The sequence below is a fragment of the Lepidochelys olivacea genome, assembly GCF_965140295.1.
Source record: "Lepidochelys olivacea isolate rLepOli2 genome assembly, chromosome: 2".
NCBI classification, from domain to species: domain Eukaryota; kingdom Metazoa; phylum Chordata; order Testudines; family Cheloniidae; genus Lepidochelys; species Lepidochelys olivacea.
Window position 1 is genome coordinate 214,699,951 of NC_140412.1, and position 288,358 is coordinate 214,988,308.

Sequence of the window (288,358 nt, forward strand, 5' to 3'; positions counted from 1 at the left end):
AAATGTTCCTATTTGATTTAGGTTTAAAAAAACAAAAAACAAAAATCAATGCTCTGCCTTACACTATAGCATGCACAGTAAATGATCTCTTAATTACCACAGTGATGGAAACCTAGAGTTCTGAATCATCATTTTGACTTTCTCAAAGGAATAAAAGAACCCTGATGCAGGCTAAAACGTCCATCCAATCACGCAAAGACAAATCAGCCTTCAGGCAAATCAGGAATCTTGATTTAAGCTTACCTGGACTTGGCTGTTTGCCCATATTTTAAAATAACTTTTAAAAATCACCCAAAAAGCCATATAAGTGTCTCTGTATTAAAATGTATTTTGCATGGGGTAATTGGTATGAAAGGGTGAAATTATTTGATTCAAAAATTAACCCTGAATGTAATTTTCTTTGAAAAAATAGAAAGGTTAGCTCACAGGGTATAGTATTCAAATACCTAGCTTGTGGGTGGAGTTGAGGTGTGCCAAGGTGCATAAATAGGGATCACTGAGACTTTGCAGTTCACACTGAAACTTGGAACACTTGCCCAGCTCCTCCAACAAGTGGGAGGGTAAACAAGGTAAGGCTATGAGCTCTTGCTTAGAAATGCAGCTGTTAGAATCCAGTGAGCTTTGGACTCAGGTTACTTATTACTGTGGCAGGTGAGAAATGGAAAGTGAAGAAAGAGGCAACTTAAAGTGTATAGCTTGCCATAAATGGGACAGGTGGAATAATACTGTCTCTTCAATTAAAAGAACCAGAAACTTTATTTTCCTCTTGGAGCTTACCATGGCAACATCTAGCTTTGTACAGATGATGCTTTAAGGAGTAGGTTTAATGCTGGTTGGTCATTGCTTTCAATTTTGAATCAGCCAGCAAGCTGAGATTTGTTTGCTCTTTGATTTCCTGTTCAACCAGACCCCTCCCCTGCCCTTTTTTTTTAAAGCAATATTTCCTACATAATGATCTAACTAAACTGTCTCTGGAGTCTGCTCTGAATATCCACTGGGCTTCCTAATGAAAATTTACTAGATTTCTTCCCCTCTAAGGAGACTTTTTTTTTTCTAATATAAACATTAACCTATTTCCAAAAAAACTTTTCTTGTGCTTTTGCTGTGCTGTTGAAGCCAAGACTGAGCAGAGAGCCAGGGTCTGTTGGGCATTGGAGCAGCAAAGGGTGATCTCCAGGCATTCTAACTCCTGTTAACAAGTCCCCTCATGTGGTTTTCCCCCAAAGTCCTGGAAAGAGGCAGCTTTACCACGCTTTCACTTTTGCAGCCTGCATTTAAAATATTCCTACTGAAGCTCATGCATCCATTTTGTTTTTCCTGTGTATGTTCTGGAATACCTATCTGTTTATCTTAAGTTTTCTGTACCCCCCCCCCTCCATGCTATCGTAGCAGTCAGATGAGAATTTACAGAGCAAATTTGAATCTCAGAGTAAAAGTACTAAGTTTATTCCTTGGTAGAATTATCTTATTTAAAAGATCAAGGAACTTCTGATCAAACCTTCCAGGCTTCACCCTCACTCCCTGAGTCAGGCTGGGGAAGAGATTTCAGCAGTAAAGCATCCCTTAAACTGATAAGTTGCATTTTGAAACAAATCCTCTGTTCTAATCTGTGTTCAAACCCTGGCTCTGCCACTTTGAGATCCATGAGGTAAATAAGTTTGCCCCTCTGTACCTCAGTTTCTCTGTCTGAAAAATGGAGTAAGCCTTCCTAAATTGACAACCCTCACAAGGATGTTGGGAGATACCTTGTCTCTCTCGTTTATAAAACATTCATTACCACAGTGATTAGGTAAGTGAGGTAATATCTTTTATTGGATCAACTTCTGTTATAAATGTTTTATAATGTCTAAGACACTTATTCATATTTGCAAGTGCCTTTAGACCATTAAATAATCGTACTATAGATGTTATCTAATTGTTTAAACTCACTTGTCTTATTGAGTGAATTCAATGTATGTAAAGCCACCATCAAGAAAAACAGAACTAGCATCAGAGTGAGTATCTAGGATGACTGCATTGAGATGGGACAGGCATATTTTAAAGTGGCGACAAGTAACTTTCAAAGATTTTGGGAGATGATAGATTGGTTTATTAATAACTTGTTCGCTAAAGAAACTTTACTACTTATTCCTTACATCCTTGAAAATGCAAACTAGCAAGAGTGGTTAATTCTAGCGGTGACTCAGCCCAGCTTCACATTTGTGACTTTGCCATTTATACACGGGAAGGCTCATGTACAGTATGATCCTGCTGAGCAATTTTCTGGTTGGCATTCTGAGAAACTGCCCGAATTCTAAGGGTTTGTTGTCTTTTCAGCACTAGCCATGGAGAAGAGTTGTATATCTGTGTTCCTGCTGCTTGTTGCTGTCTCTTATGCCCTGGCTAAAGACTTCACATCTAAGAACGATGGCAAAAGGGATACAAAAGAAGTAAAAGAGACCAAACCAAGACTGCCTCAAACTCTATCCAGAGGTAAAAACTTGGTTCATTCTCCCAATTCTAGCTCCAAGAAAGTCCTTCACCCCTCAATCTGCTACCTCTAAATCCTATTACATTTTTAAATAGCTGTCTGGCCCACAGTCCCTCTCCTTTCACCTGCCTATATATTTACAAATATTTTTTTCTCTGGCCTCTAAAAATACCTCTCCAGTACTTTTTTCCCCCAGAAGAGATTTCATCGTCACTCAATTACAATACCTGTTTTGGAAGCATATTCTCTCAAAGTACTTCTTAGTATCCTTTATTTCATATTTCAAGCCTAGATATAATCTTCTCATTGCCAACAACTCTTAAAGGTAATTGCTGTATATCCTTTTTCTTTAGGGTGGGGTGATAACCTTGTCTGGACTCAGACCTATGAAGAAGCCTTGTTCAGAGCCAAGAACGGGTAAAACAACATTTTTTTTTTTTCTATTCTTGCCACAGGTTTCAATGGCGCCATCTAGTGTTATCTGATTTACCTGACTCCTCTGGCGTTAGGGAAAGAATTCTGACAACCATTAGAAATCTGTGTATTCATTAATTGTCCTTCACAGTCTGAGATGATCTCCCTCATCAGCACTGGCTTTAAGGTTGTCAATAAGGAAAGTCTAAAATGAGGTATCTTCTTCCATTTCAGCAACAAGCCCATAATGATCATCCACCATTTAGAGGACTGCCCACACAGTCAAGGTAACACAGCTTTGAACATAACGTCACCTTATTTTCTACCTTATAAACTCAAATACTGCTAAAAACCTTGCTCTCTACTTCAGTGAAATACTCCACTCACTTCAGTAGAGTTCTCTGTGGGCATTAAGGTCCATCTGAAGGATCAGGGCCTGACACGCAAACAAGACCTCTTGGAGTTGGACTGAAAGGCAGAACTAAAATAATGTGGTGGGTTTGGATAACATTAAAATCCAAATCTTCCTGAAATTTGAAGGGGTGAGGGGAACAGATTTATGCCATTTCTATTTTTGTTACTTCAGCTCTGTTCCAGATATCGCACGCACACAGGCTTAAAACTCTCCATTTTAATTCTTTCAGTTGGACATTCTAAAATCTCCTAACTTTAGAGAGTCCACCAATCATATCTGAATCTTTTCCTATATCATTTCTTGGCAAATGTATGCGATTTTTACCCTCTCTTTCCTCCAGTTTGTATTTTATTTATTATTTGTAACAGTTGTTTGACATTTATTAATTGTAGCATTGAAGAAAGTATTTGCTGAACACAAAGAAATACAGAAAATGGCTGAAAAGTTTGTTCTTCTGAATCTTGTTGTAAGTTTTTTCCAGTTACATTTTATCAAAACTTAAAATTTCAACTAGCTCTATTCGTGACAGTGATTGGAAGCAGTAAACATATATCTTTAATTATGGCTTCTTTGACTAAGGCAAATATTGTGTATCAGTTTAATCAGATATGACTAGAACTGTCTGGTGCTACAACAGGGATAGATTTAACAATAAGTATATTCTATAGCTATTTCAAGAAGATGTACACAACAGTAAAAGATATTTATTTTAAATAAATAAAAACACTGTTAAATGTGACCTCTGCAGTTTTACTGGGTTCTTTGGTTAGTGTATTTCTTAAGCTTTAAAACTTCAGACTACATGTTAAGTTTGACAGCCAAGAAATTATCGAGTAGAAAGAAAATGTTCTGTTGGTGCTTTTTATACAACATGATCTGCAGCAATCTTGACTTAGAACCTTATCACTTTTCTTCCAGTATGAAACAACTGACAAAAATCTTTCACCTGATGGGCAGTATGTCCCTAGAGTTCTGTTTATAGGTGAGTACTGTCGGTTTTAATGACACAGCCCCCAAGGATGATATCCATTTTGAAGCTATAGATGCTGGGTCCCCCAGTGTGATACAAACAGGGAACCCTTCACATTGTTAACAGGGGTTAATACCAAGGGATGAATAGAATCTTTAGTTTTGTTTTGCTGGAACAAATGTGACAAAACAAAACTGGAATGAGGTAGTAGTGTATGGGTCTTATGTGGGGGGGGGGGGGTGAAAGGCTTATGTAGTAATTAAGAAGAAATATATTTTAATAATTTGTGATGAGTGTTCTAAAATAGAGATGAGTACACCAATGAGTGCTTGAGTGAATACCTGACTCCTCCTCTATGAATGAGGAAAAGGCAAGCTAATCTTAACTCACTTCTTGTCTGCATGTCACCTGAGGCATGTTTTTTCATATAAGTGTTGTTTTATGTGTTCTTCCTTTTGTTTTGTCCCAAAGATGAAACGGGCCCCTGGCTGGGCTCTGCCTTCAGATTTTCAGTCTTGCCAACTATGGGTGAGGTCGAAGCTCTATCAAGACATTTGGAGCTTGGCCATTGACTTCTGTAGCACCAGGATTTTACCCTACAGGTCTCTCTGTTTAAAGCAGCCTGGTACAGTGTCTAGGGCAGCTATTGATGCTCAGAACAGATGTAGAGATGGTTGACCCCCTTCTTACTTCTCAGAGCTATTTCTGAACACAAATAACCAATGAACTGTTTTCTCTTTGAAATAAAATCTTGAGATTATAAAAGCAGTTATGGTCCAATATCCTTAAAGGACCAGACTTGCAAAGCTAGATGTACTGAACTGTGTGCCTAATTAATATGCACTAGTACCTGACATGCACATACCACTGAATATTTAGGTGTATAACTGGCCACATCCACACATCAAGCAATGGTGCAAGCACTGCTCATGCATAGCTTTGAAAATCTATATTGTTAGATGTATAGCTCATAATCTAAAAAGCATCATTTAATACTATGGCTGTCTTTCACTCATACTACAAAAAGTAATCTCACACTTTTTTTCTAAACTCAGAACACAGTTTTTTTTAAACCCAAAACACCCCTGTAATGGGCAAGAAACAAAAACTGTCAGGAGGATAAGTGTGAGAGAGAACTTCTAGAGGTTTCTCTTATGGAGTTTTCATCAGATAACACCAATACATAGGGGTGAGTCTGCCTTCTCCCCTCATGAAATGAAGAGGGCATTTGGCTCCAGAAAAGAGATTTCAGGTAGCCACAAGAGGTCCCGCGTCTCCATGCTGACTCTAGGACTCTCTGCCCTCTCTCTGGCTCCCTGACAGCATGATTCCAGTGGGTCTGTGCTGTCAGGGACTCCTCTGTCCACTGCTGCCCCTGGAACCACTAACCTGAAAGGTATGGTAGGGAAGGAAAATCCCAGGGAAGATTTCCTGGTACAAAGGTATCTCCATTTGGGAGTTAGTAGAGCCTTAAATGACACTAATTTTAGACAAATTCTTTATGGGGCTGGCAGAGGATACTGTAAGTGGCTCTTTCTCACAGCCATCTCCCTCCCTCCCTAACCTCAAAAGGGCCTTTGCAGGTTCTGGGTTGGGCTTGTATGTGGATCATGTTGAGACAGTTTATTTCTTTCTGTTGACCAAACTACGGGGGCTAAAGGACCATGTCTCTTCATAACAATATTTGTAACAATGCACATCAGGGTAATTCAAGTATCATGTAATGAAGTGGGATGTAAATTGGGCAACTGCACTATTCAGAACTGAATTTCCCCAATAGTGTTTCAGAAACACCGGGGTTTTGTTCACACTATTTAGAAAACATGAAGTATCAGCTGTTGGAACAACATACTCCATCTTCATATACATACATATGCATCAAGTAAAGGTATAGACTATTTAAGATTATAAGAACAGCCATACTGGGTCAGATCAATGGTCCATTTAGCCCAGTATCCTGTCATCCAGCAGTGGCTGGTGCCAGATGCTTTAAAGGGAATGAACAGAACAGTGTCATTTATCCATTCTCTGTCATCCTGTCAGAGGTTCAGGGACATCCAGAGCATGGGGATGCATCCCTGACCATCTTGGCTAATAGCCATTAACTTATCTAATTCTTGTTTGAACCCAGTTATACTTTTGACCTTCTCAACATCCCCTGGCAAAATTCCACCGGTTGACTATGTATTGTGTGAAGAAGTACTTCCTTATGTATGTTTTAATTGCTGCTGCCTATTTATTTAATTGGGTACCCCTGGTTCTTGTGTTATGTGAAGGAGCAAATAACACTTTTTCTCCACACCATTCATGATTTTATAGACCTCTATCATATCCCCCCTTAGTCATCTCTTTTCCAAGGTGAAGAGTCCATCTTTTTAATCTCTACTCAGATGGAAGTTTTTCTATACCCCTAATCATTTTTGTTGCCCTTCTCTGTACTTTTTCCAATTCTAATATATATACTTTTGCAATGAGGGACCAAAACTGCACACAGTATTCAAGGTGTGAGCGTACCATGGATTTATACAGTGGAATTATGATATTTTCTGTCCTATCTACCCCTTTCCTAATAGTGTCTACATTAACTTTTTTTTTTATTTGCCACTGCACATTAAGCAGATGTTTCCACAGAACTGTCCATGATGACACCAAGATCTTTCTTGAGTGGTAACACTAATTGAGACCCCCATCAATTTCTATATATAGTTGTATGTTTTCCAATGAGCATTACTTTGCACTTACTGAATTTGTGCCATTTTATTGCCCAGTCACCCAATTTTTATGACATCCCTGTGTAATTCTTAGTAGTGACCGCTGGACTCCGTCTTGAGAAATTTTGTATCATCGGCAAACTTTGCCACCTCACTATTTTAACCCTTTTTCCAGATCACTTATGAATACGTTGAACAGCACAAGTCCCAGTACAGATCCTTGGGGGACCCCACTATTTACCTCTCTCCACTGTCAAAACTCATCATTTATTCCTATCCTGTGTTTACTATCTTTTAACCAGTTACTGATCCATGAGAGGACCTTTCCTCTTATCCCATAGCTACCTATATTTACTTAAGGCCCTTTGAAGGACCTTGTAAAAGGCTTTCTGAAAGTCCAAGTACACTATATCCACTGGATCACCCTTATTAACATGTTTGAACCTCCTCTCAAAGAATTCTAATAAATTGGTGGGGCATGATTTTCCTTTACAAAAGTCATAGAAGATTAGGGTTGGAAGAGACCTGAGGAGGTCAGCTCATCCAACCCCCTGCTCAAAGCAGGACCAACACCAACTAAATCATCCCCAACATACTGATACTTCTGTTCTTTACTGTAGTTTCAACCAATTTGCCTGGTACAAGCCAGTAAGCCTAACTTTAGTAATTGTCTGGATCACCTCTGTAACTATTTGTTTTGTTTTTTGAATTGGCACTACATTAGCTATGTGCCAGTCAACTGGTGCAGAGGCTGATTTAAATGATAGTTTACATACCACAGTTAGTAGTTTTGCATTGTCATATTGGAGTTCCTTCAGGATTCTTGGGTGACTACCATCTGGTCCTGATGACATTACTGTTTAACTTATCAATTTGTTCCAAAAGCTCCTCTATGGAGACCTCAATCTGGGACAGTTCCTCAGCTCTGTCACCTAAAAATAATGGCTCTCATGTAGAAATATCCCTCACTTCCTCTGTAGTGAAGTCCAATGCCAAGTATTCATTTAGCTTCTCTGTAATGGCCTTATCTTCCTTGAGTGCTCTGTTAGCACCTCAATAGTGCAGTGGCTCCATTGATTGATTGGCAGACTTCCTGCTTCTGATGTACTCGAAAGAGAAAACAAAATTTGCTGTTTAATTTTTGTCTTTTCTCGTTGTTCTTCACATTTGTTTTCTGACCTGCTTAGCTATACTTTGTATATATTAAATATTAATATTGTAGACTATTTAAAATTAATAATTTCTTCCACTATTTTTCCTTACCTCTTTCCAGATCCCTCCCTGACAGTTAGAGCAGATATTACCGGAAGATACTCAAATCGTCTCTATGCATATGAGCCTTCAGATATTTCATTGTGTAAGTATTCTATTTCCTAACAGAAGCTTGCACATACATTTAGAACAGATGATGTCTTCTCAAAAAGCAGTGAGAAATGCTAGGCCTGTTTTGCTTAATATTGGTTGAAACATGATTAAATTGCCAGACCTAATTACATTCTTCATGACCTCTTGCTTCTTTAGAGTCCAACTCTGACACCCTTACACTCAGTTGTGCCTTACTGTATGAGTAACTGCAAGGGAAATCTATAGGATTGTTTACAGTATAAAGGTGCCAGAATCAGGCTCATAAAAACTAAAGCTCGTTTTTTGATAGTTTATATATAAAATGGGTCAAGACAGCAGCTTTGACAACAAGAAATTAAATGTAAAGGGACGTTAAACTAAAATTCTTTTCACATCATTGATCCTGAGACACCAGCAGTATGGTTCTAGGGCATTAAAATCCACCAGTTTGGAAGGAAGATAATGCATTTTTGTAAGAAGTTGCGTAATTCATTGGCACTCACTTTGCATGATAGATGGAACACTGGTGCTCTAAGAGCCTTTGGGGGCAACAGGATAAGAATCCTATTAAAATTAACGGGAGTTATTAGTACCTTGCAGTAGAAAATGAACCATGTGTGAGATTCTCTCACAGTTCCAGAGGGAATTAAATTGTGTGGAATGACTGGACTCCCCTGCTTCCCCCCCCACCCTTTGGAAAGTATATTAGTAGGGTAGCTTCTGCAGAAACTGTAACTTAAAACATGGTCAGGACTGTTTCCAAGTCTTGGACGAGACTGTAAAATGTATGATGGATGAAGAGTTAGTACAATAAGGGAGCTTGTGACAAAAGGTCTCCTTTAGTAGTAACAACACTTTCCCTAAAGTAATTTGTCACTGGCAGTATAACTGCACAAATCTAACAGTTCTCAATGTTTCATTTCTAGTGTATTCAAATATGCAGAAAGCTCTGAAACTGCTGAAGACTGAATTATAAGGCAGGGAAAAAACCCATATACAGCCAAGATGTCTGATCTTCCCTCTCTGCTCTATTCACTGGCATCAGTGAAGACTTTTTAGGTTGATTTTAGAAATGCATAGTACTGGTTTATATGCATAACTAACTGGTTTTTTGTTAACACTTTTTTGTACTGGATGGGATTTTAAGTACTGGTTGCTTTTTAAAAAAAGCATACAGTGTTCTGTATGCTTCAACTGTAAAGCATGATTTTTTTAAAAAATAAATACATTTTAAGATTTCTACAGCGTATGTTGTCTTATTTTATGGGGCCTTACTCAACAATGTATTCAAATAGTCATCCAACATTAACAAAAGAAGGCTACTTCGTTATAAGAGGCTGCAAAAGAGGTTATAGCTTCCCCACTGTAACATCCAAATACTAAAACAGATTATGATTTGAAAGCCAGGGAGGCTTCTTCTTCTCTACAGTTTTAACAGCCATCTAACGTTCCTACACTCAAAAGGAGCCTGAGGAATATTTCCTCGCTTAAACATTAATTTTCTTTTTAAAACATTTTTTTAAGTGTACTGCAAGGATAGGAAAGATCAGCAGCTTGCAATACTGATTTGACCACCTCTCTCAAATTCTAAGGAAGTTATAGTAAAATGTCTAAGATAGTAAGAGAAACAGTTGCTTGATATTATTTGCAATAGCTTCATAGTACATTTAGTTCATAATACTAACCCAGAAGTTATTTCCAGATCTATTACTTAAAATTAAAAAGTATAAGAAATTGTACTTAATGCTGAACATGAAAATTTACCTGTCTTCAGAAATTTTATATTGACTCTTTTTACATGTTTAGTAAGAGGAACACAAGTCTGTAACACTTGGGGCCTCTGTCAGTACAACTATGAATTCTAGTTGTTATAAAAATTCTTGTTTCATGGAACCCCTGTATGTATCCATCATTGCTGACAAGATTTCAAGTTTATATCTCCCAGACTGTGTACAACAGAGACATGTTACTCTTAACGACTGTACTTTGACCAAACAATAAGTACGCTAAGGGTATTGCTTGGAGCTGGGAGATGCCATCTCCTTCAGCTTCCCATAAGGGGCTGGTATTTGGGGAGTGGAAAATTACCAGCAGGAGAACAAAGGAAGCAGGTGCTATTGGAGGAGCATATACAACTAGAGGGATTCACTGGGACAGGAAACTTTGGGTAGGAGAGAGGAAGGGCACTGATCAGCCAAAGTCTGAGGTTTCAGAAGACAAGTCATGCACTGCAGCAAACTGACCCTGAATAGCCACAGAGACCTCTGACTCCAGCCCAAAGAATGTGCTGGAATGTTGAGGAAACCAAGGCAGGGAAAAGTATGTAAGGTTTTTTTTTGTTTGTTTTGTAAATGGACATGTATTTCTCATACAATTAAGTAAAGAGCAATAGTGGTTTAGAATCCTATGCAAAGTCTGTGCTGCTACACCTCTCATGTGCCTTTCAAGAGCTTAACTGGAGGACCCACCACACCCAGAGTTCTGGGAGAATGTATGGTTAAGCTACAGGGGAGGGAGACTGAGGGGTCAGTAGTGGACAAAGGGACTAGATATTGGACTGCAAGGTCTCAGGAGGTAGTTCTAGATAGATATCTGCACTGCAGTGAGAGCCAAGAAGCTCCAAGAAGGGCAGTGTGTGGACTCTGTCAGACTACAGGAAGCATAAAGCACATGGAAGCCAATTGTTAAATCCCCTCACAGCAGTCTAGTGACTGGCCTGAGAGGGCACACCCCTGGAACTGTGGCAGCACCTGCACAAGCCCTGAAAGCAAAATATCCAGTGACAATACCCGAGTCCCATACTTCTGACATGGGCAGTACCACAGTATCTACCATATTACTCTTGACTCTACAATAGAAAACCTTAACTCCCACCTCAGCAACACAGCAGCTGTGCACCAGTGAGCTGTAGGATACATTTTCCTATAGGAAGTGTGAGTGATGACTTTGTACACACTGAAGGGGTCTGGGATTTTAGTTATAGGGGAGGAAGAGATGAGCAACTGATATAGGCAGGTGGAGCCATGTTAAGGTGATTCTAGAGCTGGCCAGCTTTTGTTTTTAGGGGAACACAAACTCCCACCCCCCCCCTTAAAGCAACCATAACAGTTTCTTTGCACATTTGACTTTGTTCTTAGTGGTTAAAAGCTTTATGACCAAAGAAGGAACCTGATTTACAAGGAACTCAATGCTCCAAGTTGGATGCAGTCTAGAGCTGATATGCTGCTCATCTTATCTACAGAAGGGCAAATAGGACCACAAAAGAATCCCTACTCACTTAACCATCTCAGGTAATAGATACTGCTTCCAAATATCTTTCTAAAACTCACAGCAGGAGGTACTACTGCTGAAAGCTTGCAAGTAGATCTGAGGGTGGGTGGCACTACTTCAGGATAAAAAACTTGTGTACTGCAAATAACTACTTCTCTGCAGCTCTGTACATGAAGTTCTTAATGCTTCTCCCTTCTGTCCCATCTCAAATCTCCACCTAGATGTCCTTATGCAATCTCAGTTTAGAAAGAAACTGAACATACAGATGCCTATATGGGTCCTATCACCTCTGTACCTGAGCACCTGCTTACCATACTAAATTCAGTTATCTCCTATTTAGTGAAGGCCCTTCAACATCCCACCCCAACCTACATTACACTTGTTTCCCTCATACTCTCCAACCTGTGCTGCCTGCGCTCTTCTGTAGCTGCTCTCCTAGATATTGTTTCTGGGCATCTTCCCAGTTTTTCAAGTTGAGTGTCATACAAGGAGAAGAGATGGAATTTCAGCCAAGATGGGCAGCTCCATTGAAATCCTTCACTGAAGACAGGACAACATTTAACCATAATTCAGAGAAAAGAGTGCATGTTAAAAACCACCATGCACCTTAAAGATTAGGCCTTCTGATCATCCAGTGTAGTGTATCACGGTCTATAAAGGTATCTATTTTAGCATATGAACAACTTGGTCAAGGACAGCGATTTCTTCTGAAGTTTTAGAGAGCATTCAAGTACAAGCACTTTTTTTTAATTATTTTTAAACTACCAAAAATGCCACAATGATATTTTTACAATTACATTTCAAATCAAGTATTTTAAATAGATACTGAAGGATGAAGATGGGTCAGGTTTGACAATGAATGTCAGTATCACACTTTCTTAAGTTACTACAACAATGAATTTAAACTACCTGTAAAAATAGTTTTATAAGAAATCTTTGAACATCAATCAAAATTTGTTACACTAACAAAATGGATCATTACCAGTTCCGATATTGTCTTAGTACCACAGTTCATTCGCCTATCAAGAAAGTTGCTTTTTTAAAGTAAAGTACTTCTAAAATTAGTTTCAATAGGTTAATTTTAATGGGTTTTCCTCACTCATTATTCTCAATTGCTTAGATACAGAGATAAAAAAAATGTTTTTATTCTCTTTAAATGCAATTCTAAAGATGTCAAAACTAAACCCTACAGAAGTCAGTTAACATATGTTTATATCCATGATCTAAAATGGTATCTTGAATTTATCTAAAAGAAAAGAAACACAATAAAGGGTTGATAAGCTTAAATATTTCAGATGTTCTCTATGGTATTTTTTAACCCACACAGCAGAATGGGAAACAGTGATTCAACAGAAAAAAAAGATTTACTGTATTTCACCCTACAGGCATTCAACATACAGATGCATCATTTTAAAGAGAAAGCATGGTTTTTTTGTAAAAACAACAAAAAACACACAAGAAAGTGTTAATGTCAGAATATATGTTGGTTGTATTTTTTTGTTGTTCGGTTGGGGTTTAAAAAACAAACAAACAAAAAAAAAATACACTCAGAAAGGCAATACATTCTGGTGCCATAAAACTAACTAGAAACAGTAGACTGCAGCAATTGTTGTGATCTAACAGTTAACTATCATCTCAGAAGTGTTTACATTGCATTCAGCTACAGAATAGATATATCTATTTCCAGATAGAGAACCCAGAGGTGAAGATGGGAAACCAAAGATGACAAGCACAAACATCTCCATGTAGGAAAATTGTTTTCTTTCAGATCCTTAGCGTGCAGAAGTGCTAATTGCTAGAGAATTCATATTTTAACTGGAAAAGACATTCAGTCCTTGAGAAATTTTCCAATCAAAGAAACGCACTAGGGTTTGCACGAGAATCTTTTTGGTTCCTGTATCTATAAGTCAGCCAAACTCCCAAAATCTGCAAAAGAAGAAGATAGACACTTAGCAGTGCTTTTATCTCCCCACTCCAGGCATCTGGTTTAAAGAACAGAATATTTTCCATCGTGCCTTGATACATAAAATTTGCAAATGCAAGTTCAGGATGTGCTTGCACTGGTACTTAAGTCACAAGAAAACCCCACAAGTTCCCTTGTTACTAGTGGGAGGACATATCCTGGGAGAGATTTCATTCTAGCAACAAGGAGAAAAACCTGCATATCCAATGTGTGGGGTGTTGGCATATACTTCCCTATGACCACACCAATATCTACAATTATTGCTTACTCATTTATCTACAGTATTAACAATGTAACTGGAAAGGTGTGGCTACCATACGCACTGAAGATTAGAGACTTGGGAAACCACCAGTGCTGAAGACCACATGCCTCTTGGCAGTTTCTGTTCGCTATCCACTCTGCTTGAGTTGCTAGTCAGAAAAGCTAGACGATGTTGAATAATAATGTTAGAGATTTCTTCAGTAAAGAATTATGCTAATGTGCACTCACCTCAGTGAAACTGAAGAAGAGTCCTATGCCACCTACAAATCTCAGTACCATTCCTGAATATTCTTCTATTATAGGTGCACATGTTAAACATCGGTTATCTTTAACGCAAGCCTGTAACAGAAGAAATTACAGCTTTTAGATTATTAAAAAAAAATGTAGCACAAACATGTGAAGCTAGCCAGAGGCACCTAGTCTTTAGATGGCATAGTTTTGCCCAAGACTGGCATTTTTAATAAACTGGACTGTAAATAATACATGACTCCTATGTCATGCTTTTTAATCAGAAGATCTCAAAGTGTTTAAATGAGGTAAGTACCATAAATGAATTGATACAATTTCGGTCTTGTGTATTTGATAATGATTTTTCAAACTATACAGTATTCCTGTAAATGTGATGATATACTTAAGCTGCTAAGCAATGGCAATATGGTTGCACACTTCTCTAGAAAAGAATAAGTAACAAAAGTTATATCTCAGTGATCTACTTACAGCAGAGCAGGTTTCACTTGAATTGAAGTTTCTGAAACCACAACAGTCTAGATTCCTCTCAATATCTTCTCTAGCACTCTTTGTGTTGTTCCATCCAACCTCGAGAAGTTGTCTCTACAAGACACAAAGTTAACACATGCATCATTTAATAAATGCTACCCTTGTTTTTTGTATTTCATTGGTGTCCATGTAGTATGCATGATACTCACAGACACAGCCCCCGCCCTGATGTATTTACAGTCTAAAACAAGCAATATACATATGTCATGAATATAATGTACAAATAGCCCAAATAGCTAAAGCAAGAAAAATATCCAGTATAAGGTTCACAGTCCGTATGGATTATCTCCACACTTTTTCAGATCTGCAGCTGTACCACCAGCAAAGTGGCAACATGAATTTGAATAGGCAGCAGGTTTAAAACAAACAAAAGGAAGTACTTTTTCACACAATGCACAGCCAACCTGTGGAATGTCTTGCCAGAAGATGTTGTGAAGGCCAAAGATTATAACAGGGTTCAAAAAAGAACTAGATAAGTTTGTGGAGGATAGGTGCATCAATGGCTATTAGCCAGGATGAGCACGGATGGTGTCCCTAGCCTCCGTTTGCCAGAAGCTGGGAATGGGCAACAGGGGATGGATCACTCGATGATTACTGTTCTGATCATTCCCTCTGGGGAACCTGGCATGGGCCACTGTCAGAAGACAGGATACTGGGCTAGATCTGGTTGGTCTGACCAAATTGGCCATTCTTATGTTCAGATCTCTCATTAACCAGATTTTAGTGAAATACTGGTTTTATTGTGACCAACGCCATGCATGGCTGATCATCTAGTTGCCATGCTCTTATTCGCTCCCTGCTGCTGATGGGTCATTGAATTGTGTCAGATACTAATGCTAAAAGTTAAGAGGCACTAACTGAAGGTGCTCCATAAAATCCAGCAGTAAAACAGTAAATTTTATGGGCAAGTTTGCTGGAGCTGGGACCTAGCACAGATCCTGCTGTGGAGGAACAAGAGTAAGTTAGTCAGAAGCTGTAGTAACCGCAGCATCAAGCTGCTCAGTTGCACTGAGTTGGCTGGTGGCCCCAGGGAAGTTCCAGAAGACTGGAAGAAAGCTAATGTTTTGCCAGTTTTTAAGGAGGCTAAACAGTATGACCAAGGTAATTAAAGGTATGTCAGCCTAACATCAATCCCACACAAGATAATGGAACAGCTGATACAGGACTCTAGCATTAATTATATTACTTTCCTTTAGTTCTTTATTAATAATCAACATGGGTTTATGGCAAATAGATCCTGTCAAACTAACCTGATATCTTTTTTTGATATTACAAATTTGGATAAAGGTTATAGTGTTGATGTAATATACTTAGATGTGACATTTTGATTAACAGGGCACATATGAAATGGATTAAAAACAGGCTAACAGAGGTCTCAAAATATAACTGAACAGTGAATTGCCATGAAGTGAGTTTTTTTCCAATAATGTCCTGCATGGAGCCATTCTTGGCCCTACACTACTTAACAGTTTTATCAATGACCTGGAGGAAAAAAAACAAAAAAACAAAAAAAAACCCCAAAACACAAAAATCATCACTGAAAGTTTTCAGATGACACTAACATTGGGGCAATGATAAATAATGACGAGGACAGATTACTGTTTCAGAGTGATCTAGATCACTTGGCAAACTGGGCACAAGCAACAAATATTTTAATATGGCTAAAGTAAATGCATATATATGGGAACAAACAATGTAGGCCATACTTACAGGATGGGGAACTCTATCCTGAGAAAAAAGAAAAGGAGTACTTGTGGCACCCTAGAGACTAACCAATTTATTTGAGCATAAGCTTTCTCGATGAAGTGAGCTGTAGCTCATGAAAGCTTATGCTCAAATAAATTGGTTAGTCTCTAAGGTGCCACAAGTACTCCTTTTCTTTTTGCAAATACAGACTAACACGGATGTTACTCTGAAACCTATCCTGAGAAAGTGACTCTGAAAGAGATTTGGGGGTTGTGGTAGACAAGATGAACATGAGCTCCCAGTGTGATGCTGTGGCCAAAAGTGCTAATGTGATCTTGGGATACATAAATGGAGGAACTTCAAATAGGATTCTCGTGCAAACCCTATATTTGGCACTGGTGTGACTGCTGCTGGAATATTGTGACCCGTTCTGGTGCCCACAATTCAAGAAGGATGTTGATAAATTAGACAGGGTTCAGAGAAAAGCCACGAGAACGATTAAAGGATTTGAAAACATGCCTTATAGCGATGGACTGAAGAAGCTCAATCTATTTAGCTTAACAAAGAGAAGGCTAAGGGGTGTCTTATTTACAGTCTATAAGTACCTACATGGAGAACAAATATTTAATAATGGGCTCTTCAATCTAGCAGACAAAGGTACAACACAATCCAATGGCTGGAAGTTGAAGCTACACAAATTCAGACTAGAAATAAGGTACATTTTTAACAGTGAGAGTAATTAACCTTTGGAGCAATTTACCAAGGGTTGTGGTGGATTCTCCATCACTGAATTTTTAAATGATGACTGGATGTTTTTCTAAAAGAGATGCTCTAGGAATTATTTTGGGGAAGTTTATGGCCTATGCTAAACAGGAGGTCAAAACTAGAGGATCACAGTGGTCCCTTCTGGCCTTCGAATCTATGAATTAAAGATTAAAAGCTTTCAGAAAGGGTGGGTGCAAAGGTGAGGAAGAGAAAAAGGGAGCACCTTTCCTACTTCCACCTCACACAGAGCCATCAATTAAAGCCCTGCCACATACCCCCCTTCTCCCATGACAGCTGTCCCAGTTTTTTTTCCCCACATTAAGAGGTGTGATCACTGTCATCAGTAGCTCCAGCACAAACTATGCTTGATAACATCTTATCCATGGATGTGTAAACCTCACTAGGTTACAAAGCTTGGCTATAGAAGTGAAGCTGAATAAAGGAGGTAACCTTTAATAAATGGTACAGATTTGTGAAGTCTAACAGTTCAAACAGGATATAAACTTAAAACAAAACAAAACAAAAAAGACTGGCTCTTAGAGGCAGACTGCGGGCCCAAAGGATGGGGCTGGTTCCACGTGCCAGTGTATTACTAGATAGTCACTAAGCAGGGGGGTCAATGATCTGACTTGTGGATAGAGTGAGGAGATACACCTTAAATCAAATAGGGTTTACATGCTTAATAGACTGGATTGAATATACCTATAATAGCCATAGTTTCTGGATTATTCCATTTATTATATGGAAATGTTTTTTTCATGCGTAAGTAATTCAGTGTTAATCTAAATTTAAGATAACAGCAAAGGAAACTACTGAGTATTAGTTCAGCTTGTTCCAAATTACTGAACTTCACATCACATAACTGACATACTTGAGAACAGAAATGTAACCAGAAAGTCTAAAAGTAGTAAAGTCAAAATATAAACCACTGAAAAGGAACACTGAACTGCATCAATGACCTCCTAGGAACCTGACACCCAGCACCGATTTTGCAGCAGTCCTTAGCTTAATAAAGGATGTGAAAAAGGTCCCCATCATCCTTTATAGAGACATATAAGCAATATACTATGCATACTACAGTTTGATCAAGTTGTCAAGGCAGCAGTACATAGCTCAAATCTACCTACAAACACATCATTTTTGTTCAACTGAAAATTCAGAAGAAATTTCTTACCTGCTGATCTTTGTTCAATGCCAAACAAGCACAGGAGACGGAAAACTGGACAATGAACACTAGCAAGAGAATAATCATGTACTGAAGAAACAGTTAAGGTTACATTTTCAAAGGAATTTTAGGTAAGCAAAGCACATGCTTAACAGTTACATGCAGAGTCAAGTATGTACATAAATGGTGCTTAAGAATATAAAAGCTATTGAGCATCTAAATGGGAGGGCTTGGCCATCTTTTGGAATGTATAAGTAAGCTATAAGGAATAAGTAAGAGCTCAACCAGACAATGCTTTATGATACAAGTTTTAAAAAAAAAAATCGAGTTGCAATGCTTTGTATTTGTTTTCTATAAGTCACATGATTTTAAAGATCTAATGAAAATTCTTTATTTTCCACATATTAAAATTTTAAAAGGACTGGATCTGGGACTTTGATTCAAATACCCAATTAAAATTTTATTTTGATATTTCCTGCAACTACACAAGCTACATAAGGTTCATTCTTGCTCTACTTTAAGGCATTACCAGAACAGCCTCTTTGTGATGGAATAGCCACCTCATACTTGACAGACACTTGTCTTCCTCAATGACTCTTTAGACCACAATATTTCCCAATGCAGAGCAGATTTTACAATTAAAGGAGACTAAGTTCCAAACAAGTCTGTTTCTAAGTCAGATATTCCTTTTAACTGCAGGAGAGCCCATAGGACTTAGTTTAAACGCTTAATATTTACTAGAGCAAAGCTGTAACCACGGAAATAGAATAAATGGTGATCCTCAGGAAATATCTTTCTTGTATCAAGCATCTCCTGTATGTGTGTTCAAGTGTTTTTGGTGGTTTGATTACATCCAGGCCTGTACACAGCTGGGGAAAAAAAAAAAAAAAAAAAAGAGCTAAACTCAATTGTAAAAGTGACTTTGCAGCAAAACATGGCCATGTAGTAGTGTCACCTGGGCTTCCATACCTTTTATTCATGTGCTGCACCAGAACACGTACGTTTTCCAAGGGTTTCCTACAGGCATCTGCAGCACAGAAGCAATAGAACTTTACTGTAGCTGCAGCAGTGCCCATAAGCCCAAAAGCCTGGAATATTTGTGTCCTCTAGAATAGATGCAGTCTGCCATATATCCATTAAGAATTGGCTAAGATACAGAAGCAACCTCCTCCCCCCCCCCTTTGTCCTTCTCTCCTCATCCAGCTACAGATAGGTATGGGACTAAGCTAGACTGAATACATTTTAACTTTGCAAGGAATGCTCAGGTCCCAGCTGCCCAGAAGATCATGTGAACCCATGTCATAAATATAAAGGGAAGGGTAAACCCCTTTGAAATCCCTCCTGGCCAGGGGAAAGCTCCTCTCACCTGTAAAGGGTTAAGAAGCTAAAGGTAACCTCGCTGGCACCTGACCAAAATGACCAATGAGGAGACAAGATACTTTCAAAAGCTGGGAGGAGGGAGAGAAACAAAGGGTCTGTGTCTGTCTATATGCTGGTTTTTGCCGGGGATAGACCAGGAATGGAGTCTTAGAACTTTTAGTAAGTAATCTAGCTAGGTATGTGTTAGATTATGATTTCTTTAAATGGCTGAGAAAAGAATTGTGCTGAATAGAATAACTATTTCTGTCTGTGTATCTTTTTTGTAACTTAAGGTTTTGCCTAGAGGGGTTCTCTATGTTTTTGAATCTAATTACCCTGTAAGATATCTACCATCCTGATTTTACAGGGGGGATTTCTTTATTTCTATTTACTTCTATTTTTTATTAAAAGTCTTCTTGTAAAAAACTGAATGCTTTTTCATTGTTCTCAGATCCAAGGGTTTGGGTCTGTAGTCACCTAGGCAAATTGGTGAGGCTTTTTACCAAACCTTGTCCAGGAAGTGGGGTGCAAGGTTTTGGGAAGTATTTTGGGGGGAAGGACGCGTCCAAACAGCTCTTCCCCAGTAACCAGTATTAGTTTGGTGGTGGTAGTGGCCAGTCCAAGGACAACGGGTGGAATATTTTGTACCTTGGGGAAGTTTTGACCTAAGCTGGTAAAGATAAGCTTAGGAGAGTTTTCATGCAGGTCCCCACATCTGTACCCTAGAGTTCCGAGTGGGGGAGGAACCTTGACAACCCATAATTATGTCTGTTTTTAAAACCCACCTGTGCGGGCTAGCCACCACACAGCAATCTCTCTTGCTTGCCACACTTATACATAACGTGGAACTCATAACTGTAATATAAAGCACTAACTAATCAGGCAACTGCTCTATTTATAGGATATACAGCCTCCCGAGGGATCTTCTTGCATCCTGCATGTGCCATGCCTTTTCCTTTAAAAAAGGAAGGATTGGGGAAGAATGAGTGCAGGACAAAAAAAAAAAATCTTACCATCTCTGAAAAATTGTGTTTATTTTGATAAGGTAAAAGCTAACTGTGGAGACTAATCTGTATGGAGTCACCACCGCAATGGAAAAGCAGTAGATAAATGCTTTTCTTAGTGGTTTGAACAGATGTGCAAAAGCAGAGCTGTAAAAGGCTGAAGATCCACTGCATAATCTACGGTCCTTTATGTACTAAGGAGCGACTCCTAGAGGTTGTCTAAGGAAAAATATTCAAAATTGATAAAAAAAGATATGTTTGGAGAGAAAATAGCGAGCTCTAACTCTGCTGCAATACACTGGACAGAATGGAAAAATATTTAGCCAGAACAGGGAATGTTCATTTGCCTTTTAATGCCTATTTAATCTATTTATTTGTATTAAAGCAACAGCCAGGAACCTGACTAGAGGATCAGGACCCCGTCATGCTAGGTGCTTTACAGACAAAACAAAGAAAAGAATCCCTGCCCCAGAGAACATTTATCTGCTGACCTTGTTAACAAGACTGCAAATTTAGATCAGCAATAAATTTTGTGATGCAGAGGACCGTCTGCAATCATTCTGATCAGACAGCTGACCTAAAAGTGGGAAGTTCCATACTCCCATTGCTAATCCCAGATTCAAAGTTAGCAAGGGTTTAAATGACAGATTTTCTGTGTACAAAGCAGTTAATTTTCCAGGCAGTCTTAGTGGGTAGGCAGCACCCTTTGTTCAAACATTCTTTTTCCTTAAGTGACTCAGAGTCTCACCTTATTACAGAACCTGAACCTGCATAAAACTTACACAGGAGACAATACAGGGTCTTTCTTCTCTTGTTTTCTTAAATCTGTTTTTTAAAATGAATCATACTGAAAGGGGAAAAAAAACCCTTATTTTTAAGTATTGAAGAGGCAAGTTTTGAAAATTTGTATTTAGTTTCCTGTCGTTCATTGACAGATTTGTATACTTCTGGAAATTGAACTATTGTTTTAGCAAAATTAAAAAAGTCACTTTATTTTTCATTAGTGGACTGCACCCAGAAATCAAAGTTGGAGCTGATGAAGCTTTACCCCCCATCCAAACCCCAGAACGAAAGCGAAATACGATTATCATGATTTAATCATGGAGGGCATCACCATAAACTATTTACATAGTGCCAACAGAGCACGTTGTCAATACAGCATTAGACAAAGTCCATGCTGGGACCCCCAAGAGCCTCTCGGTGCCATCTGGCAAAGGGTTCACTGATCCGTAACAGCAACTGCTATCAGGCCTGACAAACTCACTACACTCAACACACTGCTTTCATAGTACACATCCAAAGAGGATCAAGTGCAGTATCTAATAAAAGTGTATGTCCTACTGATCATCTTTGTGAGATGTATGGGTGGGTGATATTTAAGATGTATGTATGTACTGAAATTCTATTTTAGAATCTGTGTCCCACGCAGGTCTGACAAACAGGTTTTGCCAGACAAAGATGTAGCTTCACCTGTCTGCCTTGGTTCACATATAAAGTAAGCATTGTAAGCCAACACAATGGAAGTCGGTCAACACACATCAACACAAAGATGTGAAAGCAACATGGAACCAGCACCCTAGGGCAGTGGTCTCCAAACTGAGCTGCGCGAGATCACCCCAGGGGGTGCGCAGCAGCAGCAGTGCTGCCGGGCCACACTCAGCTGTTTTTTCCTTCGGCGGCAGCTCTGCACGTCCATGGCTGGTGTTCCCCTCCAGCGGCGGGTCTTCTTCTGTCGGCAGCACGTCTGCAGCAGGTCACCCTGGGGATGCGTGAGCCTAGAAGTTTGGAGACCACTGCACTAGAGAATAAATCACAGGGGTCATCCTGACTCTAGGGACAAAAACAGTGGATTTGGGGGTGTAACAAAGCAGCAAGAGGACATGTTTTTTATCCTTCACTGAAGTACCAAAGAGAACAGGTGGATCCTAGTCATACTGATTGGCAAGGCTGAGAGATTGCTTTAGGTGAGTAACTGCTTTAGACAAAGATTCTAGCTTTTTAAAGTTAAGGTTTGACTCTAAGGATCATGTTATACTTTTTGTTTTATATGTAACCATTTCCGTTTCCACCTGTCAGCCTTACTCACTGTCTTGGGTCGTGGCTTTTGATAATAAAACTTAAGATTGTTTTTACTATAAATATATCTCAGCAATGTGAGGTTATCAAGGATCTGCTCCTGCACTGAACTGTGTGTTCCTTGGGGGACAGCAAATCTGGTCATTTCTGTGGGTGTCAAGTTAGAGGGGCTGGATGCTGCAGGGGGGTGTTTTCAGTGGTGCTTGGATACACCTATTGTTAACCTGCAAAACAGAGTCCTTCAGAGATTGTTTGTGTGGCTAATGGTGTTAGGGAGCCGACACCCAGTTAAGCACCGGCAAGTCTTCCTCTCACTGAGGCAGGAGGGTAACAAGGAGACTGTCAGTCCTGGGCACCCCGAGAAAGTGTCTTATATGCTCAATTCTAATTCAGGCTGACAAAGGACTAGATGTGAATGAAAACAAATGGAGGCTGAATGAAATAGGTGTAACCCACTTCATAGAGATCCAAAGATCCCATTGGTGCCTGAGAAATATCTTAATTTCCCTATAATAAATTCAGGGGAACCAGTTACACCAGGGCTGTCATCTAACTCCACTACAACACATTTGAGTTTACTTTAACCTAGAGTTAGAACTGTGTTATAATTAGGTCAGGGGACAAACAGGCAGTAAAAGTCTCCTGTGACTGTTATAGATGTAATGTAGATGAGTCCTTGACAGAAATAACATTCTCATCATACAAATAAAAAGGAAGCAAGAGGTTTTTAAAACAAAAACACCACACACCTACAGTGGATGAAGGGATGCATTACGGAGAACTAATTTTGGGCACAAACTGGGAAGGAGTGTTGGGGCACCTTTTTGTTCTGTGTTTGTATAGCACCGAGCACAATAGGGTTCTGGTCCACAACTAGGGATTACTCTAACACACACACACACACACAACTTGTGTTTGTAAATTTCCAATCAAAGGATACAAAGAAGAGTAACACCTGATGGTGTTTGACTGCACCGATCAATCCAACCAAAGCAATAAGGAACAGAAAGATCCCCACTGCAATTGCCACGCCAACTACTCGGAAACTAGAAATGAGGCCAAAGCCTATACCCCATGCTGCAATTCCAATCAGCAGCAGGCTGACCAGCTAGAAGGGAGGGAGGGGGAGAGAGAGAGAGAGAACAAACAAACGACAATTAGTATCTAAACAAAAAATAGTAGAGCTTGCTAGTACTCCTAGCACTAATGTTTCTTGAAATTAAAAGAGGATACTTCCTCTCCCTACCACTGAAAAAACTAAAGTCCAAAATATGAAGTTAACAATTTAAAAATTAGCTCCTGTAGAGTTCTCTTGTTCATAATGTGCAAGTGTACATTTACCTTTCAATATTGTGAATGTGAAGTCTGTTCCAACACATTCCATCCTCAGTTTAAGACCAATGTCTCATACCAGAGACACCAATATAACAATGGGGATTATAATAGAGTTGAGCATGCATCTGAAACAAGGATTAACAGCTTTATACCACAGATTGAGAAATAAATTAGAGTTCCAAATACCTTGTGAGAAATACAAGGTCTATTTAAAAAAAACAGGATATACTTGGCTCGGTTGCTACGTGAACAAGTTGGAAAAAAATACCCTACTTTCTAGACATATAGTCCAATCAGCACTACATCAGCGTTAATCTTCAACATTTTCTGAATTGTTGATGTTGGGACAATACACATTTACAGAGCTCAAATGCAAAGATGCTGTTTGCAGTATTTGACATGCTACTCTGACAGCAAAACAAACAGTCAGGAGTCTTGTCCTCACTGAACGTGCCTTTGGGAAGACAGCTTTCCTATGAAGCAAAGACGACTCTAATCATCACAGCAAATTCAAAATGCTCTCAGTAAGCGGTTTCCTTCCTTTCAAAGGACGGTATTCTGAAAATGCAGACTGTAGTTCAACTAGTTTACTGGAAATATTGTTTTATGAGCAGGAAGGCCCAGCCTTTCCTGTGTTCAATCTAACACAAAGAAAAGTGTTGGAGCCATGAAAAACTCCAGGATCTCTAGATCTGGGAGGGGATATGAAGGAGGGAAGTAGACCACAAATAATCAGAGCTCGGAACAAACTATGAAAGGAGCTGGGGGGAAAAAAAAAAAGGGTCTCACGTTTTAAAAAAAGAGATTGAAAACTGGAAGTGTTCTCAGTTTCTAAAACCTGGTCTTGCCGGTAATTCACAGTTTTGTAATTAAGTGCAGCTGTAAGTATTTTGCCTAGTACAACTATTTGATTTTACTAATCACATAAATGCAATCTGAATGCTACATGTGGCTTTCAATTTTCATTTAAACAAATTTACAGCAAGACATCTTCATGCTCCCTCCCTAAACCCAAACAAAAGATTTCTAACTCATCTTCAGTTCCAACATAGTTACCCAGGGCCATTTTTAAAAGGTATGTATTCAGAAGTCCCACTATGGAAGTTCAAAAAAAAAAAAAAAATCACATAGGCCCCGAAATACCATTTTTGACATATATAAATCCATTATGCCACTAAGGGCTTGTCTACAGGGGGCATAAGGGAAAATTAATCCAAACTAATTAAGGTATGAATTTGAAATGGATTAGTTAAACTGCCTTAAACTCCTGTATTAACACCCTCATTGAGAATTAAAATGGCCTTCATTTAGTTTAGTTTAATTCACTTCCAAAATGAATTAAGAAAAGCCAAATTAAGGCCACTTTAACTCTGAAAAACAGCATCCACATGGGGATTTAATGCTGTTTAACTAATCTGGTGTCTTGGATTTTTACTTTTACTGAACTAGGCTTAGGATAAAACTAGGTAAGCAAGACTCTGAATGACACTGGCAAACTGCCCAGTATCTCTCAAGGCCTTTTTCTGTGGAGGTAGGGAATTTGTTTTGTATTGATTTTCATAAAGAAAGACAATAAAAAGTTCAAAAAGGTAAAGATACACCTTGCATAAGTCTCTGAATATCACATGCTTCATGGGATCTCCCAAACTATTATGCAATTTTCTAATAGGTCTAAGCTGCAAGACCAGACAATGTTACATAGACGTGTTGGGGGTGGGGGATATCAGTAATAAACTACGAAAAGACATACATGAGTAGGGAAAGGAGGGAGGAACAGGATGGGGGGAGGGAGGAAGGGAGGGAAAAAGAGGGGGTATTAGGTGGAATAGAGGTCTGGCATTCTGTAAGCCATCAACATTTTTTTAATCCAAGTTTATCTAGAAACAGGGTCCAAATTTCTTTGAAATCATAATTTAAAGCAACCTGTAAGAGAATTTGCCAATTTAGTAATATTACTTGTACAAAGGATGAAAACCCAGCTGTACTGAAGTCAATGGAAGTTTTGCCACTGACTTCAGTGGAGCCAGGATTTATTACAAGATATGCTACCTCACTAGTAATATGCAGCAGGTAATTCTCAAGCTATACATCAAATAATGAGAGAAGAAAATGAAATATAATGTACTCAACTTTGGAACAAATTCAATCAGGAAGGATCATTTACTATACAGCATATCTGGTTGGGTCATAAGAGGAAGCCACTGTTCTCCTCAATTTAAAACGTTCAACTGTGAGTATATTCTTCAAGTACCATCAAATGTATCTTTACTTTTGATGGCAGTGTATTAAGATACACACTATCACAAATACCCAAACAATTAAAAAATATAGTATAGAGTAAGTGGGTCTATTTTTAGTTTATTTCCATTTGGAGTAACTGCAAGGAACCACAGACTGTGACTGTAGTAATAAGTACAAGTGGAATGTGGTAAAGTCCAGTTTACTCAAGTGGGCAGCATTCATACGTAAGCAGAAACTTTCCAGAATGAAGGATAGCTTGTGGCACTCCTCTTAGAACAGGCTAGTGCAATCAGGCTCTCATTCTCCCCTACTCAAATCCTTGGTGTCTCTGAAGAGAGCAAACAAAGATGCCTTCGGAAAGTCTGGTGGTGATGATTAAGGCTACAGTTTGGTCAAGGAAATTGTGGAATCCGTGACTTCAGCCCGCAGCAGCTGGGAGCTGGTAGTCCCACCTCCCATGGTGGTCAGGAGCTGGGGGTCCCCCTACAGCTCCCCAGCCAACACGGGCTGTGGAGGGGAAGGGCAGGGGCAAATCTCTTAGAGCTCCCCAGCTGCCACGGGCAGAGGTCCCTACCAGCTCCCAGCCTCGGGGAAGGGGCCACAGCTCCCAGGCACAGCAGGATGCTCGACCCTCCTACCTCCCTGTTTTGTCATGGACATTTTTAGTAAAAGTCTGGGACAGGTCATGGCTTCCGTGAATTTTTGTTAATTGCCCATGACCTGTCCGTGACTTTTACTAAAAAAGTCCATGACAAAAATTGTAGCCTTAGTGATGATTGCTTGTTCAACTAAAAACTGGACAGAGACTAAATGCATTTCAGAAACATTTATCAGATGACAACTTTCAGTCATTAACAACCTATACTGCTGCAGCTGCATGGTCTCCTGTGTAGCTGCTCTACACTGGCAGGAGAGAGCTCTTCTGCCGCCATAATCAAACCACACTCAATAAGCCTGTCTGTCTGTTGTCTGTCGCCAACATAACGCTGTCTGCACTGGGGTGTGTGTGTGTGTGTTCGTTCCCCCCACCAGCCCAGAACTGAAGCATGTAACTTGCCTTCATGGGGCCCTGGATAATTGCCCTGCTTGTCAGCCCCGAATGCCTGCCCTGCACTTGCGACCCCCCTAAACCTATCCTGCAACCCCCCAGGTTGAGAAACGCTGATCTAGGTGAGTTGAGTACACGCTGGAAGGCATGTTGAGTACTGCCAGGGGTATGCGTACCCCTAGTTGAGAACCACTGCTATAGATATATCAATGTCTATTAGAAAGTGTAAGGAGCCTGGAATGTGTTTTCTGTTCCTCTGCATTTAATCCGAGATCTCAAATTCATAGGCCACTCTTGCATCATATGGAAATTAAGGCTAAATGAATTCAGTTCTTTAGCTAGCTGTGATTAAAACTCCTATCAGCCCCTGCCTACCTCCTTCCTCCTGCACAGCTAAGGGGAAACGGTCCTGCCTGCCTCCTGAACCAGGAACTGGCTGAATTATGTTTGGAAGCAGCAGCAATTGAGAAGCTGAAGCAGTAATCAGATGACAAGAAGGGAGCTGGAGTAGAAGTGAACTTGGAGAAGGAACCACTTGTGCATGGAACAGACGGACACTGCCAGACATTACAGATTGTCGGTCCGTGTGGGCCTTATAGGGGAGCAGCAGCTGAGCAGGGAACCAGTGCAGAGGTGCCCAAATGAAAGTATGGCCTGGAAACCTGCAAGCACCTATCGGCTTGGAACAGAGACTGGACTGGAAAGGGCACCCTGGACACTAGGCCTGGAGAGCCCTAACTCTTGAGTGGACTGCTCCAGGGACCCAAACAAGAATCGCTTTTGCTCACTTTGAACTGTAACTTCTTAAGCCTTTGTACCAAAGATATCTGCTACCTCTTTTTCCTGCCAGTCCTAGCTAAACGCCTTTTCCCTTGGCCCAGTAACCACTCAGACACATGGCTAGCACCCACAAGACCTACACCTGAAGCACCTACAGCAGTGGTCCCTAGACTTTTGAGGGCAGTGCCCCCCCCCCACCGAGCTGGGAGCAGCTGGGGGGGGGGGAGGGGAGAGAAGATGTGGCCAGGGTAAGGGGGCTAGGGCCGGAAGTGGGGCCAGTATCCGAGCCGCAGCCAGGAGCAGGATCGGAGTCACAACTGGGATGTGATGGGGGCTGGCAGCCGGGGCTGTGTGCAGCTCCACTCCGGGGCTAGCCCCAGCCCCAGGCGGAACAAGCAGTGTCACAGTCATGCTCCCAGCCGGGTGCAGAGCCGTACCGAGCCGGGGCCATACCGAGCCGGGGCCGGGGCTGAATCAGAGCTCGGGGGGAGGAGGGGCTGGGTGGCACTCTTCCCCCATGGGGCTGCCCTGAACCCACTGTGCCCCCCAAAGGCCCCACCCTACCTTCATAGGGGGGCACGACCCACACTTTGGGGTCCTCTGACCTACAGTATGTACCTTCAAGTGACAGCACACCTGGCATGCTACTGGCACTGTAGGGGTTTGGGGTATTGCCCCAACTTTCTGTCCCATTTATATAGTAGCCCACCTGTAATGTTGACTTTAGCTAAGATTTTCTCCAATATCACTCTCCATTAAAGTTTGTGTGTGTACTGAAGCAGCTATAATGAAAGGACTGGTTGACTCACGGCGATTGGTAACAGGCAATTTCACCTGTAGGTCACTGGTTTAACTAAAGGAGTGATCAAAGCCTAGTTACTAAACAACCTTGTGACGTGACAGGAAATATATGTGAAAGGAGAGAGGAATGCTGCAAGTCAGAAAAGTGGGTTGTGCCGTTGGCATGACAGTCCAGCTGAACTATGTACAATACTCGCTAGTTCAGAGCAAGTTGGGTTTGCTGCTTTTAACTGAAAGAATAATCCCCTTTTCAGAGGAATTGTAACAAAAATGCCTCTGATGTTTAAATCATGTTTTGTATACAGGTGTCAGAGGATCATTTATTTTTTGCAACTGTTAGAAAATCTAGGTGCCTGTATTTTCGTCTTTGTTGGTTTTCTGTGCCAATTTGAGACACTTGGTACCATATTTTCAAAACAGCTGAGGACCCAGTCCTCATGTTCTTTTCCACAGCAGGAATTGGAGGGTGTGGCAGCATAAAGGCAGCTTTAAGCCACCTTTGTGCCTCCTATATTCTGAGCCTTGCTAGGAGCCAGCCTAAGGGCTGCTCTAAATTGTGCTGATTTGTAAAAGCTGTCTAGGGACAATTATGCTGGTTTAAAAGAGCCAGACTATAGTGCACTCCACGCCCCTCCCTCCTACTCTTGATTTTTCCCCTGTAGCTGGACTGGCAGCTATACACCAATCACTTCCTTTCACTGAGGAGATTTCTTGGAGACCTGTTTCCTCCCTCTTTATATCATCAGAAAGGAGGTGGATAGTGCAGCAGAAATCTGGCCCAGGTGTATCTTAGACTCCACTCCCAAATATCGAGGCACACAAAATTAGTGAACCCTTTTGATATTTTGACCTTAAGTTTATTAACCAAATGACTGTTTGGTTACAACTAGTCACCTTTTGTGACTCAAATCTTCAAACTCTCATCAAAAGTACAGTGCTGCACAAAATGTAGAAAAATATATAGCAGCCATAGGCAAGCAAACCGTCACAAACCTACGCCCATCTGCTAAACCAAAGCCAAAGGTCAAAGTCTTGTTTTGACCACCTCTTGTTTCATCCAAGTGTTTGGAGATTCCTCAAGAAAGACAACTCTGGCAGCGTTGCCTATATAATCATGGTTTTGGCTTATTAGAAATCCTACATCATTTCCATACCAAAAGAGATAAAACAGGGAGTGCAGGCTGCTGGCAAATCCTAATAACGCCACAATTCTCGTAACAGCTCCTCATGGTACCCCAGACCTGTATGTGGGGTCATAGTGAGTTTAACACTAGCAGTTTACTACACATTTAAATTAAAAAAACAAAACAAAAGCCAATGGAGGTTTACTTTTTACCTGCTTGAGCAGACTTTCTACCACACAGTAAAGTCTGATCTCATGTTCTCGCATCTCTATAGCTAAATACAGACACCGTGCTCTGCTTAAGCTATTTGCATGAGCTATTGCCAGTCAATATGGAACCCGAAATATCAGAAGTTGCCGAGCTCCCCACCAGTATCTGACAATTATATAGGAAGTGGAATTGACATTAAACCTTGTAATAGACTGATGTATGGTAAATCCAAGTACATTTCCAGATTTGTCACATGACTCTTAGAAATATTCCTAGGCCCTCTGTAGCCAATGTTATGCACTATCAAATGTGCACAAAGAAACTGGTGACAAGAGCATGCAATGGATCAATATGATTTAGTTTAGGTTAACAAGAATATTTACTAAATATTTAGAAACAGCTTCTGTATCATCATTTTGTATAGACATAAAAACTGAGTCCATCTTATAAAGCTACCTTCAAAGTTACCTTGGGTGGAGAAGGTGTTCGATATGGGGGAAAACAGTATATCTACGAATATCAAAGAGATAAGATGAGGTAGGGTTCTTCAGTACAAGCAGTTGCTGTGTAAACCTCCCCTTACTGTCTTGGCACTGCACACCCAAACTTTTTAATTAAAGACATTAAAAACTCTTGAGTGGAGATGCCAACCATAACAAGTAGTGTGGTCACTTAGTAGCTGCTTATCTACATCACAGGTTGAGAAATTCATTTTCATATTAACTCAAATGGAAATTTGCTCTGTTCTCCTACAGACTATGAACTAACCTATTACCCCATACGAACTTGTCCCATCCTGGCACAAAGTTAGAGTAGTCCTCTGGTTGCTCTTATTCCTGACTGCACATGATTCCAAGAAGCCATTGAAACAGTGAGAAATCACTGGGAAATAGGTACACCTGCCCCTGTTTACCCTGGGAAAACCCACTGTGCCAAGGGTAAGGATGGGGTGGCAAAGAAACTGACATGGTGGCTCTTCTTGGCTACACTAGGATCTCCAATAGAGGGAATCCTTGAAAAGAGGACAGATTCACTAGCTTTGCATTGGAAGATATTTTTCCCATGATGGAGTCCACCCGCACTTGGCTAATGCTTTGCTATTAGCCATGTTCCTTGTTGTCAATAGCCAGGCTGGCAAAGGGTTGTCTTCTCAATATGAGAATTTCTGTCCTCATCCAAGATCTTTTATGAAATTCAGAGCAAATTTTATTTTCAGGTTATATTGGGAGATGGGGAAAGGGAACCTGTTGAAAAACAGAAAAAGGACGTAGCATTAATCCAGTAATTATAACAGCTGTAGTTACTATAATCCATCAGCACAACAGGCAGTGTTATAGAAATATGGAGCATGACATGACAAAGCATGACATAATTTCAAAGTAATACTAAAGTATAAGACAGTTTTACATACCCTCAGTAGATAAACGTGAGCTCAGTTACAAACCACTATCAGATATTTGGTATTTTCCATTGATTAAACAAACAAGGTGCAGTTACATCATGAACTCTGTACTAGCTAAAATTACATACCTTTAACTGGAAAAAAAATGAAGCCACATCTACAGTAAATATTTATGTAATTTAAGTAAACATTCAATAATTTAAAAAAAAAATCCAAGTTGCAATATTGAAAGTTTTAAAAAAATTTCAAAGTTAGGTCTCTACAGTTCCTGCAGCAACAGAAATTTAACTCTTTACGCTGTTGCTCAGAGGATACAAGACAAGTGGTTTTTGGTGGGAGGGTTGTCAGCAGGTCTTTAGTTAAATTAATCCTCACAGCAGAGCTACCTATTTAGGTTTTGATAGTTAACTGCAACTTCAATATTCCCCTTCCGATAAACTGATTAAACAAAATATTAACTGCCAGCACTTAATCACAGTCATTAAAGAGGAACTATCTACTTAAAGAAAATCCTGTCTCATTTATGTAAGCTAATATTAGTGCAATTACCAACTGAAAGTTTAGCAGCATATTTTTCTTAATATATAATGTTATACACAAACCACATACATTTCTATTTGACAATACTTTGCAGACAGTCATTTTACCCTCTGGAATAGCAACAGGCGAAAAACCGTGTTTTAAAAAAATGTAACTGCAAAACCTCAAAAATCGGCACGGATGTGAAATTACATATTTTTTCTCCTAATTGACTAGATTTCAAATTGATGTTCCTTAAATACTGGGAAAATTGTTTTGTAAGTCTTCAGTCAAGAAAAAGCACTTAAAGTATGTGAGTAATCCCACAGGCTTCAGTGCAACTACTCACATTCAATTGACTGTATGCGGGCAGATTAGATTCCCTGTTCCCACACTGAATCCCAGTGTGGTGAGTGAGGCTCTGCATGGGCAGTCACAAATTGCAGGACCAGGACTTAAGCACATTTGAAGCAGACCTCCAACAATTAAGTGGAGGAGAGAATAAGTTATCAGCAAAACGTACTCGAAAAAGAAGAAAGTAATTAGCTCACTGAAGGCAGAAACATTTTAGACTTTTTGCAAGGTGTCAACAAAACAATACAAAAAAAACCCCACCACACCCATTTCATTCACGGATTCGTTCAGACAATTTACAGCAATGAACTTATCATACTCAACAGAAGTAACTTTTCACTATTGTACCTGTAAAGTCAGTGCCAATAGTGACTTGTAATATCCTGCTTGGTTGTTTTGAAAATTAAGATATTATTTTAAAGTAACAGAATATGAAATATAAGCTTTTAGAGGCTACCGTGAGAACCTGCAATTCCCAGGATAAATTAGCTACTACTATGGAATATAAAAAGACACCTCACATACTAAGCTATATTGTCCCAATTCCAGACACAGAAATTGTTCAAGAGATGCCATCAACCAACTCATGTCAGAAAGAAATTTTTTTAGTCATGTTACTCACTCATTGGATTATTTGAAGAGGATCCATTTTTTTAAAATACAGTTTGTTTTTATTCATGCTTTGGTTGCTTTCTGCATTTCTTCCTACTTAGGGTATGTCTACACTACGGAATAAGGTCGAATTTATAGAAGTCGGTTTTTTAGAAATCGGTTTTATATATTTGAGTGTGTGTGTCCCCACAGAAAATGCTCTAAGTGCATTAAGTGCATTAACTCGGCGGAGCGCTTCCACAGTACCGAGGCTAGAGTCGACTTCCGGAGCGTTGCACTGTGGGTAGCTATCCCACAGTTCCCGCAGTCTCCACTGCGGATTCTGGGTTGAGATCCCAATGCCTGATGTCGGGCTAAAACATTGTCGCGGGTGGTTCTGGGTACATATCGTCAGGCCCCCGTTCCCTCCCTCCCTCCGTGAAAGCAAGGACAGACAATCGTTTCGCGCCTTTTTTCCTGAGTTACCTGTGCAGACGCCATACCACGGCAAGCATGGAGCCCGCTCAGGTAACCGTCACCCTATGTCTCCTGGGTGCTGGCAGACGCGGTACAGCTTTGCTGCACAGTAGCAGCAACCCATTGCCTTCTGGCAGCAGACGATGCAATACGATTGGTAGTCGTCCTCGTCGTGTCCGAGGTGCTCCTGGCCACGTCGGCTGGGAGCGCCTGGGCAGACATGGGCGCAGGGACTAAATTTGGAATGACTTGACCAGGTCATTCTCTTTAGTCCTGCAGTCAGTCCTATTGAACCGTCTTATGGTGAGCGGGCAGGCGATACGGACTGCTAGCAGTCGTACTGTACCATCTTCTGCCAGGCAGGCAAGAGATGAGGATTGCTAGTAGTTGTATTGTACCATCTTATGCCAGGCAGGCAAGAGATGAGGATGGCTAGCAGTCGTACTGTACCATCTTCTGCCGAGCAGCCATGAGATGTGGATGGCATGCAGTCCTTCTGCACCGTCTGCTGCCAGCCAAAGATGTAAAAGATAGATGGAGTGGGTCAAAACAAGAAATAGACCAGATTTGTTTTGTACTCATTTGCCTCCTCCCCTGTCTAGGGGACTCATTCCTCTAGGTCACACTGCAGTCACTCACAGAGAAGGTGCAGCGAGGTAAATCTAGCCATGTATCAATCAGAGGCCAGGCTAACCTCCTTGTTCCAATAAGAACGATAACTTAGGTGCACCATTTCTTATTGGAACCCTCCGTGAAGTCCTGCCTGCAATACTCCTTGATGTAAAGACACCCACGTTGTTGATTTTTAGCTCCCTGAAGCCAACCCTGTAAGCCGTGTCGTCAGTCGCCCCTCCCTCTGTCAGAGCAACGGCAGACAATCGTTCCGCGCCTTTTTTCTGTGCGGACGCCATACCAAGACAAGCATGGAGGCCGCTCAGCTCACTTTGGCAATTAGGAGCACATTAAACACCACACGCATTATCCAGCAGTATATGAAGCACCAGAACCTGGCAAAGCGATACCGGGCGAGGAGGCGACGTCAGCGCGGTCACGTGAGTGATCAGGACATGGACACACATTTCTCTGAAAGCATGGGCCCTGCCAATGCATGCATCATGGTGCTAATGGGGCAGGTTCATGCTGTGGAACGCCAATTCTGGGCTCGGGAAACAAGCACAGACTGGTGGGACCGCATAGTGTTGCAGGTCTGGGACGATTCCCAGTGGCTGCGAAACTTTCGCATGCGTAAGGGCACTTTCATGGAACTTTGTGACTTGCTTTCCCCTGCCCTGAGGCGCATGAATACCAAGATGAGAGCAGCCCTCACAGTTGAGAAGCAAGTGGCGATAGCCCTGTGAAAGCTTGCAACGCCAGACAGCTACCAGTCAGTTGGGAATCAATTTGGAGTGGGCAAATCTACTGTGGGGGCTGCTGTGATGCAAGTAGCCCACGCAATCAAAGATCTGCTGATATCAAGGGTAGTGACCCTGGGAAATGTGCAGGTCATAGTGGATGGCTTTGCTGCAATGGGATTCCCTAACTGTGGTGGGGCTATAGACGGAACCCATATCCCTATCTTGGCACCGGAGCACCAAGCCGCCGAGTACATAAACCGCAAGGGGTACTTTTCAATAGTGCTGCGAGCTCTGGTGGATCACAAGGGACGTTTCACCATCATCAACGTGGGATGGCCGGGAAAGGTGCATGATGCTCGCGTCTTCAGGAACTCTGGTCTGTTTCAAAAGCTGCAGGAAGGGACTTTATTCCCAGACCAGAAAATAACTGTTGGGGATGTTGAAATGCCTATATGTATCCTTGGGGACCCAGCCTACCCCTTAATGCCATGGCTCATGAAGCCGTACACAGGCAGCCTGGACAGTAGTCAGGAGCTGTTCAACTACAGGCTGAGCAAGTGCAGAATGGTGGTAGAATGTGCATTTGGACGTTTAAAGGCGCGCTGGCGCAGTTTACTGACTCGCTTAGACCTCAGCGAAACCAATATTCCCACTGTTATTACTGCTTGCTGTGTGCTCCACAATATCTGTGAGAGTAAGGGGGAGACGTTTATGGCGGGGTGGGAGGTTGAGGCAAATCGCCTGGCTGCTGGTTACGCGCAGCCAGACACCAGGGCGGTTAGAAGAGCACAGGAGGGCGCGGTACGCATCAGAGAAGCTTTGAAAACCAGTTTCATGACTGGCCAGGCTAAGGTGTGAAAGTTCTGTTTGTTTCTCCTTGATGAAACCCCCCGCCCCTTGGTTCACTCTACTTCCCTGTAAGCTAACCACCCGCCCCTCCTCCCTTCAATCACCGCTTGCAGAGGCAATAAAGTCATTCTTGCTTCACATTCATGCATTCTTTATTCATTCATCACACAAATAGGGGGATGACTACCAAGGTAGCCCAGGAGGGGTGGTGGAGGAGGGAAGGAAAATGCCGCACAGCACTTTAAGCACAGCACTTTGAAAGTTTACAACTTTAAAATGTATTGAATGACAGCCTTCTTTTTTTTGGGCAATCCTCTGTGGTGGAGTGGCTGGTTGGCCGGAGGCCCCCCCACCGCGTTCTTGGGCGTCTGGGTGTGGAGGCTATGGAACTTGGGGAGGAGGGCGGTTGGTTACAGAGGGGCAGCAGTGGCAGTCTGTGCTCCAGCTGCCTTTGCTGCAGCTCAACCATACACTGGAGCATACTGGTTTGGTCCTGCAGCAGCCTCAGCATTGAGTCCTGCCTCCTCTCATCACGCTGCCGCCACTTACTCTCTTCAGCCCGCCACCTCTCCTCCCGGTCATTTTGTGCTTTCCTGCACTCTGACATTATTTGCCTCCACGCATTCGTCTGTGCTCTGTCAGTGTGGGAGGACAGCATGAGCTCGGAGAACATTTCACCGGGAGTGCGTTTTTTTTTTCTTTCTAAGCTTCACTAACCTCTGGGAAGGAGAAGATCCTGTGATCATTGAAACACATGCAGCTGGTGGAGAAAAAAAAAAAAGGGACAGCGGTATTTAAAAAGACACATTTTATAAAACAGTGGCTACACTCTTTCAGGGTAAACCTTGCTGTTAACATTACATACATAGCACATGTGCTTTCGTTACAAGGTCGCATTTTGCCTCCTCCCACCGCGTGACTACCCCCTCAACCTTCCCCCCTCCCTGTGGCTAACAGCGGGGAACATTTCTGTTTAGCCACAGGCAAACAGCCCAGCAGGAATGGGCTCCTCTGAGTGTCCCCTGAAGAAAAGCACTCTATTTCAACCAGGTGACCATGAATTATATCTCACTCTCCTGAGGATAACACAGAGAGATAAAGAACGGATGTTGTTTGAATGCCAGCAAACATACACTGCAATGCCTTGTTCTACAATGATTCCCGAGTACGTGTTACTGGCCTGGAGTGGTAAAGTGTCCTACCATGAAGGACGCAGTAAGGCTGCCCTCCCCAGAAACCTTTTGCAAAGGCTTTAGGACTACATCTAGGAGAACCGCAAATGCCAGGGCAAAGTAATCCTTTCACATGCTTTGCTTTTAAACCATGTATAGTATTTTAAAAGGTACACTCACCAGAGGTCCCTTCTCCGCCTGCTGGGTCCAGGAGGCAGCCTTGGGTGGGATCGGGGGGTACTGGCTCCAGGTCTAGGGTGAGAAACAGTTCCTGGCTGTCGGGAAAACTGGTTTCTCCGCTTGCTTGCTGTGAGCTATCTTCTTCGTCCCCAAAACCTGCTTCCGTATTGCCTCCATCTCCATTGAAGGAGTCAAACAATACGGCTGGGGTAGTGGTGGCTGAACCCCCTAAAATGGCATGCAGCTCATCATAGAAGCGGCATGTTTGGGGCTCTGACCCAGAGCGGTTGTTCGCCTCTCTGGTTTTCTGGTAGGCTTGCCTCAGCTCCTTCAGTTTCACGCGGCACTGCTTCGGGTCCCTGTTATGGCCTCTGTCCTTCATGCCCTGGGAGATTTTCACAAAGGTTTTGGCATTTCGAAAACTGGAACGGAGTTCTGATAGCACGGATTCCTCTCCCCAAACAGCAATCAGATCCCGTACCTCCCGTTCGGTCCATGCTGGAGCTCTTTTGCGATTCTGGGACTCCATCATGGTCACCTGTGCTGATGAGCTCTGCATGGTCACCTGCAGCTTGCCACGCTGGCCAAACAGGAAATGAGATTCAAAAGCTCGCGGTTCTTTTCCTGTCTACCTGGCCAGTGCATCTGAGTTGAGAGTGCTGTCCAGAGCGGTCAGAATGGAGCACTCTGGGATAGCTCCCGGAGGCCAATACCATCGAATTGTGTCCACAGTACCCCAAATTCGAGCCGGCAACGTCGATTTAAGCGCTAATCCACTTGTCAGGGGTGGAGTAAGGAAATCGATTTTAAGAGCCCTTTAAGTTGAAATAAAGGGCTTCATTGTGTGGACGGGTGCAGGTTTACATTGATTTAACGCTGCTAAATTCGACCTAAAGTCCTAGTGTAGACCAGGGCTTAGACATTTAAACCAGTTTAAGTCAGCTGTACTGCTGTGATTGGAGTGCTTTGATTTTTAATATTGTCAGGTCAACACCCAAGGAACTGAGCAGACTCAGCATCTTGTAGGATCAGGCACTGGTGAGGCCAGCTTTGAGTAGAATACAGCATTACCAATACTATTGTGACTCAAAAATCTACAGACACAAGTCTTCTGGCTTGGTTTTACTTGACCTTAATGTAAGGCAGTGTTGGGCAACCTGCAGCTGCCGCATGCAGCCCATCAGGCTAATCTGCAAGTGGGCCGGCATACTGCGTGTTTACATTTGCAGAGCCACCTGCAGCTCCCAGTGGCGGCGGTTCTTGAGCGGATTACCCCGATGGGCCACGTTAGGCCCATGGGCCACAGGTTGCCCACCCCTGTTGTAAAGAGAAGTCCCATTTGTTTTTCTAACTACAATTACATTTCCTGCAGGGATCAGATGGGGTATTCGGGGGGTGGGTAGGGGGGGAAAGAGTGGCAATGCTCTTCACAAAATAAAACACAAGTTGTCAAAATGAGGCCTTCTCACATTAGATTGTGCAGGTGTTTAAAACAAGATAACGTAGTTCTCTGTGGATGTGTTTAAAACATGAACATGTAGCTCCCCCTTGGTGGTGCTGATCTGCCCATAGGCTCTGCAAGACTCCTTGGGCTTAGTTACTAAGTAACTGGGGGATGGAGGGGAAGAGAAGAGGGAAAAGAGGAAGAAAGTGGTGTTATCTTCCAAACACCACCACAGCCATGACACCAAAAGGAGAATGTCACTCAGTACATTGTGCAGACCTGTGAGTCTCTCTGTCCTCCCTTACATGAGAAATTAAACAGTTAACAATGTTGGACTTAGAAACACATCTTTGCATCAGTTTACACTCTTACATATTTGAGGTTTTCTTCACATCCATAACAGCTAGAGACTTACTTTTGTTTGTTAAATTAAAGCTGAGATTCAAGAGAACAAGATACTATCTCCAGAAAGGTGCCAGTATGCAGAACTACAGCGGATTCCAAATGGGATATCCAGGCTGACCTGGCATTCCCTTACATTATTGTCAAATGTAAAAGTAACAAAAATATTAAATGCATGTTATAATGATTAAATTTAGATTTTTAGGAGATCTGTGGAAGGAAACAGTTATAACACCTCGCTACACTTCTCCCTGCTTCTGCACCAAAAAGCCTTATAATAATAAAAAAAAATTAGTTATAAATTTTGTTTTCTTTTATGTATTGGAAATAGCTACTTAGTTCTACTGGGGGAGGGGGGGGTAAAATTATAAGGTTGTTTTTAAATTTGAGCACTGCAGTGAGTCAGTCATTTGCACATACAACTTTTAAATCCAGTAAAAAACAAAATATTTTACATCTCCTCCTCCCTAAACAGCCAGTACCCTACCCAACAATGTTTTGAAATATTACTCATTTTTAAAAAGGAAATGGACATATGAAATTATTGTAGGCATTTCTAAATCACTATTGCTAGAGTAGCTAGAGGCTCTTTAATATTTTCCCCTCACTGTGTATAAGTGTCTATTGAATGAACTTGCTCATATGTGCAGCCTAGATAAAAGATTTTGCAGAGCCAAAATGACATACAAGTACAGCAGTTTTACATGTAATCATGCTAAAGGGACCTCTTTTTAGCACCTTACTAAGCACTATGGCAAAAATGTAAAAAAGGAGCCTTCCTCATTCCTTCACTGGACAAGGAGATCTTCCTAACTAAAAAAAGGTGTGAGCAGATTTATTCTCAACTTTAACCAAATGACATTCAGGCTTTGCAGCGCTCTTTCCCCACTTTCTTGGTTTGGCTTGTTTTATAACATAATAAATGAGAAACTAAATGCAATAGGTGACACGTGATGATTTAGTCAGGTGGAAGTTTGGGGGTGGGGGGAGAAGGCTTCCAGAGCCTAAAGTGCACTGGTCAGCAGTTAAACAAGATAAACACCGGTCTCAAGGAGACGAAGGTGGATTTTGATCTGAAACAAGACACGTTGCTCCAGTTTACAAATCACCAGCACGGCAGGATGGTTTTTAAAACAATTGGTTTCAGAGTAAACAGCCATGTTAGTCTGTATTTGCAAAGCCTCTTACAGTTTGTATGGCAACTTTCACCTTCTCTGTGTATATCTTCTTACTATATGTTCCATTCTATGCATCCGATGAAGTGGGCTGTAGCCCACCAAAGCTTATGCTCTAATCAATTTGTTAGTCTCTAAGGTGCCACAAGTCCTCCTCTTCTTTTTAAAACAATTGTAGTTAGTTAGCATTAGCAACCAGACTGATACTGAACACTGGAGACTTTACTGATCAACAAAATAGATTCACAGGCCAATCCAAGCTCCCCCCCCGCATCCTAGGAGCATACAGATCTCTGCACCATCCCTATACAAGTCTGACGCGTGGTCAAACAACCCTGTCTGTCTCCCAGACGATTCAAGGCGGACTTCCCCCTTCAAAGAGACTGTGAGGCAAGCCGGACACCGAGACCCCAGCAGCTGCTGGTCTCTTAACTCCCTGGCCGATCGCTCTGCTCTGCCTGAACGCGCTGCCCAGCCAGGAGCAGCTGCTGATCCCGGAGGCTCCTCGGCGGTGCCCTGGCTGATGCGGAGGCAGAAGCACCGGCGCAACGCCCCAGCCCCGCCGGCTTCAGGCAGGCGGCAGCCTGAGACGCAGGGGAGCTGCTCTGCCTCCCTCTTCCCCCGAGCGGGGGGAGTTACACTCAGGCCCGGGGCCCCCCCAAGGAGCTGCCCAGCAGGGGCACAGGCTGGCGCTGGGCCGGGAGCAGCGGCAGCTACTCACCGTGTAGAGCAGGTTGAGGGCGCACAGGCAGTTCTTGGAGCAGGTGAAGCCCCCGCAAACCATCTCTCCAGCGCCCTTCACCGCGGCGGGAGAACCGGGCGGGGCGGGCGGCCAGCGAGCGAGCGAGCGAAGGCAGGAGCGGCGAGGCCCTCGGGCTGGCGCCTGCTGTCCGAGCGCTCGCCTCTCCCTCGCGGCAGGTGGCAGCTCGAGCCCGCAGTGCGCTGGCAACTCACGCGCCCTCCCGGCGTGTCGCGCGCCGGCGATGCCGCCGCCTCGGGGCGGGTGGGAGGAGCTGCGCTGGCCGCCGCGCTCGCTGATTGGCTGCACTTCGGCCACAGAGGTAAAAATCTGCAAAGGAGCGGAGCGCTGCCGGGGGGCGGCGGCTGGGATCCGGGAGCGGCAGGGGTTCGGAGCGGATGGGCTTGGCTGCCAGGCGGCAGCAGGCGGGGAGCCCAGGTGAGGGCGGGGGGAGCCGGAGCTGCAGCCTGGGGGAGCAAAAGGTGACACGCAGCGAGCGGGATGTGCACTATTGAGGGTGCATCCGCCCTGGTAGGTGCCCACTGGCTTGGGGCGCCCTGGGGCTTGCACTTGTGCGCTCCGGCCTTAGTAGCAGGGTGCGTCTGTCTGAATCTCATCCTCCGCCCGCGTATCCACCATGCGCACGTCTGAAAACACAGGTGCAAGGAGATTACAGGCCTGATTCAGCCCTTGGGGTTTTAATTCCTGAGGCCAGGGCAGCAGGCTTGACCAACAGGATGCCCACAGATCTAAACGATCAGTATGCAACTCTGGGTGCTAGATAAGTAGTTAGGCATAGACAGTGGGAAATAATGTAGTGCAAGTCCAAAGCAAGCGGTGCAGGTTAATAAATGAAAAAGGAGAGGTACCGAGGGAAACCTGGTCTGGGTTTGCAGAAGTTAAAACTGAAAGGATGACTAAAGAATTTTAATTGTTTCTTATGTAAGAATGTTTTCTGTATGGAATCTATTCCTGTAATTTCCGTGTTCGATTTTTGGCTGGTGTATACTCTGCTCGGCTCCATTTTATTTTCCCTTTTTAAAAAAATGAATAAAAATTATTTAGAACGTCCTAGTTTATAGAACTTTATAGCTTCAGCATGCTGTACAAAATCATTTTAAGGTCCTGGATCATGCCTTCTGATGTGTTGGGGCAATTCCTTTACTCTCTGAGTCCAGTCGACTTTAATAGGTACTGGAATACGTTATATTATACAATAGGGGCCTAATAGTCTCAGAACACCTTATAAAGTAAACTAACTATGCTAACTTATGATCTTGCAATGTAAGTGGCACGATTTGATTATATCTGCATGAGATGTTTGTATACATAACCACAACAACTATGTCTCATGATACGTTTAAGATTGGCAACAAAAACATGCTTATAAATGGTGGGGAATGATTGTCTTTTGTTATGTTCTTTGCTTATTCATAAATTAAAAAGTAGGACTTCTGTGGCATTTCATGGGTCCCTGAGAAGGTGAAGTCTTCCCAGCTTGTGATTGAGGATAATAGAGAGAGAAAGAGAGAGACCATGCCATAACTGATGATACAATCCTCTGTGAGTACAGGAAAGGTTTTGATTTAAAATTGTTGTAGAAATATTAACTGTGCATTTCCATAATTTCTGTTTTTTAAATTATCTTAAAACAGTGGTGGGCAGCCTTTGGCCTGTCTGCAGCCTGTCAGGATAATCCGCTGGCAGGCTGTGACACAGTGTTACATGGACCATCCTCAGGCAGGGCCTGCCAGCAGCTGACCCTGATGGGCCATGTGCAGGCCTCAGGTTGCCCACCACTGTCTTAAAAAATTGTAGGTTTCCTATGGCTGTTTGAGAACATTAAAGTGTGCAAAATGTATTTCAGTAGCTGAAGGGGAAAATTGATTTTCTAGAGATGGTTAGGTGAATTATTTTTAAAATTTATCCAGGTCTAGGCTTAACTTCGCTTTAACCAGGTTTTTTTGCCTGAGAGTTCAATAGAATGGGACACCTGCTGCTGCATAGGGCAATTTTATTAATATTCTCCAAGGCCCCAATCCTACAAACACTTCATGCACATACCTTACTACATTTGAAATTAGGGTGACTGCTAACAGTAGTAAAATTAAACATGTGCATACATGTTGCAGGGTTGGGGCTTTCTAGTCTTCCTTCCGGACCTTACAAAGAGATAAGCAGGGAGTCACACGTTCCTTAGTTGTGAGCACATACACGGTTGTAGTGATCCAATGACAAGTGTTTAGCACTATAACTTTACTCTGTCCTCTCTGCATGTTGGGGAAAAACTTGTGAGGGCCAGGTCCTGGTAAATATAGACAATTGCATTTTCTTCCTGATGAATTTCACAGCAGGTCTTAAGGCATTTTAAGAAGGCACTTCAAATACATTTTGTTTTAAGTAATTTGGCTGGGTCCTGTTGGGCTGAGGAAAGCTACAGCAAGCGAATAATCCCAGCCAGCAGCAGGCTTTTTCTTTCTGGTCTGTTACTGTGATCTAGTCTCTTCGCATTCTCCGCCGTCCCCCACTCTTTCAGGTTTTGCCAGGCTTCTGCAATTAAATGCGGTTTGCTCTGACAATAGTAATGATTCTCCATTTTCCTACTGATGGATATTTACCTTTCAGTTGCCGACCAGGCATCTAGTTAAAATTTAGCAGCTATTGAGTGTTTAGATTTAAAGCTTTTAGTTGGTTGGTTTTTAAATGTGACAGGAGCGGAGCTATGCGCATTGTAAGATGACAAAATGATCCCGTGAAATGTCTTTTTCTAGTAAACTAACCTGATTACTGGGGTGAGTCTGGCCCATGGGGAGCATACATTTGGTGTATCAAGATGCTGTCTTTACGGGACCACCTTTCTGACTATACCCACCGTTTGAGACAAATTCAGAGCTAGTGTAAGCCAGTGTAAATCCACTGACTTCAACGAAGTTATACCATGTTACACCAGCTCTGAATTTGGTCATTAAGTTCATTGAGGAGTTTCCTTTTTTATTATTATGCCCGTGACCGATCAATCACACAACAATTTCTTAGATCCACTATACTTGTATATAGCCTGCCTTTCGAATGTAAAACAATTTATCCACACTGGGTATATTCTAGTACAGTAGAAAGATATGTAACAGTTCTTTATTTGTCAGAACGTTACCCTGTGTTTTGAGGAGGATTCCAAAATTGCTTTATGCTGTTATAAAATCATGTTACTATTTCATACAGAAACCTTTATGAGAGAGAAATAGAAGTCTTGAAAACTGATATTCACGTTTTTTTGTTGGACCAATGCAAACACACAGATATAAAGTTACTGTATCCTTGTTCCCTTTGTCATATTCCTGAATTATTCAACATTACCCACTGTCCTTCTTCTTGAAAGATCCATTTCTTCTGTTAATAATTGAGATACCCCAGCTTTCATTAATTAATGACAGTGTTTCTCATGAAGGACCTGATCCTACACTGAATGCCTCACAGGCCATGAAGCTGTTTCTACAGGATTAGACCCTTAAGTGTATAACAACATTTGAAATTGTTTTTCAAATATGAATACGTCCAAACATGGCTATTGCAGCATGGCTTGCATCCCCACCCAACACCACCCAGCAACCAAACTCTTAGGGACAGATCTCAACTGGTATAAACTGTCATAGTTCCACTGAAGTCAAGGGAGTTATGAAAATTCATATTAGCAGCCATCTGTCCCACGCTCTTCCAGCTTTGTTCATAAATCAAACTACCAACCTGCTATTGGGATAATCTGGTAAAATGGTTTAGTGACACACAGTTTTAAAAAAATATATATCTACAGAGACATCAAACTGTGCAAAAACCATGAGCTGTTACACTGAGCTGTTCAGTGAAAGTAGGGCCTAGGTTGTCTTATATTTTTGTGAATGCATCCCTACATGCTGTTACAGAAAACAGTCTTTCCTTGCATTTTGGGGAAAATCTTCCGCTCTAAAAAATTAAAACATTAGGTAACTGATTTTTTATTTGGGCTTAGTTTCTCTAAGCATTTGGTCCAGCTGACAATAGCATGTACCTGTCTCTTCTCCCTTTGTCTTTCTGAGGAAAAAATTCTGTATTCATTTATACTGGGCACAGTTCTGTTTTCTTAAATTTGGAGTCACACAGGTGTAACAGAAGGTGGAATTTGCCTTCTCTTTTTTGTCACTCATTCTGAGTCTTCCTTATTCCCCACTCCCTTAAATAGTCTTTGTTTCTTCCCCTTGTCTTCTTTAGCATCTTTCAGTGGTGTCAGTGGCAAATAGGACACCATTAAATTAGGCTTGAATAAAGACTGGGAGTGGATGAGTCATTACACAAACTAAAAACTATTTCCCCATGCTAATTTTCCCCCTACTGTTACTCACACCTTCTTGTCAACTGTTTGTTTGAAATGGGCTATCCTGATTATCATTACAAAAGGTTGTTTTTTTCTCCTGCTGATAATAGCCCACCTTAATCGATTATTCTCATTAGAGTTGGTATGGAAACCTCCACTTTTTCCATGTTCTCTGTGTGTGTGTCTCTCTCTCTGTATATATCTTCCTACTGTATTTTCCACTGCATGCATCTGATGAAGTGGGCTTTAGCCCACAAAAACTTATGCTCAAATAAATTTGTTGGTCTCTAAGGTGCCACAAGTACTCCTTGTTCTTTTTGCTGATACAGACTAACATGGCTACCACTCTGAAACCTATAAAAAGTGAGAGTCAGTTGTTCTTCCATGGGAAAATGCAACCGTGTGAGAGCCCAGATTGGTCACTTGTAATTCTGTGGTTGCTGTGAGTATCCTTGAGAAAAAAATGTACTTACACATAAGGCTTGTCTACACTTACCATGCTGCAGTGGCACGGCTGCAGTGCTTAGTGTAGACACTACCATTGCCCTCCCATCAACACAGTGCTGTCTACACAAGTTCAGTCAGTATAACTGCGTTGCTCAGGGGTGTGCATTTTCCACACCCCTGAGCAAAGTAGTCATACTGACATAAGTCTGTAGTGTAGATCAGGGCATAGTGTGGTGCTATTCTGAGGGGACAGAGTAAATTCAGAATTACCATGGCCCAGTGCCAATACACTTCTTACAGTTTAGGACAGGCTTTGAATTAAGCCATTTTCATAGTTTACCATTCATTTGGATATATCTGAGGGGCTCGGAATGGGAAGGAGGTGCAAACTCAGTTCTTAATGAGGCAAGATTTTGATAGTTTTCAGTTAACTATGAATCAGTATTATTAAGTCAGAATCATGAGATCAGAAAGTCTGTAAGTGTCATGGTAAAAGATTCAAGTCTCCATAGCATCAATGTTTGTTTAATAAGTGATCAAACCATAAAATTGAAAGGTTGTTTGTGTGAATCTTTTTTTTGCCTATTATTATTACAAAAAATGTCTAAGAACACTGTAAATGAAAGATTAGACAGAGAAATCTTCCCCCCTGCAGTTATACTTTGTGCATTTCACAGCATCTTGTGGATAGTCAATTCCACTCTTTATCCAGTATAGTCAGTTTCCCGTGTTTGGGTGGGTCTCTGACACAGCAGCAAAGGAAGAGGGGGAAATTTTTTAAAAAAAAGAGGTGATCAGAAAAAATTAGAAGGTGCTCTCATGGCAAGAGTAACACCTTAAACTAAATTATAAGTCTTTTTTTTTAAATTGCTAGATTTTAACTTGTCTTTATTCCTTTAAGTGCAAAAACAAAGTTTTGGTTGTTAGAGGAAAAAATAAACAGCTTAATAATGTTAGTGAGTCCAAAACAAATCAGACTTGAGCTACTTGTTGTTGAACTAACAATTTTCTGATAAATGGGCTGCTGGGATAATGAATACTGAGGTTAATATCCTACTTAACTCCATTAAGATTTTCAGCAAGTTAACAGAAGCCTCATGCAAACTTTGTTCTTCAGCTGTTGTGGTTTAATTTTTGTGGAACGGACTCTTTGCTATCTTGGCTTGATTCCTGGCCTCAGCAGCATGGATTCTCTGCTTTTATAAGTAAAACTACAAATCACGGATTTTACATTTCCATTTCAGACCTGTGGCTATGATGATGTCACAGCTGGAGAATTTCTCATGTCCTTCAGCATTTGCAAAAATGGCCCATAAAAGATTATTTTTACAGATCATTGCATAGGACCCTAAAGACAAACAGAGCATTGCAGTTTTTCAGAATTGGATTCAGAGTATGTACTATAAATTGTTGGGATTTTTTAAGACGTTCATTTTGGGGTTCCCAGTCAATAGTATACATGACAGACATCCTCAGCTAGTTTAAATATACAGATTTATACCATCTGAGGATCTAACCCTTAAAATGCGCTCCTGTGCACAGATGTCATTGGTGTTTCTGTAGTTTGCTCCTACTTGACTATGGGATCATTACAGTCAGCATGGAGCAAATCTTTTTTAGGTAACTAGATATTTACTTGAACTGGCCTGTAATAGGTTTGGCATCACCATAACCACTTGCATACAGTGAGGCACATGGTTTCCCTCTGCATCTTGGAGCAAAAAAGCTGATCTGTGTGGAGAAAAGTAGTATTAACCCTGTGTCATTCCAACCCTCAGGGAGCCTCTTCACTGCTTTGGAAGAAAGCAGCATAGGGAAAGAGGTAGGCTTGAGACTATGTGTGGCATTGTTCCCTGCTCCCTAGGGGGAGCGGGGGGGGGGGGGGCTGGACTAGATGACCTCTTGAGGTCTTTCCAGTCCTACATTTCTATGATTCCATAAGTGAATAAGGTGCTCAGGCCCAGATCCAGAAAGGGACTTATGCATTCCCTGTTGCCCAGTGGTTTGAGCACCTCTCCTTAGAGATGTGAGTCTCCTGTTCAAATCCTGTCTCCCATCACTCAGAAGGGGGAATTGAACCCAGGTCTCCGCCATTCTGTGGTGCGGGGGGGTCTACCCTCTGTGCTGTAAGTAGAGCCCTGTGTTCTTCACACATGTGAAATAAAAAGAAGAAACTATTAAAATGAAAAACTCACCCCACAACCGCAGTCCCTGTCCCTTGGGGCAGGGTCCAGCTCCCTGCTCCGAACATTGTGAGCCAGCACACAGGGTCTCAGTGCTGCTCAGGTTTGGCCCAGCCACCCCTTTGTCATCATGACGGAGAGACAGCTGGGCCAAATTTGAGTGAGTGGCACTGTGACCCTTTGCATCAAGTCACAATGTCCAGCTCTGAGGGACAGGAGCCCCAGCTGCAGGGTGAGTGCACAGGGCTGGACCTCCCCTTTGCCTTGGATAAAATGAAACAGGAAGTTCCTGAAAAATAAAATGAAACGTTATAAAAAATAAAAATAATTTCACACAAGGCTCTAGTTATAGAGGGGGTGGGAGGTGGTGGCTCCACCACCAGATTTTTGAATAGGTCTTGATTTGGTAGATGTGCTCCAGATTGGGTTCTGTAGGCAAGATAGGTGACCCCCACCTATTTTCCCCTGGGGTGTGGATCTCGCTCGAGCTCAGGCATGTAATAGGCCAGCGGTTCTCAAACTTTATTGCACCGCAACCCTCTTTGGACAACAAAAATACTACATGACCCCACAAGGGGGGACCAAAGCCTGAGTCCTGCTGCCCTGGGAGGTTGTGGGGGAAAGCCCAAGCCCCGCTGCCCCAGATGGTAGGGGCAAAGTTGAAGCCCAGTGGCTCCAGCCCTGGACAGGGGGCCTGTAATCTGAGACCGGCTGCCGAGGGCTGAAGCCCTCGGGCTTTGGCCCCAAGTGATGGGGCTCGGGCTTGAGCCCTGGGCAGTGGGGCTTAGGGTTTCAACTTTTTACTCGCACAAAACTGAAAACCCTTGCCCCCCCACCCCCGTCCAGCCCTTTCTTTGAGGCACTGCCCCTGTCCAGCCCCTTCTCTGAGGCCCCGCCCCTGCTCACTCCGTCCTCCCATTTCCTCTGTCACTTGCTCTCCCCACCCTCACTCACTTGCACATTTTCACCGGGCTGGCTCAGGGGATTGGGTTGCAGGAGGGTGTGAGGGCTTTGGCTGGGGGTGTGGGCTATGGAGTGGGGCCATAGATGAAGGATTTGGGGTACAGGAGGGGGCTGGGGCTGAGGGGTTCGAAGTGTGGGAGGGAACTCCGGAGCAGGCAGTTGGGGGGTGGGGGAAGGATGGGGGGGGAGGGTTCCCGCTGTGGGTGTAGACTCTGGGGTGGGACTGGGGTTGAGGGATTTGGCATGCAGGAGGGGGCTGGGTCAGGGGATTAGGGTGTGGGAGGAGTGAGGGCTCTGGGGTAGGGCTGTGGGGTTCAGAGGGTGGGAGGGGGATCAGGGCTGGGGCAGGAGGTTGGGACATAAGGGGTGGTGGAGGCTGCGGGTGGCTTACTTCAAGCAGGTCCCAGAGGCAGTGGCATGTCCCCCCCTCCAGCCCCTATGTAGAGGCATGGCCAGGCGGATCTGCGCGCTGCCCCGTCTATGGGCGCCACCCCCGCAGCTCCCATTGGCCGTGCTTCCTGGTCAATGGGAGCTGCGGAACTGGCACTTGAGGCTGAGGCAGCGTGCGGAGTCCCCTGGCTGCCCCTATGCATAGGGCTTGGAGCAGGGACATGCCGCTTCTTCCGGGAGCCATGGCAGGCAGGGAGCCTGCCTTACCCCACTGCACCGCCAACCAGACTTTTAATGGCCTGGTCAGTGGTGCTGAACAGAGCCATCGGGGTTCCTTTTCAACTGGGCATTGCAGTTGAAAACTGGACACCTGGCAACCCCAGTGGGGCTTGGGCTTCAGCTTTAGTCTAACACCAGACCTGATGACCCCATTAAAATGGAATTGCAACCTTTGGGGTCCTGACCCACAGTTTGAGAACTGCTGAAATAGGCATCTGGCTGCCGAGAAGGAGGCAGCAGTATGCATGCCCAGAGGCTAAAACTTAGGTGCCTAGGGATCTTTTACAGTGAAAATGTAGGCACTGAGTGAATGTAGGCGCCTACAAGTTTAGGTGGCAGCCAAGCAGGGGTTTTGTGGATCACAGTTGCACCTAAATTTGGGCCTTTGGTGCCTAAATCTGGGGTTTGGGCACCTAAGTACCTTTGTGGAGCTGAGCCTCCGATAGTACAGGGATGAATGCAGTGTAAGAACCTGAATAGAACAGAAGCGAATGCTAACTCTGTGCTAGAAAATAAACTTGTGTCGGTTATGATAGTTAAAATCCTTTCTTGGAGAGAAGGAAGGGAGCATATAGGAAGCATTCTATGACAAAATGGATTATGCGCTAAACTCAACTCACTTATTTGTGAGAGGATAGGAAAATACGTCCATTGCTGCAGACCTACCCCTATCTTGCAACCTACCCCTAGAACAGAAGCTAGCTTACCAAAGGTTAGGAGATCTACTGAACAGAGAAAGTGTTGAGGATAATAATTCTGGCAAGCAATTACAACTGATTACTGATGAAACAACAGGTAGTTCCAAATTTATTAGTGGGTATACAGTATTCTGAAAAATATACTAATACTTTTGAGAAACTTATTCACTGAAATCAAGCCTGCATAATACTCTTCAGTCAAACACAGAAAGTTAAATCACTGTTGAAAATCTATGTAGAATGGAGGCTCTTTCCAGATAAGTATAGCTATAGGCAAGAATGAATGAATTGCTCAAACTGAGCCATTGAATTTCGGGGCTGGCTTTTTAATCCTTCCCCATAGAAATCCTCTCCAGCTGTGTGTATACAGGATAAAAGTAACAGTTTGGTTGGGAGGACAATAGAATTTATAGTTCTATTGATACCCTTTTCTTTTGAATGGTCTGATCCTTAGCATTTGTCAGACAAAAGTTTGTCCCCGTTATCCAGAAAGGTTGTTACGTCTGTAGATGGAAGGAAAGAGAGAAAAGAACTGAAATACCACCTTCATATTGACTATTAGTAAGATGTCTTTCTCAGAAGGACACCTTGGGGGAATGTGGGAGAGAGAGAGAGAGGCAAATAAATATTATCTTTATAGATTTGAGACGAATTCTTGAAATTTTGTGAAACTTGTTTGTATCTGAATATAAGCCCTGGTCTACACTAGGACGTTAGGTCGAATTTAGCAGTGTTAAATCGATGTAAACCTGCACCCATCCACACAATGAAGCCCTTTATTTCGACTTAAAGGGCTCTTAAAATCGATTTCCTTACTCCACCCCTGACAAGTGGATTAGCGCTTAAATCAACGTTGCCGGCTCGAATTTGGGGTACTGTGGACACAATTCGATGGTATTGGCCTCCAGGAGCTATCCCAGAGTGCTCCATTCTGACCGCTCTGGACAGCACTCTCCACTCAGATGCACTGGCCAGGTAGACAGGAAAAGAACCGCGAACTTTTGAATCTCATTTCCTGTTTGGCCAGTGTGGCAAGCTGCAGGTGACCATGCAGAGCTCATCAGCACAGGTGACCATGATGGAGTCCCAGAATCGCAAAAGAGCTCCAGCATGGACCGAACGGGAGGTACGGGATCTGATCGCTGTTTGGGGAAAGGAATTCGTGCTATCAGAACTCCGTTCCAGTTTTCGAAATGCCAAAACCTTTGTGAAAATCTCCCAGGGCATGAAGGACAGAGGCCATAACAGGGACCCGAAGCAGTGCCGCGTGAAACTGAAGGAGCTGAGGCAAGCCTACCAGAAAACCAGAGAGGCGAACAGCCACTCTGGGTCAGAGCCCCAAACATGCTGCTTCTATGATGAGCTGCATGCCATTTTAGGGGGTTCAGCCACCACTACCCCAGCCGTGTTGTTTGACTCCTTCAATGGAGATGGAGGCAATACGGAAGCAGGTTTTGGGGCGAAGAAGATGATGATGAGGAGGAGGTTGTAGATAGCTCACAGCAAGCAAGCGGAGAAACCGGTTTTCCCGACAGCCAGGAACTGTTTCTCACCCTAGACCTGGAGCCAGTACCCCCCGAACCCACCCAAGGCTGCCTCCTGGACCCAGCAGGCGGAGAAGGGACCTCTGGTAAGTGTACCTTTTAAAATACTATACATGGTTTAAAAGTAAGCATATGAAAGGATTACTTTGCCCTGGCATTTGCGGTTCTCCTAAATGTAGTCCTAAAGCCTTTGCAAAAGGTTTCTGGGGAGGGCAGCCTTATTGCGTCCTTCATGGTAGGACACTTTACCACTCCAGGCCAGTAACACATACTCGGGAATCATTGTAGAACAAGGCATTGCAGTGTATGTTTGCTGGCATTCAAACAACACCCGTTCTTTATCTCTCTGTGTTATCCTCAGGAGAGTGAGATATAATTCATGGTCACCTGGTTGAAATAGAGTGCTTTTCTTCAGGGGACACTCAGAGGAGCCCATTCCTGCTGGGCTGTTTGCCTGTGGCTAAACAGAAATGTTCCCCGCTGTTAGCCACAGGGAGGGGGGAAGGTTGAGGGGGTAGTCACGCAGTGGGAGGAGGCAAAATGCGACCTTGTAACGAAAGCACATGTGCTATGTATGTAATGTTAACAGCAAGGTTTACCCTGAAAGAGTGTAGCCACTGTTTTATAAAATGTGTCTTTTTAAATACCGCTGTTCCTTTTTTTTTCTCCACCAGCTGCATGTGTTTCAATGATCACAGGATCTTCTCCTTCCCAGAGGCTAGTGAAGCTTAGAAAGAAAAAAAAAAAACGCACTCCCGATGAAATGTTCTCTGAGCTCATGCTGTCCTCCCACACTGACAGAGCACAGACGAATGCGTGGAGGCAAATAATGTCAGAGTGCAGGAAAGCACAAAATGACCGGGAGGAGAGGTGGCGGGCTGAAGAGAGTAAGTGGCGGCAGCGTGATGAGAGGAGGCAGGATTCAATGCTGAGGCTGCTGCAGGACCAAACCAGTATGCTCCAGTGTATGGTTGAGCTGCAGCAAAGGCAGCTGGAGCACAGACTGCCACTGCTGCCCCTCTGTAACCAACCGCCCTCCTCCCCAAGTTCCATAGCCTCCACACCCAGACGCCCAAGAACGCGGTGGGGGGGCCTCCGGCCAACCAGCCACTCCACCACAGAGGATTGCCCAAAAAAAAGAAGGCTGTCATTCAATACATTTTAAAGTTGTAAACTTTTAAAGTGCTGTGCGGCATTTTCCTTCCCTCCTCCACCACCCCTCCTGGGCTACCTTGGTAGTCATCCCCCTATTTGTGTGATGAATGAATAAAGAATGCATGACTGTGAAGCAGCAATGACTTTATTGCCTCTGCAAGCGGTGATTGAAGGGAGGAGGGGCGGGTGGTTAGCTTACAGGGAAGTAGAGTGAACCAAGGGGCGGGGGGTTTCATCAAGGAGAAACAAACAGAACTTTCACACCTTAGCCTGGCCAGTCATGAAACTGGTTTTCAAAGCTTCTCTGATGCGTACCGCGCCCTCCTGTGCTCTTCTAACCGCCCTGGTGTCTGGCTGCGCGTAACCAGCAGCCAGGCGATTTGCCTCAACCTCCCACCCTGCCATAAACGTCTCCCCCTTACTCTCACAGATATTGTGGAGCACACAGCAAGCAGTAATAACAGTGGGAATATTGGTTTCGCTGAGGTCTAAGCGAGTCAGTAAACTGCGCCAGCGCGCCTTTAAACGTCCAAATGCACATTCTACCACCATTCTGCACTTGCTCAGCCTGTAGTTGAACAGCTCCTGACTACTGTCCAGGCTGCCTGTGTACGGCTTCATGAGCCATGGCATTCAGGGGTAGGCTGGGTCCCCAAGGATACATATAGGCATTTCAACATCCCCAACAGTTATTTTCTGGTCTGGGAATAAAGTCCCTTCCTGCAGCTTTTGAAACAGACCAGAGTTCCTGAAGACGCGAGCATCATGCACCTTTCCCGGCCATCCCACGTTGATGTTGGTGAAACGTCCCTTGTGATCCACCAGAGCTTGCAGCACTATCGAAAAGTACCCCTTGCGGTTTATGTACTCGGCGGCTTGGTGCTCCGGTGCCAAGATAGGGATATGGGTTCCGTCTATAGCCCCACCACAGTTAGGGAATCCCATTGCAGCAAAGCCATCCACTATGACCTGAACATTTCCCAGGGTCACTACCCTTGATATCAGCAGATCTTTGATTGTGTGGGCTACTTGCATCACAGCAGCCCCCACAGTAGATTTGCCCACTCCAAATTGATTCCCAACTGACCGGTAGCTGTCTGGCGTTGCAAGCTTCCACAGGGCTATCGCCACTCGCTTCTCAACTGTGAGGGCTGCTCTCATCTTGGTATTCATGCGCCTCAGGGCAGGGGAAAGCAAGTCAAAGTTCCATGAATGTGCCCTTACGCATGCGAAAATTTCGCAGCCACTGGGAATCGTCCCAGACCTGCAACACTATGCGGTCCCACCAGTCTGTGCTTGTTTCCCGAGCCCAGAATCGGCGTTCCACAGCATGAACCTGCCCCATTAGCACCATGATGCATGCATTGGCAGGGCCCATGCTTTCAGAGAAATGTGTGTCCATGTCCTGATCACTCACGTGACCGCGCTGACGTCGCCTCCTCGCCCGTATCGCTTTGCCAGGTTCTGGTGCTTCATATACTGCTGGATAATGCGTGTGGTGTTTAATGTGCTCCTAATTGCCAAAGTGAGCTGAGCAGCCTCCATGCTTGCCTTGGTATGGCGTCCACACAGAAAAAAGGCGCGGAACGATTGTTTGCCGTTGCTCTGACAGAGGGAGGGGCGACTGATGACACGGCTTACAGGGTTGGCTTCAGGGAGCTAAAATCAACAAAGTGGGTGTCTTTACATCAAGGAGTATTTCAGGCAGGACTTCACGGAGGGTTCCAATAAGAAATGGTGCACCTAAGTTATCGTTCTTATTGGAACAAGGAGGTTAGCCTGGCCTCTGATTGATACATGGCTAGATTTACCTCGCTGCACCTTCTCTGTGAGTGACTGCAGTGTGACCTAGAGGAATGAGTCCCCTAGACAGGGGAGGAGGCAAATGAGTACAAAACAAATCTGGTCTATTCCTTGTTTTGACCCACTCCATCTATCTTTTACATCTTTGGCTGGCAGCAGACGGTGCAGAAGGACTGCATGCCATCCACATCTCATGGCTGCTCGGCAGAAGATGGTACAGTACGACTGCTAGCCATCCTCATCTCTTGCCTGCCTGGCAGAAGATGGTACAGTACGACTGCTAGCAGTCCGTATCGCCTGCCCGCTCACCATAAGACGGTTCAATAGGACTGACTGCAGGACTAAAGAGAATGACCTGGTCAAGTCACTCCAAATTTAGTCCCTGCGCCCATGTCTGCCCAGGCGCTCCCAGCCGACGTGGCCAGGAGCACCTCGGACACGACAAGGACGACTACCAATCGTATTGCACCGTCTGCTGCCAGAAGGCAATGGGTTGCTGCTACTGTGCAGCAAAGCCGTACCGCGTCTGCCAGCACCCAGGAGACATAGGGTGACGGTTACCTGAGCGGGCTCCATGCTTGCTGTGGTATGGCGTCTGCACAGGTAACTCAGGAAAAAAGGCGCGAAACGATTGTCTGCCCTTGCTTTCACGGAGGGAGGGAGGGAACGGGGGCCTGACGATATGTACCCAGAACCACCCGCGACAATGTTTTAGCCCCATCAGGCATTGGGATCTCAACCCAGAATTCCAATGGGCAGCGGAGACTGCGGGAACTGTGGGATAGCTACCCACAGTGCAATGCTCCGGAAGTCGACTCTAGCCTCGGTACTGTGGAAGCGCTCTGCCGAGTTAATGCACTTAGAGCATTTTCTGTGGGGACACACACACTCGAATATATAAAACCGATTTCTAAAAAAACGACTTCTATAAATTCGACCTTATTCCATAGTGGAGACATACCCTAAGAATTCCCTTTAGGCACATTTTAAATCCATCTTGAATTAAGGAGAGAGAGAGAGGATTAAGATAAGGATAAGTATTTTTCACCTAGAATATTGTGAGGCAGGCAACTAGGGGCTTAACGGGACAGTGTTACATCATTTTAAAAACATTTAAACAAATGTCTTCCGCAAGTTACTAATAGTACGCAGCAGGGGCCTGATCCAAAGCCTGTGGTGGTTTGTTCAGTTTAGGCCAGGATTTAGGAACGCACTATAATTATATAAACCGACGCTGCTAGGCCCAATCCGGGGGTAGAGGGGGAGCTGATGCCACTGGGCTTGATTCTATGCCCCCTGCTGGCTCACTCCCGCCCCTCTCACCCCGCTCTAGTCACGGCTCTGGATTTGTGTCTTGATTAAGGATCCCCTTTCTGTTCATTACAACAGAATCCTGACTCATTTCTGCTACAAGAGACACTGCACTCCTAGTTCCCTCTGGGGAGGCTAGCAGCTGCTGTCGTACCAGTGTTAATGTTCAGTCCTGTACTTACTGTATTGTATTCCATCCCAATGGAAGGGGGTGGGGGGCGAGGACCATTTGTGGCAGTACTGTGCACTAGCTCCTCTTTCATCCTACTCAAGTCTCAGCTTTCATTTTTCTTCTTAAAGTCAATCTCTAACAGTTATGGTGTGAAAAAAGCCTTGAAAATGTGTTCAAAGTGTAACCAAAGAAGCAATGTCTCCAAGGTTGCAGAGAGCATGAAACTGTAGCTCTGAGAAACTTAAAGTGCCCATTCATCTTAATGCAAACAGTACTTTCAATGTCAAACATCTAAGCAATGAAATTGTTACACATGTAGGAAAGGAGAGCGTGTTTCATATTATGAAGATGCGGACAATTCAGTGAGTGGAAGGATATTTTAGTGCCTTAAGTAGGTGGGTTTGACAGATACCACCACTTACCAACAGGGTTACCCACAGTCCCTTATTACAAGGGACGTCCCTTATTTTTTCCATCTCTGTACAACAAGATCGGGAGTAGCCGAGTGCTGCAAAAAGCAGCAGGAAATACTCTTGGTGAATGTAGGTTAGTACTGCTTATTATCAATAGTACATAATTAATATTAGGAGGAGAGGTGGGGCAGGGGTACTATTTTTGATATACAATGTTGGCAATCCTACCCAGAGAATACATTGTGCAGATTTTCAGAATTTGACCACTCTCTCTCCACTTCAACCCCAGGATCAGGAGATGGGCCTTGGGACTCTAATAACTGAGAAAGTTTGACAGAACTTTTACAATATAGAATAAGTATCATCTGCCATTCAATCTTTGTATTTCTTGCCTCACAAAGTTCTGAGGACATCAGCAAAAATGTTAAAAGCAGGTCTCCCAGAGAGACTGTGTTTGGAAGTGTCAGGTACCACAGGGCAGATTATATCACTGATTCTTCATGTATTTGTACTGGCAAATCACAAAAACTAACCTAACACTGAATATGGCTTTATTCATATGTATATCGCTTACTCTGGAAGAACCAATACATAAAACATTAGAACATATACATTGATAAACAGCTGTTAATGTTGCTCCACAAAACTGAAACAGCTTTTCCCTATGGTATATTAAGGACTAGATCCATACAATTGCTGTGCTCTACAAATTTATGTTTTGTATCACAAGAGTTTTTCTGAGCAGCTGTAGACCTCTGAAATCTTTTTAGTTAAATTGAAAAGTTAACTAAATATGCAATATGTAACAGCTACAGATAGTGAAGCTTGCATACAACAGCTCCCGCTTTCCTCTTCTTTATAAAGAGAGCCATGCCTGCATATTTTATATTTATCTTCTTTGTGTTCTTGTTTTATAGAACATTGAACTGGAAGAAGTTAAATTGTAGACTTGGGGAGAATGTGATGCATTATTCAGATAATACTTCACATCCCAGAGTTCATTTAACAGGTACTCCACCTAATGCAGTCGATCACAACATGTCAGATTAACAATGCTATTTTACCCTGATAGTACTGGGTGCATTTTGTTTTTAATGTGCAGGATCTAGATTTGATTTTTTTTTATTTTTATTTTTTTAAGATCCCTCACTGCTTTTACTTATCAGGTTCAGATGAAGGCCAGCTGGAGATGGTCTTGGTTTTCTGAGATGGTGTCAGCTGCTTACTAGTTACACTCCTTGCTAGTTGGTCAACAGGGAGTGACTTAAAGTGATCTTGAAGTGGCTGCACCTATTCTTGAGGCAGGAGGCAAGGATCTGAAAAGCTGAACCACTTGTAGGAGAACAGGAGAGCAGTAGAGGGTAATGAACTCAGTGAATCCCAACACTGTGATAGCTGGAGAGCGAGCAGCCCTCCCTCAGAAAAGTAAGTCAGGAATTGGCCAAAAAACAGGGATATACTTTCAGCTTCTTAGCTAAGTGCTCTCTAAACATTAACTATATTTACTGGCAAGAAGAACAGGAGGACTTGTGGCACCTTAGAGACTAACAAATTTATTTCAGCATAAGCTTTCGTGAGCTACAGCTCACTTCATCAGTGTGCATCCGATGAAGTGAGCTGTAGCACACGAAAGCTTATGCTCAAATAAATGTGTTAGTCTAAGGTGCCACAAGCACGCCTGTTCTTTTTGCAAATACAGACTAACACATCTGCTACACTGAAACCTATATTTATTGGCTATTTGTCGCTGTTTCTGCAATGGGACTCTGTTAAATGGATTGCGAGGCTGTTTAGCTTCACTCTGCCCCATCAGTAACTAAGGGCTTGTCTACATTACCTGCTGGATCAACAGGCAGCGATTCATCCAGTGGGGGGCGGGGGGAGGGGAGGGTCGATTTATTGTGTCTAGTCTAGACATGATAAATTGACTGCCAAGCACTCTCCCATCGACTCCGGTACTCCAGCAGGGCGAGAGGTGCAGGCGGAGTTGACGGGAGAGTGTCAGTAAATAGATCTAAGTACTTTGACTTCAGCTATGTTATTCACGTAGCTGAAGTTGCAGAACTTAGATTGATTCACCCCCGCCCACAGTGTAGGCCAGGCCTTATTCTGTCACCTTTGCTGAGATGTTGGATCTAGTTTTGTTGATACTACTTACAGTGCATCAAAACAGTATCTTTTTAGTCCAGCAATAGAGGGACACCACCGTTACAGAACTGTGCTAAATGAGTTTTCTAGACTTTTTTAGATCAGCATTTCTCAACAACCAGTCTGTGGACCGGCACCAGTCCCTGAGAGCTCCCTGACATTTTAGGAAGGCAGCTGGTCCCTGGTATCAAAAAGTTGAGAGCTCCAGACAGTTAACAGTTATTTGCATCTGCTAGGAGGCTACAAGCTACAGACTGCTTACCGCTTACTGCTTGGCCCTGCCAGCGGGACCCAAGCTGCTGCCTGATGCAGTGAGGCCTCCCTCCCCACTTGAGAGCAAGGGACCGCTACACCATGGCCCATGAAGTGATGTCTTGAAGGCTTGTCAGGCGTGCACACACTTGGATGTCTTGGGCATCTATAGAGACAAAGCTGACTAAAATCACGTAAGATGTGAGCAAAAAATTGTTCACTGGAAAGTGGGACAGCTGTGACTATAGGATGTTCTAGAGAGCCCCTGTTCTGTGCAGTCAAGGAATATTTTTGTTACATTAACAGCTACAACAAGAATGTGAGGGACATAAAATGAATACTTCTGAACTAATGAAGATGGTAACATGTTGTAAAACAGCAGAATGACTAAGCAGAAAAAAAAATACAGTTGTGGTCAGCAAGGCCTTTTCCTCAAGGATTAGTGTTGGTAACAAGAAGTTAAAATAATGTAACAATCAGAAGTAAATGGAAAATCTCACCAGCCTCATCAAAACAGTACTACACTTAAAGCTAATGATGGGGGACCTTCAGAAGGTTCTAAAATTGTTATGCTCAGCCAAACCTTCAATGTTGTTAATTTTCCACCAAATTTGGTGTATTTCTGAACTCTTCAGCTCCTGGAGTCAGATGTTCATGTGAGAATTTAAACAAAAATAAAATAAAAAAAATCATTGTTTCTAGCCCTTGTCATTGTGAAAGAAATCTGGAAAATATGACCCCAAAAGGCTCAGAATTCAGAAAGCAAATAAGATCTCAATTCTTTCTTTAGTATCATGTTTTGGGTATCTGACTCACAGTTTGAGTGAGATAGGGGCAGGCAGTGAGGGTGCGAGGCAAAGAGATTTTGATAAAATGTGAAGGAAAGAAGTGGGAGCAATAAGAGAAAACTACACTCAAGGGAGGAAAAAAAAAAAGACTAAATGGAAACCACAATTCCTCTGGGGCTAATTTCAGTTGATTTGAAGAGAATGTAATTGATAGGGATATTTTAGATTCAAAAGCAGTGAGAGCTCTGGAAAGTGTTTTGGCTTCATTTTACTTTTTATTTTAGCACTGGCCTGCATCCTTGGGATATATCAGCTCTGGGAGATGTCAGCTTTTCACCACCAGTGGCTGTTCAGGAAGTCTATAGCTGCTTGTCTTACAGGTAACAGATCCCTTAGAACAAATCGACAAGGCAGACTGCAATACACGTAGAGATCTACACCTTTTCCGGTAGTGACAGACTGACCGTGAGAATCTGCAACAGCTGACAGAGCAGTAGCAACTGTGGTGCTGCCTAACATTAAATAAAACATCACAAATTGGAAAAAAAAATGCTGTCCAGTAAAGTGGAGTTGGAGAAGCACTTTACAGCCTGAAAGCTCTGTGGCTTCCCACTATATGATTTAAACTTCCCTTTCTGTAAATGGATAATACACAACTGTCTTTGTGTGAAAGAGGAAAGGGGGCAAATGAAAGCATGTAAAAGATTTGGGGAGCTCTCAGTGGGACACACTGAGTGTGAGTTTGGAGGCTGGAATGACTTTAAAAAAAATCTTACTAGAATTCACTGATGTTTTAGTTTCTAATTATAAAAGAGCAAAACATTTTTGATCTCTCCCATCTCATAATCGGTGCACCATACAGGGTGTGAAGGTTCTGCTTGGGGTAAGGTTTTGACCTTTTTTTTTTATCCTAAATTTGAGATCCAAACACCAGAAGATGGTGAAAGCTTCTCTTACCCAACACTTGTTCCCCCCTGTTCTTAGGATATTAAAAACCCAATCCTGCAAGATGCAGAGCCCCCATCAAATCTCAATCATCTTGCAAAGAACACTTGATACTTCTAAGAATCCAGGTCCAGATGAATTAGTCTTTCAGAAAGCTCTGTTGAAGACCACTTGCTTGAGCGATATTACCTAAATTATTCCCTGTGCACTGTATAATCCATACAATAATAGAATGAGATTTCAACATGCTACTTTTGGAGAATGATACAAATTTACAGTAAATGTATCAGCATGATTGTGTATTACTGATCCCTTTTAGTCCCTCAAGCGCATCCCTTAAGGGATAGGCCTCATGACCTTCACCCCTCTCTTCATGGAAACTTGCAGTTCAAGCATTAGGAGACTGGCCCTCTGGGTTGCAGCCCACCCTTGTTTCCGAACCATGATAATGTGACAGGACCAACTACTTTTGGTTCCAGTGATATTTCTCTTCAGGAACTTGTGACAAGATGTTTGAAGTGACACAAACAGCATCTTCAAAACAAAGTATTATTTATTCATTCACCCAGAGGCCAAGGCGCTGGCTTTTATTTTTCCGGGTTGGTGCTCTGCCCTGAGGCCACGCCTGCACTCTGCCTCTTCCTGTCCCCGCTCCAGCCCCTCCCTGCCGTGAAATTGACGAGACAGCCAACAGTGGAAGTAAGTAAGTGAGTATCTACACCAACACTGCATCACCCTAACTATACAGACATAAGACCTACACCTCTCGCGGAGGTGGAGTTATTGTGTTGGTGTAGTAGGACACTTACATTGGCAGGACAAGGCCGTAGTGCGTACACTGACATAATTAGGTCGACATAAGCTGCCTTATGTCAGCCTAACGGTAGTGTAGACCAGGCCCCAGATTATCTCTATTCTGGGGTTGCAACTAACGTAAACATACCCGAGTTAGCTTTAATTTAGCTTGTCTAAGTTGGAGCAGTGGAGCCGCGGCAGCTTCTGTTTGCCAGAAGCTGGGAATGGGAGACAGGGGGTGGATCACTTGATGATGACCTGTTCTGTTCATTCGCGCTGAAACACCTGGCATTGGCCACTGTCGGAAGACAGGACACTGGGCTTCATGGGCCATTGGCCTGACCCAGTGTGGCCGTTCTTATGAGCTGTACAAGCACTCCTAAAACTCAAGGTAATTATTCAGGTGACAAGCCCACACAGAAACCTGTACTGCTGTGATTGCAGTTCTTTTTCTGGAGCAGTTTATTCACTGCTTTCCCTCTTTCTCCCCCATTATATCATTTAGAGGAGGCACGGTTTCATTGCTATGGCTCTTACTTGCTTTTTGGTTTTGTCCACCTTACAGATGAAATGTTACTGGCAGTAACCTAATTATTGTACCTGATTAAACCATCCCCTCATGGATTTTCACTCTGATGTTCAGTTAATTTGTACTGACATTTTTTCCTTTTTAAGTTTTCACAAAAAAATCATCAAGTTTCTCAGGGAATTTTCAACTCTAAAAGCTTCCGTGATTGCTCTGCAATATCACCACCATCACGTGCCCCAACTCAATATCTGCTAGCAACTTTTGAAACATTTAAAATTCTTTCTAGCCCGTGTGAAAACCACTGTAGTTTAAAATCCTCAGAGCCAACTGCTTTAACATTTCTTCCGTGAGGCATTAGTAAGAACTTGACTCGTCCACGTTGGTTTCATTCTGTTGTTACTTGTTTGAATGGGATAATGATTCGAGATGCTCAGCTAGCAGACTCAAATGGAATTATGTAGTCAAAGATTATTAATCAAAGATGCAGACAGCACTATACAGAAAGAAGACATACCCCTGTAGATGGTGAAGAGGTGGTAGTTTGGTCCCTTTCTCTGTACCTGGTTGCAATGCTGATAATGTTCATTCTCAATCTAACTTTCCAACACTAGTCCCCTTTATAGGGTGTGAGACAAAGAAACTGCTTTTTGGAGGAAAAATTCCTTTCCCATAATTCATTTTACCATGTGTTCTGTTTCTTAATTACTCATGAAATTTCTTGTATGATCCTCAGTTTACTTGATTGATGAGTAAAAAGGACTCTCTAACCTGGTCATTATTACTAACAACTGTGACAACCAACAGTTCTTAATGAGTTACCCATTTTTCAATGGGTGATTATTTTATCCACTACAGAGCCCATCTGCAATAACAAATATCCCTTATCAGTCACCCAGTTTTGTTTATAACATACTTCTGTAGCCACTTTTATTTGTTTGAGGGGTCTTTTCCCTGAACATCTATATTCCCACACACTTGGAGCTGCTGCTGATAATTAGATACAACCCAACACTCAATCACATTAAAAACTCCTGAGTACAGGTCACTCACAGGTTAAGAACTAATGCTCTGGGCCTTAGAATTCAAAGATACTCTTTGCAATATCATACAGATTCTGGGAGAATGGTTAATATGCAAATAACTGTAAGATACAAGAAAAAAAGGACTACAGAGATTCATATTTACTGACAATGTATATCTGATATTTTCATCTTGTGCCTCAAACCCAAGTCAGTTCTGGTTTAGATTGTAAAGTTGTTGTGTTTGTGTCTACAAACAACAATGCAATCACAGTGGCCATTTTCTCATTTCTTGCAATTACTGTATGTTACAATTCCAATAACTCACACAGAAGCCTCTTTGTCCCAAGCCTCTCAACTGAGCTGTATCATACTCTCATAACTCCTAAGCTCTATTCAATTTCTACTCTAGTCAGCTTTTAAAAAATAGAATTTGAAGTAGTTTCAGCTATTATAGCTGCCCTTAAATCCCTTTCCCCATTTTGGTGGCAGTACAATCACATTTTTTATAAAGGTTTTCCTCCCTGTTTTGTGTAAGACCACACAACCAAAAGGGAGGAAGACGACTGTATAAGGGAAACAGTGAAACTAAATATACACAAAGAAATGTTGAACGCACAAAGTGAAGAAACTGGAAAGAAAGAGAAATAGTTTGTCTCTGATCTTTGTTACAGTAACCTTTGGTGTAACCTGTATGAATTTAAATACTTACGACTGTTATAAAAGTGTGATTTTTTTTTAATTGAAAGTGTCCCATTAATTGTTACCTCAAAACATAGTTCAAAAATGTATTTTATTCTCCACTAAATTTTGAAGAAAATGAAATGTTTTCATTTCCGTTAGGAATTTTTCACTGAAATTTTCAGTTTTCAACAACTGAAAACTGAATTTTTTGTTTTTTTGTTTTGTTTTTTTACAAAGCCCTAATAGAAATTTTCTCATGACAGTTTCCATTCATCAAAAAGTAATTTTTCATTGAAAAAACTGATGAACATTTTAATCAGTTCCAGTCACCACATTTCTTTTAATCAATATGTTAAACATCCATTTTTCTTTTAGGCAGAGACAGAGAACTCTTTAGTTAAAGGATTATTTTAAGGAATTAAATTTAGCCCTATCAGGTGGGTTCTGGGTTTCAGGCACAAATTTACATCCATGCATGAGCATCTGTTCCTTTTGTTAAAACACTGATTTTTACATGAACCCCGTCATCAGGATCTGAGCACCTCACAATCTTCAATGTATTGATCCTTAACACCTAAGAAATATTATTATCTCCATTTTACACATGGGAAACTGAAACACAGTTAAGCTTAGTGACTTGTTCAAGCTCAAGAAGTCTGTGATGGAGCAGTGAATTGAACTTGAGTCTCAGAGTAGTGCCCTGACCCCTAGGCCACCCTCATTCTCTAGAATGTAAGTAGAAAGTAACTGACACACATGCTGTCAGAAAGCTGCCCAGTGCCGGATTCAAACTCTGAGTACATGGGTACTGCTCAGGTTCACGGCATGTCAGCTTGAATCACCCAGTTACTCTGACAAGTTGCTCTCCCTCCTGCTTGTCAGTTCCATTCATGCGGGGCGACAGGGTGGAAGCCCCCTTCCGTGGGCAGTCATTCCACACACTTGATTGCATGTCCTTGTTTAGAGTCTCTAGTCACTGCTATAATACAAATAAAAATTCTGGGATATTCCTTTGTTTTTTGCATTGCTCTGGATTTCTTTAGGCATGTAAAGATGCATGTATGGAGACACTGTCCCTTTTCTGCTCCCTTGTGCCCTGTGGAACCATGTGACTTGCTCATGAAAACGGAAAAGAGACATGAGGAGCAGGCGTTTGGATGCTACAGTGAAGAAGATGAGGGCTCCTAGGTATTTGGACACCAAGACCTGCCCAACAAGGATTCACACCATCACACAGCCAACCAGTTTTGAAAGGTAAAAGACTGCTGCCTTCATTTTGAGTAATGGGTAGACTTGCAGTGGGGCACGCACAGTGGTGAGATCTTAGTGGCACTGTCTTTTCATTTTAAGGTCAGGGTCCTGTGAAACAATGTAAATGGAAACACAGTTTATAGATTTCAGAGTGGTAGCCGTGTTAGTCTGTATCCGCAAAGAGAACGAGGAGTCCTTGTGGCACCTTAGAGACTCACATTTATTTGAGCATAAGCTTTATTTGAGCATTAGCCCACGAAAGCTTATGCTCAAATACAAGTGTTAGTTTCTAAGGTGCCACAAGTACTCCTGTTCTTTTTACAGTTTATAGAGTGTGCCTCAGCCTCTGATACTCACTAGAGGGCACTAAGATTCCATTCCCAAAATGATGCTATAGCTTTTGAACAAATGGATTAAGATGCGAACAAATAACGGGCCAGTTTCATTTGGTCGTAATTCCCTCAGTGTAGAATTTGACTAACACCAGGTATGGGCTTGGCCCAATACAGCATGCTGAAATCACCCATGTAATATCCATTTAACACATCCAGATGACACAAAAGCAAGCTTGGTTCTTGTTTCAAGACAAACCTAAAACTTAGGGCAAGTTTGTCAAATTGTTCACAGATATTTTTGAAAATTCAGGCCAGGCGTGAGCAAGGCTGGGCCAAGTGATGGAGACGGATGAAAAACAAAGAAATCTCTTTGGTGGCTAGAGATGGTCCTGAGTGGCAGTGCTTGAATTGGGAAAGTTCAGCGTATTCATAGCTGGGGTTCAGGATCAGACCCATGATTTTGACCTGAAGCCAGATACAACTTGGTGGTTTCAAACAGGACTTTATTATAGGTTTCCAGCTCCATTCAAATCTGAAACTCAAAAATTCAGGGAATACAAATTCCAAAGTACTAAAAAAGGATGTGGATGAATCTCTATCTACCCAGAGATACAAAATGTAAATAGAAAAGGCACGGGGGAACTGGAAACTGAGTGCAAGGGTGGTGGGTTTTATGGATGCTTGTCCATTAGAAGGAAGACTGAGTGCACCAATTTACTTCACCCAGGTCCCCATGTAGTCTTTAGATGGTAACTACTTTTGGTCACTACTGATATGGCATTACTGTGAACTTATGACAAAGGGTCTGATGACCAGACGTCAGAGTTCTCTTATCCCCCCTTTCACCATCTTTTAAGGGTACCAGCGTTATTCGAAATGTCATGCATCCCAGCAGTAACTATTTGGGATATAGAGAAAATGAATCAACTTTCATAAATTATCAGGGTCAATTCCGGTCACTACTTATATCGGAAATCTCTAGGGAAATTGAGGTATTGCAGGGAGAGGTGTTAGAAATGCAGTATTCTCTACCCTTTGAATCAGTGTAGTTTTTATGGGCCATTCTGGTGTTGGGGGGTGTTTTTCTTTTTGTAGGTTTATAATCCCCAAATCCTTCCTCCTCATTCATTAAAGATCTGATGTCACTTTTCCTCAAACTAATGTCCCACACAAATTAATAAAAATGTCCCTGGAGGAGGGATTCTTCACTTCCAACCCAAAGCCATACTGGGTTTACACCAGTGTGGTGGTTTTCACCAGACTTGTATACATATTTACTTTATTGATGCATATGAACTCCTTGCTCTGCAAAAATATTTATTGAAGTGAATGGGTGCCAGCATATGGTGTTTTGGATCATGATCTTATGTAAATGGAAATATGGATATACTGGATAGCTCAGAGGTGGGCAAACTATAGCCCGGGGGCCACATCCGGCCCTCCAGATGTTTTAATCTGGCCCTTGAGCTCCCGCCGGGAAGCGGGGTCTGGGGCTTGCCCTGCTCCAGCACTGCAGCCAGGGAGCGAGGTCGGGGTCTTGTCCCACTCCACACAGCTCCCGGAAGAAGCGGCACATCCCCACTCTGGCTCCTCCACCCCCACCCTCCCGCCACGAGAGCCAATGAGAGCTGCAGGGGCAGCACCTGCACACAGGGCAGCACGCAGAGCTGCCTGGCTGCACCTCCGCATAGGAGCTGGAGAGGGGACATGTTGCTGTTTCTGGGAGCTGCTTGAGGTAAGCGCTGCCCCTGACCCTCTCCCATGCTCAAACCCCCTGCCCCAGCCCTGGTGCCCCTCCTGCCCTCTGAACCTTTGGTTCCAGCCTGGAGCACCCTCCTGCACCCCAACTCCTCATTCTCAGCCCCATCTCACACCCCCAGCCAGAGCCCTCACACCCTCCTGCAACCCCCAATTTCATGAGCATTCATGGTCCACCATACAATTTCCATACCCAGATGTAGCCCTCGGGGCAAAAAGTTTGCCCACCCCTGGGATAGATGCACTCTGAAATGTTGTGGTGCTGTATATGTAAATGCCAGGTATGCATAGCACTCAACTATGCTGGCTAATGCTGAGCTGCTAAATGAGGTATTTGCACTGAGAGAATCAGGATTCTAGCAGCTAGGCAACATGGAAGTGACAGATTCAAGATGCAAAATGATGCTGTCACCCTACAGCCCTTTCACATTAGATGATCCATCATTAGCTCCAGTGCTCATTGCTGGCAATGTCGGTGAAGGCCATCAAGGGCCTCAAATGTTACAATTCAGAAACTGCACTCTGCTGATAGAAATTAAAATCAGGGCTGGAGAATAAAGTAACTTCTAAGGACCAGCTCCATGATTGCTGAATGACAGCTGTACCTAAGAAGTGAGCCTTCTTTTGTGCTGTACAGATTAAAATCCATTGTCAAAGAAAATCCTTCATAAAGCATGAACTGGAGGTCTTTTTGTCTGGATCATCCCAAATTATCACCCGCTTGCCTAGGGTGCATAACCCTTTGGCAACCTTTGAGGAAGTAGAAATTTACCTAGGGATATTACAAAACACAGATGTATCCTGCTGTTTTTATCAGCCACTTCTGGGATGGACAGAACCCAGACCATTAAGAGGAACAATCAAGGACAGTCACTTGTGGTTAATTACCCACAGCTATTATACAGTAGAGGTATAGTGCAGTAAATTGCAGACACCTAACAAATAAAGGAATCCTAATTCAATTAATAACACTCCAACCTGCAGACATCCAACATGTCCTTCCAACCTTACACCCCAGATTAGGAGTGTCTCTTTCGCACTGGAGGGTTATTCCCTGGCCTGTCAGACTCTTTGGGCCTACAGTAGCAGCAACAGATGGTCCCTGGCTGCAGCCCACACCGTGCAGTCTCCTTTTCCCAGATCCCATCCTCCAACTGTTGGAGCACTAGCAGCAGGAAGTCAGGGTGGGATTTTCAGCTAGCTCACTAACCAACTGAGGCTCCAGAGGCAGGGCTAGTCTCTTCATGGCACTGCTTTTGATATGTGGCAAAGAGGCTACCCAAAGTATTTCTGCATTGAATCAAGTGTGTGCTGCACTGGACCATATGCCTGTGTATAAGAGTGCATAAACTGTGTTGTCCCAGTGCCTAACCCATCAGGTCACAGAGGGTGGCTTTTTCCTACCCTTCAAAAACTGGTGTTTTAGTTTACTGGAGATCTTCTAGCAGCTACATCACTGCTGTGATCGTTGCCAATACCACGCCATGCGTTAGAGAGCTGTGGTATCCTAACAGCCTTGTGAAAACAAACAAGCAACCTGCCTTCACAACTAATGCAGCCGTCACACATAGTGACCTCTGAGCTCACTCACAAACCAAAGCTTTCTATGGAGTAGGAAAAGCTCTTGCTTAACCATGCATGCAAATAAGGGCCAAATCCTAAAAAGGGCTGAGCATCTGAAACTCCCACTGATAGGAAGAAGGATGGTCATGTAAGGCACTAACAGGCACTCAGAAGAACCGTTCCCAGCCCTGCCACAGACGGCGGCTGTGACTTTGGGAAGGTCATTTAATCTGTCTCTCACATTCTAATCAGTTTTTTTTTAAAAAAGACACTTATTTCTGTGCCTAAGGGTGCTGTGGTATTAAATCCATAAATATTTTGGGAGGTGCTCTGCTGATGCTTAGAAAGATAGCTGTAGGTCAGACAGATCTGGCAACGTCCTGCCACATCCTCAAGAGACATTACTGAATTAAGGTTAAGTATCTTTGGGGTCCATTGTATTAAATGAATGGTTTATGTATTATTATGGGCCTGGATTGTATGTTACCACTCTAGGTGGGAGATGTGATGTGAGGCAGAGGGTTCAAAGGACTATATTGAAATTGTGCCAGACAAGAATGGACTTGTGGGACAATAAATGTTAAATGGATTTCCTGGGGAATACCTAGGGAGAGGTTATTGCAAATTCCCCAGCTCTGGTTATACAAGAACTCGGCCTCTTGAAGTCATGCTCTGAGGAGAGGGTGATTGTCTGCTGATCACCTAATCCTGGAGGCTCACGATCAAAGGTTCAAGCTCTGTTAACGGAAGACTGAGCTATTCATTGTCCGTAGCAGATTACCACATGGGCTGATGGGGCCTGTGCCCACAGGCCCTGGCCAATTTGGGAGCCCCCGCAGGCAGAACTCTGGACCCGCCGCCCTGCTCCTCCTCTTCCCCTGAGGTCCCGCCCCCTGGCCAGGCCAGATACCAGAGCTGTGGTAGGGTGAACATATTCTCTTCCTCCCAACCCCCGTGCAGAGCTGGCCAAGCTGCTCTCCTTCCCCCTCTTTCTCCACAGAGCTGGCCCCTCAAGTCCCTCTCTCCCCTTCCTCCCAAGTGGAACTTCTCCCGTCAACCCATCTCTCCTCTCCCCTTCCTTCTGTGAGGAGCTTCCCCTGCCCCAAGCCCCTCTCTCCCTTCCCTTCACCTCTTGCACGGAGCTGCCTCCCCCCAAGCCCTTCTGCCTGCCCCCCACCATTTTACACACAGGTATAGTAAAACACACAGAGGTTAAGTAAATTGCCTACAGTCAAGCACAAAGTGAATCAGTTATCACTGCTAGTTAGTAGGGTTGCCAACCCTCCAAGATTGTCCTGGAGTCTCCAGGAATTAAAGATTAACCTTTAATTAAATGTCACGTGATGAAACCGCCCGGAATATGTTCAACCAAAATTGGCCACCCTGCTCGTTAGAGAACTCAAGAGTCCTGACTCCCAGTCTCCAACACTTACCAATAGACAATAGTGTTTTAATAAAAAGCCTCGTGTCTCAGCTATTACAATATTTGGCACTTGGGCAGAGTTCCGTGGCATAATGCTGTGTTATGTGTTCAGCTAGCTGCAGCTGTCCACACTCACTCACCTGAAACGCCAGGCTTCAAAACTACTGTCACAAGTATCAGCAGGGTTATTAATTCAAAACCAAACACTTTATTGAAAAGATGACAACTTTAAGATAGCCACATTTTTAGTGCATTGAACCATTTTTTCATTCATATTTATTTCTGCGCTGCCTATCTTATATTAGTGTTTTAGATTCTGCCCTGAGCAACTTACAATCTAGTATTTTTCCAATAAATACGTAGCTTATATTTAGTGTTTTTAAACTACAAGCTGCTTTATAAAAGCTGAATAATTCATCCTCACTCCCTGCTGGGAGGTAAGTAAGTAAAAATTATTTTATGATTTAGAAACTCAACAACGCAAAGTTATGCAGCAAGAAAAGATCCCCTAGCAAGGAAAAGAACTCATGTTTCTGGATCCACAGCCAGTACCCAGACACTCTGACTACATCAGCTTCTCCAACCGTTCGAAAAAGAAAATTTACATATTGTATCTAAGTTAGACAGGAACAATTGAAGTATTTTAAATTATTACATATTTTTCTTTATTAAACCAGTTGCAATAAGATAGTCAGTTCTAGCTTATTTAAAACAATAAAAGGCAGTTGTCCTCAATACCTAGCTGGTTTCCTCTCACAGCTGATTTTTTAAAAAGACTTTTCCAGCCAACCCAATACATTACATATAAGCTGTCAAGGTTCCTCCCTGTCATAAAGGGAAGGGTAAACCCCTTTGAAATCCCTCCTGGCCAGGGGAAAGCTCCTCTCACCTGTAAAGGGTTAAGAAGCTAAAGGTAACCTCGCTGGCACCTGACCAAAATGACCAATGAGGAGACAAGATACTTTCAAAAGCTGGGAGGAGGGAGAGAAACAAAGGGTCTGTGTCTGTCTGTAGTCGTCTTGGCCAGGGACAGACCAGGAATGGAGTCTTAGAACTTTTAGTAAGTAATCTAGCTAGGTATGTGTTAGATTATGATTTCTTTAAATGGCTGAGAAAAGAATTGTGCTGAATAGAATAACTATTTCTGTCTGTGTATCTTTTTTGTAACTTAAGGTTTTGCCTAGAGGGGTTCTCTATGTTTTTGAATCTAATTACCCTGTAAGATATCTACCATCCTGATTTTACAGGGGGGATTTCTTTATTTCTATTTACTTCTATTTTTTATTAAAAGTCTTCTTGTAAAACACTGAATGCTTTTTCATTGTTCTCAGATCCAAGGGTTTGGGTCTGTGGTCACCTATGCAAATTGGTGAGGCTTTTTATCCAACATTTCCCAGGAAAGGGGGGGGTGCAAGTGTTGGGAAGATTGTTCATTGTTCTTAAGATCCAAGGGTCTGGGTCTGTAGTCACCTAGGCAAATTGGTGAGGCTTTTTACCAAACCTTGTCCAGGAAGTGGGGTGCAAGGTTTTGGGAAGTATTTTGGGGGGAAGGACGCGTCCAAACAGCTCTTCCCCAGTAACCAGTATTAGTTTGGTGGTGGTAGCGGCCAGTCCAAGGTGTAATATTTTGTACCTTGGGGAAGTTTTGACCTAAGCTGGTAAAGATAAGCTTAGGAGGTTTTTCATGCAGGTCCCCACATCTGTACCCTAGAGTTCAGAGTGGGGGAGGAACCGTGACATGGTGGCACAGGGGTGGGATTAACCTGAAATCATTTTGAGATCCAGTTGAGATTTTTTGAACTAGAAATACAGATTTTAAAAAGGAATTTTTAGGAAGTCCAGAAGCAGCTTTGAAACTGAAAGCAGCTTGGTTTCTCTCTGCTTTGTGGCCAAGCAGAGACAAAAGGGGATTATCTTGTGAATTGCAGGTTTTCTTTGCCTGGAGGCAGGGTACTTAACTCCTGCAGGGAAATTCACAGTCTTCCAACCCAGAGGTTTTTTTTCTTTTCTTCCTAAAAGTAAATAGGGGGTGTGTGCTCTACCCATTTGCCTGGAGACAAAAGTGGCAGGGTTTTTTTTAGGATTTTGATTTTTTTTTGTTTTACAAGGAGCACATGTTTGAAAAAAATTTTTTTTTTCTTCTTTGGGCTGGGTAAGCAGGTTTCCAAGTAGTTGGAGGTTTTTTGCTTTAATTTGGGCCCAGAGCAGAGACAAGGGAATTGTCTTTTTCTGTAGGCTGACAATCACTATCAGAGAATAGGTATTCTATTCCAGCACAGCAAAATTTTACAGCCAAGTTTTGTTTGTTTATTTCTAAACCTCGGGTGTAAAGTTAGTTAAAAACAGAGAGGTTAGAATGGCCAAATCCTCGGCTCGACTACAGTTGGAATTAGCCAAATTTCAGGCTGAGGAAAAACAAAGGGAACATGAAAGACAGATAGAACTCATGCGGCTGGAGAAGGAGGTACAGGAGGCTGCCCACAAGAGGGAAATGGAGGCAAGGAAGCATGTGGAGGAGATGGAGAGGATAAAGGCCCAGCAGAATATACCAACAAACCCTAGCAATCCTTCTCCAGGTACCACTTCCCATCCCAGAAAGTTCCCCACCTACAAGGCAGGTGATGATACTGAGGCCTTCTTAGAAAACTTCGAAAGGGCCTGCCTTGGGTACAACATCTCTACTGACCAATACATGGTAGAGCTGAGGCCGCAGCTCAGTGGACCCTTAAGCTGAGGTGGCAGCTGAAATGCCTAAAGAACATATGAACAAGTATGAACTGTTTAAATCCAAGGCGAGAGTCAGAATGGGGATAACACCCGAGCAGTCTCGTCGGAGGTTCCGAGCCCTAAGGTGGAAACCAGACATGTCATTTACCCGACATGCCTACCACATTGTGAAACATTGGGATGCCTGGATATCAGGAGCAAGTGTTGAATCTCCAGTAAATTTGCCCTTCCTAATGCAAATGGAACAATTCTTAGAGGGTGTTCCTGAGGAAATAGAAAGATACATCCTAGATGGGAAACCCAAAACTGTAATCGAGGCAGGAGAGATTGGAGCCAGATGGGTGGAGGTGGCAGAGAAGAAGAAAACTGGTCGCAGTTGGAGCGGAGACCAGAAGGGACCACCCCAGACCACACCCTATTACCGGGGGCCGCCCAAAGCCCCACCTACCTCCCAAAGAACCCTCCAGACCCCTTATCGTCCCACCACCCCGTTCTCCAGCAACCCACCTCGCCCCGGTGACCCGTCAGCTGGACGATGTTTTAAATGTAACGAGCTGGGGCATGTAAAGGCCAACTGCCCCAAGAACCCCAACAGATGACAGTTCATTGCACCGGAATCACACCAGAGGTCCACAGGCCCAGATACCTCCCAGATACCCTTGGAGCAGAGGGAAACTGTGAGTGTGGGCGGGAAGAAGGTCACCGCGTGGAGGGACACCGGAGCACAAGTGTCAGCTATCCATGCTTCCTTAGTGGACCCCAATTTAATCAACCCCGAGATCCAAGTGACGATTCAACCCTTCAAGTCCAACTCTTTCAATTTGCCTACAGCCAAGTTGCCTGTCCAGTACAAGGGCTGGTCAGGAATGTGGACTTTTGCAGTCTATGATGATTATCCCATCCCCATGCTGTTGGGGGAAGACTTGGCCAATCACGTGAAGCAGGCCAAGAGGGTGGGAACGGTCACCCGCAGCCAGGCTAAACAAGCCGTGGGGCCTAGCTCTGTTCCGGAAACTGCTATCAGGGCCCGGTCAGAGGTGATGGACCCGGACCCCAGGCCAATGTCTGCAACAGCAGTAGTGGATCCAGTCCCAGAGACCCAGACGGAACCAGTCCCAGAACCGGAACCAGCCAAACAACCAACACCAGACCCCGTGCCAGCACTGAATCCAGTACTTGCAACCTCAACACCAGAGGGCCCCACCGAACCTGAACTGGCAGCAGCCGATAACCCTACACAAGAGGCTCAGCCGGAGCCTGAATCCCAACATAGTGCACCAGCGGAGAGCGGTTCACAGTCAACAGAAACAGCTCCATCCCCTATATCGCTTCCAGAGGGACCAAGCCTATGTCCCCAATCCAATGAGGAACTGATGTCTCCAGCATCAAGGGAACAGTTCCAGACCGAACAGGAAGCAGATGAAAGCCTCCAGAGAGCGTGGACGGCGGCACGGAGCAACCCACCGCCTCTCAGCTCTTCTAATCGATCCAGGTTTGTTGTAGAAAGAGGACTTTTATACAAGGAAACTCTTTCTGGGGGACACCAGGAAGACTGGCATCCTCAGAGACTAAATACCAACTAAATACCGGGCCAAGCTCTTGAGCTTAGCCCATGATCACCCTAGTGGCCATGCTGGGGTGAACAGGACCAAAGACCGTTTGGGGGGGTCATTCCACTGGGAGGGAATGGGCAAGGATGTTTCTACCTATGTCCAGTCTTGTGAGGTGTGCCAAAGAGTGGGAAAACCCCAAGACCAGGTCAAAGCTCCTCTCCAGCCACTCCCCATCATTGAAGTTCCATTTCAGCGAGTAGCTGTGGATATTCTGGGTCCTTTTCCGAAAAAGACACCCAGAGGAAAGCAGTACATACTGACTTTCATGGATTTTGCCACCCGATGGCCGGAAGCAGTAGCTCTAAGCAACACCAGGGCTTGCCAGGCACTAGCAGACATTTTTGCCAGGGTAGGTTGGCCCTCCGACATCCTCACAGATGCAGGGACTAATTTCCTGGCAGGAACTATGAAAAACCTTTGGGAAGCTCATGGGGTAAATCACTTGGTTGCCACTCCTTACCATCATCAAACAAATGGCATGGTGGAGAAGTTTAATGGAACTTTGGGGGCCATGATACGTAAATTCGTAAATGAGCACTCCAATGATTGGGACCTAGTATTGCAGCAGTTGCTCTTTGCCTACAGAGCTGTACCACATCCCAGTTTAGGGTTTTCCCCATTTGAACTTGTATATGGCCGTGAGGTTAAGGGGCCATTGCAGTTGGTGAAGCAGCAATGGGAGGGATTTACACCTTCTCCAGGAACTAACATTCTGGACTTTGTAACCAACCTACAAAACACCCTCCGAACCTCTTTAGCCCTTGCTAGAGAAAACTTACAGGATGCTCAAAAAGAGCAAAAAGCCTGGTATGATAAACATGCCAGAGAGCGTTCCTTCAAAGTAGGAGACCAGGTCATGGTCTTAAAGGCGCTCCAGGCCCATAAAATGGAAGCATCGTGGGAAGGGCCATTCGTGGTCCAGGAGCACCTGGGAGCTGTTAATTATCTCATAGCATTCCCCACCTCCAACCGAAAGCCTAAGGTGTATCATATTAATTCTCTAAAGCCCTTTTATTCCAGAGAATTAAAGGTTTGTCAGTTTACAGCCCAGGGAGGAGACGACGCTGAGTGGCCTGAAGGTGTCTATTACGAAGGGAAATGTGCTGGTGGTGTGGAAGAGGTGAACCTCTCCATGACCCTTGGGCGTATGCAGCGACAGCAGATCCAGGAGCTGTGCACTAGCTACGCGCCAACGTTCTCAGCCACCCCAGGACTGACTGAACGGGCATACCACTCCATTGACACAGGTAATGCTCACCCAATTAGGGTCCACCCTTACCGGGTGTCTCCTCAAGCTAAAACTGCTATAGAACGGGAGATCCAGGATATGTTACAGATGGGTGTAATCCGCCCCTCTGAAAGTGCATGGGCATCTCCAGTGGTTCTAGTTCCCAAACCAGATGGGGAAATACGTTTTTGCGTGGACTACCGTAAGCTAAATGCTGTAACTCGCCCAGACAACTATCCCATGTCACGCACAGATGAACTATTAGAGAAACTGGGACGGGCCCAGTTCATCTCTACCTTGGACTTAACCAAGGGGTACTGGCAGGTACCGCTAGATGAATCTGCCAAGGAAAGGTCAGCCTTCATCACACATCTCGGGCTGTATGAATTTAATGTACTCCCTTTCGGGCTGCGAAATGCACCCGCCACTTTCCAAAGACTTGTAGATGGTCTCCTAGCGGGATTAGGAGAATATGCAGTCGCCTACCTTGACGATGTGGCCATATTTTCGGATTCCTGGGCAGACCACCTGGAACATCTACAAAAAGTCCTTGAGCGCATAAGGGAGGCAGGACTAACTGTTAAGGCTAAGAAGTGTCAAATAGGCCTAAACAGAGTGACTTACCTTGGACACCAGGTGGGTCAAGGAACTATCAGCCCCCTACAGGCCAAAGTGGATGCTATCCAAAAGTGGCCTGTCCCAAAGTCAAAGAAACAGGTTCAATCCTTCTTAGGCTTGGCCGGTTATTACAGACGATTTGTACCGCACTACAGCCAAATCGCTGCCCCACTGACAGACCTAACCAAAAAGAAACAGCCAAATGCTGTTCAGTGGACCGGAAAGTGTCAGAAGGCCTTTAACAAGCTTAAAGCGACACTCATGTCTGACCCTGTACTAAGGGCCCCAGACTTTGACAAACCGTTCCTAGTAACCACAGATGCATCCGAGCGTGGTGTGGGAGCAGTTTTAATGCAGAAAGGACCTGATCAAGAATTCCACCCTGTAGTGTTTCTCAGCAAAAAACTGTCTGAGAGGGAAAGCAACTGGTCAGTCACTGAAAAAGAATGTTATGCCATTGTCTACGCTCTGGAAAAGCTACGCCCATATGTTTGGGGACGGCGTTTCCACCTGCAAACCGACCATGCTGCACTAAAGTGGCTTCACACCGTCAAAGAAACTAACAAAAAACTTCTTCGGTGGAGTTTAGCTCTCCAAGATTTTGATTTCGACATCCAACACATCTCAGGAGCTTCTAACAAAGTGGCTGATGCACTCTCCCGTGAAAGTTTCCCAGAATCAACTGGTTAAAATCGTCCTTGAGATGTGGAAAATATTGTTAGTCTTTATGTACTTGGTAGTATATTTAGAGATGCATGTGTCTTATTAACTCTGTTTTCCTAGAGCTCCAGGAAGAAATCCCAGCCAGTGTTTCACCCTAGCTGAGATTTGGGGGGCGTGTCATAAATATAAAGGGAAGGGTAAACCCCTTTGAAATCCCTCCTGGCCAGGGGAAAGCTCCTCTCACCTGTAAAGGGTTAAGAAGCTAAAGGTAACCTCGCTGGCACCTGACCAAAATGACCAATGAGGAGACAAGATACTTTCAAAAGCTGGGAGGAGGGAGAGAAACAAAGGGTCTGTGTCTGTCTGTAGTCGTCTTGGCCAGGGACAGACCAGGAATGGAGTCTTAGAACTTTTAGTAAGTAATCTAGCTAGGTATGTGTTAGATTATGATTTCTTTAAATGGCTGAGAAAAGAATTGTACTGAATAGAATAACTATTTCTGTCTGTGTATCTTTTTTGTAACTTAAGGTTTTGCCTAGAGGGGTTCTCTATGTTTTTGAATCTAATTACCCTGTAAGATATCTACCATCCTGATTTTACAGGGGGGATTTCTTTATTTCTATTTACTTCTATTTTTTATTAAAAGTCTTCTTGTAAAACACTGAATGCTTTTTCATTGTTCTCAGATCCAAGGGTTTGGGTCTGTGGTCACCTATGCAAATTGGTGAGGCTTTTTATCCAACATTTCCCAGGAAAGGGGGAACATTTCCTGGGAAATGTTGGATAAAAAGCCTCACCAATTTGCATAGGTGACCACAGACCCAAACCCTTGGATCTGAGAACAATGAAAAAGCATTCAGTGTTTTACAAGAAGACTTTTAATAAAAAATAGAAGTAAATAGAAATAAAGAAATCCCCCCTGTAAAATCAGGATGGTAGATATCTTACAGGGTAATTAGATTCAAAAACATAGAGAACCCCTCTAGGCAAAACCTTAAGTTACAAAAAAGATACACAGACAGAAATAGTTATTCTATTCAGCACAATTCTTTTCTCAGCCATTTAAAGAAATCATAATCTAACACATACCTAGCTAGATGACTTACTAAAAGTTCTAAGGCTCCATTCCTGTTCTGTCCCTGGCAAGAGCAGCCTCCAGACAGACACAGACCCTTTGTTTCTCTCCCTCCTCCCAGCTTTTGAAAGTATCTTGTCTCCTCATTGGTCATTTTGGTCAGGTGCCAGCGAGGTTACCTTTAGCTTCTTAACCCTTTACAGGTGAGAGGAGCTTTCCCCTGGCCAGGAGAGATTTCAAAGGGGTTTACCCTTCCCTTTATATTTATGACATAAGCTATCTAGGCTTTTCTCTGCTCCTCTCTCACCAGATTCATTCCTTGCCTATTTGAATGGGACTTTTAGACTGCCAAAATTTCACCTCTTTGAAATATGTACACCCACTGCTCCCTTCCTCCCTGTATTTGTAAACAGACCTTCCCTTGTAGGAGGCTCCCTGGCCCCCCCTATTTGGAGCTGCCCTGCTCCCGAGCCCCTTTTTAGTAAAATTGTGCATTTGTCCCATTTGTTCTTGCCAACTGATGATGGACAATTGCTCAGTTTTGCAAAAAAAGTCAGAATATCCAGGGTAGGGCTTAAAAAGGGGACTGTCCTGGCCAAAACAGGGCATATAGTCACCCTAGACTGTGGTTAGAGCGGTCCAGGAAGCCTGGACAGCTCTGGGGAGCCCCGGACCCTCCACCTGCCCTGGTCAAGGAGCAAGGGTGCCAGAGAGCAGCCCCTGGCCCATGTTCCTGCCCCCCAGGGTGTGCGGTCCAGGACAGGTGGAGGGCCAAGGCTCCCTACAGCAGCCCAGGCCCTCTGGGCAGCTCTTACCATGGCCTGGCTTCTGGCTAGGCAAGGTGTAGAGCCATAGTGAGACAGGGAGGAGCAGGGGGCCCCGTGGGGGTGTGTGTATGGGGCCCAAATGTTCTTTGTGGCTAGGGCCCCAATAAATCTTAATCCACCTCTGTTCATGGTGGACATATCACAGGAGACAGTTCTGAACTTGTAAGCATGGGGGAACAGTTGTGGGTTTTGAAGGACTGACACCTACCAGAGCCAAGGTTTGGAGTTGGGATGACCCCTGCTAAGCTTTTTAGAATGCAGGTAGGTTCTTTATTGTTTTCTCTGTAACGCTTTCACCTCAAGTGTAAATGTGCTTGTTTGCAAAGACCTGTGTGGTAGCTTGTAACTGTGGGAAATACACTGGGCGTAGCCTCTGTAGATAAAGCAAAGCAAAGCAAAGCAAAGCACAGTTGCTGGCCTTTCAGGCAATCTGGGTTGCTGGGGATATCACAGTGTAGACAGGGAACTGTGTAGCCTGGAATAACCCCAGTGAGAAGGGAGAGACATGCAATTCTCTGGCCCAGAAGGCGACAGCTGGGAGCCTAAAACCAGATGATTTTGGTGAACTACAGCAGGGGAATATAGGGGCAGTTACCTGAATTGTGACAGTGGGTACACAGCAGCTTTCAGGATTTGATCCAGAATTTTTAAACAAAATTCAAAAGAAAAAATGAAAATAAAAAAATCTGTGGTGTATCAACATGTGCCCTTTTCTATACATAAGACATACAGACATAACTGTGTGTTACATGAGAATGGCCATACTAGGTCAGACCAAAGGTGCATTTGGCCAAGTATCCTGTCTTCTGACAGTGGCCAACTCCAGGTGCCGAAGAGGGAATGAACAGACAGGTAATCATAAAGTGATCCATCCCCTATTGCCCATTCCGAGCTTCTGGCAAACAGGCTAGAAACACTATCCCTGCCTATCCTGGCTAATAGCCAATGATGGACCTATCCTTCATGAATTTATCTAGTTCTTTTTTTAATCCTGCTATAGTCTTGGCCTTCACAACATCCTCTGGCAAAGAGTTCTACAGGTTGACTGTACATTGTGTGAAGAAATACTTTTTTTAGCTGCCTATTCTGCTGCCTATTAATTTCATTTGGTGACCCCTAATTCTTGTGTTATGAGTAAATAACATTTCCTTATTTACTTTCTCCACACCAGTCATGAATTTATAGACCTCAATCATATCCCCCCCCCCCCCAGTCATCTCTTTTCCAAGCTGAAAAGTCCCAGTTTTATTACTCTTTCCTCAAACCCCTAATCATTTTGTTGCCCTTTTCTGAACCTTTTCCAATTCCAATATATCTTTTTTGCGATGGGGCAACCACATCTGCACGCAGTATTCAAGATGTGGGTGTACCATGTATTTATATAGAGGCAATGTGATATTTTCTGTCTTATTATCTATCCCTTTCTTAATGATGTCCAACAATCTGTTCGCTTTTTTGACTGCCGCTGCACATTGAGTGGATGTTTTCAGAGAACTATCCACAATGACTCCAAGATCTCTTTCTTGAGTGGTAACAGCTAATTTAGACCCCATCATTTTATACGTATAGTTAGGATTATGTTTTCCAATGTGTATTACTTCACATTTATCAACATTGAATTTCATCTGCCATTTTACTGCCCAGTCACCCAAGTTTTGTAAGATCCCTTTATAACTCTTCGCAGTGAAGTCTGCTTTGGACTTAACTATCTTGAGTAGTTTTGTATCATCAACAAATTTTGCCACCTCACTGTTTACCTCTTTTTCCAGCTCATTTATGAATATGTTGAACAGTACCGGTCCCAGTACAGACCCCTGGGGGACACCAGCATTTACCTCTCTCCATTCTGAAAAATGACCATTGGAAGACATACTGATGGAATGGCACTATGAATAAAATGACTCCTTTGTGGAAGCCCTTTTCTTGGTATATTTCCATTACCATGGATGAGGTTGAGACTTTTTAAACTGTACTTTGAAATTCAGCTATTTAAAAAGGGCCTTTTTTTTTTTTTATAGGCACTGAATAATTTTGGAACCCATGGGTGGAGACCTAGATGCTTCAGATGCAGATGTGTGTAACCCTTCTATCTTGTGATTATTGGCAGCAAAAAGGGTCAGATTCAATATATTTTGGCTCCCTCTTGACAAAACTAAACTGCCTTAAGCCCTCACCCAGAAACCTGCAAAAACTAAACAGATGCCCTTATCAGACAGAACTTCCCCACTCCAAGACTGTTTACACTCAAATAAATCTTTACTGGGGAGAAGAAAACAGACAAACTTGGGGAAACACAGCAAGTGAGAGAGTGAGTGTGTGGCCCATGCCTGCTTGGTGTGGCACTCTATCGCCCTCTAGTGGTAGTTAGAACAGCTAGAGTTGATGAGTCTGCTAAAGCCTTGGCTATAAGAGAGATGTGTCTTTTAGCTCATACAATAGAAGCTCATGCATTAAGCTCCAGTGATCACAAGTTTGATCCTGGCTAACAATGACAGGGGCTGTCAGCATTACATATGTAAATTAAGCATAAAATACACCCTCCCCCAAGCAATTTTGGCAGCAGTCCATCTAACTCCCTTCCCCTGCTGGTGAGATTGTCCCACAGGTAATAGTCCCTTGGCCACACCACATTTACTCCTGGGGGACTTCTGTGCCAAAAAATTAAAAATTCGGTACACAATGTTTTAAAATGCTGCATATTTCATTTGTCAAAACACCACAATATACCATAATCTCTTCAGTTTCAATTATTTTGGTAATTTATTTCAAAATACCTGTCAACAAGTATGTCAACATTACAGTCAACAACAACAACAACAAAAGATTCCCCCAGGAGTAGAGAGTTCAAGAAACTGCTATGACAACTCAGTTCCAGTTGGGGAGTGCTGGAGGGTGCTGTGTGGTGCCCCCCAGAGCCCAGACACCCACACCCCCCTCAGCCCAGCTGTGGGGCATTCCCAGAGCCCAGACACCCAGGACCCCTTCCTCCAGAGCCCAGCTGCAGGCCACCACCCCCAGTGCACACACTAGCACTGCCCTAGCCCAAAGCCTTTACTCCCCCCAGCTTATTTACTATCCCACTGGGGGACACTGTGTGGCCCTACCCTCCCTCACCCTTTGCCAGAGATGGGTCTCCTGGGCCCTCTCCTGTCCCCGAGTGGAAGATAATCAAAGCTGGGCAGCCAAAGTGTTCAGAGCCTCCATCCACACCAGGCTGGGTGCTCCACTCACTGTGAGCTGGGCTCTGCAGAGTCCATCAGCCCCTAATGGCCGCCAGCAGCACTGCAGCCCCAATTCAGGAGGTGGGGGAGGACACAACACACATGAAATTCTGTACATAACATTAATCGTGCACAAATTCTACATTGCATAGTGGCACAGAATTCCTCCAGTAGTACACATTACCCATCCACCAAACCACACTCACAGCAGCAGTCCAAGTATCTCTTTGTGGAGCTGTCAAATTGTAGTGTTAAATCTTAAAAGCACGCCCTCACAAATAACTTTTTCTGTGCTGTCCTGTATCAGCCAAAGATTAAGGATTCAAATTTTCTAAAACTTCTTTGAAAATCACAGGCTATTCATCTTCAAAGATGATGTGCACTGACAGCTTCAGTAGAGTTAATGAGTGCTTAGCTTTTCTGGGTCTGCATGGGGGAAGCTTCCTAATAATCCCTCCCCCCCCCCCCAAAAAACAAAACAAAACAAAAAAAAACAACTGTTCCATACTTTTCCCACCTATACCCAACAACCCTCCAAGTTCACACCCAGGCTCCTTCCCTACATGGTGGTCTATTTTAAAGAGGAGATTGATATTTTTAGTTCTACCATTTAAACACGGTCTACTGATATTTTGAAATAAAATGCAATGTATTGTGTCCTATTGTACTATGAAGCATATTTATATACAGAACATTCTTATTCAACAATCACACATTCAAAGACTAACCCTGGATCTTAATGGCACTTGCAGTATTGATCCAAGTCTGCATATCTCCAGCAGAGGGATATGAACTGTTGATATTAAATGTTGTGTTCCAATAACGCTGAGCTTTTGACCAACAGTCAGGAAATCAAAATCAAGGTAAACGCTGTCCTCCACCCCCTTCTCAAAAAGTTAAATTCAATGTGTTGCCCAAATTCTCATTTGAGACTTTTGTCAAGGTCTTAATTTATATATACTTTAATGCATCAATTCATTTTGAGGAAAAGCTATTCTAAAAATACTTATCTAGGAGCACAACATTCAGCTTCCCGAACATACTCTGGACAAGAGCTTTAAAGGACAATTCACCTGTTGCATCCAAAACACCTGGACATATGTGAAAGTTGCAATCTGGAGTGATTCCAGGGATTGCAGAAGGGAACCCCAAAGCTAAAAGCATGAGTCTCTACAGCTTGAACTATAGAGCCAGTTATTTGTTGGTGGGGGCTTTAACAGGCTCACCTTCTCTTTGCATCAGGCACCGAGGGGGACACAACACAGTAACCAGTAGCTTACACATATCCACACAGTACCTGTACCTGGACATGAAAGATCTATAACTGCACATGCATGTGGACATGTCCCTTTTTCCAATAGACAAAGATTTTTAGGGAAGGTAAAAGGTGCATATACATTTTGTGAGCATGGTTGTCATGCCCTCCTTCGACAAGGTCATCAAAGATGCCTTCAAAGGTGCCAATCCAGCATAATGTGCAAAAAGATATCATAATCCTGCCTTCAATGTGTATGTGTGTGACTAGAGAGAGACAGACAAACAAACACACACACACACACACACACTGAAGGCAGGATATATAGAGAGAGACAGACACACACACACGCACTCTGAAGGCTGGATATAGACACACACACACACTGAAGGCAGGATTATTATACCTTTTTGCACATTATGATGGATTGGCACCTTTGAAGGCATCCTGATTTTCAGGTTAACACAAATGTATAATCTTTTGCATACCCTAACTGTATGGTCATTTTATGCATACGGTCTTTGCTTTGATATAATGCTGCTGCTAAATAAGTTTAACAGTTCAGCAGCAGAGCTTATGCAAATACCACCCAAGGGCAGTAATGATCGTGGTAAGTTTGTGTCTGCACACATTAAGAACCCCTTTAGGTCCAGCTGTGTTCGGTCATTGCATCAGTTTTCCATTGTAAATAATGTGATTATCCTGGTGTCTGCTAGTGCTACTATAGTTACTGAAAAAGTCTATTTTATATATTCTGTAAAATCAGTTTCTGCTGCAAAACTGTTGTTCTTGGCTGAAAGGTAGCATACAAGGGAATTTGTTCTCTGCTTGATGCATGCTGCCTGCAGTTAAGTCTGGGTATATACGGAGACAAGAATTTACCCTTTGGATGCACTCCAGGAACCATTTGCATGTAATACTTTTCAAACGCCCCCTCCCCAGTCTGTTGGGTAGTTTTAGAGTTACTAACTGCAAAATACATTGCTACTTTTCTAGTTAAGGATGCTCTTTTGCCCTTCTATAATTAAAGCCGACTTTCTAAACCCTACTAGGATCATTCACCACAATGTGGACTTAACACTTTTATATTAAAATAACAAATGAAAGTTTGTATATTTGAAAATTGTGAAGTGCACACTTGCAGTAGCTTTTCACAACACCATTATTTTTAGTCTTCATATGTCTATTACCATAGCAAAGACTTCAGATCAGTTAAGAGATTTAAGTATAGAACATACATTTTAAAAGTTATTTGCATTCAAGCTATCATGAAGGTGCCTCTCTTTGTATTACAGTTATTGTGGAGGTATTGGAATAGCGAACAGTGAAATATCTAGACCAATGAAATAGTTATAAGAACGCTGGTTTTATGGGGTGAATAGGGATGTTTCTTTGCACAAGTGACTAGTGGGGGGACAGGACCTTAACCTACACAGTCATATAGGAAATCTCTAATCTGCACGTGGAAATTTCAGTTACATATTTAAATTGGCAACCACCAGATTTATATGTATAATTATTTTGTTCATGAAAATCTGGTGGTTACCGATCATTGCATGCCATTAGATTGAGCCCACAATATTGATTTGTTTCACATGCAAATCTTGCACATGTAAAGGTCCAGATCAACACAGGTTGCAGTTTTGCATTTTCTTTGAGTGATGGGCAGATTGAGAATACCAAGTCCGGGTATCTGGATAGTCTGACCAGAACCACACTGGATCAGAGAAAATTGAGGAGGGGAAAAAATGGGCTTGCTGCCTATCCTTAACTGACTGTGGCTTTGTGAATAGTGAACTTTAAAAATACAAAAAAGAGAAGGAGTAGAGGAAGTCTCAGAATAGCCTGTTGCTCAGTTTTCACCTAAGGAACAAGAAATCTGAATGCGTTTAGTGGCAGACAATAAGTCTATGAAACAAAGGCACTGAGAACAAATGAACTAAGATACAAAAAGCCATTTATACAAAAAAATGTGGTGGTGTTAAGTCACCTACACAAGCTAGTATTAAGCTACAAACACAGATCCACCAATTCTATAAACAGACACAGGAATGTTCACATGCCACAGGACCTAAAAAGACTGCTGATAAAAAGGGAGTCCATAAGTATTTAATTTCACTTTTCCTGTATGGCTCCTTACTGAATGTTTTTAACTCTGACTCACTGTACACTAACTTAGGTGGAGTCCCAAGGAGAGCATCCAATGCCTCAGGGCTCCATTAAAGAACTTGATTCTTCTAAACAAAAGGAAAGCCTAACCTTGAAGTAAAACCTGTTTTGCTCTAACAGTACAGCATTCCCAAAGACCCTTTGACAGTAGCCTAGAGATTGTGCTTTGTTGAGCCATCTTCGTTCTCCTGGCCTTCGGATTCTGATTCTATGAGGTAAAAAGAAAAAAAAATAAAACTTTTCAGCTCTTTTTGAACAGGATTTACAGTGACAGTTATATCATTATTCCTGTAAATAGCAATAATAAAAGATATGAATAAAGATTTGCCTCATGCATCACATTTCCTAGGAAGAGATGGCAGACATGGAAAGTGGCTCAGCAAGAAACAAACTGCAGACAAAAACAAACAGGAATCCTTGTGGCACCTTAGAGACTAACAAATTTATTTGGGCATAAGCTTCTGTGGGCTAAAACCCAAGCTTATGCCCAAATAAATGTGTTAGTTTCTAAGGTGCCACAAGGACTCCTCTTTGTTTTTGCTGCTACAGACTAACACGGCTACCACTCTGAATACTGCAGACAGAACACTTTATTCTACTCTCAGTTATACTCCATCTATTTCAGTTGTACAGGTCTAGATTTAGAACAGAATTGGGTCACTATGGATAATCTAGACCTAACTTTCCCACAAAATAAAGTGAGTTCAAGTATACACAGTTATTTTTTATTAAATTTAACCAATCCATGTATAACTCTAATCTATATGTCCAGGTGGGATTGCTGCTGTCCAGAATACAAGTTACATACTGCAGCTGATGTGCTCTGTCAAATAAATCAGTTTCTGAAAACTATCACGATGCAGTCTGTTCACAAAACTATAGATGGCAGTACAATTAGACTGAGATGCATGTCAAATATTTGCTATCAAAAATCTAAATAAACCACCACACACTCCCAAACTGCCAACTAAAATCAAGTGAAAAAGTTAACATTATGCTGAATCTCTGACTTATTGTTCGCCTCTGAGGAAAGTATGTTGCAAATGCAATTCAATTTCAAACCAAACTTCTCAGGCCAAATTTAATAGTGCAAAGTCATGCATTTAGGGACTAACAACAAGAATTTTTGCTATAAGCTGGGGATGTATCAGTTGGAAGTGAGAGGAGGAAAAAGACCTGGGTGTATTGGTTGATCACAGGATGACTATGAGCCACCAGTGTGATGCAGCTGTGAAAAAGGCTAATGCAGTATTAGGATGCATCAGGCAAGGTATTTCCAATAGAGACAGGGAAGTGTTAGTCCCTTGTACAAGGCACAGGTCAGACCTCATCTGGACTATTGTGTACGATTCTGGTCTTCCATGTTTAAGGTTAATTCAAACTAGAACAGGTGCAGAGAAGGGCTACTAGGATGATGCAAGGAATGGAAAACCTGTCTTATGAAAGGAGACTCAAGGAGCTTGGCTTGTTTAGCCTAACCAAAAGAAGGTTGAGGGGAGATATGATTGCTCTCTATAAATATATCAGAGGGATAAATACCGGAAAGGGAGAGGAATTATTTAAGTTAAGCACCAATGTGGACTCAAGAACAAATGGGTATAAACTGGCCATCCACAAGTTTAGTCTGGAAATTAGACAAAAGTTTCTAACCAGCAGAGAAGTGAAGTTCTGGAACAGCCTTCCAAGGGGAGCAGTGCAGGCAAAAAACCTAATTGGCTTCGAGACTGAGCTTGATACATTTATGGAGGGCATTGAATGATGAGACTCCTTACAATGGCATGTAGCCGACCTGTGACCGCTAGCAGCAGAAATCTCCAATGGACGGTGAAAGGACCGTAGATGGGGATGAGTTACTACAGAGAATTCTTCCCCAGGTGTCTGTCAGCTGGGTCTTGCCCATGTGCTCTGGGTCTAACTGATCACCATATTTGGGGTTGGGAAGAAATTTTCCTGTGGGTCAGATTGGCAGAGACCCTGGAGGGTTTTTGCCTTCCTTTGCAACACGGGGTTTGGGTCACTTGCACATTTAAAGTAGCGTACATGGTGGATTCTCTGTAACTTGAAGTCTTTAAATCACAATTTGAGGACCTCACTAACTCAGCCAGAGGTTAAGGGGTCTATTACAGTAGTGGGTGGGAGGAGCCCACCCCAGCCCTGGTGCCGGTGGAGTTGCCTCTCCCTCCCTCCCTCTACGGCCCCGGTGCTGAGAAGCTGTTATTTCCTGCCCCAGCTCGGGGCTGAGGGGTTGGCTCTCCCAGCTACAGCAGGCGGAGCTGGTTCTCTCCCCTTCCTCCAGCAGCCCCGGTGCAGGTGGAGCTGGCTCTCCCTTCCTCCCTAATCTTGGGGACAGAGCAGTTTGCTCTCCCTGCCCCAGCAAAGTTCTGTGCCCCCCACTGATTGGGGGGCCTGTGCCCCCCACTGATTGGGGGGCCTGTGCCCCCGCTTGCCCACCCTTGTGCATGCCCCTGCACTGGAGTAGTGGGGGGAGAATAAATAAAGTGTAAGACTACTGCCGGACATACAAACATTTTAATTGGTCAAAGTTTAACATTCCAAGGCGTGTGTTAAAAGGACAATCTTTCAGTTATGCTGCCACCTATGTGGTGGAATTGCTGTTCATAATCCCTCCATAAAATTCTGAATATTAATAATGTTTGATAAGCTGATACCACTGTGTTTAGCAGCCACAAATAATCAGCAGCCCCAAGAAATTGAAGGAAACAGTGTGTCAAATTATCAGTTTGAACTGAGCAGAAGAGAGGGGGCAAGTCAACAGTGATAATTATACACCTGCCACTCAAAACAACTAACATGGGGCAGTCTTTAAAGGGACAGTTCACCTGTTCTTATACCAGAAGGAAAGTGTTTACCATTTGAGGGCACCAGAAAAAAGGAAATGTGGGCCCAAACACCCATTCATTTCCCTTCCCATTATTCCTTTTTTAACAGCAACTACAGTCCTTATGCCTTTATGATTGCTCTTCTCGTTCAGGAATTCAGTGCTATTCAGTGAAATTCACACGGCAGGACACATGGAATTCTAAGAGCTCAGGACTTCACATGGACACTATTAATGACATGAAAAACAGTCAGTGGTGCCTGCCTTCTAAAGACTAAGATTGTAAAGAATTTAGAGCAGGTCCTGTCTTTTACCATCCATCTGCATAGTACCTAGCACAGTGGGGCCAGGGTCCTGACTGAACCTGTAGGCACTACTATAATACAACTAACATCTTCAAAATGGAATGGCCAAGAGGCTACTAAATACTGTTAACTTAAATGGAATTGTACCTTCTTCAGCATTTTGCAGCCACTCAACAAATTTCTTCATCTGGTCAAGAAATACACTTTTGCCTTTCGCAAGATGTGCTTCTTTATTCCACTTCAGGATGGCTTCTTCGCTCAGGACATCAGCTGAAATTCAGAGCAGTGGTTGCAAAGATAAGCATATTTTTATAAGACAGAAGACAACTGAAAAACTGCTAGGTTTTGAGGCAGTAAGAAGTGAATCACTTTGATCATAGTGAGGTGAGCTTTGAATCGGCATTGTACTTAACACTAGGCTGTAACTGCAGAATGTCATATAAGAGATCGCAGCTGTGTCACATACCATAAAGTCAGTCATTAACTAAATATGTTAGTCTTAAAATAAACTATTCAATGTCATGCTTCTGTAAAGAGTAATTACTCCTCTATTCAATTGGCTTTAAATAAGAGATATAAAAACACACCAATTGCAAAGGAAGTCAATAAAATCTACCTGTATATCTTAGGACTCACCTCAGTAAGAAATACTGTAGTTTCTTTTGCTGCTGACTCAGAGCTATGCAAGAGTAAAAACTGCTAGAATTGTGGTGAAAAAAATTAACAAAAATTCCATCCTAATGTGAAGTCTCTTATCTTTCCCAGCTGACTAAACAGTAGTCATCAGGGGAATCATTTAAAGGGACCATGCTCCCAAAACTCTTCTTTTAAGTGTCGAGAACAAAATAATTGAGGACAAGAGAAACATCAGGCTTAATAAACTCAGCCAGGATGCCCACTGATCCTAGCTGATGTGAAACAATAAGCTTCTAGCCCAAGTGACAGAGTTTCTGCCATCCAACCAAGTCTTGCAGCTGAATAAGTGACTGTCGTGGAGCCAATATCTGTGATGCACTTTAGCCTTCAGGGCCATTGGATGACATAGAAGGCCAGAATAAAAACAGCACCTTTGGTTGTCGCCACCATTTTCCTTTTCACGTACTGATCAAACTAACATCCTCCTCCCCATAATCAGCACATTTTTGAAAGTGATTTACATCAGTTTCTTCAGTGCTGCCTAGTATACCAGGAATATGGGATTCCCCTTGCTACCCTGCTGAATACCAGGACACAGCCATATTCTACTGTGGCACAAAGTTTATAGGCAGATGCCAGCAGTGAAGGACAGAAGAAAATTAACTGGATCAATTACAATGAAATAAATGAACAAACATCTTTAAAACATCTGTGTAAACAGAAACAGGACTGAGACCACAGACTCACTTCACATAAGCCATGGAACAGCAAATAGATAGTAGTGACCTGGATCTATTTGAACTGGTAACCTAGAACTAATTACAAATACCCTAAGCCAACCAGGTTTCAGTAGCTAAGCCAACCAGTCACTCATGGGTAGAAACTGAATACACTTGGGTCTCCCTGGAGATTTCAGATCTGCTGAAAACAAGTGAAATGTGTTTAGAAGTCCCTCTGGTCTCACAAGGACCGTTTACTATCAAAAGCCATCATCCAATTTGACATTATCAGCAAACAAACAAGCTGAAGGTAGATGAAGAGCAGGAGTGTCGCACCTTTTGAAAACAGTGTGGTGGCACAGTTGTGTGCGCATGCGCAAGACTACAGAATTCCTGTTTAAGACTACGTCTGCTTGTACCTACAACCATCATTCTCTGCCCTTGTAAAAATTCAGTTCCAATATTTAGCTAAAAATGTAGCTGAACAACAAAAAATCCACTATTTTGCACTTGGAACCTGTACTCAAAAGTACTAGAAATGGTAGAGTTATGAGAAAAAATTAGATACAGGAACTAAATAAAGTTTATAAGGAAGATGTGACATTTGGCATTAAACAAATGTCAACCCAATATTCTTTACCGTAGCTCCAGCATTTTGCTGGCATTAGGTCTATAACACACATTTGGACTCCGATTTAGAGGATATAAGCTACAAGCTTCAAAAGTATTGACTTGGAACTTTTAATAGAGATTACAAATATAATTTCTTCATGAAAAAACACTGTACTCCAATACACTGTATAGCGCGTGCATGAAATTCTAAGAAATGCAGCAACCGATGACACAGATTGTCAACCTGTGCATCATAACCCCTGGGAGAAAAGGATGTTGTGACTAGCCTCCATTTTTTTCTGGCTAAGTGGGGGTGGGGAAGGGATCGAAACTTTTATAACATGGGGTCATAGGTATGGAAAATATTGCAAATGCACATCACTGAACTATTGGCCCCTATTCAGTATACCATATAAGTAAGTGCCTAAAGTTAGGCACATGCTTTCCTGAATTGGGGCTCTGAGGATCGTGGACTTGCAATAATAGTAGAGCCCATTCTAGTGGTCAAGCATTACAAAAATTAGATAGGTCTAAATCCAGGATAGTAAAAAGTCTCATAACCTGCCTGAAAGATGAGAATGGCTCCAAGATGGTGGGGGAGAGATTTGCCTGCATATGATTCTCTGGCACTAAAATGAAGTGAATGTTCCTGCACTGACAGAAAATGCACCCAGAGAAGGAATAAAAATACCTTCAGTTACAGAAATGACAATCACATCTTTCCTTTCATTTCTGAGAAACATCATTGGTAATTCATTCATGCCTCCAGTGTTTGTAAGGGATAATATTCTCCTGTCAGTGCAGAGATGCTCAATTAAGCAATCAGCCAGGACAGGGTGTAGTTAATGATAACCCTCTGAAGAAATGGGAACACTGGGGGTGATTTATTTTAGCTACAGTATTTCTGATTAAAGATTATGACAATTATTTTTTACATGCTGTAATAGTTTCAGTTGAATTTTATGGTTGGCATGGTTCTGTGTTGTTACATCCTCTGCCCCAGGTGATGTCAGCCCTGGAGATCCAGAGCTGGTTTCCCTGCCAGTGCAGCTAACTACTACTCCAGCCACCCACCACCAGAACCCCAGGTTAAAATCAATCATGAGAGGGAGAGGTCCCAAGGCACACTTCATTAAGGTGTCTTCACTGCAGACTTAACTTGAACTATAACTCAAGTATTGCCCCTAGCTCAAGTCCTGTCCATACACAAAAACCCTTAACTTGAGTGAGGTGGTGCTTTTAACTTGAGTTAAGGGGCCCATAAGGTGGTACAGGCTACAGCTTCTGTTTAGCGCAACTTATCGCACTGTAGCTCATGTGTTGTTTCGCAGTGTGGCTGCTCTCACTCGAGGTAGGCTAACTTGAAAGGAGTTAAGTTAACTGTAGCAAAGACAGAACCTTAGATGGGGCTTTTTGATTATCATTATTATTATGCAAGTAATGTTACCCACAGTTTAACTGTGGCAAAATGCTTGCATTTCTGTTGTGTGTATTTTCTGCTGTGAAAGGTTCATAAGCCACCTTCCACTTGCTAGGGAAGATAATTGGAGTAACTGAGTAGAAATAATGAAATTTACCTCATAGAAAATTGTGTGTAAATTAAGCTTGAAGATCTCCTTAAGTGGAGGATTAATAGATTGCATGTTCAGAGAGGTGGTTCAAATTGGTCTATTATAAAGACCCCAAAATGAAGACAAGCAAAATAAAATCATTAGCATCTTCAAGGCCTCAGTCAGGTGCAGCAAGTGAGTGTATATCTCCCATGAGAACTCCCAATTATTTCAATCTCTTTAGGGGGTTCTGCAAGGCCAGAAACGTCTTCAGGAACTTAATAAAACGTAGCTTTAGTGGCCTTTAAAGAACAGAAAAAAGGTTTTATTCCATGTTAGGAACATTTGTTCTTCAAGGATGAAATCCTGGCTTCACTGAAGTCAACAGAAGTTTGGACGGAGACCACAGCGTGGCCAAGATTTCACCCCGGGTCTCTAAGTTAGAGATAAATTTAGTAGAGCTACAGGAGATTCTGTGCTTAATGAACATGATATAATATGCAATCCAATATTACTTACATTCAGTCTTTTCCCCACTATAGTTCAGCCGGAAATGAAGATGTTTTATTCAAGGAAAGTGTGGGCCCCTTACTGAATGAGGGAGGCAACCTCGTGACAGAGGACGTGGAAAAAGCTAATGTACTCAATGCTTTTTTTGCCTCTGTCTTCACGAACGAGATCAGCTCCCAGACTACTGCACTGGGCAGCACAGCATGGGGAGGAGGTGACCAGCCCTCTGTGGAGAAAGAAGTGGTTTGGGACTATTTAGAAAAGCTGGACGAGCACAAGTCCATAGGGCCACAGGCACTGCATTCGAGAGGCTAAAGGAGTTGGTGGATGTGATTGCAGAGCCATTGGCTATTATCTTTTAAAACTGGTGGCGATCAGGTGAGGTCCCGGATGACTGGAAAAAGTGCCCTTCTTTAAAAAAGGGAAGGAGGAGGATCCAGGGAACTACAAGCCAGTCAGCCTCACCTCAGTCCCTGGAAAAATCATGGAGCAGGTCCTCAAGGAATCAATTCTAAAGCACTTAGAGGACAGTAAAGTGATTAGGAACAGTCAGCATGGATTCACCAAGGGCAAGTCATGCCTGACTAATCTAATTGCCTTCTATGACGAGATAACTGGCTCTGTGGATGAGGGGGAAGCAGTGGATGTGTTATTCCCTGACTTTAGCAAAGCTTTTGACACCGTCTCCCACAGTATTGTTGCCAGCAAGTTAAAGGAGTATGGGCTGGATGAATGGACTATAAGGTGGATAGAAAGCTGGCTAGATCGTCGGGCTCAACGGGTAGTGATCAATGGCTCCATGTCTAGTTGGCAGCCGGTATCAAGCGGAGTGCCCCAAGGGTCGGTCCTGGGGCCAGTTTTGTTCAATATCTTCATTAATGATCTGGAGGATGGCGTGGACTGCACCCTCAACAAGTTTGCAGATGACACTGAACTGGGAGGAGAGGTAGATACGCTGGAGGGTTGGGATAGGATACAGAGGACCTAGACAAATAGAGGATTGGGCCAAAAGAAATCTGATGAGGTTCAACAAGGACAAATGCAGAGTCCTGCACTTAGGACAGAAGAATCCTATGCACTGCTACAGACTAGGGACCGAATAGCTAGACAGCAGTTCTGGAGAAAAGGACCTAGGGGTTACAGTGGACGAGAAGCTGGATATGAGTCAACAGTGTGCCCTTGTTGCCAAGAAGGCTAATGGCATTTTGGGCTGTATAAGTAGGGGCATTGCCAGCAGATGGAGGGACGTGATCGTTCCCCTCTATTCGACATTGGTGAGGCCTCATCTGGAGTACTGTGTCCAGTTTTGGGCCCCACACTACAAGAAGGATGTGGAAAAACTGGAAAGCATCCAGCGGAGGGCAACAAAAATGATTAGGGGACTGGAACACATGACTTACGAGAAGAGGCTAAGGGAAACTGGAATTGTTTAGTCTGCTGAAAGGAAGAATGAGGGGGAATTTGATAGCTGCTTTCAACTACCTGAAAGGGGGTTCCAAAGTGGATGGCTCTAGACTGTTCTCAGTGGTAGCAGATGACAGAACAAGGAGTAATGGTCTCAAGTTGCAGTGGGGGAGGTTTAGATTGGATATTAGGAAAAAACTTTTTCACTAGGAGGGTGGTGAAGCACTGGAATGCGTTACCTAGGGAGGTGATGGAATCTCCTTCCTTTGAGGTTTTTAAGGTCAGGCTTGACAAAGCCCTGGCTGGGATGATTTAGTTGGGGATTGGTCCTGCTTTGAGCAGGGGGTTGGACTAGATGACCTCCTGAGGTCCCTTCCAACCCTGATATTCTATGATTTAGAATGGACTGAAAGCTTACATCATCCTACGTATGATGGCTGGCCAGTAGAGATCTGGGGGAAGAGTGAGGCTTATTAATTTTTTGTTAGACCTGTGTTGCTGTTGGGGCTGTACTTGCCAGCCTCTGTTTATCGTTAATTGTACTTTTAAGAGTGTAAAGGGTGCTCTTTTACATATTTCTTATAAATATAAATAAAATATATACACAGAACAGAACATTTTTGGTCTTTTGCACTGATAAGAGGCTTGATCCTTCTCATGTTGAAGTCATTAGCAAACTCCCAACATATTCAATGGGATTTGAATCCGGTCTTAAAGGCTCTACATGGCCGAGAATTTATTATAATTAGAGCTCTAATACAGAACTTCTTAAAGGTCTTGTTTTATTATTGGTTCCTGGCTTTAAGACTTCCAAATGCTTTTACTGCTAAACTGACAGTGGATCAGCAATGTGGAGGTCCTTATAAATAATTACCAAATTTGACTACCAGTTTCTAATTATATCAACTAAAAGAGATTATATGTACAAACTTTCTTCAACAGTAATGAAAGATTAGAACCAGGACCCTCCAGCTGAGGCCAAAATGAACACCATACGCATCAGGGGTTGTTCAAAACTTGCTTAAGGCTCACCTGCAGACTCCTCTGATCCTGATGTTGCTCAGATCAACACAGTCCAGCCAGATGAACAAAGTTACACCGAGGTGCAGTGGGAGCAGGAGAGTCGGGGAAGGGAAAACCTATCGCCTAGGGCTGGCATAGCTCAGGGATATCCTAGTCACATCCCTTTCCGTGCTGTGCCAGCAGCAGGGAGGCATAATAACGTAGGGGCCCCTAGATCATCTCTAAATCACTAGAGGATCTCCTTTACATGAGGATGATCCTCTCTGGGCTGGTTAAATTGGCTTTAAAGGTCAGATTGGCACAAAGCTGCCACACTGCATGAAGAAATCTGGACCTATATCTGTACGTTACAAAAGGGACAGATTTTAGAGTAAGAACATAGAGTCTCAGCTTTTCCAGTTTACATTCAGACAGACACTCTATATTTTGCTGATACATTAAGAGAAAATTCCAGGTTATCCTCTTAGAAAGCAATTCAGGTTTATGGGGCTATTTTAGCCAGAAGCGTGGGGAAATATAATAAAATTAGGATTATAATTTAGATGTTAGGAATGCCCCTGCAGGTAGTCCAAGGAAGACATTATCAAAATCACAAACAATTAGGTGCCTAACTTTCATTGTCCAACTACCATTTGCACCTTTGAAAAACTCCCTTGTAATGAATAATGTTCCACAGAGTGAGAATCCAGGGTGTCACACTGTGCACTATCCAAGAGAGTTCTGAGGGATAGTTGCTGGCATTTCTTAATCCCAACCATAGCTATTCCATATGCTGTGTTGATTCACCATACAAAGAAGATGATCAGGTACTCTGAAATCTCTCCAATTCATGGCCCATCCATTTTACGACTTGGAGATCCCAATTAAACCACAGTGGCCTTTGGGCCAAAGACAATCAGTCCTTCAGTGAGGGGAAAGAGGAGCTGCTGTCCTCTCCACATCACCACAGCTCTTGGTAACCTGGTGGACTTCTTAGCTAGCAGGTGATTGCACACGTGAAACTACAGAGATGCGTAGACCTCACAAATCTCCAAGATTCTGATGAAATAACCTGTTTGTAGCAATGGTAGGGGTGGATGCAAGTTCCACCCCTGAAATGGAGATGGTGACAGTCTATCCATGCAACAGACATGGCCCAATATCTAAAATATCCATGCCAGACTCAAATATTAAGTAGGGGTACATGGCTAGCCTTAGAGAAGCTATTCCTGACTCTCTGGGTAAAACCCAGGGAATATATCGCTTGGAGGAAGCCATGGACTGGCCCATGAAAGCAGATGTTGACATGCATATAGAAATGCTAGAGGACAATAATCCATGAGGCCTTCAACACCATACAGTCTCTGTTAAATTCAGCCTGGCATCTATTTCCAAGCAAGTATGAATATAAAAACCCTTCTTTATCATCATTATTGGTGGACCTTATTACAGATCTGACAGGCATGTCAGCACTCTGATCACTGTAGCCTCAATTAGTTCCCCCCATAATCAGTGGCTGATTAAATAATTAGCTAATCAGAAGGAGAAGCTGGGGAGGTAAGGGACTAATTAGCCCTCAGCTGACCTACCTGATAAAAAGCCAGGAAGGAAGGGTTACAAGAGAGAGAAAGACAGGGCTAGCTGAACCTGGAATGAAGGAGCTCCCTAGAGAGAGGGAGACCACCTTTCCTCCTAGCACCCTGGCAAAGAAGAGCTGAAAGAAGTAGAGTTAAAACTGTGATGTTGCACTGTACTGGGGTTGGTGGACAGGCTTAGAATAAAATACAGCCCGCATCAGAAGATAGGGACAGCATGGCTGTCCCAGTCCTGACTGTAGTCACTGCTATATTCTGAATTGGGCTCAAACTGGCAAAGAAAGAGAGTCTATTACTTGTTATAATTTCTCATCAGATATACATTTCCTCATAAAAGCAACAGAAACATATTAAAGATATTATCCATAACAGCTGTACAAATAATTCTCAATAGCTTTGTTCCTCATGCATTTACATTGTTACTTATTTAAATTCATTTTTGGTCCCCTACACCACAAACTGAAGACAAATCTACTTAAACTATTTATGTTATCATTTGTGGCACTTAACTTAAATAACATGCAGAAAAGTACAATGCTCATCCAGCATATACAGAGTGAACTAAGGATGGAACACCATCTATTGAGGATGTATGAAAGAAAATCAAATTAGAATGTTTGTGTCTTGTTAAGCCTTAATTTTTCTCAAAAGGTCACATTTTCTATTTTTTTATGCTACTAGGGTCAGTTTATGTAGACATAATAAGGATAGGAATAAATATTGTTGACTCACTTATTTCTGCTTTCTGAAAATCTATATGAATACTTTAGTCAACAGCTGTGTGTATTTTTGAAAGTATACGTGAACACTCAATATGAACAAAAAAAATCTATACTGAGCATTTCTAGTCACACTGATTTTCCCCCTTCAACTATTTATAGCAAGAATGTTAGAACAAACTGCTTATCACCCACCTCTCACATGCAGTGCAAGACTATTAGTCTCTATGACAACCTGAACTGAATAAACGTACTAAGAAGACATCTATACTACAAAAATGAAATCCTGGAAATAAAGGCTTCTCCAAGGATCTGACAGTGCCTACCTATGGCCTGATCCTGCTTCCACTGAAGTCAAGGCAAGATTTGCCAGTGACATCAATGGGAACAGAATAATGCCCATATAAAAGCCAAAAGACCTTGATCACTATTCTTTTCAAGATAACATTGATCACCCCCTTCCCTCCCTCATACAGGTGAGGCAGCTGCACGTATCACAGTTGTGACTCCATGATTTAGGGCTACCCAGCTCCAGCATAGCTTAGAGGAGGAGGAATTTGCTTTAGCTTACTGCTGTTATTAGGTCCTTGATGCCAGCAGGTCTAGCAGAACTCAGGTCTACCATATCTATTTCAACACGCAAAATGCCTGTAAACCCCCCCCCCCCCGCACACAAACACACACTTACATCATTGGTGAGGGGGTGGCTTGTGTAAGAAGTGCCCATGCCCACCTCCTCCATCTCTACGGCAATGGAGAATCTCCTTTTACAGGGGCAATTCTATCTCTGGCTGGTTTAAGTGGTTTCTGCGCAGACCAGAGAGACCAGCTTCAGAATCTAAATACATGCCAAACTTACTCATTATCTTAGTACAGTGTGTTCCAGTAGGCACAGGACACAATGTTCACTGTATAGCGTACTAAGGCGGATATGGACATATACCTTTGTAAAAGAGTACCACTATCTTCTGAAAGGCTTTCATAAAGTGGATGTTGTCATAACAGTATTCCTGAACCTTCTGGAGAAGAATTAGCTCTGAATGGCCTTGGGTGCTGAACACTGCCAGCAGGGGTGCATATTGCTGGAAGAGGGGGGAAAAAGGCAAATTATTTTATATAGAAATACTGAAAGTGAAAAATCACAGACACCATTACTACAATTTAACTCCTTGTAAATTTCATCTTTGGAAAAACAATCACCTAGAGAAAGATGTGGTTGCTACACTGACACCTAGAATTTATTGCCAATAATTGCAATTTTATTTCATTAGTGCCATTTACACAAATGCACAAGCTTTTGTAAGACAAAAGTTGGGGAACTTGCAATGGATTATTTTAATGTTTCACTTTGCTATTGAATTGTGTAAAGTGAAGTTATAAAACCCATTATGTCAGAGTATGGTTATTTGTATGCTGTTTGGTACAACAGAAGATAAGCAACTATGATATATGATGTTTCAACAATATTCTGGATGCTACATGTTGCAAAGAGAGCACCAACAATGCCACACACCCAGAACTGATGCTCCTCATAATCTGAAATCCCCAGTTTCACAGAGGCTTATAGAGATCATAATAAATCCAGTATGTGAAAACCATTAAATTGAACATGCTGGGGCATGAATTAGAAGTGACCTTTCCTTGTGCAAAGAACACAATAGCTTTTCCAGTACACAAAAATAAACCATTTAATACGGTACACTGGCAAGGTAGTAATGGTCCTTTTTATGACCTTTACCATAACAATTAAAGATCCAAAGAAAAAAGGTAGCTGCTCGTAAAAGGTCAGAACTCCATTTTGTTATGGAAATACTTCTCTTCCTTTTGAAGAAGGAAGTTATGCCAGTTATGACCTTATTTTCATCTGATCGTTCCTTCTAAATAGTCAGAATTTACCTTTCTTGCTTTCTCATTTCTTTCCCTCTCATTAGGGGGTTGTATTGAAATCAGGGGGATTACTTGCAACCTTAAACTTAAGCATATGCTTAAATGGTTTCTCTTCAGTACTGGGGCCAGGGTACTCGGCCCCTTACAATTTTGAGCCTGAGGGGAGACAAACTTCACCTGGTCTGCCCCATTGCCCAAATGTACATTTTCAAAGCTACTGCCTACATCATTGCCTAGATTGGTGAAAATTTCATTCCTCAACATGTCCTTTTCACACTAAAAGGGTCACTTCAATATAAGTGTGTTCATAGACTGAATTAAATAGCTTCACAGTGGGTCAGATCCTGAAGTTCTTACTTAATAAGGTCAATGGGAAGAGGACTGAGTAAAAGCTTCATAAGCACTTGGGCCAAGTATTCATGTTTCTTTTGAAAATTGATTCATCAGCTATTCTCCTTGGCAGAGACACAAGCTACACAGTTTGTGTAATAAGAGCTTGGTAATTTGAGGTATAGTATTGCAAGGTTCTTTTTTCTAACTTTTATTTAAGCTCCCACCAAGCAATTACAACTACAAAAATTGCTAGAACTTAGTCAATATTAGCAAGTAAAATATTCACACCCTCCCTCAGTATACGCAAATATTTATCAACAGTGCAACAGTGCCAGCCCTGAAGTGCAAGCTTGGGGTATTGAGATCCTTCCCTCTTTGGCCCTTCAATTGTCCAGCATTTGTTTAATTGGATACAGATGTTGAGAGAGATAACAATACATGCTATGTGTCTCTATTCAATAATGTCAGTGGGACTCCAATATTGTCCAGAGATTAAAATCTCCTGCTGCTACATAAATACTAAGGAGTTTATTTTAAAAAATATAGCCCAAATTTTTGCAGCTTTTAAAGTCAGTGAACTAGTGCCTCGATGTTATTATTCAGGAAGGGCTTTAGAGTGGAGAGATTTCAGTGGGAAAAGCAATCAGTCTTCTTAACCCTGAGGTTCTCAAAAACTGATCTGTGGGGGTAGAAGGAGGCAATAATGAGTCCATAATGCTACAGGAGCTGGCCAAGTCAAGGATTTGCCCAGGAAGGGCTTTAAGGACTTATACAACACAGAGACCCATTGAAGAGGGGCCCCTCTTTATTCATGATGATGGAAGGCCCTCTCACAACATACCAATTGGTTACAGTTTTAAAAAAGGGGCTTACAAATCTTGGGCTACCAGTGCAAGAATTTGGTTCCCACTCTTTCTGGATAGGGGCTGCAACAGCTACAGCCCTGCTAAGGCCAGGAGCCAAACTGATTCATGCAATTGGCCGATAGCATTCAAAGGCATACAGGATGTACGTGAGACCTCAGGTAGAGAATCAGGGCTTATTTTCTTGTATTTCCACTTTCAGAATCAAGCAGACACGCCAACTGAGCAGTGGGGTGGACTTTGTATACTGGGCAGCCAGATGGAGCCTCCAAGGTATTGGCCAGTTCACACCTGGGCCTACGGAGTGAGGCAATCCTGAGCTGGCATGGAAGGAGAGGCAGGCTATGGGACCGGCTGACACTCCTTGTACACTCTTTGGCAGACTGGGAATGGACACAGAGTGCAAATATTGTTCACCTCAGTTAAAAAAGAAAAAAAGGAAGGAAAGAATCAGACACTCTGGAAACCTGGAGAGGGAGGTGAAAAGGCAGCCAAGCATATTGTCTGGAACAGCAGGGAGCCGACCCCCATCTTTCCTGTACTGTACTATTTGTTGCCGGGTACTCCCAGATATTTTAAAGTGAATAAAGCTGTAGCTTAATTAAACTATGGCCATGGCCTCCTGTTCTTCTTCCAGCATGGACAGACAATGTGCTGTTCTGGGTTGAGACAGTGGGTTTAGGTCAATGTACATATCAACAGGCCAAGCCTGCAACCTTTACACAGGCATGAGATCCCACTGATCTCAATGGAACTACTCACAAAAGTAAGGACTTCTTCCGAGAGTAAATTTTGCAGGACTGGATTACAAGACAACAATATTTGTATATCACAATGTACTGAAAAACAACTTGTCTATTTATTTCTCTTTCCAGTGTTAATATTCTGAAAGCTGTCCCTTAATACACATGAGCTGCATTGTTAATACTACACCCTATGTTTAAAAAAAAAAAAAATCTGACCTCATAGATGCAATGCTACAACTACGAATTAAGTGATTAAACCAATCACCACCCCAAAGTGGTAAATAAAGCCACTGCTGGAACTCCAAAATGCATCTTCCTGCTGGAAGACAATTGTGTTGAGTTTTTCTTCCCATCTGGTCCCACAGCTGGAAAAGGCTCCATGACCAACATGCAAGGTGCAAAACCTATGGAGATGCAGGAACCCAAGCTTTGTGTATGCTGAACACAAACCTTAGGAGAAGGAACTGAGGAAGACGGGACAGCAGTAGTGGGCAATCAATATTAGAGATTTGGAAAGGTGAGAGGCATTGTGTGCAGAGCACAGATCCATGTTATCATACATGAAACTGGAAGTTCAGCAATTTCCCAACCATCATTTAAAATATGCTTGTCTTAAAAGACTGGTGAGCATAGTCTCACTCTCAGAGTTTACAAGTTCACCAGAACTCTTCAGTGGAATTATGCTCCCCTCCCCAATTCAACTGGCTGATACTAATTCTCCAATTCTTCCCAATTCAGTTGGGAAGTACTAGCCATAATATTGTTGGTGTTTTTGTTTTTGTTTTAAATGCTTCTGAATACTTTTCAGCCACATTGTAAAGTATTTGTATCCTTATGAGGTCACCTTATGTTCCTCAGTACTTTGGCCAAAAGCGATGACAGTCACCATATAGCAGGCACAGGGCATTATTCCTCATATATGCAAGATGTTGTTCTAATACTTAATATCAATGTCACACCAGGTCCTATGCCTTCCTGATTTAAACGTCCAAAAAAAAGTTTACTGACACCTGTGGAGTATTTTCTTGTTTACAGTCTTGGCACATGCACGCTCATACACACCTTTAGATGTTTAAGTGCTTGTTCTGCAACCAGCTCTTCCTTCTTGTTCCATTCAACGGCATTCATTATACACGTCCACAGGAGTCCAATCACTGCAGGCTCTGGCAGATCGTTTCTCTTCATTTCCTCTTTTACATAAAGCACTACCTGGTGGAAGAAAGAAACTTCCCACAATAGTTTGTACAGTTAGATAAAATTCTGAACTATAAATACACTAAGGTGTGGGTTATAACAGAAAAAAAGTGGAATTAGCTGCAATCACGTAAGAAAGGCACGGTTTTTCCTTAAAATACCTTATCGAGTAAAACTTGTTCATTTTTCAAGTCTTTATGTACAATGTAAAACTAAAATAATTCTAGCACCATTCTTGACAGCACAGAAGCCCTGTGATTATGTTTTTGTATAGAATTAAAATAGGAGTAAATTAAATAATTCTAAGATGGGTAGAGAAAGCCTGTGGGGTATATACATATTTCCCTATAGTCACTGTTCATTTAAGTCTTTGCCTAATTGAGTAACAGTCCGAATATAAAAATAAAAAACCTCTCCCCACCTCTTTAATTGGACATTCCTGAGACAGACGTTCCTGTAGCTCTTTTTGAAGTTCTTTACGAGTCCCCAGTGACTGCTGGACTCGGAGGAAATCTGAGAGCTCTTTTAGCCGTGCATCAGTGAAGTACTTCGCAAAATGCTCCACATTCTGCCGATTGGCTGGAAATAGTTCCTAGGAGGCAGAGAATGCTTCTCTGTTAAATAAACTACCAAGAAAGCTTATGGTGAGGAAGGAGAACTGGTTAAAAGAAAATTAATGTTTGCATTTTCAGTGGAGAAACCACATTAATTTTTATATAGGCTTGTTTTAGAGATAGTTGGTAACAGAGAAAAAACTACAACTCTTCAGGTTATATACAAAGAAAAGACAAGTAATTTACAAATTAATATTAAGTCTGCATATTCATGAAAAAACCTTGAGTTTAAAATAATATTTCAAAACATAGACCATAAAGCCATCATGCTAAGATCAGAGACTATGAACACAGAGCATTTCTATATATTTACATTTTGAGAGAATATATCAGTGTGTTATTTACCATATACTGCACAAAAGTGAATAGGAATATTTCTGAGAGCCATCCAATAAATATGGAAAATTATTGCATTAAATAGACAGGACACCATTAAAATAACTCATTCACAAGTGTGGCATCATTCAGCCCATACAATTCACAGCAATAGCAGACCAGTGAATTACGAGAATCCAACCATGAAAAAAAACAGACGACAACTCTCAAGTCTGCTACTACAACTAGCATGTCATCTTGTCAGGGAGGGGATGGCAGTTATTTACAGACCAGTTCCCGGTGTCTGAAAGAACGATTCATGATCTGGATAACAGGCCTTATGACAGACACTAAAGGAGCACACTCTATTTACTTATCTGTCTTGGTCTACAAGTACCTACACAGGAGATATCATCTGATACTGAAGCCTTTTAATCTAGTAGACAATAGCATTATACATTATCCAGTTGCTAAAAGCTGAAGATAGCAATGTTCAAACTGGAAATAATACATAAAGATTTTTTTTTAAACTATGTGGGTAATTAGTTATTGGAACAGATTACCAAGAGATATGGTAAATTTTTCATCACTTGGACTTTTTAAAATCAAGATTTGATGTCTTTACAGAAAAATATGATCTAGTTTAGTTGCACATTGGGCTAGAAAAAGGAATTACTGGGTGAAACTCTCTGGTCTGTGTTATGCAGAAAGTCAGATTTATAATCTGGCTTTATAATCTATGAATCCAAGCGTCTTCAGGCAAATGCAAGAAGAGACCTGCACATTAGACAGCAAGAATCAACTATTTCTTCCCAGGAACCCACAATTCTCAACACTTCAGGCTGTTGTTGATCCAAGAATTATATGCATGAACCGCAAGGCCATTGGCCTGACCACACACTGCTCCTAGTGGTTCTGCAGCTATCATTTTAGAACCACTGACTACCAAAATGCTTAGTCTTGTATTCACTTTATGAGGATATCCCAACACTATTTCACAATTTTAAATTATAGAGCTATAATTCATTTTCAAGAGTATAATAATTTCATAAACCACTGCAGCTTCACTCATGGTTTTCTGCAACTAACAAACTATGTCAATAAAATAAAATCCTCAAATACACACATACTGGTTATTTATACTCTGTTATTACCAGAGTTTCAGTGGACAGTGACAAATAAAAGTTAGTTAATTCTCTGGCTTCTTAAACTATATTCTTCAGTCTTCCTGCTATGGAAAAACAAAAAAGTGGATCGGAAAAAAATTACAGGACCTGATGCTTTAACAATGATGCAGGGACAGTAGCTCTAACATTATTACTGTGATTCAAAATATGTCAGTTTTTTGGGAGGGAGCATTAGTGGGAATTAACATTTATGACAAAGTAGCATCTGCCTTATATATCCTCCTCTTCCTAAAACAACAAAAACTCCCAGAAAATACATGGTACTTACTAGCAATCGCTTGTCTAAGTTGGCTTTTCTTAAAGAGGAGGTAACTGAGTTGGCATCTTTCTCTGCTATCCATGCTTTGAAAAGCTTTACAGCAAAAGATGCCGCAATTCCTATTTAAGAAAATAAAGTAAACAAGAACACACACTTCAGCAACTTTTGGAATGAATTAGCAATGCTTGAGAGATTTTAACAAACTAGGTAGAAAGCAAGATTGTGTGTTCTGTGGATTCTTTGTCAAAGATAACAAGCATTTACAGTTTGTGTTTAGATTTTTTTTATTTTAAATGCAATCTTATTTTCTTTAATTACTTTGCAAAGTTCACAAGTACTTTCAAACATGCTGTTTTTATATTTGCATTGAACCAATCAGATTTCCCCAATTGTTTTCCTTGCAATTGGTCTTGTTTTCATTTATAGACTATGTTAATTGTTGGATCATATTAAAGAAGTTCTGTATTAAAATCACAAATGAGTTTGATTCCCCATAGTTTAAATTCCAGGGTATTACTAATTAAGAGGTCTCTTGGTTTTTGGTACTGTTTCTCTCCCTCTTTTTGTGAAACTTGCAAGCTGCTAATTGCGTTAGTACATTCTAAGACAGAGTCTGTTCTCAAAGCAATTCACACAGAGAGAGACTCAAAGCAATACTCTGTAACAACAGAAACAGCACCCAGAGACTCCCCACCCCTCTGTTGTATTAACAATTGTGATTAAAATAGAGATAGAGGATGTATGTGGATGGATGCCTTGGTGTGGGTAATAACTGAATGATCAGGGAGCTGCCAGCCTAAGAATCCAGTGTCCATCGGCTGAAGAAGGCGTCAAGTGGAAATAACCAGAGGAGCCCCCCCCCCCCCCCCCGGAGGGCAGACTGGAATCCACCCAACAGCCTCAAGAATGGGAGAACCAAAGAACAAGATAACATCTGGCAGCACAGAGCCGTCAGGAATGTGCTATCTGCTGATTGATTCAGCAACAGCATGATGAAGCAATTCCCATAGACTGGCATAGGAAGAAACTCCCATAAAAATGGACTCTAGAAAGTGAGAACTTTGGGGTCTGATTCTGCAAACCAACTTCCAGGAGCATCAGATGAGCATCTGACAAGGCCCTGCTCCCTCCTCATGTCCAGGCCACCTGACCAGTGGCTTGGCATGAGCAACTCTAAGGCTGGTAACTATGATAACAACCTTGCAGAACCTGTGTGTGTGTGTGTGTATGAATGAATGTGTGAATAAATATAAGATTGAATGGAATGTTATAGCTATAACTAACAGCTTACTAAGATTCTTTCTGTATTCACAAAAAATGTGGTATTTTGCCTTTTCCCCTTTAATAAGATCCTGCTGGTTTTTATTTTATTGGTATAACACAACGATTTAAAAAAAAAAACAAATACATGAATTTTGACAGATTTAAATAGGGAATCAGTTTAGGTAGAAGGATACTTGACTGTCTAAATAATTTGAAAGAAATTAAATTATGCACTGGAGGAAACTTGATGAAAACTCTCCAGAGTTATACAGTAAGTGCTTTATTATGATAAACCAAACACTACTTCCTTTGTAATTGGTTTAGATTAGTGAAGAAAAAATATACAGTATGTATTATTTTTTCTTCTGTGTTCCTGTATCTAGAATCACCATGGGATTGTAGCTATTCAAAACACTTATGTAATATCTTAAAGTAGGAGTGCATTCTCTTTGAAATTGCATAGGGTTTTTTACAGGTAACTTTAATGACTTTTTTTTGCTGTGTTTGCACAATGCCTAGCCCAATGGGGTTCTGGCACATAACTACAGCACCTGGGTGCTAACATCATAAAAATAAACAACAGCTGCCCCACCGGCTCCCCAATATTCATCATCTTCTCCCTCATCTCAAAATCATCTGGTTTTAAAATGAAAATAGGACATAGCTAGGTGAGCATTGGCCTGCTAAACCCAGGGTTGTGAGTTCAATCCTTGAGGGGGCCATTTAGGGGTCTGGGGCAAACATTGGGGACTGGTCCTGCTTTGAGCAGGGGGTTGGACTAGATGACCTCCTGAGGTCCCTTCCAACTCTGATATTCTATGATTCTATGATTCAAAGGAAGCAAGCATGACACAGTTGTTATTTGCCAATTTACAGACACTCATTTTCTCTCTTTTCATTTGTAGCGAATCAAACTATCTTCTGAAAAGATTATTCCCTGAGTATCCCCAAAGAGAAAGAAATAATATGCACGATTTTCAATGACACTGGTATGGCAGTTTTTCCAATCTTATGTAGTGGAACGTTGGCTGTGGGGCATGAGCATGAGACGAGTGCTAAATGGAACTGCAGATGCTCAACGCCTCTCAGGATCAGGCCTAAGACTTTTTACTTTGCATTTTAGTTTTATATTAGTGTATCAAGTTGAAATGGACATGAAGCAAACATACAGTTACATAGCCTCTGACTATTCAGCAGTGAGAAAGTGTGTGTTCGACTTACACAAGATTTAAAGAACAATGCATGCCTATGATTATGTATCTGCAAAACAGCTCATTTTTAACCACAGCTCACTCTACCAAAGTTTAAAAAAATTAATTATGCATTCCAAAACTGAATTTGGATAAAAGACAACATAAGTCATTTACAGTTAGAAATCATTATCCACAGTTTATGTACATACCACTCACTATAGAATACGACATTCTAGAAAACTCAGGAGAGGGAAACATTCCATTTTGGGACCATAAGGATTTTTCATGCAGCAATGCCTTTCAGCACAGCTATTACCAAGATTTTGCTTTAAACACACCTTTTCTACTGAAAGTCTGATACCTCACAGCAGCTACTTGGGCCACATGATACTTCATTGTATGGTACAGATCAATAGTGTGTAACAGCAAAAGGCTGACTGGCTGCAAAAAGCAATAGAAAAAACATGCAAGTTTTGGGGCAAATATATGCCAAGAATCAAAAGCACTAGGAATAAGTAAGGAGCTGTCAGAAGTTTAAAAAGCCTAAGAATATGGGTTCATACTGTAAGGTTTTTTGCTCTCGTTTTACACAGGGCATAAAATTGTATCCTTCAACATTAATTTGAAATTTGGCATTTGTAGTTCAAGGTAAAAATAAATCCTAAGCTTTTGTGTTTTCAGATGCCTCTTGTGTTCCTGTAACTAAAAAAGGCTGCCATTTAAAAGCACTACAGGCCATTAGCCTAAAACATAGATTAGTGCTTTTGTTTGGATTTTCTCCTAGATTTATTCCCATCGTGAAAGCTGTGGGTGATGGCAGAGCAGGGCTGCAGCTGTGGCCTTTCTTTCTGTAGCATTTAGAAAACAAACGTAATTAGGGTTAGCATGCAGTAAAGGAGAACATGTTCCACTCAGAGCTGCTTTAAACAGTTGCAGTATTTTGCAGTGAACACAGCTTCATTTTAAAAAATACCTTTGTAAAAAAGAAAAGTACAACATTGCCAGTATGTGTATGAGTTATGATGGGAAACCCACATTCACAGACCAATCTGTTGGGTGGGGGGGGGAGCATCTGGAAAAATATTAAGTCTCCAAAGCAGAAGAAATATCACAACGCACCATAAGATTGAAAGAACAGTTACTTACCCTACCGTGGCTGTCTAAGGTTATGTAACACTATCAATCCCACTGTAGATGCACAGGTGCCTCATTCATGCGAGTTCAGATTTTTTTAATGGGAGTGTCCACTGGGGTCACATATGTGCACTGTGCTTTTTTGTGCTCCCATGCAAGGACATAAAGGGCAGAGTGGCCATGACTTTCCTTCATGTATCAAAGACTTTGTTTGCTTAGGAATCAAACTGGGGATGGCGGACAGGTCCGGGAATCCACACTAACACCACCTTGAAGAACACTGTTAACGCAGGGTAACTGTTCTTTTTTCTTCGAGTATGGGTCTGTGTTGATCTGACTGGGAAGCAGTACCCACCCAGGATGGTGGGAAATGAAGAATTTCAGCTGTACCCAACATAGCATTTGAGAAAGATCAGTGGGCTGCTCCATGTTGCAGACTTGATGTTTTATGGAAAAGATACACCAGCCAGATGGTAACACAGTGAGATGTATTGTGTTATGGAGAGTGCCCTTAATAGAGCTGAACAAAAGGTTGGTCTACTTTAAAATGCAATAAGTAGCCAAGGATCTTGGTATTGGGGCCTGGATAGGATCCAGACCATGTTGGACTGCCCTTTCTGAGAACCATTTCTATTTAGAAGATTTTTCAGGTGGATGTTTTTCTTTCTGTATCAGGATTTTCTTGACCTATAGGGAGCAGTCCATGGTACTCAGCCAGCCAATAGCCATGCTACCAAATGCAGTAACTATGGGTCTGGGTAAAGCATCTGGCCATGGGACTGAGAGATCAGGTCTGGACAGTCTGGGAGCTGGATCCGGGATGGATGGTCATCTGTAATAGGTATATCAGCCAAAACTGCCTCAGCCCATATTAGCTACAAGAATGACCTTTTGATCTTGGAAATCACTCTGGGTATCAAGGGAATCAGTAGGCAGGCATAGAGAAGTCCTCTCTTATACTTCAGGGGGGAAGGCATCTGGCAATAATCCTACAGTTAGACCCCATCTGGAGCAAAAGTTCTCATACTTGGCATTGTGTCTGATAACAAACAAGTATTATGGGGGTTCACTAATGATAGCATATCTGCATGGACCATTCATGATTGGGCATGGGTTACCTGCTCAGGAAGTCTGCTGGCTGATGCTGACTGCCAGGTGAACTGCATCTCCATAGGACTTGTGAGTACTTGCAGAGAAGGATTTGTATACCAAAGACCTATCTACCAAGGATGTGTCTCTCCGCCAGACAGAACAGGCATCAATTATGCCCATCAATCAGGGGGATGTCAGTCACAGATCAGGCAGGGTTTAAACCCTGAGGGTTTAGAGCAGTGGTCCCCAAACTTTTTATGTCATGAGCCCCCCCCCTTTACCCATAATGGACTTTGCCCACTTTCCCCCGGGAGCTGTGGTTGGGAGTGGGGCCAGAGCCGCAGCCAGGGCTGGAGCCTGAGCCGGGGCCGGGGCCAGGAGCACAGCTGCAGCCGGAACTGGATCTGCGGCTGTGGCCAGGGGAGAGCAGAGCTGGGTGACACTCCTTCCCAACCCCTCCCTGAGGGCTGGCCTGGGCCCCACTTTGCCCCCTCAAGTGTTCCTCTGTGCCTCCTTAAGAGGGACACACCCCACGGTTTGGGAACCACTGGTTTAGAGTCTGTCATGATGGTTGGTGTGAGGTGTCTCACTCTGCTGTGCAGGGCTAGCTATTTTTTTTTGGAGGGGGAAGCATTATTAATATATGTTGTTTGCAATGTAGCTGTTGCTGTGATGGTCCCACGGTATAAGAGACCCCCACTATTGACCTGAAGAAGAGCTCTGTGGAGTTCAAAAACTTCTCTTCTTTCACCAACAGAAGTTAGCGCATTAAAAAGATATTACTTCACCCACCTTGTCTCTAATATTAACGTATGTTGTACAAAACACATTTCTCCCCAAACCTATTAAAGCTAAAATCAGAAAAAAAAAATTTAAAAATAAAAAACACAACACACAAAAAAATTACCTTCTTTGACAATGTTGTCAGTGAAAAGGCTCGTCAATATGGCAGCAGGAAGTGTTCCATTGCCTAACAGGATCCCAGTGAGCATTGCTAACTTTGTCTGCTCCGTTTCAGAAAAGGCTTTAAGGAACAACAGGAGCTGTGGATCAGATCAGACAAACAGGCATATCTGAGCCACAGAGAATGACAATGTGTCGTAAAGAACATTAAGGGCCAGATGATGAACCCCTTACTTTTAAAACAGTCCCACTGAAGTCAATGGGAATGCTAGTGGAGTAAAGTGCTACTCACCAGAACCATAACAGAATCTGGCCTGAAGAGTTTAGCATCACACATTGCCACATTTACAGGAAATGCAATTACAACAGATTCTCTCGGAGCTAAAATTCAAAATAATTTCCTAACTTAAGCAATACTGATATCCTTGATAAAGCTGACAAAGGAAATGCAGGAACCTAAGTTGCTTCTGAGACCTCATCATTCCCATTATTAATTACAGTAAGGCAGCAAATTGGTTTGAGAAGAAAATACAAGCTTTCCTGCTGTGTGAAGCAAAAGAAGATTGTGATTCAAACAGAAAACATAAGAAAATCTGAGATGAAGAGGACTAGAAGACTTATAAATATATGGGTGAGAAAATACTTGGCTATGCTGTTTTTTCCAAAGAAGGTGCAGACTGACTCCAGAGTAGCATGGCAGCTAACTGGTTAGCAGGAAAAGTTATTTAAAGAACGTTATCAAAACCAACAGATCCAGGTCGGGGAAAAATGGAATTTATATTTTATAGCACCAATCTAAAATGTGCATTTTAAATTGCATTTGTTTAATCTACTGTAACCGTGAATTACGATCAATAGCCACAGGAACACTGACATCAGGAGACCTATTAATATTCTGTATATAGAACCCAAAGTGTTCAGACAATAAGCACGCTGGAAAATGCCAATGGTAAAATAATGGCCAGGGTCAAAACTCTCAGCAGCCAGAACATTTAGTGTGAGAGCTGAAATCTATTTTTAAAATATTCCAATGTAATGCCAGTGCAAATTATCTGATTGATGGCCATGGGGACTTAAGTCTTCTTTATCCAAGCCTATAAATGTGCTACCTGAAACGTAACCTTGAGAAAGTGAAAGTAATTCAGAACTTCCAGTTTGAGACTGCCAGCAAAGCTGTTAGTAAGAGGGAGGCATCTTTAGTTTTCCCCTACAGATATTTGCTTTTCCTGCTACATCACCCATCTCTTTGGTCCCCATTTTGGCGAATAAAGAAGGAGGATTATGTATACCCCTTGGAAGCCAAATTGGGTGCATTCCCCATTTTAGCACTTCAAACCAGTATTAATTTCTGACCATCCTACTCTTGATGTGCCGCTTGCATTGTTGTGCATGTGACTTACAAAAATCCCTGGGACAAAGATTTTCAGTAAAGTTGCACCCAATCTTCAGTAAAGTTGCACCCAATCACATCAGGTCTGAAGTCTGGGCAAAAAGCTGCTATTTTTAAAGCCACTACTACTGACAGCAGAGTTCTACACTCCTATAGGCTGCACAGAGAGGGAGATTATAAAGGGAACAAACATCTTTAACTACCAAAGCACTAATAATAATAGGAACACATTGCTATTATTCAGAAACATTTTTTCACAAACATTTGAAAAATGACACAGGGAAAAAACTGTTACAGCTCTTTCCATAAAAAAATAATGTATTATAGTATTAAAAACCTACAACATCAATATTTATAAATCTTCTGAATTTCAGAAATCTACAAATTGAACTTTAGCATTTCTTGAAAGGTTATTGCAAGATCTGAAGTCACATAATATCGTTTAAGTGTTTTCTGTTTCTTCTCACACCACACCCCCAACCAAACATTCTTCTTACAAAGGTCTTTTGGGACAGGTTCTAATTAAAAAGTTATTTAAGTTTATTACATTTCAATACAATATCTTTGGGGCAGGGACCTTGCCTTCCTGCTTGCAAATGCCTAATACACTGTTGATGCTGTAAGAATATTTGAACTAATAAAGTTAAAAAAAAGATAGCTCTGAGAACCTTATGTACAGGATCATTTTCTTAGTTCCAGGGTATTATTATACAATCCTCATTTAGCTGCAAAATGCAGCCTAAATTAATTATTAAGGAAAAACTTCAAAATCTTTAATTAACCCACTTAGGAACAATAAAAAAAAACCACCAAGATATTCAGATCTAAGCTGTTGTGAAAGTAATCGGCAACGAAAATCTGTAAGAGCTCTTCCTTTACTTAACACTGTTACTAACCTCTGTTGGGGAGTTACAAAATGCCCAAGTTATTTCAGAAGAGTTCCGAACCTCCCACTGGGTTCTAAGTGGTTTATAACCTACTGATAGACTGTATTTGGTTCTGAATGTAAATTGGTTCCCAATATGAAAAACAAGAAGTATGACTGACTCCAGTACTATATTCGTAGCACATCTAAAACGCCTACTTATTTCAGTGGGAGTTTTAACTGCACAATGGGCCCAGGATCAGGTCTATTGTGCTGTGTTACAAGACATTTTTTTTTTAAACCTAAAGTGACGTTCTGTGCAGTATAAGCTATCCACACATATCCTATGTAAACAAAAAGGTATATGGACTTCTCTTGTAATCTGGAAAAGCACAAAGATTGAGAAGACTGTATTCCTCCATACACCTACAAAGTGCAGTTATTCCTGAATAACCCCACTTCCTGAAGTGTGTTATTGCTTTAAGATTCACAGAATTATTTTAAAAATACTTGTCAGCATTGCAAAATAAAGCACTTTACAGATCCACAGAGAAGCACAGCAAGCTACCTACAATACCCTATGATTGTGTCAGTTCTGTTCTACTCAGCATCTTATGCCTAATCCATATTTGATCTCTCAGAAAGCCACCTTTCCGGTATCCTTCTACATAGTTTCAGAGCAGTTACTTTCATTAGGGAAAGAGGAAAAATGACCCAAGTTCCTTGTACCATATCCCACTACTTGCACATACTCCTGTACGCCTCATTTACATTTACTGGTAAATGTACAAAGATCTACAGATCTGCCTTTAGCACGATGTTTATAATATTCTTCCCTCCCTCCCCCGCTTCCATGACGGGAGGGATGTTAACAGGCCACCTCACCTTGAATGGTCTTTTGAAATATGTGTTAACTATTTATGCTAAACAATCTGTGTTCTACCTTGTATTTAGCGATGACACTCAGAGTACCTTTCCTAGATCTGAGGAAGAACTCTGTGGAAGCTCAAAAGCTTGTCTCTCTCACCAACAGAAGCTAGTCTAATAAAAGCTATAATCTCACCCATCTTGTCTCTCTTACTTGGGCTGTGACAGTTCACCAGGTTGCCTATTTACATACAGGATCTGTGAATTACTGGCATGAACTTTAACTGACAATATTAATAATAGAGGGTTAGCAAATTTAATCACTGTGCAAGGACACCCTTTCCAACAATTTTTGAAATTCCTTACATGAAATAAAAGTCTAGATTAAAAATTGCTCATCAGAGAGAAATGGCTACTGAAATCTGTGGCATACTTATGCAATTGGGAGAAAGTCCTTATAAAAAAATCCTCTTTTTTAAGTCTCTTTTTCAATAAGATTTGAAAGCCAAAAGCAGACATGAAAGGGAAATGCTTCTCAAGGTGCACAGGACTATCAGTGATCTTTTGTAATAATTATGAACAGGAAGAAATATAATATGACCCAGTGAAAGCAAGCACTAGAGTGCACATTGCCACCTGAGCCAATCTCACCCTAAAAAAAAAAAAAAAAAAAGTAAACATTCCCCAAACACCACCTGCTTGAGTAAAGTGAGACTGCTGGTCTGGCCCTGATTTTCAGCATGACTTTTCCTACCCCAGTGGAACTTTCCACCAGCACTACCTGAACACTCTAAATTGGATGATGCAACTGCCAGAGTATCAATTTCACTGCTGGGACAGTCACAAACCATTCCTTGTGGTATCATCAAGGCATCACTTCTCGTGTCTTTCTAAGAGTAATGTAGATTTATCTCCCTTTTCAACTACCAATTTCCATAGGAACATGTTTTAGGAGAAATCCTGTTTATCAACATCCAGGCATGCATTTTATTGCACATTAAGGAAGACACAGTAAATATTTGATGGGAAAAGGTCTAACATACTGAAATACCACCACAATAAATTACTCTATAGGTTGGATGGTGGCTACTTGCAGCGTAGGTGCACAAAAAAGAACGAAGTGGACACAATGAGCCTTCTTTGTGATCCAGTACAAAGGGCAACCATGGTGCTACTAGGGAGCACAGGCCCTAACCCTTGCCAGCGTCCTCATGGGTTCCAGTTCTCTGAAATGGGATGGAGAAGAGAAGGGTGCCCCTTCCCTCTCCCCTGGCACTGGCAAATAGAGCACCAGAGTAGGCTCTTGATAGCTCTCATCCAACTACTAATCTAACCCAGCCTGATATCTAATTAAATTGTGAGGCCTGAGAAGACCACAGCCTGGGGAGGTACGGCTGAAAGGTACCGGTAAGTCTTATTTGTTAATCTGGAGTAAGCAAAAATAGCCAGATTTGCAGTCCTGGAGACTAATACCCTCCAGTAATCCCCAAGGATTAGCGAGCAGTAGTGCAAGATTTCCCTCAGGGCTCTGACAACACGCTTCAACCCTAATATCAAACAGCCACCATGAAGGGTAAGAAAAATATTTCCACACCCAGTTAAGTGTTGGAATAATAAATTTATATAATTTAAATTATAAATTATATAATTAAATAATAAATAAATGTGTTAGTCTCTAAGGTGCCACAAGTGCTCCTTTTCTTTTTGCGGATACAGACTAACAAGGCTGCTACTCTGGAATCTCTACTGACATTGCTGACAAGGGTAACTATAAATCTTTTTTCAGCTGAGTTACTTGCCACTGGAGATGGGATTGATACCAGTTCACATGTGCTAGAACACCAGCAATGCATTTTAGGTAACTACTTTATCACTACTGATTTGAACTGATGATTATCAATCCTTTTTTTTAAAAGCTTCAAATTACTTTGTATTGACCACAACCTGTAACTGGCATGATTGTGCAATATGCACTCTTAAAAATGCACAAAACTCAAAGTGAAGCAAATTACAAAGCAAGTTAAAAAGAAGAGGCAGTTTGAAGTGACATGGTATTCCTTTGTTAAAGATGCAGAACGCTTTCTGTAATTTGAATGCAATGAGTCAACATTTCTCATTTCAATGATTAAAATAATTAACAGCAAGAACATCAGATTTGTGTAGGGAGCAGAGGTAAATTGAGTTCTACAATGAGTGATGCACTAAGCAATCAGCATCAGTTAAAAGGTATATGGACCACAACTATAAAATAGCCTCGTGAACTAGCAAGAATGTGCAAATAAGAGCCAATATCCCTAAGCCACTGTATTTGTAAAGGGAGTCAGTTTGACATCAGAAAGACACTCCCTCACTTTTTCTGTGCATGATATTTAATACTTGGAACAGTATTGCATATTCTTGCTCATTTTTATTAAATGGAGATATTTTAACCACAGGAGAAGTTATACCCACATCAGCACTGGCCACAGTTTTATTATTCCAACCATTAATCTATGATATTTTCTATTAATTCTGGCCAGAAGAGTGTAAAAGTGCAAACATTTCTTCACAGATTTCTTCAGCCTTCCATGTATTTCAGTAAATGCCACAATTCAAAACATGACCACCACATTCACTGAAGTCTAAAGTAAGCAAATACAACAACAACTCTGCCGATGTGATACTTGGCTCTTACCATGTCACAGACATGCACTCAAAGCCTCCTAAACACCTAAGGGCTCATTCTGCAACCTATACACACCAGACTAGTCACAACTCATACAAGCAGTCTCACTTCAATGCGTGGTAGATTTGCATTCGCTACACAGAAAATATATACTAGGAGTTTGATACTACTCTGGGTTCTGTTGATATAGGGCCTTGGTGGTGAAATTCATCCCAATGAGTACTCTCCAGGTGGTTCCACAGCCATCAAGCACCACAGGCTGAGATGAGAAAGTAGCGGGCACAGGTAGTCAGGGGAGCCAAGGATGCACTGACTCAGCACGTGCCCTGGACAATCTCCACAGGCAGTGCTCTTATAGCACCTCAGTTACAAACTAAAGCTACCACTTCGGGGAGTTGCAGTTTGCACTCTCTGACCCAGCCAAGTTAAATCAAGACAAGAATATGCAGTTACTTTGGACAGAGGGTAGGTGATATTAAGTCCAAAGAGATACTGGCACCAACATTACCTTTTTGATTTCCTCTTCAAATGCCTTTTCCAGATATTTATATCTCCTGATTAGTTTATTGAAGACCTAAATACAAAACAGATTAAGTTAGAGGGATAAAAACAGTCAGCGTATTTTATAAGTAGGGGGCCAGGAACTAGCACGGTCTCTGGTAAGTCAATAAAGAACACTCATAACTTATCCGTGATAAACCTTGGAATACAGATTTTTTTTTTTAAAAAAAAGATCTATTCCAGCTCTGAGGAGAAAGAAGTAGGGATTAGTGGCTTCTTATGCGTTTGTGTCTTATTATACGATTTTCCTTTAGATATGACCAAATACACTGCGTTTCCAGGAAACTAGCAGCTACCCAGTACAACAGGTGTTGTGCGCATTTGTGTGACAATCCCTTGTCTCACAAGCTACCATGACAAATGTTCTGATTCCCAACCTCTCATCCCTGTTCCCCTCTCTTCTCTCTCTCTCCAGTGCCCCTACTTCCCTTTTTCCCCATTCATAGCTCCATTTGCAGGAGTGAAACAATGAGGATGTCCCCACTTTGCATACATCCTCTAACAACACAGCTGCCTGAGAAGGCTGGGGGATTGAACAAATAGAGGGGGGCCTGTAATGCCATGATTTTAGGGCTGAATACCTTTAGTAATGCAGGCTTATTAACAAAGACCTTGACACAAAGTATCATAAAATGCTTTATGATCAGAGGGAGAGGCAGAATACTTTACAGTTATTATTATTTACAGTAAGTTATTTTAAAAATCTTTTCAGGAACAACTATGCAAGAAACCAACAGTCAGTGCTATTGGAGCGTAACATTAACATTCTGGTAACTTTCAGATTATTTTAATAGGACTGTCAAGGTTCCTTCCCCACTCTGAACTCTAGGGTACAGATATGGGGACCTGCATGAAAGACCCCCGAAGCTTATTCTTTCCAGCTTAGGTTAAAAACTTCCCCAAGGTACAAACTTTACCTTGTCCTTGAACAGTATGCTGCCACTACCAAGTGTTTTAAACAAAGAACAGGGAAAGAGCCCACTTGGAGACGTCTTTCCCCAAAATATCCCCCCAAGCCCTACACCCCATTTCCGGGGTAAGGCTTGATAATAATCCTCACCAATTGGTACAGGTGAACACAGACCCAAATCCTTGGATCTTAAGAACAATGAAAAATCAATCAGGTTCTTAAAAGAAGAATTTTAATTAAAGAAAAGGTAAAAGAATCACCTCTGTAAAATCAGGATGGTAAATACCTTACAGGGTAATCAGATTCAAAACACAGAATCCCTCTAGGCAAAACCTTAAGTTACAAAAAGACACAAAAACAGGAATATACATTCCATCCAGCACAGCTTATTTTACCAGCCATGAAACAAAAGAAAATCTAACGCATTTTCTAGTTAGATTACTAACTTAACAGGAGTTGGGAGGCTGCATTCCTTTGATCTGGTCCTAGCAAAACCATCACACAGACAGACAGACCCCTTTGTTGCCCCCCTACCTCCAGATTTGAAAGTATCTTGTTCCCTCATTGGTCATTTTGGATCAGGTGCCAGCAAGCTTACCTTAGCTTCTTAACCCTTTACAGGTGAAAGCGTTTTGCCTAGGGCCAGGAGGGATTTTATAGCACTGTATGCAGAAAGGTGGTTGCCTTTCCCTTTATATTTATGACAGAGTATCTTAATTCAGGGCCCCAAACATTTTGAACTTTTCATACAGACCCTTGCATTTCTCACTCCCCACTGAAAACCCCCTCCTCGCCTCAGCAGGTTCTTCCCATGTCTGTATGTGTATGCATACATATCCTTTTCTAGTACAGTCAGAGAATAAGCAGAAGGGGTTCTCCCTTCTCCCCATACTGGCATCTTCAGGAACATCTCCCATCTATTCTCAGTTTGTTTTTAATTCTTATAGGGGATGGCTGGGAAGAGATGGCAGTGGGCCTTTCCCTGTTCTCTCCTGAGGGGACAAAGGTCTCCTCCCACTAGGGGCTCCCCAATTCTCTCCCCTCCCCTCAAGATACTCCGATCTTTTTCCCTCAGATCCACGTCTGCCCTCTATTCATGTCTGTCCTCCACTTGTCTGTTTCCCTCTCTTCCCCTCCCATAACTGCCTCCGTATCATCTGTCCCCATTCTGTCTCTTCATCCTTTGTTCCCTGTCCTCTCCATCTGACTGCAGCACTGGTAAAAGGTGGAGGGCAACAGACTGCGACTGTGGCTGTACTGGCCTGGGTGTGTTGGGTGTTGAGAGGAGAGAGGTTGAAAATCAGTGCTCTCACCACTGTGCAGAGCCAGCACCAGGCTTGTGACTGACATGGCATTCGACTGGGAGGGGGAGGTGGTTTACAATAAATATCATTTAATTTTTTTGTTGTTGCCAGGTTATTGTGACCTGGAGGTAAATGACAGAATCGGTTTATTCCAATAATGTATTTTTAAAAGGCTGTTAAGAGCCTATGACTGGCACGCTTGTTGCAGAGCAGCAGAAAATGAAATAAAGGATGAATTATGGCCATGTGAAGAGGCATACTGATATGGAAATGTATAGTTAATTAAGATGTGGAAAGAGAATGAAAATCATGAGCTAGGGTTTTTAAGCCTTTTGCGTTTTAAAAAATAAGAAAATGTTACATATTATGACACAATTTGTAATGTGGAGAAGTGAAGTGTTTTGGGATACTTAGGGCATGTTTACATTGGAATTAGGCACCCGTAGCTGGCCCGTGCCAGCTGACTCTGGCTCGGGCTAAGGTGCTGTTTAATTGCAATGTAGATGTTCAGACTCAGGCTCGAGCCAGAGCTCTGGGACCCTTCCCTTCCACCTCGTGAGCCCGAGCCAATCAGGTGACTTGCAGGACTTTTATTCTAGTGCTGACATAACCTTATAATGTGCAACAATAGTGTCTACAAGGACCAGCTAATGTGCAACGTGTTCGTGCACTTTAGAAATCATACCCCTGCTGTGCACACAGGGCTCGTCTACACAGAGCAACAAAGTGCCATGCAAGTAGTGGCATTACTGGCACATTTAAGAATCCTCAAGTATGCACTGGCATAAGACTGGCCTGCAGGATTAAAGCAGTTCTTGGAGTTACTTTAACAGTTATTTTAGCCTTAATTTCACTCCTTCAGGCTAGAGTCAAACCTCTGTTTCCTGTTAGTCCAAAAAGAGTTGGCAGAGTCAGTAATGGAAGCATCAATTCAGTTATTAACGACAAATACTGATTTGTTTTGCTGACTTTTGGTAGAACTACTTTCACTGTGCTGCATTTCTAGTCCCTTCAAACCTCTTGCCTCTACACTTAAATGCAGATTCTATTGCAAAGCTAAATTTCTGATATTTCCAGTTATCATTACCAGACAACTTAAAAATCTATCCACGCTGAAGAACCAAAAGCAACAATTTTGTGAAATAAATATTATGAATAAAGATATTCTTAGAAAGAGTGGCATATTCTTAGCAAAGGGTGGAGTGGCTAAACATGTTGCTTGCTACACAAAATAATTTCACTCCTCCAGGTAGACTTTTTAAAGTAGCCTCACACTTCTCAGCCAACATATGCTATTCAAACAATTCTTGAAGCTAGTGCCCTTTGTATGAGTCTTGTGAGGGTCTGTAGATCACCTGAACACGTTGGCAGGGATAATGGTTCTTATTCTTTCATGTACTGTATCATGTTACAATAATAATTAGATACATAAATACTATTTACAAAATAACAGATACTGTAATTTATTATATCTGGACACACACTAATGAGATTTCATTTTTTTAAATTTAGTTTTACTTACATGCAGAATTATAGGGTGGCTCATATTTTTCTGTAATGACAATGCTCATCCTTATTAGAATATTACAGATTATTATGTACTGCTATTAGTCATCATTATTTGTCATACTCCACTAAGGAGTTACGTGATTTGAGATATTCTTGCATAACGTCTTAAGGTTCATTGCTTATTTGTATTTATTTCACATAGGCCTATTTTTCCAGTCCTGCAAACTCTTACTCTTGTGAATAACCTTTTCATAACATGTAGAGGGTCACTGACATCAACTGGACTATTTGTGCAAATCCCGATTACCTGCATGAGGAAGAGTTGTAGGATTAGGCTTTAAATTTTTCAGTCATTACTCTTATGTTCCATATGTTAATTATATATAAACTTGCTAAAACCTCTAATAAAATAACTCTGTATGTAGAAAAGGACAGCACAAACTAAAGAGAAGAATAGGAAATGATTGACAAACCTCACAAGAAATATGATCAAAGATATATGTTTGACAGCCCTATAATTGTCTTTTAAAGGAATTGTGACCAGATAATTCTCGAAATCCTTTTTCTTATCTAATGCTTATAGATTAGAGGGAACAAAGGCAGATTAGTACCTAACTATACTACTTAACTCCTTTGTAGTTAGTCTACTGCATGGTCAATCTGCAGATTTATTGCTATTATGGGATGTTAGATGGGGTGGGTTCTGAGTTACCCAGGAAAGAATTTTCTGTAATATCTGGCTGGTGAATCTTGCCATATTTGGGGTCGGGAAGGAATTTTCCTCCAGGGCAGATTGGAAGAGGCCCTGGAGGTTTTTCGCCTTCCTCTGTAACATGGGGCATGGGTCACTTGCTGGAGGATTCTCTGCTCCTTGAAGTCTTTAAATCACAATTTGAGGACTTCAATAGCTCAAACATAGGTGAGACGTTTTTCACAGGAGTGGATGGGTGAGATTCTGTGGCCTGCGTTGTGCAGGTCAGACTAGATGATCATAATGGTCCCTTCTGACCTTGGTATCTATGAATCTATTATCTTTTCTAATGATTTATAAACAGACTACAGTGGCCTGTCAATAATGGGTTTCCCTTCCTACCCTGACCTGAGCATAGTTTCGGATAGTGTCATGATCTTCATCTGCAGAAAATACACAGTGGCTGGTCATCTTGGTCTTGTCATTGTCATCTATGCGTGTCCCTCCAGGGGCTAAAAGAAAGATAAAAAGCACAATAAAGATGCATTGTTCAGATAAGGCCCCTAAGACTTACTAAAGCTTATAACCTCTTAAGTATCACTGAGTTCAAGGTGGAATGAAAATGGGCATCAGATGCAACAGCAAAAAGAAAAAAAAAAAAACCAGAGCACTATTCGATTGTGGTGGCATTTGGCACGTATAGAGAAAGGAACAATCAGGATTTCCACACTGTGCCACATCCTACAGACCACTGAGCCTACAGAGGATTGAGAGTCATGACAAGAAATCTTGGCTGGCTTTGAGTGGTGAGTGCAGGATGTGGTCCTGTGGGGATTACTGGTTGGTGCCAACTACCTGATAAACATACTGGCACTTTTGTGTTAATTTTCATCCCTGTTTGCAAACATATTAATGTAATCTTTTCTGAAGAAAACTATTAGCACATCATCACTTGTTTTAGGACTCAGAAAATGCTGCTAATCTCTTTACTGCTTACCATACCTAGCGAGTACATTTAACCATATTAAAACTAGCTTTATTGGCATCAGATCTGTTCAGTTATGGATTGGCATAGTAAAGCAGAGGTAGGCAAACTACAGGCCGAAGGCCACATCCTGCCCACGGGACCATCCTGCCCGGCCCTTGAGCTCCGGCCGGGGAGGCTAGCCCCCGGCCCCTGCCCTGCTGTCCCCCCTCCTCTACAGCCTCACTTTGCCACGCCTCCTGCGCTCTGGCCCGCCGCTCCTGCCAGGGAGTGCAGCGGCGTGGCTGCGAGCACAAGCGGCGCGGCAAGGTGAGGCTGCTGCTCTGAGCGGCATGGTAAGGGGGTGGGGAGGTTGGATAAGGGGCAGGGAGTTCCGGGGGGTACTCAGGGGACAGGGAGTAGAGGGTAGGGAGCAGGGGGGGTTGGATGGGGTTGGGTCCCGGGGGGCAGTCAGGGGACAAGGAAGGGGGAGTTGGATGGGTTGGGTGTTCTGACGGGGGCAGTCAGGAGGTGGGAAGTGGGAGGGGGCAGTGGCCAGGCTGTTTGGGGGGACAAAGCCTTCCCTACCCGGCCCTCCATACAGATTCACAATCCCGATTTGGCCCTTGGGCCAAAATGTTTGTCCACCCCTGTAATAAAGCTACAAGCAAATAGCATAGCTATACACGCTTGCGTGACCAAACTCCAATCTGCACGTACTAGTATTTGCAAGCAAATCAAGGGGTGCATGTAAACATTCAGAGTTGGCACATACTTTTGACAGTCTAGCTTTTAAGTATGAAATTACTTTAAACCCCCTTATATATTTAATACCAATAACTGATGTATTTTAAAGAGACCATTTATAATTATACTAACTATATTGTATGCCGATACAACATAATAGTAATTTAATCCAGGAATAGGTCTCAGTTCAAGCATGTCAACAGCCCCAAGAGAATTAGGGTCATAAACATTTTGTCTCCTCTACCATTTTTATGCCGATATATTAATACTAAGTTTCAGGGGACAGAGCTGAGAACTAACTTTTTTCTAGAGGAAAAAGCAGACAGTGGAAATAACTAGATAAAGTTATGGTGTGAAAAAGGTTATTGATACAGGTTTGTTATCAAGCACCCCAAACAGAATGTGAACATAAAAGATGCTAAAAAAAAGTGTCTCCGGTAAAATTAATATTGAAAATATAGACCATTATGCTTTAGGAAAATCTACTAAATATAAAATGGAAAAACACAGAGTTGTGATTCAGACATAAGTGCTAGGCAGCTGATTATTTATTGAAAACTACTTCTGCCTACCAATCTTCCCCCAATAAATTTGTTCAAATTGTCTCTGGTTTTTTGTTTTTGTTTGTTTTTTAAATCAGCAGCTCGCTTCTGCATCATTACTATTGATCGCCCTTTCAACAGGCTGTCTTCATTTGTTTGTACTCCTTTCCCATTTGTAATCCATAAATCCTCAGTGCTGTCACGTCTTCAGGATACTCACAAGTTGGGACAGCATTTCTGAAGGTCTCAAGTTTGATTTTCCACTCTTATCCCAGGGGTCATGCAGATGTATTTCAAGCTGGCTTTTGTAGCTATTGCATGGGTGGGAATGATTAGAGTGGAAATTTTCCTAGTACATCAAGGGCTCACATCTGTGCTTCAGCAGTCAATAATGCAAATTATTTGCTCTCAATTCTTCAGTTAGTGACACAATAGAGTTTTCATCCAGTACCATTATGCTGAAATATTTTGGAGTAGATTTGGGCTGATTGCAGACTAAATAAGTACCAAGATAGACAGAACCGAGGGTAGATTTAATAGCTTTCGTGGAGCGAAGTGTACACTATTTAACCACATTCCTCCACTAAAATGTTATGTACAGAAATTTTCTAGCATCAACAAGATGCACAAAAGTTTACCTAACATGCTGCCAGCTATCAGGATATCAAAGAGTGTGTCAGCATAGCGACGATAATCTAGCCTGGAGCCTGTTGAGTCCAGAAACTTGGCTACAGCCTCCAGGTCATTACCAGCTTCATTGAGGCCTTGGATGATTGTATCCCTGAAAACTGTGGGTTCAAATTTCTCCTTTTCATCTAGGAGAGGAAAAAAAAAAAAAAAACAAACCAAAAAAGTCAACCAACCATCTATCTGCTTAGATTTACATATTAGACAACAACTGACACGTCTGTGATATGGGAGCATAACATATGTTTCCCATTCTGGTTATCCTATTTCAAAAGTATCCGTTGGCTTTTGTTAGCTCTGGGAATGGTACTTTTTCTTGCCCCTTGTTTTTCAAAAACTAAAAAGGAACATGCACAACCAACCTTGGGAAAATGAAATAGAAGAAATCCATTAATGCAAAATCATATAGTATATATGTACAATTTTCTACCGATATTTCTCTTATTAAATGTATTCCTCAATATGTTACTATATATGTTGTTAAATTAGATGATAAAAATACATGCTATGCAAAGCTACCTAGTTAAAAGTGCTGCATGAACTTTCAGTTTTTCATTTTCTGATGTTCTTCTTTGAATTTTAACTGCAACTTAATTCATGCACGGACATATGCAAATCTTGGGGAAGAGCAAAGATCACAGCAGCCAACAAACTCTTATGTTCTATGAGCACAGAGGAGTGTGGGTGGGAGGCTACATGGTGTCATCATCAGTTGTTTCCCAGATTCACAGAGAGCAGCAGCTCTTGAAACAGAGAAGAGTGACAGTCAACGATGCAAAAAAGAAAAGGAGGACTTGTGGCACCTTATTTTCTTTTTGTGGATACAGACTAACACGGCTGCTACTCTGAAACCAGTCAACGATGCATCACCTAGTTCAATCTCCAGGAGAAAACCTTGATTAAAATGCTCACTTTGACCTTCAGACAGCATCTTTAAGTCACGGTCCTTAGTCATAATGGATGCCCTTGCAAATCCAGATTAAGTTGAGACATATCCAGTGGTGAGCTGGAGCCAGTTCGCACTCGCGTGCGAACTGGTTGTTAAATTTAGAAGCCAGTTTAGAACCGGTTGTTAAAGGGGTGGGCAAACTCCGGCCTGCGGGTCACATGCAGCTCGCAGGACTGTCCTGTCCATCCCACCTGAGCTCTCAGCTGGGGAGGCTCCCCTGTGAATTTTTACTCACCCGGCAGCACTCCGAACCCTCAGTGGCATTTTGGCGGTGGGTCCTTCACTCGCTCCGGGCCTTCGGCGGCACTTCGGCAGCGGGTCCTTCAGTGCTGCCGAAGACCCGGAGCGAGTGAAGGACCCGCCGCCGAAGTGCCACCAAAGGCTCGGAGCGACTGAAAGAACTGGTTCTTCAGTTTCTGGCAGCTCATCACTGGACACATCCACATATACCTCCTGTTGCTTCTTTCTTTGATAAACTAACAAGCTGCTAATAGGTAGCCAAGTACATCTGAAACCTCCCAGCAAAGCAAGTCCTGATTTACACTCATGTTCTTTGAATGGCTTATGTCTGAAAGCATGTCTACACTACAATCTTAAATCAACTTACATTAGGTCGACTTACAGCCACTACAGTGATTACTACAGTGGCTGATGTCCACACTATCCTCCTTCTGTTAGTGGTGTGTGTCCTCACCAGAGCACTTCCACTGACTGAAGAGAGGAAGTGTGGGGGGCTGAGAGCCAGGGCTCTCAGTTCCATGCATCTTCCCACTGGGAGCCCTGCTGTCCCCCTGGGCTTCTCGCCTCCCCACTCCCTGCCCAAAGCTGGGGGAACAGCCACCCTTGGTTTCTCGCCACTGGCGGGGAAATTAGCACCTGGAGCCCAGCTGGCTGCCGTGTTCCTATTGGGGATCTGAGAGCCTGGTCGGCTGCTGAGCTCCTAGCGGGAAGCGAGGAGACACAGGGCAGCCAGGCTCCCAGCCAGGAGCATGGAGCTGGGACTCTGGGTGGCAGCAACACTCCCCGTGGGGAGTGGGGAGCCCGGGCAGCAGCCCAAGTTGGGAGCCTGGGTGGCAGCCTGGCTTGTAGCAGAAACCCAGCGGAGCCCTGTAATTGACAAGACAGCCAACAGCTGATGTAAGCGACGCAGTGTCTACACATACTCTGCATTGTCCTAACTACACTGACATAACTCCACCTCCATGAAAGGCGTAGGGCACTTACATTTGTGGGACAGGCTATAGTGTATACTCTGGCATAATTAGGTCAACGTAAGCTGCCTTACGCCAACCTAACTGTGCAGCATAGACTAGGCAGGAGGGTGTTTAAACAGAAACAATCATGAATTTTACATAGCATTTTGTCATCTGTTTTAGATATTGGTGGCAAGTCATAACAGCAATAATTACTTAAGAATATAATAGACTCTGCACATGAAGGAAAAAACCTCTCATTTACTAGTAAGAATGAAGATCTATTAAAAACCTAATCAAGTAAATGGCTCTGCCACTGCACCCTTAAAACTAGCTCTACTCAAACTACACCTCCTATTGGAGCAGGACCCAGAAGCTGTGGGGCATGTAATGAAAATGCTCTGCAATGGTTGGTGAGGAGTTTCAGTGTAGGTATTGATAATGAGAGTAACTCAATGGGGATTTTGGCAGGGCATTAAAGGGAATGGAAAGAAAAGAGAGGGCTTTGTGTGAAAGTTAGTGCTCCATGAAAATTCACTGAAAAAACCGTAGCAGAGTCATTCTGAGTAACCATGCTGCTTATTCACAGATATCTTGAGCCTCCTAGGGTCCTTCCCAGCATGGACTATAAAAAGCAATCATTTCACCTTAACTTGTAATAATGCCCAAAACGTTTTTATTTGTGCACAAGCAGCACAATAGCAGAAGCAGAATCATGAATGCTACCAAACAACCAAAGGAAGTACAAACTATTCCTCCTTGGGGAACCACAAGAGTATGTATTATTCACATGATATCAACAACATGCTAGGTGCTTTACAGACAGTTATGAAGACAAAGTCCGTACCCCTAAGAGTTTTAAATGTATAGATATTTTTATATTTTTCAGACAGGCAGGTTTAAAAATACCCATTTAATTTAATTTGGAAGGTTTTACTGTGTCTAGCACTATGGGGGCTGCGGACCACAGTGCAACACAAACACCACCACCACTAATATTTTCTACAGTAGTTTTAAACCCAGATACTTTTCCTGCCTACAAGCCTTCTTCCCATCTGGAACGTTCTACTATTTTCTTCTCTGTTGCAATCTAATGTGTGTAGGAAGAGGATTTTTTTTTAATTGCCTGAAAGTGACACACACCATTAGTGAAACGTTGTTTTCCTAACAACTAATGTCCCTAGAAGTGATGTGCTGAACCAGCACAAAAAGCTGAATAAGAAGCTGTCATCCTGGAATAGGAACAGCATGTGAAGTTGTCAAGTGCATAATTAGGGCCAGCTAGCAGTTCCATTCATTTCGCTTCTAGAAGTCACCCTCTTCCCCTGGGTACACATGCACCACATCATAAAATACATTTGAATCTTACTCTTTAACAAATGAATCTTAACCCTTCAACAAAAGACTCACAAGCCAGGGAAACTGAATTCATTCCTCCACAAAATCCATCCCGTCCACTTTCGGACCTCATTTTACTGTATGAGTGTTTATTTTGAATTTCTACCGAACAATTTTCTTCCTGAAGGGCACCTTTTGCTTCACTTTTGATTCCTTTTGCTTCACTTCCTCCTGTGCTACGTTTACCCATACTCACCAACTTTCTGGCTAATAGCATCTGCATGGTTCTTTAGTTTGCCAGACTGTGTGTTTCTGAAGGATATACTCCCATCTCCGGTACCACAGGAATAGATCTGGGTCTCATGGGCCTGCATGAAGCACTGCCAATATGCCACTGGGCCCATGTGACACCTACAGTGTTTTATGTGGGCATGTGTTTTTCTAGCCTGGTCAGGCACTGGTGATTTTGCTCCAGATCCTACCCCCTCTCACACTTCACAGGAGCCTGAAACAGAAAAGGAAAGGAATACTCTGTGCAGTCACATCTATGCTCCAATATAGTAGGCTTGCATATATCTGTGCCATATGCACAAATCCTGGTCTGATCCCAACTATTGCAAATAGGACTACTGAAAAAAATAGCATTCAGTAGGAGTGTAGGAAAGACTGCACTGAGTAAGAGTTCACTAGAATTTTCCTATTTGTGCAAATAACCAAATAGTAGAGGCTGGAGTGCAACATTTAGCGACACCACCCAGGAAAAGCCCAAAGGGGGACTCCATCTCAGGGTATCACACCTTGCAACACCACTCTAGTTCCCCCTGCCCCACTCTCCCTTCTTCTGCTTTAGTAATTTTAACTCCTAGCAACTAAAGCATTGTTAACAGATTAAGTTAGCAATTTCTTTAGTTGCCAGCAGACAACTAAGCTCTTCAGGGAAGGAACTGCATCTTACTAAATGTTTCCACAGCACTAAATACATTTGGAGTAATACAACATAACAGTTAAGCAGGAAGCAAGCTGAGAACCTGCCTCCTGAAAAAAAAAAAAAAACAGGCTTCTTCAAGGTTTTTCCAAGTTTGGCATCCTAAAAACAAGCCACCCAGAATCCAGTCACTTTGGCTTGGTCTACACTACAGAGTTAGGTCAATGCAAGGCAGCTTGTGTCAACCTAACTCTGTAAGCGTCTACACTAAAATGTCACTCCTGCCGATGTAACTCACCTGCTATGCCGATTTAATAACTTCACCTCCATGAGAGACATTGCACTTAGGTTGACGTAGTTAGGTCAACGCAGTGTCCGTGTAGATGCTGCATTACTTACATCGACTTTAGTAGCCTCCAGGAGGTGTCCCACCGTGACGGCTCTGGTCACCGTTTTGAATTCCACTGTTCAATGGCCGCAGGTACATGCCCTTCCAGGAATGCCAACAACCACCTTAAATTGTTTCTATGTCCCACAGCAGGCTAGCCTCCAAGGAACTGTCATGTTTCCCACAGCAACACTGGCAGGGTTGGGAGGTTGGCAGAGGGCAAGGGGAGCCCAAACAGACAAAACATAGCTGGGAAGAGAGTAGCAGCAATGGTTCCCATCAGGCTAAATCCTCTTCAGAAGTTGACATGCTAGAGCACCACATGGGCAGACCACGACTAATGGCCCTGGCCATTGAGGACCTTGAACTTGATTCTTGGGCCACTTAATTAGGGAAGGTTTGTTTTGCTGAGGACACATGAGAACTCCTTAAAAAAAAAAAAGGCACTAAAAACAACAGTGCCACCAATGAAACGTGCATAGGAGTGGCATAGTAAGCCATATATTTTAGCTATTAGCAGACTATCATAATTTATTGGAGGAGAGGTCAAGGGACATACAGCTCCAAAAGCCTCTCCAGAAGAGAGGAACCAATAATTTAAAAGGATGCACACCGAAACTCATTGTAATTAGCTGCAAACAAACAATATCATGTAACTGTTCTGATAAATCCATTGTAAACCAGAGCAGTTAAAATCCCGGTAAAATTACAGATAATAGAATCAATTACTATAGCTGCCAGGATATAGCTATAATTCATATTCTCTCTCTCTCACACACACACACAGATTTTGCTCACAGTGGTTTCTATAGTATCACATTCATTATTACCAATTGTTTCTCTTTCCAGTTAAAGTGAACTAGCACCATTCCTGGTAAGCAGCCCTTTATTGGCCCAATTCCCAGACTAAACACACAACCTACAGCAGCCAATGATCAGTAAAATACATTATAAAATGCACTGTGCACTCATAGGTTATATTTCACTAGAATACCTTGGTGATTTTGGCAAACCTGGTGCCGGCTCATACCAAGTCCCCAGGCCTCAATGAACTCTGACAAATGCATAGCTGGAAACCAGTCTGGCTTACCTGTGCGGTAGTACTGTTAAAATAGATATTTTAGTTATAAGAATGTGTTTAATTTTATGGAATCTTATAGGATGCTGCATGTATTAATCCTACTTATAATATCTGTATCCCATATTCTAAAGTAATGTTTAAATGTTGGTTCTGCAACTTTAACAATGTTTGCTAAGACTGTAAATCCCACACAGTAAAGGAGAAGCATTTTACCAAGTGTGAAGTGCTAGTTTACAACAAGAGCGGTTATCTCCTCTCCCAACAAAAGAAGGTCTACAGGCATCAGAGAAGCCATTGTGGACAAAAGACTCTATAGGTTGAAGAGGGTAATGCAAAAGCCTTCATCCCATCACAGCTTGAACACTATGAGAAGGGAATAAAAATACCTGTTGAGAAATTGTTATCCCTATGCTGCTTGAACTTGAAGAGGCAAAGATTTCTAAGCATAAGCAAGGGATCTCCTCCAGCTGTCTAGTTTGAATTAGCCCTAAAGGGCTTATAAAACTTGCATATTATATCAGCTGTCATCATCTTTTGGAACCTAAGACTGTATCTCATTTTTGTGTATGTGTTTACCTGCTTTAGCCTTATAAACTCTCTTATTTCTGTTCTTGATTAATACCTTTAGTTAGTTTATGAAAGACTGGCTATAAGCATTGTCTTTGGTGAGAGATCTAGGGTGCACTTGGCCTGGGGTAAATGACTGGTCCTTTGGGACTGGGAGTAACCTGAATATTGTTGTGATTTTTGGTGTAAGGGACCATCTGTCACAGAGGCAGGTTTGCCTGGGTGGCAAGATAGATTGGACTACTCACAGGGACTGTCTGTGGCTCCCTATTAAGGCTGTTATAGTTTCTGAGAAGTTCATACTTGTTACTTGGTTGATGAAATCTAAGTATAGAACACACCTCCAGTTTGGGGTTTGTGTCTGTTTCTTGACAGTCTGCCCTGATGTTGGCATTCATGGCCATGAGCCACTCCAGGCAGTGTGACAACCTTAATAAGTGGCATCAGCATTATTTAGACTATGTCAGGGTTCTTGGGTCTAATCATCACCCTGTCCTGTCATGTGGCATGGTCCTTTAAGAGGCTGGCAGGTTTGATACATATTTTAGAGACACACACACAAACCTGGAAGATGTTGGGTGAAAGGAAGTGGTCCCAGGAGTAAGAAATGTTTGCTGGGGCCAGGAGCTTTGCAGATAGGGTGGTACAAGGCTCTCCCTCTCACCTCACTAATTGGGGATGAGCAGAGAGAAGGGGACCAGCATAAAGGCTGCCTCCTCTCTCATAGCATTGCAGACACCAGGAGACACCAGCAGGGAAAGCTGGCCTGCTGAGAAGCCTGAAGTTTAAGGAAAAGGGGTCAACTGGCGAAGCTAGTAAAGGCTGTACAACTGGCTAATCTACAACCGAGATCCAGAGAAGAGAGCTGGGGAGACTCCTGTGTAAAGAGAAACTGCTGCAGTAATTAATACAACCCAGTCTTCTGCTTAAGGAAGGACTGAAAAGGGGTAATCCTGAGAAGGGTTTCCAGATCAGAGACTGTTTCAGGTGCAGAAAAGCAGAGGCTCCTGAAGGAAGGAGTCATCGACCCTTAGTTGGACTAAGCCTAAGGCAACAAATACCCCTGGGTATATTTGAGCAAGGCTCTACTTGTGCTTATGGCTGTCATTAATAAATGAGACCCTCAGAAGGGAGGCGCTCTTTGATTACAAAGATCTGTCTGGACTTCTTTGTAACCCAGGTGAAGGGAAGTTATACAGGGATCACCCGTGACACCATGCCTGACAGAAAGGGGGCACACTGGGTGACCCCTTTTCCATCACATAAATATAATACTTTCAAAATTTATGGAACCTTGAAAATAACGAGGGAAGATACTTGGTTATATTTAGACACATTTAATATTAAATTATTAAAACCCCATATGAAAAGGAATTTATTTTGTGGTATGTTAATTTTTTTAACGTGAATAAAAAAACAAACACTCTTAGAATCCATTGTCACAGTAAAAAATAAATATTGGAAAAAATGCATTCTTTAACTGTTTAAAGAATATTTAAGTTTTCAGACTGTTATCATAAAAGAAAGCACTATATGCCCATGGGATATTTGAGAGGTAGGAAGTTAGCTTCATTTTAGAAATCAGGGGCCCATTTTGGGAGATTGCGTAGATTTGACTCTAAAATCCTCATTAGCTGAAGTTCATTTCTGAACGCTGCTTGTCTTTTAAGAAACCCTTGGTAGTTGTGCTTTCTTAATCAAAAATGTGCCTTTACAGTGGCAGCTGGAAGAAGTGTCTAATCATCCTCAACCATTCTTCCTAATATCCAAATCTTCTGTAATCCTGGTTAAAAACTTGCTCTTCCCAGAGGCTACTGCACACTAATACAAACAAAGCCAAGCTGCAAGTGTCTTATATGTAATCCTAAATGTATACAAAAAGCATAAACTTTAAAAGGAGCAAAGAGTCCTGTGGCACCTTATAGACTAACAGATGTATTGGAGCATAAGCTTTCGTGGGTGAATACCCACTTCGTCGGATGCATAAACTTTAGTTACATTAAAAACACTACAGTATCCTTTACACTTGTGGGAGAATGGTGGTAGGTAGGAGGGGACACCTTAATTCTACTAAACTTCAGTTACTCCATCTGCTCGTTTTTTAGTCCTTCAACATCTGCATTTCAAATGAGAGGACAGCAGGCAATGCTTTATATGACTGTGATAATTCTAGTCACCTTCATGAAAAGGAAAAAAAATAAAGCATTTATCCTACCCCTCTTCCTAGTTTTGAACCGCTGGCCTGTTAGCACCGGCTTCTGATGTTTATTCATAAAATTTCTGCAAGAGAAAGAAAAATAGTTTAACTATGTATATTAATTTAATCAGAGTACTTACAGACGACACGGTCATGTGACAGTAAAGCAAAAAAGAAATTCATAGAATCCAGCAACACTGATGAAAAATTCATGTAAAAATTAGTTTTCATTATTTTAAAGACAAACAGCACTATAATTTTAACATATTCTGATTGAAATTTGTTTCCCTGACAAAGCTTGGTTCATGACAATACTATAAAAATGGAAGCTTTCATTCTACACAGAAATTTACCAGAAAATAATCTCAAAAGTTATATTGTCACAATATCCTTTGTCTTGCCTCTATTTCAAGAAATGTAAATTAGAGAAATTAATTACAGTATCAGATAATGAGTCTCAGGACCAAAAATAATCCTAGCTCGAATAAGGGCTAGCTTTAACCAGCCATAGGATCTTCTGTAGAATCATGATTTGTAAATTCATGAGCTGTAGCTCACAAAAGGTTATGCTCAAATAAATTGGTTAGTCTAAGGTGCCACTAGTACTCCTTTTCTTTTTATATAAATTGGCATCATTGTAATAGAATTTCCTGATTTCAAAGATAAAAAACAAAACTAAAACCCAGCAACACTTAAGACTATATTGAAACCTTATTATCTGACCTAGGTAAGGGACAACAGGGTGCTTCACTGGCTCAGGAGCAGACCAAACTGTGATTTACAAAAGTCACAATTCCTCCCCTGACTGCCCCTCACTCTGAGGAGGGAGTAAATTACTTCACCCTTTTTCAGAGAGCAACTCACTCTTGTCTTGTGCACCCAGTCAACTACATAGGCTGGCAGGAAGGGGAGCACAGAGGCATGGATCCTCCCACTCTCTGCCACTTCACTACCTATTTGCTTGCAGGGAGAATAGCCCCCGCTGTCCTCATGAGCAGACTAAAAATCTGAGCAAGAAAGCAAGGGGGAAACTGACTCCCGGGTATAGCCAACAAAGGGCTGCAATAATCTAGCCCTTAGTGATGGAAAAACAAATGACAACTCATGCCTTACAGAGTCCCATTGAAATCAATATGGGTTCTACAAAGATGTTTACAGGATCAAGTCTTTGGCAAATATTTCTTCCAAACACCAAATATATTTTCCTGTCCTATTCAAGTGTTTATAACCATGACTTGCATATTAGCTACTGAAGAACTGGGAAGAGATGTTATCGCCTTCTGTGTCCTGCACAAAATGGTACCTAGTTTTCCTCCATCAGCAATTTTGTATTTAAATAGATACTTGAAAATCTAGACGGCATTCCATTAAATAATATCAAGCTAGGACGAATATTGGGCCTAAACTACTGGAGAGTATCCCTTACATACAGACCTCAATTAATGTGAGATTACTCATTCATAATTATTAAATAGCCTATTATCTGATGAGCACCGCTATTCTTCAGTTTTACTAAGTATATTAGTATAATTGATTTAATTATATAGCTATATTTTGCATAAGCTTCACATCCTATATTGACAAATGAATGCAAATAAGTAATATAGAGTGAATATAATGAAGTTTCATAGTACCTATCAGTTCTCTTAGATCTCCCCCCCATCCTCCCCACAGAGGAGGTTATTGTTTGGACTGAGTAAGCCATTTCACATAATTCAGGACATAAAACTCTACCAAGATTCTTGACTCATCTGAGAGCACCCTAAAGTTTTACCTTTCACAAATCTTGTTTTTTTGGACCGTCAATAAAACTTAACAAAAAAACAAAACAAAAAGAAACCCCACACAACCAACCAACAAGTTTAAACACACACCCACATTTACACACAGATACCCTACCTCATTTTAGGCCCATTTGTTTACAAATGAAATAGAGAAGATTTATTCTACAGCAAGTCTCACTCATGCTACTGGTTTCAAAGCACACACTACACATGCCATCACCTCCTCCTAGGCTGAACAAAGTGAATTCTTGGTTTCACAGCGGGACAGATTCTATCAATTACAAATTACTGTACAGAGTGCAGAAGTAGAATCTGCCAGTTAATTGGTTGTCTGTATCCCAGTAAATTAGTTTTTGAACAACCCTCCCAACAATGCTCTAGTGATATAATCTACTCCAATTTCTGAGATGTCTATCTTTTCCAGTTATAATTAGGGCTGGAAATTAATCACAGTTAGGGCATGTGATTAATGTAAAACATATAAACTCAATTTAAAAAAAAAGTTATGATTAATCATCGTGTTAATCACACTGTGAAACAGTTATAGAATACCAATTTAAATATAAATATTTTTGGATTTTTTTCTACATTTTCAAATATACTGATTTCAATTACAGCACAGAATACAAAGTGTACAGTGCTCACTTTATATTGTTTTTATTACAAATATTTTCACTGTAAAAAAGATAAACGAAATAGTATTTTTCAATTCATCTCCTACAAATCCACTCAGGCCTACTTCTTGTTCAGCCAATCACTATGACAAACAAGTTTGTTTACATTTACAGGAAATAATGCTGCCTGATTCTCATTTACAATGTCCAGCTACAACCATGCCATGCGAACGCCTGTTCTGAAAATGAGAACAGGCGTTCGCATGGCATGGTTGTAGCTGGCGTTGCAAGGTATTTCCATGCCAGATATGCTAAACATTCATATGCCCCTTCATGCTTCGACTTGTAGGCTCTAAAATTTCACATTGTTTTGTTTTTGAGTGCAGTTATGTAAAAAAATAAATTCTACATTTGTAAGTTACACTTTCACGATAAAGAGACTGCACTACAGTACTTATATGAGGTGAATTGAAAAATACTATTTCGTTTATCTTTTTTACAGTGAAAATATTTGTAATAAAAACAATAAAAAGTGAGCACTGTACACTTTGTATTCTGTGTTGTAATTAAAATCAACATATTTGAAAATGTAGAAAAACATACAAAAGTATGTCTAATAAACTAAAATTGGTATTCTATTATTAACAGTGTGATTAAAAACTATGATTAAACACAACTATTTTTTTAAATCTTGCCATTAATTGCAATTAATTATTTGACAACCCTTATGTCGTCACTAGCTGCCCTTCTGTTGGTCGTTCCAACAGTGTTTCACTTTTGTAACTCAGTAGATCAGTCTTTTCGAGTCCAGAGCTATGACTTATATGGGTTTATGAAATGACAGCACACCTGAGAGAAAAAGCATAAAGGGCCAGAAAAGTTTAGAGTCATGATTGGCTTTGCTGCCTTCAAGTTGTAACATAAGAAAAGACCTAACCAGCAGTTACAATTTTGCATACTGAGAATATCCTCTCTCTCAAAAACAAATGAGCAAACAAGCTACAGTTTTACCAGAAATTAAGAACATTTCAAAGAAGGTACAGTTAAACTGCTTAGCCAAGCCTCTGGCAATGAACTTGCCTACTTAAGTCCCAGGCAGACTGCAAAGAGCTACAAAAGGATTTCTCAAAACTGGGTGACTGGGCAAACAAAATGGCAGATGAAAGTCAATGTGCATAAATGCAAAGTAATGCACACTGGAATACATAATCCCAACTATACATATAAAATAATGGGGTTTAAAATTAGCTGTTACCACTCAAGAAAGATCTTGGAGTCATTGTGGATAGTTCTCTGAAAACATCCACTCAAAATGCAGCGGCAGTCAAAAAAACAAACAGAACGTTGGGAATCATTAAGAAAGGGATAGATAATAAGACAGAAAATATATTGCCTCTCTATAAATCCATGGCACACCCACATCTTGACTACTGCGTGCAGATGTGATCGCTCCATTGCAAAAAAGATATTGGAATTGGAAAAGGTTCAGAAAAGGGCAACAAAAATGATTAGGGGTATGGAACAGCTGCCGTATGAGGAGAGATTAATAAGACTGGGACTTCTGAACTTGGAAAAAAGACGACTAAGGGGGGATATGATAGAGGTCAAAAAAATCATGACTGGTGTGGAGAAAGTAAATAAGGAAGTGTTATTTACTCCTTATAACACACAAACTAGGGGTCACCAAATGAAATTAATAGGTTTAAAACAGCAGCAGCAGGTTTAAAACAAAGAAAAGGAAATATTTTTTCACACACCGCAGTCAACCTGTGGAACTGCTTGCCTGAGGATGTTGTGAAGGCCAAGACTATAACAGGGCTCAAAAAAGAACTAGATAAATTCAGAGAGGATAGGTCCATCAATGGCTATTAGCCAGGATGGGCAGGGATGGTAACCCTAGCCTCTGTTTTCCAGAAGCTGGGAATGGGCGACAAGGAATGGATCACTAGACGATTACCTGTTCTGTTCATTCCCTCTGGGGCACCTGACACTGGCCACTGCTGGAAGACAGGATACTGGGCTAGATGGACCTTTGGTCTGACCCAGTATGGCCGTTCTTATGTTCTTACTTTCATTCTGAGAGTTAAAATCAAGGATGGTGAATGAAATGGTACAGTGAAGCTTAGAAAGCGTTGTAGGAGCTGAGGCTCTCCAGTGAGTAGAGTCCAGCAGTCTCTCTTCTGGAGTGCTCAGGAACTTCAGAGGAGGATGGAGAAAGACAGATATATCCCTTTACCAACGGACACCATATCTAGAGTACCAGTAAATGCTTTCTGCATGAAGTAGACAGATAATACTGCCATCAATGCCTGCAGGTTTTAAGTCTTCCAGCTAGTGACCAGCTAGATTTGACACATCTATTTTGCCCGTGTAACAAGCAATCATTTGTGATAGAGTTTGATGTGTACTAAAAAAAAAAAAAAAAATCTGCATTTCCATAAGTCTGCTACTAATAGTGGATTTTATGTTTGTGTTCTGCTAGTCATTGTAGTATCTCATTTGGTTGGAAATAATGTTCTCACTGCAGCAAACATAAGGATGTTAGTTTCAAGAGGATACAGAAACCTTCCAGCAATCTGGGAAAGAAAACAAAGCAAACCATACAATATGCATGAATTAAGTCTATTGTCACAGCCCTTCAAAGCATAAACAAGCCAGAAGACTGGTATTAATACACCTTAACTCCATCAGTGAAAACACACCAGCTTTCCTTTGGGGCAGCAGAATGGAAAACCAGCCTGCCTTCCCCTCAGTGAAGTAGATAAGACTTCCCAGCAGCTGTGCAGTCTTCCATTTTTACATTAATTTCTACTACTGTACATTTTCCTTGTGGTGGGGGATGGGGATGTCTCTTTTTTCAATACTAGAAAACATTTTTCACATACCTGAAGCTTGACAATTAGATTTTAAAATTGTTTTTCTGGACATCAAAGAGATGCCCTTTAACAGAACCTGGGAACAAACAAAACTTCCCACTTGCGGTAAATTTAATCAACAAAGGTTCAGTCCAACAGCAGTGACTCTTGAGCAGTTATTAGGAGAAGCACAGGATTTGCCTTGTTCTATATTTAGCTTTAAATGCATTGCACTCTAATCTGCTCCAGTGAGGGTCAGCCTTTATAAGGGACTCACTAAAGCACTGGCCCAGGAGCAAAAGCACTTCCATCAGGAAATTGCAGAAGCGCTAGCATGAGCAAAACAGTTCCTTTCTAAAGAGCTACATCTAACACCCATCCACAGTGCAGATAAAGAACATACACATCTTGAATATTAAGTTGTATACAATGTGTTGCTCACAACAAAATATACCTATAATGTATAATGAGGCAACAAAACACTCAGGACCTTGGACTTTTACATAAGATCTCCACACTGAAATGAGCCATTTTCAGGAAGCTCAGTGCCAAAGGAGAGTTCTGTAATTCCAGCTAGAACAACTCTAATTGTTTCTGGGAGCCCAGAAGTACTGGGGAAAAGGAGGAACACAGGAAGTCGTGACTCTTCAGCATGCCTCTCTCAGCCAAGTGGAGTTCCACAAAAGTTAGGAGTGGCTGGGCAGAGGTTGGGGCATACCTGCCCTTGATTCTCTCCTCAGGACCCAAAAGATCTCTCTGCAGAAGTTAATGCTGCTAAGGACAGTCTTGATTTCTGCTCCATATCCAAAAATGTTTCCAAAACAGGAGAGATATCAAAGACAGAGATAGGCTGCCTGCGGCAGAGTAGACTGGACAAGATCACAGGGCAGCCCATATCACATTCCAGGAGGGTTCCCTATGGATCCTGGGGATAAGAAAGGACAGGAAGCTCTTCAAACTCATTTCCAAAATCCACTGAACAGCAAAAAAAATACTCTATAAGATGAACCTCACCTAGTTCCTTGGGTTCTCTGTCCTCCTCCCATGCATGATAGTATGGATGGCTCTGATATAGCAGTAAGAAATCAAACCTTTTGTAACTCTCTCTAGATCAGGGGTGGGCACACTTTTTGGCCCGAGGGCCTCATCTGGGTATGGAAATTGTATGGTGGGCCATGAATGGTCATGAAACTGTGGGTTGGGGTGCAGGAAGGGGGTGAAGGCTCCGGCTGGGGTTGCGGGTGCAGGAGGGTGCTCTGGGCTGGGACCGAGGGGTTTGGAGGGCAGGAGGGGGATCAGGGCTGTGGCAGGGGGGTAGAGCATGGGAGGGGGTCAGAGGTGCAGGCTCTAGGCGACGCATACCTCAAGCGGCTCCCAGAAGCAGCAGCATGTCCTCCCTATGGCTCCTAAGCAGAGCCATGTCCAGGTGTCTTTGTGTTCTGTCCTATCCTGGCCAATGGGAGCTGCAGGGGCGGTGCTTGTGGCTGGGGCAGTATGCGGAGCCCTCTGGCTGCCTCTACGCATAGAAGCTGGAGGGAGAACATGCTGCTGCTTCTGGGAGCTGCACAGACTGGGGCAAGCCCCGGACCCCCTCCCCAGGGGGAGCTCGAGAGCTGAATTAAAACATCTGGAGGGCCGGATGGGACCCCTGGGCTGTAGTTTGCCCACCCCTGCTCTAGACATATCTAGGACAGGTCTTTGGTTACAAAAGGAGATAGCACTAGTTGCTTATATTCTCCTGAAAACTGTCTGTAAATTTTCACAAGTTCAACCCACTTCGCTGTCTCTTTAACCTGTTTGATCTAACATCACATGGCGAAAGGGGCAAAAACAAACAGTTGTAGCTGTTTAGTAGTCTTTATAATTAGATACTGACAGCTGGACTCAAATGCCCTCATTGCCTTGAGCCTGCTTATGGGAGTCCTAAATTAACAAACAGTGACAGGCTAAATGGTTCAGATAAAAGAAAAGCAACAAGCTCGAACCAAAACCACAATCTGAGGTTTGGGGTGGGAAAGTGGGGAGAGAGAGAGAGAGGGGAAACCAAAATCAAGAATTAACTTTTAGTTTGTTTATCTAAAACCTTCATAGCCCTCTTCATTTTCTGCCAAGACTAGAAGCTGAAATATCTACAAGCCTCAGTTCTTGTAAGATATCAAGCTTGGACTGAAAACAGGAAATATTGGAAACCTATTTCCATACCACATATTTTTAAAAGGCATTATTTTAGTCTAATTATCTTAACAGAAGCTCTGAAGCATCCAAGATTCTCCAAACACTATTAATATGCCCAAGATCAAAGTTATATGTAACAGCTGGTCCACCACAGTAAAAATTCACCATAATGACCACAGAAAGTGGTAAATCAATGCCAGGCATTGTCAAACGTGAGAGACTGTTTAAACTCTGCTGAGATTTTGTCTGTCTACACTGGGAATTTTAACAAAATAAGTTATCCGCTGGGGTAGATTGCAACACCAGGTATAGACAGCCTTCTGGTTCCCGCTGTGGCGCTCCACACCATGTTGCGTAGACCTGTGCTGAGCATGTTTGATTGCCGCAATGCTAAAAGAGCTGCTGGAGCCCCATTAATACCAGGATTCTCAGTGGCACAGACATTAGCAAGAATTGGAATTCTTTCCCCAGTATAGACAAGACCTATAAGGCATGAGTGCGCCACACCATCAAGTTATAGAGAAACAGAGCCTCCCGCCAGTATTTTTCATTGGCCATCTTTAATCTGCATGCGGAAGATCAGATACCATGACTAGGAGGTTTCTGAGTCTCTATACTTCTGGGAAATGTATTAAATGTCTCTAATCTCTCACCATCAGTCAAAGCAGCATCTTTTTTTGGTTCCAGGCTCAGATTTTAAGAGCCAAACTACCAAGTAATGAGTTGCAGAACTCCAGTGGCACAAAGAATCACAGAATTGTAGGACCAGAAGGGACCCCGAGAGGTCTTTTAGTCCAGTCCCCTGGATAACACTCAAGTACTATTGAGATCAGTGGCCGTTCTCCCACTTACCCTATCTGCACCCCTGCCCCAAAGCCAGGAGCTAGACATGGGCCAAGAGTGGGGCTGGGGCCGAAGCTGCGTCCATCGACGAAGGTGGGGCTGGGAACAGAGCTGCAGCCGGGCCACAGTCGGGAGGAGAGGCTAGGGGCAGGGCCAGATGTAGGGCTGGGAGCTGGGGCCAGAGCAGAGCTGGGGATGGAGTGGGGCTGCATGGCACTCCCTCCCCATCCTCCATGGGAGTTGGCCCTGTCCCCACCGTGCCCCCCGCCGGAACATTCCTCCACACCCCCATAGGGGGGCACACCCCACAGTTTGGGGACCACTAATCTAGACCATCCCTGACAGGCGTTTCTCCGTCATGGGAGATTTTTAAGAGCAGGTGCCACAACCTGCCTAGACAATTTATTCCAGTGCTTAACTACCCTGACCGTTAGGAAGATTTTCCTAATGTCCAACCTAAATTGCCCTTGCTGCAATTTAAGCCCATTGCTTCTTCTCCTAGCCTCAGAGTTTAATGAGAAGAATTTTTCTCCCTGCTCCTTGTAACAACCTTTTAGGTACTTGAAAACTATTGTGTCACTCCCAGTCTTCACCAGACTAAATAACCCCAGTTTTTTCAATCTTCCCTCAAAGGTCATGTTTTCTAGACCTTTTATCATTTTTGTTGCTCTTCTCTAGACTTTCGCCAATTTGTCTACATCTTTCCTGAAATGTGGCACCCAGAACCGGACACAATACTCCAGTTGAGGCCTAATCAGCGTGCAGTAGAGCAGAAGAATTATTTCTCATGTCTTGCTTACAACACTCCTGCTAATACATCCTAGAATGATGTTTGATTGTTTTTTTCAAGTGTTATACTATTGACTCATATTTAGCTTGTGATTCACTATGACCCCCAGATCCCTTTCTGCAAAACTCCTTCCTAAGCAGCCATTTACTACTTTGTTTGTGTGCAACTGATTGTTCTTTCCTAAGTGGAGTGCTTTGCATTTATCCTTATAGAATTTCATCCTATAAGGATCATTCTCTGGGTTGTCCTTATTCCCCTTTTTACAGAGGGGTAAATATAGTGCCATTTTCCAGGCCTCTGAAATCTCTCCCGTCTTCCATGATTTTTTGAAGATAATCACTAATTGCTCCGATAGCACCTCACTTAGCTCCTTGAGTATTCTAGGATGTATTTCATCAGGCCCTGGTGCCTTGAAGACATCCAACTTGTCTAAATAATTTTTAACTTGTTTTTTTCTTTGTTATTTTAGCCTCTGATCCCACCTCATTTTCACTGGTGTTCACTATGTTAGAAGAGCTGTCCTGAGCAATCCTACTAGAGAAAACACCACATGCCAGTAAACAGCACACAGCTCTTTGTGCTGTCTGCAAAAGTAGCAGAGATTTAGATTATGAACTAACAAAACCTGTAGGTGGAAAATTCATAAATCCCTTTCAGTAGTGAGGAACACATTATCATAAGGAGATGACAGGTTAGAGCAGATGTAGCTGGATGTGATGTAACTATAGTTTCTTGCCAAATTCTTGTCAAGCTTCCCACTGTGATATTTAGCTGGTGTTCAGATTCTTTTTTCCCCTCTACCTCCACAGTCATATCAGAGTGAATTAGTATAGTGTGTGAAGAGCAAAACCAAGGAACACCTTTTACGCAACTTATAGGCTCATCACAGTTGTCGCCAGACAGCAACTGCTGCAATTACAGCTGTAAAACATTTTCTGTTATAAACATTTTCTTACACCCATAACTTTCTGAGAAATTCACCTGAGGGGAGGAGGGTTAAACCTTTCCAGATTTGGTCTCTGTCAAAAGGTGAAAGTTCTTGCTAAGTCTGAGCTAATTTCACTGCTGGCCAGTATTGTCATAAAGAGTAGCAATGTCGCTCCCTACAGCCAAGAAGTTTCACTGATGCTGGTTAGGAAAAAAGAGCAGCTAGAGATCTAATCCTCTGCTGCTTCTGAGCCAGGAGATGGGGAGATGCTGGGGGTGGGAGGGACTCTCCCTCTCCTATTATATACCCACCACCATCCTCTCCTCCATGAATAGCGTCACTCTACTGGAGCAACAAAGGGAAACTGCCAGGACCCGATCACTTTCATGGCCATTTGGGCAGCAGAAACTGACCAGTATCCTGTTAATTTCAGGTTTTACAGTAATATGTACAGTATTTCCAGAGTCATTCCCTGCCCCACCAAAAGAAAATATAGGTCTTACAAAAGATGCCAGCTCAAGAACACCAGAGACTGGAGAGCTTTATTTAGCCACAGCACAAATGCAGCAAGAGAACAGCACTGGAAGCCTCCACATTTACCTTGGCATTGTGCCTGGAACAGCCAGCACTAGGGATGAGAAGTTAGAGCCTTAGGGGATAGTGCACTTACTTAACGAAGATCAGATTCTGATACCTTCACTCACACCCAGTAGCACCTTACTCCACAAGTAACTTAGATGGGACTACTTATGGAATAAGATGCTGTTTAACAGGAGCGTACCAAAGTCTGGTCCTTAATATTTAAATAAGTGATCATTATTAATCCTGTGTTTCTCTGCTGGAAAGTTACCTCCTGTTTTATGAATGGATTTTTCTTATTACTGTATAGCACATGAGGCAACTACATACCGACCTCTACTTTCATATTTGGAAGAGTGCCACAGTTGCCACTGGATATCTTGTTAAGATAGTGTAGTGGCAGATTACAAAATATAGTAGGTACTAAATATAACTAGGGGGAAATTTTTCTTTATTATTAATGCCTGGTGAAATTAAAACAAAGAAGAGGGTAAAGAGTATACCATCATGTGTTAGCTGCTGACACTTGAAAAACTGAGTATCAGTAACGGAAGTTTTTTCAGAAACTGTGATTAGGCACAGATAAAAGATAGTTTTGTGAGGATGATGTACTCCCAGAAACTTTTAATTTAGCATTCTTCTTGCAAGAGTTTTGTGCTGCTAGAGGATGTCAAAACAATGTACATTTTGGAATACTACAGTATTTCTAAATAAGATACCTGACTGGTGTTAGGTTAAGGTACAAACTCACAGCTGGCATGTCCTTCCAGAACAAATATCTCATGGGAGAAGAAGTGGATTAGAGGTGTTGGTATAATTAGGGGTCAAATTAGAAAAAAAAACCTGAAAGTATAATACTCTTCCAAGCTTCACACACAAAATCCATTCCACTTACACCTGAAGCCACTCAATACATTTTTCAGATGTTCAGACTATGATTTTTCAAATGCATGGCTGTATTGTTTAGCCTTAAAAATGTAAGCAGAGTTTATCCCAGAAACCATAATGGCTAGAGACTAAAAGAAAGTAAATTGAGATTCGGGTGAATAAGCCAGCAACATGAAAGAGGTACCAGTATGTTATAATGCCACATCTTGGCCCAATCTAATTTAAACAAACTTTAGCAGAGGCGGTTGTAGCAGAGCTAGTCCATAATGCATTTGGGAGAAACCTACTTATTAGAGTTACTCTATGGTTTTTCTATTGTAGGAGTAATTTATTCAGGAATTTAAAAGGTTACCAGACACCTGCTTACAAAAGTACTATGCCAGCTAAATACAAGACAGTATGAAAGAACTTGGGTGATGAAAGGGAGCACCAGCAACCCCCACCCCACAACCCCGACACACACCCACACCACCCATTGGTAAAGGGGAGGACACAGGTTCCTACTAGGGTGCTGTCCTGGGACCCTGCACAAGTGTTTCATCTTCTAAACCAGTCTCTGGCTTGTAGGTACTTGATAAGTTTGAAACTCCCCATCTCCATGCTGGAAGCTAGAAGGATCCATTTTCTCCCTATGTCCTCTCTTCCCAATTCCTGGAGTCTCCTACTGGACAGAAGTGGGTTTTGCTATTGTCAGCAACACCAAGCTTCTGGCTGGTATGAGAGAGTGGGGTCCTCTTCTACACAACCCATCTCTTCTGCTTTGTTACATCCTCCTCCCCAACAAATAGCTTTTAGTGCTTGCCTCTCCTGCTACTAGCTTTCTCCAGAAGTAGCAGAATAAATAACATTTTTTCAGTGCCACTGCTGCAATTAATAGCACCAGTAAAACTCATCTGAGAGACTTCACAGTTTCATTTTTCTGATACTTAAAGTTCTTAGCACCAGCAAAGGCAGTGGGGCTGTCCACTGACTCAGAAATACAGCATTGTAGTAGTGGAAATCCTTGTCTTCAGAAGGATAAAGGGCTAGATTTAAAAAACATTGAGAGTAGATTTTTACAGGGAAAAAAGCCTCCAACTGCCAGGAGAGTTCCCTACTCGTCATTAGGTGGATTTTTCAAGCAGTAACCATACAGCAAGAACTCTAGTGGCAAATGATACTCCTCTAAGAGAATCTGCCTTCCTGCCTTCTCAGCACAGCTCCTGCCTGTCATGGAGAGAGAGAGAGAGAGGCATTTTGTTAAACTATTCATTTATTTTGTATATATAGGCTTTTTACTCGACATAAGTATGTTGCCTACGCTTTTACAGGTTTATTTAATCAACTAAACACACATACAGGAAAGAGTTATTAATAGGCAAGACATTCTATGTTTTTACGCAGTGAAAGCCTCTGCTTTAATAAAAGCCAACTGCTATAAGCAGCAATGCAAGTTTTACAGTAGGATTCTGTTCTTTTAGAGAAGGTGCTAGATGAGGCAGATCACCAAGTTAACATGTTCCTTTTTAACCTCAGGTTTATAAAGCAGTTTTGGGAAACCTGAATTCTAATATTCCCTGGTTAAAAAGATACAGTGCAGGATGTAATCAGCAGTGATGTTGGATGTTATGCATATGTAGAAACTAACTCAGATACTCTAAAAATGTCAGTTCATGTCAATTATGCTGTGAGCAATGTTCACTTGGAAAGAGAAACCCTACAACCAATTAATAACACTCCATATCTCGTTACCAGTCTCCTAATCCCTGTGGCTATTTCTTCTCTCTCATGGTTGGTTAGTTACAATCCAGAAAAGACAGATATTTTCAGAGGGGCCAGTAATATTGGTGATATAGTTATTCCTGAAGTCCATGATCTAATATAAACCAGTAAATATTCAGATGCACAGAGACCACTTTATCAGACATACTAAGTTTGTTTTCTTGGCAGTTACTGATGTAATTCTGTTCAATACAAGCTGTAAATACATAAGCAATTTTGTTGCGGTCATTTGGAAGTTGACGTGCAATCATTCAAAATACAAACGGCAAAACAAAAATAATAATCAGCTATAATCATCTTTCTGGGCTAATTAGGTAAATACACTACCTACAGCATTAGAGCAAATACTAGGCCACCATTTAGCAAATGGAGCCACCGTGGCTGCATGTGGCCACCAAGGGGTTTCCCTGCAGCCATGGCAGTTTCCTGGGCAGTGGGGAAGGAAGCATCAGGCCCTCTCCTTCCTCCCTGCTGCTCCTGCATGTGCCGCCTTTCTGGAGACACAGGTGGGACACACAACGCTTAAGGAGCAAGGTGAGTTGGCGAGGAGGGGGTGAGAAGGCGAGTGGCAAGGAGAGCAACCGGTGGGAGGGCCTGGCAGGGGAGTAAGTAGGCGAGGGGTGAGCCTCCAGCAGGGTAAGGAGGCAGGCCGGGGGGGCTAGCTGCAAGCGGGGGAGTGAGGAGATGAGCGGTGAGCCACCAGCGAGCAGTGGTTCTCGCACCAGGCTGGGGGTTGAGGAGGGACACAGGAGCCGGGTATGGGGTGAGGAGGTGAGCGGCGGGTGCATGGGTATCAAGTAGAGCCCCCCCTTTGGAGAGGCTAGCCCCCAACTCCACCCCATCTGCCTGTGCTCCCCCTCCCCCAGCAGCTGGAGCCCCGAGACCCACTGTGCCTGCAGCCACAAGCCCCCCACCCAGAGAAGCCCCAAGCACCCCTCCCCCTCCACAGCCGGAGAAACCCCGAGCCCCACCAATTGCCCAGAGTCGTCCCAGGCCAGCCACAGCCATGCCTCTCCTCCCCTCCCCAGAACCAAGCCACCAGATATCTTTTTCATTATTATTTGGACTTCTATTATGTCAAAGCATTTTTAAATTTATTTCAGAATTGTTACATAGACAACCACTTTTACCAAAAAAGCAAAAGAAACAATAATCAAAAAGACAAGAGTACAAAGCACCTTATTTGTGTTTCTATTCTGTTAGGTCCAGTAATGAGAGAGATAACTGTGCATAATTTTTATTACTGAGTCTGCAAAAAAAATCCCCAAACTGTACATAACTAGATTACAATGATTTGGATGTATATGTGTGCATATTATTTTATTAACTTTAGGAAAAAATAAATAATTTTAGGAGAAAGCGTCAGTGTGGCCACCAGCAAGAGTCAGTGGCCGCAGTCTGAGGCCACCAAAAAAATTGTTGCAAGAACCGATGTATTAGGCACAATGCCAACATATGTAGGTCACCTGCCCATCTAACAAAGCAATTTCACCACCTTCATTTGGACGGCAATTAGCCCCATAGGAGCTCATATTCTAAAAGGAACATTAGTGGAGGGAAAAGAGGGAGTAAAGAAATAGATGGAAGAAACAGGAGACAGTGAACAAACAATGAAGACAGATATCTTTGGATATTACCCTTCAATCAGTGATAAAAGTATCTCAACCCAAAGATTATCTAGTTGATCTAGAGAATCCAAGATTCAGAATTACACAAATCTTAGCCCATGTCCATTTTGGAATTAAAATAATTAAATAAAAAACATGGTGGTGAAGTTGTTCCTTCTTCCACCAAACAGGTATGTTATGTAGTGCTGAGGATGAAGATACCAGTGCATGAAGGGACAATAATGAAGACAGGTCATCACTTTGAAAAATTTCAGATCTATGATTATAAAATTCTTCTCCTCATTTTGAAAAACTGTGGAAAGAATTCAGTGAAGTCAATTTGCCTCAGAAGTGCTCTGACTGTGGTGGGGGAGGAAAGCAAACATTTCACCTCTGTTTGATATCAGTTAGTTGCTGTGAAAATTCTGATGTCATAATCATAATCTTTACTTTAGGTGGAGAACAAACAGCAGGAGCAGATGAAATCAAACAAAGATTTTCCTTTCACAAAAGTATTTACCATTATAAAGAGTGAGTGAAGAGAAGTAAGTTATTCTAATCAGAATGGACCAAAATCTACTTACAGTGGAGTGAACTCAGACTAACGCTATTGACTTCAGTGAATTACGCAGGGCTTACACTGGTGTAACTGGTCAGAATTTGAGTCAACATTTCCCCCTTTAAGAAACCCAGCCTAAACTAGATGTTGTCTCACCAGGACAAATACAAGTAACACAGTGACCTGGGCCAGTCATCTTGATTCACCACAAGACTCAACATTCATGTTTATAACATTCCAAACTGAATGCTGTCACAAGTAATGAATACATTTTTTGTGCATTTGTGACTTGAAGCAACAACCTTTTGGTAGCAGAGAGAAATATAAAACTATAGGAAATATATGATGCCAGTAACTTACCCAGCCTCTGAAGTGGATAAAAACCTCCAAATTCTCACCTTCTCAGAGATTCCTCATCCATTAAAACTGGATTCAGACCTCTTCCTTTTCTCCACCACCTTCCTCCCACAAGCAAAATCTTCACCAAGGCAGCTGATTTTGCATTCTTTGCATATACAAAACTGCCATTGGGAACAGGAGTTTTGAATGTGAAAAGTGCACTACTGAGGCCCCTGGAATGTCATTGGTGTCAGGAATATAGAATCTGGCCCTCATTATAGCAGAATCTTTTGGTTTGAAAAATTTCAGGTTTCAGAGTAGCAGCCGTGTTAGTCTGTTTTCGCAAAAAGAAAAGGAGTACTTGTGGCACCTTAGACACTAACAAATTTATTTGAGCAAAAGCTTTCGTGAGCTACAGCTCACTTCATCGGATGCTGTAGCTCACGAAAGCTTATGCTAAAATAAATCTGTTAGTCTGTAAGGTGCCACAAGTACTCCTTTGGTTTGAAAAAGTTACTCAAGAAGGAGTTCATTTTTACAGCGGTCTTAAAAAAAAATCTGTTCGTAAAACATCAAAAAAAGCAAAACACATGCCTTAAGGAATGTTAAGGTGATGTTCCAATCATGTAAATGTATACTTGTTTAACCTTCCGCACATGAGTAGTCCCAACAGAAGTGAGTAACTCACTGAAGTCAATGCAATTAGTCTGAGTTTATCCCAGGGTAAACAGATTCTTGTTCATTCTGATTAGAATAATTTCTGTGTTCCTCTTCACGCACTCTTTAAAATGATAGCTATTGTCAGGAAAGCAGAATCTTTATTTGATTTCATCTGCTCCTGCTGTTTATTTTCCACCTGAAGTCCATTTTGTATTATTGGCATCAGAATTTTCACAGCAACCAGTTGATGTCAAACAGAGGGTTATAACTTCAGCTAACGATTAAGCAGCAGGAGCAGACAAACTATAAAGACAACCAAGACCTTGTTTTTATGCATATGCATTCTGTAAGAAGAAGAAAAATTAAAACAGAAGATAATGTATTGTGACAGGTTCGGGACAGATGGCTACAGGAGAGCGATAGAAGGCAAATATATTAGCCCTAGATTAAGCAGTCCCCTTTTTCCTGAGTAAGGTAGCAGGGGCGGTTCCAGAACAATCAGGAACTTGCCAGAACCAATTAAGGCAGGCAGGCTAATTAGGAAATCTGGAGCCAATAAGAAGCTGCTAGAATCAATTAAGATAGGCAGGCTAATCAGGACACCTGGCTTAAAAAGGACTTCACCTCAGTCAGTGAGGGGTGCTGAGAATGAGAGGGCGTGCTGTTGGAGGACTGAGGAGTACAAACACTATCTGGCATCAGGAGGAAGGTCCTGTGGTGAGAACGAAGGCGCTGGGAGGAGACCATGGGGAAGTAGCCCAGGAAGTTGTAGCTGTCACACAGCTATTACAAGAAACACTGTAGACAGTTGTGATCCACAGGGCCCTGGTCTGGAACCCGGAATAGAGGGCAGGCCTGGTTTCCCCCCATTACCCTTCCCTCTACTGGATAAAAGAGAAGTTGACCTGGACTGTGGGTCCCACCAGAGGGGAAGGTCCCTGGCCTGTCCCGCAACCCACTAGGTGGATCAGCAGAGACTGGAGATTATTCCTTCTTTTTCCCCATGCTGGCCAGTGATGAAGTTAGCTGAGTGAACAGCAGGTTTGAGCCACTAGCAAATGTGGCCAAACTGAGGGCTGCCATGAATCTCTGAGACGAGCAAATCTGTCAATAAGTGCAGGACCCACCAAGGCAGAGGAGGAACTTTGTCACAGTATATAAAAAATTAGATATGCTTTTAATCAATATTTATTTCAAGTTTTTCCATGAAGCATCAAAACCCCCAAAATACCTTTCATGAAAAGTTTGTAAAACAACAGTATAAGAAAAGATACAATTTCTATCAAGAATACTTATAGTAAGGTTCTGATATACAGAACATTTGCTGAAATGAAGGTTTGCAAAAGAAGAGACACTGTGCTGATATTGGAAATGCCATGACAACGCAGACGTCAGGTGGATCCCCAACATGTTTGATTATCTGCTTTGCTATGCTGTGCATGACAAAATTGTTCCTTGTGTTATTTTTCCTGTGGTATATGGAACTAGCCACAGAAACATACAAAATATTACGCTTTCTCTGTAAAATTTTAAACTTGAATAATCCAGTTTCCATTTATTATTCTTTTCCCACACTATACCTGGACTAAAATTTAATTCTAGATTACATTTGTCCACGAGTTTAAATCTACAAACTAAGATCATAAATATGTGATGATGATTATTAATACAGCCATATAAGGGTGTTGGGCACTTTACAAACAAGTAAAATACATCGTCCCTAGCCCAAAGAGTTCACAGTCTAAAGGCCTTGTCTACTCTCCAACTGCTTTACTGGCATAGCTACACCGCTATAGCTATACTTGCCGAACCACCTAGTAGACACAGATTATGCCAACAGAAGGCATTTTTCTGTTGGCCTAATAACACCATCTCCCCAAATAGCATTAGCTTCCCCAACAGAAGCACTCATCTGTCAGCATAGCTGTGTTTGCACTAGGAATTTGGTTGGCAAGGGTATGTCAGCTAAGGGGTGTGAAGGTTTTGTTTGTTTGTTTTTAAAAACCTCTGACTGACATAGCTATTCCAACAAAACTTTGTAGTTATACCTATCCTAAGTTTAAACAGCACAACAAGTGATAGGAACAGACAAATGAAAGGAAGGATGAGGGCGACAATGATGAAATCATGCCTTAGCTTTGCTTTATTACCCATGCATCTGATAGATATTTGTGAAAAGCAGAATTATTTATGAATGATTTTTATTGTAAATACAATCAGATCATACATTTTGCACACAAATATACTACATTAATGTGACTGAAATTTCAGGTTGAGAAATAGTTTTATACTTTGAAGTCAAATAAAATAGCAGTGTAAACCTTAGGAGCTAGAAGGCAGAGTGATTAGCATGTCCCTTCTCTAATTTGTATCTGCTTTTCTGTACTACTGACATGCAGTAACAGTGCAATCAGATTAAAAACAAAGCCAACTGAGTTGTGGCATAGTGTGCTGGATCATTTTACAAAACTGTCTGGGTTCTCCAGAACTGTATGAACACATACACATTTTAACTACCACTATTTCACCTACACAAGTGGGAGCTGTACTATAGGGAAGACTGGAGCATGGTTACTTGACGTGGTGGCAAAAACGCCATAAGCTGTCAGAGGCTAAAGCCTTGTCTACAGTAGAGCTCCCACCACACTGACACCAGCACAGCATCAGTGGGAAATTGTGGAGTAAAATTCCCTAGTCTAGCCTGCATTGTGAATTTAAAGATGACATCATTCTGTTTCACTTCACTTATAGTACTGTGGTCCTGTTGATCACCCATATTGTTAATAAATTACATCCTTAGTAGAATGCCTTATTCTGTAAGAAATTACACTTTTACAATCTAAATTGAATGTCAGTATTGAGTCAATTTATTTTTTAAAGTTACTTGAAAATTTTCTATAGGAACAGTATGATATGGCATCAGGTTTTCAGGTCTGAAATCAGCGAAATAATGGGGCACTTAGATCGGTTTGTGGTTGCGTGGGGGGCTTGATTATTATTAGTGTTTATTCAAATCACAATAAAAACTCTTTAGGTTGCATCTATTTGAAGTCTGTAATGACAACTCACATGCGCCAGTTGTTCCTAATTTTATTGCACATTCTTGCTATCATGAGTACCCAGTTAAATCCTACCATACACCCACCCTGTCACTGCAAAAATTATTCCCAGTCAAAGGAATTTCAGCACAGTTAAAGGCGTGTGCCATTTTTCTCCCCACTTCGATGCTGTCTATAACATTCAAATGTTGTCAGGATCTATCAACCAACAGTAAATTGCAGCCACTGGGAACAGAATGAAAGAGTCAAAAGGGACACAACACAATGGGAGAAAAAAAAAAAGTGTCCCTGGTAAAACGTTAAATGTTGCAACTATGCTGCAATCAACTGGACTACTTTGTTTATCATCCCAAGACTGAAAAATGTATTAGGGCTAAATAAATAATCTGTCCAAACTCAAAAGACAGAAAAAAAAAATAAAACTGTCAGCTGGGGTTTTCACAAATGGGGGATGGAGATGGGACGAGACAGTTCATTTGAGAGTAATTCTCTGAAGATACCACTGAAGGGGGCGGGGGGAGAGAACTGTATAATACCAGACAATTTCAAAGCCATGCATGGGTCATAGCTTATCACAAGACAGTGAGAGAAAGAATAAGTCATTTCCTGACAATGTTGTCTCCCGCAGCAATGAGATGGGGAAGTGGATACCTGCACAGTTCCAGTGCTTCAGATACCTGACTCCGCTAAAGAAGGGAGTAGGTTTGGTTCTAGAAAACTACTAAATAAATCACTATGTGTCACTAGAACACAGAACCTATGGGCAGGGTCCCATGCCACAGCAACAGAATTTATCACATAATTGTTCTTCAGCGTGAGCTTTTGCTTTTAAGTTCTCTCTTATATTTAAGGTTGTGAAGAAAGCCTCCGCTCCCAAACATGAACCAAAACGTAGTTTTTCCATGTGCGCAGACTGAAAAAGTATTTGAGAAGTGTGAATCACTGAATTCATTTAAGTTGTTTATTTCTGAAGCCCAATTATGTCGGTCTAAAATGTCAAGATTACTAGCTATGTCACTGCTAATCATTTGAGCAGATATTCAGCTACTGTGATTATCTCAGTCCTAAACCACATCCCAACCCTTCTTGCGTGTGAACAGATTTAATAGTCACCTACTCGGATGCTTAGATCTCCAGTTTACCCCCAACAATTTCTAGATATGTATAGTTATTAATTATCTATATAAAAATCTGCAGCACATTGAAAATTAATAAATTAGGGGCAGAATAGGAGAAATGAATGATATAAAATTGATTGTATTATTAATTTCACTAAATATCTTCATTTTTTTAGTTTATCATTCATACAATGTCCATTCTGCCGTATTGGAAAGCTAAAGAAATCCTGTTCCACTTACCACCAAATATGCTGGGCCTTGACTATAAACATGAAGTCACCAATAACCCTCTGCCACACACCTGCAGAGGTCTAGAATTATGTGGGTAGGGCTACCAATTTCTCCCCCTTTTCCCGTGTTTCCTCTGAACAGATAATGTATTTAATATGGTCTATGTGTCATGTTCCTGGAGTTTATCTTTACTGTCAACTAGAACCACCACCAAGTATAAACCCCACTCATCAGTCTCCATCTTTCCCATTTTCTAAAGGTTTCCCTGCATGACCTCTAAGGTTTTCATTGCATAACTTTCCCAACCCTAATTTTTTCTTCTAGCCATGGCTAATTTACCCTCTTTTATAGCCTGGTCGGAGCTAACAAGATCCATTTGCTAGCATGACTCATCACATAATTATAGTGCACCTTTACACAAGACTCAACTATCTGACATCAGGATAACTCAGTTCAGGAGACCTACGTTCCTATGCATAGACCTAAAGTGGATCATCCTGTTGCAATGAATGTAAAGATGTTCACTGTGTGAAAATCCTTTTTAAAAAGAATTTCCAACTTCCAAAGCTCTATGAAGCATAGAAACAAAAGGCTGCCTCTAGGCAAGATTTCTATCATGTGGTAAGAATAACTACCAATTTATTTTCCTAGCAGAACTTTCCTGTGTTCTTGGAAACTAAAAATCAACAGAAGAGTAATACAGTATTTAAAAACGTTCACCAAGAGCTTCCTATGTAACATATAAATAAAAGTTACTATATGAGAAGAGCATATCCTGTGCTGGACTGGTAACAAACTGAACAAGAGAAAATTGCAACATTGTTTACCTACAAATCACCAGCTTTCTTCTTGCACATCTCATCTAGCTAGCCTATCACCTAATTATTTTTATTCAAGTTAGGTAGTATGTGTCAGTAAGGCCCTGATACTGCACAATTTGAACCACAGGGACAGATGCTTGCACTCTTATGGATCCATTGCAGGACTGGGGCCTAAATCACTCTATTCTTAGATCAGTTATGTGACACAAATACATAGCATCTCTTCATCACACTTGCCTTGTTCCACCATACCCCAACATAAAAAAAATAATTCTATAAAAAGAATCTTTACCACGTACTGACTGTAGGGTTTATATATATTTTTAATATCTCTACCTCTGTATAAAAGGATATAAAATGTATTTTTTTCCAGAAATAAACGATGTGGAGTTATATAGCACAAAACACATGTCCCTGAAATATTTTTATCCCCAGAAAGTTCTTAAGTTAACTAGTTTGTCTGTTTTATAATAGAGCAAAGCTGCTGAACCACTTAAGGCCAATAAACATATTTTTGTCTGAAAAGTCTTGAGATGCATTATTTCTGACAAAATAATGGGTATGTCCCAGGGTCTATCCTTAGAGCAATCAGATTAGTTTTCTGACTTGTGAATCATGAAAGAGACCCAAAAAAGCAATCATATTTTGAAGTGGGACAACAAATTTAGAAGTGTCCTTAGACATCACAGACCAGGAAAATAGTCCACAAGCACGCCAAGGAGAAACACAGATTTTTTTCATTTGTCAACTTCTTTCCAATGTGGCACTATTACTGGATATTTCAGTTGCCTTTGGATGGATAATCAGTATTTCCAGAATAATGAAAAACAACTGTAACAAATTGGGGAAGAAATCATATTTTTCAGTGATTTTTAAGCATTCAAGCAAGTTGTATCTCTTCCCAAGCCCACATTTAAAATATTCACCCACATAAACCCTGAGATTAAATATATAGTATCTCTGACATCTCAATATGGAACTGTTTTTATTTGTAGACTCTAACAGTGACACACACATAGATGACAGTTTATTGCCTTCAGTGCAGCATAAATAAGGGGTCCTTAAATCTGAGCAATCAGAATGAAAATTCTATGAACAAGCTGAGAAAACATCAAAAATAAACAGGCAAGCTGAGCTTAATAATCACTCAGTGCACAAAACATTCCTAAATAGTCATGTATAAGGACAGAAAGCTGGCTAGATCGTTGGGCTCAATGGCTAGTAATCAACAGCTTGATATCTAGTTGGCAGCCAGTATCAAGCAGAGTGCCCCAGGGGTCTGTCCTGGGACCGGTTTTTTTCAACATGTACATTAATGATCTGGATGGATTGCCCCTCAGCAAGTTCACGGATGACACTAAGATGGTGGGAGAGGCAGATACACTGAAGGGTAGGGACAGGGTCCAGAGTGACCTAGACAAATTGGAGGATTGGGCTAAAAGACATCTGATGAAATTCAACAAGGACAAGTGCAGAGCCCTGCACTTAGGATTCCATGCACCGCTACAGGCTTCAGACCGACTGTTCTATAGAAAAGGACCTGGGGATTACAGTGAAGAAGCTGGATATGAGTCAACAGTGTGCCCTTGTTGCCAAGAAGGCTAATGGCATATTGGGCTGCATTAGTAGGAGTATTGCCAGCACATAGAGGGAAGTTAGGTAGATTACATTTACAAAATTTAGTTAGAGCACATTTACAAAGCAGCTAAGGTTTTTTGTTTAAATTATGAATGGAAGAGACTATGGCAAACTGTGGCAATCCAAACAGTCCCTGTAATTAAAAACTAGTGGACAGAAGAGGGGTAATCTGGAATGTGGGTACAATAAAACAGAATCCACAAGCACTTGTATATTTATTATAACAGCAGTAACAAAACAAGACATATGTTATACATCGATGGACTTCATTGATTTCTGAAACTCAGTGAGGCAATTCACACCACTGAAACAACGGAGTAAGATTTAAACACCACAAAAATATGTTCAGATAAAATAATGATCTGACTTGCACCTACCAATGGAAGAAAATTCAGTTGGTTGATTAAACAATCTCTTAAAAGATTACCTATAAAAGAAACAAAAAAGAGCACACACTCAATTTCTCTTGATGTTTCTTAAGAATTTTCAAGACAAGAAGAGACTTTTTACTTTCCTGTTTTCGTTAAGTTTCTTGGGTGACTAGGGCTATGTCAACACTACCACTTATGTCGGCGCTTCTGTAATATCTCTTGTGTAGCTGCTCTATGCTGATGGGAGATACTCTCCTGCTAACATAGCACTTCCCACACTGGCGCTTATGCCAGCAAAACTTACGTCACTAAGCCCTGGTCTATACTACAGAGTTAGGTAAAATTTAGCCATGTTAGGTCGATTTTATAATGAATGCGTCTACACAAGCAACCCCGTTCCGTCGACCTAAAGGGCTCTTAAAATTGACTTCTGTACTCCTCCCCAGTGAGGGGAGTAGCGCTAAAATTGACCTTGCTGGGTCGAATTTGGGGTAGTGCGGACACAAATCGACGTTACTGGCCTCCAGGAGCTATCCCAGAGTGCTCCAATGTGACCGGTCTGGACAGGGCTTTCAACTCCGATGCACTAGCCAGGTACACAGGAAAAGCTCCAGAAACTTTTGAATTTCATTTCCTGTTTGGTCAGCGTGGAGAGCTCAGCAGCACAGGTGATCATGCAGTCCCCCCAGAATCGCAAACGAGCTCTAGCATGGAGCGAACAGGAGACACTGGATCTGATTGCTGTATGGGGAGAAGAATCTGTACAGGCAGAACTCTGATCAAAAAGAAGAAATGCTAATATATATGCCAAAATTGCACAGGACGTGATGGACAGAGGCTACAACAAGGATACACAGCAGTGAAAGTCATGGAACTCAGGCAAGCCTACCAAAAGACAAAGGAGGCAAACGGTCGCTCTGGGTCAGAGCCCCATACATGCCACTTCTGTGATCAGCTGCATGGCATTTTAGGGGGGGACCCTACCACTACCCCACCACTGTCTGTGGACACCTGCAAGGGGGGAGTCTCACGCAACACAGAGGAGGATTTTGTGGATGAGGAGGCGGAGAAGGAGGAGAAGGAGAATGCGCAGCAGGCAAGCAGTGAATCCATTCTCCCTGGCAGCCAGGACCTTTTCATCACCCTGGAACCAATACCCTCCCAAGGCAGGATCCCCAACCCTGAAGGCAGAGCAGGCACCTCTGGTGAGTGCACATTTGTAACTAAAACACAGGGTTTAAAAGCAATAGTGTTTAATGTTTGATTTGCCCTGAAGACTTGGGATGCATTCGTGGCCAGTACAGCTACTGGAAAAGTCTGTTAACGTGTCTGGGGATGGAGCAGGAATCCTCCAGGGACATCTCTATGAAGCTCTCCTGGAGATACTGTGAAAACCTTTGCAGAAGGTTTCTGGGGAGGGCTGCCGTATTTCGTCCTCCACAGTAGGACACTTTACCATACCAAGCCAGGAGCAAATAGTCTGGAATCATTGCAGCACAAAGCATGGCAGCAAATGGTCCTGGTTTTGGTCACATTCAAGCAACATTCAGTCTTTATCTTTCTGTGTTAGCCTCAGAGAGTGATATCATTCATGGTCACCTGGTTGAAATAGGGGAATTTTTGTAAGGGAACAGTAAAAGGACCCTGTTCAAGCTGGGCTGTTTGTGCTTGGCTAAAAGGGATCATCCCTGAGAATAGTCACGTGGTGGGGGGAGGGGTGAAGGGATCATCCCAGAGAATAGCCAGGTGGTGGGGTGTGGGGAGCACATCCACCCCAAAACCGCAGCCCCTCCTTTTAAATGGTAAACCCAACCAACATTGGTTGCTATGGGAAAGGAGGGCGCTGCAGTTTGAAACCATTCCCACATGTTATGAAGGCAGAAGAAGCCAACCCTGCGTACCCTTTGGCTTACCAGGGCTGCCTGGAAACCGAATTCTGTTGATTTTAATTCCAATAGGCAGCAGAGACTGTGGGATAGCTTCCCACAGTGCACCGCTCCGTGAGTCAATGCTAGCCACGGTAGTGAGGACGCACTCCACCAACTTAATGTGCTTAGTGGGGACATACACAATTGACTGTACAAAATTGATTTCTAAAATTCGACTTCTATAAAATTGACCTAATTTCGTAGTGTAGACATACCTTCAGGGGTGTGAAAAACACACCCCCGCCCCCAAGCGACATAAGTTACACCACCATAAGCACCGATGTGGGCAGCGCCATGTTGGCAGGAGAGCTTCTCCCATCAGCATAGAGCAGCTACACAAGAGATCTTACAGAAGCGCAGCTGCATCAGTACAGCTCTGCTGCTGTAAGCTCTCTAGTGTAGACATAGCCTAAGAAAAGCATATTGAAAGCTCTCTGAGCCCTCAGTTAGAGGAATGGAGAGTTGGATCCTTAAAAAAGAGCACTTTTTCCTTCAGTATTTTTATGGAGAAGTTTCAGAGAAGAAGTTTCACAAGAATTATTAAAGGACTAGAAAACATGCCTAAAAGTGAAAGACTAAAGCTTAGCTTGTTAAAGAAAAGGTGAAGGTGACTTGATTACAGCCTGTAAGTACCTACGCAGGGAATAGAAATGCAGTATTAAAGGTGTCTTCAATCTAGCAAAGGTATAACAAGATTCACTGTCAGCAAGCTGAAGCTACACTAATTCAGTCTTAAAATGAGGCACAATTTTTTAAACAGTGAGGATAAGGAACCATTGGAACAACTTACCAAGTGTTATGAAGAATTCTCCAACACCGGCAATTGTTAAATCAGGATTGAATGTTTTTCTAAAAGATATGCTCTAATTCAAACAGGAATTAATTCAGGGAAGGCCTATGCATGTACAAAAGCAGCATGTTTAAATTGTTTTATATAGTTAAATAAAACTACCTTAAATGTTGTGCTGTATACACAAGAAAAAAAAGTTTAATATGTTTTGCATCTAAAACTAGCTGATTTATTAACAAAAGAAATTATCTGTAGCTAATGGAATGAACTCAATGTTTCTGGTCACCACATCCTTCAAGATTTTAGAACTACAAATCTCATCATCTAACAACTTGTTTTTATTCATACTGGAAGAGGAAAACAAGCTTTGTAGCTTTTTCAACTCTCAGTTTCTCAACTTCGAATGAGCTAGTTATTGAACTGAATTAGCAAAACAAACTGAAATGATGATCATCTCTGTTCACCTGCAGAAGAGGACAGTGTTGTCTACAGCAGGTTCAGCACTTGAACACACGCTAGCCAGTGCTTAACCAATGACTCCCATCAGCACAGTAGGCGGACGTTCTTTAAAACATTAGCAGCAAACATATGCTGCCTGAATATTTTAATTTAATTTAAATTTTAATAGATTATAATAAGTTTTAGCTTTAACTTAGGTTGTCAGTTTGAAATTTAATTTTAAATAGGTGTTTTTTTTTAAATTCATATTACTGTTTTTTTAAAATCCACCCTGACTGAATTACTAATGTGGGAAGGAGGAAGCAGAAACAAGTAGTGTACAGGTCTTCTTATATATCAGAAAAACAAAAGAATGGCACAAACCTATATTTTCCCTTTACAAGTCATTTAATCCATTTCACATCTACTAGGTAGTTCAAGATAAATTGTCAACTGGAATTTTAATCTACCATATCCTGAATAGACTCTGTTGTATTTCATGGATCTGTTAGTTTTACATTGGGCCTTTAATCCATCCTCTTATAACTGCAATGCAATTTTGATGGATGGGTATAAATAGGTATAAAGAGTACAAATGCATATTTAGTAAAATTTCCAGCTGCGTATTTTCACAAGTCTTGAACCTGGAGTTTTGATGGGGAGAAAAAACTGTCTACCTGAAAGCTAATTAACTTTGTGAGCATAAAAATAAAATAGAACTGGACATATTATAAATGAGGTCTGTTAAAAGTACTTTAAATAAACCCCGGAAGGTGTTACTGACCCACAGGTCAGCAGACACCTGCAACCACAATTTATAATTTGCACTCCTAAAAAATGACCTCAGCCGTTTTATTTTTAATTATATAGTGATATATTTAAAATAATACCACCAGGGTCACAACGCACATCCCAGAATTCATGCAGGAGGCATATTTTAAAACACAACCAAGCCGGGAAATCCACCTACCAATTGGGTGGGGGCGGTTGCTATAATGCAAAGGCTGCGATCCCCTAAACTCCAGTGGTTCCGGGGATCCCTGTTTGAAACTGCAGCGCTCCCAGCAGCCGACCCACTGCTCCACACAAACTATTCTTTCTGTGACACTGCACAACCAGGCAGCCACCTGCTTCATCACAGCCCGTGCAACAAGGGGCAGCGCAAGGCTGAGCCATTTATTTCCACCCCCCTGCAGGGCTGCCGTGCCCGGAGAGCTCCCACAACCACCACACGCAACAACCCACCCCAGCTCCAGAGGGGCCAGGCGGCTCGGTGCTGGACACAACTTGCGGACGATGGACACACCCCCCCCCAGCCAAACTCCCTCTCGCTTCCCCTGCCCGGGGTGGTGCCTCCCACCTCCCCTCACGCTTCTCCCTGCCAGCGGATCCCCCGCCGCCCTTACCTCCGGGGGCTGCCCGGCCGCAGGAGCGCACGCCGGCACGCAGCAGCCGCACACAACGAAGCGGCGAAGAACAGCGCCACCGAGCTACATTGGCGCGCCAGCGCTTCTCCCCGCTCCCCTGGGCCGTACCATCGGCCCGCTAACGCGCGGGGTGGGTGGTGGGGGGGAGGATTGGAAGGGAGACGCCAGGACCCGACACCCCACGCGCGGGGCCTGGGCCCTCCTCCACGCTCAGCTCGCGCGGCCCTTTGTGCTCGGAAATCGAACCTCCTCCGTGCGCTGTGAGGGGTGGCCGCCGTCGCCGCCTTTACCTTGCCCCCCCCTCCGCTGGAGGGGGAATGGTTGGGCCCCCAGCGGGGAATGGAGCTGCTCCGAGGGCTGGGGAGTAGCGGGCACGCGGGGGCGCTGCCGTGTCTGGCCCCGCCGCGAGGCCAGCGCGGGGCGCGGAGGCGGCGCCGCCATGGCTCCCCCCCGGAGAGACGAGCTGAGCCCGGCCGAGAAGGCGCTGCTGGCGGTGATTGCCCAAGGTGAGGCTGCCGCTGGAGACGGGGGACAGGGGGGGAGGCTTTAGCTGCTGAGCGCGGCCCGCTCGCTCGCTCGCTCGCCCCGGTGCTTGGACTGAGAGGCGGGGAGAGGCTCCTGCACTAGAGGCCGGGAGGAGCCCGGCAACCCCGCGAGCCCTCCGGCGCCCCGGGATCGCTGCAGAGCCAGGGGGCCGCTTGGCCCCGCGTTCGCTGGGCTGGGGGCGGGCTGAGCCGTACTACGGCGTTGGCGGCTGGTTCGCTCTGTGTTAACGGGGTCGGGGCCTGGGTCTGGCGCTGCCCCGGGGTGACTGTGGTTTGCCCGGGGAGAGCCGGGCATGGATAGTGCCGCTTTGATGCTCAGGTCTCTCGCCTCGCAGAGACCTGCCCTAGAAAGGGGGGTGTCTGTTTCCGCTTCCAGGGTCACTCCCGCTGCTGCAGCCCAGCTGCTCGCCGGGGCGGAGTAAACCCCAGTGGCTCCCGCAGGAAACACCAGCGGTCGATGGGGCTACTGACCGTTGTATTCCCAGGCAGGCTGGGAACTGGGTCCGTGTCTCCCCCCAGCCCCCACAAAAGGCATTGCGGGAAGCAGTTGAAACACTCATCGCCTGCGCCCTGAAGGGCCGGGAGCTGCAGACCTTCCTGCCTCTCTCTCTTTCTCTGGCCCATGCTGCAAACCCAACAGGTGTAGGTCACTGCAGCCCTATTTCCAAAGCAAGCTCTCTGCTTGAGCAAGCAAGAGAAGAAACTAATCGGTTTCCCAGGGAACCAGCTGCCCTCTTCCCTGTTATTTTCCCTCTTGCTCGTTTTCCTCATACCCAGAGCCAGATTTAGGGGCACATGACTGCCTGGGGTGCCAGGCTTACGTGACGCTGGGCTCAGGGGTGCTGGGTTTTTTTGTCAGTGACAGAAGGGAAAATAGAATGTTTCAGGTATTCCGTATGTGGATTTATTTTTCACTAACCTAGACTTTTGTAGAATCTCATAGAACCTTCCACGCTTTCTGAGAACTACATTTTCCTCGAACATCCTACAATGTTGTTAGCCATGCGCTCGCAGGTATATAAGGGGCAGGGCATCGCCAGTCAGTCAGTGAGATATAAGACTGAATCACAATGGAGTGAGATATTGTGAACCTTGTTCTATTGTGTAATGGTGAAAGTGTACTTGTGTTTTAAGACTTGAAGAGTGTAAGTAGCAACTAATAAAGGACATATTTAATGAGACACCAGAGATATCTATCAAACCCCTAACTATGCAGCAATATAAAAGAAATACTATTACTAATTTTGCCATGCTTAACATGTAATATTTGATGACTTTCTAAGATTGAGGAACATAGAGTTTTGCACTCACTAATAGTATCTGTTTTCCCCTGTAAAAAATAAAAGATGCCCCCAAAGAAGCCTTCAGGAGCTCAATATAGGAAGTAAAAAGCTCAATTGCAATCTAGTTTGCAGCAAGGGGCAAATTTGATGGGAAAATATCTGAAACAGAACAACATAGACTGGACTTGAGTCCAGTAGTGACATCCCAGGGCAAAAGAAATTGAGCAAAGCATAAATGATGGGAAATCCTATTACTAAGAAATTAGCAGATTTATCTGAAGATAAGGAATGGAAATGTGAGGAAAGTGGTGGAGAATCGTCCAGTTTTCCTGGCCACATACAGGAGAGTGATGATAAAGAAGAATGTGGCTCACATGAAAAGGAGAGTAATGACAAAGAAAAATCTGGTTTACGTGAAAAGGAGAGAAATTATAAAGAAGAATCAGCCTAGCATGATAACAGAAACAGCCGTGAGAAAAATTGCACACCACAGATTGATACATCAGAGCCTGCTTTATGGCCGACAATCCTAAACTCTGTAGATATTGATCATGCTGGGCCCGGCAAAATCGACGATAAGACGTTTCCAGTAAATGAGCAGTTCTCAAAGTCACACTGTGAAAAAGTACTTGAGAATGGTGAGAAACTGAATCTGCGTTAGTTAGTTTACTTGAAATTAACTGACAGTGTGTTCTGGTTTTGTTGCAAAATATTTGACAAGAATGCTAAATTGTGGCTTGTGCTTTCTGGGTACAGTTACTGGCATAATTTCGCTGATGCTCTGAAGCAACCCAGCCATTTTATGGCCTACTCCAAAAGGATGGAGGTCAAGTCCAGGCTCAAGCTGAATAAATGCACAGATGCAGAAAACCAGCCCATTAATAACGTAGAAACACAACACTGGAGGAACATGCTCAAGTGTCTGATCTCAATTATCCTGTTCCTTGCAATCAAATAATTAGTCACAGTGAAAAGTTGTCATTTACAGGAAGATTATTTGACAAGGAGGTCTGTATCCAAATGAACACTTTATCTGTTTCTGGTCTGTGGATGACTCCACTGGAAAAGGCCTAACAGAACTGTTTATGAACATTTTGAATAAGAATAAAATAAAGCTTCAGGATTGCCATGGCCAAGGCTATGACAATGGCATGAACATGAAGGTAAGAAACAGTGGCATCCAAGCAAGGATCCTTGCACTGAATCCAAGAGCTTTCTTCATGCCTTGTGGCTGTCATTCCCTCAGTCTGGTTGTCTCTGATGCAGTGTCATCTTCTTTAGATTCAGTATCTCTCTTCAGAGTAAAGCAAAGGATATTCATCCTGTTTTCACCATCAACTATCAGGTGGAAAATCCTCACAGACAGGGTTACAAATCTGACTGGGAAGCCTCTAAGTGACACTTTCTAGGAGAGCCGCATTGACAGCATAAGGCCAGTAAAGTACCAAGTGACTGATATTTACAACATCCTGATGGAACTGGTATGGTCGAGTAAAGCCAAGGCCGGAATCTGACACGAGGCACAAACCAGATCACTGACTTCAAATTTCTGGTCTCAGATGTGGTTTGGCACAATATCCTGTTCCAAGTAAACCTTGTAAACAAGGCATTACAAACTCAGTCAAAGGACATTGCGACCACCACTACTACTTTGATGAGAAGCTGTCTTGATTTTGCTGTGGCCTGCAGAGACAACAGATTTTAAGATGCTATCAGTGCCAAAGAAATGGTGGAAAACTTAGGAGTTGAGCCTGTATTCACCAGAAGAAGAGACAGTTTGGTTACGAAGGCAGAGATGACGCGACGGCAAGTTCAGAAGAAAAATTCAAGAGGGAGGTTTTTTTGTTGACACTGTTCGAGTGTCTATCGAAGAAAGGTTCGGACAAATAAAGCACCACGAAAAGTCCTGTGTTTTTTGGTATGACCTTAATAAGCTGCTGGAGGACAGGAAAACACTTTTGAACAACTGTATGGATGCCGACACATGGGGAATGTTTGGACGTCGATGATAACAACCTCTATGTTGAATTGGACAACATCCATCACATTTTGCCACACAGGAAGCACTCTCCATCCCAGGTTCTCCAATTCATTTATGATGCAGAGCTGAAGGACACTTTTCCTAATGTGTGGATAGCTTTGAGGATTCTGCTTATGCTGCCAGTCACAGTCGCAAGTGGAGCACAGCTTTTTGAAGCTCAGGTTCATTAAAACATATCTTCGATCGACGATGGCCGATGAAAGACTGATATCACTTGCTACTTCATTGCTTGAGAATGCCATTGGCCAGTCTTTTGATCTCTCTGACGCAGTGCTTCAGTTCATGAGGGCAAAGGCAAGAAAACTAAAACTTTTGAACTAAAGGACTAGGGTTAACATTCTAGGGCCATCACCTACTGTAACACTATTTAATGCTGGTCCACCCAATGTTGGTGCACAGTTCAATTTCTTGATAGTACATTTCAGTTATTCTTAAAATTAAATAGTTTCTATAAGCTTAGAGGAAATTAATTTTTTGTGTGCTTCTATAGGCAAGAATACAGATTTACATATCCTAGCATGCAAATTTATCATCTTATAAGACAGGGATAAAGCATGCACGCAAATCGTGCATCAAAGTCATGAAATGGGCTACAAATGCAATAAAAAATAAATTAACAAATGGAGGGGGAATGCCATTTGGTCTAGGGCTGGCCCTGCTCACACACTACTACTGCTCACAGGGATCCATGTGGGCGAACAGCTTTTTATACCTATTGGCGGTGACACAACAGTCACACAATGCTGGTTCCTTTCCGTCTTGTCCTAGCTCTACATGAAGGAACACATGTAATTCAGGTTCTGCCCCAGATTTAGAGAGGATTTACTATATTGTGTAGTTGGTAGGTGTGGGGATGCCTCTCTGCAAATTTTTACAGTTACACACAGATATTCTCCTGTTGTACACATTGCACTAGCATGTTTCCTGGCTAATATCTAAAGGGCTAATGGCTTATTTGTAGTGTGTTTCAGCATGTTAACTTCTCAAAAACACTTGCCATCAAATAATAGGATTGCTGGGCCCTTAATATTTTTCATCTGTTACTATCCTGCCCAAGGAAAATGACATCGTTTTTCACGCTGATCTGTGGCTATATAGGATCCAGATATGTAGTTTCCTGGATATACATATATGAAGATGACCTGAGGATGAGCCTGTTCTACAAATTGCTGATGTCTGCTTCCTTGTTTAGTTCCAGATGCTGATCACTTGCTATTCATAAACAGCAAGTGGAAGAGGGGCCTTAGGTTTTTGTTTGCCTGTTTGTTCTGCAGAGAGACTTTTGGAGGGAGGGGGACTATCTTGAAATATAGTAATTTTATTTTAATCTGCCTGTGACTTTTTAAAAGCCAGAACAGGAAATTATGTTTTTCTTTTGCCTAGTAGCAGATGAAAGTGGAGGAAAGTGCAGGAAAACTGATTTTACAAGGAAAATGGGGAAATTGACTATAACCAGGCTGAAGTCAAATGCACAAAGTAACCCAACTGAGTGTGATGGGAGGGGAAAGGAAACAGACTTTTTTCCTTCTAATTTCTGTCAGTTACAGTAATCTTCAGAATTACTGTTAGCAATAGTAAGCAAACAACTTGCAGATAGTCGACACTGTGATCGTGTTCATTTTTCTTAGAGGAGCACTATTTTCCAATTACTTTCAGTTTGCACAATTATAATTACTTAAAAATAAAACTTTAAGGCAAGTAAATATAATTTTAAAACTTTGCCATAAGAATATTAGCCACATCTTAAACATGGATAAGCTTTAAAATATTTTCATCCCATTCTCGTTATAAGTGTAAGCAGTGATGGAAGGTTCTGTGCTCAGGCAACATGAAGTCCATAGCCATAACATTGTTTACAGTTACATTCCAATTATATCTGGAAGACTTGAATTTTAGGGTAGGTGGGTTGGTTTGTTTTTTGGCCAGGGTAGAAAGGGGTTTTGCAAATGTAAACCAAAAAAAAGAGTAAATTATAAATCATTCTTCATTCTGACCAACAAAGATTTAAAAGCACAGTAATATCTCTCAATCAAATTAATATTAAAAGTTATTGGGAGAAGGATGTTAGTCATTTGTTAAGACTTTTTGACATCTACAGGTACATTTATATACAATACCTTAAAACATTTCCTCTGTATTTATTTACCAAGTCAGAGCTGTCCTGATGCAACTTATGAAAAAAGATGTATTAATTTCCCAAGCTCAAGTTTATAGAATAGGCTAATTGCTTCACATAAGCAATTTTCTTTATTAATAGAATCATAGAACTGGAAGGGACCTCGAGCAGTCTAGTCCAGTCCCCTGCACTCGTGGCAGGACTAATTATCTTTCTAGACCATTCCTGACGGGTTTGTCTAACCTGCTCTTAAAAATCCCCAATGATGGAGATTCCACAACCTCCCTAGGCAATTTATTCCAGTGCTTAACCACCCTGACAGGAAGTTTTTCCTACTGTCCAACCTAAACCTCCCTTGCTGCAGTTTAAGCCCATTGCTTCTTGTCCTATCCTCAGATGTTAAGAAAAACAATTTTTCTTCCTCCTCCTTGTAACAGCCTTTTACGTACTTGAAAACTCTTATCATGTCCCCTCTCAGTCTTCTCTTTTCCAGACTAAACAAACCCAGTTTTTTCTATCTTCCCTCGTAGGTCATGTTTCCTAGACCTTCAATCGTTTTTGTTGCTCTTCTCTGAACTCTCTCCAATTTCTCCACATCCTTCCTGAAATATGGCGCCCAGAACTGGACACGGTACTCCAGTTGAGGCCTAATCAGAGCAGAGAAGAGCAGAAGAATTACTTCTTGTGTCTTGCTTACAACACTCCTTTTAATACATCCCAGAACAATGTTTGCTTTCTTTGCAACAGCGTTACACTGTTGACTAATATTTATCTTTTGGTCCACTATGACCCCCAGATCCCTTTCCGCAGTTCTCCTTCCTGGGCAGTCATTTCCCATTAATGCAAGTCTTCTAATTACGGTACTCTATATTGATTTTGAAACTTCTTGGCTTTTAGCTTCTTTTTCTTTTTAGCTTTTTTTAGCTTTTTAGCTTTTTTTTCCTCTTTCTTTTAGCTTATTATTCATCCCTGAGTTTCTTCATGCTTGGTAACTTGACAAATTTAGTCTGAGTATTTCATTTAAAATCAGAAATAGAAAGATTTTGCATTGCTTTGATTCTTCATTTCCTCCCTTTTAGCCCCTTACTTTTAATGAAACACCATTTTATTTTATTTTTAACTTTTTTTTTTTTTTTTTTTTTTTTTAGGAAACACTGAAGAAGCTGGAAGGCTCTTGGGCAGCAAGAATGTCCGTGTCAATTGCTTGGATGAGGTACAACAAAACTTCTAAATTAAAAGTATCTTAGTGGGTCTAACAAGGAGAAGTATCCAGTTAGAAATCTATTTAGAGGTTCTGCACGCTTCCAAGGAGCTAAATAACTATTATTTAGCACATAGGAAGTGGCAGACTTCTGAATAGCTTTTCAACCTGCAGCTATTAGTAAGCCTCTGAACTACTCTTAATCTATAAAAATATTTCAGAGGATTAATATCTTTAAGCTTAGATACAGTATGTGTTCTCTCTCAAATTCTGCACAGGTTTTGTTCACAGGTGTAATGGTATAACACAAAGCCCACAAAGAGTTTATAATCTGTATTTCCTATTGCAATTCTTCCAAATTTTAATTCTGAAAGAAGTCATGCTATCACAGGTTATCCCTGCATCTTCAAGCAAATTCTGAATTATTGGATAACTGTGCCATCAAAACAACGGTGCTTTGCCCCACAGCATGCAAGCTGGCTGACTAAGGAGCCAGTGGCATTGACTAGCTCAGAAGTGGGTACAGTCCTCTTTAAGGGCAGGGAGGGAGGAGAGAGGACAGTACAGAAGTCTCAAGAACCAACACAGACCAATTAATATGCAACATGTTAGTCTAGGGTTACCATACATCTGGGTTTTCCTGGACACAGCCTCTTTTTGAGCTTCCTTTCTCTGTCCAGGCAGATTTTTCAAATAAAAGGAAATATCCAGGGTTTTTGCAGAGGAGACAAACTGCAGCTCAGAAAGAGCCCCGATTGGTCCCTCCCCTGCATCTGCAGCTGATTGGTCAATTCCCCTGCAAGCCACAGATGCCAGATCTCGCCCACCCAGGCCCCAACTTCCAGGTCTGGGGAGGGGGTCCTGCAGGGAGGTGCTAAGTGACGGCTGTTGCTGCATCCTGGGCTTGCACCAGCCGCCCTGCTACCACGACAGGTACCCCCTCTTACCTCAGCTCTCCCCCACTGTAGCAGGGTCCTCTTTTTTGGGAACCTGAAATATGGTAACCCTGTGTTAGTGCATGTTAGAAATCATACCGTGTAGAGTGCATTACCCCTAGACATTGTCCAAGTCTAAGCTACACTCCCTCTTCTGCCTCCCGCCCCAAAAAACCCCTTAAGTCCAAAAACTATACGACAGTTTTAATCAGATATCTGCTCCCAAGGATTATTATGCAGGATGTTAGTTCTCATCTATATTTGGCCCAATGCAGTTGTGGGGGGTGTCAAGGTTTCTGGATGCTTTCTTGAGAAATGATTGTTAAGGCTACAATTTAGTCACGGTTATTTTTAGTAAAAGTCATGGGCAGTAAACAAAAATTCACAGCCTGTGACCTGTCCATGACTCGTACTATATACCCCTGACTAAATCTTGGGTGCTCTTGGGGCAAGTGGCAGCCCGGGGGTGCCACAGGGGCTCTGGAGCTGGGGGGCACCTCAGGGCAGGGCGGGGGGGGACCAGCGCGTGGCCTGGGACCCCCCCCCCCTTCTGCTATGCGGGGGTGGCAGGCTCCCTACTGGCTCTGCATGGCAGCATGTTCCTAGGCAGAGGCATAGCCAGGGGTCTCCACACACTGCCTCTGCCCTGAGCACCAGCTCTGCAGCTCCCATTGGCTGGGAACCATGGGCAATGGGAGCTGCAGGTGCAGGCAACACGAGAGCCCCCTGGTCCCTCTGCTTGGAGCCGAGGGAGGGGCATGTCACCAGTTCCAGGGTAAGCATTGCCCAGAGCCCTCACCCCCTCCCATGCTTCAACCTGCAGCCCCAAGCCCCCTCCCCTCCCACACCCAAACTCCTGCGCTGCTGCATGGTGGGGCGTGGTGGCCTGAGACTACCCCAGCAGCAGCCAGTGCAGCTGGCCCAGGGGCTGCCCAAGCTGCTCAGGGGCCCCTGGGCCAGCCATGTCAGCCACTACAGAAGTCAGAGAGTTCCCGGAATCCGTGACCTCCTTGACAGACTCGCAGCCTTAATGATCATATGCTTACTGTTGACCCTACTGCATAGCATTAGACACCGTCCCCCAGACTGCACGTTTCCTTTCTGTCTCCGTTTGTACCAAGAGGGAGGCAACAAGCTAGACTGAGCTGGCTGCATCCACACAGCTGTCTAAACTCAATCTAGATCCATTACAAAATGGAGACTGTCCCTTCCAGACACTTTCATTTAGAAACTGTGACTCACTAAAATGCATTCCTCTCAATTCTCCAGTATTAGGAGGGGGTACACTGCCATACCTCATACTCTCAATTAGAAGTGTTTGTAATTTTCATTCACTTTTCAATCAAGGTCAGGTTATAGTCCTCACAACAAGTCATCCTGGTTGCTAAGGTTTCCCTTAAGATTAGGCTAGAATGGGGAAGTATACACTAACGTAGCTACATAGGTGTAGTTGCATCAGTACAAACCCCTAACGCAGACACAGTGAACCATTTACTACAGCTTACCCCTTTTTTTGCACTAGTGTAGTGGGTTTACAGAAGGGGTTAGAACCCATATAACTACACTGATGTAGTTAACCAGAGAAGTTCTAGGGAAAAACCTTCAGCTACTGGCTGAAACTTTCCCTCATATTTTTGGTATTGTGAATAGGTGGCGAGTGGGAGGGAGGAGGGGTAATAAAGTTACAGCTCCATCAATTATAATTAAGAATTGACAGCATGACTTTCACAGTTGGGTGTCTATAAATCTTGGTAGTAGAAAGACTGAGAGGAGCCTGAACTAAATATTCTTACTCCCACATGTATGCAATGGAAAAAACTTTCATTTGCCAACCTAGGAGGCTGGCAACTTTCCTAGGTTTATAGGGTATAATCTGTGTTTAACACTAAGTACATGTAGAGATCTTTGGCAAATGTTGATAGTTATTTTTGTTTTTTGAAGACTGAATTGCATGGTAATAGTACAGAATAAAAGAATAAACCAGTGTAACGAATGAGTGTGAAATCCATTATACATATAGTCCTTTTACCCAACACTTTGCTTTATGGTTTGGTTTTGTTAACCCACACGTCAGATGAGGCATTGTACATGGGTATGTAATTACCAGGTGGGAGTCTTGACCAGTACAAAGATCCATAAATGTAATTACCACAAGTGCATATATTTCTTTCTTGGTTCTTCTCTCATTAGCATGGCATGACCCCTTTAATGCATGCAGCATACAAAGGGAAAGTTGACATGTGCAGGTTGCTTTTGCGGCATGGAGCGGATGTTAACTGCAATGAACACGAGCATGGATATACTGCCTTGATGTTTGCTGGACTCTCAGGTAAACTCTTTCCAAATCTGTATTTTCAAATTTTTATAATACTGCTATCTGGACGACAGGCCTATGAACAGGTTGCAATAGTTCATAATTCAGGACGCTGCCTTAGGATGGAATAATGAAAAGATGTTATTACTTAAGGAATGGGTGGGTCTGTGTAACTGCAGAAGTGCTAGTACAACCCAGTATGCAGGAAAGATGCTGTTGACTCATTTTGTCCTATATTAAGTTGATTTGCTCATCTATTTGAGGCATATGCTATATAATTCCTACGGTGTAGGGAGGAATACTGCCGTACTTAGTCCTGGAGCCTTAAAATTCCATCTGTCGTGCAATGATTTCCCTGCACAGCAGCGTGAATTCTGTTTAATTACATTGAGTTCCTATGAAAGACACTCCCTTTCTGAAGGACGGGTGGATTTTTAAGACTCCCCAACTGTAGCTTTTAATAAGCAATGCCATTTTAATATTTCTGAGGCGTGTCAAATTCAGTCTTCCTGTTCAAATAATGGCTGCAAGCAGATTGTAGTTCCCCTGAATGTGTTCAGCGAAACTTTGGCAAGGGATAGATCCCTCACCCAATTTCCTTTCTCTAGGGATTGATCACTAACAGGTCACTGTGTGTATCTGATTCTTGAACTTTGAGCTCCATTTGTTATTTGTCACTGGTTATATGGCATTGTTTCTGTTCCCTGATTTAGATGAGCAATAATTCTCTTAGAATCAGGAAAAGGGCTTTAAATCTCTGAATGAGGGGTAGAAGATAAGGATTAGGGAAGTTTGACTCTTTTTAAACTTCTTCCTTTCTGGGTCACTCAGATCTTTCCCAAAGCATAATTCCTAGAGACATTAATATAAACTCTTAGCTAGGTGTGGAGACATTAATGTAAGATATTAGTTAGATGTAGAGTAAAAAATCAATGGCCCACAATCTCCCGTATGAATACTCCTGGATGTTAATTTTCAAATTTTCAATCTTTGAGCTCAAAAAGAATGTGAGCCCAACTGAAGCAGTGTCACTCTAAAATTAGAGCAAATGCAAGAAACATTTATATTCTTTTCTCCTTTGTAGTCACACCACCCTAGTCAGCACTCCCACAAAAACAGAAAGTAAAGGAAGAGCACACCTGGAAAATAGAACCAACAAGCCTGGTCACAAGTGTCTTTATTAGTCTCCCTGAAGGGCACCAGTTAAGTGATATAATTTTGCCATCAAATTTAGCTTCATCTTACTTATTTGATATTTATCCCAGCCTGAACACCTAGTTCCCATTGGGAAGAAAGGAACAATCCGTTCTCTGCTCTACGCTTTGGCTCCATAATAGTACTGAATTTGTTCTTCTCTTAGAAGACAGGATGCTGTAGTAGTGCTGTCAAGCTAGAATAGCGGGCCTTGCATCTATATTGCTACCCACTGTGGGGTCAAATCTTGGCATAGAGAGATACCACTGAATTCAGTGAGAATTGAACATGCATAAGTTAGGGAAGAATCTGATCCTGAGAGTGTGAATTTTTGTTCCTTCGGTTTTGCAAATAAGAGAAAAATACTGCTGGCTCTTTAATCCACTGTTTTAAACCAAGGACATCAAGGATTTGTTGTGTCAATGTTGTCCCTTTTAGGTCTTGAAGTTCAATCTGAAATTAGCTACTGGTCTTCTCAAATTATGTGCATCTACAAAAGACAAAACTCTGTTATGTCTTTTCTCTTCAAATACAGGCAGCAAAGAAATTACCTGGATGATGTTAGAGGCTGGAGCAGAGACTGATGTTGTCAACTCTGTGGGAAGGACAGCAGCTCAGATGGCTGCCTTTGTGGGTAAATTGAAATTATCTCCTAATTTTCCCCAGGGCCATAAGATTATATGGTTTGGTGGATTAAACGGTTTATTCTTGGAGGAACATTACTTCACATTTCTTCATTAATTGATTAAAAACAGGATCAAATTTTATCCCATGTCTCCTCCTATATGAGTGAGCAGTCAGTCATTTTCATTCTCAACAACGTTACAACATCTATGATCCTCCATTCTGCTGAAATCTGCAAAGATAGTTGCTGCTGTGCTAAAAGTGTATAAATTACACTGAGTCATCACTTTTCAAACCATAAGACAGACTGTGAAGTTCTTAAGATGTTTGAAGCAAAGGTATGTGTTTCAGGTTTAAGGCAACATCTGCTAGTCCAAATAGACCCTACAGTAACTCCTCACTTAACGTCCTCCCGGTTAACATTGTTTCGCTATTAGGTCACTGACCTATTAGAGAACATACCCCTTTGAAGTCCTGCAATGTTCCCTTATAACATTGTTTGGCTCCCCCTGTCTCCGCCCGCCCGGTGCTCCTGCCAGGGACCAGATCCAGGCACGGGGACTTGCCCCACTCCGCCCGCCCAGCGGAACGGGGCAAGCCCCCATGACCCCACCCTGATCCCCGGCTGGAATGGCCAGCAGGCGGAGTGGAGCAAGCCCCCAGTCTCCGACTCTGCTACACCCCTGCCTCAACCTAGCTTCACAATCATTATTGGTGAGTACAGTATTAAATTGTTTGTTTAAAATTATTTAAAACTTATTCTGCATATGTATATAATGTTTTTTGTCTGACAAAAAAAATTTCCCTGGAACCTAATCTTCCCCCCCTCCCCCCCATTTACATTAATTCTTACGGGGAAATTGGATTCGCTTAACATTGTTTTGCTTAAACATCATTTTTCAAGAACATGTGCTAAACCAGCTCATGTGGGGATGGGGGGGGGAGGAGTAATAACGAAATTACATTTTCACTCTTAATGACTTTTTTTGTTGTTCAAGGTCAACATGATTGCGTAACCATCATCAACAACTTCTTTCCACGGGAAAGGCTAGACTACTACACTAAACCACAAGGACTAGATAAAGAACCAAAACTGCCAGTGAAGTTTGCTGGGCCTCTTCACAAAATTATTACTACTACAAACTTGCATCCTGTTAAGGTGCAGTAATGGGTACATCTTCTTTATTGGCATAGGACCAGATTCTGTAACTCTTGTGTTGAGAATTATTTTATTGATAAGGGGATTACTTGCAAAATAAGGTGATCTTTGAAATGAGAAGGCATGGCAGAATCGGCCCATAATTAAGAACATTAAATCTGAGATATCAAACTAAATGGTATTATTGCATACTGTGGTTTATACTTCATGCTCATGCAAGACACCATGAGATTTAGTATGGTACAGGTAAGTCAAGAACTGAGTTCACATCTCTGGTCAGAGAAGTTCATGCTCTTGAAATAAATGCTTAAACCTATTTTACATGTCCTTCATTCTTTTAGTGGAAAATTCAGGCAACATCCAGTCTTAATGCTAACTCACCGTTCTTTCAATTAATGTGTGTCACAGCAGATGTCTTCTTACTACTTTTTTTCTTTAATCACTATTTCATTGCAGTAATGTCTGCTGCTGCAACTTATGAACATATGTGCTATACCTTACGGCTTATTTCTATGTGTAGCTCAGGAAATAAGTAGCCTTAAATTCTTACAGCTTGCCATTGAAAGCTAGCATTTGTCAGCTATCGCCAATCTGAGATACCATAGTTTCCATCTGTATTTAAAATAAGAAATAGTTCAGGTACCATTGTGGTATCTATGGCATGTGGAAGCAGGTAATTATGTACAGCATTACTTAAGAGTAGCAACTTGGGCACCTGTCTTTGAAAGTGTTTAGTTCAATATATGAACAGTCTATTTACTACACTCTAGGCTTACTTTAGGCTAGCTCCAAAGTGGTAAACTTATATCATGCAATGCCATCTTGTACATGCACCTCAGAGAGGGGGATGTTGGGCCAGGGTAATCATTATAGTGTTTGGAGATAATGGTTACACTGTAAATGATTTTAATTCTTGATGCAACTTTCCTTTTTTAGATCTGTTTGCAGTTATTGACCAGTCTTAGGGCAGGTCTGTACTCGAAGCGCTACATTGGTACTGCTGCACCACGCCTAGTGAAGATGCGCTATGCCTACGGAAGAACGCTCTCCTGCGGGCATAATTACTTCATCTCTGTGAGAGGTGGAAGGAATGTCAGCAGGAGAGGGTCTCCCACCAACATTGTACCAGTGTGGACAGCACTTAGATTGCTGTAAATTGTGTTGCTCAGGGGGGTGTAGTCCTGCCCTTAGTTTTGAAAGTCTTGGATGGTAACTATGAATTGCAGTATATTTATTACTCAGTAATATGCTCCATTAGCAAAGGAAGGGGAGCACAACATAGGAAGAGAAAACAGACTAAAAAATGGAAGAACATCAGAAGCCCTACTAAAGTTAGCTATTTTCATCCATCTAACCTATATGCTTTAACTCACATGCTTAAAGGAAAAAAAGAGTTCCTCATTACATTAAACTCTCTTCACTGTTCCCTGTAGATTGTGCTGCTGGTCAAAGAGAACCCCCTCTTGGCAGAAGTAGAAGCACTGCTGAAATGCTACAGGGTGTTGGATCTGATTTGTGAGAAATGCATGAAGCAGAGAGATATGAATGAAGTACTGGCTATTAAAATGCACTATATCAGTTGCATCTTCCAGAAATGTATTAATTTTCTCAAAGAGCGAGAGGATAAACTGGATGGATTAATCAAAAGGTATGCATTTATACAGAATTTAAAAGGAGTCTGAAGGTCTATACATGAATTTTATACATATAAAAATAATGCATCTATTGGGATGAAGTGGAGCTGGAGCATTGGTTAGTTGGGCTTTTGTGGTTTAAAAACTACCAAGATTAAATTGCATTGTTTGAAAGACTCCAATTTAACATTGTCCAGGGGAGCCCTGATCCCTTACCACTCGTATACAAAAGGCATCCAGTAGTCATTACTCCTGGGGGAATTCTGCACCACTGTGCAATGCAGAATTTTATAGAAATTAATGTTGTGTGTGCAGAATTTCCTTTTTTCCCCACATAAATGGGCTGCAGAAATGTTGGCCGCCCCTAGGGGCTGCTGGACCCAGCAGAACCCAGCTCACAAACAGAAGACAAGGCTGTTCGGGGGAGGTAACTGGAGGGTTCCCAGCAGCTGCACTTCCCAGCACAACCTGAAGGAAGGAGGCAGCATGCAGGAAACTCCGTACAAACCCAGAACCCAGCATCATGCTGTTTTGTTTTTTTTTTCCCTCTGGATCCCTGGGCTCTAGGAGGATAGGGGATGCAAGTGTTTGGGCTGGGGGGGACCGTGGCTGGGCTCTGGGGTGGTGGCAGGGGGCAGAGAAACAGGAACTAGGTTGTTATAGGGGTGGCTACAACTCTCTACTCCTGGGGGAATTTTTTGGTGTCTCTCTATTCAGACATACCTGCTGACAGGTATTTTGAAATAAATTACCAAAATAATTGAAACTGGTGTGATTATATAGTGCTATTTTGACAAATAAAATTTCCAGAATTTTAAAATGTGTGCAAAAATTTTAATTTTTTGGTGCAGAATTCCTCCAGGAGTCACTCATGCAGTGCAAAGAAGGGTGCAGTCATCAGCACTGAATAACTGATAGGGCACATGGCTGGGTGGGTTAGACTGGCTTGGCCAGGGTCCTGAATGCCCTTGAGCACTAGAAAGGTAGGTGGTGCGTGCGTGTGTGGAAGAGTGATGCAAGCTACACTTTCAAATGTATAGCGAAGGTCACCTTTGAGCATTTTGCTATCTACTCCACTCTGCTCCCTAGCATAGACTTTGGCAGACATAAAGCAAAAGTCCTATTTAAAGCCAGTGGAATTTTTGCTTCTAAGCCAGTTGGGTTTGTAAATCTTGGGTGGGGTTTTCAAAAGTGCCAACAGGCTATTTTGATTTAAGAGCTTAACTTTCGATGGTGTTGAGCATCTGGAGTTCCCACTGACTTCAATGGATGTGTAGGTGCTTCTGAAAACTGGGTTATAAATGAAGCAAATAACCCTGTCTCTAAAATATTAAAATCAATTAATATAGCAGTGATTCAAGAATTAAGAGGATAAATAAGGGAAAAGAAGAGATAAAATAGCTTAATGAAGTCAGGACAATAATGTGGTATTACTAATAGAATTTTAAACAAGAACTGTGCCTCCATGTCTTATAATTTAAAACAAAGCAAAGTCTCTCTAATAAGCTGTATGTCTGCCATTGCTGATATTGGGCTAGATAGTTGAAACATAATGGGTCTAGGTTTCCAAAACTTAGCTGTAATTATTATTTAATACTTCAGAATTGTTGTGTAATTACATACAAAGAGCTTCATTTGCATTTTTAACTTCACTGTGATTTTGACACTACAGAATTTACTTTGAATCTGAATTTTAGCATAAAGTTGCCGTATGAGGAAGGAAGCCAGGGGACAGCAGAATGAATAACACCTTGGACCATGCTTGTTAGTAAACGCTAATCATAAGCTGCTAGTGGATTTTCATTTAACTTTTGCTTTAAAAATTTCAGTCTATTGAAAGGCAGAGATACAGATGGTTTTCCTGTGTATCAAGAGAAGCTTATCAGAGAGTGCATTCGAAAGTTTCCTTACTGTGAAGCTACCCTGCTCCAGCAGCTGGTGAGAAGTATTGCTCCTGTTGAAATTGTAAGTGTCTCTCATGAAGCAAATAAGTGCTATATTATAAATAGATTAACTTAGATATCCCACATAGTAAAAACCCTGATATTCAATTGAATTTAACATGTCTTTTTGTCCCTTGACTTATGTCCTCTAGGATGCAAAAGTTTTGAATGTCCCCTGAGATATTTTTAAAAAAATTGGGATTCTAGGGAATTCTTCTGTATCAAATACAGTAGAAGTTCTCATTCCTGACAATTGGGTTTCCTCTAGTTTCTGTTTCCCTACTGTGGCTTTGACTGTGGATCATTATTAAAAATCTTCACATCAGAAAACTAGAGCATTTGGGTAGGAGGGGGGAGAGACACTCTCCCTGTTTCTCTTTGCAAAACTCACTCCATAAATTCAGTGGTGTTAGATAGCTTAAGAGCCTTCTCCTGCACTTGGGCAAAACAGCAAGGGGTGGAAGGACTGCAGGATCTCCTGGGACTCTTGCAGTCATTATTTCCAGTGGGCCAGAAGTGGGTGGCAGTAAGTGATGGTAACTTGGAAGAAAAGCATCTTTTTGAAGCTGCCTTTATGAGCAGAAGAAGCAAAATGAACAGCTGTTGGTGTCCAGTGCCATGAATGCCTAGTAAGAAAACTAACTTTACATCTTCGCATATGTGTCTGATAGGAGACTATCTTTAAAGAGTATTTTAATTGGCTTATAATAAATCTTGTACAAGAGACTTATTTTTCAGAGGAAAGCACATCAGATCTATTTCTGAAAGCTATGCGGTACGTGTGTTAAGATTGGGATGATGATTAATTTTGTGACATGACTGTTATACACTATAATGAATTAAAAATATCCTTCATCTTACAGGGATCCGATAAATGGGACTGTTCTGTAGTTTAATTCCTGCAGTAGTCATCTGTACAATTTATCAAGATCAGAACAAAAGGCAGCACAATGATTTGAATGTTCATACACTGTCTCACACTGTTTAAGGCATGCTTACAGTAAACACTTTTTTTTTCCAGGTTTCTTCTACTTTTTTTTTTCTATTCCTGGCAATCTCCTCGTCCCCTACCAACGCCCTTCAAAGAAATCTGTTTTGTTGCACAGGCTTTGACACTTTGGGGTGTATCTATAAAGCTCTAGAAGAATCTATGCTATCAGTTACATTTGTCCAGGAGTACTTGATCTTAGGCATGCACAATTATGCAGATTCAGTATGAGAAAAACCCAGCCTCTTGTGTAGCAATTACCATCTTTCTCAGATGATTTTAATGGTTTTAGATTTGTTTTTGAGCTAGAACAACTTGTTTGGTTCTTCAACCACGCCCCCAGTGTTAGCATCATTCCAAGAAAGGATTCTTAACACTTTCATAACATTACCAAAGGTAGCATATAGTGATGGCTACTGCTTGTACTTTTTGAAGGAGAAGGATGTCTGCACATTTTATCTAGTATTTTAAAGATTCCAAGTTGCAAATATTCAGTCTGGAATATTTGAAGACATGGGGCACTCCAGTATGTCAGTGCCAAGAGAAACGTCTCTCTCGGGCCAGCACAGACACTAGTTTGCACAATCCTGCTGCATATTATTTACAAACTGCCAACCCTAAGTGAAAAGAATATCACAAAGTACAGTTCATTAATTCATCCAACAAATACATTAAAAGGATGTTTTAATTATGACACAACTAAAACAATGGAACATCACATATGTTCTCTGATATCAGGACACATGGGCATATCTGTGAAATAAAATGAAGTGGTGCCCCATTATGCAAAGATACTGGAGAACTTTTTCACTAGATGCCGCAAATGGGAGTCAATACAACAAAAAATGTACATGTTAATTTCAGCAGCATTAGATACAGGAACAATATCCATTGTTTCCAAGTGGGGAAAGAACCTCAACAGGGAAAGACATACTCTTTTAACGTTTCTTCAAGCAGTGGCACATAAGTGTTTAAAAAAAATCCATGGGAAAAAGCTTTTTATTTATAGGCTCACAAAGGACACTTTATAGTAAGTGCAGGGGTTACAAGAAGAAAATATTCAATGTGACATTAAGTCCCTTGTGCTCTACCTAAATCCACATTTAATTCTAAAGTGGTACTGGTAGATACAGTTTTTCAACTGTAAATATGCTTCATCAGAAGCATAGCTGCTCCTGTGTTTGTGTAGTATTATTATCCTTTAGGGCTAATGCTGCCCAAGACTAATGGTGCACAGCTGCCCTTGAAGTCATCAGGTGTTGTGCATGTTTAGCCAAGGGTAGAATTTGGCCCTTTGTATCATAGACTTACTGGACCAGCTACATTATTTTGAAAGCTACTATAAAAGCTCTGAAATCCTGGCCATCAGTGTTTTCGCAGATCACATGGTGCAAAGGAATGGTGAGGGAGGATTTTGCACATCCACTACTTTCTAAAGTGATGGCAGGATGAGAATGTGGGTTTAAATATTAATTCTAAACTGGTTAGCCTAAAACTGGATTCAGGCTTCTAAGATGAAATAAAATAATTTCTATCCCCCTTCATTAGAAACTGCAGACTAGACACATATTCAGCTGTAGCTTAGGTTTAAGTGTAATGAATTATAGTAGTGGAGGATCCTGCATTACAGCTGCGTTCACATGATTAGTTTTCTGTTCCTGTTGCTGCTATAGAAACGTCAGTGAAAATGCATAGAGCCACCAGGCTTCTTGCTCTTAAGTTACAAATTGCCAAAACTTCGTGCTAAATGTACATGTCATATTTCTGCAGTCCTTAAATTATGTTTTTTCTCCTCCTTATTGCCTAATCTTTTCCCCTTCCCTCAGGGCTCTGATCCTACTGCTTTCTCTGTACTTACACAAGCTATTACTGGCCAAGTGGGCTTTGTGGATGCTGAATTCTGTACAACCTGTGGGGAAAAGGAAGCAGACAAAAGATGTTCCGTATGTAAAATGGTAAGAGACTGTCGTTGAAGTTTAAAAAATTTAATGCCACTGGAAGTTGAAGATAGACAAATTCAGACTGGAAATAAGGCACAATTTTTAATGGTGAGACTAATTAACTATTGGAATAATTTACCAAGGGTTGGGGTAGATTCTTCATCAGTGACCATTTTTTAAATCACGATCAGATGTTTTTCTAAAAGATATGCTCTTGAAATTATTTTGGGAAGTTCTCTGGCCTGTGCTATACAGGAGGTCATACTAGACGATCACAACAGATGATCCTTTCTGGCCTTGTAATCTGTGAATATATTACTGCCAGTCTGGAAAAGGAAGGTTACTTACCAGTAACTGTAGCTCTTTGAGAAATGCCCCTGTATGTTCAGACTCAGGAGATACAAAGCACCTTCTTATGGTGCAGGTATCTTGAATCCAAGAAGTAAGAATATTTAAAGCCCCAAATAAGACACTCTGGGTTAGAGGGTGGAGTTACAATACATTTTGGATTTTCTAAATTAATTACAATAGAACAATAGTTTCCTTTCTGATATAATGTATAGAACACCCATACTGTGTGACCTTAACTGTTTATAATTGTAATTTAAAAGAAGTACTCTTAGGTTACATAACATACTGTTCCAATATCCTGATTAAGTTTGCAGCTTTAGCTCCCCATAAAGTTAAACGATTGTAGTGCCCTGTTATATGAAGGTGAAGTAATGGCTCTGGAAACTTTCAGGTTATTTATTGTGACCAGAACTGCCAGAAAATACACTGGTTTACCCACAAAAAAGTTTGTAAGACGCTGAAGGAGGCTCATGAGAAGCAAGAGCTAGAAGCTGCCAAAGAAAAACGGAGACAAGAAAAAAAGCAAGAGAGAGGTTAGGATCAACAGTTTGCTAACTAAAATTAATCCTGCACTAACAAATTCTACTACAAGAAGCAAAAGTAAATTCTGTTACTGCACGTACTAAGGGAGGTTTAAGAGACTGTCTTGGTTGGTAGAAAAAAATGGCAGTAATTGTTGGAATGCTTGACTTCTTACTTGTGAAAGCATAACTTTGTATCCAATAACAGAAATACACATGACTTTTGAGTACAATAGGGCACCAGGAATTCTAACTTTACTGTTTCAAAATCTTAAAGCTCTGATCAAAAAAATACCCCAAATCCTAAACTAGAAGACCAAGTGACAAGTTGAATAATAAAAACAAAACAGCCAACCACACACTAACCCACTGTCCAAAAGGTTAACTCAGAAGTTAATTCTTTGCTATATTGTGGGTATGGGGAGAGGAACAAGGAAGTCTTGTGTGAGTACGTATGGGGGTGGCTATTTGGTTGTTTTGGGTTCTTTCCTTACAATCACTAACAAAATGACAAACTCTGAAGATCATACAACAGAGTAAAAATGCCTAACACCCTTCCTCCAAAATAATTTTTCTGTATGTAATTCAAAGGAAAGTCTTTGAAGTAGAGTACATGCTCATTCTCACTTCCTGTCTCTTAGCACCCCTTTCCCATTTTATTATCACCATTTTTATGTTTTAACTTTATTGTCAGCAATTACAAAATACAGGAGCCATGTCATGCTTGCCTTACTCACAGGAGAGTAGCTCTGAAAATACTACTGCAGGGCAGTTATTAGTATATCAGGAAACAACTCCACCTGGTGACCATCTCATGTAAAATTTAAGGAGCCAAAATGGGCTTTTTTAATCACTCTGACCCCTAAGTAGACTTCCATTTCCCTTTATAAATCAGGGTCTCTAATGCCCCAACCACTTAATTTGGACATGCCAAATATACTTATGCTTTTCCCCAAAACCCCTTTTGGAAAGTCTAAGTATAACATGTGGCTCCTTTCAGCCTGGTCAAACAATAAAGGTCAGGATAGCTTATTCTAACCAACTTTTTTGGCTTCAGTTTGATTTTTAATAGACAGAGGTTCTCTGGTACATCTAACAACCTCTTATGCAAACCTGCATTTGCCACTTTTCTCACAAAACCTCCTTAGTTCTTTTTTAAGTTGCAGAATTATTTCTTGGAGTCAGCAAGTCATGCTCTGGTTTTCCATTCCTTGACATACCAGGTTATTGGATTAGAATAACTTTGAAATGAAAGTTTGATTGAGTATGGCACTAAGTTGACCTATTCACCTAGTATCATAATAGCGTGTGCCAGTTCCTGCAGTCATAACAGAGGCAAAATTAATTATTAAAGAGAGAGCATCATGGGAAGCTTTGTCCGAGTCAGGTACCCAGGATTGTTTCCAACGTAACCTAACATCTCCTTAGGCCAGGGGTGGGCACATTTTTTGGCCTGAGGGCCACATCTGGGTATGGAAATTGTGTGGTGAGCTATGAATGCTCATGAAATTGTGGGGTGGGTTGGGGTGCGGGAGGGGGTGAGGCCTCCGGCTGGGGGGTGTGGGCTCTGGGGTGGGGCCAGAAATGAGGAGTTCAGGGTGTGGGAAGGGACTCTGGGCTGGGGCAGGGGGTTGCAGTGTTTGGGGGTGAGGGCTCCAGTTGGGGGGTGCAGGCTCTGGGGTGGGGCTGGGGATGAGGAGTTGGGGTGCAGGAGGGTGCTCTCAGCTGGGACTGAGGGGGATCAGGGCTGGGGCAGGGGGTTGGGGCGCAGTAGGGGGTCGGGGGGGCAGGCTCCGGGCAGCACTTACCTCAAGCAGCTCCCAGAAGCAGCAGCATGTCCGCCTACGGCTCCTAAGCAGAGGCACAGCCAGGCGGCTCTGCATGCTGCCCTGTCCACAGGCGCTTCCCCTGCAGCTCCCATTGGCTGCAGTTCCCGGCCAATGGGAGCTATGTGGGTGGTGCTTGGGGCTGGGACCCTCTGGCTGGCTCTACACATAGGAGCCGGCGGAAGAACTTGCCGCTGCTTCCGGGAGCCACACAGAGTGGGGCAAGCCCTGGACTCTGCTCCCCAGTGGGAACTCGAGGGCCGGATTAAAAGGTCTGGAGGTCCAGATGTGGCCCCCAGGTCGTAGTTCGCTCACCCCTGCTTAGACACCCTAAGCAAAAAGTGCTTTGCTCACCCCTGCTTAGACAGAACTCCCGTGTCTGAGGTCTCTTAACGTAGTCCTGCTTCGTTATTACGTTTAGAAGAATAAATATTAGGAAACTTGTTGATAGCAGGGTGAATAAACTTCTCAGTGAAACAAAGAGAAAGTACCTGCCAAATTCAGCCTTAAGAATAACTATGCCGCTTCTTGTGTGGGTGTTGATGAGATTTGTGAGATGTGTATGTCTTTTTTTGTTAGATGAAGCACAAGCAGCTGATCCTAGTTCCACAAATGAAGAACAGTCAGACCCTCACCCAGGAGCTACCAAAGAAGTGGATCTAAGTCATGCAGTTGACAGAACAGAGGAACGTGTGCTTAACAATGAGCCAGCAGCCCCACAACCTCGTCCTGACAATCAGTCTGAAAGTGAGACTAGCTTAGCTGACATTGCTGTGCAAAAAGTTCAAGAAGCTGAGGAGTAAGATGATGGTGGGCAGAGGACAAGTGTCTTCACTGAAGTCCCTGTACTTCAATGTCATGAAGCATATTCTAAGTTCAATATGTTTATAGCCCTCACTGCATAGCATATGCAAGACTTCCTGTGTGAGATAACATATGTCTATTTTTTCCTGAGTTAAGAAATAGGCTAGTATAATCACATACTTTCGAGCCCATTGTAGGTTGTCAAGACAAGTCATTTATACACTGGTCAATACTATATTTGCATATATCCCTCTGGTTGTATCTACAGTAAGTGTAATAAACCTATGAATATCTGTGGAAAATGAGCCACTTGCTAGTGAAATGGGAAAATATTCAAATCACTTGGATTATCCTTGTTTTCAAAAATTAAAATCCTACATATACTAAATTAAAGATTTCTCTCCACGTGCAATAAAGGTGAAGCTGAGAGAGGCTTATGAAGTCATATGGAAGTTTAGCAGTTAAATTGCTTTACAACTGTTCACATCTTTTTTTTTTTTTTTGAGTCTTCATCTGGATTCTGAACACTCTTCACTGTTCTTTACTGTGATGAGTTAGTTTCCACTATTGGTGCACAGCAATATATAATTTGTCTGTTTTGTGACAATTTTCATTAAATGATACTGCTGACCCAGTTGTCTCAAGTGGACTGTGAAATGTATCTTTCAAATAAATTACTTATTTGTTCAAAGAGACAAGACAAGTGAGGTGATATCTTTTATTGGACCAACTTCTGTTGGTGGAAGAGACAAGCTTTTGAGTTTCACAGAGCTCTTCTTTGGGTGTGGGACAAGTTGCTAGGGATAAGTGGCTCACTGATGCTCTAGGAGACCACTTCAAGTGAAGTGGGCAATTATTTCTTTAAAGATATTCAAGTCTATCACAGACCAATGAAAAGATTAGACCCAAGTTTTTAATATTAAACATTTACATTGACTAGAGTTTCAGAGTAGCAGCCGTGTTAGTCTATATTCGCAAAAAGAAAAGGAGTACTTGTGGCACCTTAGAGACTAACTGATTTATTTGAGCATAAGCTTTCGTGAGCTACAGCTCACTTCATCGGCTGCATTCAAGATAGTTTCTAAATTCAGTTTTAAGGAAAAGGTTTCCTTTCTAGTTTCCTTTCTAGTACACTGAGATTTTATGTTTATGAAATATTTGCTAAGCATTGACCACATGCTTGATGGCCATACAAGACAAAAGGGTGACGTCCTGGCCCCACTGAAGCCAATGGGAAAATTCCCAGTCACCCTTGATTCTGTCACCCTTATATTTGATGAGTGGTACAGTATGTCATGAAATCAGTGGGACAGTTCACAAAGTAACAGGTTTTAGAGGGGTAGCCGTGTTAGTCTGTATCAATAAAAACGAGGAGTCCTTGTGGCACCTTAGAGACTAACAAATTTATTTGGGCATAAGCTTTTGTGGGATATAACCCACTTCATCAGATGCATGGAGTGGAAAATACAGTAAGCAGGTATAAATATACAGCATGTGAAAAGATAAGAGTTGCCTTACCAAGGTGAGGGGGTCACCCCTTCTTCTCAGCTGTTGGGAATGGGCCACATCCACCCTAATTGAATTGGCCTCGTTAGCACTGACCCTGACCCCCCCTCTTCCCCCCCCCACTTGGTGAGGGGCTACTTCTGTGGCTCAAAAAAATTTTAGTCTCCAGGGCTGGAAAAATAAGAGATTACTACTTAGAGCAGAATTTCAAAAGAATCTAAGGGCAGGTCTACACTACACCAGGATCGATGTTCTGAGATCTGTCCACCAGTGGTCGATTTTCTCCCATTGACCACCTGTGATGTAGACCCTGCGGTAACTCAACCTAAGGTACAGCAACTCCAGCTATGTGAATAACGTAGCTGGAGTTGCGTAGGTCAACTTACCATGGTAGTTTGGACACAGCCTAGAGGAGTTAAGTGCCCAAGTACTATTGAGTTTAAATGGGATTTGGATGCCTAACTTCCTTGGGCACATCTGAAAATCCCAGTTTTTGAATCCTGTTAACTGCCTTTTAAAATGATTGTTATGGAACTTTTTATAACCCAGTTTTATCTTTCACTCTGCCAGCCAAACTTTCTTCCTGCTTCAGCAGGGCCTCACTGAAAAATCCGACAATTGGGAAAATCATAGAAGATATGGGTTGGAAGAGACCTTAGGAGGTCATCTCAGAGCAGGACCAACACCAACTAAATCATCCCTGCCAGGGCTTTGTCAAGCCAGGCCTTAAAAACCTCTAAGGATGGAGATTCCACCCTCTCCCTAGGAAACCCACTCCAGTGCTTCACCACCCTCCTAGTGAAATAGTTTTTCCTAATATCCACTTGAGACCATTGCTCTTTGTTCTGTCATCTGCCCCCACTGAGAACAGCCTAGCTCCATCCTCTGGAACCCCCCTTCAGGTAGTTGAAGGCTGTTATCAAATACCCCCTCACTCTTCTCTTCTGCAGACTAAATAAGCCCAGTTCCCTCAGCCTCTCCTCATAAGTTCCTCAGCCCCCAATCATTTTCATTGCCCTCTGCTGGACTCGCTCCAATTTATCCACATCCTTTCTGTAGGGGCGGGCCCAAAACTGGACGCAATACTCCAAATGTGGCCTCACCAGTGCTGAATAGAGGGAAATAATCACTTCCCTCGATCTGCTGGCAATGCTCCTAATAATGCAGCCCAAAATGCCATTAGCCTTCTTGGCCACAAGGGCAAACTGCTGACTCATATCCAGCTTCTTGTCCACTGTAATCCCCAGGTCCTTTTCTGCAGAACTGCCACTTAGCCAGTAGGTCCCCATCCTGTAGTGGTGCATGGGATTCTTCCGTCCTAAGTGCAAGACTCTGCGTTTATCCTTGTTGAACCTCATCAGATTTCCTTTGGCCCAATCCTCCAATTTGTCTAGGTCACTCCACCCTATTCCTACCCTCCAGCGTATCTACCTCTCCCCCTAGCTTAGTGTCATCTGCAAAATTGCTGAGGGTGCAATCCATTCCATCATCCAGATCATTAATGAAGATGCTGAACAAAACAAAACAAAAATACTGAGATGGGGGGGAAAAAACAGGTCCTGTGCAAACAACAACTCTCAAGGAGCTGAGGATTTGGGTCATGGGCTCTCATTGTGCTAGGAACTGTGTAAACATCTTATGAAGATACCAAAGATCTTACAATCTGATTTCAAGTGAGACACAATTAGTGAGTATATCAAACAGCACGGAAAAAGGGGACAAAATAAGAACATAGTTATGTAAGTTAGTTATCACTCAATGTTGGTAACAATACTTAGTCCTCATATAAAACTTTTCACCCATAGATCTCAAAGACCTTGCCAAGGGTGTGTGTGTGTGGGGTTGGGAGGTAAGTATTATCCTCATTTTACTGATTGGGAAACTGAGTACAAAGAAGTGAAAAGACTTGCTCAGGGTTGCACAACAAATCAGTTGCAGAGCCACCCAGGAACAGAAACTAGGTCTGCTAACTCCTCGCCCAATGCCCCATTCTTCTCTACCATACTGCCTCCTTCTGTGATGGTCCAAATGATTAGAGTTTGTTTAGCTAGAAAGAAATGAATACCGTCATCTATGTAAAACTGTTCCATGTCCCCGCCAACATTAGCAGTTTTAATGTCAGTGATACAGTGGAAGTAAGCCTTGAGTTGGAATTTGAGAGAACAGTGACTAGAGGATCAAGTTTCAGCCATGTTAGTCTGTATCGGCAAAAAGAAAAGGAGTACTTGTGGAACCTTAGAGACTAACAAATTTATTTGAGCATAAGCTTTCGTGAGCTACAGCTACTTCATCGGATGTAGCTCACGAAAGCTCATGCTCAAATAAATTTGTTAGTCTCTAAGGTGCCACAAGTACTCCTTTTCTTTTTGGAGGATCAAGGCAACCAGTTCTGAGGTGTGTCTCCACATGTATCTCATCTATTTTCTAACCAACAGCCATTTCACCATAAAATCCTTCTAAGGCTACACTTAGAAAATTGAACTGACTACCAGGCACAGCATTCAAATAGGATAGCCATATTTTTGAATGCCTATGACAAAAGGGCACCAATTAGAGCTGGTTGAATTGGAACATAAAATCAGAATTGTAGAATTTCCTACAAAACAGAAAGACTGGTTTCCACCCTGCTCTAGCAAGAAACTTCCTGTGAATATTGAGTCTGCCCTAAAAGAAAAGGCTTAAAAACCATGCATGCACACATACACAGAGCAAAAAAACCTAAAGTGACTAAAAGCCGGCTAATCTCAGAAACTGTAAAGTATTCATGATTCTCTAGCATGTTTATCTCAATTGCATTAGGGATAGAATTAGGAGCATGTGGAAATTTACCTTATGGAACTCTTCTCTTTTGTGTTATAGTGGTTTGCACTGCACCTAAGACTTTAAGGCCCAACTGTGCCTGCAGCTATGTGTACCGTCCCCACTGATGTCAACAAGAGCCATCACAGGCAAAATGTAGCTGTATAGACTGTTATAGATGAATAGACTTGTATATACGGTGGGTGAAATGACTGTTGACCTGACCCCATCCCATTCTGCGGCAAAATCTATGTACTATATGCAACATATGCAAGAGCGGTAACGAAAGAGGCCTACAGGCCTGCGTCCTGTAAGACTTGGCTTAAGCTAAAAGCATTTCCGTTTGCTGGGCTGTGGCATTTGACCCAAATAACGGACTAGACCAATCTCTAGCTAGAAAAGAGCCAAAGGGCCTAAAGTCCCTAGCTGTCCATTATATGCACCCTCCACCCTGCAAAAGTCCCTAGACAAAACGCTGCCACAAGCAAACCACAGATCTTGATAATAACGTGCGTCAGCACAGTGCTAATTATAAAACTGTTTTTAATTATCTCCTTATAAGGTTTTATTAACAATGCTTGAGTGCTGAAAATAATTAATAAGGAAATGTATCATTTGGCTTGGATTTGAACCTATATAAAACTGGTATTATAGGGGCAGGGCAGAAAGAGACCAGGGTGGCACCTGTGTGTGACCATCTCTGTCTCCCTCTCCCTACATGCTTGTATTCAATAAAAAACCTCAGGCTGTTTGAACCAAATAGATGGTATGACTTGTTTTCCACAACAATATTAAGTAACTACTTATGTAACATAAGAAGAAATGCACACCAAGAACTGGGCATGCTGGGAGACTAATTCTGTTGATATGGCCTACCAGGACAGCTTTCTGTAGCCATTTTGTCGCCAAGAAAGTTGACTAGTATTTAGCTGTTCTTTAATCAAAAAACTTTTTGACAGTAAAATAGTATAGCTCCCTTTTTTTTGTACTGACTTCCTGCTTCTTCTTTGCAACAGCATCATTATAATTACATTAAAAATAGGTTAAAAGAACATTAAAGTTGCAACGTCAAGCACTCAAAAGTTAAGAAATGCCAGAGTTAAAGTTGCCTCTGCAATCTTAATTTTTGCATATGTATTAGATGTTTGCTTACATACTACTTTTTTTCCCACAGGACTTTTACCTCCAGTTCACAGGACAAATGGTTCTCTAGATAAATCAGGGTTGTATAGTGAATCAGGCTGTTGTCAGTACGAACCTTGCTTGTCTCATTTGTTGCAGAAGTTGGAAGATGTGTCGTGAACAAGGTAAAGGACTGCAGAAACAGCAGGGATGGTCTCATGGTTAAAGCAGTTGAATGCTGCCATGGGGAACTGGGAACTTCTATCCCTGCCTCTGTCACAGAGTTCCTATGTGATGCTAGGCAAGACATTCAAATGAAAATGTTCACAGTTGGCTGCTGATTGTGCATTCCTCATTTCCTTGGTGCCCAATGTGAAACAGATGGGGCCAGATATGCAGAAGTATTGAGTGCTCACAACTGCAAATGAAGACAATTGGAGCTGAGCTTTGACCATAGAAAGTGCTAGAAAAATCATAGGTAGTCCAGATAATCAAGACAAGTTTGGCCTTAAATATCTGTGTCTCAGTTCCCCATCTGGAAGATGAGGATAATAACACCTAATTGCACAGGGTTATTGTAAAGATAAATTCATGAATGTCTGTGAAGCACCCAGATACTATGGTGAGAACACAAAAATGCCAGGAGTAAATTACTAATTTTGTATTCAATGCAAGGTGTATTCGGTGTGTGGTAAATAAGGCCTGGGACCACAAACCAAATGACAAGGATTCAAAAAAATATTGAAAATATTGAATAACTATCTATTGTGTGGCCCTGGGTCCTTCAGAAAAATAACATATGATCATATAATTAAAACTGTATCATAATACATATGCACAATAGGCCCAAGTTTAGACTGCACGGCCATCCTTAATTCTGGAATTTCCTAATATTTGAATGCTTGATTTTGCAACCTTATTTTTCTTTTAATCTAGTTTTATGGCTATAATTTCCTAATTTAGGGTTTAAAAAAAAACTGAAAAAAACAAATTGACCCCCAACTTGGGTAGTCAGCAGGTTTAGACCTTTAATTCTACAAGACCTCTGCCATTTGAGCTAATGGAGTAACTGATAGAAATAGTAGGCTGTTATCATCTATGTGGACCAGCCACTAGATGGGGAGGACATACAAACACACTTGCCAGTGGGTTTCATAGCTATTTTCTGACAGCAGAGGAGTATAGAGATGCAGGTCTTCTAGGTTCAATTCTAGGTTCTGGAGGAGAGTGTATCTGAATGGTTATAGACTTTTCTGCACCTGTCCCTCCCACACATGCCTGTATCTTTCTGCCTCTACTTCTATCCATCCTACCTTGGCTCTGTCTCTCTCTCCTCCTATCTACCCCCCACCTTTCTGCTCCTATCCAATCCTGCACCATTTGGCTCTTGTCCCTGCCCCTATTTGTTTCTATCTAATCCCCTCCATCCTCTGGTTTATGCCCTCCTCCTGTTCTATGCCTATATGCCCCTCTCTGCTCTTCTCCCTCTCCTTGCACCCTACTACAGCTCCTGTCTCCCTCCACTAGCTCCTGTTCCTGCTGTCCCCGTTCTGTTCCTCCTCACCCTCTGTCTTCTGAAAGACACCTTCCCCATATGCACCTCACTTCAATCAGGCAGCTTCTTCTTTCTCTTCCATATTAGCAGGGGGAGCATTGAGAGCACAGGAGAGACAGTTTCCTTGCTGTCAGTTCCAATGCTTGGTGGCACATAGGCCCCTGGCAGTGGGGAGGAGCAATCAGAGGGAAAGTCGTGCTTGGGTCCCTACAGCCCTAGGCTGGAGTATGCTCAGTGCACACAAAATCTTCAGAGAATTTAACAACATGAAATTTACTTCTGTAATTGAGTAAATCAGAGTGTAACTTTACATTGCAACTGTCCCAGTGCAATGTACTTCCCTCTTCCCCTGGAGACTGAAACATTTTCTTCCACACCACACTCAGCTTCATACTGCTGTGAGATAAAGTATTAGATCCCTTCTAACTGTGAATCCTGGGATAAAGCACCTACAGTGTTTAACTGCTGGGATGCAAGCCAGTCTCTGTGGACTCAATCATGGCTCTCTGATCTACCAAAAGCTCTCCCCTACCCCACATACACTGGGAGATAAATCCTGCCTTTCCTTTGATGGAACAGCTCAGAAGGTTCTCCATGAGATCAATGCAATAGAGTTTTCCCATGAGGAGTGATTAATACGTCTGTCTGGCTAGATTGCTAGTGTTTCACCTTGACCACTATGAGCACAATTGCAAAGACAGGTTTCTGGCCAACAGGAAGTAAGAAAGTTTGGGACTCTTGTAAGAAGCCAGCATGGACTTACCTTGCCTCTTCTCTACATTCCTAATGTGATTAACTTTCCCCTCCTGCCAGTTCCAAACACTTTCCTTTGAAACAGCAATCAACAAAGGACAAAAGTGGATTGTAGCCGGAGTTGGGAACGGGGCTAAAATTAAGATATCAATGATAAGGACTATATACCAACCTTATACACTGAGAAGCTTGCAATGACTTCATTTGGGAAAGAGAGAGGCCACATGAAACCTTAATCTGACCTGGAAGTGTTGGAAACTAAGGTGGTAAGAGAAACCTGATTAATTTAGAAAAGAGGAGGCCAACCAGCAAAGAATATCAAAGATGAATACATTCATCCTTAGTGTCCTAAAAGTTAATGTAAAGGTTTGCTTTGTTAATTTGTCACAACAGACAATATTATACTCATGAGAATTCAATTAGTGGCAACATTATGATAAAGTTACAGCAAATCTGTGACCGGCATTTTCTAACCTTAATCCTTGAATTCCCACATTTGAGATTAAAGGAAATGAATTTAGAATTTTCCTGCTGAAAGTTCTTTTAATCAAGTATAAGTTATAGCATACATGTTTTATGGATATTAACTTACAATAAAAGTTTAATATCCAACATGTAGGTACATATTTTCCTAAGGAACCAAACAGTTATCTGAATTTGACTGTCAATTTCTCAGGAGGTTCTTCTGGTTTGTTTTCAAGGCGTATTCCTAAACTGGTGGATATTTTATTCCAATCCACAGAGGAAAATTCCATTATAGATCTCTTCATTGCCCTCACAAAAACAGCATCTTCAGGGTTTGCAAATGGAACTCTACAAAAATAACAAAACAAATGTAAATAACTGACATGATAAAAACAATTTTTCCTAACCGCTTTGGAATTATTTTCTGGAAACAGTTATGTGGAAAGTAACGGTAGAGACAATTATTGATTAAACAGACTAGTCTATAACTACTTACGAAATTTTTTTGTACACTTCCTCTCTAAATCTTGAGATCAAAATGAGACAAAACAAAAGAGAATCAAAAAAGGCAGCGTCAGAGAAGTCCAAGTAAAAGAAACTTTGTTTTGATTAAACTAAATGCAATAAACTAATTAAAATGTATTTTCCTTAACTTTAAAAAATAAGTGAACTCAGTGCAAAAAGATATATTAATACAATATTAATTGCTCAGAGTTAACTTTCACAATATTGCCACATTTATACACAGGAATATGATTCTGTGCATATAGATCTGGTTACAGTAGGATTTATAAGTGAATTTTATGACTTGTATGTAAGCAGGGTCTGAATGAACTCCACTCTGACAGCTAGCTGGGGAGGGGTAGAGACGTCAGCAGCAATCTGTATTTACATGAACACACCTACTCTGCCAAGATATACAGCAGATAGAACTGTGTTGCTCAAAGTGATCAACTTTGGCTGGTGTTGGGTTACAAATAACTTTAGTATTGAATACTAAAGGAGTGAAATGTTGTTATCAACATTGTCTTTATTGTATGAATAAAGGGGCTCAGAACTGTGCTTAACCTATTCCAAATGAGGGGGTCACCCTCAGCTGAAAGCCAGGGGCTCAAATGCTAGACCCCTGTGAAAGTAAGTGAGAGTGGAGATGGGTGTCCCAGCCATGAGATGTAGACTTTCTGATCTGGTTTAACCTGTTCTTCCCTACAAATAGTGCTAAATAGGCTTAATTAGGAACCTTTTGTTATTTCAAATACTCAGTAAGAGCTGAAATCACCTGTGGTAGAGAAGTGTTTCTGCCCAGCCTGCTGAAAATCACTAAGAGAGTGATATACAGATGTCACAACAATGACGCAGGTGGCAGCAGAAGGTAACTGATGGGCAGCCAGCAAAAGTGGCAAGCAGTCAGTGAGTTACCATGGCTGATGAGATGGCTAGGCGGCAAGAAACCGTGACTGGCAGGGCAAGTGCTCAGATAGCGGAGCAAGCAAGGTGCCTTCTTCCCCAGGTGGGAGGTGAACTCACACAGATGCAACTCTGAACCCTGGGTCCTCACTGACCAAGGACAACCACTGTGATTGGGGTATGGTGAGGAAGCAGAGGGGGGCACAGTAAAGGAACTTTTGGTTGTGGAAAATCTTCTGCCCCACGCACTCTGGGGTGGGTGTCCTGCGCACAGTTTTATGTTTATGAATCCTCCTTGTGGCATTTTCCTTAATTAATGTCAGGTGACTTCTCTCCTTTCATTAAAAGTTTCTTTTCTAAACTCAGACTCTGTGCTTGCGAGTGGGGAAATATTGCCTCTCGGAGGTGCCCAGAGGTGGTGCGTAATTTTCCTAGGTTACTGAGTGGCGGTTTGAGCCAGTTCTGTGTTGTATTGTTGAAAAGGAACCCCTGTACCTGGTTGTTGCTGGCCTCACCTGGCAGAAGGGTTACATGTACATGTAAAATCTTAATCATTACACTGCATTTATAGTCTCTTTTGCAGGTGTAAGTGATCACACACTTAGGCAAATGCAACTGATGTTTATTTCATTGTGAGTCTTCTGGATAATCAAGGTGCAAACTTCTGATTAGCAGATTTTGAATCCAAAAACTGAAACTCCATAAGCTCGTTTTGTGCCATGTCATACTTTAGTTGTACCACAGGAGATGTGAGCTGTAGACTCACAATCAGTGAGGAGAGTAGAGGCAGAAAGAAACTCGGCAGTACAGTCGTTCTCATATAGAGGTGCTCAGGTGTTGGGCACGGTATAAAAACTGAATAGAAAAGAACTCTCTGCATAAAGGCATGTACACACATTAGCATGTGCCTAGCTTTAATTGTGTGAGGAGTTCCACTGACTTCAACAGGTCTATTCCAGTGCTTATAATTAAGTACCTTGTGGAATCTGGGACCTGAGCACTAAAAGCAACAGAAAGTATATGCAGCAAGCAGAGTGGTATTGAAACCAGCATAGAACTCTGTTTTCTTTATGATTTGCCTGATTGCATAGCGCCATACTCAAAGTGGATAGTTACGTATACTTAGGTTTTTAAAGGAAATGGTAGCGAACTTATGTGCACTAACATGTGTACATGCTAATTTTAAAAATATATTTCTCAACAATGTCTATGTTTAAAACATAGCTACTCACACATGTTGCTCACTGATAAATTAAAACAAGCATGAACTGTTAAACTTGTAAAGTTTCCTCATAAAAAAATTGCATCTAAAAATGTCTGAGCATTAATAGCATCCTTTTCCCTACCACAACACTGAGAGAGAACTAAGTTTTATCTTTATTTCTATTATTCATGAAAAATCCAACAAAATAAACCAACTGTGGGCTGCGAAATTTCATTCCACAGGGCAGCATGTTTTCCAGGAAAGTGCCTATTTAAGAATAGGGAGTTAGAAGGAAATTCTCTCACCCATTTTATAGCAGAACTACTCAGTTGCTCTAACACATTAATGTACAATATTTTTAGCACTTAGTCCCGGTGTGGGCAAACTATGGCCTGCAGGCTGCATCCGGGCCACCAGCCATTATAAGCTGGCCCTTGAGCTCCCACTGGGGAGTGGGGTCGGGGGCCATTCCACGCAGCTCCCGGAAGCCGCGGCATGGCCCATCTCCAGCACTCCAGCCAGGGAGCAGGGTCAGGGGACTCTCCACGCAGCTCTCGGAAGCAGCAGCATGGCCCCCCTCTGGCCCCTATGCAGTCCAATGGCTCCCTCTGGCGCTCCAATGGGAGCTGCAGGGGTGGTGCCTGTGGATGGGGCAGCATGCAGAGACACCTGACCGCACCTCTGCATAGGAGCCAGAGAAGCAACATGCCACTGCTTCCGGGAGCCACTTGAGGTAAGTGCTGCCCGGAGTCTTCACCCCTGAGCCTCTCAGAATGCCCCAACCCCCTGCCCCAGCCCTGATCCCCCTCCTGCCCTCCGAACCCCTTGATCCTAGCCCGGAGCACCCTCCTGCACCCCAAACCCCTCATCCCCAGCCCTACCCCACAGCCCACACCCCACAGCCGGAGCCCTCCCCCTCCGCACCGCATTCCCCAGCCCGGAGCCCCCTCCTGCACCCTGAACTCCTCATTTCTGGCCCCACCCCAGAGCCTGCACCCCCTCCCACACCCCAACCCCAATTTTGTGAGCATTCATAGCCTGCCATGCAATTTCTATTCCCAGATGTGGCCCTCAAGCCAAAAATCTTGCCCACCCCTGACTTTGTGTTTGATATTGCAAAATGAACTGCTTTTATCATACACCTCATTTCCTAATCAGCAATACTACTGAAAATGCATTCAAGATAGCAGCAGGTGGATTGTCTCATCACTGATGGACACAGTGGTTTATCCCACCACAAAAAAGAGCAGACTATTTTTTAAAAGTTTCTGCCTTTTTTGTTTGTTTGTTTTGTAGGAGCAGTGAGGATTGAGTGAATACTTTTGATGTGCAAAAACAAAAATAGGCACAAAAAACTACTTACTTATTTATGTGATTTGCAACTTCATAACCTGTAACAACAAATTTATAATAAGTAGTTAATATTTCTACAGCACTTTGACCATTTAAGAACTACGGTTTGTTCTAGCTCCCATTGACTTGAATAGTGCAAGATCAATCCCTAGGAGTGCTAGCCATTACAACTAAATACTAGTAGTTAAATAAAAATATAGGCTATAGCTTCCTGGTTATTAAATGTTTTCTTCTGACTGTATATGTTGTGTCATTATTCACATTTTACTTCCCCCCCAAAAAATGCTGCCATACATTTTTTTCTTTAAAAGAAATGATAGCACCAACCCTCCAATAGCAAATCAATGTGAACATATGGTGAAGAAAAAGATACACTGTTCAAAGATATCAGTTTCTAATTTCCCAGGGGTCCTTATGAACTATGAGGGGAAAGATTAAAAATAACTCTTTCAACCTGCATTTTAGAAATTATTATGAAACTAGTAAAGCTTATAGTCATTGTTTTGCAGATGATTTAAATCTATGCAAAACATTACACTCAAAATCACTTGCAAATAACTTATTATCAAGTCCAAACTTTGCACTCTGAACTCCTGAAATGCGTTTATTAGAACCAACTGCATGATGTTCAGTCTACAATGAGAAAATGTGTAAGTATTTTTATCTATAGTGGACACGGTATTGTAGATAGGGCATGAGAGTTTTTAGAGCAGGCTCAGGTGACATGACAGTAGAATCACCTGTGACCTTTCTCTACTACTAGAGAATCCACTGTTGGTAGCAGTGAAGCTGCAGCAGTGTAAAAAGTTGTTGTCATTTTGGTTATAAACCCATTTTCAATGGCTCCTGAGTTCCATATTTTGCTGTTTAAGAAAGTCTGAGGCTGAGTGTAGGCTAACTTCAGTGGGACTAAATCACATGCTTAATGTTAAGCATGTGCTTTGCTACATCAGGGTCATACTGCATTGTTCAAGCAGATATTTTAACAACTCTTAACAAATTCCTCCATACAAAAAATGCGCCCCCAGCATTACAGTGGTCGAGCTTACTAATGTATATGCATAACAGTGCTTCAGAGAGTCATCTCTGCTTACCGGACTGATTAAAGAAAGTTTTGACTATTTTTGCTCCATTAAATTCAGAGATATAAAAGAGAATTACCTGGATCATATTTCAGGGCTTGTCTATTGGGGGGGAGGGGTTACTCTGTAGCTCTTTGGTGTGCATTAGGTAATGTGAAATACGCAAACCACACTAATATCATACACATGGAACAGTGTGCCCACTTTTAATGTGCATCATTTTGTGCACACGATGGTGGTTTGCTGAGTACTAAGGGCATGGTGTTCTTGGAGAGTATCCCATTATCCTTTGCTTTGTTGCTAAGCAATATGCATTCTGGGATTTTTCTTGCTATGCATTGTGGGATGCATAATGGATGCCAGGCAGGTTCAAATTTTTTAAAAAAATCACAGGCTTCCTCTGTCTCTCTACCCCATATTTCTTTTCTGGGCGAGCTAGTGCCATTTTCAAATTGCTGTCAGCCAGCATGGACCCTGCAATCAGTGGCCCCCTCACGCTCATCCTCTGATGAGTTTTACTGATTGTCCTTGGTGGAGTGGGGAAGAAAGCATGCAGCAGGCTCCAAACTTTTTCTGGGTATGGTGGTCATGTAGTTGTGGAAAATCCTGTCCAACTCTTCAAAAAATGGAGAGGTTTCATGTCTCCTGTTGGATATTTTCCTCTCATCCCTGGTTTTAATATAAGTCCTCCTGAGCTGTTTGCTCTTTATCTGGTACTGGTTGGCATATGATCATGAACCCTTGCAGACATCTGCTTAGCAATCTCCACAAAAAGATATAATTCCCTGTATAGACAAGATCACAGCTTGTCTAGAATGAGCAAATCGTTAATTAAATTCCAACTGCACACCCAAAGTGCATTCATTTACACCTGCCCAATCCCATGGAAGACAATGGGATTGCATATTTGTCACTGAACATAATTCAAAGCCACTACGGTTCATGACTGTACCTTAGGCCAGAATTTGGTTTGCAGGATCTTTACTAGTAAAGATGGTGTGCAAGACAAAAAGACCCCTCTAAATTTGACAATTTGAAAAAACATCATCCTTCTTTTAAATGGATCAAATTTCATCTGGACTCACACAGACCCAACAAAGATGACATGCTACGTTGCCATTTTTAGAAAATCACAATTAAGAGCACAACATTTCTAAACTTCTACAAATAAAACAGGTAGGGAGAGATGTTAAGTATGTAAGTCTACTAAAAAAACAAACTTTTGTGTGACTGATATTTCTAATAGGTATATATTTGTAGTATATTTTAAGCAAAAGGCTCTAGACCTAGAGTTTTGTGTATTTAGATGCTATAGAAAAGGCTGATGCACCATCTGCAACACTATTTAAGAGAGAAACTCTTTTTCTTTGGAAGACTGAAAAGGTCTAAAATGTCAAATAAGCACCAGGGGCACCAAAACTCTAAACAACCGGATCTGTCTGTGACAGATATTCATGAGACAAGGTGGGTGAGGTAATATCTTTTAATGAATCAACTTCTGTCGGTGAGAGAGACAAACTGTGGTACTTACACAACAGAAGTGGTCCAATAAAAAATATTACCTCACCCATCATGTCTCGCTAATATCTTGTGACTGACATGACTAAACCAACACTGCATAGAGACATTCATGGTCAGTACACAGGTACAGTACCCTGGAAAAATTCATTTCCCTGTTAAATCTGTTCAGAAATGTGAGTAAAACCTTCAACACGAATGAGAATACATTTTGAAAAGATAATGAAATTCTATTTTGAGTAGCTGCCTTAAAGGCAATTCTGTTATTCCAGAGTTTAATTAAAACACATAGTGTAATATAAAAATTAGTAGAAAAGACACATTCACTGAATGTTGCTACAGTTTGTTCATTAAATAAAGAAGCAATCTGAGTTCATAAAGCATATCTATTTCATTATTAAGTTGGTGAAAATTATTATTTCTAATTCAAATTACTTGGAAATATATGTTTTTCCCTAAATCATTATAAATACCTGGAGACAGCAGCAAACTTTTGGCGCATGGAATGCTTCTGGTAGATACTGTCTTAGCCATCAATGGCATATCTATTCTCTTTCCAAAACCTATAGATTGGAGAACACGGGACCTTTCATGGTTGTAAATATGTAAAGCTGATTCCCTTTCTTTTTGAGTAACTTCTGTTAAAAGACAAATAAAAACTGTTACCCTTTCTATACTAATGAATAATATCTAAGCTTAGCTGCTTGCTAGTATTCAGACAAAAACTATTTTCTCTACAGAATTATGACCAGATCCTCAGCTGGTGTAAATTTGTATAGCTCCACTTATTTCAATAAAGAGAGATACTGATTTATACTGCCTGAAGATTTTGTGTGAAATCCTGACCCACTGAAGTCAATACCAAACTCCCATTAATTTCACTGGATCCAGGATTTCACCCCTAGACTCTGTTTACATGGTGTTTAAATGCATTATACTAGAGAACTGAATGAAGTCTTAAATTGTAAGATTCATATCCATAATAAAACAGAATTCCAGTTCAAAGTCAATAATAATTCCCACCACTCAATTACAGAAAGTTGTAGGAGTACAATCAAAAGAAGTTTTTCAGCTTCATTTGTCCTTTTGTTTGAAGATCACTTGTAAATTTTAAACAAAGAGGTTAAGATTGTAAATCAAAAGGAGAATTTTGACATTAAGAATATGCACCACCTGCTAATTTCAGCACTTTCAAACTGGGATAAATGGGAACTAAAGACTCAAAACAAGAAATTCTAGCAGAAGCTATTTGAATTCAGTAAAGTGTTTTAATATTGATGTCTAGGGGACCAATTAGAAAGGAACTGCAGTAGTTACGCCTGGGGGTAACAAAAGTGTGACCAAGTGTCTTGTGTAAATGAGGAAAACAAGAGTATATTTTAGTAATGTTTCATAGTAAAGACAGGAGTTCGTAATGTTAAAGAAATAGTTCTCAAATTGACAGTCAAGGGTAAAGTTTGGTAAAAAATACTGCCTAACTTCTTAATTCAGGAATGATCATTGTACTGTGGTTGTACTTAAAGGAAGATTAAGTCCATGAATTTAACAATATTATCTCTGGACTTTGTAAATATCAATATAGTTTCCCTAAATTAAATTATAGCCAGTTCTCCTCTTTCCAGCAATGGTCCTCATTGCAACAGTAAGAGAAGTACTATCCTGAATACTGAAAAAGTTATTCTGAACAATGCCAAATGTACACTGATAAGGCCTTAACTGGAGTTGTCAAGGTTCCTCCCCCACTCTGAACTCTAGGGTACACCTAGGGTACCAGCTTAGGTTAAAACTTCCCCAAGGTACAAATTAATTTTATCCTTTGTCCTTGGAATATCCACTGCCACCACCAAACTCTAACTGGGTTTACTGGGAAATGCAGTTTGGACACGTCTTTCCCCCCAAAATCCTCCCAACCCTTGCACCCCACTTCCTGGGAAAGGTTTGGTAAAAATCCTCACCAATTTGCATAGGTGACCACAGACCCAAACCCTTGGATCTGAGAACAATGAAAAAGCATTCAGTTTTCTTACAAGAAGACTTTTAATAGAAATAGAAGTAGATACAAGTAAAGGAATCACCCCTGTAAAATCAGGATGGTAGGTACCTTACAGGGTAATTAGATTAAAAACATAGAGAATCCCTCTAGGCAAAACCTTAAGTTACAAAAAAGACACACAGACAGAAATAGTCATTCTATTCAGCACAATTCTTTTCTCAGCCATTTAAAGAAATCATAATCTAACGCATACCGAGCTAGATTACTTACTAAAGTTCTAAGACTCCATTCCTGGTCTATCCCCGGCAAAAGCAGCATATGGACAGACACACAGACCTTTTGTTTCTCTCCCTCCTCCCAGCTTTTGAAAGTATCTTGTCTCCTCATTGGTCATTTTGGTCAGGTGCCAGCGAGGTTACCTTTAGCTTCTTAACCCTTTACAGGTGAGAGGATTTTTCCTCTGGCCAGGAGGGATTTTAAAGGGGTTTACCCTTCCCTTTAGATTTATGACAGGAGTACTGTGTCCAGTTCTGGGCACCACACTTCAGGAAAGATGTAGACAAACTGGAGAAAGTCCAGAGGAGAGCAACAAAAATGATTAAAGGTCTAGAAAACATGACTTATAAGATTGAAAAAACTGGTTTCTTTAGTCTGGAGAAGAGACGATTGAGGGGGACATGATAATAGTCTTCAAGTACATAAAAGGTTGTTATAACGAGAGGGTGATAAATTGTTTTCCTTAGCCACTGAGGAAAGGACAAGAATCAATGGTCTCAAATTGCAGCAAGGGAGATTTAGGTTAGACACCAGGAAAAACTTCCTAACTGTCAGGGTAGTTAAGCACTGGAACAAATTACCTGGGGAGGCTGTGGAATCTCCCTTATTGGAAGTTTTTCAGAACAGGTTAGACAAACACTTGTCAGGGATGGTCTAGATAATAATTAGTCCTGCCTCAGTGCAGGGGACTGGACTAGAAGATCTATTGAGATTCCTTCCAGTACTACATTTCTATGATTTCTACATTCAGAAATCGGCTTGAGGTCCACCAGCAAACCTGTATCTGTATAACAGAGAAGTGCACATGCAAATTGTAATGTGGGCCTAATCTTGCAAACCATTATTTGTGAGGACAATCTTTCTCAAGTAGAACCAGCAAAGTCAAAAGAACTGTTTTATTTTTAATATTTAGATTGTGGTGCAGCCAAAACTCTGTGCTCTGCTTCTCAAACACTGAGAAAGAGTCTGTTTCTGTCTGGAAGAAAGTACACTGACAATGCAAAGGGGGAAAGTGATGTATCGTACAGACAAAATGATTATAGTGATGATAGATGAGTCTTATTAGTTACACAGTTATAATGTAGATTTTTAAAGTTAAACAAACTAAATTCCTCTCATCCCACCGGAATTAAACTCACTCATTCTCCCTTTCAGTAATTCCTAGCTTCAATCCTATGGGTGAAATTTTGTGTTGTAGAAGAGGCGCAGTAAAGAACTGATAGCTGAGGAGGATGAGGGGGGAGGTCAAAGATGGCTTTAAGTCACTTTACATCCTCCTGATTCTGAGCTACTCCAGGTCTGTAGTGGCCCCCAGCATAATTTAGAAAAGTCCTGGGGTGTTGTCCAAATTATGTCAGCCTCCCCGAATGGGCTGTGGGTAGCAGCACTGCCCAGAATCTCCACAACACTGTGTGCTATGGCCCTTCCCACCACTCGACCCCTCCCATCTCAGTCACACCCCATCACTAGGACTGGTGAGAGGGTACTGAGCCTCAGGTCTTGGACCAGAAGAATTCTCCCCTGGCCAGATCTGGGGCTTCAAGAGCCCCTTTATAGCACTCCAGCCCTATCACCCAGCATAAAGGGACTGGAGCAGGGGTGAGAATCTTACCCATTGTCTCCAACATTCCTCCTCCTAATGTTCAACCCCCTTCCTCCACATCATTGAACAGTTCACTCAGATGACAAAAAAGTCATGTAGGTAAATACACAACTTAGGCATTTATTGAAGAAGTTGATCTTTAGGATCTATTTCTTCTGTTGCATCTACAAGAAACGAGCTTATCGAGTCATTAACTTATGTATTTGATTTACTTCTTCTGTTTATTCTCAAGAGTAATGGTGGCAAGATAGAGCCCTACTTGCCCAGGTTTCACCTTGAGGGATTGCTGGGAGAGATGTATGGATAATAGTTTTATTTGTAGTGGGCTTAGCCAGTTTTATGTGGATAAGATCAATTAAGAAATGTGCATGCATTTATTTAAAATCTACAAAGGTGTGCAGACCTCTGGGTGAGCACAAACTGAAATAAACTGGCCATTGTACATGCACTTACCCAATTTGCACACATGACGATAGGTGCGTATTTCTGAATTACTGACATTAACTTCTCTTAAATTTGGTCCACAGAATTTTATGTAAGACAAATGAAATCTCAGAGTGGAGACATACACATTTTAAATAGCAAAGAAGCCAAATCTTTTAGTCAGTTTCAACATGAAAGGTCTGATATCAAGCAGAGAATTGTTTAGTTCACAAACTCTACCTCCGTGCAAAATCTCACAATTAATTGGATTAAATTCACTATACATTTTGGTATATAAGCAAGAAGGAGAAGGAGGAGAGAAGGAAGAAGGAGAACAGCCACAGGAAGAATTCACCTACTTTTCTAAATGGGCTAGAGTCATAAGTGACTGTCAATGCACTGTGAAAAGAGGAAAGGAGTCCTTACTCTTCCTGTCGAGGAGTTGTACTGAGGGAAGGAAGTATGTCACATAAAGACGGTACCCTGGATCTTGTGACAGAGGGTTGTGAAATAGATCTGCAAATGTTTCAGGGAGGAAGAAAAAATATAAAAATTAACAAGCCTGGGAAAATAATCACCATTTGGCAAAGTTATTGCAGAAAATACAATTAAATACACCCAAATTGTTTTTATACTATGAGCCAAGCCCTGCAGTCTTTAGTCAAACAAATTCCCTTGCCTTAATAAGGACTGCAAGATTTGACCCATTATGAAATGTTTAATGAAAATAAATGAATTAATGTGCTGAGCCTTTGAAGTTCCTGCTTAATCTTCTATGATTAACTAAGAGATCTTTGATACACTGACAAATCCATAAAGTTTTTGCCTTTGATTTTCTTATGTACTATAAGATAAGTATAAGTACATAGCAGTTTTACCATATACTTGGAATATAAAATGTGAATGACAGTTTTCTGACTTGTGAATATATCTAGTTGGAAATGCCTTAGACAACTACAAATACATATCAAACAATGGGTGAAGCATACAAATTTCAAAAGTGCTTAAGTCATGTAGGACCCTAAGTCTTGTGCTCCTAAATCATTTATGTCCTTTTCAAAATTTGGCTCAATCACTCAATCAGAGTTCATAATATTTATTATGTGAACAAACAAGCCCTTTTAATGGAGGTATTTATTTTTCTTTGAAAGACATATATATCAACCCAATATTGCCATTTTGCCAGGAGTGGACACACAAAGTCTTCCTAGAACAAATGCAAAATCATTTGGGTTCATGGGAATGATGTCACAGGACACACTAAAATTCAGTGGGTACAAAATGGAGACCAGCTCATTCCCTGGTTGACTGGCAAGCAGGAAGATATGGTTTATAAAATGGGTTGTGCAGCAAACCTGTTTCTTTTCTTTTCATGACAGCTGTGTCTGGCAGCCATGTAGAAGAGAAGGTGCTATCTGGCCAGAGATAACTACTGTGATGTACAATATTTCAAAAGGAAAGGATAGGAGTTAAATAGTGGAGCAGGACCCACCCTGCATGGTGATTAGAGGTGAAAGAGAAATCCTCCAAACCCGTTAGTTTCACCGCCATCAGAGGGCCTAAAAGCCATGCTGGAATTTTCCTCCCCCTCTTAGGACCTGTGTGGCAGATACTCAGCTACTCTTGGGGTATCTACACTGCTGACTGTATACATGGCCAGGCACGCAGTTGTATCCAAACTACCCTATTGTTCATCCAGAAACCCCTGAAGTGTGTGTCTCAGGGAAAGTAGATGCCGAGTTAGCTAGCTCACCTGAGGAGGTGTGGATAGGTGCTCGGGTGAGTGGATACATGCCTGGATGAGCAGTGGCCCAGCTCACTTAGCACTGTGGATGTGGTGAAGAAGTGGGTACGAGATCTCAAGTTTCAAGAGCCCTCCACTCCAACAATTCACAGTACACATATCTTCCTGCTCCTCAGTCTATAAAGTTCTCACTCCCCCTGCATACAACAGAAGTAGCATGCTGCAGTGTCCAAAGCTTACTAGCATTCTATTTCAGTGTCCACAGTTCAGTATCACAGATGAAAATGGCAATAGCTCAGTGATTGCCTGTAAGCAAGGAACACTCTCCTGACCCTTCTGCCTATGCTCAGTATGGTGTTTGTAAACCCCATTACACCCTGTCCCTTTTTTTTACTTTTCTTTTTTTCATACACAACAATGTAGGAAAACTGTCAGTACAGTAAGTTCACGAAGGCATTCAGTATTGTATTCACTCACTTTACTGTATTGCATTGTAATGCACGATAAATAGGTACATTGTAATGTAATCACATATGCATTTACTTTTCACCGCAAGGTTGTGCACAGAAATGAACAAGCAATTGAGTACACTACAGAATCCCATCATTTCCCTGATGCACATCATAAAATAACATCAGGGACAGAATGGCAAGTTCTGCTACGATTTCTCAATTGATTCCCCATTCTGTCATTGATCTTACTGCATTTTTGATTTCTGGAAAAATGCAATATTTAATTTACATATGTACCTTTCAGAATTAAGGTCATTTAACTGCCTGTTGTGTAGGGAAAATTCAATCCATAATTTATGGAAGATGAATGTATTAAAAAATCTGAGACAAGGTGGGTGAGATAATATCCTTCATTGGACCAACTTCTGTTGGTAAGAGAGAGACAAGCTTTTGAGCTTACACAGCTCTTCAGGTTTGGGAAACTTACTCAGGACAGGACTGCACTTAAAACAGTACCGCTTTACCAGTGGTTCAGTGAAGACACTACTACGCTAATGGAAGAGCTTCTCCCATTGGAGGAGTTAATCCACGTCCAGAACAGACAGTAGCTATCTCAGCAGGAGAAGTCCTCCCATCGACAGAGCACTGTCTACACCAGGAACTAGGTCCGTATAACTGCATTGCTTAGGGGTGTGGATTTTTCACACCCCTGAGTGACATAGTTATACTGATATAAGTTTATAGTGTAGACCTGGACTCAGAGTGTCAAAACTAAATACAAGATGGAACAGATTGTTTAGCATAAGTAGTTAACACATATTTCAAGGGATCATTCAAGGTGAAATGACCCATTAACACCTCACCATTCTTAGGGAGGAAAGGGGGAAAGCCAAGACAAACAAGTTTGTTTACATTTACAGGAGATAATGATGCCCGCTTCTTATTTACAATGTCACCTGAAAGTGAGAACAGGTGTAACCCATGGCATTTTTGTAGCCAGCATTGCAAGGTATTTACATGCCAGATATGCTAAACATTCATATGCCCTTTCATGCTTTGACCATCATACCGGAGAACATGATTCCATGCTGAGGACGCTCGTTAAAAAAAATGTGTTAATTAAATTTGCGACTGAACTTCTTGGGGGAGAATTGTAAATCCCCTGTTCTATTTTACCTGCATTCTACCACATATTTCATGTTATAGCAGTCTCGAATGATGACCCAGCACATGTCGTTGATTTTAAGAACACTTTCACTGGAGATCTGACAAAATGCAAAGAAGATACCAATGTGAGATTTCTAAAGATAGCTACAGCTCTTGACTCAAGGTTTAAGAATCTGAAGTGCCTTCCAAAATTTGAGAGGGACAAGGTGTGGAGCATGCTTTCAGAAGTCTTAAAAGAGCAACACTCCGATGCAGAAACTACAGAACCTGAACCACCAAAAAGGAAAATCAACCTTCTGCTGATGGCATCTGACTAAGATAATGAAAATGAACATGCATCAGTTCACACTCCTTTGGATTGTTATCGAGCAGAACCCATCATCAGCATGGATGCATGTCCCCTGGAATGGTGGTTGAAGCATGAAGGGACATATGAATCTTTAGTGCATCTGGCCTGTATATATTTTGCAACGCCGGCTACAACAGTGCCATGCGAATGCCTGTTCTCACTTTCAGGTGACATTGTTAACAAGAAACGGGCAGTATTATCTTCTGGAAATGTAAACAAGCTTGTTTGTCTGAGCGATTGGCTGAACAAGAAATAGGACTGAGTGGACTTGCAGGCTCTAAAATTTTACATTGTTTTATTTTTGAATGCAGGTTTTTTGATATAATTCTACATTTGTAAGTTCAACTTTCATGATAAAGAGACTGCATTACAGTACTTGTATTAGGTGAATTGAAAAATACTATTTCTTTTGTTTTTTACAGTTCAAATTACTTGTAATCAAAAATAAATATAAAGTGAGTACTGTACACTTTGTATTCTGTGTTGTAATTGAAATCAATATATTTGAAAATGTAGAAAACACCCAAAAATATTTAAATAAATGGTATTATGTTGTTAACAATGCAATTAATCGCGATTAATTTTTTTAATCGCTTGACAGCCCTAGTGGAAACCCAATCCATCACAGTCCCCTCCAGCCTCAACCATAATAAAACCTGTAACAATGGGTTTCATACAGATGTGCAATGTCATAAGCACAAACACAGCAAAACCCCCAGCCAGATAAAATCAAAACACGTAAAATGCACTTGTGGTCTGTACCTAGTGTGACAGGGTCAGGCCAGATGGCTACAGGAGAGTGATAGAAAGCAGATATATTAGCCCCAGGTTAAGTAGGTCCTTTTCCCTGGGTAAGGTAACAGGGAAGGTTCCAGAACAATCAGGAACTTTCTGGAAACAATTAAGGCAGACAGGCTGATAAGAACACCTGCAGCCAATCAAGAAGCTGCTAGAATCAATCAAGGCAGGCTACTCCGGGCACCTGGGTTTAAAAAGGAGCTCACTTCAGTTTGTGGTGCGCCCGTGAGGATCTGGGAGCAAGAAGCTGAGAATGAGAAGGTGTACTACTGGAAGACTGAGAAGTACTAGCATTATCAGACATCAGGAGGGAGGTCCTGTGGTGAGAATAAAGAAGGTGTTGGGAGGAGGCCATGGGGAAGTAGCCCAGGGAGTTGTAGCTGTCACGCAGCTGTTACAGGAGCCACTGTAGACAGCTGCAATCCACAGGGCCCTGGGCTGGAATCCCTCCATCCCCCCAACTCCCTGCTTGATACTGGAGGAGTTGAACTGGACTGTGGGTTCCACCAGAGGAGAAGGTCTCTGGCCTGTTCCCCGATCCATTGGGTGGATCAGCAGAGACTGTGGGGATTGTTCTTCTTCCTTTCCCTATGCTGGCCAGTGATGAGGCTAACTGAGTGAACGGCAGATCTGAGCCACGAAAGTGGCCAAACTGAGGGCTGCTGTGAACCTCTGAGGCGAGAAAATCCACCAATAAGCGCAGGACCCACCAAGGCAGAGGAGGAACTAGGTTGGCATGTAACATCATGCAAAGTTAAATTAGTTTTACAGAAAGGTGGCCCACAGCAGCAGCACAAGTGAGATGCCATCTTCTGTCTGGCATCCGGATTTGTAGGCAACTCCAACTAGCCTTGAGCCTACCAAATGCTGCAGCTGCTGAACTTGAACTTGAATTCCTTTTTTTCAGAGCCACTGACATCAGGGTATGGTTTCATCAGCCATAGCAGGAGTGGATATGCAAAATAATAGTCGGCACAGATACCCCGTTCATAACATTTCTGGGTCCCTGCTTTCCCCTTCAGGTACAAGCCAGATCTCCACAGCCTAATGTTATTAAAGTTTCCTGAACTTCCCATGTTTGTGTTGAAGAACTTGCCTCTGTGGTCCACCAAGCCTTGCATAAGAGTGGAATATTATCCTCTGCAATTCCCATACTCATTTGCCCCTTCTGGTGGGTGAACTATGAGCACGAGTGCCATTGATGGCCCCAGCACAGAATGGGAACTCCATCCTCTGAAAACTAGCTATTATTTCAGGCATGTTTCTTATGCCAGCCACCAGAGGTAAAAGACGGTGTTAATGGCTTCACAAACCTCAACTACCATGAACCCAACAGTTAAGTTTCCAACTCCAAAGTGATTTGCTAGAGACCTGTAGCTGCCCGGACAATCATGACACACTTTTGTATCACTATGGCTCCCTCAATTGAGTGTTCTGGTGCTGGAGGGTTGGTGCGAGTGCCTCACATAGCTCTATGAAGGTCTGTTTCCTCATGCAGAAGACCTGGCGCCACTGCTGGTTGTCCCAAGTCTGCAAAACGATGTGATCCAATCACACCATGTGAGCTCTCCTATACCAGAAGTGACAATAAACCAAAGGGTATTCCATGGCACTAGCAGCTTTCATCATATCTGTCCAGCCTGTCACAAATGAACTGCCCTCATTCCTCATGGCCTGCTGTTTTCAGTGACTCAGAAAATGCTGTCAAAAGGCTATTCAGTGTCTTGGTGAGTGCCTATCTCACTACATAAACATTTTTCTTGCAATAAGGAGCAAGAGTAGGACCAGCTCATCCAATGGATCCATGACTTCCATCCAGTTCTTCAAGGATAAAAGTGAGGGGCCACATAATCTGGAAGTGCCATCGGCACATATGTGAAGTCGGGGAAAACTGTTTTCTGTGAAGGGGTCCAGGAAAATACTATATTCCAGTCCAAAAACACACCACAAATCAGTTCTTAGAGTGCCTCTGTATGTCACAAAGAACCATGGGATATGAACCCTGAAATGATAGTGCTAAACTCCTGTACCTAGAGCAGCAGTATGAATGCAGGTACATACTGTTGTACAACGTCCAGCACAACAAATGTGGACTCTCGGAGCAGAGATGCCTGGCTCACGCCTGCATGAATAAAATCCAGCACTGAGGTATGCACATCCTGTAGACCAGGGGTCAGCAACCTTTCAGAAGTGGTGTGCTGAGTCTTCATTTATTCACCTTAATTTAAGGTTTCACGTGCCAGTAATACATTTTAACGATTTTAGAAGGTATCTTTCTATCAGTCTAGAATATATAACTAAACTATTGTTGTACGTAAAGTAAATAAGGTTTTCAAAATGTTTAAGAAGCTTCGTTTAAAATTAAATTAAAATGCAGATCTTATCAGTTTAGTGTGATCCTTGCCCTTGCTTTTCCTTTCTGAGTTTTCCAATGTCTGGCTTGTATTTGAATACTTTAAACTGCACACAGGCTTCTGAGTGCTCAGTTGTTAACTGGCTCTGAGAGGGACAGAGGATAGATTTCATGTCTGAAAATACCTGTTCAAACAGGTATGTGGATCCAAATGCTGAAAGCATTGCAAACGCAATTTTCTTCAGTTAAATTTCACTGGAACGGACATCCAGCAGGTCAGAAAAGAGGCCCCATGATCTCTCTCGGTAGCTTCAAGTGCACTCCGCAGATCTCCAAACTTTGATGCCCACAATTCTGAGCTTTTTAACTGAATGAGCTGCATTTCGAAATCTTCAACACCCATCCACTGAAATACAGACAAATCCAAGTCGCTTTTGTTGAACTTTTCAGGTTTAATTAGAAAAGAAAGCATTGGGCCAAATCGCTGGAAATCTTGAAATCTGTCGCAAATTCTGATTCCAGTTCTTGCATGTACATTCTAATCTCAATGTTAAATGCAGTGCGCTGTTCCATGTGGCATGATAGTGATGTAAGCAGCAAATCAGGACTTAAAAATATCCCAGTACAGTGGAGCTGGAACAATTTTTAAGGTGGGGGTGCTGAGCTGTGCCCCCTCTTGCCCCTGTCTGCACCCCTCACTGCCCCAGGCTGGGGCCAGTGGGCCACAGCTGGGGGCAGCTGCAGAGCCCCGGGACGGCGGCCAGGACCCCAGGCTGGCAGCAGAGCCGCCCATACCGGTGGCCGGGACCTGGGGCTGGCAGTGGGCTGAGCAGAGTCGGCGGGCAGTACCCCAGGCTGGCAGCGGAGCCCCCAGGACCAGTGGCCGGGACCTGGGGCCAGCAGCGGGCTGAGTGGGGCCGCTGGACGGAACCCCAGCTGGCAGGGGTCCGGTGGCTGGTACCCCAGGCCAGCAGCGTAGCCCCCGGGACCGGTGGCCGGGACCCAGGCAGTATGAATGCCACTGAAAATCAGCTCGTGTGACACCTTCGGCACGCGTGCCATAGGTTGCCTACCCTGGTGTAGACATACCCTAAGGCTGAAACAACTACTGTGGATTATGCTAGTTCAGTGGTTATGGAGAGAAAGGTGGAAAGAGGGATAAGATATTGAGGCAAACAGCTTAGTGAGATTCATAAAGGATTATTCACTTAACTGAATAAAGACAGAATCTGCAGATGTTCTACACAGGTTAGAAAGTTATAAGATGTCAATCCTTCTTCTTCAGGGCATAAAGCAATTGCCAGACAGGATTGGTGAGGAGACACTCTCTTATGTTATGGAAAGATGCTACTGGCCAGTTGTGTTTTGGGGGCCCATAGATATAGGCAGGATATGAGAATGAATATTTGGTCTTTTCCATGCTGGAAATGACTGTGTTTATAATATTTTGTGGTGGGGGGAGCGCTGTGAAATATCTGCATTCTTCTTATGCTCCTGGTAAGATGATTTTTTAGATCAGAATTATTATTTTTTAATCACTGCATTTAATTGTATTAGGAGAACCACAAGATGGCAGTAATAGAGTTCCATTCTTACTGCTGCAGAGTTCAGTCAGTACATTCTAAAACACTATATAGCTCATAAACCTACACTATTGAATAAAATGAATGCTACTGTTTGGGAGAGATAGCTCTTTAGGAAGGGAATCCCAGAAGCACCTAAGCCTTAGGAAAATTTGATTTAGTTTTGGATTTGATGTAATATCATTTTGGAATGGAGTGAGGCTTCAGAAAGGGAGATTTTCAAAGGCACAAATGACAGCTAAGTACCTAATTCCCATTTACGAAAGACTCCCTCACCACCCAGGCACAAATATGGTCCCTCTGGTTCCTGTAATCTTGTTTGAGAACAGCTGGACTATTTTGTTGCCAGTTCCAAAAATAAATCTTTCTAGGTGCTCTGTCCATCAGCATGGTATCATTGTATAAGAAATTTAGGTTCAGTTCCTTGGCTCCACCACACAGTTTCGGTGTGGCCATAGGCTTGTCTATCTTGTTCATTTAGAATTTAGCACAATGGGAAACTTATCCTGGCTGGAGCCTATAGGCACTATCATGATTCAAATATAGAAAAGAAGAACCACCTAGTTAGAAGTAGCAGCTGGGTACTGTTGAGGACTCATATTTATGGAACTTGTTGCCTCTTTCTGTTTGCAAGAACCTGAGTCTGGTGATCTTCTGGCAGAGTGAAAGGTGCATTTATTAAGTCAGTCTTTTTCACTGAGCCCAAGCCAGATTGTGGCTGGCCCTGGCACAGCAGAACACTGGCAGGAACACAAAGAGTTTGTATGCCAAAAAGATGGGGTGGGGATGAACTGAGGCCATGACCATGCCCTCCACTGCGCATGCTGCTTCCCCTGAAAGGGTGCACTGGCAAGAAAGCCAGCCTCAGGAGGTACAGTTTTTCCATGAACAGCTGCAGAAGTGCAGCTGCATACCATGTCCAATGTAGGGCTGTGTCTAAAAGGTAAAAACGAGCCCTAAAGGAGGGATGTAGGATACTTTGGCAACTGATGTAGCTATTGGGATGAACAATAACAGTTTACTGGGCTGCTCAAATAATAATCCCCACATGGGTGCTTAATATTAAATTGATATTAAATTAACATTAAATTAAATTATATGTCCAGATGTTACATGAAGGGTGCTGAGTAAATTTTGTTTTTAATTGGACTATCCAACAATAAAAGAGAACCATCTAGCAATAATAGGTATCTTCTCATTCCTAAAGTAATCTTTATTTCATAAGAAGAATATTTGATAAAGGATAGCCACAGAATCTGGCTAATTCACACTAAAGACTGGTAGGCTAAGTTCAAATTTCCGAACGCTGCAAATTAGCAAGTAAGCAAACCGATATTATTTATGAAGTAAGGATACTGCTTAAAAATGTACTCTTGTTCATTTATTTTACAGTCATTTGCTACTAATGTGATAATGAAGGGTAGTATACTGTATTTCATTAAAATAATAGTCTTCATAATGTGAGACCTCATTATCACCTTAATATAAATTCTTGACTTGTATAGGTTATAAAGTGCAGTGAGTATATACTGTATAGTGCAATAGTATTTTCCCCTATAAAATGGACTTTTTTCCTGTATCCATAAACGAGAATAAAATTTCGTATCAGAGCAAGTTGGAGTGTTCTAGCTTTTATTTTTATTTGCTAGTGGTTGGACTAATGGGAACTACATTATCACGTCATTATGACTGATGTATGCATCATTTCAGCATTAGAACATTGCTTTGAATTCTTGCTATGACTGTTTCACAATACTGTGAAGCAAACTGTTTGTGCTTGTTGAAACTCCCTGTTAATTGCTTTCGCTATAACACTAAATCCAACTGACAGCACCACTGAGAAATGAGATGTCTGTCCAACTTTTGTCCAATCGTTTCAAACAACTTCATTTTTAGAGGTCTATTTTTAGATTTTACACATAACAGAATAACTTACAATAATTTGACTGGTATGTTGTCTTTATAACACTTGACTTGTTTTTCAGTTCTTGGCTCAGTTTCAGGTTCAATTTAAAAATGTACTTTTCAAGCCATCTTTTTATTTCTTGCCATCAAACATCCAGCTTTTTGAATGCATAAGCTAGGGGTTGATGATATTATACACCTCCATTAATTATGTTACTAAGACATGAAATTAGTTTCCTGTTTCTTAAAGTTCTGAGAGCTTGGTATGATCTATGAGCACATTCCTTTAGGAAAGATGGAGAAAGACTGCTTATACTTTCATTTTCAATAGGTTAATAGCATATAATCCTACTTCCCTTGAGGCTACTTCACGCAGTACAACTTAGTGGCGCCAGCACTGTCTTGTTCATGGTAATTTGAAATTTCAGAGACTACGGTTATTTCATTTACCACTTACTCCACACAGTATATCAAAATGCCTACACTAGTTAAAACAGATATTGGTATGCTTAATTTAAAAAATATTATTGTATGAGAGAATCCATTTACTCTGAAGAAAAGAGGAGGAAAATATCTTGGACATCTAAATGATTTAGTTCCATTCCTACTTATAAAAATGTCTGTTTTTTCCCTAATTTCCAATGTTACTGATTGCAGCTATGCATAATAGAAAGTAACACATTACTTAGGGTCTGCAGACTTATCATTCCCTTTAGTTCCTTCACTGTTGTGTCAAGGTTTTTCAGCTGGTTGTTGTGAAGCAACAAGATCTGCAATGCACGCAAATGTTTCAGAGCACCTGAAATAAAATGTATTATAATAAATGATTCTCACCATAGCTGACTACCTTGACTTGCTAATTTGTTTGGCTATGCTACACATTTAGTTTGCCATCCTAATTATTCATCAACTACATACAACACTTCTCATGCTCACTACACTCATCCTCTGTTTCAGCAACTCTACTCCTTGTTTTTCCTCCTTCTCTACCTCATCCCAGAAATTTTGCATCCCTTATTTCCTCTTTTCTATTCACAGCATTTGCATCTTCATCTCTTTCTTTCCCATCCCTGCTCACCTACTTCTCTCCCCCACCCTCATATTCAAAAATCTACATCCAACCTCTACTGCCTTCTTCTTCCCCTGATAGCCACATCTATCTTGGATCATCTATCATCCCCACCCTATCATACCAGTTTCACCCTTCTCCATTACCACCTCTGCCTCACAGGCTCCATATTAACCAATTTCAACTCAATTCCCTCTGGAACATTAGCTCCACCTCAAATAATCTTACATTTAAAAAAAAAAGTCACCACCAGTCCCCCACTTGCCTGCTCAGACTATGTCACTCCCCTCACTAGGGTTGCCAGATGTCCATTTTTTTATTGGAACACCCGTTCGAAAAGGGACCCTGATGGCTCTGGGCAGCACCGCTGACCGAGCCATTAAAAGTGTGGTTGACGCGGGCCTGGAAGGCTTCCTACTTGGCTCTGCACGGCTCCCAGAAGCGGCGACATGTCCCTCGGCTCCTAGGTGGAGGTGCAGCCAGGTGGCTCTGTGCACTGCCCCCTCCCTGAGCACCGGCTCCACAGCTCCCATTGACTGGGAACCGCAGCCAATGGGAGCTGCGGGGGCAGCGCCTGTGAGCGGAGGCAGAGCACAGAGCCACCTGGCCATGCCTCTGCCTAGGACAGGGGTAGGCAACCTATGACACGCGTGCCAAAGGCGGCACTTGCACTGCCCGGGTCCTGGCCACTGGTCCGGGGAGCTCTTCATTTTAATTTATTTTAAATGAAGCTTCTTAAACATTTTAAAAACCTTATTTACTTTACATACAACAATAGTTTAGTTATATATTATAGACTTATAGAAAGAGACCTTCAAAAAACGTTAAATTAGAGTGAATAAATGAAGACTCGGCACACCACTTCTGAAGGTTGCCGACCCCTGGCCTAGGAGCTGGACTAGGGAGCCGCCCAGAGCCTGCACCTCCTCCCGCACTCCAACCCCCTGCCCCAGCTCAGAACCCCCTCCCACACTCCAAACCCGTTGGCCCCAGCCCAGAGCTCCCTGCTGTACCCCAAACCTCTCATCCCCGGCCCCATTCCGTTAATTATGTTACTAAGACAGGAATTAGTTTCCATCCCAGAGCCCGAACCCCCAGCAACCTTACCCCTCACCCATTTTGTTTTGCCAAAGAAGCCAGACTTGCTGTTTCTTTCTCCCACATCTTGTTACCTTCTTCCATACTGCCCCTATGCTTGGAACAACCTCCCATTCCCTTCTTAAACATTCACATTTCCCATAAGTCCCACAAATACTAACCAATGTCATTTAACTTCCTTCTCTAATCTAACATTATATAAAGCGAGATATAAAATATTAACATATACAATTTTTTTAAATACTAAGGGACAGATTCTGTGACAAACTGAAATAAAAGTCCTTGGGAGATAAAGATGGAGCTTCACAAGAAGACAGTTTTGCAGAGTAACTTCACAGAGTACAATTGTACTTTAAATGTAAGCGACAATTATACTGGTAGGGAAATTGCAGAGCCTTTGCGGACACACTACATACGGGACAATGTATTACTTTACTATCCTTTCGTTTCATGGTATGTCTGTCAGCCTTGTCAGTTTACTATCATATACATTTATATGGTTTCCAAAGGGTACTTTTAATTAATTATGAATTGTCTGACCAGCAAATCTTGCATATTCATTTGAATAAGAGAACTTGCCATACTAGATCAGAAATGTATTTTGATGGCATGACTTTTTCCACCAAAATGGTGTACTATGCTTCCAGAATCAATATATTTTCAGTTCACTTTTAACAAAAAATATAAATGCAGTCTTACTAAATTAGTATTGTTGATTTCAACCTACTTGTCATCAAGTGGCCTCTTCCAAGCACCCCGTGGCCTCAGAGCAGCCTGCAAGCAGCCTCTCACCTCAGTTTCCAATCTTGGTTCCTCAAGTCTTTTACAAATCTAATAACAACAGCCCTCTTCAGGGTCTGGTTTAACTTAAAATTCAAAAAATAAACACAAAAGTCTTCCCTCCAGCCTTAAGCTGGGCACAGCCTGCAAACTCCCCTGGTGCTGTCCGTGCCTGGTCTTGCCTCGTCTCAGACCAGGCCAACTTCCCTCTATCGCTCTGCTGCCCATTATAGGGGAATCAGCTCCTCCATATCCAGCTGGTTCTAATTAAATCCCATACATCATCCCAGGTGTGGCAGGGAGGACTAATTGTATGGCATTGGCCAGCTCCATGCCTCTGGCCCTTACAGGGCAAGACACCCCACTACACTACTATTTACATTTTAAAATAGCCAATTAATAACAAAAATAATAATTAATAACAGTAAAGGGCAAATTTATCCCTAACTGAAGTAGATACAATGAATCTGTAGCAACTTACATCATGGCTGAATCTGACCCTAAATATCACTGTATAACCACTCAAGTGTAATATAATAAATCTTGTTCCTAAAACATCATTTTTGTGTATGCTGTTACAGACTGGGGGATGTTATTTTCAGCTACTATTAGTCAGTCACTGACTACAGACCACCTAAATCAAACTCACTTAGCTTGCTGATACATAGAAAAAAACTTCACGTTTTTGCTCTAAAGTTTGAAATATAAGACATTACCTGCTATATCTATGAGCTCATTATTGTTGAGGTAGAGTTCTGTCAAGCAATAATTATTGATCAAGAATGTTAGCTTCTGGATCTGAAATATGAGAATTAGGGAAACGGGTACCTGTCAGTCTAATTTTAATTTTGGAGAACTATATATTAATAAATTGTGTATTTTTAAAGAAGTATTTTTTCCTGTTTCAGTGAAAATGGTCCCTTGTTTTAGGACTTCTTTGAGAGCTGAAAACTTGTCAATAATATTTATTATGTGTGATAAATACATATAGAATAACTTTATAGAACATCCTTATAGAACGTTCAGACTCAGTGATTTAGTTTTTGTATTTTGGAACACACTTTCACTGAAAAATACTGGTGCTCAATTAAACTTTCTTAGCTATCGGGAAGTTTTGTTCAGCTGAAATACTCGTATTGTGAGAAGAATCTCCTCGCATAATACATAACATTTCTGTGTTGATTTAAGAATATTCTCAAAGGTAATATCCTTAGAATAAACTCAACATCCAAATTAAAAATTACACCAGCACCAACTGATCTGAGGGAGCATGTATTTGTTCTAGGTTCCTGAAAACATTCAAAGTTTAGTTAGGCTTCCAAACCACACAGATTATAATTATAGTGAAACCTGTATGTATAGCAACCTCGAGGGTCATCTATTTTATCCTCTGATGAAATCTCAGCCTATGAGAATTCTTATTTTTTCCATATAAGTAGAGGTCTACTTAAATCACACAGAAATCACATATTTTTTGCAGTTTGGTCATAGTATAAATAGCAAATTTGCTACTTATGCTGTAGCCAACTCATGAAAAATGTATGATTTCTCCACAGCATTTCTCAAACTGGGGGTCCTGACTCACAAGCCTATTGTAGGGGTGTCACGGTATTGCCACCCTTACTTCTGTACTACCTTAAGAGCTGGGTGGTCGGAGACTGGCGGCTGCTGGCCACCCAGCTCTGAAGGCAGAGTGGAGAGTGGCAGCTGCTGGCTGGGCATTCAGCTCTGAAGGCAGAGTGGAGAGTGGTGGCTGCTGGCTGGGTGCCCAGCTCTGAAGGCAGCACCATCACCAGCAGCAGTGCAGAACTATGGGTAGCATGGTATGGTATTGCCACCCTTATTTCTTGGCTACTGTTGGCAGTAGCATCCCTTCTTGTCAACTGTTGAGAATAGCCCACTTCTATCTTAATTGAATTGCCTCATTAACACTGACCCCCCACTTGGTAAGGCAACTCCCATCTTTTCATGTGTTGTGTATTTACATCTGCCTCTGTATTTTCCACTCCATGCATCTGATGAAGTGGGTTTTAGCCCACGAAAGCTTATACCCAAATAAATGTGTTAGTCTCTAATGGTCCCACAAGGACTCCTCATTGTTTTTAATTTAGTCTTTGTTACTGTTTAGGTTTGAAGATGGGGAATATGGACAAATGAGTCTGATTTTTGTCTTCTTGATCAGCAGGTTCAATTTTGCTTGGTCATCAAGAAGGCCTATCTTCTCATACTTCATGTCCTTGTACAGTAATGCCAAGAACTAGTTCAGCTCATTTATGTCTCCATAATTAAAAGAGTTTTTCAACATTTGAATAACTACAAGTCTTTCAACAGAGTTGACATGAGATGCTTTATCATTAATGTTGGCTTGAGGCAGCAGAAATCCATGCACTCCTAAGTTATGTGGAATGTATACTAATTTTTCTGTTCTTCACAAAACTGCATACTTATCTTAGAAAGTACTGCTGCACACAGAGTCCTCAGATACTGAGCACATTTGGAAATCATGTGAACTACAGAACAGTAACTTATAAAAAGTTTTAAATGTTTTAAACTACTATGGGTTATCAATTTTTCAGTGCAAATTGATAGTTATTTTCATTTTTTTAAAGATCAGTGAATAAATGTGCAGATTTGCATTTGATAAGGGTAGGGAAGGGCATGACCTAGTTTTGTTGCCAATTAGCTGATTTTTGAAATATTTTGGTTTTGGGTGTTATACTTTGCATTTATATCAGACCTTCCATCTGAGGGTCCTGACTACTTTACAACATTGCCTCAAAGCCCGTAGGGGATACACTAAGTAGTATAATCTTCATTATACCGCCCTAGGGCACTGGGTGTAAGGCATATATCCACAAAAGTAGTTAAGCACTAAACCTCAGACTTAGGTGCCTACAGCTTGGGTTTACGTGACTAAAACCCAGTTTTGCCTCCACTTCAAGCCACAAAGCTCCCAGTGTACACTGTAGGTGCCTAAACTCATCTAGCACCTACATTTTCAGGGTAAAAGTTCCCTAGGTGCAGAAATTTCTGCCTCTGGGCACACTCACCACTTCCTCCCTTTAGGCATCCAGATGCCTGTCTTCCATCTAAGCCCCAGAGTAATTCACGAACCAGGGAAATAAAGGCATTCAGGGAAAGACAGACTTAAGTCGCATGTGGGTCATGATCTGGTAGATGGCCTCTGAGCACACCTACTGGAGCAGGTTTCATTCAAAATCCAGGAGGAGAACGTGGTGGTGGTAGTGTTTTAAAATAGCAAAAGTATTAGGTAGTAATAAGAATTTATTTTAGATACCAGTATTCATATTTTAACAAAATGTCTTATTACCTTATTGTTGTTAAGCCACAAATACCTTAAGATCTGAAATCGTGACAGATTAGGGACTTCTTTTAGTCCGCTGAGAAGAAAAAAAAGTTGTCCAACTTCAATATTTATTAATTACTCTGTAAATATAATTTAATCTTCAGTCAAATTATACTATACAAACATTATAAAGCAACAATTTTACAGAGCCTTTAACAGAAAAAGACATACAGAATAATATGACAGTGGTAGTGTAGTTATGATCAGTGCTTGGGAGTGCAATCAACCAAAGTAGTAAAAGTAGTAAAGAAAACTCATTTGTAAAGAAAATAATATCTTAATTTTTTCTAAACTGAATTCAATTTCTCCGAAGAAAAAACTAATTTAAAAAAATTATTATTACAGCAGGAATCCCAGCTGCTTTGCTTTTCCCAGAAACACTGCTTATGACACATGAGGAGAATTCTTCAATTTGGGAGGACACCAAGCCAATGGGAAAATTTTTACTCAAGGTGTGGCCTGGAGCCACCAGACATGGCTCTAAAGAGGAAAAGATGGAAAACTGAAACCCAATAAATGGATGGACATATTTCTGAGCAGACCTGATATTTCTAGTGTTAAATATTACTTCTCTAAACCAAATTCTCATTAAGAATTGGTGTTGTACTCAATATAGGTCATGTAATTACCTGGGCTATGTAAACACATGAGAAGGTTACTCATCCTGTGCAGTAACTGAGGTTCTTCGAGATGTGTGTCCCTGTGGGTGCTCCACTTCTAGGTGTGGCAGCGCCACCCTGTGCCTGGGATTGGAGATCTTCAGCTGCAGCACCTGTCATACCGCACATGTGCAACCCCCCCGCCCCCGTCACACTGTGAGTGGGGCGTATATATATACCTCTGTGCAGTCCGACCACCCCCAGTTCCTTCCCTGCTGCAGAGCATATGTTTTTGGCTCTGAAGCAGAGGGGAGGAGGTTGGGAAGTGGAGCACTCATAGGGACAAACATCTCGAAGAACCTCAGTTACTGCACAGGGTGAGTAACCTTCTCTTCTTCTTTGAGTGATATCCCTATGGGTGCACCACTTGTAAGCAGCTAGCAAGTAGTGCCCTTAATTGGAAGGCTGGGCCTTCGGAGCAACATTTACTGTTGATGATAGGACCATATGTGGCATCGTGCATAATAGCATAGTAATTGGCAAACGTGTCTGTTGATACCCATGTAGCTGCTTTGCAAATTTCCGCAATGGGGGCATTACTGAGAAAACTTATTGAAGTGGACAATGAACATGTGGAATGTGTTCTGATTGTGGTAGCAGGTTGTCTTTTGTGGAGTTTGTAAGATAAACGTATACATTGCGAGATCCACCTTGAAAGGCGTTGTTTAGATATGGCTGTGTCTCTGGATCTTTCAGTGTTGGAGAGGAATAATCGTAGTGGTTTTCAGAAAGGTTTAGTCCTGTCCAAGTAAAAAGATAATGATTGTCTCACGTCTAGGGTGTGTAGAGCCGCCTCCAGCTGATTACTGTGAGGCTTCAGGAAGAAGCAAAGAAGGTGTATTGGTTGGCTGAGAGGGAAAGACGTTGGAACCTTAGGTAGAAATCTTGGATGTGGGCATAGTGTAACTTTGTCCTTATAGAACAGTCTGTATGGTGGATATGCCATAAGGGCCGTGATTTCGCCAACTCGTCGGGCGGAAGTGATGGCAACAAGGAAGGCCATTTTCACTGATGCACATAAGAACAGGTTGGCATTGGTTCAAATGGGGGTTTAGTCAGAGAACTTAGGATGAGGATGAGGTCCCAGAGAGGGATCGGGTCTTTTATGTGGAGATAAAGATTGTGCAGACGCTTCAGAAAACATTTCGTAAGTGGATGTGTAAAAATGGAATGACCATCTATGGGACAGTATAAAGTAGTGACTGCTGCCAAGTGTACCTGAATGGAGCTGGTGGATAATCCTGATTCTTTAAGGTATAGCAGTCCAGGATAAGTGGTAGCAGAGCGCATGTTACGTCGCCTTGGTGGAAGGAGCACCAGCATTGAAATCTAGTCCATTTGTGAACGTAAGTTCATCTAGTTATGTCACACCTGCTATTCAAAAGTATCTGTTTGACTGCATCCGAACAGGTTATTTCTGAATCCCAGAACAACGGAGGAGCCAGCCTTTGAGACGCAGCATCTGTGGATTGTGATGGAGAATGCATCCTATGTCTTGTGAAAGAAGCCACGGTGTTAGATGGAGAGAGATTGTTTGGCATACCGTCATGTGGAGTAGGTAAGCTGTGGCCATGTTGGAGCTATTAGTATGACATGAGCTTGATCCTCCTGTATCTTGCAAAGTATTTGGAATAGGAGGGGCAATGGAGGGAAGGCATAAAAGGAAGGTATCTCATGTTCTGAGAAAGGCATCTCCGAGAGATCCATGTCCCAGTCCCACTCTGGAACAGAACTGAGGGCAGCCGGCATTGTGCTACGTGGCAAAAAGATCTATGGTGGGGAAACCCCATCGGTTGAAGATGGGCTGAAGTGCTCACATATCCAGTTCCCACTCGTGATCGTGGGAGAACCTCCTCCTCAATATGTTCATGGTGGTGTTCTGGTGTCCCGAAAGGTATGCTGCTAAAATGATGATGTTGTGTTGGATACACGAGTTCCACAATTTGAGTGCCTCTGACCATAAAGAGTGAAACCTCAATCTACCCTGCCTATTGATGTAATACATGCAGGCGAGATAGTCCATCATGACTCTGATGGTATGAGTGGAGGGAGGAAACATCGGCAGGCACTGCAGATCACTCGTAGTTCTAGGAGATTGATGTGTAAGGTGGATTCGGGTTAACGACCATCTGCCCTGCACTGTGTGATCATGGAGATGCGCTCCTCAACCGATTAGGGAGGCATCAGTTGTTAGGATCATGGTCAGTGGTGATTGGAGGAAAGAAACTCCAACAAAGGCATTGTTAGGCTGTGTTCACCAAAGTAGTGAGTCCTTGACTCTCATCAGCATGGATAAAAGTTTGTGGACGCTGTATTTGTGGGGGAGATATATGGTACAGAGGCATGCCTGAAGACATCGAATATGTAGTCTTGCATGACTGATCACGGAAATGGCTGCTGCCACGTGGCCTAGAATTTGGAGGCACGTTCTGGCAGAGATCTGGGGGCAAATCTGTGCACTGGATACCATACACGAGACTCTGTGAGGTAGTAGGAAGGCTCTGGCTTGTATGGCATCCAACTGTGTCCCAGTTAATTCCAGTTGTTGTATTGCATTTGTGACGTTCCCCTGGTGTTATCTGGACTGGTGATCTGCTAGGTCACTCCAATCCTTGACTTTGGGAGCCAGCCTTACCCTGCTCTGCTGTGAGAACCCCCATTCCTGAGCTATTCATGCACAGCCTCTGGTATGTGAGCTGCTCCTTGGCTTGTGCAACCAAAGTGACACTAGCCAATATCTCCAGTCCCAGGCACAACCCTAGGAACCTCCGTCTTGCAGTGTCCAGTTATGCCCACTGGATGCTGCAAGCTTATAGGAGTTTGTCAATTTAACAAAGAAATTGATATGTACCAGGCTTGTTATCCCAAGAGGAGTCTCTGACACACTTCAAACCAAACGCACTGCTTCAGGTAGAATAAACAAACAAATTTATTAACTACAAAGATAGCTTTTAAGTGATAGGCAAAAAGTCAGAGTAGTTACCAAAAGAAAAGAAAATATAAACACACAGTCTAAACTCTCAACCCTATTAGACTGGGAAACATTTAGATTAAGCAGTTTTTCTCACCCCACAACTCCTTGTTTCCTTAGGTAGGCAGTGACTCCTGCAAGAATCTTGGCGAACAACCAAGGTGCTGTCCATAAACAGCCCAAAAGGTAGTACCTTGTACTGGTAGTGGTCATCACCCACGACAAATCAGAGAAATCCCCTTGGGTAGGATGTATTGTAATATGAAAGTATGCGTCTTGGAGGTTGAGGGCTGAAAAACAGTCCGCCTGTTCCAGTACTGCAATAGTAGTGGAAAGGGTAACCATCTTGAAGCATGCAGTTTGACTAACTTGTTTTAGACTGCGGAGGTCCAGGATGGGTTGCCAGCCACCAGATTTCTTCCAGCTCAGGAAATAGTGGGAGTAGAAACCCTGCCCCATGTGCTGGTAAGGGACTGGTTCCAAGGGTCCCCATTCCATAAGATGATTTATTTCTCCCCATAGAATGGAATCATGACAGGAGTCCCTGAAAAGGGATGGGGAGAGGGGGTGGTGGGGCAGGATAGTTACGAAGGGGATGAAGTATCCTTCCTTGATAATCTTAAAAACCTACTTTTCCAAAGTGATGAGTCTCCAAGATGGGAAAAATTGAGCTGGTCAGTCACCAAACTGGTGGAACGTTGAAGATGGTGGGAATGACTGGAAGAGGGGGAGGCCTCTTGGGGCCTCCACACTTCAAAACTGTTGCTTCAGTGGGGGTGTCTGAGAAGTAGCCCCTTGAGGAGTGGGCTGTCTACATTTGGTAGGAGGCCTTTGTCTTCAGCGCTGGGTGTCACAGTGTTGTTGAGGAATGTACTCCTGTGGTTGGGACCGTCTCTTTGGTGCTGGCATGTAAATTCTGAGAGAGTGGAGTGTGGCTTGGGAGTCTTTAAGGGAGTGCAGAGAATCATCCGTGCACTCTGAAAATATTTTCTGGCTCTCAAAAGGTAAGTCTTCTACTGTGGTTTGTACCTTCTTAGGAAAACCCGAGAGGTGGAGCCATGATGCAGTCATGATGGATCAGGCAGTGGTGTCTGCATAGTCTAACAATGCTCAGAGGGTTGTACGGGCTAGGAAATGTCCTTCCAATATTAGGGACTGGAATTGCTCTTTCTTGGCCTCCAGTAGGTCATGGCAGAGTTCCTCCAATTTGGAGTAGTTTAAGTAATTATACTTAGTCATGAGAGCTTCGTAGTTTGAGATTCTAAATTGGAGCATGGCTGATGAATACGCTTTGTGTCCAAATAAGTCTAGGGGTTTCCACCTCTGTCTGGATAGCTAGAATGGGATCGGCATTGACGGCCTCTCTCTTGCACCACACTGACCACCTAAGAATTTGGGATGGGGCACTAGAAATCCTGCATCCTCCATGGAACATATTCTTTTCCGGTGCATTTGCAGGTCAGAGGGATGGATGCTTTGCCAGAGCACCTTCGCTGGGTCAAGAAGAGCCTCATTGATCGGTAGTGTGATCTTGGAGGAAGAAGATGTGTGGAGGATATCAAGCAGTTTATGCTGCTGGTCCTTGACTTCCTCCAAAGGAATCTGCAGGGAGTCTGCAATCTTGCAGAATATGTCTTGAAAATGTCTGAAGTCCTCAGCAGATGTAGGGGGTGGAGGAGGAAAAATGTAATGTCGGTGGAGCCTCCTGCTCCTGTTCCTCTTTCTGAACTTCCTCTTCACTTGGTATCGGCGGGGGTTCAACCAGCGGATGGAAGAGACCGATGGAGAAGGGATTGGTGTAGGTCTCCAGCTTTGCTCCCTGAGAGGGGATCCTGAACTGTGCTCTATACATGGCCCAAGGGTTCCAATATGGCCAATGTGGAGGGAGTGTAACATGTGGCTGCATCTCAAGTGGTACATGCCAAGATTGTGGACCAGATGTAGACTGTGGATAGTGAGGATGAGCAGGTCTGATTTGCCTAGTAGATGAGGAAGCGATGGAGCCCTCCTCTTCCTCCTCCTCCTCCTCATTGCTGGGGGAGGGAGGTGCCATCCTCAGCGGAAAATGGGAGGAGTGTCATGAGTCTGGAGAGGAGGATGGAAGTGGTGGGAGGTCAAGTCGAAGGAGTGGAGACTCAGAGATGTTAGAGACCAGCAGTCTTTATGGTATCTAAAGTCTCGTGGAGGCGGGGAAAGCATCATCGGTGCAAGTGTACAGCTCGGTGCCGAAGGAAGGGTGTATTCTCCCAAAGTGTCAGTAGATAGCACCAGACACTTGGTCAACGCTGAGGAGTAGGTCAGTGCTGATGACTTGACCGGTGCCAATGATTTCGATGGTGCCGAGGGCTTACTCGGTTTTGTTGTAGGTCTGCCCAGTTAGGGTCTTTAGGCTGTTTCTTCGTATTGGTACCAGAGGTACTTGGACAGGCCCTGGAGCTGTGTCAGATGAGGTTGAGGCAACAAACCTTGCCGGGGATGGTGTTCTAGAGCAGGGGTTCCCAAACTAGGGAGCGGGACCCCTCAGGGGGTCGCGAGGTTATTACATGGGGGGATCGCGAGCTCTCAGCCTCTACCCCAAACCCTGCTTTGCATCCAGCATTTATAATGGTGTTAAATATATAAAAAAGTATTTTTAATTTATAAGGAGGGTTGCACTCAGAGGCTTTCTATTTGAAAGGGGTCACCAGTACAAACATTTGAGAATCACTGTTCTAGAGGGGTGCCTCAAAGTGTGAGGAGGGAGCACATTTCTTTTCATCCAAGCAAGAGATGACCTCACAGAGCATGAAGGCCTCTCCAGGGAAGAGTCTGATGCCAGTCGCAACAATTTCTCCATGAGGAGAAGTTTTAATCTAATGTCCCGGTCTTTTCTGGCTCTGGGTTTCAGAACAAGGCAGTGCATACACTGTGGATGGTCATCTGTTACCGGGAAGGTGGCCCCGCACGAAACGCACCTCTTAAAGCTGGAGGATCTGGGCATAAGTATGAAGGAAAAAAGGCTTCCTGGTCAGGAAGGATGGGAAGCAGGGAAAACAGAAACCTAAGCTATGAATTAACTGTAAAGGTAAAGTTAAAAAAAAATGTTTATAGATAGAAGGAAGAAAGATGAAGAGGAAAATACTAACTACACTACACTAATAGGTTTCAGAGTAGCAGCCGTGTTCGTCTGTATCTTCAAAAAGAAAAGGAGGACTTGTGGCACCTTAGAGACTAACAAATTTATTTGAACATAAGCTTCGCAAGATACAGCTCACCTCATCAGATGCATCCAGTGGAAATGTGTGTGGTGGCACCTATTGTTTCATGTGCTCTGTGTGTATAGATCTCCCCACTGTATTTTCCACTGGATGCATCCGATGAGGTGAGCTGTAGCTCGCGAAAGCTTATGCTCAAATAAATTTGTTAGTCTCTAAGGTGCCACAAGTCCTCCTTTTCTTCTTACTACACTAATAGGTAAGTCACTATCTAGTGAGATAATACGAGAAGCAGGCTCTGCAGTGGATTCTGTCCCAGAACAAAGGCGGTAGAGAAGGAACTGGGGGTGGTTGGACCACACAGTGATATATCTGCATCCTGCTCACAGCGCAAGAAGCAGGAGGGGTACATGTGCAGTCCAACAGGCACTGCTGATGAAGATCTCAGATCCCAGGCACAAGGGCACAGCCACACCTACAAGTAGAGCACCCGCAAGGACATCATTCAAAGAAGAAGTCATGGTTACTGTTACACTCCTCCTCTCTCCTGCATTCCCTCCTATTTTTTGATTACACTCACTTAGTGTGTCTTGTTATAAATTAGACTGTAAGCTTCTTGGGGCAGGCACTGTCTCTTTTGTGTTTATACAGCAACTAACACAATGGGGCCTTAGGTCACTAGGATAATATAAATCACAATAAACTTTCCTCACCAGAAAACCCAAGTTGAGCTGCCCAATAATTCTTGTAATACTTGCTTCTCCCTCATCTTTCACTTCCATAAAGGATTTTTATTTCCTCTATGACATTTATCTTAAAATAGATTTTGTAAATAGACTTGATCAAGTTGCAGGATCAGACCTGTGTTTGGTAAGGAAGCAATAGGATCAGAAACGATTAACGTCACATCATCAGCCCAAAGTGCCAATTGATTTGTTTGTGAACTAACTGTAAAACTTAGACTTTGATTTTTCTGCAATCTTTCATGCAAACTGTTCCCTATCCAGGAAAAAGAAAAGAGGAAAGATAAAACTAGACATCTCTGCTTAGTCCTGCTTTTAAAAATAATCTGCTTGAAGCATACCCCACCAATGTAGGGTAGGATCATAGAATCATACAATATTAGGATTGGAAGAGACCTCAGGAGGTCATCTAGTCCAATCCTCTGCACAAAGCAGGACCAACACCATCTAAATCAGTGGTTCCCAAACTAGGAGTGCCATTTGTTCAAGAAAAGCCCCTGGCAGGCCGGGCCAGTTTGTTTACCTGCCACGTCTGCAGGTTCAGCTGATCGCGGCTCCTACGGGCTGCGGTTTGCCGTTCCAGGCCAATGAGGGCTGCGGGAAGGGCGACCAGCATATCCCTCGGCCCATGCCGCTTCCCGCAGCCCCCATTGGCTGAGAACAGCGAACCGCGGCCACTGGGAGCTGCAATCGGCCAAACCTGCGGATGTAGCAGGTAACCAAACCGGCCCAGCACGCCAGGGGCCCCTAGTTTGGGAACCACTGATCTAAATCATTCCAGCCAACGGTACATCTATACTACAAGCTGGTGTGATTCCCAGCTCAATCCCTGCTCAAGGAGACATACCTGCACTAGCTCTAATCAAGCTAGTGCACTAAAAGTAGAAGTGTAGCCGCAGTGGTGCAAGAGGTTAGCTACTCTGAGTATGTATCCATCTGAGACTATAAGTATGTACTTAGGGCAGCTAGCTGCTCACACCATCAATGCTATGTACTTTTTAGTGTGCTAGCTCAATCAGAACTAGCAGGTATGTCTCCTTGATCTGGGAATTGCACCCCCATTCAAAGCATAGCCATACCTTTAATCTGGGTTTATGCTCTTCCATTTTTTGAAGACTAGACAGTTCAATACAGACTGACAGTCCTTTGTTAATTTGGTAAATCAGCCTTCCTTAAAATAATCCATAGACATGATCCTGCAAACACTTATTCACATGTTTTACGACTGTGAATAATCAGTAAATAGATTATTTAAAGTAGTGAAATAAAGCATGTACGTGTTTATTGGATCAGGATCTTCATATTTACACTACTCTTTTACAGGGCTATTGTATGATTCTTTTATATAGTTTTATTTATCAAATCCTGCATTATTTCACAGTCCATCAAGCTGAAGTTTCTCTTTACTGTCTCTTAGCAGAGGAACTGTCTTTGCGCTTCCTGCACTACTCTTAATTTTATAAACTACATTTTAATTCACTTTCTTCCCTCCCTAATAATATGCTCATTTTAACTATCTCAACTTTTGCTCTGTTCTTTCTGGTACTAAGGCATTTAAATGGCCTCAAGTAGAGATTAATTCCTTTCACATTTTAAAAAAGCCTGTCCCTTTACATATGCCTTCCAGCCTTTGCATGTCTTTTACAAACTCATCCTTTTTGGCCTCCAGCATTTCTTTCCAGCTTTCAGTGTTCAAAGGTACATTTTTTCATGTCCCCTTAATAGCACTGGTTTTAAAATATAATTTCATCTCTAGCTTGACAGATTTTAATAATTTATTTTTCATCTTCTTAGTTTAGCCAGCAGAACATTGTGTCAAGTCAAAAATAAGGGGATATCATCTGATACTGAGACTGGCTGAGGTTGAAGGACTGCATACATTGGAATGGGAAAAACGATCCCTTGCTGAGCATACTGATCATTTCTATATCTGCCATCTGATCTGTTCTTTTTATTCCAGAGCAAAAACTGTTGCAAGAGGACTACGGTTACACATTTATCACTCCAAAATCAGGAAACACAACTGGTAAGGTTACATGCAGATTTAACTCTTCACCCTTATGTGTATGCATAATAATTTTTAATTACATGATCACCTGCTATTAATCAAATAATAAAAAATAGTATCACACATCTTTTTCTACAATCATAGATGCATCTTCTAATTTTTTTCCATTATTTTATACTTAAACTAATTTTATTTTCAAAATGGTTTATATCTTTATTGATTTATACTTTCAATGTCTTAAGTTCTCTCTAACTTATATATTTTAATAATTTTTCAGCACCAATATACAATACATTTTCTTTTCAAACAGTAGCACAGCCTTTTAGGTGCAATTAAGGGAATGAGTATTTTAGGTGCAATTCAGAGGATAAGGCAGATTTTTAGAAGTCCTTAGGCACCCAAAGTTACAGATAAGCGCTGAGCAGGATTTCCAAAACCACCTAGACCAAGATCCTCAAAAGTATTTAGGCTCCTGACTTCCACTGAAATAAATTAGAGTTAGGGGTCTAAATACCTCTGAGGATCTAGGCCTAAGTCTGGCCCCTTGCGCCTAACTCCCATTGAAATCAATCTGGGCAATCAATGTAAATCCCTGTAGGTACATATCCTTACCTTTAGACACTTAAATACCTTTTAAAAACTGGCCCTATATTATTATGCTAACGTAGCTGTGTAAACATGATATGCACAGCGCAAGTATTCTTAGGTGCAATTACGAAGTTGTAGCCAGGAGCACAACAATTTCTGGATGAGTCCTTAATCAGAAATTCAAAGTGAGCCTCTAAACAAGTTTCAAGTGTCCCCTTTTCTGCACCCCATATTTTATGGCACCCTATCAAAATATTCATCCTAACACATCACCTAATAATCAGTCATTCTCCTTCCCATCAGTTTCCTGGTGTCTTTGACCCCTCCCAACTCCTGTGGTATCTCTCCCTTTCCTTCCTATTTCTCCAAAATCTCTGGCTACTTGCTACAGTCAGCCTCACCTCAGTCCCTGGAAAAATCAAGGAGCAAGTCCTCAAGGAATCAAATCTGAAGCACTTAGAGGAGAGGAAAGTGATCAGGAACAGTCAGCATGGATTCACCAAGGGCAAGTCATGCCTGATGAATCTAATTGCCTTCTATGACGAGATAACTGGCTCTGTGGATGAGGGGAAAGCAGTGGACGTGTTGTTCCTTGACTTTAGCAAAGCTTTTGGCACAGTCTCCCACAGTATTCTTGCCAGCAAGTTAAAAAAGTATGGGCTGGATGAATGGACTATAAGGTGGATAGAAAGCTGGCTAGATTGTCAGGCTCAACAGGTAGTGATCAATGGCTCCATGTCTAGTTGGCAGCCGGTATCAAGTGGAGTGCCCCAAGGGTCGGTCCTGGGGCTGGTTTTGTTCAATATCTTCATTAATGATCTGGAGGATGGTGTGGATTGCACCCTCAGCAAGTTTGCAGATGACACTAAACTGGGAGGAGAGGTAGATATGCTAGGTAGGAATAGGATACAGAGGGCCATAGACAAATTAAAGGATTGGGACAAAGGAAATCTGATGAGGTTCAACAAGAACAAGTGCAGAGTCCTGCACTTAAGACGGAAGAATCCCATGCACTGCTACAGACTACAGACCAAATGGCTAGGCAGCAGTTCTGCAGAAAAGGACCTAGGGGTTACAGTGGACGAGAAGTTGGATATGAGTCAACAGTGTGCCATTGTTGCCAAGAAGGCCAATGGCATTTTGGATGTATAAGTAGGGGCATTGCCAGCAGATCGAGGGACGTGATCATTCCCCTCTATTCGACGTTGGTGAGGCCTCATCTGGAGTACTATGTCCAGTTTTGGGCCCCACACTGCAAGAAGGATGTGGAAAAATTGGAAAGCTTCCAGTGGAGGGCAACAAAAATGATGAGGAGACTGGAACACATGACTTATGAGGAGAGGCTGAGGGAACTGGGATTGTTTAGTCTGCAGAAGAGAAGAATGAGGGAAGATTTGATAGCTGCTTTCAACTACCTGAAAGGGGGTTCCAAAGAGGATGGATCTAGACTGTTCTCAGTGGTAGCAGATGACAGAACAAGGATTAATGGTCTTAAGTTGCAGTGCGGGAGGTTTAGGTTGGATATTAGGAAAAACTTTTTCACTAGGAGGGTGGTGAAACACTGGAATGCGTTACTTAGGGCGGTGGTGGAATCTCCTTCCTTAGAAGTTTTTAAGGTCAGGCTTGACAAAGCCCTGGCTGGGATGATTTAGTTGGGGATTGGTCCTGCTTTGAGCAGGGGGTTGGACTAGATGACCTCCTGAGGTCCCTTCCAACCCTGATATTCTATGATTCTATGATTCTACAATTGACACTAGGTAGTAAAAGAAGCCACTATAGCTATCCTACTATTTTTCTAGATAGCAGAGAATTGCTCTCATGCCTGGGAACTCCAGGGCCATTTCAGGAAGTGAGGGATGGACAACATACAGATATGCAGGTTCTTAGCCAACAATGCTCCTGTACTCTCAACTTGTGCTTGCCTTCTTTCTGCTTCTCCCACCCAACTTTACAAGCTAGTCAGACAGACGAAGAGCAGCCTGTGGAACCTGATTTCTCTCCTTGTACTGGAAGGTCCTGCAGAGCACTCTATGAACTCATGTACTTTCAAACACTGCTAGAGCTGGATCTACATCAATGGCTGAGGCAGTTAACTACTTAACTGTGAAATTAGTTGGCCTATATATGTCAGCAAAATTTCACTATTTCTCTCTATTTTTATACCTGCTCCACCATCTGTTGTGTAAGTATGATTTACTGTGTGCTTCAAATACAAATAACTTTCACAAAATATCTGACACACACAACACTACAAAAAACTAACATACACACTGTCATCTGGATCTATTAAATACAAAACCCCTCTGTATTAGTAATATAAAGTGTACTTACTGTCCCGCAAGGTACAACACTGAGACATCCATATCCCTCTTAAAGCCACATATCTTTAGCTGATTTTCTATTGCCTGATAACAAAATTAATTTATCAGACTTCATCCCTGTGGGTAAAGATCTTGCAAGCAATAACAATATGGTCTAAAGCAGGGGTCTCAAACTCAATTTACCTTAGGGCCAGTGCCAGTCCTCAAATCTCCCAGCGGGCCAACAATGTCACCTCGCTCCTTTGGCCGCATGCCGCCCCGGCTGACTCTGCCCAGCGACTAGTGACGCTGCCTCCATGGCTGACTCTGCCCAGCAACTAGTGATGGTATCTCTGTCCTTCTCCCCCAGCCAATGGGAGCTGTGGGGGGGGGGCGGCACCTGAAGCAGACAGAGCCAGCAGCGAGGCTGCATGGGTTTCTATTCCGGGCGGGGAGGGGCATGTGAATCTCTCCTGCCCCCCTCCTCCACCCAACACTTTTTTAAAAGTTTACGCGGGCCGCAGTGGGGAGGTTCTCAGGCCACAGATGGCTCGCGGGCCAGGACTTTTGAGACCCCTGGTCTAAAATAGAGAGGTGAAACTGGAAGCTTCTGTTTTAAATTGATAAAAAGACGACAACTACAATTATGGTATATACTCTTAATCCAGTTTTTCTTATCCTTGTCATATTTGGTTCTTTAAATAGGTACATTGCTACATATCTGGGGGAAAACACATCTGCACAAGTAGTGCATTCTCAAGGGCAGGATTGGGACAGAATAAAACCACCACACTAATTCTTGCTAATGACCAGCAGACCCTTGTAGATGATCAAATCTTGAAGATTAATAAAGTGCAGATCCTGCAAACACATATACAGCTTAACTATACACAATGAATATTAATGTACACAGATAAATTGTGCAGGATTGGACCCTAATTAATTAAAGATGATTTAAAAAAACACAACTACTCGATCACAAAATGTAACTTGTCCATTTATTTTGACAAACGTAGTTTTAATTGTGATTTTTCATGGTATACCATACCAGTAAATTACCATGTTATATTTTATAAAAGCAATTAAGTCTTAACAACATGAAGCATCATTATGGCTCTCGGCTTTTAAGACTTTGCTGAAACATAGGAGAGAACATGAGATTTTCTGCCAGAATTAATAGGTTTACTATGGGAGAATTAGCAAAGTTTTTACTATATACTGCAATGTATGCAATGTGTCTGAGCCCTGGTCTACAAGAGGAGTTGAGGTCGAATTTAGCAGCGTTAAATTGATTTAACCCTGCACCCGTCCACAAGACGAAGCCCTTTTTTTCTACTTAAAGGGCTCTTAAAATTGATTTCCTTACTCCACCCCTGACAAGTGGATTAGCGCTTAAATCGGCCTTGCCGGGTCGAATTTGGGGTACTGTGGACACAATTCGACGGTATTGGCCTCCGGGAGCTATCCCAGAGTGCTCCATTGTGACCGCTCTGGACAGCACTCTCAACTCAGATGCACTGACCAGGTAGACAGGAAAAGAACCGCAAACTTTTTAATCTCATTTTCTGTTTGGCCAGCGTGGCAAGCTGCAGGTGACCATGCAGAGCTCATCAGCAGAGGGGACCATGATGGAGTCCCAGAATCGCAAAAGAGTTCCAGCATGGACCAAATGGGAGGTACGGGATCTGATCGCAGTATGGGGAGAGGAATCTGTGCTATCAGAACTCCGTTCCAGTTTTCGAAACGCCAAAACATTTGTCAAAATCTCCCAGGGCATGAAGGACAGAGGCCATAACAGGGACCCGAAGCAGTGCCGCGTGAAACTTAAGGAGCTGAAGCAAGCCTACCAGAAAACCAGAGAGGCAAACGGCCACTCCGGGTCTGAGCCCCACACATGCTGCTTCTATGAGCTGCATTCCATTTTAGGGGATTCAGCCACCACTACCCCAGCCATGTTGTTTGACTCCTTCAATGGAGATGGAGGCAACACAGAAGCAGCTTTTGGGGACGAAGAAGATGAGGAGGAGGAGGAGGTTGTAGATAGCTCACAGCAAACAAGTGGAGAAACCAGTTTTCCCGACAACCAGGAACTGTTTCTCACCCTGGACCTGGAGTCAGTACCCCCTGAACCCACCCAAGGCTGTCTCCCAGACCCGCCAGGCGCAGAAGGGACCTCTGGTGAGTGTACCTTTTAAAATATCATACATGGTTTAAAAGCAAGCATGTTTAATGATTAATTTGCCCTGGCATTCATGGCTCTCCTGGATATACTCCCAAAGCCTTTGCAAAAGGTTTCTGGAGAGGGCACCCTTATTCCATCCACCATGGTAGGACACTTTACCACTCCAGGCCAGTAGCATGTACTCGGGAATCATTGTAGAACAAAGCATTGCAGTGCATGTTTGCTGGCGTTCAAACAACATCCGTTCTTTATCTCTCTGTGTTATCCTCGGGAGAGTGATATCATTCATGGTCACCTGGTTGAAATAGGGTGCTTTTCTTAAGGGGACATTCACAGGTGCCCGTTCCTGCTGGACTGTTTGCCTGTGGCTGAACAGAAGTGTTCCTCGCTGTTAGCCAAGGCTAAGGGGAAGGGGGAGGGGCTAGCCACTTGTTGGGGGGCAGGCAAAATGCGATCTTGGAACGAAAACACATGTGCTATGTATGTAATGTTAACAGCAAGGTTTACCCTGAAAGAGTGTAGCCATTGTTCTATAAAATGTGTCTTTTTAAATACCACTGCCCCTTTTTTTTTTCCTCCACAGGCTGCATGTGTTTCAAAGATCACAGGATCTTCTCCTTCCCAGAGGCTAGTGAAGATTAGAAGGCAAAAAAACCGCACTCGTGATTAAATGTTCTCTGAGCTCATGCTGTCCTCCCACACTGACAGAGCACAGACGAATGTGTGGAGGCAGACAATGTCAGAGTGCAGGAAAGCACAAAATGACCGGGAGGAGAAGTGGCGGGCTGAAGAGAGTAAGTGGCAGGCTGAAGAGAGGGCTGAAGCTGAAATGTGGTGGCAGCGTGATGAGAGGAGGTAGGATTCAATGCTGAGGCTGCTGGAGGATCAAACCAATATGCTCCAGCGTATGGTTGAGCTGCAGGAAAGGCAGCTGGAGCACAGACCGCCGCAACAGCCCCTATGTAACCAACCACCCTCCTCCCCAAGTTCCATAGCCTCCTCACCCAGATGCCCAAGAACGCAGCGAGGGGGCCTCCGGCCACCCAGCCACTCCACCCCAGAGGATTGCCCAAGCAACAGAAGGCTGGCATTCAATAAGTGTTAAAGTTTTAAACTTTTAAAGTGCTGTGCGGCCTTGTCCTTCCCTCCTCCACCATCCCTTCTGGTACTTCTCTCCTCCACCACCCCTCCTGGGCTACGTTGGTAGTTATCCCCCTATTTGTGTGATAAATGAATAAAGAATGCATGAATGTGAAGCGACAATGACTTTATTGCCTCTGCAAGTGGTGATCAAAGGGAGGTGGGGAGGGTGGTTTGCTTACAGGAAAGTAGAATGAACCAAGGGGCAGGGGGTTTCATCAAGGAGAAACAAACAGAACTTTCACACCGTAGTCTGGCCAGTCATAAAACTGGTTTTCAAAGCTTCTCTGATGCGCACCGCGCCCTCCTGTGCTCTTCTAACCTCCCTGGTGTCTGGCTGCAACTAACCAGCAGCCAGGCGATTTGCCTCAACCTCCCACCCCGCCATAAACGTCTCCCCCTTGTTCTCACAGATATTGTGGAGCGCACAGCAAGCAGTAATAACAGTGGGAATATTGGTTTCGCTGAGGTCTAACCAAGTCAGTAAACTGCGCCAGCACACTTTTAAACGTCCAAATGCACATTCTACCACCATTCTGCACTTGCTCAGCCTGTAGTTGAACAGCTCCCGACTACTGTCCAGGCTGCCTGTGTATGGCTTCATGAGCCATGGCATTAAGGGGTAGGCTGGGTCCCCAAGGATAACTATAGGCCTTTCAACGTCCCCAACGGTTATTTTCTGGTCTGGGAATAAAGTCCCTTCCTGCAGCTTTTGAAACAGACCAGCGTTCCTGAAGACGCGAGCATCATGCACCTTTCCCGGCCATCCCACGTTGATGTTGGTGATATGTCCCTTGTGATCCACCAGTGCTTACAGCACTATTGAAAAGTACCCCTTGCGGTTTATGTACTCGCCGGCTTGGTGCTCCGGTGCCAAGATAGGGATATGGGTTCCATCTATGGCCCCACCACAGTTAGGGAATCTCATTGCAGCAAAGCCATCCACTATGACCTGCACATTTCCCAGAGTCACTACCCTTGATAGCAGCAGATCTTTGATTGCGTGGGCTACTTGCATCACAGCAGCCCCCATAGTAGATTTGCCCATTCCAAATTGATTCCCGACTGACCAGGAGCTGTCTGGCGTTGCAAGCTTCCACAGGGCTATTGCCACTCGCTTCTCAACTGTGAGGGCTGCTCTCATCTTGGTATTCTTGCACCGCAGGGCAGGGGAAAGCAAGTCACAAAGTTCCATGAAAGTGCCCTTACGCATGCAAAAGTTTCGCAGCCACTGGGAATCGTCCCAGACCTGCAACACTATGCGGTCCCACCAGTCTATGCTTGTTTCCCGAGCCCAGAATTGACATTCCACGGCAGGAACCTGCCCCATTAGCACCATGATGCCCACATTGCCAGGGCCCATGCTTTGAGAAAAGTCTGTGTCCATGTCCTTATCACTCATGTCACTGACGTCGCCTACTCGCCCGGTATCACTTTGCCAGGTTCTGGTGCTGCATATACTGCTGGATAATGCGTGTGGTGTTTAATGTGCTCCTAATTGCCAAAGGGCTCCATGCTTGCCGTGGTATGGCATCTGCACAGAAAAAAGGTGCAGAACGATTGTCTGCCGTTGCCCTGACGGAGGGAGGGGCGACTGACAACATGGCTTACAGGGAATTAAAATCAACAAAAGGGGTGGCTTTGCAAGAAAGTGAATGGCCCCCTCAAGGATAGAACTCAAAACCTCAAAGATAGAACTCAAAACTGGGTTTAGCAGGCCGTTGATTTCACAGAGGGAAGGAAGGAGGGAGGAGAAAATGAATACAAAACAAATCTGGTTTATTTCTTGTTTTAAGCCACTTCATCTATCTTTATACATCTTGCTGGCAGCAGACTGTGCAGTACGACTGCTAGCCATCATCAATACCTGGGTGCTCGGCAGAAGGCGGTGCAGTATGACTACTGGCCATCATCTTCTGCTATCTGCAGATTAAAAGACAGTGCACTGCCGGTAGGACTGAATCACCATGAGACGAAACAAGGAAAATGATCTGGCTGAGTCACTCCCATGTTTGCCCAGGCGCCCGGTTAAAAGAGCACCAAGGATTACGTCGATGATGGCTACCAGTCATACTGCACTGTCTGCTGCCAAAAAGCAATAAACTGCTGCTGTGTAGCAATGTAGTACCACGTCTGCCAGCACCCAGGAGACATACGGTGACAGTTAGCTGAGCGGGCTCCATGCTTGCCGTGGTATGGCGTCTGCACAGGTAACTCAAGAAAAAAGGCGCAAAACGATTGTCTGCCCTTGCTTTCACGGAGGGAGGGAGGGAACGGGGGCCTGACGATATGTACCCAGAACCACCCGCGACAATGTTTTAGCCCCCTCAGGCACTGGGATTTCTACCCAGAATTCCAATGGGCGGCGGAGACTGTGGGAACTGTGGGATAGCCACCACAGTGCAATGCTCCGGAAGTCGACGGTTGCCTTGGTACTGTGGACACACTCCACTGACTACATGCACTTAGAGCATTTGTGGGGGGACACACACAATCAACTGTATAAAAATGCTTTCTACAAAACCGACTTCTATAAATTCGACCTAATTTTGTAGTGTAGACATACCCTGAGACTAGTTTGGTGCAAAACTTCTAAAAAATCTATTTATAGTATATAGTAAATTATATCTGAGATTAGTGTGGTCCAAAACATCTGAAAAGTTAAAATCTATCTATAGTATATAGTAAACATAGATGTTGACTTTACTTTAAAAATACAAAATTGCTTGGGAACATTGACATATGGCAATATGAGTATGTTACAATCTTGCTTCTCGGGGGATGAAGGATTTTGCAGTTTGTGGAGTAATTAGAGCTAGCTACAAATTTTAATGAAAAATGGAAAATGTATTGCACAAAAAATGTTTTCTGACCAGTGGTAATAATGATCAGATGGTTTAAAAATGCATATCAGTACAACTGCGGAGCACAACTGTTTGTAAGTGAAACATACACAGCACAGTTTTGACATCTGGGAGAAGGTTAGGGAAAGTTATTTCTTTTCCTTAAATCCCAGTATTTCAGCCTCCTTCCTCATTCCCTCCTTATCCTTCAGGCGTGTAGTCCTCCCTGCCTACCCTTTCCCAGCCAGCCCTCCCTGTGTTCCACAAGAACCTGATGAATCTAGATCCTGGTCCGAGTGCTGCAACAACTTTCTGCCCATTCTGCTGAGGAGGGTTCTAGCTGTGCTTGCACAGGGCCCAGATTTGCAGCTTCTCCATACCAGATATTTTCTCACTGAATCTCCCTCACTACCAAAAAGTAGTTTATAGGATAACTCATACTAAGCGCCATAATCCAACATCCATATCTAGCACAATTTTACAAGGAAGAGGCAAACATGGGAAATAGAGCAGACAGCTGATCATCCAGCACATTATCTGATCATCTAGCTGCCTGGATAATACTATTGGGATTGAATCTGGGACCGTAAAATTTGGACAATCCTGATATTCCGTGACATCTCATTACACTAGTTGTGTGTCAGTTTCTTCCTAACGCCTTGAGGATGAAATGGAGAGGTGACATGTTGCTGTTTATTTTACAGGTTTTTCTTGTAAGGATGGGATGGAGGGGAAGTTGCTGCAGGTATCAAAGCCTCTTTCCCTTTAGAGATAAAATGGCATAAGGGAAGAGTAGGCAGTCTTATTCAGCTGGGATGGCAGGGTTTGAAGATTTTCTGTACATGCTTCTCTCACTGCAATAGGGATGGGATGGAAGGTGATTTTGCTGTGTGGGTCACTGCCTCTCACCCCAGTGGGGAGAAGTTGGAAGGGGAGGTTGCTGTGTGGGGGTCACTACCTCACTCCCTGGGGAGGGTGCTGGGGGTCACTGTCTCACCCCAATAGAGAGGGCATGGGTGTTACTGTGGGGTCAGTTTCACCCGGCACGGGATGCAGGAATTGCTGTGGGGGGTCATGGTCTCACCCCCCTGGGGGGTTGCTGTCAGGGTCACTGTCTCACTCCCATGGTAAGGGTGTGGGGGATTCCTGAGGAGGGTCCCTGTCTCACCCCCTTGGGGAGGGTGTGGGGGATTCCTGTGGGGAGTCCCTGTCTCACTCCCATGGGGAGGGTGTGGGGGATTCCTGAGGGGGGATCCCTGTCTCACCCCCCTGGGGAGGGTGTGGGGGATTCCTGTCGGGGTCACTGCCTCTCTCCTTCGGGGAGAGGATGAGGGGTCAGTGTCTCACCCCAAAGGGCAGAGGGAGTGGTTGTGTCAGCCGCTCCCCGCACACCGACCGTGGAGGGAGGGAGGGAGGGGGGAGTTGCGGCGGGATTATACAAGGGCGGGGATATACCAAACGGGGTTATGCAGAGCTGGGGGCGGGGCAGTTAACGGCTTGGCTCCTGCTCCCCACTAACGGCGGAGAGGCTGGCGGCTGGGCTCAAGAGCGGGGCGGGGCCGCCCCCGGAGGGGAGGCGGGAGGGGCTCACCTGGCAGCTGGTGCCGCTGTGAGTAGCCGCCATTTTAGCTTCAAGTTCCTAAGCGACCGGGGCTCCTGCGGGCGGGGAAAGAGCAAAGAGGCTTCAAAGCCGAGGAGGACGCGGGGAGCCGGGAATTGGGAGGGGAGGGGGACGGGCTGCTGGGGGCCGGGAGCGGACTGGGGCGGGGCGGCGGGGGCGCGCGCAGTTAAGAATCTCACTCACTGGGAACACGCGCGCGAGGGGGCTGCGAGGTGATGGTGTGGGAGTGACAGCGAAAGGGGCAGCGTAGGTTTGGGCACGGTGGCAGTAGTGGGAGGATGTGTGGGGACATGATGGGGGTTTGTGACAGCGCTGGGACTAAATAATATGATAAAACTGACTGGGTGCTTAGTTGAAAGATTGGTGCTGGAACTAGGGGTGAGCCGCACCCCCTGGCTTGAAGTGGTTTCTATTATATACAGGGTTTACTGTTTCCTTCAGTGGCTCTCAGCATCCCCACCATAAAAAGGAGTACTTGTGGCACCTTCGAGACTAACAAATTGAGTAGAGCATAAGCTGTCGTGGGCTACAGTCCACTTCATCAGATGCGTATAATGGAACATATAGTAAGTATATATATATATAGACACACAGAGAAGTTCCATTTTATGCATCCAATGAAGTGGGCTGTAGCCCACGAAAGCTTATGCTCTAATCAATTTGTTAGTCTCTAAGGTGCCACAAGTATTCCTCTTCTTTTTGCAGATACAGACTAACGTGGCTGCTACTCTGAAACCTACCAGTATAAAAATGTTTCCAATACCCTTGAAGAAATAGCAAAGGTCTAACAATAGAGTGGCATCCTGAGCCTCCACAGGGGCCCATGAATTGAAGGCAGATCTAGAGGGGTTTATGTGGGAGGAAGGATTTCCAGCAGCTGAAATAGCTACTTTTAGGTAGCTTGTCTACACTGGTACTTTTCAGCGCTGCAACTTTCTCACTCAGGGGTGTGAAAAAACACATATCCCCGAGCGCTGCAAGTTTCAACGCTGTAACGTGCCAGTGTAGACAGTGCACCAGCTCTGGGAGCCGTGCCAGTGTAGACAAGCCCTCAGTTAGAGTTATGTTCCTGGATGGAGCCTGTGCCCATAACATCTGAACTCTCCTCTGAGTTCATTGTTTGAGCATTGGGGAGAAAGAAAGAAGGGTGGTATTAAAGTCAGCGTGCCTTGGTATGAGACCTCAGGGAAGAGAAAACCTGAGAGCAACAGAAAAAGCTTGATGTCATCTTTGGCTTTACTGGGTCTTACTGGTTTATGATCTTGAAAGACAGGATATTTTTGACAGCCCTGTATTTCTGTCATTATTTGAGTAGCAGCCACAGGTGTTCTTGGCAGTTGAGCAAATATCTGTGAGCTTTAAAGTACAACAAATTTATACCACTTACACTACTGATTTGCAACTTACAAATCACATTCACACCTTAATACATATATTCTGTGTCCATTTCCTTCAACACATACTTTGCTGTGAAATAAAATGTGTTCAATTTAACACAGGTTTTAAACCAACTCAAAATATTTATGACTTCCACATGTGCGAGCAGGTGTTGCCGTGTTATGTATACTACCATTTATGCTACATAGATTGAATGGAAAATAGCATAAGGCCATTTCCAGAGACCAAATATATATACGTGGGACAATGGAAAATGTTTGATCTAGCTGCAATGAAAATCTGTCTGAAGACTTGGAATTATATTTAGAATTTCAGTTATATGGAGTTAACAGAAATAGGTGTTACAGACCATGTGCAATTAATAAAGAATAAGGATTGTGCATGCAAATACATAAATAAACTACCACTCATGGAATTAATTATGTGCATGTCCCTGCTTGTTCAGATCACTAAAAAAATTGATGGAGTGTATATGTGGTGGATGGGTGGAGCTACAAATATATTACGTGAATGAAGTTGTCATAGAAAAGTTGTGTGAGTAGCTTCCATTCCAGCCAGTGGCTTTAGACAACGGAAAATCTTAAATAAGAAAAATTAAATTTCTTAAGAGTATGTAAATAATAGCAGGAAAGTCTTTAATCACTCATTTTAGCTGCTAAAATACCTATTGGGACTTGGATTGAAATGGTGCTTTACTGATGATGAGGAAATGTTTGAGAGGTAAACAGGTATATAGAAAGACAATCTATTCATTTTAGATTTCACAGAGGAACAAGCTTTAAATCAACACAACAAAGCTATTGTTTTGGAACTCTGTAAGGGGAGAAGGCAGTCAAAAATGGGAACCATGCTTTCATCTATAATGGTAAAATGAAATTTCCAGCAGTTGGATTTTTGAACACACTTTTAATGTGAAAATGCTAATCTAAAGAGAATTCCAGCCTGGAGCTTGAAGTCCTTATTCAGGCACAACTCCCACTTAGGTAAGTGGAACTTGAAAAGAGTATATTTACACTTTTAAAAACAAATCAAGTATTTTAAATAGTGAGTACATATAATCTTACCTCCTACAACCATTACCTGCCTGGCCCCTTCCCTTTGGATGTTTTTCCCTCTATTGTTGGATCCATCACTTACATTTTAAGATGTTCATGGATGTGACTTGTTATTTATGTGTATTGTGGTAAGTGCTTAACACAGTTGTGGGTGCTATTAAATTATCACTTTTGTTGTATTTTGAAATGTAAGGTCAGCGCCTATATCTGTTTTTATGTTAATATACAGCTGCAACAACAAGCCAGACATTCTCCCTCTTAACAGTACCATTATCCAACAGCATTAACTTGCGCTCTGCTCCATTTTTCCAAAGAGTAGTATGAGCAGTGAAGCATGGTACCAGTGTAACAGTTGTGATGGGTGTGTGACATACCGGGCAGGGCACAATCCAGACTAATGAACAGCTGTGTCACCCCTGCCCTGTAACCTGGGGTGCACTTTACAACGTCCTGCTGATGTGGCCTCCAACCTGAACTGCTCACAAACAGCCTCCAGCATGTCGGTCACTCCCAGCTATCTCTGTGTGTGCAGCAGCCAGTCAGCCACACCTTGACTCATACCAGCCTTCGTTATGCTGCAGGGGGACCCCAATGCCCAGAAATATATGTCCGGTACTGCCCAGCCCTCTCCTAGATAGTACAAATATATTAAGTCCATTATTCCTTTAAGGGAATGCTGTGCCAGTTTATTATTTTAAATAAAAGGAAAGGAGTACTTGTGGCACCTTAGAGACTAACCAATTTATTTGAGCATAAGCTTTCGTGAGCTACAGCTCACTTCATCAGATGCATACTGTGGAAACTGCAGAAGATATTATATACACAGAGACCATGAAACAATACCTCCTCCCACCCCACTCTCCTGCTGGTAATAGCTTATCTAAAGTGATCACTCTCCTTACAATGTGTATGATAATCAAGTTGGGCCAGTTCCAGCACAAATCCAGGTTTTCTCACCCCCCGCCCCCATTTTTCCAAAAACCACACACACAAACTCACTCTCCTGCTGGTAATAGCTCATCCAAACTGACCACTCTCCTTACAATGTGTATGATAATCAAGGTGGGCCATTTCCAGCGTAAATCCAAGTTTAACCAGAACGTCTGGGGGGGAGGGTAGGAAAAAACAAAGGGAAATAGGCTACCTTGCATAATGACTTAGCCACTCCCAGTCTCTATTTAAGCCTAAATTAATAGTATCCAATTTGCAAATGAATTCCAATTCAGCAGTTTCTCGCTGGAGTCTGGATTTGAAGTTTTTTTGTTGTAAGATAGCGACCTTCATGTCTGTAATTGTGTGACCAGAGAGATTGAAGTGTTCTCCGACTGGTTTATGAATGTTATAATTCTTGACATCTGATTTGTGTCCATTTATTCTTTTACGTAGAGACTGTCCAGTTTGACCAATGTACATGACAGAGGGGCATTGCTGGCTCATGATGGCATATATCACATTGGTGGATGTGCAGGTGAACGAGCCTCTGATAGTGTGGCTGATGTGATTAGGCCCTATGATGGTGTCCCCTGAATAGATATGTGGGCACTGTTGGCAACGGGCTTTGTTGCAAGGATAGGTTCCTGGGTTAGTGGTTCTGTTGTGTGGTATGTGGTTGTTGGTGAGTATTTGCTTCAGGTTGGGGGGCTGTCTGTAGGCAAGGACTGGCCTGTCTCCCAAGATTTGTGAGAGTGTTGGGTCATCCTTCAGGATAGGTTGTAGATCCTTAATAATGCATTGGAGGGGTTTTAGTTGGGGGCTGAAGGTGACGGCTAGTGGCGTTCTGTTATTTTCTTTGTTAGGCCTGTCCTGTAGTAGGTGACTTCTGGGAACTGTTCTGGCTCTATCAGTCTGTTTCTTCACTTCCGCAGGTGGGTATTGTAGTTGTAAGAATGCTTGATAGAGATCTTGTAGGTGTTTGTCTCTGTCTGAGGGGTTGGAGCAAATGCGGTTGTATCGCAGAGCTTGGCTGTAGATGATGGATCGTGTGATGTGGTTAGGGTGAAAGCTGGAGGCATGTAGGTAGGAATAGCGGTCAGTAGGTTTCCGGTATAGGGTGGTGTTTATGTGACCATTGTTTATTAGAACTGTAGTGTCCAGGAAGTGGATCTCTTGTGTGGACTGGACCAGGCTGAGGTTGATGGTGGGATGGAAATTGTTGAAATCATGGTGGAATTCCTCAAGGGCTTCTTTTCCATGGGTCCAGATGATGAAGATGTCATCAATATAGCGCAAGTAGAGTAGGGGCGCTAGGGGACGAGAGCTGAGGAATTTGCTCCAACCCCTCAGACATTGGTCAAACTGGACAGTCTCTACGTAAAAGAGTAAATGGACACAAATCAGATGTCAAGAATTATAACATTCATAAACTAGTCGGAGAACACTTCAATCTCTCTGGTCACGCAATCACAGACATGAAGGTCGCTATCTTACAACAAAAAAACTTCAAATCCAGACTCCAGCGAGAAACTGCTGAATTGGAATTCATTTGCAAATTGGATACTATTAATTTAGGCTTAAATAGAGACTGGGAGTGGCTAAGTCATTATGCAAGGTAGCCTATTTCCCCTTGTTTTTTCCTACACCCCCCCCAGACATTCTGGTTAAACTTGGATTTATGCTGGAAATGGCCCACCTTGATTATCATACACATTGTAAGGAGAGTGGTCACTTTGGATAAGCTATTACCAGCAGGAGAGTGAGTTTGTGTGTGTGGTTTTTGGAAAAAGGGGTGGGGGGTGAGAAAACCTGGATTTGTGCTGGAACTGGCCCAACTTGATTATCATACACATTGTAAAGAGAGTGGTCACTTTGGATGGGCTATTACCAGCAGGAGAGTGGGGTGGGAGGAGGTATTGTTTCATGGTCTCTGTGTATATAATGTCTTCTGCAGTTTCCACAGTATGCATCCGATGAAGTGAGCTGTAGCTCACGAAAGCTTATGCTCAAATAAATTGGTTAGTCTCTAAGGTGCCACAAGTACTCCTTTTCTTTTTGCGAATACAGACTAACACGGCTCTTACTCTGAAACCTATTATTTTAAATAGTTATTCAGACACTTCAATTTAAACACACTGGATTAGACAAAACAGTAAAACAAGTTTATTAGTTACAAAGAGTTTTTAAGTGAGTACAATTAATGAAGCATCAAAGTCAGAAATGGTTACAAGAAAAATAAAGGTAAAATGCTTAGTGGTGCCTAACAACTATGTTAGACTCAAAGCAAAGTTTTCTCACAACATGCTTTCAGCAGTGTTACAGACCAAACTCTTTAGGTTAGGAGGACCCTCCCCCAGAGTCTAATGGTTGCCTCCTTTGTCTTTTCAGGTGCAGAGAATGCTATGGGCAGGGAAAGGGAGAGTGGTGTCTTGAGATGCCTGCCCCTTCTTTTTATAGTCCTGTTCCCACTTTGAGAATCATTTCCAGTTGGGAGCAAGGCGACAGGCAGTCTGTGTGGAAGGAAACTCAGTGTTGTTTCTTTGCTAAGACATAGATTTTTTTGTCCCTGCTTGCTTTCCTAACAAAGAATGGCCACTTAGCAGTAATGGTCCATCAGCCTTGTTTACACCTGGCTGAAGTGTCAGCTTGCCCTTTGTGTCTGAGGAATGGTTTAGCCACTCTCCCCCCAGACTTATCTGGCAAACATACTTTTAGTCATGATCTCAGCTTATGTTTATAACTTCACATATAATGCTGCTATGTGCATGTTGCCATGATATTTTTAATCAGCAAATTATGAGTTTTTAAGTGATAGCTCTTATACAATATAAAAACATTATTACAATAGTGTGTAGAGTGTGAATAGGGGTATATTCTGTCACAACGGGGGAAAGAGGCCCCCCCTATTCCTGATTTACAGTAGCAGCTCAGGCTTTTCATGTGGTAACAGCATGTGGCTCTCAGGAAAAACTTCTATCCTCCACATTTTACTGCCATAAGACTGCCAGGCCAGCCCAACAGATTCGTCATACTGTAGATATCAGGACTTGAGAGGACCACTGGGTCATCAAGACTATTCCTCTCTACAGTATTGGAAACCACACCATTTCATTTGTGGATCTGTGATACCTGACTTCCTTATCTCTTTCTCCAAGTAGCCCTCCCTGACTATCCTTTTGTAAAGGATAAAGGCTGTGACCCTTGGAATGACTCCTCACCCGCAACTGATTCTACTCTGGGTTCTGACCATTAGGTCAGACTGCCCACATTACTGGCCCTAACACACAAAGTTAGCTTAGCTATTCTCAGTCAGAAAATTGCTAGTTTAGGGTCATATAATAGACAGTTTTTTTCAGAAGACTTCTCCATTGATTTCAATGGGAATCCCATTGAAAAACTGATGGCACAAGACAATCCTTGAAATTTAAACCTCAGCAAAGTGTAATGAGAAAAGTATTATTTGCTCAATAGCTATGAAGGACATTTAAAACATGATGTTTAGTGATTGATATTTTTAATCATTGAAACACTGTCTTCTGCTAAATTGAGTCATTCCTTAAACTTGAACCTCTGTTTACCGTGAATTAAACCTAATGCCTCATACTGCTCTCACTGAAGTCCCATTGACTTCAGTAAGTGAAGGATCAGACTTTCAGTAACCAGATTGTTTGTACTATAAAAAATAAAACCACCCCTTATTTGGACAGTCCTGATTTTTTTAAGTTGGTATTAATCAGACAGCTGCAGTGGCACAGGAGCTAGCAAACAGAGCTGTAAACAGGGGAGTTTGAGTGGGAGTTCTGTTGGAGGAGAAGGTGTTTGTGTTTGGTTTTGTATTGGTAGTATCTGTATGTGTAGAGGCTTGGAGGGGCTTTGTGCTGGGAGAGAAGCTGAGCCCTGATTAGGGGGCGGGGCTTCACTGACTAGGGGTCCTATAAAGGTAGCAGCCAGTCAGGCAGCGGCACAGGAGCTAGCAAACAGAGCTGTAAACAGGGGAGTTTGAGTTCTGTTGGAGGAGAAGGTATTTGTGTGTGTTTGGTTTTGTATTGGTGGTATCTGTATGTGTAGGGGCTTTGTGCTGGAAGAGAAGCTGAGCCCTGATTAGGGGGCGGGGCTTCACTGACTGGGGGTCCTATAAAGGTAGCAGCCAGTCAGGCAGCGGCACAGGAGCTAGCAAACAGAGCTGTAAGCAGGGGAGTTTGTCTTGTGGTGCTTGTGTGGGGTTTGGTTTTGCTGTGGGTGGTGGTGTTTTGGTGTGGTTTGTGTTTCCCAGATTAACAGGATTTAGGTGGGAAGGCTATGACAGATTCAGAGGTGGCAGTGGGAGTGACCCATGTAGCAGATGACTGGATGTGGAAGCTGTGGTATGTACATGATCCTGGAGGGGGCACCTGGTAAGAGTTTTCTCTGCATGAAATGCCGTCTGATAGAGCTGATGGAGGAAAAGATCAGAGGTTTGGAGATGCAGGTGGAAACTCTGGTAGAGTTTAGGAAGGGGTTTGAGCAGATTATGGAGCAAAGACATGAGGTATCTGAAGGGAAAAGCTCAGACTTGCAGATGGAAGCAGGACTAGGGAATTCTGAGGGGAGACTGGGTGAGGAAAGTGGTCAGTGGAAGCATGTGACTAAAAGAACTAGGCAGAGGAAAAGACGGGCTAGTGAAGGAGAAATAGAGCTTCAGAATAGGTTTGCAGAGTTGGAAAATGAAGAAGGGGCTCAGCAGGTAGTCACTGAAGGTGACAGGGCAAGGAAGAAGAGAAGAGCGGTTAGTCCTATAGGAAAAGGGGAAGAGTTAATGGAGATTACACCAAATATGAGCCCCAGGAGGATACAGGATGGGTTAAAAAGGATTACAAGGGAGAATGGGAATGGAAAGAACTTGCAGCCAGAGGGAACAGGGGATAGACTGGAGAATAGCACCGTCACTAGGAAAAGGCAGGTCTATGTGATTGGGGACTCTTTACTGAGAAGAATAGATAAGCCTGTAACCAGAGCTGATCCAGAAAATAGGAGGGTGTGCTGTCTTCCAGGTGCTAAGATACGGGATGTAGACCTGAGGTTGAAAAGGATTCTAAAGGGAGCGGGAAAGAATCCCCTAATTATCCTTCATGTGGGAACAAATGATACGGCTAGATTCTCGCTGGAAAGTATTAAGGGAGACTATGCTAGGCTGGGGAGGACGCTTAAGGAAATTGAGGCTCAGGTGATCTTTAGTGGGATTCTGCCTGTTCCTAGAGAAGGGCAACAAAGGTGTGACAAGATTATGACTATCAATAGATGGCTTAGGCAGTGGTGCTATAAGGAGGGCTTTGGGATGTATGGCCATTGGGAGGCATTCATGGATAGAGGACAGTTCTCTCGGGATGGACTTCATCTGAGTAGGGAAGGAAATAGACTTCTAGGATGGAGGCTGGCACAACTGATTAAGAGAGCTTTAAACTAGGAATTTGGGGGAGATGGTTGGGAGATGTCCAGGTAATCTCCACGCCAGAATTTAGCATAGAGTGGAAAGAAAATGAAGTAAGAGTGGATACAGCTGTAGGTAGGAGGAAGGGCAGTGTAGATACAAGTCTAATAGGTTATACTGGTAGTAAAATAACCGTGCCTAATAGGGCACAGAATGTGAGTGAGGCCAAACAGCAAAAATTAAGATGTTTGTACACTAATGCAAGGAGCCTAGGTAACAAAATGGAGGAACTAGAGTTACTGGTGCAGGAAGTGAAACCAGATATTATAGGTATAACAGAGACCTGGTGGAATAGTAGTCATGACTGGGCTACAGGTATTGAAGGGTATGTGCTGTTTAGGAAAGACTGAAATAAAGATAAAGGTGGTGGAGTAGCATTGTATATCAATGATGAGATAGAATGTAAAGAAATAAGAAGCGATGAAATGGATATGACTGAGTCTGTCTGGGCAACAATTAAATTGGGGAAGAAAACTATTAGAGCCTCCCCTGGGATAGTGCTTGGGGTGTGCTATAGACCGCCGGGATCTAATTTGGATATGGATAGAGCCCTTTTTAATGTTTTTAATAAAGTAAATACTAATGGAAACTGTGTGATCATGGGAGACTTTAACTTCCCAGATATAGACTGGAGGACGAGTGCTAGTAATAATAATAGGGCTCAGATTTTCCTAGATGCGATAGCTGATGGATTCCTTCAGCAAGTAGTTGCTGAACCGACTAGAGGGGATGCCATTTTAGATTTGGTCTTGGTGAGTAATGAGGACCTCATAGAGGAAATGGTTGTAGGGGATAATCTTGGCTCAAGTGATCATGAGCTAATTCAGTTCAAACTGAATGGAAGGATTAACAAAAACAAATCTGCAACTAGGGTTTTTGATTTCAAAAGGGCTGACTTTCAAAAATTAAGGAAATTAGTTAGGGAAGTGGATTGGACTGAAGAATTTATGGGTTTAAAGGTAGAGGAGGCCTGGGATTATTTTAAATTAAAGCTGCAGAAGCTATCGGAAGCCTGCATCCCAAGAAAGGGGAAAAAATTCATAGGCAGGAGTTGTAGACCAAGCTGGATGAGCAAGCATCTTAGAGAGGTAATTAAGAAAAAGCAGAAAGCATATAGGGAGTGAAAGAAGGGAGGGATCAGTAAGGAAAGCTACCTTATTGAGGTCAGAATATGTAGGGATAAAGTGAGACAGGCTAAAAGTCAAGTAGAGTTGGACCTTGCAAAGGGAATTAAAACCAATAGTAAAAGGTTCTATAGTCATATAAATAGGAAGAAAACAAAGAAAGAAGAAGTGGGACCGCTAAAAACTGAGGATGGAGTGGAGGTCAAGGATAATCTAGGCATGGCCCAATATCTAAACAAATACTTTGCCTCAGTCTTTAATAAGACTAAAGAGGATCTTAGGGATAATGGTAGCATGATAAATGGGAATGAGGATATGGAGGTAGACATCACCATATCTGAGGTAGAAGCGAAACTCAAACAGCTTAATGGGACTAAATCGGGGGGCCCAGATAATCTTCATCCAAGAATATTAAAAGAATTGGCACAAGAAATTGCAAGCCCATTAGCAAGAATTTTTAATGAATCTGTAAACTCAGGGGTTGTACTGTATGATTGGAGAATTGCTAACATAGTTCCTATTTTTAAGAAAGGGGAAAAAAAGTGATCCAAGTAATTATAGGCCTGTTAGTTTGACATCTGTAGTATGCAAGGTCTTGGAAAAAATTTTGAAGGAGAAGGTAGTTAAGGACATTGAAGTCAATGGTAAATGGGACAAAATACAACATGGTTTTACAAAAGGTAGATCGTGCCAAACCAACCTGATCTCCTTCTTTGAGAGTAACAGATTTTTTAGATAAAGGAAACACAGTGGATCTAATTTACTTAGATTTTAGTAAGGCGTTTGATACTGTGCCACATGGGGAATTATGAGTTAAATTGGATAAGATGGGCATCAATAGGAAAATTGAAAGGTGGATAGGGAATTGGTTAAAGGGGAGACTACAACGGGTCCTACTGAAAGGTGAACTGTCAAGTTGGAGGGAGGTTACCAGTGGAGTTCCTCAAGGATCAGTTTTGGGACCAATCTTATTTAATCTTTTTATTACTGACCTGGGCACAAAAAGTAGGAGTGTGCTAATAAAGTTTGCAGATGATACAAAGCTGGGAGGTATTGCTAATTTAGAGAAGGACAGGGATACCCTACAGGAGGATCTGGATGACCTTGTAAACTGGAGTAATAGGAATAGGATGAAATGTAATAGTGAGAAGTGTAAGGTCATGCATTTAGGGATTAATAACAAGAATTTTAGTTATAAGCTAGGGACGCATCAACTAGAAGTAACGGAGGAGGAAAAGGACCTTGGAGTATTGGTTGATCATAGGATGACTATGAGCTGCCAATGTGATATGGCTGTGAAAAAAGCTAATGTCGTCTTGGGATGCATCAGGAGAGGTATTTCCAGTAGGGATAAGGAGGTTTTAGTACCGTTATATAAGGCACTGGTGAGACCTCACCTGGAATACTGTGTGCAGTTCTGGTCTCCCATGTTTAAGAAGGATGAATTCAAACTGGAACAGGTACAGAGAAGGGCTACTAGGATGATCCGAGGAATGGAAAACTTGTCTTATGAAAGGAGACTCAGGGAGCTTGGCTTGTTTAGCCTAACTAAAAGAAGGTTGAGGGGAGATATGATTGCTCTCTATAAATATATCAGAGGGATAAATACCAGAGAGGGAGAGGAATTATTTAAACTCAGTACCAATGTGGACACAAGAACAAATGGATATAAACTGGCCACTAGGAAATTTAGATTAGAAATTAGACGAAGGTTTCTAACCATCAGAGGAGTGAAGTTTTGGAATAGCCTTCCGAGGGAAGTAGTGGGGGCAAAAGATCTATCTTGCTTTAAGATTAAACTCGATAAGTTTATGGAGGAGATGGTATGATGGGATAACATGGTTTTGGTAATTAAATATTGATGGTATATAGGCCCAATGGCCTGTGATGGGTTTTTAGATGGGGTAAGATCCAAGTTACCCGGGAAAGAATTTTCTGTAGTATCTGGCTGATGAATCTTGCCCATATGCTCAGGGTTTAGCTGATCGCCATATTTGGGGTCGGGAAGGAATTTTCCTCCAGGGCAGATTGGAAGGCCCTGGAGGTTTTTCGCCTTCCTCTGTAGCATGGGGCATGGGTCACTTGCTGGAGGATTCTCTGCTCCTTGAGGTCTTCAAACTACAATTTGAGGACTTCAATAGCATAGATATAGGTGTGAGGTCTTTTTTAGGAGTGGTGGGTGAAATTCTGTGGCCTGCATTGTGCAGGAGGTCAGACTAGATGATCATAATGGTCCCTTCTGGCCTAAATATCTATGAATCTATGAATTTGAGTGGGCAGAGCACTGGACTGGGAGTCAGGAGCCCTGGATTCTATTTCCAACTCTGCAACTGATTTGCTGTGTGACCTTAAGCATGTCATTTTATTTCCATCTCTCTGTTTCCCCACCCAACATTTGTCTGTCTTGTCTAGTTAAACTGTAAATCTCTGCCCTGAAGAGCTATCTGTTATGTTGTATTTGTACAGTACCTAGCAAAATGTCTGATCTCGTTTAGGGCCTCTACAGCTAGACCCTATTGTAATACAAATAATTAATAGTGGTAATAACAGAAGTTCTCATGTAATTAATAAATAAGGAAAAGAAACCTACATGAGAGAGGCCTTTCATTAGGTACTTTTTTCTCCTATAAATGTTTTTTATACTTACATTGTTGTTGATATGCTCCCTGATCTACCTGCATATTTATATTTAAAAAGTTATATCAAGACCACCTACTTATTTCACAATGCAATTGTATTTTTTTGAAATAGGTTGAATAATTTAGAATAGAAGAACATATAGTAGTGTTCAGAAGATATATTGGGAACTGTGATGCTCCACTAGGCACCTATCTGCATCATTTGGCTCCTAAATTCCTTTGAAAATCTGGCCCTATATCTTTTTTCTTCAGTATTAAAATTAACAAAAGCCTAATTTGGTCATTTGTACAGGTATTTCTTAAAAAAAGAACTAGAGAAAGTGTTCCATAAAATGTACAAGCCAATTTATAAAGGGAGTAGTGTTGTCTCAGACTTATTCTACCTCCATTATTCAGTGAATACACAGTAAACGCCATTAACATTTTTGTTCTCTCATCCATTACACAGCTATCTCCTGTTTTGAATGTAAGAAAAAAAATCTGGTAATCTCAAATACCATTGTGAGGTAACTGTTGGCAGATACTAGCTTCTTATTAGTAAACACTGAAGCCTCTTGATCAGACCATTCCTGAACATAGGGTGGAGTATATACAGTATACTGATGATAGTTTGTAGTATAGGCATTATTGCAGGATCCTGCTTGTTTGGTCTCTTCACTGGACAAATGTTCTTCCAGTAGCTGGACATGTCAGAGCTACCCTATCTACTACTCTTGAGAGATGCCAGAAAAAATTACAAAATCCCCAGAAACTCAACTGTGCTGAGCCACTAGGGCTCAGACTACACTGGAACATTTTTCTACAAAATTTCCCTCTCTTGCTAACATCATTTCAGCTCAATTGGTGCCAGCAAATAGTTGGATTTTTTGGAGGATTTTTTAAAAAGGCAAGAAAATGATGGGATATGGGTGGCATTATGGGATGGAGAAAGTTTCATGTTGGGAGCTTGACTCTAGATGCCAGAGATTCCTCCATGAGACATTTCTACCCCACAACACACTGTGAAAAAATCCTGAGGCATTGTGCCAGACAGTGGTGCAGGGCACAGTGGTATACATCACACTTCACATTAACACGAGCACTCCTGTTGAGTATGCACAGCACCAATGCAAGCAGCTAATTATGCATGCGGACAAGCAACATACTAACTTTGGTGACTGTACACCAGCATAACTTGTGTCCACCAAAGTCTGTAGTGTAGAAATGTCCTGAGAATCTCAGTGGAGATGGGTTGTTTGCATCTACAAATATATAACACCAGGCCATCCAAACTCTCTCTGATTAGGTCTAAAGGGCACAATGTTAAAAACACCAGCAAAGGCCAGCAAGTCATTGCTACCACTGGTGGACATGAGACAGCATTAGCAAGAGTGGAGATTTTATTTAAAGTGATGCTAGTGAGGTAACAGATTTTCCCAGCAAAAATCACTGTGAAGGAAAAGAAGCAAGCAATCTTTCCTTCCACAAAACCTGACTCCTAATCTTTATTGGAACTGTTTGTTTTTCTTTGCTTCTTCTATTAAATGTCAAGTGACAAAAGCAACTTCAGCATAGAATAGCCTCATAAAAATTAAAGAATTATCACTGGCCTTCTTCAAAACTGTGCACAAGGCTCAGATAAATCCCATAAATCTTTTAAAAACAGCTTCAGCAAAGCTAGAAGACAGCTCTCACTGAATTTCAAAATGGCTTCAGAAATTGCCCCAATGCCAATTCATCTTCCACAGAGTCTCAGGTAGCGCCAACTAAAATTTTAAAAAAGGCCTTGCAACACTTTAAAACAGCTCAGCCATACAAACAAAGCAGTCATAATTCATAGTTCTCATGGAACAGTGGGTGAAGACAAATATGCCTGCAGCCTGCCTTCCAGACAACAGCGCAACTAGACCAGTCTACTTTCAGTGCTCTGATGGCCTTCTGCGCTGAACAGTTGGTCTTTACTATGTAGGCCCGGAATGAACTCCTTGAACCTCAAATGGGTAGCTGCATTCAAACATCATCAGTTTTAGGGACCATACCATTTTGTGTTAGGAGAAAGAGAAAGGAACAGAACATGGATAAGGGAAGTTTTAAAAAGTAATTGAAAAGAGGAAATAGTGCTTCTGACTTCATAACTCCAGCACAAAAATTCAGCTGCAGGTAAATGAAGAGAAAGCAGCACCTTCCTTCAATGACATTTTTTGCCCCATAAAGAGTACTTTCCCTTTAGTGTGGCTCTCTGGGGAAAAGAGGTTAGGTGAAATCCTGAGCCTAATAAAGTCAGTGGAAAAACTTCCATTGACTTCAACGGGTTCAGGATTTAATCATTTATTATAGCAACACTGTGTTTTTCACTAATGCCTTCCCTGCTCTGCCGTCTCCTCATCTGCTCTTCCTGCTGTTCCACTAATGCTTTCTCTCTCCTGTAAAACAAAAGGTTGTTAATAGAGAGGGCCTCAAACATAATCATAGGATACTAGGATAGGATCAATTCAAAAATGGAGGATTTTTTTCTGACCCAAAAGAAGACTTTTACTTAGCTCTTATTATATAGACAGAGTTTCATCAACAGATCTCAAAGTATTTTACAGAGAAAGGTATCCTAATCCCCATTGTATAGATGGAGAAATCAAAGCCCAGAAAGCTGAAGTAATTTGTCCAAGATCACACAACAGATCAATGACAAAGCCAGAAGAAAAAAAAACAACCCTAAAGTATCTTGACTCCCAGTCCAAAGCTCAAACAACACTGCCTTCTGTGATTTTTTTTTAAAAAAAAGCTTTTAGGTTGTGATGTATCCTAAGAAATTTGCGCCCCAAAAGTAATTTTTTGAGAAAGTTATCAGTGACTGAAAATCAGTATGTAGAAGGAAAATGCCATTTCAGCATTAATTCTAACGTTTCCATGATTCTCTAATCCTGAATTCTGCGATAAAGTGAAGAACATTATTTTATAATAGAACATGGTGATATTTTCTCCACCTCAAAAACAAAAAAGGCAATTTGCTTTGCATCTCATTTTTGAAAAAGCAGATGTTTTGTTATGGAAGACGTATGTAGTAAAGTAATATACAAAACAGAAGACAAACTGGAAGCGAGGCTATATTTTAGGAACATATTTTCACATTTAGGTGAAACAGGCACAACATATAAAATGGGAATTTTTAAAGAAGTAAGTGATGAAAATCTGAATGTCTGGATTGTGCAGGCTTGTGTTGATTTTGGACGTTGAAAGATTATTAACTCTGGAGAATGACTGATGGGACTTTGTCTTCAATACTCAATTGTCAATATAAATATTATGAACTTGTTCAACAGTAAGGAGATTGTTTGGCATTTTTGCAATGCTCAGAGTGCAATCAACCATAGATTATGAGTGCTGTTAGACAATGTGTGTTAGTGCATAAAACCGATTAATTATCCCCACTGGCTAGGTTATTCTGGCACTGGGACTGAAAAACTTGTTCTATCATGAACTGTATGTACCTCAAAGATACAAATGAGATATGTAATTGTTTCTCTTTAATTATTTTAATATAAATTGCAATCCCACCCATAGCTAGCATGGGAATATCTGCTCTACAATTTTCACACTTCTGCCTTATGGGTTGTGAAACTTAGATGGGTATTAAAAGAGGCACTTTAGAAAACTGGTGTGTATCTTGAACATGGTGCAACTATTAAACAATGCAAAAATGCTCTGTAGCACTGTTTAATTTAGAGTTTAGGCAATTTGAAGTCTAACAGGCATAATTAACTCTCAAGTGAAATGCTCATATGTAAAGTTTATTTCTCATGCCATTATAGGTTCCAGGGCCGGAAAGGACCATTATCACCTACTCTGTCATCCTGTATAAGACAGGTCATAGAACTTCCCAAAAATAATTTCTAGAGCATAGTATTTTTAAAAAAAAACATCTAATTTTGATTTAAATATTGTCAGTAATGGCAAATCTACCACAACCCTTAGAAGTTGTTCCAAGGATTAATTACCCTCACTGTTAAAAATGTATGCCTTATTTTCAATCTGAATTTGTCTTGCTTCAACTTCCAGCCATTGGATCTTGTTATACCTTAGACTGCTAGATTGAAGAGCCCATTATCAAAATATTTGTTCCCCATGTAGATACTTATAAACTGTGATGTGTCACAAGTGTTATGCCTCAAATCTGAAATCCTAGACAGACAATAGTGTTTTTGCAGCATTTGCGTGTACCGTGTGGTGCTCATGAAAGTGAGAGAGTCACCACATATTGTGGTCAAGTACTCTGCAAAATTCCATCCACAATTCAGTCAGTGCAGCTCTATCCTGACCTCTGCCATCCCTGCTATTTTAGTCCTGAGTCTCTTCAACAGACATGGACAATTCTGCCTAAGTATGTGCCCTGCAAAGCTAGTCATATGAAACTTAGCAGCATCAAGGAAGCTTGTTGTTGAGAGCTACGCTGGGGTCTCCCATAAAGACAAAATATTTGGAAAAGGAAAACTCATTATACTCATCACCCTACATAGCACTCCATCTTATTTAAAATGGTCAAAGACCAACTTTTCTTGGACAAAAAAAGTTATTTTTTCATTCTTGGTTCTTAATCAAACTCAGAGCTAAATTAAAAATGGCATATTCCCTTTCTTCATTGATATGAGGCTTAGAACAGATGGATTTTTGTATAGTCCTTGCTATAAATCATATTTCAGCATGTATACCTGAATCATACACTTAATGTCTTAAATTTAGAGTCATGGCCTTCTGTTAGAATGGCATGGTGCCTACTCACTTGTTGTTCTAACCCTTTCCACAGGAAAATATGGCTACATAGTAAAGACTTTAGAAGGATACGCCATCTCTTCTGTAGGAAGTCTCTCCTGTGTTCCATTATAAATATGTTATAGCAGTGGTTCTCAATCAGGGGTACTCATACCCCTGGGGGCACACAGAAATCTTCTAAAGGGTACATCAACTCATCTAGATATTGGCCTAGTTTTACAACAGGCTACGTAAAAAGCACTAGCGAAGTCAGTACAAACTAAAATTTCATACAGACAACAACATGTTTATACTGCTCCATATACTATACACTGAAATGTATACAATTACAATACAAATATATACAAATGTATACAAAATACAATATTTCTATTCGAGTTGATTTATTTTAATATTTATATGGTAAAAATGAGAAAGTAAGCAATTTTTCAGTAATAGTGTGCTGTGACACTTTTGTATCTTTATGTCTGATTTGTAAGCAAGTAGTTTTTAAATGAGGTGAAACTTGGGGTATGCAAGACAGATCAGACTCCTGAAAGGGATACAGTAGTCTGGAAAGATTGAGAGCCACTGTGTTATAGGAAAATACTGCTCACTTTGAGTCCTGGCAATCCTATGGCGGACAATGGCAGATGACAAAGTGAATCACAAAGGAGTGAATCCAACAGTTTAAGACATGTTTGTCCTTGCCATAAGAAATAGGAAGCCATCAAAAGGGGCAAAAATTTTGCAGGTCCACAGCATGTGGTACACTGTCTTTACCTATTGAAGATAAATACAAATTAAGACCACACATTTTTTTTGCTACTTGTGGCCATAAATTGTCTGAGGGGATAGGAGATTCTGCTGAAAGAATGGGAATGTTTAATTAGGAGTAAAAGCTGTCAGATATAAGGTGGGAAGTTACACCTTCCAAATTAGAAAGAAAAGGTTTCTTCTCAAGCTCAGAACCAGCACGAACCACCGCAGTGCTGGAAGGTAAAGATGAGGAGAAGAAATGTTGATCACCAGAAAAGGTACAAATAAACATGCCTCAAAGTCTTTGAATCATAGATCATAGACTTTAAGGTCAGAAGGGACTATTATGATAGTCTAGTCTGACCTCCTGCACAACGCAGGCCACAGAATCTCACCCACGCACTCCTGTAACAAACCCCTAACTTATGTCCAAGCTATTGAAGTCCTCAAATCGTGGTTTAAAGACTTCAAGGTGCAGAGAATCCTCCAGCAAGTGATCCGTGCCCCACACTGCAGGCAAAGGCGAAAAACCCCCAGGGCCTCAGCCAATCTGCCCTGGGGAAAAATTCCTTCCCGACCCCAAATATGGTGATCAGCTAAACCCTGAGAATGTAGGCAAGACTCACCAGCTAGACACCTAGGAAAGAATTCTCTGTACACCTAATCTTTCACATATTGATCAATTGAGTATTGTACTAAAATATGTTTCCCACAGATGGAAAACAAGTTGAACGATTTATAACATTCCTCAATTTGAAAAGCTACAGTGGTGAAGAAATCACAAATCAAGTACAGCATTATCTGTGCCAAGTTTGCAAAATAGATTTCTCAAAGTGCCGAGGTCAATTTTATGACAATGCTGCCAACATGTCAGGGCGTTATCAAGGAATACAGAAGAAGCTTTTAGAGTAGAACAGATATGCCATATTCATACCATGTGCTGCACACTCTCTCAATCTTGTTGGCCGCAGTGCTGTTGATTGTTGTTCAGTGGCAGTAAGTTTTTTTTTTTTCTCAACAGTCCAGTTACTTTATACATTTTTCTCTGCCTCAACACACCGATGGGTAGTTCTTAAAACATATTTGGACAATGATCATGTGTTGAAATCTCTTTCTAATACTCACTGGGAGGCATATAAAGTGGCAACAAGTGCAATTCTGGAGTCCTACTCAAAGGTTGTGGATGCATTAGAAAGTATAGCTGAAGACCAATCACAAAAGGGAGAAACTATAGGAGAGGCAGAAAACATTGCAAACAAGATGCAAGAACTAGAGTTTGTATTCATGCTGACCATGTGGAATGAAATTTTACAACACTTTTACCACACAAATCAAGCTCTCCAAGAAAAAGAACTGGATTTGAAAACATGTGCAGACCTCTGTCAATCATTCGCAGACCACATACACACTTTGAAGAATGATTTTGAAAGATTTGAAGACATATCAAAAGATATCTTGCCTGATACTAATTACAAAGAAGCTCAGTCCCGCAAGCGAATCAGGAAAAAACAAGCAAATGATAGTAGTGCAACAGAAACAGCATTGAATCAAAGAGACAAATTTCACGTATCTACTTACTATGCTATAATTGATACAGTTGAAGCTCATATGAAGAGGAGAGGTGAAGTGTACAAAGAAGTATCAAGTAGATTTTCTTTTCTAAACGATATGTACTTATCTGATGAACAATATTCACAAGGTTCCCAAAAGCTAGTTGACTCATACCCTGTTGACTTGAACAACTTGAACAACTTCTCTGTGGAGAAGTACGGCAGTTCCACTGTTATATGCGTGCAAAGTTTAATGAAACAGGAAAAATGAAATTCAGCCACACTAATTTTCATGACACAATATTGAAAGACTGAATACACTGTGTATTTCCAAATGTAGAGATCGCACTACGTATTTTTCCAACACTGATTATTACTAACTGCTCCACAGAACACTCTTTTTCTCAGCTGAAAAGAATAAAAAACCCTCAGAGACAACAATGTGTCTGGACAGGCTTGATTTACTTTCCTTATGGTGCATGGAAGCAGACTTGCATTGTCAGGTCAGCTTCGATGAACTTATCCAGAATTTTGCAATCAGAAAATCTAGAAAGAAGCTATTTTAATTTCAGCATACATGTAAATTTTGTGTCATTTCGAAAAATAAAATATTATTTTACGGTATAGTATTTTTATTTTGAATTACATATGGGGGGGCACCATAACATTTTCAGTGCTTAGGGCCTCTAAAGTGCTTTCAGTGCTTAGGGCCTCTTAATCCGGCTCTGCCTCCCTGGTATTTATTCCTCTGATATATTTATAGAGAGCAATCATATCTCCTCTCAGCCTTCTTTTGGTTAGGCTAAACAAGCCAAGCTCTTTGAGTCTCCTTTCATAAGACAGATTTTCCATTCCTCGGATCATCCTAGTAGTCCTTCTCTGTACCTGTTCCAGTTTGAATTCATCCTTCTTAAACATGGGACATCAGAACTGCACACAGTATTCCAGATGAGGTCTCACCAGTGCCTTGTATAACGGTACTAACGCCTCCTTATCTCTACTGGAAATACCTCGCCTGATGCATCCCAAGACCGCATTAGCTTTTTTCATGGTCATATCACATTGGTGGCTCATAGTCATCCTGTGATCAACCAATACTCCAAGGTCCTTCTCCTCCTCTATTACTTCCAAGTGATGTGTCCCCAACTTATAACTAAAATTCTTGTTATTAATCCCTAAATGCATGACCTTACACTTCTCACTATTACATTTCATCCTATTACTATTACTCCAATTTACAAGGTCTTCCTGTATGATATCCCGGTCCTTCTCTGAATTGGCAATACCTCCAGCTTTGTGTCATCTGCAAACTTTATTAGCACATTCCCGCTTTTTTGTGCCAAGGTCAGTAATAAAAAGATTAAATAAGATTGGTCCCCAAACTGATCCCTGAGGAACTCCACTAGTAACCTCCTTTCAGCCTGACAGTTCACCTTTCAGAGTGACCCCCTGTAGTCTCCCCTTTAACCAGTTCCTTATCCACCTTTCATTTTTCATATTGATCCCCATCTTTTCCAATTTAGCTAATAATTCTCCATGTGGAACCGTATCAAATGCCTTACTGAAATGGAGGTAAATTAGATCCACTGCATTCCCTTTGTCTAAAAACTCTGTTTCCTTCTCAAAGAAGGAGGTCAGGTTGGTTTGACACAATCTACCTTTTGTAAAGCCATGTTGTATTTTGTCCCAATTACCATCGACCTCAATGTCCTTAAATACTTTCTCCTTCAAAATTGTTTCCAAGACAGATGTCAAACTAACAGGCCTGTAGTTACCCAGATTGCTTTTTTTCCCTTTCTTAAAAATAGGATCTATGTTAGCAATTCTCCAGTCATACAGTACAACCCCTGAGTTTACAGATTGATTAAAAATTCTTGTTAATGGGCTTGCAATTTCATGTGACAGTTCCTTTAATATTCTTGGATGAAGATTATCCTGGCCCCCCGATTTAGTCCCATTAAGCTGTTTGAGTTTCGCTTCTACCTCAGATATGGTAATATCTACCTCCATAGCCTCATTCCCATTTGTCTTCCTACCATTGTCCCTAAGCTCCTCATTAGCCTCATTAAAGACTGAGGCAAAGTATTTGTTTAGATATTGGGCCATGCCTAGATTATCCTTGCCCTCCACTCCATCTTCAGTGTTAAGTGGTCCCACTTCTTCTTTCTTTGTTTTCTTCCTATTTATATGGATATAGAACCTTTTACTATTGGTTTTAGTTCCCTTTGCAAGGTCCAACTCTACGTGGCTTTTGGCCTTTCTCACTTTATCCCTACATGTTCTGACCTCAGTAACGTAGCTTTCCTTGCTAATCCCTCCCATCTTCCACACCTTGTAGGCTTTCTGCTTTTTCTTAATCACCTCTCTGAGATGCTTGCTCATCCAGCTTGGTCTACAACTCCTGCCTATAATTTTTTTCCCCTTTTTTGGGATGCAGGCTTCAGTTAGCTTCTGCAGCTCTGACTTGAAGTAATTCCAGGCCTCCTCCACCTTTAGATCCACAAGTTTTCCCGTCCAATCCACTTCCCTAACTAATTTTCTTAATTTTTTAAAGTTAGGCTTTTTGAAATCAAAAACTCTATTCACAGATCTATTTTTATTTATCCTTCCATTTAGTTTGAACTGAATTAACTCATGATCACTTGAACCAAGGTTGTCCCCTACAACCATTTCTTCTATGAGGTCCTCACTACTCACCAAAACCAAATCTAAAATGGCATCCCCTCTTGTCGGTTCAGCAACTACTTGGTGAAGGAATCCATCAGCTATCATATCCAGGAAAATCTGAGCCCTATTATTATTACTAGCACTTGTCCTCCAGTCTATATCTGGGAAGTTAAAATCTCCCATGATCACACAATGCCCCTTAGTATTTACTTCTTTAAAAACTTTAAAGAGGTCTCTATCCATATCCAAATCGGATCCCGGCGGTCTATAGCACACCCCAAGCACTATCCCAGGGAAGGCTCTAGTAGCTTTCTTCGCCAATGTGATTTTTGCCCAGACAGACTCTGTCTTGTCCATTTCATCACTTCTTATTTCTTTAGTCTACCTCATCATTGATATTCAATGCTACTCCACCACCTTTACCTTTATTTCTGTCTTTCCTAAACAGCACATACCCTTCAATACCTGTAGTCCAGTCATGACTACTATTCCACCATGTTTCTGTTATCCCTATAATATCTGGTTTCACTTCCTGCACCAGTAGCTCTAGTTCCTCCATTTTGTTACTGAGGCTCTTCGCATTGGTGTACAAACATCTTAATTTTTGCTGTTTGGCTTCACTCACATTCTTTACCCGATTGGGCACAGACATTCTACCGCCAATATTACCTATTAGATTGGTATATACACTGCCCTTCTGCCTTATGTCCATTCTCCTACCCACAACTGTATCCTTTCTTACTTCGTTTTCTTCCATCTCAAGGAGAAAATCTGGCGTGAAGATCACCTGGACATCTCCCAACCATCTCCCGCGTATTCCTAGTTTAAAGCTCACTTGATCAGTTGTGCCAGCCTCCATCCTAGAAGTCTGTTTCCCTCCTTACTCAGGTGAAGTCCATCCCGAGAGAACAGTCGTCTCTTCTGAATGCTTCCCAGTGGCCATACATCCCAAAGCCCTCCTTATAGTACCACTGCTTGAGCCATCTGTTGAGCATCATAATCTTGTCACACCTTTGTTGCCCTTCTCTAGGATCCCACTGAAGATCACCTGAGCCTCGATTTCCTTAAGAATCTTCCCCAGCCTGGCATAGTCTCCCTTGATATGTTCCAGTGAGAATCTGGCCGTATCATTTGTTCCCACGTGAAGGATAATCAATGGATTCTTTTCTGCTCCCATTAGGATCCTCTTCAGCCTCAGGTCCACATCTCATATCTTAGCACCTGGCAGACAGCACACCCTTCTGTTCTCTGGATCGGCTCTGGTTACAGGCCTGTCTATTCTTCTCAGTCTATTCTATTCTCAGTAATGAGTCCCCAATCACATAGACCTGCCTTTTCCTGGTGATGGTGCGATTCTCCAGTCTATCCCCTGTTCCATCTGGCTGCAAGTCCTCTCAATTCCTGTTGTCCCTTGCAATCCTCTGCAACCCATCCTGTATTCTCCTGGGGCTCATATTTGGTGTTATCTCCATTGACTCTTGCCCTCTTCCTATAGGACTAGCTGCTCTTCTCTTCTTCCTTGCCCTCTCACCTTCAGTGGCCACCTGCGATGCCCCTTCTTCATTTTCCAACTCCACAAACCTGTCCTGAGCTCTGTTTCTCCTTCACTGGCCCGTCTTTTCCTCTGCCTGGTTCTCCTAGTCACATGCGGAAGAGTTTGGAGCAGTTCAATATGAACTAACATAACTAACCACCCCATGTGCATATCTGTCTGAGACCCTACGTGCATACTGACTGCTCATACTGCAGTGGGCTGTGCTGTTTTTAGTATACTAGCTCGATGAGAGCTAGCACAGGTATATCTCCTTGGGCTGGGAATTACTCCCCCAGCATGTCGTATAGATGTACCCAAAAACAACTGTAGCTTCCCTTGATAGATAAATTGCTGCAATACCAGCTAATAAATATATTAGAGCAAAGTATAGATATTATGAAATCATAGATAAATGTACAAAAAATGTTAAGCTTTGTAAAGGCGAAGCAATGCACTCTGAAATGTTTCCTGTTGTGCTCATGAATGACAATACATTTTAAAATACTAGGCTAGCATTACTAGAAAAATCAAGCTACAATCCTCAATATTAATGTTGTGAGCCTTAGAAATAAAAGCAACAAGGCATACTTATGTCCAACAAAGGCAGTTCCCCCCCCTCAACCATAAAGCAGTCGTCAAATCAATATTTTGCAAAACTTAACTTTTCCCTTGGCAATTACCTTAATTTCCTGGGACTCAGGACTCAGAATTTTTTGGGACTCAGAATCTGCTGAGAAACTGCTAAACAAATGAAAAAAATGCGTTATCTTTTTGTGCAATAGTATCTAATTAAGAGTTGATAGCCCTATCAATAGGCAGCTTTCAGTCCGACAGGCATTTAACCCTAAGATTGAATGCTCATATGTAAAGCTTATATAGTTATGTTTTTTGTCAAAATTGTTTTCTTTATAGGTGTTTAAATTCTACTTAACTGAATTATATTAAAGTAAAAAGCTGGTCTACATGTTTGAGGCAGCTCCTGTAAATGATGTTTTCTCTTTAAATTAAGATTTCTAAGATATTGAGTTTGCAGTTAGATTACTGAGGTTTAGATTTTGGGCTGTATATTTTAGAAAACTCCATTTGGTTCTATGCTCTACCATGTACTACAAGATTGTATGCTCTTGCCAATTTATAGCCAGGCTACCCTGTAAGCCAGCATGCGAGAATGTCACAAGTTCATTATAGCTTGTTGGAAATAGGGTGCCCATAATCTTTCCTATCAATAATACAGTGCTTTATTTTACATTTATGAGGTAAAAAAGTCCATGTCTATAAAAATTACCAAGCCTATAAAAATTACTTTGTTGGAGACCAAAAAAAAGGCCTAGTTGTGTGAGAATTTTTAGGATGAGAATACAATGATCAGTAACTTTTCTTTTTGATGCAGTCAGCTATAACTATACACAGATGTATCTATTCCTTTAACTTTTTAGAGAATCTGGATGCTCATACAAAAGGTAAAAATTATAAATAAGTTTTTCAAAGCAAAATTACCAATACTGCCGATATCATACGTAATATCTTCCAAATATTAAGGAGCTCCACAAAAAAGAACTGTGTATAATCTATTAATCTAAAACTCTGATACTTCCCCCTGCTGGAAACAATTAGTATTACAGTCTGCTCTGAAAATTAGCAAACCCAGGCTCTGTCTGAGCAAGAAAAAAGAACACTTGACACAACTTTTTGTATTTAGATACCACAATACTATGCACTTTTGAAATATATAACAGATAGAAATTCAGATGGTTCAGGCTTCAAAATTCTCAGTTTCTCTATTTTCAAGTTAATTTGCTGCTCAACTTCACAGACTCCTCGTTAGTGTACTGACATATTATTTCTAGGCATGTCCAGATGAGTCATATTGATACATTATGGTACTTGTGTTCAAAGGAAGGTTTGAGCCCATGTTCCTTGGTAGTCAGGGATAATTTGTAAAGACATCTACATTCTTGAAGGATCAGTTTCAAAATAAAACTTTTAACCTTCAATCTGAACAACATTGGATAAAATTGACACTTGACGCTACAAAAAATTGTGGGAGTGGGTGGTCCTTACATAGTAAAGAGCAGAACTTGCTTGCAAAGTACACATTTGCTTCTACTACAGTTACCCACTAGATGGTGTTCCTCAGACATGCCATTTTAGAGCTGACTGAAAGATGAATCACTCTAGTTTTATTTCACAGCTGCCACTGCCATAATTCTGAATCCCATAAGTATGTCCAAGTTGAGTGCTCTCACAAGTTTTTCAGCTTTAAAATTCAGCAAGATTCTATTTGTAGACAAAATAAATGTTAAGGTGTAGGATAATTCACTTTTGCATGTTTTCATTTTTTAATTAATCTTAGTAGAGACATTATAGTGTGCATGTTCTATAAACAATTTAGAATGGACTCTATTGAAAATATGTACTGCATAGTTCATATTATATAGGAGCTAGAGATGTTGAATAGTGGAAAAAATATTGGCCATGCCATATTTAACACAGATGAACAAACAGAATAGTTTCCTTTCTTCTGGAACAAGAGATGCAACAGTCAGAGAGGAAAGGGTATAATGAAGGATTCTAGTGAATTTCCACTTACTGTATCCCATGAGTATAATAACATGAGGGAAAGGAGATATGATAGCATAAAAGGGCAACTCTTGGGATGCATCCGATAAAGTGAGCTGTAGCTCATGCTCAAATAAATTTGTTAGTCTCTAAGGTGCCACAAGTCCTCCTTTTCTTTGAGCAGAATTTGGTTCCCAAAAACAAACTGTATCCCTTTACATTTTCTGCTAGCAAATTGGCTAGACAGGAAAATATTTTTATTTCTGAAACCTATTTTTATTTTAGTTTTTCTGTTCATGTTAAGTATGGTTTTATCAAGAGTGTCTTGCCTTATTTGTCTGTTAACTTGATTGTAATATCTCAAGGGTATGGGCTGTCTTAATGTCTGTGCACAATGCTCAGCAAAGCATACTTCAAACACAAAGTCCAGGGCAGGGAGCTGGACTTTATGATTTCTTGAGGTCCCTTCCAGCCCTCTATATCTATGATTTTAAGGTTTTAAAAAATGGGAGCTAAGTTAGGTTGCTAAATCAGTAATTGATTTGCAAGAGTGCTGAGAATCCCTTAGCTTCCACAGAGGTAAATGGGAGCTTCAGGGTGGTCAGCATTTTGACATTTTAAGCGGAACAATAACAAAAAACTAAAACAATCAGTATTTTGTTTTTTTGCATCACTGAGTAAAGACCATAAAGAAAAACAAATTGCTAGTTAGTTGGAGAAACATGAACTGAAGTCTGCATATAACTTCACAGAGAGAAAGCTAAGGTACAAGTAACCGTCAAAATTTGAGATTCCTTAAAACCAGCAGTGAACAAGGCAAAGAAGAAAATCCAAAGTGAGAAGAGACAGAAGTAGAGAAAGCAGGGAGAAGTGGTTTCAGATAGCAAGACTGAAAAGCTACAATCCAGGGTGTGGCTATCAATGAAACCAGCATGTTTGCAATTGCTTCTAGACCTTATAAAACCCTTAGGAAGCCACTCTATAGCAAAAAAGACACTAGTGTATTGAGTGAAAGACAAGTTTTTAAAAGACTGAAAGACTCTGTCTGTGAAACAATTCCATGCCTGAGAGGGAAACACAGAGGCCTTATGTTCTTATCAAAGTATTATTAGAAGTTCTGGACCCCCTACAGCTGTGCTAAGAGATTCTGGTCAAGTGGCTGAGGTAAAGCTGAGAATTCTGATGTGATAGTAGTTGGTAATGATGCACTGTCATATTGAGCTCCAACTAGAAGGCAAATAATTAGTGTGTTATGTAATCACTTGTGCTGGTGAGAAGAAACTGTACACCCTGAGTAGCTAAGTATCACACACACATTTTGTTTCCTTGGATTTAACCCTCTTTTATTCACCAGTAAGAGTTTTCATTTTTTGTTCTTCATCACCAGCAGACTTTGCCTGACACCAAGGAGCAATATGGTTCAATATCTAATGACTTAGACTTGCCTTTGTGTGCCCTTGGGGGACTTAAAATCCCGGCACTTAGCTACTGATATGCTCTTGCATACACAAAGGCCCCTAAACCACAAGCTGATCAGTGCAGATGGGACTCTGTGTTATGGACCAGGATGGTGGCTGTCTGGCCTAGTAGTCAGTAGGAGTCAGGTCTAGTGGGCAGAGCAAGCATCAAGGTTGGTGAACAAAGCTAGGGGTCAGCACCAGAGTCAGGCATCAAGCCAGAGTCAGAACCAGGAATCAATGCTGAAGGTCAGATACCAAATGCCAGAGCAAAGGGACAAGCCAGAGTCAGAAGTTGGAGGCCAGGGTTGGAGCCAGGGCTGGTCACTGATGATTGGAGGTGAGGTGTAAGGGCAGGAACCTGAGGAGAGGCAAGGATCAAGCACAGAGCAGGAGAACAGGGGGAACAGGAGCCTAAAAGGAATCAGGAACAAGGATGGGTGAAGCCACAGCAGAAACCACCCTGTTGCTCAGACAAAGTTCCTGTGCCTCCTTCTGGCTTAAATAGTGTACTTGGGCCAATTGGTGGAGCTGGGTGATCCTCCAATCAAGGGTCCCATGAGTGGCATCTTAGCTGAGGCTATGGTCCTACTTGCTCCTCTGCTTCCTGGATTTCAGTAGATGCTGGGTGTAGGCCAGGATGTAGCAGCTGTTTGGAGAATCCTAAGCCCGGGTTCAAGACCCAGAACATCACACTATGTATCCACTAGGCAGCCACTGAAGTTGACAGGCCTGTGTGCAACTGCAGGAGTCTACCCATATGAAGCAGTTTCCAGGATAGTAGCCACAGTTTGACAATCCTTATAGGGAACCTAAATCCATGGTCTCATACTTAAGGCTCCCCAAAATATGCAACCTCTTTCCAAAGCACACATCAGTTATACAGTCATATCAGTCACCTTGCTGAAAGTTCTGTGGGTACATAAATTCCCTTTGTGTGTCCACTGAGGCACAAAACTCCACAGTCATATGCTTGTCTAGCTTTGACAGTCCTCGCCTCACTTTTTAGCATGTTAGCATTTTACTTTGAATAATTCCAAGACTCAAGGGATAACCTGTCTATTACTTGCTCAAAACACAATGCATTTCAATGAAATCAACTTAAAGATTCTGGAATTTTTACTGTAGGAAAGTAGATATTAGGTTTGCTTTCAGGTAGGAAGGTAGAACTGGATTATTCAGAGCAGTGGGTGGCACAAGACCAGAGTCAAATTCTTCAGTCAAATTTAAAAGGGGCATTTTTCTTGTTCCATTGTGTTTGTGCCAAATAACTGTCTCAGTAACCCATTTTTTTTCCACTGAGTAGGCTGCAGAAGAATCAAGCTTTCTACTTTACAAGATGTGACAAGGCTTCTAGATGACGGCCACATGCAGCTTTTTTTTTTATGATCAGCTAGAACATCACATCACATGAAACATTCCACTCTTATGCTGCAGACTGTTTGATTGTAGTGTTCCTAAACTAGAATTTTCTCATACAAGCCTTGACATTTTGTACTCTGTGTACAGTAGCCATTGTGTGAAAGCCTGTCAGGCTTGTCTACAAAAATGGCTCCTCTCAGGGAAGTAAACAGGGTAGCTAGAGATTGCCTGCCTTTGAGGGAGTGAAGCAGAAATAGGAAGGAGAGAAGTAAAAATGTAAGAGGTGATTTGATTACAATGTATGAGTACCTTCACAAGGAGAAAATAGCAGGTACCAAAGGGCTCTTTAATCGAGCAGAGAAAGGTATAACAAGAACCAATGTGTGGATGTAAAAGCTGGACAAATTCAAATGAGAAAGTAAGTACAAATTTTTAACAGTGAGGGATAATCACTGGAATAAACTGTCAAGGGAAGTGATAGATTCTCCATCTCTTGAAGTCTTTAAATCAAGACTAGATGCATTTTTGGAATATATTCTTTAGCCAAACACAAATTATTGGGCCTAATAGCAGGTAACTGGATGAAATTCTATAGCCTGGGATATACAGGAGGTCAAGCTATGGATCCATGAGAAAAATCTATGGATCTATGAGAAAAATCCTCAGGAACTCAGGAGAAACAGGATCCCACCTTTTGTGCGTTTTTCCATAAAGAAAAGAATAACAAATAGTAGCTTTAACAATTTTTTGGCAGTCTGCTAAATTTGCCATTTTCTTTCTATAGCCACCTTTAAATTTTCCAACCAGAAACTGCAATTGATATAATCCTATGGTTTCCGGTATTTTGCCGTACTTGCTTAGTTGTCCCAAGAAAATAAATCCATTAATGTCTTGCATAGCCAACAGGCTGGGATTTGCAAAGGTGCCTAAGGGAATTAGACACTGGACTCTCATTAAAGTCTGTGGGAATTGGATACCTAACTCCCTAAGGGTCCTGTGAAAATCCCAACTGATTGCATGATCCTACTGCAGCTATAGTCCAGGAACAAGAGAAATTAGCTTTCTCCTGACAAAACAAATAAATAAATACCGGACAGGCTGTTTTGTTGTGTCTTCCCATTTCTTAGACAAATGCTCTAGAGACAAAGACATGTTGTGTTAAAGCTTAAAGACACAAATGGTCTAAAACATTAATAAAAAATTCTCTACTCTGTCAATAGACTTTGTGGGGGGAAAGAATGACAAGTAGATTTTCTTGGACAAAGCATCCCCAGAGATGTCATTATCATTGCAACTTTTCAAAATTAAAATAGATTTCTTGCCACAGACTTTAAAAAAGAATACAAAAAGCACAAGCTTTGTTAAGAGTGGAATTTACCACATATAGGAAAAAACAAGGAATGAAAAACTATTTTTAAAAAAGAAATTAATTCAACTTTTATAAATTCTGTGATCTGTACTGTATGAGCTGTGCTTGAAGCATAATTGTTATATTGATAATTAGTTACAATATTTAGAAAAGGATTGACTAATTGGCAGGTATGAGATAGCTGACATCCATTTCCTCCTTAAAAGTGATTATCAGTGCTTTAAAAAAGTTAGATTCAAAATGTCATAACTGAAACACTTGTCTCAATACATAAAAATGCAGTTTCTATTCAATATGTTATTTTTCATTTTCTAGCCTAAACTCATTTATTATGCAGTCTTACACAGCTGCCAAATTCCATCCCAGAATTGGCAGCACTTCAGTGATGGGTGAAATGGTTCCTGAATACACTACATCCTGCCATACTTATGCTAATATAACTTCAATTGAAGTCAGTGGGAGATCTTTGCTCTGAAGAACTAGAAGATCAAGTTGTGTGTCAAGCAGAGCCAGATCAATTTTTTTACCCATTACTTTTTTTGCCAAAAGAAAAAAAGATTCAAGTTAACCAGAACATTTCAGAAAATCATGCCAATTTTGCTGAATCGTTTCCCATGAAATGAAAAAAAAGAAAATCTCAGAACATCAAAATGAATTCAAACAAAACATTTTGATTTTTTGGGCTAAATTCAGGTGTCATTCACAAAAAAAGGAGAACCAGGTGGTGTCATGTGCTTTGGATTTTTCAGTATGCTTGATACACAGTACATAAATGTACAGTATAATATTTTCCTGTGCACGACAATTTTGTAGGCTACAGAAATAAGCATCTATTACGTCCTCTGCTTTCTTTCCAGAACAATAGAAAACCCACCACTGTTACATATCTAAAGTAGACATTATTACTATGATAAAGTTTCTTATGCACAATTATTTTTTGATTATATATATATATGTATGTATGTATGTAGTTAAATTATTTATATGGTTGTTGTTTTATATTCATACAGAAAAATGCTAGATCTCATCTGCAGTAGTTAACAATTTATGGCCCAACCCCGCAAAAAATTGTGTTTGGGCAGACTACTAAGCCTGGGGAGACCCACAAACTTCAATGGTGGTGTGGGAGGCAGACTGTGTGCCCGGGATGGAATCCCACTGACGTACACAGGCTCTGCCCAGGAGCAATAGGCCATCATCATGCAACACATTTCAGGATTGAGACCTACATCCATATATATCTGGAGGGGATGGGTTACTGGTCTAAGCATCAATTTTAGGATACTAGACTCACTTAACCAAAGCTTCAACTCTTAACAGACTCGATTTATTAGTCTCTAAGGTACCACAAGTACTCCTCGTTCTTTTTGCAGACTCTATTCAGAACTTCAACCTGCCAATGTACTAATTGAACCCATAAGTTTATTGTAACATTGTACATGGTGTCTTTCTGAGAGATACCTTAAAACCAAGATCCTGTCTGTTCCACCCATATATCAAAGACCCATGGTACTTTCTGTGAGGAAGAGGGTTTAGTCCTGGTTCCTTGGCCAAAATTTCACCTGCCCGTAACGATGCTGGTTGTGCTCCATGCCCTGTTACTGCTCTTCACACAAATGCATGTAGTTTGCAACGCCTGTTGGGATCTTTCAGGATGAAAATGTAAATTTATAAATGTAAAATGTTATATTATTACAGCTACCTCCATGAGAAAGGATGTGTTTAGCAGAATGTTTGGAAAGGCAGTTTAGAGAAATTTACTATGAGTTTAATTTTGTTTCCAAACTGAAGTCACTGGAGACTCAAACTATTAATCTTAAATCATAACTGCCAAATTTAGAAGAGAGGAAGATTCCCCTGCCCCAGTTTAAAAGGGCATTTGAAAGTTACCTACATTACTAGATTTTCCCCAAACTCCAACCCACACACCTTGGGCCAGAGAACCCTAATTGCCTCCCTACCAGGCTCAGGATTGCCAACCCCAAGCATTTAAAAGTCCTGAGTCAGGCCCAAGACATCATGATATTGATTTAAGAATTATGAAATTAAAAAAAATAATAAATGCAGGATTCTTTTTATTTGTCATCTGGTGTTGGAGCCCTAGCCAATTACATCTTAGGGGGTAGAGCCTGCCCTTTCACAGCACTGGTGCTGTCATGTGGAAGAGGGGACTCCACAATACAAATATTGTGCTTGCCTAAAAACTGAAAGACTAGATTTTGGGAGCAAACTTAAGTTTTCTTGCTCCTCAAGATGATGAAGGTAACAAGGTACACAAAGAAGATGTTTCAGCTAGGAACCAGAGTGGCTTTGGTAAGGCGTAACACTTGTTGCCATAAGGGGCCTTTAATAAACAGTGTGAGGTATCCACCAAGACAGAAACACAAAGGACAGTCCTGAGTCTCCTGGGATTGTCCTGCTTCCTTTAATCCTTGCTTGTAGGACAGTTAAAGAGTCCTGAGTTAATTTCAGGTATAGTTGCATCTTGAGGTAACATGACAAGGTGATGTTGAGTCTTCAGCATGATGAAGCGGCATCATGTCATTATGTCACAAGTGATGCAATATTACAAATAGGGATGGGATGGGATGGAGGTCATTCCCAAAACTAAATTTCAAGGGAAGCCCCAAATTCCTTAGACTGGCACTGCAGCAAAGACAGCAACAACTGCTTGATGCATCAACATTGAGATACAGCGACTTCATGGTGCCCCATAGAATGCTCTCTTGTCTTCTTACACATAGAAATATAGTCCCAGAAACAAATATCCATAGGAAAGAGTATTTGCTGGAAGGGATATAGGCTACTAGGTAATGAAGGAATGAGTTGGACCATAGGACCCTAACCTTTTGTCAAGTGTAATGAGAGAACACCAATTCAGATCATTGGAATGAGGGCTGAGGAGGGACTACTCCTACCACATAAAAGGCATCACTGTGCTGACATGAGTAGCAATAAACAAAAAGTTATGCAGAAAACCTCAAAAATGTCAAATATTTTAAATAACTGGATAAATCAGATACTTTATAACCATAATACTAATAAATATGTCAAGATCTTTTTTACATGGAAATCTGAATCCAATAACACTAATTAAATAAAAGTCAGTAAAAAGACCACATTGGAGTCTATAGTTATAGGGTTATAGTATATTCTTGTTGTAACTGGTAAAAGATTATTTTCCCTTGTCAGTGGTAATATGCCTTTATTTATGATTAAGCCTTTTAGACCTCATATGCCATCTACTGGACAGAGGTTTTAAATTAGATTAACATGTACACTGTGAACAAGAGAGACTATGGTGATATTGCTATTTAAGGCATATGCTTTGCTTTTGTTTTACATCACTGAGAGCCTGATCCAAAGACTTAATAAGCTTTCAATAGGATTTGGGTCAGATCCTTATGTACCAAGGTGGTGACTGTCTTAGGAAAAACACAGATAGATAGATTTTCCTTTTGTCCCATTGTGACATAATATACCTACCTTAAATATTTCATCACTGAATACCAAAACCTTCTAATGTACATTTTTCACAATGTGGATTTTCCAGCATGCAGAAAGAAAAACTACTTTCTCACTTTCACACAGCCCTTCTGTTCTGTGTACAGTATTTAAACATGTTCATTCATTGTTTGTCGACTGGATGATGAACAATAATGTAATAATTACTTGTCTTTGCATCAGTTAAGAAGGAAAAGGTAATTAAATGTTCAAGTAAATTAATTCCTGTAGCTCATTTTAATATTTTATTACATTATAATGATACTGGGTAATTACATGAATTACATGCTGGTCTGCTAAAACCAAAAAGTTTTACTTTCGGTGGATACTGGGGAGGACATCTCTATTTGATGCTGTCCATGATATTTTCAGAAGGAGCAAAATGTGTGTCTCCTGCACAGTTTCTAATATATAACCTATGTAAATACTGTACAGTGCATGTAAAAATCAGATGCAAGTCTGTGTCAGACACCAGGATGTGGGCAGTCATGGCTGGTGACTGGAGCAGAAGTCCAGGAATAGGTGCCCAAGGTCAGAGCTGGAGTAAGAGGCCAGATGCCAGAGCCAAGGGTCAGAGCCAGGATACCTGGAATGAGGCGAGGCATGAGCTGGGCTCCCAGGCACCATCTTCTAAATTTCCCCGGGGGTGCTCAACGCCTGCTCAGACCCTGCCCCCACTCCACCGCTTCCCCCAAGGCCTCACCTCTCCCTGTGCCCACTCCAACCCCTCTCTGCTTCTTCCCAGCCTCTTTCCGCCCCATCCCTCCAGCATGACCAGTCCCCACTCTTCCCCCTCTCTCCCAGCAGTTCCATGGCATACAGGAGGCACTGGGAGGGACGGAGGGGGAGGAGTTGATCAGCGGGGGCTGGCGGCAGGCAGGAGTCGGGGGAGAGAGGAGAGTTTGGCTGCCATTGGGAGCTAAGCACCTGCTAATTTTTCTCCGTGAGTGCTCCAGCCATGGAGTCATAATGACATGGAGTCAGCGCCTATGGCTGGGTTTGGAACAAGGCAGTAACAGACTATTGCAGCCCTGGGCAAATGCTTTTGAGCAGCTGCTGCACTGCTCTTGCTGCTAATGCTGCTGAATTTAAGAGCCAATTGGCTGACTCTTCCAACCAATCAGTCAGTGTAGCCAATCAGGCAATCCAGCAGCTGTAACTGGTAAATACAGGCCAGCGGCACTCATTAGGTTGTCCAGAATCAGGCTCTGCTGAAGACCCTGATTCCACACCATCTGGATTTATGGTACAGTGGACACACTTAAAAAATTCATGTGGGATTAGAGACATTACATCTCTCTAATCTCTCATTAGAGACATTACATCTCTCAGAGGAATAATGCTAGAACTGATAATATCTCAAGAATCAAAATGGCCTTTCGAATGTGCTTGCCATGTGTGTCTTCAAAATAAACTGTACCTGTAATAAATATAAAGGGAAGGGTAACGACCTTTCTGTATACAGTGCTATAAAATCGCTCCTGGACAGAGGCAAAATCCTCTTACTTGTAAAGGGTTAAGAAGCTCAAGTAACCTAGCTGGCACCTGACCAATAAGGGGACAAGATACTTTCAAATCTGAGAGGGTGAGGGGAAGGCTTTGTTTGTCTGTCTGTGTGATGCCTCTGCCGGGGACAGATCAAGAAAGCAAGCAATTCAACTCCTATAAAGTTAGTAAGTAATCTAGCTAGAAAATGCGTTCAATTTTCTTTTGTTTTTGTTTTTTTTTTTGCTTGTGAAATTCACTGTGCTGGAGGGAATGTGTATTCCTGTTTTTGTGTCTTTTTGTAACTTAAGGTTTTGCCTAGAGGGATTCTCTATGTTTTGAATCTGACTGCCTGTAAGATTATCTTCCATTCTAATTTCACAGAGGTGCTTCTTTTACCTTTTTTGTTTCTAATAAAGTTCTGTTTCTTTTAAAAGCCTGACTGATTTCTCTATGATCCTAAGACCCAGGGGTTTGGGTCTGTGATCACTTTGTAACCAACTGGTTAGGATATTATTCTCAAGCCTCCCCAAGAAAGGGGGTGTAAGGCTTGGGGGAATATTTTGGGGGAATAGGAACTCCAAGTGGTCCTTTCCCTGATTCTTTGTTAAATCACTTGGTAATGGCAGCATACTGAATCCCAGATACAGGGAATTTTGTGTCTTGGGAAAGTTTTAACCTAAGCTGGTAGATATAAGCTTAGGGGGTCTTTCATGCGAGTTCCCACATCTGTACCTCAGAGTTCAGAGTGGGGGAGGAACCTTGACAAACTGTACCACAGAAATGACTGTATGTAATAGTAAATACTGTGAAGAGCATACTGTAATCACACAGCTACCAAGATCCTTGATCTAACCAGAACTGTCCAGGGTTCCATAATCCCATCCCATGTATTCACAGCCTTTGCAAGTACCTCAGCTGCTGTAATTTGAAGGGTTTCCCTCCCCCAACCCCCAGTAGTGTTAGCCTTCTGTGAGGAAAATACGCTAAAACAATGGGGTAAAGGGAAGGAATCCTCAGCCTCAACATAAACTTCAGGGCTATAAACCAGTGGTGGCAGGTTGTAGAAATTTTGGTGGTGCCCAGAACCTGCCCACCCCCCCTCCAACTCCATCCCCCACCTGCCTAAAGCTCTGGGAGGGAGGTTGGGTTGGGGGAGGAGGTCTGGGGTGCAGGCCCTGGGCTGGAGCAGGGGATTGGGGTGCAGGAGGGGTGCAGGCTCTGGGAGGGAGTTTGAGTGCAAAAGGGGTAAGAGGTTGGGCTCTGGAAGGAAGTTTGGGTGAGGATGGGGTCTGGGGTACAGGCTCTGGTAGGGAGTTTGGGGGCAGAAGAGGGTGAGTCGGATGGGGGTAGGCTCTGGGATGGAGTTTGGGTGCAGGCTCTGGGCTGGAGCAAGGCGTGGGGGTGTAGGAGGGGGTGAGGGGTGCAGGCTCTGGGAGGGAGTTTGGGGATTGGAGGGGGTGCAGGCTCTGGGAGGGAGTTTGGGGGCAGGAGGGGGTGTGTGGGAAGGGGGAGGGAGTGGGGTGGGGCTGGGGATGAGGGGTTTGGGAGGGGGCTCAGGGCTAGGGCAGAGGGTTGGGATGAGGGCTGTGGGGTGGGGCTGGGGGGTTCATGATGCAGAACGGGGCTCAGGGCTGGGGCAGAGGGTTAGGGTGCCAGGGGATGAGGGCTCTGGCTGGGGCCAGGGATGAGGGGTTTGGGGTTTGGGAAGGGCTCAGGGCTAGGGAAGTGGGTACAGGTGCGGGGGGGGGGGGTGAGGGCTCTGTCTGGGTCTGGGGATGAGGGGTTTTGGGTATTGGAGAGGCTCAGAATTAGGGCAGAGGATTGGGGTGTGTGGGGGGTGAGGGCTCTGGCTGGGGGTGAGGGCTCTGGGGTGGGGCTGAGGAGTTTGGGGTGCAGACAGACTGCCCCGGGGCTGGGGCCAGAGAGGAGGACTCTCCCCAGCCCTCTCCCCGCCAGCAGCAGTTAGCTCTGGGGGAGGGGCCACCTTCTCCCCTCTGGCAGCATACTCACCTCGCACCACTGTCACTGCATGTGCTCCTAGGGCCCCTCTCAGGTCCGGGAAGCCCCCTCGCCTCCCCTGTGGTGGGTGCTGGGGGTGGGGCTGCCATCACATATTCATCTCCTCCCCTGCTGCTGCTCCTCACTGTAGCCTCACTGGGGGTGAGGGGTGGGGCAGGAGCGGTGACTGTGGGCGGCGGGGGGCCCCTGTGCTGGTCGAGGGTCCTGCCAGAAAATGTAAGGGTCAGAGGTGGAAGGGCAGGGGAAGGGCAGCGTGTCCTGCCACCAGTGGATGGTGGGGCACTAGGACCCTGCAGCGGCAGTTGATGCTGAAAGCCAGCAGAGCGTGGAGCTGCAGGGGAGAGGCAGAGATGCTCTGGGACCTAGGGGAAGTGTGCGGGGGCAGCAAGTGGGGTTCGGGAACACTCAGGGGAGGTGCGGGGGGGCGGCAGGCGGGGCCGGGGGAGAAACCTGGCCCCAAACATTGGTGGAGCCGGGCCCCCGGGCCATGAATATTGCTGGATCCCGGGCACCACAGGCCCATACAACTCGCTGCCCCTGCTTGCAGCCAGTTACTGTGTTGTAAAGGTTTGGGGGACCTAGCAGATATGACTCATGCTCTCCTGTTTAGGAGGATCTGAACCATGTGTACCAAACTCACTGGCCATGTAACCAGGGTGCTGGCACTAGGGGTGATCTGGGTGTGGCAGCACCCCCTGGCTTGAAGTGGTTTCCGTCATACACAGGATTTACAGTTTGGTTCAATGGCTTTTAGCACCCCCAAGATACAAATTGTTCGAACGCCCCTGCATGTCACACTTGCTTATGACATGCACACGCTCCCTTCGTCATGTTCCTCTACGGAGGCTCATCTCAGATGCCATTGCAGCAAGGGTAGAAAGGAGTTTGCTAAGTTCTCCTAGGACAACTGTTCAGTAGAAATACACAGGAGTGGCTCTGTGTATTGGTGTAAATGGCTGAAGTCAATAGAGGTATGACAATTTACACCTAGCAAGGTTCTGCCCCATAGTTTCTGCTATGCTTATACATGGCTCACTAGAGCAAGCTGGCAGATGTTTCTCCTATGACAAGGAGACAAGAGCAAGTATGACAAGAGCAAGAACATGACCTGTCATATTAGTAGTATGGTACAAAGCACAGTGCCCCTTGTAGCTCTGTAATTTCCCATTTTGTATGAAGTTGCCTACATGGAAATGAAAGAAAGCAAGTGGAGGTACTCTGCAAGACTGCTTAGGAGTCACATATCTGTTTGTTAATTACAATATATACACACAGTCATTTGTTATGAAGTAATTAAGTTATATAAAGTAAAATGTTGTGCATAATACAGCTGCTGTTATAACAGAATTTGAGAGAGACTTGGAGATAAATGATCTTGTATTTAACTGTGATACTGTGAGTACGTTTCCCAGACCTCTAGAAGAGTTCTCTGTAAACTCGACAGCTTGTCTCTCTCACCAACAGAAGTTGGACCAATAAAAGATATTACCTTGCCCACCTTGTCTCTCTTTCATCCAAAATGTCTGCGGTGGTTGAGTGACTATTTCATTATGTAAAAGAGATTAGGGGTTGGATGAAAGCAAGCTGATCGAGAATAAATCCAGATGAGAATGAAATAAGGTTAACTGGGCATGGGAAGCAATGGGAAGATATAGTGGAGATTATTTCAGCACCCTGGAGGGACAGATGTACCCGCATTTTTACTCAGGTTCCCAGTCTGTGGGTTTGTTGGATCCCAGCTGTTCCAGGATGTCCAAACACAAAGGTTGTCAAGAGTTATCCTTCTCATTTGTGCTTGGCAAGTGGCTACAAACTCTTCTTTCAAATGTGGCCCTCACCACATTAGCCATGTTTAAATCACTTACAGACTGTGCTGTACCTGAGGCTAAAATCTTGGGCAGAATGGAATAACCTGTTTAGTAAACAGTACTTCATGCAGCGAACATATTATTTCAGTGGTCCACAATTTGCACTGGCTGCCATTTCATTTTCAGGTGAAGTTTAAGACATTGGTTTTGACCTATAAATTCCTAAATGGTTGGTGCACAGACAATTTGAGAAACTCTCTCTCTCAGGCCATGTCTACACAGGGATAATCAGAAAAGTTAAGATGAGTCAATGCACATAAATTAAAACATGCTAATCCGCAGGTTGGACATTCTCATTCAGGAGCAAAATGGCTTTAGTTCACGGTAACTTAATCCTTTGAGGATTTTACTACGAATACCCTGACACTGTTGCCCTTTCATTTAAACCAGGGGACTGGTAATTCCAGAGTTGAGGACTTTTCTTTTAAAAGCTGTGACATCTTTCAGTTCATTTAACTCTCCCGTCTAGAAAATTGACCAGGCCAGAAAGAGCCGGGGAGAAAGAGCCTGAGAGAAAACATATGTCTTGAAGCATAACCTGTGGTGTAAGTTGAGGGAATGCATTCCAGAGTTGAGGATCTTTCACTAAGGAAACACTGGCACTTGCATTTAAACCAGGGCACTGGTAGCTTGGAAACCTCATCTGTTCACAATGGCCATGGTATCTTCCAGTGAGGATTTGTCTACATGGAGGATTGGCATCCTCAGAGGATTAAGTTACAGCAAACTAAGGCCATTTTACACCTAAGTGAAAACATCCACACAGTTGTGAGATTAACATACTTAAATGTATGTGCATTGATTTCACATCTTTAGTTGATTTGCTGTAACTTTCCTGAGTGTCCTCATGTAGACAAGCCTGCACTGTATGATATGATGGCCATTGTGATCAGTTGAGGTTTCAAAGCTACCAGTCCCTTGGTTTAAATGGAAGCATCACGGCTTTCTTAGTGAAAGGTCCTCAACTCTGGAATGCACTCCCCCAACCTACATCACAGGTCATGTTTCAAGACATATGTTTTTCTCCCAGGCTCTTTCTAGAAGGGAGAGTTAAATGGACTGTAACTTTCATAGATTCTGTAACGTCGATTCTGAGTTTAGGGAGTTTCGAAGGGGCTTTTTGGTTTTGGACACTGCTCCAGTTACAGGAGTGTGTAGCGGAAAGAATGTTGAGTTTTATGAAGGCTTTTAATTTTTTGATAATGAACCAATGGATACGTATTTCTTTGTTAATATTGTGTACATGCATCCAGAGTTTTGGATGGGTGTATTTTAATGAACCATAACTACATTAATTTTGTACTAGGTTTTATTCCATGAGCCTGATTCTATTCTGGCTCACACATCATCTGCCAAATTGTTAACAAATTTCTGATTGGCCAATCTTTACTACTGGTAATGGTGCATGAGGCAGAAAGAATACAACTAGACACTCAGATCCAAGGCTGTGTTGGCAGTACTGGTAATTAGGAAAATATAAAGCTTTTTTTCACTTTTCTTTTTGTCAAGTAAGCAATTACTGTAATAAATAAATAAATATGGAACCTCACAATACCATTTTTAGGCTTTTTTCCAGAGTAGAACCACAGTTTAAGAAGCTGTAGATTGCTACTGGAGGATTGTGTTACCCCCAGATTTGGCTTTAGAGAATTAAAAACATATCCTTTCCGGAAACCCAGACACTGAATTTGTCTCTGTGGGTCTCCAGAGAAAGGCCTGCCATTTCCACTTCCGAAAAGAAACGATTATCATACCTGAATAAAAGTTAGTGCATTCTGAGGCAAAGGATAGCAAATATCTTGCCCTGGAACTCTGTAATTTTCAATTACATTACAAATATTAAAATTCTAATTTGGGGACTCTGTCCTCAGATACTTCCTTAACCTCAATGGGAATTGTGCCTATGTATCCAATTGAAGAATTTGGCTCTTAAGGTCCTGCATTCTTTGTGCGGACATTTTCTTTTCTTTAACAAAGGACACACATGCACTAGCAGAATCCTGAATATATTAGAACTAGATTGGAAACACAAAGTAGCAGGTTTTTTTGGTTCTGATGAGGTAAAGTGGTTTCCCTGTAGGGATAAAGGGTGGTAGGCGGTGGAAGGAGGGAGAGATTTCATTACAGATTCCTGGTAAGCCTTGTTTTTAATTTATGACTATATTGCTGGGTCACAGAACAGGCTTCACAAATGTTTGCTTAGGAAAACCTACAACTATGCCAGATTTTGATACCAATGATACTGCAAAGAATGACCTTGAGTGGATCCTGCAGACTACGTGGCTCTGGGAAGAAGGATAAAGGAGTTTGAGGCACAAGTGGTGTTCTCGTCCATCCTCCCTGTGAAAGGAAAAGGTCCGGGTAGAGACTGTCGAATTGTGGAAGTCAACGAATGGCTACGCAGGTGGTGTCAGAGAGAAGGCTTTGGATTCTTTGACCATGGGATGGGTGTTCCAACAAGGAAGAGTGCTAGGCAGAGACGGGCTCCACCTAACGAAGAGAGGGAAGAGCATCTTCGCAAGCAGGCTGGCTAACCTAGTGAGGAGGGCTTTAAACTAGGTTCACCGAAGGAAGGAGACCAAAGCCCTGAGGTAAGTGGGGAAGTGGGATACCAGGAGGAAGCACGAGCAGGAGCATGTGAGAGGGGAGGGTTCCTGCCTCATACTGAGAAAGAGGGGCGATCAGCGGGTTATCTCAAGTGCCTATACACAAATGCAAGAAGCCTGGGAAACAAGCAGGGAGAACTGGAAGTCCTGGCACAGTCAAGGAATTATGATGTGATTGGAATAACAGAGACTTGGTGGGATAACTCCCATGACTGGAGTACTGTCATGGATGGATATAAACTGTTCAGGAAGGACAGGCAGGGCAGAAAACGTGGAGGAATTGCATTGTATGTAACAGAGCAGTATGACTGCTCAGAGCTCCGGTATGAAACTGCAGAAAAACCTGAGAGTCTTAAGTTTAGAAGTGTGAGCAAGTGTGGTGGAAGTCTGCTTTTGACCACCAGACCAGGGGGATGAGGTGGACGAGGCGGACGAGGCTTTCTTCCGGCAACTAATGGAAGTTACTAAATCGCAGGCCCCGGTTCTCATGGGAGACTTCAATCACCCTGATATCTGCTGGGAGAGCAATACAGTGGTACACAGACAATCCAAGAAGTTTTTGGAAAGTGTAGGGGACAATTTCTTGGTGCAAGTGCTGGAGGAACCAACGAGGGGCAGAGTTCTTCTTGACCTGCTGCTCACAAACCGGGAAGAATTAGTAGGGGAAGCAAAAGTGGATGGGAACCTGGGAGGCAGTGACCATGTGATGGTCAAGTTCAGGATCCTGACACAAAGAAGAAAGGAGAGCTGCAGAATACGGACCCTGGACTTCAGAAAAGCAGAATTTGACAACCTCATAGAACTGATGGGCAGGATCCCTTGGGAGAATAACATGATGAGGAAAGGATTCCAGGAAAGCTGGCTGTATTTTAAAGAATCCTTATTGAGGTTACAGGAACAAACCATCCCGATGTGTTGAAAGAACAGTAAATATGGCAGGCGACCAGCTTGGTTTAACAGTGAAATCCTTGCTGATCTTAAACACAAAAAGAAGCTTACAAGAAGCGGAAGATTGGACAAATGACCAAGGAAGAGTATAAAAATATTGCTCAGGCATGCAGGAGTGAAATCAGGAAAGCCAAATCACACTTGGAGTTGCAGCTAGCAAGAGATGTTAAGAGTAACAAGATGGGTTTCTTCAGGTATGTTAGCAACAAGAAGAAAGTCAAGGAAAGTGTGGGCCCCTTACTGAATGAGGGAGGCAACCTAGTGACAGAGGATGTGGAAAAAGCTAATGTACTCAATGCTTTTTTTGCCTCTGTCTTCACGAACAAGGTCAGCTCCCAGACTACTGCACTGGGCAGCACAGCATGGGGAGGAGGTGACCAGCCCTCTGTGGACAAAGAAGTGGTTCGGGATTATTAAGAAAAGCTGGACATGCACAAGTCCATGGGGCCGGATGTGTTGCATCTGAGAGTGCTAAAGGAGTTGGCGGATGTGATTGCAGAGCCATTAGCCATTATCTTTGAAAACTTATGGCAATCGGGGGAGGTCCCGGACGACTGGAAAAAGGCTAATGTAGTGCCCATCTTTGAAAAAGGGAAGGAGGAGGATCCAGGGATCTACAGGCCAGTCAGCCTCACCTCAGTCCCTGAAAAAATCATAGAGCAGGTCCTCAAGGAATAATTCTGAAGGACTTAGAGGAGAGGAAAGTGATCAGGAACAGTCAGCATGGATTCACCAAGGGCAAGTCATGCCTGACTAATCTAATTGCCTTCTATGACGAGATAACTGGCTCTGTGGATGAGGGGAAAGCAGTGGACGTGTTGTTCCTTGACTTTAGCAAAGCTTTTGACACCGTCTCCCACAGTATTCTTGCCAGCAAGTTAAAGAAGTATGGGCTGGATGAATGGACTATAAGGTGGATAGAAAGCTGGCTAGTTGTGTTGGGCTCAACAGGTAGTGATCAATGGCTCCATGTCTAGTTGGCAGCCGGTATCAAGTGGAGTGCCCCAAGGGTCGGTCCTGGGGCCAGTTTTGTTCAATATCGTCATTAGTGATCTGGAGGATGGCATGGACTGCACCGTCAGCAAGTTTGCAGATGACACTAAACTGGGAGGAGTGGTAGATACGCTAAGTAGGGATAGGATACAGAGGGACCTAGACAAATTAGAGGATTGGGACAAAAGAAATCTGATGAGGTTCAACAAGGACAAGTGCAGAGTCCTGCACTTAGGACGGAAGAATCCCATGCACCGCTACAGACTAGGGACCAAATGGCTAGGCAGCAGTTCTGCAGAAAAGGACCTAGGGGTTACAGTGGATGAGAAGCTGGATAGAAGGCTAATGGCATTTTGGGATGTATAAGTAGGGGCATTGCCAGCAGACCGAGGGAAGTGATCATTCCCCTCTATTCGACATTGGTGAGGCCTCATCTGGAGTATTGTGTCCAGTTTTGGGCCCCACACTACAAGAAGGATGTGGAAAAATTGGAAAACGTCCAGCAGAGGGCAACAAAAATGATTAGGGGACTGGAACACATGACTTATGAGGAGAGGCTGAGGGAACTGGGATTGTTTAGTCTGCAGAAGAGAAGAATGAGGGGGGATTTGATAGCTGCTTTCAACTACCTGACAGGAGGTTCCAAAGAGGATGGATCTAGACTGTTCTCAGTGGTAGCAGATGACAGAACAAGGATTAATGGTCTCAAGTTGCAGTGGGGGAGGTTTAGGTTGGATATCAGGAAAAACTTTTTCACAAGGAGGGTGGTGAAGCACTGGAATGCATTACCTTGGGAGGTGGTGGAATCTCCTTCCTTTGAGGTTTTTAAGATCAGGCTTGACAAAGCCCTGGCTCGGATGATTTAGTTGGGGCTTGGTCCTGCTTTGAGCAGGGGGTTGGACTAGATGACCTCCTTGAGTCCTTCCAATCATGATATTCTATGATTCTATGATTTTCTTAGCTGATTTGCTGTAAAGTGTGTATTGTTAAATGCACTTCACACAATCACTTAAACAATTAGAAACACAAAGTAGTGTACTGAGACACAATTAATGAGATATTATAGGAAGAGTTCAATTAATAAAATGCAAACTAATAGGAATAGACTTTAAAGTCCCTACTTAGTTTCCACTACATCCGTTATCCAATATCAGGACAAGTCCCATTGAACTTATTGGCAGTTTGTCTGATAAAAGAATGAGTATGAATTTCAGGGTTTGTCCCTGGGTGTAAAATTTTCAAAAGCAACTAAGTGACTCATTGAGAGTCAATGGGACTTAGGCTCATAAATGTCTAAGTCTCTTTTGAAAATGGTGCTTTTCACAATTTTACCCTACATTAATGAAGTTATTCTGAATGTTGGGTAATTTCTCACTCATAAGATCTCTTACTATTTCTTCTGTTTTTTCCTAATTCATGCAGAAAGTAATAGTCGATTGTAAAATACGTTTTGAATAATGAGGATATATAAAGAACATGATTGACTGAAAACAAGAACATTTCAACTCCTTCAGTTATGGCCCTAAAAGTCCATTGCAACAGTTGAAGAAAAGGTGGCAGTCATAGTTAATACAAGGAGTACTTCATTGTTCAGTAAATGTTCCCAGGATTACTAAATAAATAATTTCACTTTCCAGTCAATATTTAATGTCTTTTTCAATAAAAGTCATAAACTGATTCCTTAGCAACAATATGAGCCTACAGCGAAAGCCCACCCTAATTTATTCTGTCAGCATTATGTTGGAACAAAAGTAGAATGAAATAAAATTACTTATGCAAAAATAGAAGGAAACATAAATCAGAACTGATTATTCATTCTCAGTAATGAAAACATATGCTCCTGTTTCCTATTAAATCCTCAAAATGTTTGAATAGATTAAAAGTTCCAACAAAAATGAAAGTGCCCTTTTATTTAGAAATGACTCTTCAGTCTGATTTTTGTTTTGCATCTCTGTTTTCTTTATGAGCTTTCAAACCATGCACCCTTGTTGCACAACAACTCTTTTAAGTTCTCAACAGTTTTACATTTATTAAAATTTTATGTTGCTTTTGGACTAGCTCTGTTATCATGCTCCAAATCACGTTTTATGCTGCTTTGAAGTATGTTACTTCAATATGCTCATTGCTTAACAGAAAATAGCCTGATGTTCGCTGCTGTTTCAAGGAGCAAAGCAATACATGTCAACATGTTGGGTTCTTTTGCAGTCACTTGTCTGAACTTTTATTCCTCCTCAAAATGCCTGCATTTTGAAACAAGTTAAAGGTGTAATATACTAATTGTCTACATGACTCGAATGGTTAAAAAAATGTATTTGTTCCCTGCTGCCTTCATTTCAACTCACCCCTTTAATTGTAAGCATTGCTTTTTCTGTCAGTGCTGTAATTAGGTGGGCTCTTTTCCACTGTGAACCTCTTTTAAAATGCTTCCCAAGTTTTGCTAAAAATTGGGAATTACTCATTACTTTTTGAATGTACATTTAATGTGGAGGTTGCAAAGCTACTGCACTGGTCAACTCATTTGTACTTGTCCATGCATATCCTCCTTTTCCCTGTGGATGTTCTGTGCCACTAGACAGGGCATGTGCTCTACACAAAATTCTGCACTTTAGATATCATCATAACACCCGGGACAAATGGGGAACAGGATCCTGATAGACATAAATGGTCATAAATTCATATAGTATCCAGGGAATTCTCTTTTATGAGATTTATAGAAAGTACACATTGAATTATTCTGCACACAATGAGAAGACAGTGTGTATATTTTTCTATCCCAGAAGTTGCAGGAAGTAATATTTAATGTGTGAGTAACTGTGACTACCCTTCTTTACAAGAACATATACATCTGATGAATGATATTATCAGTAAATTGTGAGATCATTCAGAAGTGTGACTATTCAGATGCAAAAAGTAGTCAGGCAACAAAAAGCATGTATCTGTAGCCTCCAACACTACCTTTACTTAATTATTTTGAGAGTTATGTAATGTACTCATCACACAATCTATGGGCACATGTACAAACATTTAAAACAAACCACCTAATAGACTCACACCTTGCTCCAAGGTAAAGCTTTGTACTTTCCCCACAATTACCCCTTTCAAGGAAAAGTCTGAGCAAATAGTTGGGCCTTATACCATGCCCTGATGTCAATAGATTCAGGATCTGATGAACCAATGGGGGAAGTGGATTCCAGAGTTAATGCCCGTCTCTCTGAACAGCCGAACTCAAATTCCCAGACATTGAACCCTACGTTTGTGCCCCGGCTGATCTCAACTGTCAAATGGCACATAAACAGTAGGGGATTTATCACTCAGGACTCAAAACAGATTGGGCCTTATAGATCAATAGGAATATCTTGAATCCTACCTGGAGGCAAATAGGAAGCCAGTACAGGCTTCAAAGAACTTCTTGTAATATACCTATGGCCAACACTGCTAATTAAGGAGGGAGCAATGTTTTATATAAGCCATAGCTGCTGATCTGGAGAAGGGCAGCCAGGGTAGAACACGTTGCAGTCTAGAGGTCACAAAGGAATGGATAAATGTATCTACATCCATATGAGAAAGGAATGATCACAATCACCTGATCAAAAGTGGCAAAAGATATTTAATTCTGGGAATCTATGAAGAGTTGGGCATCAAGAAACACTTCCAAACTGTGAACTTCTTTTACAAAGTGTGAGCAAATCTCCTCATGTACCATCAGCACGTCCATCTTGTCTCGACTGAGTTGCATGCATCCGATGAAGTGGGCTGTAGCCCACAAAAGCTTATGCTCAAATAAATTTGTTAGTCTCTAAGGTGCCACAAGTACTCCTGTTCTTTTTGTGGATACAGACTAACACGGCTGCTATTCTGAAACCTTTCATGACAGTGACTCTTATACTGATACCCCTATCTCATCCAAGCACTAAAAATGCATCATCTGGGTATGATGCATCATCTGGGTGTGATGAAAGACAAGACAATCATCCACATACTTACAACATTGTAGCTCAAATTATCTCACCATCTCCTGAAAACCCTCAAATCCATGTCGAACAGGAGGGCTGAATGAATCAAATCCTGTGGAACATCACAGGAGAGAGCTC

At 42.2% G+C, this 288,358-nt stretch overlaps 5 protein-coding genes and 1 long non-coding RNA gene across 13 annotated transcripts; 3 read left to right on the forward strand and 3 right to left on the reverse strand.

The window, feature by feature from the left end:
- The first annotated feature begins 480 nt into the window (after positions 1–480).
- Positions 481–9,514, forward strand: AGR2 (anterior gradient 2, protein disulphide isomerase family member). The gene is made up of 8 exons (XM_084618064.1): positions 481–569; positions 2,317–2,472; positions 2,824–2,887; positions 3,119–3,171; positions 3,692–3,765; positions 4,218–4,281; positions 8,254–8,337; positions 9,251–9,514. Exons 2-8 carry the CDS (start codon positions 2,325–2,327, stop codon positions 9,298–9,300), a joined length of 537 nt encoding a protein of 178 aa, XP_084474190.1. The 5' UTR covers positions 481–569; positions 2,317–2,324; the 3' UTR covers positions 9,301–9,514.
- Positions 9,515–12,814: 3,300 nt separating this feature from the next.
- On the reverse strand, positions 12,815–41,093 carry TSPAN13 (tetraspanin 13). The gene is made up of 6 exons (XM_084619888.1): positions 40,831–41,093; positions 23,591–23,758; positions 18,221–18,301; positions 14,536–14,649; positions 14,047–14,157; positions 12,815–13,520 (listed from the first exon to the last, which is right to left on the reverse strand). The coding sequence occupies exons 1-6, from the start codon at positions 40,891–40,893 to the stop codon at positions 13,446–13,448; spliced, it is 612 nt and encodes a 203-aa protein (XP_084476014.1). The 5' UTR covers positions 40,894–41,093; the 3' UTR covers positions 12,815–13,445.
- A 16,393-nt stretch (positions 41,094–57,486) lies between these two features.
- LOC311516159 lies at positions 57,487–80,679 on the forward strand. The gene is made up of 4 exons (XR_014710352.1): positions 57,487–57,560; positions 60,024–60,119; positions 64,755–64,965; positions 80,562–80,679. It is a non-coding gene; the product is annotated as an uncharacterized lncRNA (long non-coding RNA).
- A 1,964-nt stretch (positions 80,680–82,643) lies between these two features.
- BZW2 (basic leucine zipper and W2 domains 2) lies at positions 82,644–161,151 on the reverse strand. 8 transcript variants are annotated; one of them, XM_084619890.1, is made up of 14 exons: positions 160,834–160,955; positions 156,278–156,327; positions 132,670–132,734; positions 123,965–124,141; positions 121,482–121,585; positions 120,396–120,425; positions 116,607–116,672; positions 110,316–110,451; positions 104,736–104,845; positions 102,773–102,943; positions 102,220–102,366; positions 98,272–98,410; positions 88,729–88,851; positions 82,644–85,645 (listed from the first exon to the last, which is right to left on the reverse strand). In XM_084619890.1, exons 3-14 carry the CDS (start codon positions 132,725–132,727, stop codon positions 85,590–85,592), a joined length of 1,317 nt encoding a protein of 438 aa, XP_084476016.1. In that variant the 5' UTR covers positions 132,728–132,734; positions 156,278–156,327; positions 160,834–160,955; the 3' UTR covers positions 82,644–85,589. The 8 variants fall into 8 exon arrangements, with proteins under 8 accessions (XP_084476016.1, XP_084476020.1, XP_084476015.1 ...); XM_084619894.1 differs by lacking the exon at positions 160,834–160,955 and adding an exon at positions 128,818–129,055 and having other exon boundaries at positions 156,278–156,329; XM_084619889.1 differs by lacking the exons at positions 120,396–120,425; positions 160,834–160,955 and adding exons at positions 127,750–127,998; positions 128,818–129,055.
- A 29-nt stretch (positions 161,152–161,180) lies between these two features.
- On the forward strand, positions 161,181–184,945 carry ANKMY2 (ankyrin repeat and MYND domain containing 2). The gene is made up of 10 exons (XM_084619900.1): positions 161,181–161,360; positions 167,988–168,052; positions 171,166–171,304; positions 173,019–173,117; positions 174,106–174,266; positions 175,700–175,914; positions 177,730–177,865; positions 180,658–180,786; positions 181,514–181,655; positions 184,049–184,945. Exons 1-10 carry the CDS (start codon positions 161,294–161,296, stop codon positions 184,270–184,272), a joined length of 1,377 nt encoding a protein of 458 aa, XP_084476026.1. The 5' UTR covers positions 161,181–161,293; the 3' UTR covers positions 184,273–184,945.
- A 7,677-nt stretch (positions 184,946–192,622) lies between these two features.
- LRRC72 (leucine rich repeat containing 72) lies at positions 192,623–240,281 on the reverse strand. The gene is made up of 9 exons (XM_084621672.1): positions 240,217–240,281; positions 232,492–232,565; positions 219,962–220,031; positions 217,347–217,428; positions 214,369–214,482; positions 203,759–203,848; positions 199,511–199,675; positions 196,448–196,475; positions 192,623–192,821 (listed from the first exon to the last, which is right to left on the reverse strand). The coding sequence occupies exons 1-9, from the start codon at positions 240,247–240,249 to the stop codon at positions 192,656–192,658; spliced, it is 822 nt and encodes a 273-aa protein (XP_084477798.1). The 5' UTR covers positions 240,250–240,281; the 3' UTR covers positions 192,623–192,655.
- Between the last annotated feature and the right edge of the window lie 48,077 nt (positions 240,282–288,358).

Bases quoted from the DNA above. Each gene is read 5' to 3' on its own strand.
- AGR2 (XM_084618064.1), top strand. From the start codon at position 2,325: ATGGAGAAGAGTTGTATATCTGTGTTCCTGCTGCTTGTTGCTGTCTCT. The intron at 2,888-3,118 runs GTAAAACAACAT...CTTCCATTTCAG, and splicing joins TTGTTCAGAGCCAAGAACGG to CAACAAGCCCATAATGATCA. The intron at 3,766-4,217 runs GTAAGTTTTTTC...CTTTTCTTCCAG, and splicing joins TTGTTCTTCTGAATCTTGTT to TATGAAACAACTGACAAAAA.
- TSPAN13 (XM_084619888.1), bottom strand. From the start codon at position 40,893: ATGGTTTGCGGGGGCTTCACCTGCTCCAAGAACTGCCTGTGCGCCCTC. The intron at 18,302-23,590 runs GTATCCTTTGAT...CTGTTTCTTCAG, and splicing joins ATCAGGTGTTACTCTTCTTT to TACATGATTATTCTCTTGCT. The intron at 14,158-14,535 runs GTAAGTAGATCA...CTTCTGTTACAG, and splicing joins CAAGTGAAACCTGCTCTGCT to GCTTGCGTTAAAGATAACCG.
- BZW2 (XM_084619889.1), bottom strand. From the start codon at position 127,897: ATGGGCCCAGTGGCATATTGGCAGTGCTTCATGCAGGCCCATGAGACC. The intron at 121,586-123,964 runs GTAAACTTTTGT...TCTTTCTTTTAG, and splicing joins GATAGCTGGCAGCATGTTAG to CCCCTGGAGGGACACGCATA. The intron at 98,411-102,219 runs GTGTGTATGAGC...CCCCTCTTCCAG, and splicing joins AAGCACTTAAACATCTAAAG to CAATATGCACCCCTGCTGGC.
- ANKMY2 (XM_084619900.1), top strand. From the start codon at position 161,294: ATGGCTCCCCCCCGGAGAGACGAGCTGAGCCCGGCCGAGAAGGCGCTG. The intron at 174,267-175,699 runs GTGCAGTAATGG...TGTTCCCTGTAG, and splicing joins CAAACTTGCATCCTGTTAAG to ATTGTGCTGCTGGTCAAAGA. The intron at 180,787-181,513 runs GTAAGAGACTGT...GGAAACTTTCAG, and splicing joins GATGTTCCGTATGTAAAATG to GTTATTTATTGTGACCAGAA.
- LRRC72 (XM_084621672.1), bottom strand. From the start codon at position 240,249: ATGGCGGCTACTCACAGCGGCACCAGCTGCCAG. The intron at 220,032-232,491 runs GTAAGTACACTT...TTTTCTTCTCAG, and splicing joins GTGTTGTACCTTGCGGGACA to CGGACTAAAAGAAGTCCCTA. The intron at 192,822-196,447 runs GTAAGTAGTTTT...TTATTTTTGTAG, and splicing joins GTTGCAAATCACATAAATAA to AGTTCCATTTGCAAACCCTG.